The 286,037-nt window shown below is 39.8% G+C and overlaps 1 protein-coding gene and 1 long non-coding RNA gene across 5 annotated transcripts; one reads left to right on the forward strand and one right to left on the reverse strand.

Moving 5' to 3' along the window:
• Positions 1 to 78,071: 78,071 nt before the first annotated feature.
• C29H12orf42 (chromosome 29 C12orf42 homolog) lies at positions 78,072 to 243,046 on the reverse strand. Of its 3 annotated transcripts, none has more exons than XM_070599695.1 (6): positions 242,881 to 242,982; positions 197,774 to 197,920; positions 172,199 to 172,267; positions 139,609 to 139,720; positions 83,974 to 84,348; positions 78,072 to 80,708 (listed from the first exon to the last, which is right to left on the reverse strand). In XM_070599695.1, exons 4-6 carry the CDS (start codon positions 139,664 to 139,666, stop codon positions 80,260 to 80,262), a joined length of 882 nt encoding a protein of 293 aa, XP_070455796.1. In that variant the 5' UTR covers positions 139,667 to 139,720; positions 172,199 to 172,267; positions 197,774 to 197,920; positions 242,881 to 242,982; the 3' UTR covers positions 78,072 to 80,259. The 3 variants fall into 3 exon arrangements, with proteins under 3 accessions (XP_070455796.1, XP_070455795.1, XP_008524523.2); XM_008526301.2 differs by lacking the exon at positions 197,774 to 197,920 and having other exon boundaries at positions 80,105 to 80,298; positions 80,524 to 80,708; positions 242,881 to 243,046; XM_070599694.1 differs by lacking the exon at positions 197,774 to 197,920 and having other exon boundaries at positions 242,881 to 243,046.
• Positions 80,271 to 82,202, forward strand: LOC139080248 (uncharacterized). Of its 2 annotated transcripts, XR_011534588.1 has the most exons (3): positions 80,271 to 80,311; positions 80,611 to 80,765; positions 81,948 to 82,202. It is a non-coding gene; the product is annotated as an uncharacterized lncRNA (long non-coding RNA). The 2 variants fall into 2 exon arrangements; XR_011534587.1 differs by lacking the exon at positions 80,271 to 80,311 and having other exon boundaries at positions 80,314 to 80,765.
• Positions 243,047 to 286,037: the final 42,991 nt, after the last annotated feature.

Raw genomic sequence — 286,037 nt, forward strand, 5'->3', positions numbered from 1 at the left:
AGTCATCAAGGAAATGGAAGATAAGCCATGATGAGACATGACTGGATACCCATGAGAGGCTGCATTAGAAACAAGTAGCAACAACAAAGACAAAAACACTAAGCGTTGATGAAGATGTGGAACAATGGGAATGCAAACACTGTTGGTGAGAAAGGAAGCTGTTTGGCATTATCTAGGAAAGTTGAAAGTGTGGCCAGCCCATATCCCACTCCTGGTTGTCCACCCTAGAGACACACACGTAAACATGTGCACCAGGGGCAATTTACGGTGAGAGTCATACCAGCATTATGTATATAGCCAAAGGTGGGAGACAGCCCAAAGTTCTCTACAGCAGAATGGATGCATAAATTGAGGTATAATAAAATAAAATACAATACTGTCAAGAAGATGAACGAATTGCAATACATAAGAGATATATGCTGATGTTAAAGTTGAAAAGTTTATAAAGGAGGTAATTACCATAACAGTTAGTATTGTGGACGCTGTGGTGCTCCTCAAGATCCCCTCTTCGGAGGCCCTGTACCATTCTCAGCTGCTGAGGATATTCTCGGTTGATGGCTCACAGTTGGGCCCCTCATTGGGCATTACCCTTGGCCACAGGAAACTGTACCTCCAAGGTTACACCTCCTCCCTGGGGGTTGGCTTGTGTCTAATGACTGGCTTATGTGGAAATATGAAAGCCCAGCCCCAATTGCCTCAGTTGAGGACAATTCTGAAGTGCTAGCCCATCTCAGAGACACTTGTAGGATTGGCTATGGCCCCTGGGGCAACCACATTGTGGGCCAGCTTCTCCCACTGCTCATGTTGGCTTCCTGCCTTTCTCACAGGGGTGTGTCCCGAGAACATCCCCTGTGAACCTTCTGCCTGTACATTTCCATCTTAGACTCTGTTTGCAGGAAACTCTAAGGGAGACTTTACCACTTATTTTTGAGAAAAAATGAGTGAGGAGAGCGGTTATTGGGAAGGGACACTTTGGGGCTTCTGGAATACCAGCAATGTTCTATGTTTAGAACTGGGTGGTAGTTGCATATGTATTCTCTCTGTAATAATTCATCATTGTACATTCACTTTTTCAGATCTTTTCTGTCAATGTTATATTTCACACACAAAAAAAAGGATTAAAAATTACTTATTCCTCATGAGTGGAGGAAAATTTATTTCTAATCTAAAGGAAGTGTAAATGAAAGCCAGCACTGGTCATCTAGTGGTTAAGATTCAGCGCATTCACCACCACACCTGGATCATTTCCCCAACAGGGAACTACACCACCCATCTGTTGGTTGCCGTACTGTGGCGGCTGTGTGTTGCTGTGATGTTGAAAGCTATGCCACCACTATTTGAAATGCCAGTAGGGTCACTCGTGGTGGACAGATTTTAGCAGAGCTTCCAGACTAAGATCCACTAGGAAGAAGGACCTGGCCACCCACTTCTGAAAAAATTGGTCATGAAAAACCTATGAATAACAGTGGAGCATGTTTGATACAGCGCCAGAAGGTGAGAGGATGGCACCAAAAGACCAGGCAGGGTTCCACTCTGCTGTGCACAGGGGTGCCAGGAGTTGGAATCCACTCGAGGGCACTAACCAAAACAAAAAATATTTGAAAACAATTTCTCCTAGTTTCTTTGGTTTTTTCTGCTTTTCCACAACCATTTATTCAGCTGTGACAAATATACCTCTCAGCCAGCCAAGTTGGAACTTCACATTCATCAGTCATGTTACAATGGTCCTGGAGCTTCCTCTGCACCGGAGCATCTCCATCAGGTCTCTAGCTAAACTTACTGCTTCATAGTGTCACTGAATGGAATCAGACATCTGATTCCTTCACATTACATGTGGGGAAATTGAGGCCTGCTAGAGGTTGTATCACTGTGCCTCCAAGCCATCCTGTGTCCTTCATGAGCAATATTTACCTTTCCTCACCCCACTGATGAAAAGCTTAGCTCTGTGACATGCTTTGGTCAAGGAAATGTGAGTGGAAGCTACACGTGTCTCTTGTAAGTAGGGATTTTAAGTCATTGCATGACTTGTCATTCTCCCTCTTCCCTCTGTGTGACACAACGTCCCAGATGGAGGCTGCTCCATCCACCTGGGTCCATTCACAGAGCACAGCTGACCCATGATGGACACTCACAGTCAGTTCGGGCTGCTACAACGAATACCATAGACCATGTCATTTAAACAACGAACGTTTATTTCTCACAGTTCTAGAGGCTGGGAAGTCCAAAATCAAGGTGCTGGCATACTCAGTGTCTGATGAGAGCTCTATTCCTGGTTTGCAGATGGCTGACTTCTGGTTGTATCCTCACATAGCAGGGAGAGAGAGAGAGAAAGCTCTGGTCTCCTCATCCACTTAAAATGTCAATTCCATCATGGGGGTTTCACCCTCATGGCCTCACCTAAACTTAATTACCTTTCAAAGGCCCACCTCCAAATACCATCACCTTTGGCATTAGAGATTCAACATATGGATTTGGGGGGGCACAAACATTCAGTCCATAGCAGACACATGGCATGGACAGCAAACCATCCTTTGTTGTTGCAAACACCGAAATTTTAGAGGTATTGATTATCAAGACATAACCCAGAATATTCTGATTGATACAGAGTCCTAGCAAGGGATCCTGAAGTGCCAAGCACCCGATGAAAATATCTCAGCAATTGTGTAGATTCTCATGCAATATGCTTTTCGGAGGCCACAGTGCCTCCCTTCATTTATATGTTGAAAAGCACACACACACACACACACACACACGTACACGGACATAAGGAGCCATCGCTGATAAACAGGCACGACTTCTAAGTTAAGCTTTTCTGGATGAAAGAAAAAATACAACCCAAATGGAGAAAAATTTTTATAAAATGACAGCCACGGATTTGATCTTGCTTAAAAACGTCTCTGTTTTGAAGAGCTCATCACAGCCCCTTTGCAACCAAGCTGAGCAATTTTGATTAAAGCACATTTCTTGCTCCCACACCTGAAAATGGTCTGTGACTGCCTTATAAAGCCAGAGCCTGTCTTTTCATCTGAGTCTATCACTTAAAACAGTTCCTTGGCACAGCTGACGCATCTTGAATATCCCGTGTCCACCACCACCACCGCGACACAAAAAAGGCTAAGAAGAGAGAGGGAATTTCATCACTGGTACTCGCAGGCAAGCTTAATAGAGAATGAAAAAAAGGCTCCTGGGCTTCATTTCTAACTTGCCTGAACTCCAGGAGACAGCTGGCCAAAGCTTGATCAAATCAAATCTTCAGAGACTCTGATTCTGCCACATCAGGCCTGAATGGAAAAGCTTTTGTTTCAGCCGAATCCAGGCCTTATCACCTCATTCTGTCACTCATACTTCCTCAGTCCACCCATAAATCCTCCAGGATTTATTGCAGATGTAGCAAGCTTGCTGGAAATAATGGTACAAGCAAAGAGGCTAGTCGACTATCGACTTCAAGCTCTGGGTAATACCAATGGGAAATTATTTACACAAAAGGTGCGCTGGGGTGACAAATGAAGAGAGGGCTGGCCCATTGAAGGTGCTAGGCCTTAGACAAAGCTAACACACTAATACCAAGCCACTAGCTTTATCTGATTACATTCTGGGGCCGAGGGCTTCCTGCACCCCCCCCTTCAGGCCACTCCACCCACCCACACTTTTGCGTGAAAGACACAGGTTGCTTTTTTGGGTGTGCAGTGTACCATGAAATGGTAATCTAGAGAATTACTATGTTTATATATACCACAAAGTGTTTTTATACCCCACAAAAATCAATTTCAGATCTGCAATAAATTTGTTTTTACACTGTTGACTAAAGAAAAACCTAACAGAGGAAAGCATTAAATTATGATGAAGGGAATTAAGACTGATTTCTACCCAGAAAGAGCAATTTTTTGGCCTTATCCTAGACACGTTTTTCTTGCACTCTGGTCAGACTCGACTTAGGAAAGCATTCAGAACAATAGCAATTCCATTCTTCACCCACGTTTTTGCAAAAGAAAATGTGTTTTTATTTTCCCACTTTAATCTTGGAGCAGGCCCATTTTGGGGTAACTTCTTGCATTCATTTTTGTTATTTTTACCCAGTGTGCGCTCACTCTAAGCAGGTGGCAATGCTGGATTCTGTGTGATGTAAAACGGGCTTAGTGTTCCTCCTTAGAAAAGCCCTTGGCTCTTAAAGTGAGGCAGAATTAGCCTCATGGACAGAGGGCTCCTCATTTTCATAGAAACAAAGTGAAATTCTTTTTGTCTGAGTCCCAATTGACTGTTAATGCTTCCCACTGATTTAGTCAAGATGGACTGTTCCTTTCATTTTCCTTTCTACAGTGTTTTTCCTCGAGTTTGGGAAGAAGCAGAGTAAAATGGGTAAATGATGAAATTTGAGGATCATTAAAGCAACTCCCTAATGTGGTTTTGGGGTGAGACGTTATCAACAGAATGTGAAATGTTGATTTAAAAAATGAAGTGTCTTCAGAATGTACTCAATACATTTGTATTTTATGTAATGTTGCAGCTTCAATAATCTATAATAAGATATATTTGAATAGGTAGACTGTTTACCTCACTCAGAAATACAAAAATTCCCTAAAATTTCAAGAGATTCCAATTCATTCATTCCACTGGGTCGAATGATGCCCATTAGATACCCATATATCCATTATATGTCTTAATTGTAACATGGTTTAAGAGACATTACAGAGAATAAAACAGACTTCTGCTGTGATATTTAAAATATATATAATTCATTAGAAAGTTGTGTATGTAAGCACCTCTCCAGCAAAGTTTCTTTCTCCGGTCTCCATCTGTTAGCATATGTCACACAATCCTTAAGACATAAGATTAATAAAAGATAATTTGCAAGCCAATAAAATTCTACCGGTGCCATTCGTTCTCAAAATGCCCCAAATCTGACTCATATTCACACAACAGCCGGTATTGAGTCACAGAATTGGACCGTTTTTCAAAGGAGAGGTCTCAGAGGGCAATCTTTGGAGAAACTCTCATTCCTAAAATTACCTCCCAGCAGATTCAAGGGTCTCAACCTTTCATTGGTTCCTAATGATCCTTTTGCGTCACTCTTTCTTGTCATGCACGGCCGGCCAGTCAACCCTGTGGGTCTGGTTCAAACCTTCAATCCAGTTACCACACTTCTAAATGTGGGGTGGAAAGAAATGTTATCCCTGTTTCTGATTTTTAGTTTTATCTTCCAAACAAATTCTTTCCCAATGAGGTTAAATTTTGCTTTTATCAAAGAAGAGCATGCACATAGTTTAATGAGATTAATAGAACGTGTATTTAAACAGAACCCAGCAGACTCCTGCCCCACTCTTTAAAGTCAACCATTTTGTGGTCTCTTAACTGTTTCTTCCATATTTCTAAACAATATGCCTCTGCTGCTGTGTCAATTTTAGACATTTTCTTTTGCCTTCCTAATTCAAAAAAGGACTACCACTTTCATGTTCCTCCTGCCTATCTTTTTTCTCTCATTATTCCAAATTCAGTTATTTCACAATTTTTGGCTAAATCAATATCAAATATTCACATTATGTCTAGCTAAATATTGTTCTTTGTTGAGTCAAGATGTGAACTATAATTATATTTTCCCTCTAGCCCAACTTCTACCTTGAGTGAACCACCTCATTTTCCACTTGCATAATTTTCTATATTTCTATATCTGTGATTCTTCCCAAACTCACCAACCAAACTATAAATCCCTTCTCAATGTTCTTTTCCACACAGTCAGATACTCGGTATTGTTCCACTTCCACTTCTCCTCACCTGGCAACTGCTTCCTCTTTTAATCTGCAGAACCATCATCTTAGGATTTCCGATTGCTATTGCCTGTGCCTCTTTTATGTACTCTGTCCCATTTCATGAATTCCATGCTTCCTCTATCACTGTTTATGTACTCATTTGGGTGAACTCACCCCATGATCTTGAAGAAAGGTGCACAAAAAGCTTTGTGTGTGTGTGTGTAGATTTTATTTGTCTGAAAATGTCTAGCAAACTCATATGGCATCCATCTAGAGGCTGTGTCTCCCAGCCTCTCTTGCATGTGGGGATATGTGATTAAGTTCTTGCCAAAGGAATGTGAGTAGTGGCAACATGTGCCCAAGAATATTTCTTGCCTTTCACTCTCTTTCTTCTTTCCCATTGGCTGAAACGATGCTGTTGGGTCAGCTTCAACTATTTAAAATAACATTCTTTGGGAGGCCAAGGAACAAGGTAGAAGGAACCTGGGTCCTTGAAGAACTATATGGAGCAAATTTTCCTCCCCATCCTAGAGTGTCCACTTAGTTCTGGAAGAGTTAATGAGTGAGAAATCATCTTCTATCTTGTTTGATAAAGAAATCAACTTCTGCGTTGTTTGAGCTACATATTTCAGAGTCTCTCTGTTACAGCTCTAGCTAACACAGGTGCTCTTTCAACTTTCTGCTCCTTCAGGATGGATGGTTCAATGATTGCCTGAAGGGTAGCAAAGCCTGTGAGTAACTACAATATGTGGCATCTGACTTATTGTTTTATTTTTATTTTTTTAAATTTTTGTTGTGGAAACTTTTTAAAAAATAAAGAAAATAACATAATGAACTTCCATGTACTCATCACCTGGCTTTAACACATATCAACTCGTTACCAACCTTGCTTCTATATATCCTTTACTCATCTTCCTTGACTCAGAATCATTTTGAAGCAAATTTGAAACATCATATCTTTTCATCTGTAAATATTTCAGTGTGTCTTGAAAAACAACTCTTTGTTAATAGCTCTATTGAGGTATAATTTACATAGAATAAAATTCATGCATTTTTGGTATTCAGTTTCTTGAAATTTGATGGTTATATTTAGTTGTGTAAACTCTACCACAATCTAGATATAGAACATTTCCAACCCCCTAAAAGATCCTTTATACCCTTTGTAGACAATCCTCTCCTTCAACTTTTGGACCCAACTAATCTGCTTTCTGTAACTATAGTTTTTTCTTTTCTAGTATTGTGTATCGATGGTGTCATACAGTATGTAGTCTTTTGCGTTTGATTTTTTTCATTTCACATACTGCTTTTGAAATTCATCTTTGTGGTTGTATGCATTAACGATTTAGTCTTTTTTATTGCTGAAAGCATTTCATAATATGGATATACCAGAATTTACTTATTTATTCACCAGTCAATAGACGTTTAGTTATTTCCAGGTTTTGACTTTTATGAATAATGCTAATATGAATATTTGCATACAGTCTTTGTATGGACACATACCTTCATTTCATGTTAAGAATGAGATTGCCAGGTTATATAGAAAGAACATGTTTAATTTACAAGAAAATTGTCCAACTCTTTACCAAAGTGACTGTACTGTTATGCATTCCTACCAGCAATATTTGACAGTTTAATTGTTCATTAACACTTGGTATTGTCAGTCTTTTTAGTCTAAACATTCCAGCGAGTTTTTAATGGTATCTTATTGTAGTTTTAGCTTAGTATTTTCCTGATGACTGAGCACCTTTTCATGTGCTCATTGGCCATCCACATATCTTCTTTTGTGAAGTGTCTGTTCAAACCTTTTGCCTGTTTTTTCTTGGGGTATTCGTCTTATATATGTTTGCATTTATATTATATTTTCATTTTATTTATGTTATATATTTATATAAATTTAGATTATATATTATATTTATATTTTATATTTATATATTTTTATATATATTTATATACTTTGGCTATATTTTAGATATAAGCTATAGCAGCCAGCCTCTAGATGGCCTCCTATGTTCCCTGCTTCCTGGAATTGCTAACCTTGAGTAATCCCTCCTACACTGCGTCAGGGTTGGTCTGTGAGACCAATAGCATATGGCAGAAGTGATGGCATGTGCATTCGTCAGCTCTGGCTGCTATAACAAAATACCACAGACTGGGTGGCTTAAACAACAGAAATTTATTTTCTCACAGTTCTAGAGGCTGGAAGTCTTAGATCAGGATGCCAGCATGGTTAGGCTCTGGTGAGGGTTTTCTTCCTGGCCTGTAGATGATTGCCTTCCTGCTCTGTGTAAACATGGCCTTTCCTTGCCTCATGAGAGTGGACAAAGAGAGATCTTCCTTTCTTTCTCCCTTTTCTTATGAGGCCACCAGTCCGATTGCATTAGGACCCCTCCCTTATTACATCATTTAACCTTAATTACCTCCTAAAAGCCCCATCTCCAAATACAGTCATATTGGGAGTTAGAGTTTCAACGTATGAATTTGGGGTGGTGACACAATTCAGTTCATAGCAACACGTCACTCCTCAGATTAAGCGATGAAAGCAGGCTTCCCACTTAGGTTTTTCTCTCTCAGATTACTTGCTCTGAGAGAAGTGGGTTACCAGGCTGCCTATGAAGATGCCCACGTGCTGAGGCATGGAGATCTCTAGCCAACAGCCAGTGAGGAACTGAGGCCTGCCATCAACCATGTGAATGAGCTGGGAAGTCAATTCTCTAGCCTTAAAATGATCACAGCCTTGATGACAGATTGACTGCAATCCTGTGAAAGGTTCCTGAGCCAGAACAATTCAGCTAAGGCATTCCTAGATTCCCAAACCTCATAAACAGTGTGAGATAATAAATGTTTGTTGTTCTAAAGCTGCTAAGTTCTGGGGATAATTTGTCACACTGTCATAGATAGATAACTGATAACCAGCCCTTTCAAAATATGTATTTTGCAAATATTTTTCTCTCAGTCTGTGGTTTTCTTCTTTGCTTCCTTAACTATGTCTTTTGAAGAGTATTTTTTTAATTTATGAAGTACATTTTTGTTTTCTTTCAGAGTGTACTTTTTATGTCTCGTTTAAGAAATTTTTGCCTGTATTCCTATGTCACAAAGGTTTCCTCCCATGTTTTCTTCTAGAAATTTAATAGTTTTAGCTCTTACAATTATTAAGTATTTGATTCATTTTGAATTAAATGTTTTGCATGGTGTGAGGTAAGGGTTAATGTTTATTATCTTTTTTTATCCATACAGGTAACCATTTGTTACTTTTTCTTCATGAATTCCTTGGAAACTTTGACCATACGGTGTGCATCTAGTTCTGGATTCCATTCTGTTCCCTTTATCTATGTGTCTTACCTTATGCCAATGCCACACTGTCTTGATTACTCTGGCTTTATATTGATCCTTGAAATCAGGTAGTATAAGCCCTCCAAACTTGCTGTTCTTTTTCAAGATTGTTTTGGCTATTTTAAATAGTTTGCTTTTCTTTTACATTTTAGAGTCAGTCTGTCAATCAATTTTTTTTAAAAAAAAAATGCTAGAATTATAATTTGGATTGTGTTTCATCTATAGATGAAAGTTGAGGAGAATTGCCATCTTAACAATATTGAGTTTTCCAATCCATGAACGTGGTATATCTCTCCATTTTTTAGATCTTCTTTAATTTCCCTTTGCAATGATTTATAGTTTTAAGTGAGTAGGTAAAAGAAAATAGTATTTGACCTGACCCTTTTTTAAAACATAATTTTAATATCAACATTACTCAAATTGAATAATTATTCCTTAATATTGTCAAATATCTGGCCACCATTCGTATTTTTTGATTGCTTTATAAATGTGCTTTCCTTTGTTACAGTTTATTTGTTCAAATTGGGACCTAAAGGTGGTTCATACAATGCAGTGGATTGATAGATTTCTTTTCTCTTTTAATTTTATGCCCTTCCTTTCTCTTGTTTTCTCATCATGTTTTCAATGTTGTCAAAGAAGCAAGTCATTTGTTCTGTAATGTCTTGAAGAGTCTGAATTTTGCTGACGACTTCTCTCTAGTGTTGTTGGATGTGCTCCTCAGTCCTCTGTAGTTCTTTTAAGTCGGTTGACTGGATTCAGGTTCAATTTGGGGACAGAGGACAGGACTATTTCATGGATGCGTTGTGTCCATCCATCAGAAGGTTCACAATGTCTGACCGTCTCTCTTTTTGTGATGTTAGCAGCCACCAACAATCATTGCCTATATCCATTAAATCATTAGGGGTTAAGAAATGGTAAGGTGCTAATTGAATTATCCTGTCTTCATTTACTAGCTGGAATACTTCTATGTAGGAAAACACTTGCTCTTATCATCTATTTGGCTATCCTGAAGTATGGTTTGTATAATTTGTGCAGGCATCCTCTTAACTTTAATTGACTCCAGATTTGTTTGTAGGTCTTTGGTAATCTACTGTTCTCTCTCTCTCTCTACATATATATACTCACACACACACACTCACACACATATACATGTAAGTATATATATAACAAGGATAATCTATATTTTTAATGATGGCTTGATTAAAGTTATATAATAGTGAAAAGACTATGCACACTGTTTATGTTTTCACCAAATCTCAAGATAGGGCCACAATTTAAAATATTTAAAAATAAAAAAATGTTTTTCGCCACCTAAACGCAGTGTTGCTCACATAGGTGAAGTATCTTTAGGAGGGAGAGGCCCGGTGGCACAGTGGTTAAGTTTGCACATTCTGCTTTGGCAACCCAGGATTCGCTGGTTTGGATCCTGGGTGCAGACCTAGCACTGCTTGGCAAGCCATGCTGTGGCAGGTGTCCCACATATAAAGTAGAGGAAGATGGGCATGGATGTTAGCTCAGGGTCAATCTTCCTCAGCAAAAAGAGGAGGACTGGTGGCAGATGTTAGCTCAGGGCTAAACTTCCTGAAAAATAAATTAAAAATTAAAAAAAAGGTACCTTTAGGCTGGCCATGTGCCAGGTACTATTCTAAGTGCTTTACATAAGAGACTCATTTTATCCTCTGATCAACAGTACAATGCTACTCTCATTCCCATTTTACAGAAGAGGAAATTGATGCACAGAGAATTAATTGCTCAAGCTCCAGTGAGTGGTGGAGTCAGGATTGGAACCTGGGAGGTCTAATTCCAGAGCCCATTCAGGACTATTTCTGCTTATAATCATACAGAATTTTTTAAAAAATCTATTTACTGAAGAAAGGTTCAGCAACTTGTCCAAAATTGACTAGTTAGACACAGAAGGGATTGAATTCACTTGGGAACATGCATTTGTATGTCCAAAGGCAAGTCTGCATGTCAAAAGCATACATGCTCTAACAGAGCAAAGCAGATGACTTCAGCATCAACAAAATGGAAGCCATCCTAGGAAGACTGGTCAGCACTTCTTCATCCCGCCTCAATCTTCTTGTGTTGTACTATCTTTATAGATTTCTCCAGGAGCTTTAACACACTGGTGTGAAAAATAAAACTGAAGAGTCAAATAGGAAAAATGTCGAGAGGAATCTAGGGAGTCGAGAAAACCTCACCAGGAGGTGTCAGATTGTTGCAATTCTGCTGATTCATTTTTGTCAGTGGAATCCGAGTCCCACAGTTTTCCTTTCCCCATCACGTGCTTTAAAGAGCTGAGTTTTCTCCCTTGGGATTGTGTCTGGAATTGTCAACAGGACTCTGGTCTGGTACCAGACCACAACATTTCATGAGCCTCATTTTTCATGGGTTGATTTACAACACATGAGGCAACAAACAGTAGACCAGCTTATTTTTCAGTCCTGTCCATTTGCCAGGATCGGATGAAAGGAGGATGGTCACTGATGACAATGACACACAATAGCTAACACTCACTAAGCACTTCCTTAACAGAGCTCAGCACTGTTCTAAGCACTTTCTATGTGATACCTCATTTAATATTCAGGTGACTTAAGTTACACAACTGGTAAATTGTAATACTTGAACTTGAACCCACGAAGTTTGACTGAGGAGCTTATACTCTGAACAATTGTACCTGAGCTGTCATGAGTGGATGCTTAGACTTTAGAATATTAGTGCTCCCTGATATCACAGAACATAAAAATAAAAATCACGTTGTACAACCTATGGGTACAAGTCTGTGGTTTCTCCATTTTTCTTTTTGTCCTGAAGTGATGACTTAGGGACTATTGAAGACGTTTCATGAAGACTTGTTGAATGATGTCTAGCTTTGTGAGGGAAAAACCTTGGCATATAACAATGGTCTAAACACCTCTCTTTCAAAAATACTGACAAATGCAGTTTCTACTGACTGAGTCCTGCTTCATTTCAGCACTAACAGCTCAGTTACTCCCACACAAAGGTCTAGTTTACCTAGCAAGTGGCATTCTATATTTAACAAACTAGCTGACAAGCTGTTACTCAAAAAATGCATCCTGAGTAATAAGATTGCGGATGTAAAAATATATCAAAATCAAGCCCACAGAAGAGCAGGTCCTCCTCAGGCAAGACATCTTAAGATGGAACAGCCCCTCTGCTGTTAATTGTTGTATAGAATCAGATGCTGTCATAAAAGGAGATCACTGAAAACCCCGATAGACTTGCTCCCGCTGACTCTCCTGAAATGCTTGTCCACTCTTTCCTTGCATCACTTAAAGGCTGGTCACTGGGGAGAAGGAATTCTTGTTCATGCCACCACTACCTCCCCACTGCCCTGACCTTTCTACTTATGTCTCCCAGACAAAACCTCGCCAAAACTGTCAAATAATTTTCCTTTCTCCATCAGGGCTCCTTTATGTTCCCCAAGAATGGATCTACTCTTCAAAGTTCTTCTCAACCAAGAATCTTCTATATACACCAAAGTCAATACTCTGTAGAGGGAGTTCATTTGATTCAGTGAAATCATTCTCAATAAATGTTTATTACATGGAAGAGAAAGGGTCAATCTTTCCCTAAAGCAAAAGGAGAAATTTCAGTGAAGGAAAGAGCAAAGGGGAAGGAAATAAAGCTTTCTTGAGCCCCTATTAGTGCCAAAACATTGTTCTAGAAGCTTTAATATATTAATGCTAACACTTTATTATATTACTACTAACACCAATACCAATTTTAATGCTAACAATACTGACACTGGTACTGATGATAATGTTGACGCCAATATAGTGCAATTACTGATACAAATACCAATATCAATACTCTCTACCAATACCAATACTAATGCAAATACTGATACTGATCCTAGTACTAAAAAAGTATTTCTCACGTTTATTCCCACATGGAGGGATCCCCACTAGAGCATCACTCCTGGCCTTTTACTCCATCGCTTACCTATTCCTCGCCGTGAGAAGGTTTGAGTAGCCTAATAGACGAGCAAGAGCAACTGATGCATTGAAAGGCTGTAATCCCAGAAGATTTATTCTCTTTTTACTCTCTCTGGCCAATCACATCCACAAAAGGCAGTAATTCTGGATGAGAGTGTCTGCTCTGTAGAACCCAATATCCTTCAGGTCCTGCCTAAAGGCCCGGATTTGAGGGCTGGTGGTACAGAGAGCAAGCCGGTCCACTTGACTGCCCAGCTAAGTGCCCCCTCCATCCAAGCTCTATTCGCCACAAAGCTGATGTTTTCATGTCTGCTCTAGAGCAGGATAAAAATGCCCAGGGCCTGGAACACAGAGCTCAGAAGAGAAATGGAAATTAGAGTTTTTGAACGTGTTGGATGGGAATGAGAGATGTGGGACTGGAAATGTCTCCACTGCAAATTTCTAAATTTTATAAGAAGACAAACATCTCCAAAGCCTCCCTCTGAGAGAGGAGAGAGTAAAGAGTTTGCTCGTCTATGCCACCTGTTTTGGACTGAATTATGTTCCCCCCAAATTCATATGTTTAAGTTCTAATCCCCAGTACCTCAGAGTGTAACTGTATTTGGAGATAAGGTCTTTAAAGAGATAAAGTCAAATGAGGTCATTAGGGAGGCTCCTAATCCGATATCATTGATGTCCTTATAAGAAGAGGAAAGTTGGACACGGACATGCGTACACACAGAGGGAAGACCATGCGAAAGTGCAGAGAGAACACCACCACCTACAAGCCAAGGAGAGAATCTCAGAAGAAACGGACCCTGCCGACACCTTTGTCTCAGACTTCCAGCCTCCAGGACTGTGAGCAAAGAGATTTCTGTTGTTCAATTAAGCCATCGAGTGTGTAGCATTTTATGGCAGCCCTCACAAACTAGTACACCACCCACCATACGAAAGTGGTAAGAATGATGTTGAATTAAACTCTTGATGGGAGAGTTCTCCCAACTGTATTTAAGTTCACAGAGCCTGAGCTCCAGTAGACAAGCACGGACTTACTGGCATCCTGGCACAGAAACCAAGATAATTTTCTCTGTCTCCCCCCTTCCCTCTGATCTGAGTCTTTGCTCTGGTCTTTGGCAACCCTAATAATGCATTCTAAAAATGTGATTTTTTTTTCCTGAGGTAACAGCTGCTCTTGGATTTATACTAAAAAAAACAAACCTAGGGGCCTGTCCTGTGGCACAGCAGCTAAGTTCATACGTTCCGCTTTGGCAGCCCGGGGTTCGCTGGTTCAGATCCCTGGTGCAGACCTACACACCACTTGTCAAGCCATGCTGTGGCAGGCATCCCACATGTAAAGTAGAGGAAGATGGGCATGAATGTTAGCTCGGGGCCAGTCTTCCTCAGCAAAAAAAGAGGAGGATTAGCACCAGATGTTAGCTCAGGGCTAGTCTTCCTGAAAAAACAATCTCCTCACAGGTATTTCTAATTTCCCTTGGACTTGACAACTTTTATTCCCCCATGGGTGCAACAAGACCTCCTTAGTGGCTTTTCTGTCCAGAACACTCTTCTCCAGAACCCAGTTGTCTCAGATTAAATGTCACTTCCTCAAAGATGCCTACTCCAACCTCCAAGACAAGCTTAGGCACCTTTGTTAAAGATTCTCATTGCACCCTTTGTTTTCTTTCATGCACCTTATGATCATTGGAATTAAGTTCTCATTATATGTGATTACTTTTTAAATGTCTGTTTCCCTCCTGGTAGACCGTCCCCTTCATGAGAGCATGGGCTGTGTCTATCTTGTTTCCGCTTCTATTCCCAGAACCTAGCCTAGTTCCCAGCATGTAGTAGTCAAGACATATTTGCTAAACCCGTGAATAAACCAATCCTACCAGATAAAAAATATATATCTCTAATTTTCCCTTGGACCCAATTTTACTCAAGGCTAATAAATTCTGGTAAGAGCAGAATTTTCGTGACATCTGAAGGCAGAGCTCAGGGGTGATTTCTTTTAGGGTAGGCAGATAACACACAGATGCCCAATTAAATTGTAATCTCAGAAAAACAATGAATAATTTTTTAGTCTAAGTATGTCCCAAACATGGCATAATCATTATTCTTTGTTCATCTAAATTTCACATTTAACTGGGCATCCTGTGTTTTTATTTGCTAAATCCAGTGACCCTACATTCAGAGCATTTTATTAATAGGAAATAAGAAAATAAGCCAAGAAGACAAGTGAAAATTGCAAAGTTCTTGAAAATAGGAACCAAGAGACTCACCTACATACTTGCCCTACCGGCAGCAATAAATGGTTTGAAATGAACTAAAGTTTTCAGATACCACTAAGTGTCTCCATCCACAACAGAACACGAGGGGCAAAATCCTACTAAAAAGAATCAATGAAAGAATCAGTCAATAATTACATGATCCTAAAGCTGGAAGGAGGTGGGGACCTCCTGTCTACTGCTCATTCCCCAGAGAGAGAAAATGTGGCTCAAAGTGATTCTAGGACTTGTCTAAGATGCTACAATTAGCAGTGGCATATGTGGGGCTATAATCTCATCATCGTGACTCCAGTCCAATGCTCCTTCCACACCCCTACACTAAACATATTTCTGATGAAGGCAAACCTTTTCTGGCCTAGAAAATTCCACCACTACCTTCTCAACCAACTGCCTCGGCTGTGTAGCCAAACAACATCCACCAAGCTATTATGCATATTCTTTAAAGAAATCCAAGCAAAGATTTTCCTTTTTTTAATCTAATAAAGACTACTTTATGGATGGAACAAAATAATAAGTCAAAAACGAATATAATTGTTCCAAAATATTTAACGCCTTTTGCATGAAACTGCCTTTCATTTGTAGACATATCAGATTATACCAAAGATCTCTTTATACATTTCTTAAAAGGGTGGCAGCTTCAGTTCAATAGTGTTAGTGAGACAATCCCTTAAGCTGTGTCAAAATGCCAGTTATCCTTGATGCCACCCAGATTTGAATAATTTAGAGAGAGACAAAACACACTCAGAAAGAAGGAATCATCTTTTGACTACTGCTGCTTTTGACGGGGCCGCTTCCCCCGACCCCCTCCTTTTTTCCTGAAGCATCTTTCTCTCTCTATCAGTGGTGACAAGTGTCAATCAAGCCTTCTGTGGCTAAGGGAGGGGGAGGAACAGGCAGGGAAGCAGAGGGGGAAGAAACTTGAAACATTCTCAAACAATTGCTCAAGGAAGATGCCCTATCAGTGTGTGGTCTGGGGGAAAGAAGTCTTTTCCTTTTTTGCTTCTAATCTCTAACTGACTGTTTACCTCTTTTTATAAACTTGAATCTGTCTGTTGCTCGAAAGGCTCCAAAACAAATCACCGGTCAGCCAGGATTAAGCTGCTTTGTTGCCAACGATTAGCAGGTTTGCTTGTAGTTTTAACATCTTCAGCAACAGCTGAATGTCAAATGATTCGGGAAACACTGGTCTTATTTTGACAAAAGCCATATGAATGTTTGAGATAAATTGGGGAAGGTACCAAAGAGAGGGGATTCTAGAACATTCCAGAGAGGTAGAGTTTAACATGAACAAACTGAGAACTATGTTAACACTTGTATTTCTGTTGTTTTTTTATGTAGCCATTGTTTTAAAAAATGTTCCCTCCAAGCCAACCCCCTGTCTCCAAGAAAAATCAGTAAAACATCTAGTTTAAGTCCTGGTCTGTAGGAAATGTTTACTCCAAATATATTAAATATTCTGTGGTTCAAAATCCACATGGCATTTATTTATTGAACACCCACTACATGCTGGAATAGAAATGAGTAAAATCCAGTCCCGGTTTTCAGGAGTCTTCCATTATATTCATTCATATACCTTTTTCAGAATTTAATCATTTTTGAAAAATATAATTAAAAATATAATTACCTGGGACTCTGCCTATGTTACTTGTGAGACCTTGAAGGTCAAAGACTATGCCTTCATTCTCTACCATCCCCTACTACACTTCACGTTGACTTTCCAAATGGTAGCTGCTCGAGTCAGCACCATGGTACAGGGAAAGGCATGAATCGGGAGTCAGGAGCTCTCACTCAAATTCTAACTGATTTTGTTGTCATGGGCAAAGCCTTCATCAGTGGGTCTTTGGCTTTGTGCATTTATAATATGTGGGAAGCCTCTTTCCATCATCCCTTCCAATGCTAATGTCTGTGATTCCTTGACTTCAGGGCAAGGAGACTAAGTAGCAGGGTTTAGGGACACAGCAGATTTTAAACACCTTGAGGGCAGGGTTTGTCTCTCTTATTGAATCCCCAAAGTAAACACAGTGCCCTGCCGTAAAGATCTACACATTTGAAATTCAAGCCAAGAGTCTGTGGAGGAGAGAAGAAAGTAATCCAGGTAGGCTTAAACAAGGTCCAAGGGCTCAAGCCATAGGAAATTCCTAGAGCAGACTCAAGATTTTTGAGGCAACCAGCTGCCACCAGTGTCCATGATGCTTGCAGATAGGAGAAGATAATCTCATCAGGGGCTTCCAAGTAAGAATGTACAGGAAATGGGACTGAGGATGAAGGAAAGGCTTGGCAGATCTTGAAATACTAGCTATGCTAATGAAAATTTACACATTTCCCTTGTACTGACTATATTTTGCCTACAAAGACAATTTCTCCCATCTCTGTGGATCTACTTCCCATTCCCACCTGGATGTCCCACCTCAAACCAGCAGCACAGCAGTGAACTTATCCAGAGTAGGGTACAAGGAGGGGGCTAGATCAAGCCCAGGAAATTTACCTCTCCTGCTCCTCTTTCAGGAAACTTGCTCCATCATTTCTCTCATTTCCTCCTGTGCCTCCAGTTTCTCCTTCTCCTTTGGCTTCTTCCATTTAGTCTACAAATATTGCTCAACCCTCTTACATTCATTCATTCATTCATATTAATTGAGCACCTACTATATGCATAAAAAATTCTATGCACATAAAAATGACTAACCTTCATCCTCAATACACATCTTTATCACTTTCAGCAGATACCTTCTACTTCCTTCCCAAAAGGATCAAAGTCAATTGACAAGAACATGTTCAATATCCCTTTTCTCATCATAATTTCTCCACATCTGCCTGTCTTCCTGCCTTTTCACTTTGGTTTCAGAAAAAGACACTTCTGGCCTTCCTCTATCAGTTAGGATGGTTTCAACGTGCATCTCAACAAAGAAACATATTACTTCACGGAACAGGAAGTCCAGCAATAGCCCAAACTCCAGTCAGAGTATGATCAGGGCTCTGGGCCCTGGTTACTACCTGAGAATAATGTTCTCTCCTTCACTTCTGCCTTTCCCTCATGGCCAAACAATAAGTCAGAACTAGAAAACATGCTCAGAAACATAATTTCCTGCCTTAGCCCAGAGTAGTGGTGTTGATGCTGTCAAAGTGACCTGACAGTAATTTTTGACATAAAGCTCTTGCACATCATTTGTCAGAATTATATGTAGGCATTTTAAGTTGAATTTTCTGTTAGATTCTGTATATAGAAATACAATCAATTTTTGAATACTGTTCTTCAGTCCAGCTATGTATAAAAACTCTCTCTATAAATTATCTGTAGATTCTTTTGGGTTTTACTTCAATAACATCTTCTAGGAATGACATCTGTCTCTTCCTTCCCCATTTTTATACTTTTCAATTCTTTTTCTTATCTTATTGCTCTGTCTAGAGTCTCTGATATAGGATTGATTAGAAGTGATAATAGTGGGTATCTTTGTCTTATTTCAGAGTTTAAAAGGAATGCTTTTAATGTGTGCAATAAATATTTATTAGACATCTTTGGTCAGGTAAAGCACATTCCTTCTATTTCTAGTTTGGTGAGAGTTATTTTTTGTAAATGTGTATTAATTTTATTGATTTCTCTATATCTGTTTACATGATGAGATCCAATAGTAAATTTTCTAGTGTTGATCCAAACATCCATTCCTGGAATAAGCCCAAATTATGTAGTTGATTTCTGAATTTGATTTGTTAATAATTTTTGATGATTTTTGTCTACATTTTTTAATCAATTCTACTTAATTTCCCTTGCATAGTTTTTGTGTCTGTTGGTATCAGGCTTACACTAGCTCATAAAATGAGCTGGAGAGTAAAATCTGTTTGTTTTATTCTTTCCTTTTTTTTTTTTTTTTTGTGAGGAAGATTAGCCCTGAGCTAACATCTGTGCCAATCTTCCTCCACTTTGTATACAGGAAGCCTCCACAGCATGGCTGATGAGCAGAGCAGGTCCATGCCCAGGATCCAAGCTCACAGACCCAGGCCATAGAATTAGAGTACATGGAACTTTAGCCACATGGACATGGGCCAGCCCCCTTTTATTTTTCTTTTAGAAAAGTTTAAGATTGGAATTAATTACTTCTTGAATGTTTTCTAGAGCTTATAAAAATCATCTGGGCCTGGTGTTTTCTTTGCACGAAGATTTTAAGCTACAGATTCAATTTTTCTAATGGTTATAAGACCACTCAGATTTTCTATTTAATTTTGAGTCTGTTCTGGTTATTTGTAATAATTTTCTAGGGATTTGTTTTCCAACTTTTTTGGCATAAAGGTATTTGTAATTTTCTCATTATCTTTTTAATTTCTGTTGCATTTATAGTTATGTCCCTTTTTTCATCCTAATATTATTGAATTTTTCCTTCTACAACTTTCTCCACTGATCCTGCCAGAGGCAAGAATATCAATCTTCTAAAATAATTAACTTTTAGTTTTGTTCATCCTCTCAGCTCTGTGTTTATTTGCTTTTTAGTTTATTTTTTGTTCTTATGTTAAATATATTTTCTTTTCCATTTCTTTGGGCTTATTATGCTGTTCTTTTTATAACTTAAGTTAGATATTTAATTCATTAAGTTTTGGCCTTTCTTCTAGATATAAGTCTTCAAGGCTATAGGTGTCCCTGCTTTAGCTGCATCCCGCAAGTTTCGTAAGTACCTTTCTTATTATTCACATGGTATTAATAGTATAATTTCTTCTATAACCCATGAATTATTTATAAGTATCCTTTAAATTTCCAAAGGTATGGTGTTTTTTAAATTATTCCTTTTCAATATCAACCCTTCATTTAATTGTGGTCTTACATATTCTAATTTTTTTAAATTTGTTGATGCGTCCTCTATGATATATAATGTGGCCCATGTTTATACTTTTGCACGTGCTTAGGCAGTTCTGTATTTGCTTATTAGAATAATCTTGCTAATTTTATTCTTCAAGTCTGCTATATCTTATAATTTTTTGTCTGATTGTTGTTCTAGAGAGATTTGTCATGGTAATGTTTTGTGGATTATGGCTGCTGAGGAAGTGGCAAGACTAAGACAGAGTACTTGGTGTTATGGTTATATTACCTAAAAAAATCCGCATGGAGAAGAGCAACACCCAATGCACTCCTGCCCTGCCCGTGCCCACTCAATGGGTGCACAGCACATCATACTTGCCGCCTGGTGTGCTGGAAGATCACGGGTCTCTCTACACCTTTACATTTAATTTTTTTTTTTGAGCCTTTTCCCCAAATCCCTCACAAATTTAGTATTGCTGACACCTTGGGCCACTTAACTTGATTTATTTCCCTCCCTTGCCTTGCCTTTGCTCTTGCTGCTGCCTCCTCTTAGAATGACATTCCCCAACCCACATACCCATATCAAAACCTCCCAGGTCCTTTACAAACCCTCTCTGGATTCCTCCTTCCTCTGAACATCTATAGCAAGTACTCTATTTCTCAGTTATGAGTCGTCCTATTTTGCACCGCATGATATTTTTCATGAACATATATTCTTTCTCTTTCTGGATTATTAAGGATCTTAAAGTCTGGAACTTAATCTTGGTCATTTTTGTTGCCCAACACTACCTAGGAAGGATTCAATATGCAAATGCTAAAAGAACATGCAAATTTCCATCTTTAAATGAAGAAACTTTCATGGCTATAACTTCACTAATTAAAAATCACTTTGAAAGAGTAGGACTGCCTGAACATCATAAATGTTCTGGGTTAGAGCAAACTAATTATAGGATATGAATAGACTTCCATAAATACTACTGACATTTTTACACTAATTATTGTATAATTCAAGACCCAGATGTTCCAGACTTGTTGTATTAAAACAACTTGAATCGATTTGGCAGCTCAGTTCACACCCATGGCAGGCTTTGTGACAAGTCAAATCACATTTCCTATTTAGCTGGATTTGTCCCCATTTTCTCCAATACAGTAACTGGAACTAGCTAAAGGTGGAGGCATCAAGGCTCAATGTGAGGGTCAAGAAAACAGTAAGCTACTGATCATTTTAGAAGTTTCATTCAAATTTGAACCTTTCATGGAAACAATAATTAAGATCTCTTTTTAGACAAAATTATGTCAATAATAATTTTCAAATGGACTTTTTTTTCTGCAGACGTCTAGATGGACAGGTGCACCTTGGAATGGTATCAAAGTAATAGAAGTCTAAATATAGGGTAAGCCACACTGCCTGGGTCTGAATTCTAACTCCACCACTAGCATGGGATCTTCACCAAGTTATGTAGCTTCTCTGCACTTCAATTTCCTCATCTGTAAGTGGCTTTAAAAATAGTGCTTGTCTAATAGTGTTGATGCTAGCATTAAGAGAGTTAACATATGCAAAGCTTCTAGAGCAACGCCTTTCACACACGGTGGTGTTGACCTCCTATCTTGTTAATATCGAGCTTGGACATCCAACTACAACTGCCTCTCATTTACATGATAAATCTATGTATTTTTCAAATAAAGCAATGAAGAAATTTGAACTTAAAATACATATAAGCACTAACTTTGAAATAACTTGTTTAAGATTCTTGCCAATTCTGGTGGTGCCCTATGTTGGCAAAATAGTTCAGAAACGTTCCTGGTGGCGCTAGAAACAGAATAAGAAACCGTTCTCAGTCAAATGCAAGACAATTTCTCTGGGAGTAACCACCTCCCCGTTGCCATTGATGAAATGCTCCGAGATTATATTTTAGGAACTCCTGGATTTTCCAAGTGTTTTACTGTTTTTCTTTATTTTACAAACAAGTGCATTTGATTTAACATTTTAATTAACCACCACCTTTCAACATCTTAGTCATCCATATACACATTGTGGTTCAGGTATGTATTCTAACTCCGCATCTGGTTTTGACCTTTGTGTCAAATGCTCTTTTGAAACTGCGATCCTAAGTGTACACTGAGATAATAAACTACTGGGTCAGATTTTGCCAGATGAGTAAACTCTTTCAAGTTGATCTGGAACCCTTGCTCCCCTAATGGCTTGAAAAATTACACACATCTTTAAAGACACTTACCTTGAACTCAGTGAGCTGTTGATCTGCCCCGTGGGTTCCTCTGGCTTTTATCACCTGAAAGTGTCTTTTTTAATAATGGTTGAAATGTAGGTTTGCACGTGGATGGTATTTGTGATTATCTCAGTTCACTAAACTGCAAACCTGATTATTCTCCCAATTAAAACAGCAGTGGTTCCCTATTTCTCAGCAAGAAACATGGATCTGCGACAGGGTCTTGAATGACCAAGATTTCATTTCTTTCTCAGAATATTTTATACGATTCAGTAATCAGTAAAATTGGTTCTTCGACAATGGGCTTCCTCTGTCATTAGTGAGAATTAGCAAAGTTCTATTGCCTTCAAAAAAAATAAAGTGGTCTATTACTGTGAATGAACCTGCTTTGTGTGCATGTGTGTGTGTGTGTGTGTGTGTGTGTGAAGACTTCTCTAAATTTTAAGGAGGGCTTTCATGCTGTTGTGTTGTGAATTAAATCACCATTTCATGAGGGTTATCTTTGTCCAGGAAGGAAAAAAATCAATCTTTCATTAAATCCATGAGACCAAAAATCGTGCTTACCGAAAGGATGTTAGACCCGGCAGATCCAGCAGTGTGTCGAATATAGGGTGTCCAGAGACACACTACTCCTTATTCAATGTCTACACGCTGCAAAATGTACATTAATATTTCTTTTAAGGAAGTATCATGCATTTTTTTAAGTTTTCAACAGGTACACTGATGTCAATATTCCTTAAGTGGCTTGATGGCTGCTGGGTTCGGCTATATTTGAAGTTAAATCTTGCAGGCTCTGAAATGTAGCACCTGCACCCTGGCCTGAAAGCGGTCACAAGCTGTAGAGTTATTATGACAGAACCCCCTCAAGATCCATGTTAGCTGTTGTTTTCTGGTGGGCTTCAACCTCACATGTTGAGTCCTCTACAAAGATATGCGTGAGTGTGTGTGTGGGTGTGCCCGCGTGTGTGTGTGGGTATGTGTGTTTGTGTGTAGGGAGATGATGGGACCATGGTTGGAGATGAACAGGGGGACAGCAAACCAAACTGCGATGATAGACGACATTGGTACAGTGACAAGAGCCCAGGCCTTGGAGCCTGTTCGAATCCCAGATTTGTCAGTCACCTGCTGTGCTACCCAGGGCAAGTTCACCAGCTGACCCTTGGCTTCTTATTTGTAAAACGGACATAAGACTTAATTCATGTGGGGGTCAGGAGGATTCCTGATAACGTATATGTTTATCCTATAGAAGGTGTACCAGTTAGTTTTTACCACATAATGTACCAACCAAAATTTGTGACATTAAGTAAAAATGATTTAGTTTGCTCATGATTTTGAAACTTGGCAATTTAGACTGGGCTCAGCTGGGCCATTCTCATCTTGGCTGGAACCCTGCATGCGTCTGCCAAAAGCTTTGCTTCTGCCATTTTGGGGGTGTGTTGGCTCTCCTCCTTGTGCTTTCTTATCCTCTGTTGGTTAGTGCAGACTCATTTCTTTCGTGGAGACAGCTTCAAGACAGCAGCAGTGCAGGGGCCTTTCGAGAACTGAGCTTGTAACTGGCACAGTGTTACTTCTACATGTTCTATGGGTCAAAGCAAGTCACAAGGAAAGCCTAAATTCAAGGAAAGGGGAAATAAATCCATCTCTCAAAGAAAGGATTTGCAAAGTCACATTGGGAAGGGCATAGATACAGGGAGGTCATTAACTGAGGCCATCAATGCAATCAATATGCTACAGTAGGCACATAATGGATTGTGGCTATAGCAATAGAGAGAAAAATCTACTCCCTAGAGTAGAGTACGGAAGGGCAGCCAAATCTGACCACTACTTGTTTTTGTAAATAAAAATCCGCTGGAACACAGTCACACCCACTTGTTGACATATCATCTGTGGCTACTTTCACACAACAGCACAGTTGCGTATTGCAACACAGACGATGTGGCCTGCAAAGACCAAAATACATGCTCTCTGGTTCTTTACAGAAAAAGTCTGCTCCAGAGCTTTGCTACTGCCGGGGTTGTCTGTGGCCCAGCAGATTTGGCAAGAACTGAGAGCTTGTTAAAATGCAGAATCTCAGGTCTACCACATCAGAATCTGCATCTTGACAAGATTTCCCAAGTAACGCACACTGAAGTTCGGGCAGTGCTGGACTAGAGGGGAGCTGGACTGCTTAGACACAGTCTGAGGAGTGGAAGGGTCCTTAGGAGTGGATAGTTCTTAGAGCCATAGGCTCCAGCTGTAAGGCCTACTAGCTGTTGTTTATTTTAGAGCCAGGCTGGCTGCTGTGCTGGTTCTAGGAATTCTGCCCGTCTTTGGCCGAGATCATGCCCTTGATCCAGGGATACAGAGTGGGATGGAGCTCCCATGAGTGGAGACTGGTGAGGATGAGGCTATGGGGTCCAGGCAAGTCAGCTGGTTGGGACCAGGCTCTGATTGCTGAGGGACCAGAGAAAGAGGGACCAGGGAATACTTAGGAGCACGGTGTGAATCAAAGTGGCAGAAGCCAGTTCTATAAGCTGAGTGGGGTCAAAAAGGGATAATGGAGGCAGGCAATTCAGGGGTCACCCCTAGTATTGCAGCTGTTGGGCATGGCTGGCAGCTGAGACTTGTAGGACACTTGAGCCTGGGCCGCTGTGCCTGCACTTGGGAGTGCGGTTGAGTCTCTGCTCTAGTTGTCTCCTGGGGTTTTCGTTTTTTCTCAAAAATATACACATGAGAGTAAATTCACGTGAGCAGTTTCTGTAAGGCTGCAAATAGGCACCCTATATAACTGGAGTAAAATAAAATCTTCCTTTGGGTTTTCTTATGAGCATTGAACTAATTCATATAAAGGCTTAAAATATTGCCTAAAACATACAAAATGCTCAAGAAGCACTATCTGTTGTAATAATCATTGTCAGCATCATCATCATCAGCAGCAGCATCATCAGAACAAGAACCAAAAAGTCATCAGGGTGCCAGGTAGCTCTTGCATCAGCTTCAGTCCTTGGTTCCCTCTTTCCTTTCTCCCATCTCTCACGTGTCTCTTCTTTCTGCTCCACTCTCAGGATGTCTTCCTCTTTCAACAAATCAGCTTCCTCCTCCTCTACTCCCTGTGTTTTCAGGTCTCTCACTACTTTGAATTGCAAATATCCTTGGCTTGCCATGTTGAGTCATTCTCACCTTTAGCTACACTGCCAGCTTGAAAATTCTCTTCAAGTTTCCTAACATGAAAGAGTCTGATTAGTCCAGCTTATCTTTCTGCATAGCCATAAGTGGTTAGATAGCCAACCATGATTGACCCCCTTGGGTCAGATATCCATCTCTGGGCCAATCAGCTATGTCTGGGCAAGGGTGAGCAACTTTCCCAGGAAAGGGTTTGTGGGGGACAGACACTGAGGCTTGGTCTTCTCCCTACTCTTCCAAACCATGTTGGTTTAGGGGATGGGGAAGGAGACCTGAGGATGCAAATGGCAAAAGCTGCTGTTGCTCTATTGTCAGGATGAAGGTAGGAACTGGAGACAAAGTGTGCCTGAACTTCCAGCTGGAGCCTGGTTGAGGATCTAGCTTGGAAAAACTGTGGAAAGAAATCAGTAGTAAGGAAGAAGTCATATTACCCATTAATACAGTTCTGAAAACTAGACATTGAATCCACAAACAGTGATGGATCTTTCATCATTGGCAAAGACCCTTATTGAGATATTTCATATTCAGAGTTATCTGACACCATTGATCATTTACTATGTAACATGTTACTTACAATAATAAATACTATTATTACCATTATAAAAATCAATGCTTACTGGGTGTTACCATGACAGGCACTAAGATAAGTCTTTAGCATGCATTACTTTTTTAATTTTTTTTTTGAGGAAGATTAGCCCTGAGCTAACATCTGCTGCCAATCCTCCTCTTTTTTGCTAAGGAAGACTGGCCCTGAGCTAACATCCATGCCCATCTTCCTCTACTTTATATGTGGGATGCCTACCACAGCATGGCTTGACAAGTGGTGTGTAGGTCTGCACCCAGGATCCGAACTGGTGAACCCTGGGCCACCAAAGCAAAACGTGTGAACTTAACTGCTGCGCCACTGGGCCAGCCCCTTTAGCATGTATTTCTTATTTATACTTCACAATAGCTCTGGATCAGGCAGGGAGACCCTCAAAATGCCTCACAGCCTGTATGGCCCAGACACCAAGCAATCTGAACAGATGCTAGCCAGAAACAACTGGTAAGACAATATAGGGGCACACGAGTTTAACATCAGCTCTGGTCATAGCTTCTACTATTATCACCATTCACAAATGAGGAAGCTGAGATACAGAAGGAAAGATACATGCTGGCAAGTCATGGTGCTGGGTATTTGAATTCGGAGCATCTTATTCCAGAGTTCTCATATCCTTACCTGTAAAATCCAGAGCTCTGAAGAGTCACACTTGTTCCTGATTTAACTAGAGTTGAAGTAACTGCACACCCACCAGTCACAATAGTATTTGAAATGTGTATAGGCCTACAGCTGGAGTTTTTATTTAATGCCAGGACCATTGTTTTCATGTCCAGGGATAATGAGAATGCTAATCAATTCCTATTTCAAGATTCAGTCCAAACCTTACACTTTCCTTGCAACCTTGCCTGAGTATCCACACCCTGCTCCACACACAGAATTAGTCACGTCTTCCTCAGTGTCAGGAGCACCTGGTAGATACCTCTGTCAAAGCATTTCTTACATTGCATTGGAATTGTGTATATGTACATTTCCCCAAGAAGTCAAGCTCCTAGAAGTCAAGGACTGTGGTTTTTTTGCCTCTGTGTCCTGAGTATCTAATATAACATTTAGGACATAGTAGATGCCCTACACATGTTGCTGAAAGGATGAAAGAATGAATGGCTGACATAGCAAATTGCTCATGGCAGAATGCTACCTTGTACACCATTCCATCATTGTGAAGAGTGAGATCAAGTCACTAAAAGAAATGTAAATATCTAATAAAATTTCTATTTATTTATTATTTATGTATTATTTATTCATTTATTTATTATTACATTCTATTACATTTTTGGAAAAAGTGATCAAATTTATTGACAAGGAAGATTATAAAAATCATTTGGCCTCGAAAGACATTGTTTTATAATCTCTGAGAAAAACACACCTGTTTTGTTTAAAAAAAAAATTCTAGATGTTTCTTCCTGAGTGCTCTTTTCCCTGTCCCTGACTTTCCCTGTCCCCACCCCATAACATCACGCAGCACTAAGATGCCACTTCATTTATTTAGATTCTATTTTAGTGAGTTAGCCGTTCACCTAATGGAGCTGCACTCTCTTGTTCGGAAAGCAAACATACTGAAAAGTAAATACAACTGAACAGATCGAGTAACCACGTCCGGTGGCTGCACCTGCCATTCAGACCACTTTCCATGGGCAATTTGAAAAATATCTGGCAAATTTCTCTATTTACCTTCTGAAGGTGGAGCACTGGAAATGAGTGCGGAAATCTGAGGCACGGCCAGAGCTTGGATCTTCAGAACAGTGTGACCCTTGGCTGGTCACTTTCCTCTCCAGGTCTCATTTTCTGGGTCTCTAAAGAGAGAATTGGACCAAATGACCTCTAAAAGTCTTTCTAATCTTAAAATTCTACATTCATTCATATAATAAATAAACACTCAAGACCCACGCTGAGTAAGGCACTCTGCAAGGCGTGGCGGGAGTTATGGAGATGCAGACAACACAGCTTCTGCCCTCTCAGGGCTTGAAACTAACAGGAGAGCTGACATAGGATCGCAAACAAACCTGAAACATGTGTTAAACTCATTTGTTTTAAGGCTACTTATTTAACCTATGTTATAAATCCTTTCTATAGAATGGTCTTCATTAGTCAGTCCTACAGATTTATACTAACACACTTAGGTAATTAAACACCTGTTGAATCCTAAGTAACCTGGAAAGCTCTTCCAAGGACAATTTAAAATGAAATTCGTAAGTGAGGGAAACACTTTCCGATGATGGATGTGTCGTTTTCTCTTCCTTCTCCTACATTTGGCTCATGGAGTTTAACTACTGTTCCAAATCTTAGAACATGAATCACACAGATTCTCCAACCTTTTGCCTTCCATGAGCCAACAAAGGAACTTATTGTTAACCTTCTTCTCATGAGCTTTCTCAGTGCAGCACTGAAACCCAGCTCTGAGATCTACCTGTCCAGAGACGGGAAAATTTAAGGATACTATAGATTGCACTTGTGCTTAACCTAAATTTATTTTCTTTCAGTTGTGGTATGAAACATTTCTCCAGATTTCATTTCGGTCTTAATTTTTAAATCAGAAACACCTGGATAATAGCTAAGTTGTGGTTTCTGCACTGCTACAACCACGGCAATATCTCTTTTTTTGTGGTAGTAGTTTGCAGAAAAGTTCACCAACTAGCCTGTGAGATATTATTTTTAATATATTGCCATGCTTTAGTTTGTCTTTAAAAATGTTGTTTATGACAGTTTCCAAATTACTTCTTTTTTCTGCTAAAAAAAAATCTTCAAAAGGTCACTAAACACCAAATTTCTAATTTCTGAGGAGTCGTTTTATCCCACTAACCATCTGCAATAAAGCAAGCATCAGATGTGCACTCACAAGATACTGTCACCTTGACATTTGGAATAGAAATACATGGGAATCAATTTGGCTTAGGTCATTAAACATCTTTTTTAAGAAATGAAAAATAATATTTTAGTAGCTATGTTGGAAAAAACAATACATGAAAATCCAAATTTATACAAAGAATATACTTGTAATAATTCACTTTACAAAAAGATTCACGATAAAATTATATTTAACATTAAATTTTCCTAATACATTAAAGGAAGTTTATTAATATAAATTCTACTTAAATTTAATTTTAGTGGCACTTATCTGCTATGGAAATCAGGACCTCCAGCATTATTATATTATAATACTCTTACTTCACTATTTGTCATTTACTGCCATATAATCATAATTAAGCTCTCTGGATTTCTACAGGAAATCATTGAGTATCTGAATATTATGGAAACTCTTATATATAACATATTCGAAATTAAGTAAAGACAGGAAAATAAAATTTTGAAAAAGGCAAGTAGTTGGCAAATGTCCCCTTGCTGTACATGCTGCAATCTCTGCAAAAATGTTCACAATATCCTTTTTGTAATCATTAAAATAATTCCAATTAGATATTCAGGAAATAATGCCCTGTATTATTCAGTGTCCTACCATTTGCATTTTAAAAATCTGCCTGAAAGGCATATTAATATTATAATTACACATTTAATGATTTATCATGCCCTTCTCATAAGCAGAAAATGTTCCTTTGTTAGCAAAACTCTATCTACAATAAGCTTAACAATATACTGGTAGTTATCCTTAGTCACTAGATTTAATCCTATAAAAATGCTTAAATCTGTCCCCTTTACCCAGTTATAGAGGACAAGGTAAAACTACTTGTGTTTTGTTAGGAAAATGGATATTATTTATGACAGTTCCAGGAGGGGAAGAAAGCAAAGTAAACGTATTATATTAGGAAGAAAGAGGTACTTTAAGGCAGTGGCTTTCAACATTGGTTGCACATTAGAATTATCTGAGGAGTTTTTAAAAATCCCATTCCAGAGGCTACCCCCATTCCTATTAAGTCAGAATCTCAGGGGGTGCAACCCGGCAGCAGTATTTGTTAAAGCTCCCGAGATTGATTCCAGTGTGCAGCCAAGGTGAGGGGCCGGCAGGGCAGACAAGAGGAAGAAAGAATCTGATCTCTGGCTGCCTTCGTACCTCTCATTTCCAGTAGATCACACTTTAGATGTTAGCAAATAACGTTCGGCCACCGGAATATTTTGGTCTTGAAAGTCCTAGTCTCATACAGCCAAGGCTCCCAGTCCCTGGCCTGCTGGGGGCCCGAGCCGATGTCAACCTAAGAAAGGCTCTTCCAGTGAAGAGCTGATGCCCTCTCAGAAGATGAGGGCCATCTGCTCCAAGCACCCACACCAGCAGCATGGCACCCCCGTGAAGTCATCTGCTTAATGGACTTGGTCCATATGTAGCTTGGCTCATATGTGGATGCGTAGACAAAGGTGGTGATGGTATTCACTCCAGGTACTACAGGAGTCTTCCCATATGTTCATTCTCAGCCCTGAAGACCTATTCTGATAATTATTTGTCAATTCTAAGTATATCTGTACACCTAAGAAATGTCCAGCATACTATGAAAGAAGACAATAGAGGTGGAAAATCCCTAAGTTAGTGTCAAGGCAGAATTCTGACGAACAATGGTGCTATAGACATATAAAACTATACTATAAATAATTACACATAAAATGTCCCTTCTTTGTTATCTTGACTTCAAGGCAGCAAATCTAACCTATTTTTTAGTCTTTCGCTTTCTTTTCCCACTTCACTCCCCACCCCTTTCATGCCATTAACGTCTTCTCCATTTATTTCTAGAGATTTATCTAGAATATACCATCTAGACGCGTATGTCAGGAGACACCATCATAAACTAATGTTTCTGCTAAATAACCCAAGATGACTCCAAAATATACGAATATCTCTGTATGTCTTTCTTTGAGGTGATTTCAGAAGCAAACGTTATTTCATCTCTTAAAAGAACATATTTAATGATAAACAGTCAACAGAAAAAAAAAACCAGGATATTATTATATTATCCTACTTCCACCAAGTACCAGTACAAATGTACCAATAAATGCCTAAAATGAATGGAATAGTTTAAGTAATCCCAGAGGACTGATAAAAAGAGTATCTTTTTCAATACTTGAGCCCTACTCCAATAGTTTAAAAAATGTTTAATACTATTATCTTGAGATAAGAAAAGTTCATTGGAAACAGACATTGGAAAACTCACCTAGTAAAGAACTTTCAACAGTGGTTATTTGCTATACAACCTCAGGCAAGATTATTCAGTTCTCTTAGCTCTAGTTTCTTCCCTGTATAATTCAATAATTCTTGAGGGACATGATTGCTTCACAGAGGAGCACAAGCTACGGAGTCCGAAAGATGTATCATTGAATTCCACTTCTGTTATATACTAGCTGAGCAATCGTAGGCAAGTTGATTAACCTTTCTGAGCTTCGTATTTTTCCTGTCAACAAAAGTGAAAATAAGCCCTCATGTAGAGAGTTATTAAAAAGATAAATGAGATAGCATGAATAAAATACCTAGTTAAATGCCGGCAGGGCTGTAAGCACTTTGTAACTAATGTTATTATTTCTCATGAAGTTGGACGCTAGTGCAAAGATTAGTAATGATAGGAGCCAAATCCTGAACCAGAAATTCTTAATTTGTTCCCTAAATATTTATTGAGCTTTGATGCATAGATGCCACTGAGGAGAAATAAAGAAAAAATATATATATACGTTAGTTTGCCCTCAATCTGTGATAATTTAGATGAGACGTTGGACGCACACACAAGTAACTGCTGCAGCAGGCAGAATGTTGGCAACTAAGGACCTAATGTCTGCCCAGACCGAGCGCTTTAAGACAGCAGGAGTTTCCAGCTAGAGAAATGCAGAGGCTACAGGGAAGCGGTGACCTTTGAGGGGGACCTTCAAGGAGCTGGATGAGCCAAAATGTGAGTGAAGGACATCCAGGTGGGACAGATGCGAATTAGTCAATAAAGCAGCCAAAATAATGGACAGAGTTTCCTTAATGTGGCCGTATTTTTGACAGAAGTGGTCAGCAGTAGTTCGACTGCTGACCAATTACTGTGAGCCATTTAAAAATTGTCAGTTGGATTCCAGCTTACAGATCCAGTCAAAGTAAATCCGAAATAAGCTAATATTTTAAAAGCCAAAACATGGCAGCCTTCTATGTAGCTCTAAGAAATGGTCGCTTAAAGACATTGAAGCAGAAAGATTCCACACGATTGAGGATATCAACCCTCCCGGTATCAGATGGAATTAGTTTGTCAATTTCTTTTAAGAGAATAAAGCTTGAAATCAAAGTGACTTTTACTGAGGGAAGTTTTGCTGGATAAACATTTGCCATACATTAATTTATCTCTTTAGCAATTAATTCTATTTTAAGAGGGCAGGATTTAAAGGATTTGGAAGAATACTAGAATATATTCAAATGATCTTATGCCATATGACTCTGTACCATATGTGATCAAGCTTAATTAAACTGATTTAAAAAAAAAAAAAGATGTCACTGTTTGCCTACAGTGTGGATATAACCCTTGGAACCTAAACATTCCAAACATTGGAAATGAAGTCATAAAAGTAGTTCAACCGTGCAAAGATTTAATATCTTTTTAAAGACATAGACCTCGGAGAAAGGGATTATCTGTTCATATGGTCAGAGTAAACAACCCACTTTTGGGCCCAACAGATGGAGGCTTTGAATCCGGGGAAGAGAAAGCAGAGAAGAATAAAAATACAGAGCTTAAAATGACCATTTGGACTATGTTTTTAAAAACCGTCTTCCCTACTGAATGTGAGCCCAGAGGCTCATTATTACAGACATAAGAAAACGGAAAAATCCTCTGGGTCTGAAATTTCTCAATACCATATTTATTCACCCATAGATGTGCTTGATTTTTAATATGCATAGTTCATATTGTAAAAACTGAGTTAAGTAAGATTATCATATTTTCTGTTCTCTGTCTTCAATAATTTATTTCAGTTTCTTTAATATTTCATCCTGATAAACTATGCTTTGCAAGAAATTAAATTTTTTATGATATTTAAAAAAGAGCCACTCATAAAGTCAAAATTTGATAAGAAATTTCAAGGCCATGACTTCTCAGCTTGGTTAAATGAAAGCTCTTTCTCACTGTGACAAGCACCATTTTCTAAAAACAATTGTTATCAATAGTCTCATCATGTTAATATTTTGAGTTAAAAGTTAATCAAATGATACTGAGAAGATATACTAGAATTATACATATTATAACACAACATAAGACAACTAAGTGGGTTGCAGTTTCTCAGACTTATTCTTACTTGAAAAATAGAGCAACAACAAACATCTCATTTGTTCCAGATACCACTAAACAGTTTGGGCCATGGTGAAGAAATCTGTCTAATATTCTATTCACTTTATGTCAAAGAAAATTTTATGTTATGAGCATACCATTTATGGAATCAATATTTCCTGTACAATTCCAAAAAGTAACTGTTTATTATCCCACTCAGGGATAGAATGTTTAAATGCTATGAGGTTGAAATGAGACAGCAGGAGCGAAGCTCTGACTCCCCAGCTCCCGTGAATATTCCTAGGCCATACTGTCGTCTCCACACCCACCTCAATCCTTTCCTCCTTTTTAAGGAGTTCTCTTCACTTAAAGATTCACCTAACCCGTCACTTCACCTATGAGACCCTCGGTGATCGCCCCTAATCCAGCTGGATCAAGTTTCTTGACCACTGTGTATATATCCATAGTGGCTGGGAATGTAGAGCTTGTATTAAAATGATCATGTAGGCATAACTGAACTAATCAAGACTTAGTCATGCAGAGAAAAAATAGCTAATAGCCCTTAACTGCTCATTGGGTGCCATGCTCTGCGCTCAGCCTTTTTACATGGATTATCATTCCAACCTCCCAACCATCCTATCTGGTATGCACTATTACTATTTCCATTTTACAGATAAGGAAACTGAGGCTTGAAAAAAGATAAGTAATCTGCTCAAGATCAAGCTGCAAGTAACTTGTGGCAAGCGAGCATATCAACCCAGGCCTCTCTGACTTCAAAATCTGTTCTCTCAATCACTGCAGTGTACTCTCTTCCCTTAGGGTCCTATTCTATGCTTAAGGTCTAAAACTCCTTTGAGATGTAAATTCAGGATTTATAAGAAGAATTTATGAAAAGAAAACAACTCCATTGTATTTTTAAAACAATGAACTGGTTTTTCTTATCAAATGTTTAGCCATTATAGACTGAATTATAAGGTACTCAAAATAATTTGATTTAAATTCTCTGGCAGAGTCTTCATACTAAATGGTAATTCAGATCAAGGGAAGGTAATTATTCATTAAAGGGTTCCATGTGAACAAAGCATTTTTAATTTAAAAATCAAGTTGCCTTTCTTTCGTACTCTTTACATAAGAGTAATCTAGAAAATTCCAGGGGCCAGCCCCATGGCTGAGTGGTTAAGTTTGCATACTCTGCTTTGGCGGCCCAGGGTTTTGCTGGTTCGAATCCTGGGCATGAACATAGCACCATTCATCAGGCCATGCTGAGGCGGTGTCCCACATAGCACAACCAGAGGGACCCACAACTAGGATATACAACTATGTCCTGGGGGGCTTCAGAGAGAAGAAAAATTAAAAAATAAAAAGAGAAGATTGGCAACAGATGTTAGCTCAGGTGCCAATATTTTAAAAAAAAAAAAAAAAGGAAAGAAAGAAAATTCCAAAGATTAAGGAAATCATGAAAGAGATGAATTTTTAGTTGCTTTCAGGCAACATCTTTGGAGCCGGATAGAAATGGAATGGGATTCTGGTCTGACACCCTCTAGCTGTGAAACCTTATACAAACCAATTAACTTCTTTGTCTCTTAATTTCTTCATCTGTATAAATGATTTATTGAAAGAATTAGAAGTAATTATGTATGTGAAAGAGCCTTTAACAGTGTTTGGTACATAACTGACTTTAAAAAAAAAGTTAATTCCTTTTCTCTTTCTTTTAACACTTTACATACATTTATTGAACATCTACTAATGTATGAGACAAAGTTCATTCCCTAGGAATACAGAGATTGAAGACAGAACTGAGCCTCTAAAATAGGCCACCGTTTAGTGGGTAAAAACAATCAGAGAACCAACAAATAAAACATAGCATAAAATGTGCTGCACAGAAATGAGCACAGAGCAGAGGGAGGGCCCAGGTGGGACTGGGGGCTCTCAGGGAGGGGGTGGGCTTAAGGGGAGTCTCAAGGGGACAGAGGAGGATTGGGGTGGGACTGGGGAGGGTGGTCCTGGCTTGTGAATACTCATGGACATTGAGAGTGAGGTTCTGTACTTACGTTTCCTCATTTAAACCTCACAACAAAACCTTCAAGTTACGTATAACGATTCCCATGTTTCATACAACAAAATAGCGGGGCCTGGAGAGTGCTTATCAATGTTTACAAGTCTGAATAACAGAGAATAAATAAGGATGACAATAATATGATACCATAATTCAAACACATGGTAAAAGAGGGTAGTTGACCAAGACCAGCGGGGCCAGAATCTCAACATAAGTGAAGCAAGAGACTAAAATCACCTCAATTCCGGGTTGGAGTGACTAGATTTCTAAAGATGCCAAAGGTCCTATTGGAAGTCCTTGGACTGGTGAAAAGTTTGGGAATGTCCATTTTTGCTAAGAAAACCTCCTCATACTATCCCACCTCTCTCTTTTCCCCTGTCCAGTTCAATCCAGGAGAGAGCAGGCACCCATAAGTGGCCGCTGAACAAATAGAGACTACCCGGTTTCAGTTCAGCTCATATTTAATAAGAGAACAAACTCAAACACACAGGGAGGACAATACCAAGTGATACAAGTCAGTCGGCTTTATGTTATCATACTGAAAGACTAATATTACCCCGTTCGTTAGGAAACAAAAGCCAGGGTGAGTAAGCAAACCAGTCAACCCTTAGATTTTCTTGCCTTCCAGGAAAGAGTTACATATGTCAACATTGACTCAGTAGGGCTGGTTGTTATTCAGAAAGAAAATCATGTTACACCCACTAAGGTTTTTGTTCAAGCTATGACAATACTCCCTACAGAACATCAGTTTCTGCATAGTTAGAATCATGATTTGGGTTAAGGTAAATTATTTTTTTTTCCACTTTTAAGAAATCGAAGATATTTGTATGCATGTGAGTTTAATTGTACAAAGGACTCTAGTATATTTTATTTCTTAGAATGTCAGTTAAGACTCTGAGATAAAAATGCAAAGAGGTTTATCAGCTTATATAACAGAGATAGGACTTGTTTCAGGCACTGCTCAGTGGGGGACTCAAATGATGTCACTAGGCCCTGGTTTCCCTCTCTTTCAAGTCTTCTCTCATCCATGTTGGCTCCCTTCTCCTCTTGTATTGGGAGATGGCTTTAGCAGCCCAAATCTCACATCTCTCACCTTCCCTTCCATAGGAAAAGCAAGCCTTTTCCTCGGCAGCACCTGTATGATATTCTGAAATACAATCTGATTGGAATAGATTTGGACTCTGCCCACCTCGAAGAAACCAATCATTATGGCCACAGGAATACACTAGGTTGATAACCCAGGGAAGGGAGAGGAAAATTGAAGGAGTCTACAGGACTGACAAAACCAACACCTGACCTTGCTCCGGGCAATGACCTTCCCTGCTCCCAGGCTAAAGGGAAGTACTAAGCTGCCCAGACGTTGGGGGAGAAAGGGGTTTCTTAGAAATATTTCCAGAGTGTAAGAGATGCGGGAAAGGTCCTGGAGACCCTTGGAAAGAAACAAGTCATGAGCCCACTAGCTTTTTCAGCCACAGGAATGCCTGGAGGGGAGACAGAGGGAAACCTCAGCCTACAGGAATAAATGGATACTGCTGTGTCCCCATGGGGAACACCTGTGGTTTTATTCACTGCTGAGAACCCACAGGAACACCATCCCTTTGACTGGATCAACTACTGAATTCAGCAAGTAGAGCCTTGTGCTCAAGTTTCTGGCATGTCCGGCATCCACCGTCATGTGAACCTAGGTGCTTGGGAAAGCAAAACTCCCATCATTAACAACAGAAGTTTCCTGTGCTGTGTGTTTTCTATCCTCCAGGCACAGTACTGAGGTCTTTCAAGCATTGTCTCATTTAACCCTCATGACACATCTATGAGGTAGGTAACATTATCATACCAATTCTACAGATGAATAAATGGAGAATGAAAGAAGTGAAATAATTTGGGGGAGGCCACACAGGCAGTAAGGTGAATCAGACCCATACAATTTCAAAATCCATGATCTGAACCATTTTAAGAGGACCGTGAGTTTTCAAAAGCTCCTCACTAGAATATGAGCTCTTGAGGGAGATGGATGTGGTCTCATTGATCTTTACGATTCTTACAGTGACGACTGCACAATGCCTAGCGTGTGGTTTCTCTGACAATTCATTCACTTGTTCATCGACAGACCTTTATTGAGGCCTGCTGAGTGTCAGCACATGATTGGCCCCTGGTGATACAGAGCACAGCAAGGTGTTCTGGAATTAGTTGACTTTCTCCATTACTGAGAAGAAACAATAAGCATGTCCCTGGGCTGACTTGATAGGTCAGGGCATACACGAATAAATACAGAAACATACAAATCAGAGGACACACAACTTCCCACTGGGAAATGTGATGGGGATGGACACTGAGAAACACTAGAAAGAAGTTCAACTCAGCTGTAGACACTGGAGCTAAAATTTGGACCTAATGAAGGGCTGCAGTGCAGACAGCTCCCAACATCCAGGAGCTAGCTCTTTGGTGCACCTGCATCTTCAGTTAGTAGGGACTTGACAAGACCCTAGCTTTTGGCCAGTCAAGCTGAGAACAAAGACTGCCTGCGTGCCAATCCTGGCTCTGCTGCTTAGTAGCTTTGGGACCTTGAACAAGTTGTAAATGGGATAAATAATAGCACCACTCTTGTAATATTGTGAGGATTAAAGAGTCAATATGTTTAAACACTTAGAGCTGTATATGTGTTCGCAAGTATCAGTTCAAGACTCGCAGCCTGACACCGATGACCCATTGTGTACTGCAGACTGACCCTACTTTCACACTGTGTCCTCCGTGTCTCCACGGTCTAACACTCATCAGGCTCGTATATTGCCCTGAAAAATGGTTGAAAGGTATCAGCTTTGAGGCTGTGCTCAGGGGACACAAATATTCCCTCTGTCCTCTGGCTGACTATACCACAGGTTAAGGGTGGTTTTAGAAAAGAAGATGTATCCAGAACTAGGACTTGGGTGAACAGAATGAGGGGCGTAGAGCTCAAAACTGAAGGAGGCGCTCACTCTCAGGATCGTGCAAGCACGTGTGTCCATGGCTTTAGGAAGAAATGCTGTAGAGATGGGATTTCAGTATTTGAATTATTGCTGGGTGTACAATTTATATAAAAATAGCTCATTTTCTAGACAAGTTGTATTCCTCAAAAGTTGTAAAAGTTGAATTATAGCTTAAATACACTAAGGGAACTTGCTAATTAAAGGAATTAGCTTGTGAATGCGTTTGTAGAACCAAGAATCTTTTAGAGAATAACTTATTATTTATCAGAAACTGGATTTTCCTAAGTTGCATTTAGTTGTACTTTCTTCTTAAAAATTGCCATACATCATGCATGTGATATTTATTTTCCTGATAGCAGAAGTAAATTCATGTAAGGAAATCTTTCTGCAAGAAAAATGCAGTCTTGAGGGAAGTTAAGCATCAAAGGGTCTCAAAGAAGTGTCATGAGTTTTCCTACATTGTTGTGTACCAGGTACAAAAAGAAAAATCTTCATAAGGTGCACCAAGGGGCAGCCCGGTGGCACAGCGTTAAGTTTGTGCGCTCCGCTTCAGCAGCCCGAGGTTCGCCCGTTCGGATCCTAAGCGCGGATCTGTGTACTGCTTATCAAGCCATGCTGTGGCAGGTGTCCTACATATAAAGTGGAGGAAGATGGGCACAGATCTTAGCTCAGCGCCAATCTTCCTTAAAAGAAAAAACAAAAGGTGCGGGGTCAGCCCAGTGGTGTAGCAGTTAAGTTTGCACGTTCCACTTCAGCAGCCCGTTCGCAGTTCGGATCCTGAGTGTGAACATGGCACCGCTTGGCACGCCATGCTGTGGCAGGTATCCCACATATAAAGTAGAGGAAGATGGGCATGGATGTTAGCTCAGGGCCAGTCTTGCACAGCAAAAAGAGGAGGATTGGCAGCGATTAGCTCAGGGCTAATCTTCCTCAAAAAAAAGGTGAACAAGGATTGTATGAACTCTGCAAGAAAGAGGCTGGCTAGAGTTTTGGCTACTTGATAATTCTCCTCAAAGAACCATCTTTTATCTTTTTAAAATCCACTCTTTTTTTCTATTTTATTAATTTCTGTTATTTTCAAAACGTTAATGCCTTTCTCCTCCTTGAGTTCATTCTGTGGCGTTTTTTGACTTCTTGGTTGAACACTTAGCTCATTAATTTTAGAGCTTTCTTTTGGATAGATGCTTTAAGACTACAGCTTTAGCTGCACCCCCTAAGTTTTGCAATGAGTTTTCCTTCTCAAGTTCTAAACATTTTAAACTTTCATTATATTTCTTCTTTGTTTCATAATGTATTCTGGGTATTTTTTGAATTTCCTAGCATATGCATTTGGAGAGAGGGATAATCTTTTTGTCCAGTTGTTTTGCTTTATGGTTGAAGAATGTGGTCTATGTAATATCAATTCTGATATTTATTGAGTTTTCATTTGTGACCTTCTACAGATTCATATTTTGTAAATTTCCATGTATCTCTGAAAAAAATATGCATTCCATAATTGTTTTATGCAAAATTCTATATATATATATATATATATATTCATTAGATAAACCCTGATCATTGTATTGTACATGAGAGTCATATATTAAAATTGCCCATTTAAATGACAGATTCATCAATTTTCCTTAGAATTCACTCCCTTTTTACTCTCTATATTTTTGAGGGTTATTTTCTTAGGGGAATACAGGTTCGTGATTATATATTCCTGGTGCATTGTTTTCTATGTAATGACACATTTTTTTTTTTACTAATAATGCTTTTTGTCTTAAGGGCTATTCAATTTGAATTAATATTGTTAAACCAATTATTTTTTGAATTATAACTGCATGGTATATCTTTTTCTATCCCTTTATGTCAAAAATTTCTGCATAAATATATCTTAGGTGTATCTACTATAAAAACATTTAACTGAATTTGTTGTTGACAATAAGGAGCATAATAACATCTCTAGAGATGATGAAAATGTGCCAGAAAATTATGTCCACAAACAGACTGAAATGCAGCTTATAATTTTGAAATTAATTGAAAGACATTAAGAAAATTATGTAGGATATCCAAAAAAACCAACATAAATCAGAATTTTTAAAGCTGAGAACTAAAATGATAGAAGTCAGGAAAGAATTAGAAATAAAATATCCTTTAAGAAATGAAGACTAAAATAAAAGGACACAGAGTGGAAAAAACACACAGCTAATGAATTAAAGGAAACAGAAGGTGAAAAAGGATTTTTTTTTAAATCAAAGGAAATAAAGATATTAAAAAGGGTTTAAGAGAAAGTTTCAAATACAAAGATGGACAAAGAAGGTCTAACATACAGATACTAAGAGTCCCTTAAGAATAAAAGCAAAGCAAAAGAACAGAACAAATACAAAAACAAGAAAACTTTCCTGAAATAAAAAAAATTGAAACTACATATTGAACCATTATACTGAGTATTGGAAACAAATATTGACTCAGAATGACCAATATCAAGAAAAATTCTATTAAAATCAACAAACTTTAAAGAAAATGAAAAAAGAATCCTTTGAACATTTGGGAAAAAAGATCATGTGACTTATAAAGAAAATAAAATTAAATTTATACCAGACTTTTAACAGCAACATTTCATTTCTAAATAAAATACAATTGCATCATTAAGATATTTAAGGGATGAATGTATGAGCCAAGGTTTCCATATCCATTAAAATTGACTTTAGAGAATACAAGACACAGATGAACTGTTATCAACACGCAAGAACTAATGGAATATTATTCCAATGGGCCGTTCCCGAGGAATTTACAAGAGAATAAGTTTCAAACAACCAAAATGAGTAGAGGACCAAGACTAAATAAAAGCTGGAGGGAGAGCGTATAATACGTAATAGATGAATGCTCCAATAATGTAGATATTGTAAACTACTTTTAAATGTGATCAGAATAGCAAGACATAGTCGTGCACCAAAAATCTAGAGCAAATGTATATTTCATGATGAAGCAGTCAATTTAAAGTCCTCAACAAGTCAAATGTGCCCCATCACCACTTCTATCCAACACTATACCAGTGCTCCAAGCCAGTACAAAAGTGCAAGGGAAAAAATATGCTAATTGAAAAGTAAGAAAAAATGTTATAATTCAGACATGATAGTCCAAGAGATGATACAGTTCCAGATCTAAGATCAATGTGAAAAAAAGTGTTTCAATATATCAACAAAAACAATCAGAATGTGTATTTTTTTCAAGGTACCTTTGAAAATAGCATCAAAACCTACAGGATAGGAAGGAACAAACATAAGTGAAGATGTGTAAGACTTTCAAGGAGACAAAATTAATAAAACTTTATTCAAAGACGCAAAAAGTGATTGAAATAAAAGGAGAGTTATACTACATTCATGGCTGGGAGAATTCAAGATCATAAAGACATTGTCTCCTCAAATCAATCTATAAATTTAACATAATTTCAATTCAAACCCTACCACAAACTGATCCTAAAATTCACATGAGATCTCCAATGTCCAAGCAATTTTGTAAAAGAAGATGGTGTCTTCACCCTACCAGACATCAAGATTCATTAGAAAATTGTAGTAATTAAGATAGTGTGGTTTTGGAACCAGGATAGATCAATAGACCAATTGAATACGTCAAAGAATCCAGAAACAGAACCACATAAACGAAAATTTGAACCCTGAGTCATAATAGTTTTAATTGATTCTGTTTTCCAGTCTGGAATCTAGTATTTTGTTAGGGCTCAGATCTCTCTAAGATCCTGAACTGGAATTGGATTATAACAAGATCTACTCTCCTGGAGTCAATTTGTTGTCTTACTTTGTTATACATAAAATAACTTTAAATTTCAGGACGTTCAGTTTTCACACAGGCTTTTTAAAATACTATCTATTAAGGCAGAACAGAAAAACTTTGGCATGGAAGGCGGAAGATGTTAATTGCAGTGTTGTCTTTTGTCAATGGCTCCTTGTGAGTGACTCTACCCTTCTTTTCTCATTTGAGGGATAAAATGCAATAATATTCACAAAAGTATGTCAGAAATTCTCATGTATCCCTCCATCTCATAGCCAAAAGCAATAATAATAGCTTCTGGAGCCTTTATCATGAGCCAGGCACCATACTGAACACTTTATACAAATTATAGGAGTTAATGCTGCAAACAACCTTATGAGGAAGGTGCGATTATCACCCTAATGTTATGGTTGACACACTGAGGTTAGGAAAAATTAAATAACTTTCCCAAGGTCAAGGTCAACTAGAAAATAAGTAACAGAGCCAGGATTTCTGTCTGTGTCTGTTGAATAGCAGTGCCCGGTCTCTTAAGTGCTTCTCCATAGTCTCTCTAAAAAATACAGTCATCACCTGTTTGAAATTGAACTGGTACATTTTCAGCCTTAAAATCAGAATAAAAAAAAAATTTAATCTCAATTAATTCAAACTAACCACTTATCTCTCCCAAAAACATCTTCATAGAACTAAATCAACTTTTCTTGTTAATAAAATTTTGGGTTGGCTGACAAGACCAGCAGGCACTCCTAAAGACAAACACATTTAAACAGTGTGAGAAACTTGGAGAGGATGCTGTTTCCTGAAACAAGAGTAAACTCTTAATGCCTTGTTTATGGACTAGGTCTTGCGTTGACACATGAAGAAGCTCTTTTAATTAACTGGATAGGAATTTAATATCTTCACATATGCAAGGCAAGTCGACTTGCCCAGGCAACCAGATACACCAAGCTTTGTATATTAGTTCTGCTCTTCTGGCTTTGGAGAACACCTCCTAAGTCATGGGCATTAAGGCTGTCTTAAGTAAGTGCTTTTGTACTCAAGTGTTCCTTGGGAAAATGAGGATATGCTAACCAGTGGCAGAGAGCACAAGGTGACCTAGCGAATTCAAATTTAATAATAATTATAAACCACAAGAGCCCAAATAAAAATACCCCGCAGATTAATTTGTTGAATATCACGTGGTCCTCAGTAAGGGTGGACAAAGAGATCTTCAGAGACTTGCCAAAATATGAAACTAGCAATTAGGCAGACCATGAAAAGGCATACCTGTTTTTGCGCTGCTTTTTCAGACACCACTTCTGAGTTCGGGTGAGTTTGGCCGCGCTAATACAGTGATGAATGCGAAGGAGTATCTTCAGTCTCAGGAATAGTGCCAAACGCAGGTCATTTTTGTGTCCTTCTTAGTGGTCCCCTGAACTACCACCTTAACAAAACTGAAGACAGTTTTCCTAAAAGTAGAATATTATTCCTTCTGATATGTTCCTTTAAGAAATTTAGGAGTGTTGCACTTAACTTGAACATAATTCTTTCCCGCAGCATTTTTTACTTGTATCCCTTACACCTGTACAATTTTCTTACCATTTTATTTGAGCCATTTGACCAAGGCCCACAAACTCTGTCTCTATTTATGACATTCACCTTAAGAGTGTGACAATCACTTTAAGAGGAATTGTTACAATTCCTATTTATTTGTAAATTTCCTCCATCAAAATTCATACATGATTCTTCATGCAGAAGTTCTGCAGAACGTCTCTGTTCATATTTCTGTCTTCCATAAAACGACATTGATTACTACCCAGAGGAAGCATATACTCAATTATTCTTTGAGTGGAATTAAATTGGTTTAATTAATTTTTTAAAGATTTAATTCTACTCTAGATACCAAATTTTGTACCTTTCATTTTTCCCCTCATTCAACAAGTATTTATGGAGTCTGAACTATTTGCCAAGAATACATTAGTAGTATATTCTCTTGAAACAATTTTTGCACAGAATTACAAAGAATAAGATCATAGAATTTGACAGTTTGAAGGAGCCTTGGGGATTACTAGTTCAACACACCTATTTTAGAGAAGACAAGGAAATTTTGCAAGAGTCTGCTTGACTTCACGACTCCAAACCCTTCCACTACAGCCTGGAGAAGGTTGCTTGGTCAGCAGCAAGATATGCTAGATGGTCACCTCTTCTTTGAACATCCTCTTCACTTTTGTTCTTTAACTGAGACCTGACTGTCTCCTGGGCCACTCCTTGTTAGACGGGGGCTCTTTTCTCTCCCATTCACTACCGCTGGGCCTGAGGGTAGGTTATGCGTCCTCTGTGTTTTTCATGGTGACTTGCAAAACATTGTCCTCCCCCTTCCTAAAAACACCCAGATCTTGTGAAGTTCATGTCATCAGAATATATGCTGTCCTGGAAACCTAGTTACTTAATGCTCTGCATTGTTAACTTCAAACCCAAGATAGTGATGATGCTTCTGAGAAGGATACCCAGGATAAACCCACACTTGAAAGGGTCATCCGACTATAGGTCATAGATGTCCTGCAGCATCGCAGATGTAAAATGAATTCTATCGCTGGTATCCACTGTAAAATGGAACAAGTGTTTTCCATAGATACTGCTGAAATGGTTAGAAGAGGAAAGGATTTAATTCAGAGTGGACTGCCCATTGACTACTATGTCCCAGAGGACTAAGACAGGAAATGAACCACCATCCAAGTAGGACAACTTCTGATGAGCCAAAGGAACAGCCCTATGGACCTTACCATTTACAGTCCCCAACACAGTTGGCCCTCTATACATATTTATTAGTTGACTGACTAATGCCACACCACACATTGCGAACTAGTTTACCTATAAATTCCTGCAGGCTGATGTTTCCCATTTCCGCAATCCACAACTTAGCATGCCATTTGATCTTTTGGTTTGACTGGTTTACTTAAAGACTGGAATTTGTAGGGTCTGTTCTGCAGAAGAATAGAAAACAGGTGGACTTAAGAGCTAAAAAATAATTACGTTTATTTATAATTCCAAAATTAAAGTCTAACGCTAAAGCACACTGATCATATGGTGCTTTCATTTGATAGGATGATTATTTTCATCTCTTATGGTTTCTCTTCCCCTCCCATCTTTATCTGGCTGCCTATGGAAATGTCACTCATTCTTTCCAGGCCTTGGTTTCTTCCAACAAGTATTTATCCAGTTCTGTCCATGCATGAGGCACTGTGTGAGGTGCAAGGATGCAACATAGACAAGACTGATTACGTTCCTGCCCTGTTTACCTTCTACCAAAGGGGCAGATAAGTGCCTTACATATTTTGAGTCTATTTCATTCTGTTCTATTCTAATAGACTTATAATTTTGTTATAAAATAATAACAAATATTATTTCAATAGTAATTTTAAACTAACAAAGTAGTTTAACATCAGTATCTTATTTGATGCTCAAAAAAGCCCAATGGAGTAGGAAAGGGGACTAGTTTTACCAGTATCATTTTACAGATGACAAAGCCAAGAGGCTGAACATAGTGACATTAGCAGGAGTCGTTCTAAGGGTGTGTAGAAAATGTGACTCACGTTGGGTGGGGGACCTGGGAAATGGCAGGGGGAGAAGTCAGGAGCTAGCATCTGGCAGAAGAAATACAGTCCATTCACAATGCCCGCTATCACCCTTTGAAATATCTTACACTGGTTTATCGCTTTCTTATGACTTTTTTGGACACATGCTGTTACAACTCTATTTACCGCCATGCCTGACCATCCTGCCTTGGGAGGTCTGTTGACCAAGGTCACCCTTAATCATCTTGAACGGGCATCCTCTCACTGATATTTGGTGGGAAGACCACTCTCAAGGTGTAATCTACCTGCCTTGAAAGCAAAGAACATGATCTGTGCCCAGACAAGTTTCTCAACATCAACTGTGAGGACTCTTTCAGGATGAGTACTGTCTTCCTTCTATTAACTTCTACAAAACGCTTCTGAAAGCATTAAACAAGAGTATTATTGAAGAGTTCTCTTGAAGGTCAAATCATGATAATTAAATCAGAAAATATATTTTTATTTCGAACCCATACCAAAGTTCTGCAAACTAGATATCCAAATAGAAGGAGGAAAACAAAATCAGCAGGACTGGTTGTATTTATGTCTGCACCTTTATGTTATAAGGCAGGTGGCCCAGCCCTGGACTGTCCAGCTGATAGCCATCATTTAGGAGAATGAGTATGTACTGTGTTATCAGAGAAGTCAGGCGAGGACAATTTCTATTAGATTATCTAGTCTAATCAGCCCCTTTGGCAAGATTGTTTTTGCTGCAGTTAAAGTAGCTATATTTGTATCCCTTTGTGGTTTTTAAATTCTGAAGAAATTAAAAGAAATAACAAAAAGCAAAGCCTAGAAGTGTCAACTCAGTCAAGATAAGCATATGCAAAAGTGGGGGCTATCTCTTCCACTTCCTCTCTAGATCTAGGGGTGTGCAAAAATGCTAGTCAGATGGAGCCCAGTTAATCTTGACTGTTTCTTGCTTAATTTGACTATTTAAACTTTTTAATTTGGTTCTTTGCTATTCTACTTCTTTAAAAAAAAGTCAAGTATTTTTAGATTAAAGAAATAACATATTTTGTGAGCAGGTGGAAAACTAGAAAATTCCAGTCACCAGGTGTCACACTATCAAACAGCACACCAGGTGTAAAAAAGTGGAAAAATAACCTTCTAGGGTATCTGGGGAAAATTCCAAGATAGGTCAGACAGCGATTATTCTAACCCCTGGCAGCCATTTTGCTTTGCAACTTGACTCCAAAGAAAATATGACTATTAAAAAGATATATGCTAATGAGGGACACCTTCAAATCCAAATCCAGGAAGAAGCGCACAGTGAGCAGAGTAGAAGCAAAGCGCCTGTTTTCAGCATTGCCAGCTTTTTCTCACTTTTACTCCTCAGCCTGCAGCTCTTGTCTATCCTTCACTCGCCTGTGGAAATCCTGCCTGTCCTTCCAGTCTCAGATAAAATGCCGTCAATTCTAGGAATTGCCGTCATTCTAGGAATTGACTTTCTCTGGTTCCAGTCAATTCATCAACACTGTGCCAGGTAGTGAGAGGTCAGCAGCAACGAGACAGACGTTGTCCTCAAATTGCTGAGCACCTAATGGAAAGAGAGACATCATGCATTCAACAAAGATCAATTAAGTGCCCGCTATGGGCCAGGCACTAATACAGTAATACACACTAACGTGGGTAGATGTTAAAGCCCAGTGTGGAGAAGAAAATAGCCATTGTAATAAGTGTGTGTGTGAATTTACACAAGTTATAAGCACATAAGCAGTATCACAATCATTTATAAATAGAATAAGAATTATTAAAAAATAATAACAAATAACATTTCAATAGTAATTTACAGTTTACAAAACACTTTCACTTCTGGGTCTTATTTGATGCTCAGAAAAGCCCCATGGGATAAGAAGGGCAGCTAGTTTTAACGAATTGACTTTACAGATGACAAAGGCGAGTAGTAAGAAAATGGGGTAGACTTATAAACACATGAACTGGGAGGACACACACCAAATTCAGGAAGGGATTACCCCTAGAGAGGGAGGAAGGGTGAGGAGCGGGATGGGAAAAAGGAACAAAGGTGACTTCAAGTTTGTCTGACACATTCCATTTCTTTCTTTAAATGAAATGCAAAGCAGAAGGGGCAAAAGGTGAACTTTAGTTAATTCTTTGTGATGAGTAAACAGTTCTTCCTCTATGAGACTCTGCTTTTCTGCATTTCACAAATCTTTTCAAAATAACAAAGAAGGAAAATATACAACAGAAAAGGAATTAATAGCACTTCAAGAATATTTACACCTCTCTCACCACATATTGCAAAAATTCAGTCTGAACACAGAAGTGAGGGTTCTAGCCTGCACTAGTATTAGAAATAAGCATCAAATAAACTATCCTTTTTTCATTTTACTTTTTATTCTTCTCCCTTTGCTTTCTTGTTTCTTTTCTTTTTCAGTATATTCAGCAATTAAATTATTCTGATTCATATAACATTTAGAGCAAGTTGGTTGTAGCTTTCCTCCACTCATAGACTGGAGCATCCTGAAGGCAGAGCCCTGTCTCAGCCACCCTTATATCCTCAGGGACTGGCATCACGCCTAGTTAATAGGGACATCATAAATGTTTGTTGCAAAACACACACACACACTCACACACTCTACAAACTAGGAGCTTAATTCTAAATAGTATCAGCAGAGCCTGTTTTGTTAAATTTGCTTTCCTTGGTGGTCTGCTCTTTTATTAGGATTCAGGAATAAAAGCAGGAAGGGTGACAAAAAAAAACAGCAAGAACAAACCACCACTCAGGATCAAGCTCCCGATGTCTTTTAAAGTGTGGCTGTGTGAATTACAAGTCCTCCTGAACTTGTAAGCAAGATTTGGTTGTATTGTACTTGAAGAAAAATGAGGACTTGGTATTGATTTTTCCTCCCGATTCAGAGAGAGTGCAGGTGTTTAAGCATTTATGAAATTGATTGACTCCCCTCTAGCAGCCAATTGATAATAAGTTTAAGCTTCAGAGTGAGGCTGTAAAAGGTTTGATTATATTAACAATACTAATAGTCAGGGGTTCATAAATCTTAAGAGAAAGGATGCATATGTCACATATAATGCATGAAAAAGTCGTTCTTTTATCATGGATAACTCACTATTGTGCGGAGACCTAGTTGATCAGCTATTCCATTATTTGAATAAGTATCTGATGTCTTGTTTTCTTTCAAGAAGGCAGGTGCAGGATGAAGCAGGAAGCCTGCCAAGAAAGATGATAAATTACCATTTGGTGCTGGCGACCAGAGCTCTAGGATCACGGGGCTGCCAGGAATTAGGAGAGAGGGTAACCAGAAATGAGGAGGGAAATGACTTCTGACTACAATTTTAGTGGTGTTTACTTTTTTCTTCATTATCTTTGTGGTCTTTTAAGGGTCGCTGTTAGTTTCATAACCTGCAAAATGAAGTGCTGTTTTAAAATAATCACACTCTACCTCAAAATATTATATTACCCCTGCGGAGGTCGAATAAAAAATCTGAGTTGATAGAGAACTGGTCAGTGGAAGCAAGTCAACGGCCCAAGTAGACAAATGATGAGGAAGCAGGGGTGAAGTGTGGCTGCTGCTTCATTTGAAAGAAGAACCTGGGCTGTATTCAGAGGAAGGGCTCCTGCCCCAAGCCACAGGGACATCCTCGTATTGTGTTTCATTCTCCAAAACTCAGAAGAACGAAAATAATATCAATAGTAATGATTGTAATCATGGTTTTTGGAATCAGTCTGTTCCAGGAATATCTCCTCGTTATAGGTTATTTTTCTGTTATCTTATTACAAGTTTATAAATCAGTTTTTAATATTCATGCAAGGATTCTATCAGAATTACCATCAGCAATGGCTGTTCTTAATTTATTAAGTTCAGGCAGGATTTATTGAGCACCTAAAAAGTGCCTGGCACTTGGCTGGGTGTTAGAGATAAATAGACAGAAGATCTAGACCCTGAAGTCACGGTCTAGTGGGGGAGAGACAAATCCAGCGCAGTGTGCTCAGCACTGTGGGAATGTACCAGGAGTGTTATGGGAGAGCATGGAAGGTGAACCTGGGGAGTCAGTGGGCTCAGGAAAGCGCTCTTAGGAGTGGTGACACCTGAACTGGCAAAGGGTAGAGGAGGGGAGGTACTCAAGCCATTGGGGAAAGAACAAGCTAGAGATGTAGACATGAGTAACATAGCCCTTTTCAACATTCCAGCGTTGTGTCTGGAACTCAGGACGAAAGTGTCGATGGTAAGATACGAAACAAGAGGTTCTCAGCGGTTGTATCACAAAGGATTCTGGATTTCAGACTAAGGATTTTGGATTTTACTCTGAAATTAATAACAAGTCCCTACCGTGTTTTGATCATGGGAGCCATGTAATCCATTAGCATTTGGCAGGAGATATTTATAACACGACATGGTAGGCACTCTGCTGGAAACACGATCTAACGTGTTTCCACTATATGAACACAGAACAGCATCTATCCACTCTGCAGATGGAGAGGAGTAAGCCCAAGAGGGCACACTTAAGGTGGGTTTTAGAGGATCAGTAGCAAGTCACCAGACAAAGGGAATGGAGAGCATTTCTACCAGATGGGGGAGTGAGGGGAAGAGATTAAGAGAGAGGAAGGAAGGAAGGAAGGAAAGAAGGGAGGAAAGAAGGGAGGGAAAGGGGGAGGCAGGGAGCGGGGAAGGAAGGAAAGGAAAGAAAGAGAAAAAGAAAAACCTTCAACAGAGCTGCAAAAAACAACAGAAAACTTCAGATTAGATTCTGATTATTGGTTTTCTGTTCGTAATAATTTCACAACATCTGGATCTTAAAATGAAAAAAAAAAATCCAAAACATGTCAGATTGATAAATAAAAGGAGTTGTAAATAAAAGGAGTTGTAACCAGTACTCACTTTATCAAAATTGAATTTATTACCATTCTTCAGTTACGGCAATAGCCGAGTGAGATAATTTTGAGAGTTTCCCGGAGCAAGGTAGGAAAAAGTTATGAAATAGATGACAAAAACAAGAACCTAGAAATGTGAATTATATTATTTGCTCTGCCAGGGACAAAGCAGCAATCCTAAAAATGTTTATTTAGTTTTCTCTCAGCTCTAAAATAGCCAGACGGCACCTTGTTATGTGTCATGAAACAGCTGTGTACCTTTTTGCAAACCACAGAGGCCTCCCCTGTGAAGCGGGGCATTAGGAGGGCTCCTCTCTCTTTGAGGGTTCAGCACCTACACGTGTTGTTTGCACTCTAAATTGGCGATCAGTTGTTGCTACACCTTAAGTACAATAGCTTAACCACAAGGACCAGACAGACAAGCCACTTTGAAATCATCGCTCTTTAGATGCAATTTTCACATAATGATGAGACTAAATCCAGTCTGCATTTTCATCTGTGACTGTGTTAAACAGGCAGCCGTAGATAGAGGCTTTGAATCAGACAGAGGACAAGAAAGCGCAGTGAAGTGAGAAGAGACCCACCAGCTGTGATCCTGAGTCTGTCGCTTACCACTTGTGTGACTCCAGCAATATATTTTCTTTGAGCCTTAGTTTGCTCATCTGTGAAATAGATACAATAATGCCTATTTCACTGGATTTTTATGAGAAGAAAGTAAGATAGAATAAGTAAAGTACTTAGAACTGTGGCTAGCACTTAGAAAACATTAAGAAAAGGAAGCTGTAGGAGGAGGGCAGCGAGGCTAGATTGCTATGACTTTGATGAATAAGAGCAAGGTCGCAAATCTTTGGACGATTCAGTCATGCGGGGCCTGTCAATCCCCACTCAAGTGCTTGCAACTGACACATTTCCAGGATGTGCGATTAAGTGGTCTGATTTGTTTCCACCATGCCAAAAGCTTTCGATAATTACTTCAAAATAATCATTTCAAAAGTAAACATAGCACTGAATCTTGGCCACATTGTGCTATACCGAACTGCCACCATAACTGCTGAAGGACACATCCTAACGATGTAATCTTAGCTCCATCACCAGCTCTGTAAGGTTGGGCACGTCATTTAACTCTCCTGGTACATTTTCTCATCTATGAAATGAAAGCTGTGGACTCTTTTAATCTCATGGTTGTACATCTGTCAAATTTATTAATATACAGAACGCAATGTCTAAAGATCTAAGACATGCAAATAAGGAGGTGGTATGGAACTAGGATGACTGAGTTAAGCATGAATTTGACAGTGCCGTGGAATAAACACAAGTAGCAAGAGGAACACAGTCTCCTGGGACAAACCATTGACCGTGACTGTGATGTTTCTAGTTCTCTAGCATCATAACTGTGTTGACATTAAAGGAGGCACTTAGGCCATCTGCTCGGTTGAACATGTGTAGACCCAGTAAGGGAACGGAAACACCAAGTGCTCACCATGAGCCGGGCACTGAGCTAAACCACTTCATCTCCACAACGGTCCCACTGAGCAAACTGAGGCCCACAAGCGATTTCACACCTTGCTTAAGATCACGCAGCTCACCAGTGAGGATTCCAGGCATCTGTCTCCGAGCCTATGCACCCACCATTAGGGTGAACTGCCCCTCATGAGAAACTGTTTTGAAAACGTGATTTCACTTAATAAATTTTGAGTACAGAGCACCTTTATTTTCTGATACAGAGACTATAGTGGGATTCTTTTTCCTACAGAAAACAGACTCATAGCAAAAATTACAAGATCAAGACTGGAAGAGAATCTAGAGACTAGTGAGTATGAATTCTTCCTTGTACACAGGAGAAAACTGACGAAGGTAAGTAGCTTAGGTCCATAGGGCACACAGTTCGTTAGAGCCTTGGCGAGAAGGACAGCTCAGGCCTCCTGACAAACATGTGACCTGCCTTTCTCTGTGTCTTGACTGTCACCCAAGTGTGCTTTCTTCTCAGTACTTTACTAGGCTCTCTGCTTCCAGTAAATCACAAGTTCATTATATTCACACATAAACTCTAGTTTGCTCATTTGTTCCAGTTTATTTTTATGCTACCTGTGTGTTCCCTTCAGAGACTAAGTAGAAGAATATTTTCAACACAGGTTGTTTTTCTCCCCATATCTTCAACACCTGATGCTGTTTGGTTGCTAGGATATTAGTCATTCTTTCTACACTGGTGTGACTCAATATCGTGCCATCTGGGAGCTGGCCTCCATGCTTCCAGCCTAGATCCACCAGCGACCCACTGGGCAACAGTGGGAAGCCTGTGCCCAAGTTCCATAAGGCAATAGAAAGAACATGGCCCTCTTTTTCACTAAGGTTCAAAACAAAGTAATAACAGAAGAATAAGAATACATTGTATATACATAAGATACTATATAATTAAAAGTATAAATAAAATTTTTTTCTGTTTTTTGTGGGTTTTTTTGCCAGGAAAGATTTTCTCTGAGCTAATATCTGTTGCCAACCTTACTCTTTTATTTTTCCTCCCCAAAGCCTCACTACATAGTTGTATATTCTTGTTGCAGGTCCTTCTAGTTCTTTTATGTGAGCTGCCACCACAGCATGGCTACCAATAGACAAGTGGTGTGGTTCTGTAACCAGGAACCAAACCCAGGCCACTGAAGTGGTAAGAGAGCTGAACTTTAACCACCAGGCCATCAGGGCTGGCTCCATAAATAAAATTTTAATGGACATAATGAATGCTTTTAATAGTCATTTAAAAAATAAGCACAGCATTGAACATTGGCTGTACTCTACTATAATGGAGAGCATCCCACTTGCCAGAGGACACTTCCTAACATGTAATTGCTGCTCCATCACCAGCTCTGTCATCTTGAGCACATCCTTTGCTGTGCGCTCAAAATTAAAGTCCAAGAACGGAAAGCAGAAAGGATACTTTTTACATCCCCATGATGAGTATTCAATGAGCTGTCCAGGGTCCAAAAAATCCTCCCCAGAGCCTGCCTATGCCCTCCCCAACTCTTCCAGTTTGTCTCTCCTTTCCAGACTCATGACAAGATATCACTCAGGGCTTCCTCGGGCCAGGAACCAATCTAAGTGCTTTATTATGTCTTCATTCATTTAACCCTCAAAGGAGCCCTAGGAGGTAGGTACCGTTAGTAATCCTATTCTACAGATACAGAATTTGAGACCCAGAGATGTTAAGTGATATACCCAAAGCCACACAGCTGTCAAATGGCAGAGCTGGAGTCAAACGTAGACAATGCAGCTGCAGTGTCTGTGCTCTGAAACATATACTCAACTGTCTGGAATCAGGTGTTCCCATGTCCTTCACACATGAGATGGTTCACCTAGGATTCATCTTTACCCTGAGGCTCATCTTTAAACCGAGAACAAGAAAACCCTACCTCCCTGAGTTGCAGTGACTATTAAATATGTGTAACACCTGGTGTACATGAAAGGCTTAATAATTTTTTTCTCTTTCCCCTAAAAGTCTCAGGTTATGTCTCTCCATGTCTCAGCCTACAGAGCTGTAACTCTTCTTGTGGGTCATTCCCCATTGCTAGCCTTTCTCATGGTGGCTGATTGGGAATCTGAATTATCATACACTGGTTCATCTGGTCATAGAAAAAGATGTTTGTTTTTCTGGGATGTGTGTGTTTGTGTGTGTCTGCGTATGTGTGTGCTTGTTTTAAACCATATTTTCACATGTACTGAATAGATGAATCCTTCTCAAGGTTTAGCATTGGCTGCCAGAAAAAAAACAGAAATACAGCTTGTTCAAATTTGAGAAACAGAAGTTTCCAGCTGCTATTCCTTCAATCTAGCCGAACATTTTATGCTCAATTTGAAATTGGTTTCCTCTAGCTTCTAAAGTCCTAGCTGACTCGCCAGGATTGAACTCTCTTTCCTCCTGATGTCTTAACTGCTTGGTTTTATCTTAACTGCTTCATTCTGTTTAGTACATTTTAGAGTTTTCTTTCATGAGAAAAGAGATGATCTTTGGAGAAAAAAGAAATCACTCTTTTTTTCCATGTATAGTTTATTTTAAAAATTTATAGTAAACACCTTACCTAAGTTCAGTTGAATTTCAATCCTTAAATCTCAACTCTGTGTTTTTCCTGCTATCTCCTACATCTCTATTTTCCCCTGGCTGACAATCCAAAAAGAAGAGCCTTATTTCTGTGGGTAATTTATCTAGAAGCTTCAGGGATAATTATTTCATTGAAAAATCTGGCAAAAAGGAAAAACACCATGATAGAATTAGAAAAAAGGAGATAACAGATATCTTTTAAACTACAAAAGAATATCGCGAATACCATATACCAATAATTTTGAAACCTATATTAAACATTAATTTTTGGGAAAAAAATGTAAAAAAAAGCCAATATTGACACAAAAAGAAACAGACAACTTGAATGCATCAACGTGTTAAAGATACTGGATTTGTGTGTGTAAGGTCTCTTCCTTCTCCTCCAAAATAGAGTCCTGGTCTCAGAGAGTTTTTTGCCAAACTTCAAAGGAACCAATAATCCCGATCTTAGATAAATTGTTCCAGAACTCCAAAAAAGAAGGAAAGCAGCCCAATTCATTTTACGAGGTTATAAACTTATACCAAAAATTAGGTAATGACAAGAAGAGTAAAATTGTAGGCTAATTTCATTTAATAAAATAGTTGCACAAATCCAAAATAATATATTAGCTAAATCTAATAGAATATTTTTAAGTGTATCATGCTCAAGTAGGGTTTTTTTCCCAAAAATGCAAGATAGACAGACATTTTTAAAATCCATTTAATTCATGTTGATGGACTAATGAAGAAAACTTTACATGTTCACCTCAGTATATACTGGAAAAAAACTTTTATGAGTTTCAAGACCAAGCCAATGTTTTTTAAAAAGTTAAAACTACAAATAGGAGACAACTTCTGTACAACGATAACAAGCTACCTGGTAAAAAACCTGCAGCAAGCATTACACTTAATGAAAAAACTTTTCACTCACTTCCGTTAATGTTGGGAAAGACAAGAATGATTGCCCTCATCATTCTTCTTCTCTTGGTCTTTGTGGAAGATTACAGTACAAGACCCTTTCTAATTATTCCCTCTCATCTCTACCAGGCCCATCTCTAGAGAGCTCTTCCCTGGGATCCCTCTTGCCTTAGCAGAATGGATTTCCCAGCCCACTGTTATCATGCTTGGCCATGCCATAACCAAGAAGAAGCTTTAAGAGTCACCACGTGGGTCTGCCATTGCTCTTTTCCATCTGTCGTAAGAAGGCCATTTCTCAGCTAGCAGCTGCTTCTTCCATCTGGATCCCAGAAGAAAGAGGACAGAGCTGGAGCCAACCACAGCCAACCTACTACTGATGGACAAATGTGATAAAGAAATAAGTCTTGGATTTTGTAACCTCTAAGATTTGGGAATGTGTCTTATCACATCATAACCTAATGGAAGCTGACCAGTACAGTCCCAAAGGTCCTTTCCAACATGAAAATGTTAAAAATTAGATATAAAGACTGTAAGAGAAAAGACAAAATTTTCACAACTAGATGATATAATGATTTACAATAAAAACCCAAGGAAGGCGAAAATTTATTAGAAATAATAAAGTTCAAGGAGGTTACTGGATACAAAATCAACCAAAGCATCAATAACTTACGCCAGCAAAAATGTACAAGCATTAATCACCCCTCAAAGAGGTGGGCCATGATTCCCATCTCTTACGTATGTACCACTTATAGTGACTTCCTTCCAAAGAATACAACGTGGAAAGAGGACTAAAAAGAATAACTTTACAGTAGAGAAACCTGACAAAACCACCTCAGCTGAGTGATCAAGGTTATCAACACTGATAAGTCATGTTGATAGCATCTACTCTTGATATGATGTGATGAGAATGGGACTTTACCTCTGTCACCCAACATTGTCACAGAAAACTTAATACACATGGCTAAAGTGGGGTTTTAAAAAATATATATATTAATATCTTGTATGTATAGGCCCTTTTCTTTCTCCCCAAAACCAACATCTCCAGTCTACTCATGAGAAAAACAGCATACAAACCCTAATTGAGGGACAGTTTACAAATGCCTGACCAATACTCCCCAAATTGGTCAAAGTTATCAAAAATAGAGTCTGAGAAATTGTCACAGCCAAGAGGAGCGTAAGGAAGCATCATTGCTAAATGTATTGTGGTGTCCTGGAAGGGATCTTGTAACAGAAAAGGGCACTGGGTAAAAACCAAGGAGATCTGAATAAAGTATGGACTCTAGTTGATAATATAGTCAGCTCTCCATATTCGCAGATGTGGAACCCGCAGATATGGAGAGCTGACTAAGGGACTTGAGCATTTGTGGATTTTGGTATCTGTGGGGGATCCTGGAACTAGTCCCTGCTCGGATACCAAGGGACAACTGTAATGTATTAATATCAGTATATTAGTTGTATGAAACAAGTCATTCTAATGTAAGATGCTAACGATAGGGGAAACGGGGTGTACTATGTCTGTACTATCTTCTCAACTTTTCTGCAAATCTAAAACTATTGTAAAACAAAAAGTTTCTTTGAAAATTACCAACAGCAATACCCAACTAGCAAATGTAATAGAAAATAAAATACTACTTACAGTGACAACAAAGCTATAATCTAGGACAGAGCTTTTCCAATTTTTTAATTTTAGGACAACTTTACATACTTGACAATGATTGAGGACCCTGATATTAATTTAAAAATCATAATAAACTCATTACATATAACAATAAAATTACTTAAAGAAAAATAACTATATTTTCCAAAAAAATTAATGAAAAGAATGGCTTTGATTTTGCAAATCTTTATTATTTGGCTAATTGTCATATCTGCTTCTGCATTCCATCTATTATATCACATGTCATATAGCTTCTGGCAACTAAGACTGAAAAAATAAATAATTTCTTAATGTAATTATGAAAATCAAAGAGCATCAGGGACTCTTAGAGTTTCTGGACCACACTTGAGAACCACTGATACAGAAATGCGTCTGATCTTGATCAGGTCAATTTTTAACTCTATTACAGGATACGAAAAGAATTTAATAAAGTGGAGAATAAATCATTTTCATGTATAGAGTGACAACATTTTTTAAAGTAAATTTCTTTCTCAAATCGTTCAATGCATACAAAAAATTGCGATCAAAATTTCAGCAAGATTTTTTCTTGGGGGTGTGGGGGTGGAAGAACTTGACACACTGATTCAAAAATGAAAATATGAAAATAAAAGTACACAAATAACAAATTTGGGAGTGAGCAAAGAAGAAGGGCTACACCCACCAGATATTAAGATATATTTTTTTAGAACCCTACTTTAGCCATATGTATCAGTCAGGCTTTCTATGGCAGTGTTGAGTAAGAAGCCACCCGCACTCACAGTGTTTCACAACAGTAAACGTTTGCTTTTCACTGTCTGGCTTGTCGATTGGGCTGTGAGTCTGTTGGGCTCGGCTGAGATCACGTGACTTAACTCTAGGTGTCCAGGAGACAACCTCGGCTTAAGTCTGCTCCTCAGGTCTCTCCTTCCTTTCTCTGAAATGCTATCATAAGCTAGATGATACATTTGTTTACAAAAAAATAAGTAAATTGAAAGGCTTTAAGCGTACCATACTCTTCCCAGGAGAGCTAAGATTTCTGTCTCATAAGATCTTTTCAGGGGGGCCAGCCCAGTGGTGTAGCAGTTAAGCTTGTGTAATCCACTTTGGCAGCCCAGGGTTCACTGGTTTGGATCCCAAGCACAGACATATGCACCGCTTATCAAGCCATGCTGTGGCAGCATCCCACATGGAAAGCAGAGGAAGATGGGCATGGATGTTAGCTCAGGGCTAATCTTCCTCAAAAAAAAAAAAGAAGATCTTTTCTGGAAATTCCCAGCTCACCTGATAGGTTTGAGCAAAGGGAAAGCTCAGAGGTGGCCCACTTGCCTGAGAATAGGAAGTTGAATTCAGCATCAGCTTTGATCAGGCATCTTAAAATGTTTTTCAACACTGTATCAACTAATTCATGTAGCATACTTAAGGTAGTCTTTGTTGATTGAAAGACCAAATGTTCTCAGATGTGAGATACCACTTTTCAAGAGCAAATCACTACTTTTAATTACCCTAGTGAAGTTTGTACCTATAATTGTTGTCTTTTATATTTGCCAAAAAAGAAAAGAAAGAAGCCAAACAATTTCCAATTACTTTTTGTTTTTACACAGATTTGAGTTGATCATAGCTCTTCTTTCATGGGAAAGTCATCCAGTCAGGCGTTTATTAGCCCAGACATCCATGTGGGTGGTCTGTCTTAATCCCATCCCTAGCAAAATGTAGAACTCAACACCTTTTTCTATTTCCCAGACAGAATCCACTTCATCAAAAGTACAAGTGATTGATATAGATTTTACTCAAGATTATTATGGAAAACAGTATTTTGCATCATATGTTCCCCAATAGAGTGTAACTTCATAAATATCTGGCTTTTCTTTTCTCCCAGAATCTCTATCTGCTCAGTCAACTAGGGATCCTCCATTCTCTGGCCCAATACCTTGCGCAATCTCCCTGCCTTGCCTTCCTTCTCCCTTCCTGGACCTTCCCCGCAGGATATCCCCATCTTAAACTGGGCAAATGAACAACGTCCCACATCTTCAAACTTTATATTCATGCCTGGCATGGAGCTCTCCGGTGATCAGAACCCACCTCCTAGGAAAGTAAAAGAGGATAATAAATAACAGTTCAATGCAGTTATGACAGCAACGCAACAATAATCTTACTCAATAAAGAATCAGTAGAAAGTAAACAATGGCTGCCCCAGGATTTTCATTGATTGACCCATACTATAGTCAGTAGCTGCTCTGCCCAAGATCTCACTGTACTGGGGGCAATAACAAGATACTGAAGCTTGTAAAGTAGTTAGGGAGACACGAAAAGGATCTTAACTTGTTCAGTACTTTCTACAAGCTTGTTTTGTTGATAAAAGTTTATCCTTTTGGCAAATTGTACGTAATGTCCGTTCAGTCAATAATTATTTACTGCACATCTATTGTGAGCCAGAAACTGAAACCTTGAGGATTTTACTACTCATCTGTTAACAAAAATCCTACCTGCTATTCTTATTACCGTCACATAGAGCCCTCTGCCACCTTAGAAATATCTGATTCATTAATTTACTACTTTCAAAGGGATCAACCACCTCTGGATCATGACAGATTACAGAAAATCCCTTAAAGAATCAGAAAGCTATCAACATAGCATCATTAATTGTCATTTGAGATGCTTGTTTTTACCTGTATTAGTTAGGGTTCTCCAGAGAAACAGAACCAATAATGTAGGGGTGTATGTGTGTGTGTGTGTGTGTGTGTGTGTGAGAGAGAGAGAGAGAGAGAGGGAGAGAGAGAAGAGATTTTAAGGAATTAGTTCATGCAATTATAGAGGCTGGCTAGTCCCAAATCTGCAGGAGATGCCAGCAGCTGGTCAGCCTTTTTTCTTAAGGCCTTCAACTGATTGGCTGAAGCCCACCTGCATTAGGGAGGGTGCTATGGTCTGAATGTTTACGTCCCTCCAAAATTCATATGTTGTAATCCTGACCCCCAATGTGATGGTGTTAGGAGGTAAGGCCTTTGGGAGGTAACTAGGTCATGAAGGTAGAGCCCTCATGAATGACATTAGTGCCCTTATAAAAGGGACCCCAGAAAGCTCTCTTGCCCTCTTTCTGCCATGTGAGGACACAGTGAGAAGAAGGCAGTTTGCAACTCAGAAAAGGGCTCTCACTAGAATCTGACCATGCCAACACCTTGATCTCTGACTTCTAGCCTCCAGATCTGTGAGAAATAAATTTCTATTATTTATAAGCCACCCAGTGTGTGCTAATGTGTTATAGGAGCCCGAACTGCCTAAGACAGAGGGTAATCTGCTTTGCTCAAAATCTACTGATTTAAAGGTTAATCTCACGTAAAATAATACCTTTATAGCAACATCCAGAAGTGTTTGACCAAATACCTGGGTATCATGGCCTAGCCAAGATGACACATAAAATTAATTTACCAAAAGCAAAAACGGGAAATATTTTCTATGGGATGCCTCAGAAGCATTCTTGATTATTGACTGGGTTTTTTCCTATGGGAAAGGAAAATGGAACTAGCTCATTTCAAAATATGCTTCTAGAAACCACTTTTTCCTCCACTGGACAAAAATATGCTTTTTAAAAATCGTCTCTTTTTTTTCTCCGCTAAGAAAAAAGAGAAACAAAAAAAGCCCAAGAAGGCATTACACACCAAGCGTGATGTGATTTGCAAAGATGGGGTCTGTCCAGTCATATGGAAGGAAGGCGGAGGGAGCGTTGGAGGGTGTGCTTTGAGGAGTGAGGCTGGGATAAGATTCGGATGGCTGACCTCTGCTCACACACTGGGCTCTGACTGGGCACACAGCGTCTGTCAGTCCGCATTTGGGTGAGCTGCCCCATCGCCTCTTAGGACATGTGCCGACACGAAACAGCAAGCAGACAGATTCACAGGACGTGCCCCTCAGGCTCTTCACTGTAGTGACGTGGACGTTTCACAGAGGCTTTATGTGGGGAAAATGCTGTGTAGGAGAGGGTATCGCAACACCTCAAGACAATATTTTTCAAGTTATCCCATGGAAACACCTCTTTTCTCAGAGGCAAATGATGCGTGCGCACACACACACAGGGAATCCAGGAGGTAGAGCCCAAACGATCGTAGCCCAAGTAGAAAATGTCTTCGAAGTCTTCTGTTTGGGCTTTAAAATGTTGTATGAATGTTTTGTTTTATTTCATGTATGTTCTCCTTTATTTAATATAAAATAATATTTTAAATTGGCATCTGGAACTGAATTAGTCCCCTAGCATTTTATTCTGTGCCTCTGTGTGCGATCAGCATGCAATGTAGGCATGGCGTGAGGCACTGACAGAGAACATGACAGTCAGTGCCTGGTCCCAGTGGAATGTATCCCCACGTCCATTTCCACAACGGCTATCTTGGTCCAGGTTACCACCATACTTTCCTTGGACCACAGCTGCATGACCTCTAAGCCAACTGCCTGCTTCCACTCTGATGAACTCTCCACTCTGTGTTTAGAGTGTATCCCACCACGGAAAACCCTCCCACGGCTTTCCACAGCTGTCAGTAGAAAATCAAAATCCTGAGCAAGGCCTCCAGGTCCTCGTGGTCTGGCGTCTACCAATTCATCCAACCTCATCTCTGACCACAATCTCCACACTCTCTGTGCTCCAGACACACCCGCCTCAAGCATCCTAGTTGTTGCCTCCCCACCATCTTAGAACAACCAATGCTCCCACCTGAAATACTCTTCCCCTTACCTATCTTTTCGTTTTGACCCCCTGAATGAGTCAATTTTCTCCTATTGTGCATTCAGACATCATCGTTTGTCTCCCACCCATCGGCACTAAGCTCCTTAAGGAGAAAGGTAATCTCTTCTTTCTGCATCAGTCTGTTTCTGGTGCCTAACACATTCCTTGACACATAGTTGCTGCTCAATAAATGTTTTGTAAATGACAGAGTAAATGAGTGAGCCACTGATTAATTCCTTTTCTTTCAGATCTAGAAAACCGAGGCCCAGAGAGAATAAAGAACTTGAAAGAATTTTCAGAGCAAATGAAATACAAATATTGTTAAAAGGTCATTCTAATTATCAAGTGGGTTAAAAAAAAAAAGGTTAACCTGAAAGCTTTGCCCCAACTTCACCTAACACACCATTTAGGTAATTTTTGAGATGGGAAAGAAATTTTGAGTGCCAGAATCCCGGTAAAGACTTGTGACAGAATTTCTGAATCTCTCCTGAGTCTTGACACTCGAGTGTTCCTAATAAAAGTGGTCTCCCAAAAACAGTAACATCTCTGGGACCAGCCCAGTGGCATAGTGGTTAAGTTGAAGCAATCCGCTTTGGCGATCCAGGGTTCGCGGGTTCAGATCCTGGGTGCAGACCTAGCACTGCTCATCAAGCCACGCTGTGGCAGCATCCCACATAAAACAGAGGAAGACTGACACAGACATTAGCTCAGCGACAATCTTCCTCAAGCAAAAAGAGGAAGATTGGCAACAGATGTCAGCTCGAGGCTAACATCTAACTTTTGTGTTTTGTGTTTTGTGAGGAAGACTAACATCTGTTAGTCTTAACATTAACATTTTATAACATAATATAACATAAATGTTAATTAACATTAACAAAAAAATTAACATTTCTGGAATTTCAAAAGTGCTGTTGACATAAATAACTTTGACAGAATTGACATAATTATTCCTTATTCCGTTGTTCCCATCAGGAAACATGGGGAAAGAGTATTTTGTTAACGTGTCATCCCTTGATAATAATCCTTGTACTGACTTGAGGCAAGCTAATGAAAACCAGTAGAAAGAACTGAAAATGAAACACAGAACATTCATTCAATAATCACTCCACTGACTTTATGGAGATCCACCTGCTCATTAGAGGTACAAGGACAAGCCACAGATACTCCTTGCCTGCAGGCAGCTCAGGGCCTTATAAGGAAGACAGGTCCTCCTTAGAGAGTCACTAACAGTCTGTGATGTGGGTAGGGAACACAAGCTCTATAAACCTGTTTACTCATCTGCAAAAATTCGAGAAATGACAGTCCCTACCTCTTAGGATTGCTGTGAGATTAAATGAGATAATGACTGTAAAGGGTTTATAGCGCAGTGCCAGTACATAATCATTTATATCAGTTGGAATGCTCTTGTTTACAAGGGGCAGACAACCTGACTAGTAGTGGCTTAAATCGTTCAAACATCTATTGTTTTGTTAACAAGAAGTCTGGAGGTGAGCTGTGCATTTAGCTGTTCAGCAATAACAGCAATTCAATCAGCATTCGTTCAGTAACACTGATCTGCCCTCCACAGTGGAAATATGGCTGCCACTGCTCTGATCAAGAATTTCTCAAGCAACTCTCTTTTGAGTAGAGCTTTCCTGAGAAGCCCAGTAGATTTTCTTACACGTTCCTTTGGCCAGATACAGGTCACAAAACCATCCTTAGCCCAATCAGTGGCAGAGAAGAACAGAATTATTGTGACCAGCTTAGACCCATCACTTTGCATTCTCTAAGGCTGGACCCACCACCCTCTGTCAGCACAGCTAAAGCAGAGCAAGTAGCTATTGGTTAGGCAATTAACAGTATCTCAGGATAGAGCTGCTTATTCCTGTGATTGTTAACGGTAGCAGTAAGACAATGTCATAAGTTTTAAAAGTAATATTCAGGTTACAGTGGAAAAACAAAACAGACAGAAATCAACTTCACAGTACAACTTCTTTTCGCAACTTGCTCATTTAAGTACAAACCATAGGCAAAATAGTTGAAGACTAATATCATTAGCTTGTCAATATCCAGAACACAGTATGATTATTCAAAGACCGGGAATTTGGGGTGTTGGGGACAGCCTATCTGAGATTAATTAGCAAGACAAGGTCAGAGATAGTGTTTATTACGGTATCCCTAACACCAAGAGCAATGGCTGGCACACGGCAGATTCCCAGGACACATTCGTTGAGTGAAAGAATAAATGCACATTCAGGATATACCTCAGAGACATCTAGAAGGCAATTCCATAAAAACTCCTGAGTTTTCCTGCAGAGCCACAGTGATTTTGTTGGCCCTAGACACTTTTGTTTTCATGGGCCCTTACTGCAATGTATAAAGACTACTATAATCCAAGCTAAATTACATCCAATTTTTCCTTCAATTAAAACATTTTCATGAGCCCCTAAAAAGTACGGTAGCTCCTAAGCACTCTGCCTATGGGCCTATTGGCCCTGGCTTTTCCACTGGACCCTAGGCAAACGATTTCCCCATCTAAGATCATTGACCAAATTGAGTGGCCCCCATAACAAAGCCTTGTCTCTTGGGGGGTGGGGGAGAAGATTTTACCAACCAGATGAACATCAGTCCATGTGAAAGAACCTCTTGGAGACTCCTGTTTACTCACTCCTTGTCTAGTTTGGAAAACACCTAGTTGTCATAAGATTGCTGTCTATATTCTAGGCAATTAGAGAAGGATTATAGCTCCTGACAACCTGCGTTATCAATAATAATCATAAATTACATTCATGAGGATCTACTCTGTGCTAGGCAGTGAACTAGATGTAATTCATACATCACCATTAGCTCTCCCAAGCACCCAGCAAGGGAAGAGTTATTACCTTCACTTTACAGATATGGAACTAGGGCTCAGAGAGGTAAAGTACCTGGCCCAAGGTCACACACTTAGCAAAAGCCAGAACTGATATTGGAATCCATCTCTTTCTAACACCAAAGCTCATATTCTTCTCACTATGTCAGTTTGCCATTCATAGATATATGTATACAATGTATAATATAATACACTAACTAGACCAAGAAGCTTATCTCCTATATCTTTTTCTAGGAGTTTTACAGTTTCAGGTCGTACTTTTTTTGTTGGTTTTTTGAGGGGGGTTTTGCTGAGGAAGATTAGCCCTGAGCTAACATCTGTGCCAATCTTCCTCCACTTTTTTATATGTGGGTCACTGCCGCAGCATGGCTGTTGAGTGGTGTAGGTCCACACCTGGGATCTGAACCTGTGAACCTAAGCCACTGAAGAGGAGCACACCTAACTTAACCACTACACCACAGGGCCAGCCTCTCTGTTCTTACATTTAATTTTTTAATCTGTTCTGAGTTGAATTTTGTATATGGTGTAAGGTGGGTCCAATTTCTTTTTTTTTTTTTTTTGGGGCATGGGATATTCCGTTTTCCCAACACCATTTGTTAAAGAGCCTACCCTTTCTCCATTGTGTGTTCTTAGAACACTTGTCAAAGATCAGTTAACCGTATGTGAGGGTTTATTTCTAAGCTCTCTATTTTGATCCGTTAGTCTTAGGTCTGTCTTTATACCAGTACCACACTGTTTTACTTGCTGTGGCTTTGTAATATAATTTGAAATCAGGAAGTGTGACATCTCCAGCTCCGTTGTTCTCAAGATTGTTTTGGCTATTCTGGTTTTGTTTGTGGTTCCATAGGAATTTTAGGATTTTGTTTCTATTTCTGTAGAAAATACCATTAGGATTTTGATAGGGATTGCATTGAATCCATAGATCACTTTGGGTGGTATGGACATTTTAACAATATTAAGCCTACTAATCCATGAGTGCAGGATGTCTGTTCATTTATTTGTGTCTCCTTTAATTTTTTCATCAGTGTTTTGCAATTTTTAGCTTATAAATGTTTCACCTTCTTGGTTAAGTTTTTTCCTATGTATTTTATTCTTTTTGATGCTATTGTAAATGAGAATGTTTTCTTAATTTCCCTTTGGGATAGTTCATTGCTGGTGTGTAGAAATGCAACTAATTTATGTATGTTGATTTTGTATCCTGCAAGTATAATTTTTTGAATATGACACCAAAAGCACAAGTAACAAAAGCAAAAATAAACAAGTGGGACTACCTCAAACTAAAAAGCTTCTGCACAGCAAGGGAAATATTCAACACAATGAAAAGGCAACCTATGGAATGGGAAAAAATATTTGCCAATCATATATCTAATAAGGGGTTAATTTCCAAAATATATAAGGAACTCAGACAACTCAACAGCAAAAGAGCAAACTACCCAATTTAAAAATGGGCAAAGAACTTGAACAGACATTTCTCCAAAGAAGACCTACAAATGGTCAAAAGGTATACAAAACGATGCTCAACATCATTCATTATCAGGGAAATGCAAATTAAGACTACAATATCACCTCCTACCTGTTAAGATGGCTATTATTTTTTTAAAAAGAAAGATAAGTGTGGGTGAGGTTTTGGATAAATTAGAACCCTTGTACACCATTGGTGGGAATGTAAAATGGTGCAGCAGCTATGGAAAACAGTACAGAGATTCCTCAAAAAATTAAAAATAGAGCTGCTTTATGATCCAGCAATCCCACTTCTGAATATCCAAAAGAATTGAAATCAGGATCTCAAAGAGATAGCTACACTCCCGAGTTCATTGCAGCACTATTCACAATAGCCACTCTTGTGATGTTAATGAGGTAACTTATGGACTCCACCTAAGGATGGGGGCTGGTTGCCAGGAGAACAAACCATGTGATTAGAGGGTTGGAATGGAAGCAGAGAGGGGCTTGAGGTTGAATCAATCACCAACGGCCAATGATTTAATCAATCATGCCTATGCAATGAAGCCTTCATAAAAACCCAAAAGGACAGGGTTCAGAGAGCTTCCGGGTTGGTGAACCTGTGGAGGTGCTGGGACAGTGATGCACCTGGAGAGGGCATGGGAGCTCCACACTCTTTCCCCACACCTTGCCCTATGCATCTCTTCCATCTGACTGTTCCTGAGTTATATCCTTGTATAATAAACCAGTAAGGTAGTAAGTAAAATGTTTCTCTGAGTTCTTTGAGCAGTGCTAGCAAATTAATCGAAACCAAAGAGGGGATCTTCGGAATCTCTGATTTATAGCCAGTTAGTTAAAAGTACAGGTAACAATCTGGACTTGCTGTTCGTGTCTTAAGTGTTTGGAAGTTGGGGGAGATTAGTCTTGTAGGGCTGAACCTTTAACCTATGGGATCTGATGCTGTCTCTGAGTAGATAGTGTCGGAATTGAGTTGAACTGTAGGACACCCAGCCGCTGTCCCAAGAATTGCTTGTTTGTGTGGGGAATCCCCACACACCCACTGAAATTGGTGTCAGAACCTATTTATATCTCAATAAAATTGCCTTAAAAAAGAAAAACAAGGGGCTGGTCCGGTGGCCGAGTGGTTAAGTTCGCGCGCTCCACTGCAGGCAGCCCAGTGTTTAGTTGGTTCGAATCCTGGGCACGGACATGGCACTGCTCGTCGAACCACATTGAGGCAGCGTCCCACATGCCACAACTAGAAGGACCCACAACAAAGAGTATACAATGATGTACTGGGGGGCTTTGGAGAGAAAAAGGAGAAAAACAAAAAAGCTCAATTACAAGTAAGTCTTTGAAGGCATATTTACAAAAAGTCAGGTCATTTGAAAAGAAGAGTTATGGAAGAAAATTTATTCAGGTTGGACTTCAAATCATTGGGAAGTTTATGTAATCAAATTAACTGAGTAATAAAGAATGTGTAAAGTCTGACGCCAAGATGACAGCAATTCCAAATAGTTGAACATTAGCATTGTTGTGTATGGTAGGTTTTTGACTGGAAAAACTTGTTTTAGTCCACAACATTGACAAATAAAAATGGCAAGTAATAGGATATATTGGAGAGTATGAGGAAGCCATTTGATGTAAACCTAACTCGGCCTGATCTTGTCTTTCCAAAAAGGCCTGACCAGGCTGTTGAGCATGCATTGTATATCTGCTTTAGATAATCCCTATGGCAAGAGCAAAGGCCCTTGAGATAAAGGTGCAACTTCCCTCCCCCTTCCAACGTGGGCATTCCCTTAAGGATTAAGCATCTTTCCTTAGGCTAGGAACTGATTGCTGCGCTCACCTGTGACCACCTAGCTCAAGACAATAGACTTGCCTCCTGCTACGCCCACTGAGATAGCAGACCCACTACCTCTGTGACCATCAAGTGCTGTGCCGACAGGGCAATCGTGTGACTATTGTGGGAGGGACATTTCAATCATATGTGAAACGTCCTGTATGGGGGTATATAACCACTCTGTATACCTCACTTCTTTGGTGCCCTTTCTTCCTTCGGGAAGAAAGGCCCCAGGCCATGGTCCTCAGATTTCAGCTCAGAATAAACTCTCCCAAATTTTCATTTATAGATTGGTTATGGATTATTTTCGTCGACAACATCATTGACACAAACAGGGAAGTGGAGATCAATTTATTCAAATATAACGGAAAATGTAACTCTGTGAAAGTTGAGGTTGTGCCTATTTTATTTAATTCTAAATCCCCAGTGCCTAGAATAGTGCTAAATATATATCAGGTACCCAATAAACATTTGTTGAATAAATAAATCAATGAGTTAACAGAGCATTCTCAAGGGAAGAGGTAATATAGCATGGAGATATGAGCACTATTTTTGGAACAGATGTTTGTGGCGTCAGGTCCCAACTTAGCTATTTTCTATTTGTAAGACCTTTCATAAATTATACTTAGGCCCTCTAAGTCTTGGTTTCCTCATACATAAAATAGTGAATAGCATAGAATCTAACTGGGAGACTTATTATGAGATGTATATATAAAGAGCTCAGTGCTAATCATTATATTTTAGCTATTATTATTATTATTACCTTGCAATAGAGAGGCAAAATCTATGTGGTTTCTCCTTATAATCAAGACATCTCTCAACTTCCAGATCTGTTCATCGCTCTTTCCTAAGGTCTGACATAAAGATGAAAAAGAAATGGATCATAGAATATGGAAGTAAATCAGAATAAGTTAAAGTGTCCTACGGGATAGCGAAAAGGAGGGATGGTCATGAATAAATGGAAATAGATAAAATAGGAATGCGGTGAGTATAGCAGAGGGAGGTTGGCCAAGTTGAAGAAAGCACAGAATCACAGACCATCAGCTCTGGAAGTCCTTCTCATTATCCAGATGAGGAAACCAGGGCCCAGAGAAGTTAAATCATTTATTCAAGGTAATACAGAATTTCAACTAGAACTCAGATCTCTTAAAGCCTATGCTTTTTAACAAATTTTTGTTACGAAAATGCACTCTAAGGATAACAGAGAAAGAAACACCTAAAATAGACTCCAATTATTTGTGGAATCAATTGCTGTCCCTTTGCCATATTTTTACCCTTCTGCTCTGGCATAAAAAGAGTTAATAAATAAAGTTTTCTGGTTATTAAAAACAGAGAATTCCAAAGTTCCCTTGGCTGGTCGAATGGCACAAAAGCCTGATGGCTATGCCATGTTTTCCAAAGACTTCATAACCTACAGCATGTGCTCAGCCACAAGCTGAACTCTTCCTTTCTTGCTCCTGGTGAAAACGAGGAGTCTCTAATTCGGTACTCAGATAGGTGATCTGGGTTCAAATCATGGCATGTTTCCCCTGGAAAAAGTTCAGTTTCTTTGTCCTTCTGGAAATAGAAACAGCCATTCAGATGATAATTCAGTGATATTTAATATTTTATACTTGACTTTTTTCTTGATTTAGCAATTTGTCCATGGCTAGGTACGTATACAATAGATAGGAAATAACTGACGAGTCAAATGCTATCTCAACATAAATGCGTAAACATCTGATCATCTTTTGGATCCTAAAATGATGGGATTAACTTGAATATCAGAGAGAGATAAAACACAGTGGCACATCAGAGGCAACGGCAGCCAGAGCTAAATCCTTAATAATGATATTACCTAATATATATCGACACCATCCGCCTTTCAGACATTAGGCTAAGACTTTGACCTGCATTATTTATTGCATTTGATCCTCACAACAACCCTCTGAGGTAGGGACAGCTGTTGTCAACTTCACTTCCTTAGCATGTGGCTGTTGTCCTCACAGTTAGGAGATGGCTGTTCCACCTCCGGCCGTTGCATCTGTCATGAGGCAGGAAGAAGGAGAAAAGCAAGGGACAAAGGACATGCCAGCTGAATCTCTTCCTTTTTATCAGGAAAATGGTAGCTTTTCCAGTAGCATTCTGTTCACAACTAGTTGACCAGAACAAGTTAACACAGCTACTCTAGCTACGAGGAAGTATGGAGATGAGAATATTTTTAACCTAACATGTTGTTGCCCTAAATAAAACTGAGGTTCTGTTACTAAGAAGCAGAGACTGGGTACTGGGTAGACAACAGGCAGTGCCTGTCACAAATCCAGATGGCTATTGGATGCTGAGACTCAATAAATAAATGTTTTTATATCCTCTATCACAGCACAAAAATCAGAAATTCTACCCCCTCCTGCAAAAGAAAAGTTTGAGGCCAACCTGTCACTCAAGTGATAGTTTTTGTTACATTGCTTCTTCTGAAAACCCAGGCCTGGAGCAAAGAGGAAGGAAGCCTGAATGGTGTCAGGGCTCTCTAATCGCCACTTGCCTCTCACACCCTTTTTCAATGCAGTAAATGACCATCAAGCCTTCTGCTCCCCGATGACCAAACACCGAAAATAATTTTCTTTGAGAAGACTTTGTTCGACCTAATTTGTGAGTAAAATTTCCTAAGGGCAGCAGTGAAAGGCCTAAGATAATGAGGAAGTCTTCAAACTCAGGGGAACTGATGAGATCTGCTCTCAAAGTTACCATACACCATTAATCAATTGTTACTAGGCAGAGCCACGGAACCCAGATAGAGGTCAACGGATCACATGACCCACAGCATGCCAAACTGCCAGCGTCCTGCTGCTTACGCTGAAGCAGAAGTGACTTTGTAACTACTCCCGCTTAGCAGAATTCACAACCTAAGCTGATTTTCATATCGAGAGCTCAGTTCAGACTCTGAGTCACTGAGTAAAACAAAGTGGAGAAGCTACAGATAGGGGAGAGGGGTGTCACCAAGTAAATAGAATAAGTTGGCAATCCAGTTCACAAGAAAAACAAATTGAAAATAAAAATTACATTTAGCACATGACCCAGTTTAATTTCATGTGTCCTTATTCGAAAATTGCAAACACTTTGACTCATTATTTTCAATAAATACTTAAATTTAATCTTGTCCTTTTTTTCAATCCAAATCACAGATGCTGTGTTTCATCATTTCCCACGGAGCACAGTATTTTGATCATTCAGATGCTCTGTAAACCAGAGGCCGCCATGGCAAACTTGGAACAGATTTTCTTCTCCTTTGACTTCTGTTTGATGTTGCTTGTATGATAAGGTAAGTAAGAGTATCTTTACATGGTTCTGAAAGGTAGATACATAAACATCTCAACATCTCCTTTAACTATTGCTTAGGTTAGCAAAACCCGAAATCCAAAACTCTTCTTTCTCCGATTCTAGAATTTTCTTAGCACTAAAGAAAAATATGAATTAAAACAAAGAGTAGAGTCACCTATTGCAGAGAACAGGGCAATTTTTATTTTATTTTATAAACAATTCCCTCGTATCTTGGTTAAGCCTGTACTTTTTAGTCATACTTCGAACAGGCACTGGGCAACAACCATATTTAATAAAATACATACCAGGACATCCAGAGAAGCAAATTGGGCAATGTGAAGGTTCTATTTCCATATCAGTTTAGATATGGGACTGTGCCATCCCGTTTTATACTTAAAAGCCCCCAGTTTAATTCCTGAAGTAAGAGAAGCTCTCTATTTTGTCAAATAAAAATTTTCTCATGTTTATATCAAAGCAGAAAAATCTATAATATGCTAAGAAAAATATATGAAAGGATATGCTCCAAAATGTAAGTAACGGTCGTCATTTGGTTATTAAGCCATAGATAATTTCCACTTTTTCCACAATAGGCAATGCAATATTATAGGTCATAGCATAATGTCTGACACAGGGAGGATCTCAATATATATTAGGTATTGTTATTAGAGTTTTGGCTCTGTTTGCTACTGCCTCTGATATGCCACTGTGTTTTGTCTCTAAGTAATTTCTTTTTCTTTTCTCTTTCTCTCTCTTTTTTTTAAACAATAGTGAGAAAACTAGGCAAGAAGTGATTTCCATTTTGAGAAAAATAAGGGAGGGAGGAGGTTAGGGAGGAGGTTAGGGAAGAGGTCTTGCACCAATGACTGCCTTCCCATCTGGGTTAGTGATATGCGTGCAAAGGGCCTAAAGAGAGAGGTGGAGGGAAAGCGAGAAGGAAGGCTTCACCACACTAAATGAAAAGCAAACAATATGCATATCAGCATCCTAAGATGTACCACTCTGCTGGGAAAACCCAAGACAAAAGAATTATCGGACACAACAGTTCAAAGCATATTGCACCTGTCAAAACGTCTGTCATCTTCTATAGAAATGCACCATTCTAAGAAAGAAAAGGGAAACTTTAGCAAAGTCACTCAGGAACAACAGCTTACTTTGTCTCCTTCCTCTGGCCAACTCCTCCATCTGAAAGCCATTTAGCTCCATGCTAAAGATTGCCTGGAAGGACCAGACAATAGGAAGGTCTCTTTCATTGTCAAGGACAGTTACACTTTGAAGATGACGCTCAAAAGAGGTTAAAATGGGTCAACAAGCAATTGTTGGGCTTATGCAAGGACATGTGAAGAGAACATTGTTAAAGTCACACAAAAAAATCTTGATCTCAAAGAATTCAACTTTAACCTAGAGGAGGTGTGGGAAGGAAGAAACTAACACGCAATACTGATTTCATCCCAAAGAAGAATTAAGCGGGGAGGGGAGCCACCCCAAGAAGATTAATTAATAGACAGTTTGGGGATGGTCTTTGCCATTTCAAACATCTACCCATATCGTGTATCTGCATGATAAGTGTTATTTGAGCAAAGTGAGAAAAATATGATTTTTTTTAAAAAAATGAGATAAAACATATAAGTCGTGCTAACTCCATGCTGGCTATTACATTTGTAAGAATTATATTCTCTGGATGCACTTTAAGAAATATGTGTAGCATTTAGTCAGATAATACATAGAGGGCTGGGGAGGATATTTAAATAGTAGTTATCACTTTTGTACAATTTCTTAGATATCTTTAAAGGAAAGCCTAGAAACAGGTCTGAGAAAAGCTGATCTGGAGAGAGGCAGCATGGCAAATTCCAGCCAGCCTGCCTAGGTTTATGGCCTGGCTCTGCCTTGTACAGGCCCCGTGACTTTGGACAAGTAACTTAACCTCACTATTCTCAGTTTCCGCTTGTGTAAAAGGAAATAACAACAGGCCACAGGAGCCTTGAGAGGATTAAAGGAGAAACTACATCCAGGAGAAACAAAAACATATGTTCAAAAAAACTTGTACACGAACGTTGATAGCAGCATTATTCATAATAGCCAAAAAGTGGAAATAACCCAGATGTCCATCAACTGAAGAATGGATAAACAAATGTGGTATAGCCACACAATGGAAAATTATTCAGCCATAAAAAAGAATAAAATACTCACGCGTGCTACAATACGGATGAATCCTCAAAAATTACGTTAAGTGGAGGAAGCCACTCACAAAAGACCACATATTTTATCATTCTATTCATATTAAATGCCCAGAATAGGGAAATCTCTAGAGACAGAAAGTAAATTAGTGATTGCTCAGGGCTGGGGAGTAAGGGAAGAGAGGAAGATAGGAAGATGCTAGCTAAAGGGTATAGGGTTTCTATTTGAGCAGATGAAAATGTTAAATTACTGTGGTGATGGCTGCACATATCTGTGAATATACTAAAATTGTGAATTGTACACTTTAAATGGATGACTTGTATAGTCTATGAATTATACCTCAATAAAGCTGTTAAAAATACATAAATAAAAGAAATCAAGCAAGAATGATGGTCAAATCTTTGTGGCAAAAAGAAAAGACAAGAAGAGTTGAGAGATACTATGATAAAGGAATCAGAACAGTGCTTGGCACATGGTAAGTACTCAATGAACATTACAATCAGTACTATTTGTATGAGTAACATTAACCATTGAGAACTGCTTTGGCAAGTTTTGGAAAAGAGTATTGTTGTGTAGTCTAACTAATACTAAGACTGAAATTTCCATTTTAATCTTAAAGTGTTCATCTTTAAACATTTTTAAAACCTCAAGCTTTTCCCCTGAAATCTAAAGACAACCCATGCCTAAATAGTCTATTTAAAAGGTAAATTTCAAAATGAAATGCAGCTTTTTCTCTTCTTTAAAGAGTTTGCCACTCAAGTATATTAAATTATTTATGATTGTCAAGTCTTCTTTAAGCTTTAGAAATTGACTAGCTACAGAGTCAAACACAAGAAAACTGAGACAAGCCATTCATTCTGAAATACACTCACAACTGGACTCATTCTTAAAAAAATCTTTGGGCGATTTTCCAAAGGCCATAAATATTAAGCCTGGGTTAAAAAGACAGCTTGTTTTGATTATCAATTTTCAAAATCTCAAACAATTCAAAAGGATAACGATGAAAAGATTCACTCCCCTTCCTTGCAAGAATCCAACTCTTCTTTCTCTCCCCCATGTATCAACGTATGTACTTATTTATAGATCTATAGGTATATTTCACTTTATAAAATAGATTATCTACGCCTTTGGCCTTGCTCAAAGATGGATTTACTATGAAACTAATGAAACTTAAATTCAGGGCCCTTCATTGGCAAAAATCCTTCCCAGGCCCTTTATCTAACTCTATCCGCCATTTTGTATATTTTTCCTTAAAGGGGACACCTCAAAATGTATAAGCTTCAGGCACCACAGAAGTTGATCTGTCCCTGGGTGCTACTTCCCACTCTATCCACTACTTTATCCCTTCAAATCCTCCACTCTTCAAAATCAGTTCAAAGCCTGCCACAAGAAGCCTTCCATGATTGCTCCAGTTCAGACTGACTTCTCCCTTCTCTAACTTTCCACCGCATTTATTCACTAGACAATCTCAAAATCCTTTTTCTAAAACCCTCCAGGTTGGTTGAGTTTTGGAATTTAATTTTTTTTTATATTATAGTGCATAAACTATATTTACGTACTGGTGCATAAATTGTGTATTATGTAACACTATCCATCAGGGTCTGAGGTAACACCTCATAATCAAATATGGTAATACATCTTTATCAAAATACATGACTATTCACACTAAGTGAAACAAAGCTGTAAATTGCCTCACTCCAGTTTGCCTTATAACCGGTACTAGGTGAGTTACAAAACAATTTTCAATTGAGGCAGGCCCAGTGGCATAGCGGTTAAATTCGCACGCTCCACTTTGGTGGCGCGGGGTTTGCTGGTTCTGATCCTGGGCACGGACCTATGCGCTGCTTATCAAGCCAAGCTGTGGCAGTCATCCCATATATTAAATAGAGGAAGATGGGCACAGATGTTAGCTCAGAGCCAATCTTCCTCAGCAAAAAGAGGAGAATTAGCTAGGGTTAATCTTCCTCAAAAGGAAAAAAACCTTCAATTTTCAGGGATTTTGGATTTCTGAATTATGGCTAAAGGATTAGAGACCTGAACATTATTGTGTCATTATTTCATGTCTCACCACTCAGGTGTTACTTGACCAAAATGACTCCACCACTGTGTCCCCACTGACATGTCCAGCAGATAGCGAGTGTTCAATAAATTTGACAGAATGAATGAATGAAAGAACTAAGTCTTATATTAGGTTGAACTTGCCAAGGAAAAGGATCGTGTCCTTTTTAGTCAATATCCTCAGCACCAAGGCCAGTGCCTGGCACATGGTGAAAGCGCAGTAAATGCTGGTTGAGTTGAATCACACTTCTCAAATCTCTTGCAATGACTATCCAGAATAGTAAGTACCCAGCAAATACTTTACAATTGATCCCAATATCAGTGACTTACAAAATGAGATTGATTGTCATAGGAGAGGAAATCACTGGGTGGGAAGCATGAGGAAGCAGTAGGAGAAGGAGCCTAGACATGACGACAAACTTGTAGAAAAGTATTGATGCAAGGATTCATATTTCACAGAGACCTTGGACTGTGCAAGAGGAAGGCCATAGACCTTAAGAATTCTGGATCCTCTTTCTTAATGTCAAGTCTTCCCCTGACAACAACCTCTTTCCTGGGTCCCTGCATGACTTAGAATCCTTAATATCATATATGTAGTTACAGAAACACTGCTTATTCTGACCCTTGTCTGGGTAGTTTCAGACTTATATAGAGAGTTGGGCTAAAAGATCACGTGTTAGGTAGACACTGCTAACTGACATTCTGTACTCTAAACTGAACTTTTCTAAATGGAATAGTTTGTTAACTTACCAGCTACACACATTGTTTTTCAATACAGAATGTCTGTAAGCATGGATGTTTGGGCAAATTGTTTTGTCTCTCTGTGTTTCGGTTCCCTCATCAGTAAATGGAATACTGCTACTTACCTCCTAGGGCTGTGATGAAGGTGAAGAAACTAGTATATAAGAGCTTCTCAGAGAGGGACATGATCGCATGGTCATCAGAAATAATACTCACTGTCAGTGTAAGGCAGTTGGATCTGGAAGCCTTAAATTGGCCCTGCATAGCCAATGATAACATTTATACTAACTATTGTTGATATTAGTCACAAAACAATGACTTGCATTTGTATAGCGATCTTGCTTTTCAAAATTCTGTGAATTGATAGCAAACTTATTCCTCCAATTATCCTTTGCAGTACACAAAGCATGTTATCCCAATTTAACAGTGAAGAAACTCCAACCAAATGATGGAGTGCCACTAAGTTCAGGTCAGGTTACAGGAACGCGTGCTTGGTTCTTCAGGTCCAGGTTGGCCCCAGCCCCTTAGCTCATCCTTGACTGTCCCTCTACAACATCCCATCCCTCCCATGTCTGATGTCGATCAGCTCCAATAACCTTGAAAAGTGCTGCTATCTTTACAAAACCGCAAAACCACCTTTCCTTCCCTTATTTTCTGAGACTTCATTTGTTGTTTCGAACAAAAAGATAATAATCTCCGACCCCATTTTGCTCTCCAATGAGTTTAAACCCATTATATGTCATCAGTCCAGGTACCACTCCCACTCTGCACCTTGTTATCAGGAGGAGAGGGGACATAAATAGTTTCTATACTTGCCTCACTTAGGCACCAATAGCATGGTATAGAAACTGAATTATAGAAGTTATCTGTCTAGGTGGAATACACACACATAGCCATATGTACATATATACTAGATTTAATAATATAATATAGAATAATATAGCTTTATATATAAAATAAAATTTCATAATATAGTTTTTAAAGCTTACATGTGTGTGTATGTGTGTATGTACATAAATATACATGAATATATATATACATATCTTATTATCACTAAAAATAAAGCTTCCTCATATATGAAATGGTGACAATAACAATAGTGAATACTGTATGAAGCTGTTGTGAGGACCAAATAAATTAACACACGCTAAACACTTAGAACAGTCCCTACTACATAATCACACTCGATAAATGTTATCCATAATAATAATTATTAATTTACATATTATAAGAGGATTCCTGATTTGTAAACACTATTCACTAGAGTGTATTTGAAATTTTAGTTTTTTCAATGCATCAATTTTTTAAATTTATCAATATCTATTTTCCAATGCAATTTTCAGAAAAACATTTTTTTTTTTTGCCAAAGTGGCACGTTATCTTCCTTAGAAGATACTTACAGTACGTGGTAATAAATGTACCTACCATAAGTCAAATCAAACACCCTTGAAGAAATAAAAGCCAGCTGTAATTCCAAACCTTAGCAACAACTGTTTTATACCGTAGGATCTCTTTCTATTCCTCAGTCACAGGCATAGAAAGTAAAGTAAATATTTATTTACTATAAGTCAATACATATTTATTTTCTAAAATTGACTCATCTTCAATTCTGACTGTTTAATTCAGCACTGTTGTCAGAAACAATGGCCTTGGGAAAGGTTTGGCTACTTTTATGCTGTGAATTTGTATCTAAGTTCTAGTACAGAAGTAGCCGTCATTCAGAGGGGTTTGCACCCCCATAGCTTATGATTCCGACAGTCAAAGTTGGAAACGCTCCTCATCCATCACTATGTAAGCAGGGTCGGGGCTGGACCCACTACCTTCTCCCAGCCCTGTGTACCCAAAACGAGGAAGAATAACCAGAGGCAGCTCATTACATTCCTCCAAGGAAAGACTGGGTTCCCAGAGGTGTTTATTAAGGGCTACTTTCTTTAGCTCTGAATCTTTCTTCCTTTCTTGAAAAGAAATCCTTACTTTGAATGCTACCAGTGTACATGAATTCTGGTATATTTGGAATGGACTTCTGAGCAATGTTTTCTCAAGTATGTTCCGCAGGACACTAGTGCTGCAAGATGTTAATAAGTGTTATTTAAAAAAATACATATACGTGTATACACACACAAACACACATATATCAGGGTTCCTTAATCAAATAAAATTGGGAAACACTAGGTTAAACAGCGTTTATCAGAATTTTTTATGGTGGAATTTCTCAGGATCTTTAATATGGTAATATGACTCTCTGAAAGGGAGCATTCTGGGCCACGTCTCTCAAACGTATTTATCTATAGGCTCTCCACCCCACGAAACAGCTTTCTGATTCCAGTGTTCTACAGAACACACTTTGGGAAACTGCTTTAGAATATAGTGCCCCCCCCATATTTTACATCTTTTGCTTATGTCCATTTTCTCAATTCTGAACAGAATTGCTTCTTCCGTATCGCTTTTTTAGTGAATTCACTGTTTCACACTTCCACAGGTGAGGGAATCTGTTTACTATATCAAAAACATTTTCGACTCCTGAAATTGACCATTACAAATTTTTGGTTGATTATAGTAGAACCAGTTAAAGCAATGATTTCTTGATTTGAAAAGAAAAATCAGTTGCACTAACTCATAATTAAATATCAAATTAAAATATCCCAGAATCAAAATTTTGCATAAAACCCATGAGTTTGCCCACACACTTCTCTTCAACTAAATGGCATGGAATTGAACTTATGGTTGTCATACGAACGCTGGTGAGCAAACGCCATTATACCCTCAGGAAACCATGGCAACTGCCATTGATAACCTCTACACTCTCTTATCATAAAATCATGTTAATAAACACATAATAAAAATAAAAGAATATTTGTTATAAAATATTAATCTGGAACAAGGAAAGCCCTAAAAGTTTAGGGATACCTTTTTTTCTTTAAAGTACATTATTCCTTGGGAATGTTAATATTCGAAGAAGTTAATAGTTCTCAAAGGACTACACATGTTAAGTTTAACTGCTAAGTCTAACTGCTCCTACATGTTAAGCAGTTGCTGGTTATAACATTTCATTGTTATCGAAACTTTAAGACTTAAATTTGGACTTAAGACTTGATGAGAAGTCTTGAATGTAGGCATACTATATATATTAATTTCAATTGAAGGGGGAAAAATGCAGTAGGATTTTACAAACTCCATGTATCAAACTCTATGAATTCAAGATTGTGGGGAAATTACAAAGAACTTGAGTGCAAAATTGCATATGGATGTATTGATCACACTGATTTGTGTTTCTCTCTCAATGTTGAAAAAAAATACTCTATTTAAAAAAACAACTAAACCCATAAAATCATTTGATAAAGTTAGTCCCTGTATTACATCATGGTGAAAGGCTGCTATATTTAACTTAAAATAACCAAAATAAAAAACAGTGTCAAAAATGATAAGTTTGGTACAATTTTCCCTAAGCTTCTCTGCTGTTTTCTATTGCAAACCAGAAAATTTAGTATCTCTTTTGCATTAAACTTAGTTCTGTGTGTTTCAGGGCCTCAAAGGAGGATCCAGCTTCAGGTTTCTGACATACAAACCTTAACATAGCCTGAAGAATTCCCCTCGGCACATCGGGAGTAGTCAAATTTCATGTTAACTATTAAATTACAGACATTCATTTACGTTCTCCAAACCTCTGTTTAGAAATTCAAAAGGCCCTTAGAAAACATCCTTAAACCAAAGCCCAAGTTGACAAGTGAAACCGTTTACCTGCGAGAGCAAAACAAAGGGGAGGCCTGGCCATCCCCGCAGGCACATTGCAAAGTGGCACGCGATGTACCCCATCCCCATTGTGAGGCACAAATTCTTTGTGACACTGGGGGACACCGCAGAACAAAAATACTATTAGAAATGCTTCAAAAGGAACATTTTTGGCTGCGATAGAGACTTTTGACATTATTTATTAGGTTCAAAACTGCTTCACAAAAGCCTAACAATAGTTCTGTGGAAACCAGTACATCTGAGGCCCTTTCTGTTGTTCTGGGCAGGCATTGATTTGAAGATGGGCAGCGCTCGCGGAACAATTCCCTCGCAGCGGTCAATGTAAGTGAGCATTCACCCTCGGCCTAGGAGGGGCCTGTGAACAAACCGTATGGAAGCCCCGGGGTGGGCGGGAGGGGGGAGCAGAGCAAACCTTGATTAACCTCTTTGAGGGGAGATGGGTGGGAGCACCGGCAAACCGAGGAAGGGGCGCTCCTGCCAGATTGCCGTGGAGGGAGGCGTCTGCCCTGGGCTCCCTTTTCCCCGGGGGATGAGGATGCTTGGGGAGCATCTCTGATGCCATGGCAACTGCTCCTCTTACAACTAGACTTCCGGTCGCGCCTTGGGGCCGACTTTGGACATCTGGGTTTGCCAGAGCGCCAACTGTGGCTGTCCTCTTTTCCTCCAGCTCGGGCTCTGAGGAACTCCAGGAGACCCTCCACGGAGCCAGTGGGGTCTGGCTTCTTCTGCTGAGGCCGATGGCAGTGTAAGGCCTCGGAGCGGGACCTGGAAGGCAAAGGGCAGGAGTGGCACTGAGGCTCGAAGAATTGACCCGCCCCGCTGGTAAAACTTTCAAAAAAAATCTCCCCTCATAACTGGGTGTTTGAGACATCAACGTTTGTAACGTGCTAAGAGAAAGATTTAAAAGTCCCCTGATATTATCCTCAAGCGTCCCCACGTTTCTTTAAGAAAAGACACTATTCCTTTCCTGTTGTTTGAAAGCACCTTCCCCCCAAAATAATTTTTACGGAATACTCATAAAACTTCTAATTTCAAGGACAACTGTTTAAAACTTCTAAAATAGGGCCTCGAATTCTAAATTTGGGAAAAGTTTGTGAATGGCAGAGTTAGATATCATGCAGCCAAAAAAAAAAAAAGCAAAACCCGGACTCCCAGCCCATTTAGATTTACAACAGATAACTTAAAAATCCAAGAGGCAACTATTTCATGAGTTTCTTTAGAAATTTCAAACCAGCTGAAAATTAAAACCATCAGTGAATTAATCCTGGGTCTACACAACACATACATAGACACTAAAATGGATCTGATTTTTTTTCTATTTTTGCCCAACCAAATCATTTTTTCATATAAAAAATGACGTATTTTTTTTTACAATACAGCCAATACTATTAAAGTATTTTATACTTTTTTGCTGCATTTCCAAATATATATATACATATATATAATGTATGTGTATATATATATATATATATATATATATCATATACATAGAATCTTGAAGTTTTTACCTAAGAAATTCTGCGCATTGACTATACCAATAAAAGTTTAATTCTTCAGTAGTGTGTTAGGACAATTTACATGGTTTAAATCACTTTCTACAAGTTTTTAAAGGGCTTTGAATAGCATGTAGATGTCTAGAATATTTGGAACAACAAACAGGATCATTCGCAAATTCAAAAAATATGTAAAAGATTTAAAATGCACTTTACCTTCCTAACGGTGTGTGTGACACAGCCACTCTGTCACTGGGTGACCCAATTTAGTGCCTCACATATTGTTCTACGTATAGTATACATCAAGCATATCCCACTACACGCTCAACACACCCAAGTCAAACAGTGAAAAACATCTAGTGAAACCAACTTTTCCAAAGTGAGAATTATTTTCTGGAAATAAAGGTGGAATGGCATTTCAATATCTCCAGGTAAATAAAAGCTTTCAGAGAGCCAAACACATTGCTTTGTGAAAACTAGAAGCTTAATGACTGTTGATTTGCATTTCCAGCTTTCGCAGATGACCCATTCATCGATGATCAGTGCATGAAGATTCCACCAGTGAATGTGATGTGGCTGTGGAATTTGGAGCAACAGAGTTTGACCTACACAGAATATGCTGTCCTCTGTCTTGAGCCAAAGAATAAGAAATTCCTTTCCTGCATGCAATTCAATAATGATGCATTTTGTAACAAACTGCCTTAGAGGTTTAGTGTGATGTACTGGAATAAACAAAGCTTTGGGTTCAGACTGTCATAGACTTAAATCCTGGCCTAAGCCTCTTTGTCCTTACCTGAAACTTGAGGATTGCATTGCCTACTTTACAGGATTGCCAGTGGGAAAGTCTGTTCATTCATTTATTCATTCATTAATATCTGAATGTCTGTTATGTGCCTGGCAGTGTTCTAGACATTGGAGATTTAGAAAGGAATAAGGCAATTGTCCTGCCCATATAGAGCTTACGGTCTAGTTGTGCGAAGGTGGAGCGGGGAGGGGGAGCAGACTAATAGATAAGCAAATAAAGAAATGTATAAGTGTTAGTGGGTAATAAATCCTAAGGAGAAAAATAAAGCAGGAAGGAGGTTAGGAATGACCCACCCATGTAGGGAACATTTCAGTAAAGACCTGAAGGAAAACCAGTTAAGTATCTGAGGGCAGAACATGATAAAATGTAAAGTATCTGGTACATAGTAAGTGCTCAGCATCCGAGAGCTCTCATTGTCATATTTCGAATCTTAATATAGGAGTGCTCTGACCTGGAGTCAGAATGCAGACTGGAATCCGGGCTCCAGCCCTGAAGTTACAGAATCTCTGTGGGCCTCAGAGTCTGCATCTAAACCATGGGAAAACAACAGTTCCTATCTCGGAGGGTGGCCATATGGACCAAAATTGAAGATGTATGTTCAGATTTTAGCACACTGCCTTTTACATAAGACTCAAACAATGTTAACCAACCAGTATACTCAGCATCCTGTCATCAAATCCTGCCTCCCAGAAGTGAAGGAGTCTCTGAATCAGCATCTTTGTTAAATGGTCTCCCAGCCCCAGCTTTAGGCACTTCTAGCCCAAGCAGTATATTCTCCTCTAGTTCAAAGAAAGTTCTCCTTTGTATTGAGTCAAAACCTGTCCCTTCTATTGGTCAATTCCAACAACTGTACAAACATTTAGAGTGAAATCTACCAAAAAAGTGCCCTAAAAAAAGCTGCACAAAATCAACCTAATCCTTCTTCTATGTGACAATTCCTAGAATATTTGGAATATGCATTATTTCCTTAAATTTTGTCACCTCCAGCACCATAAACACCACCACCATCATCACCGCTGCCATTCAGTCCCTGCTATGTTCAGGGAACTTTATTTATACCAATCCTCTAATTACAACATCTCTTCAAGGTAGTAATCGTCAGTAGTTTACAGGTTAAAAGACTGGGCTCAAAGAACCTTTCTAAGACTTGATCATGGCTACAAAGCTGAAATGGGAGAGAGCAGAGATTTGAGCCCAGCTCTCCTTGGTTTCAAAGCTTATTCCTTCTGGTCCATCTCCTTACTTTTAATCACTCCTCCTATTATGTGATTTTGAGACATTTCATTATCATATACATTATCCTGTGCTATGAATTCACAGCTTCCTTATCTGTAAAATAGGGATAATAACATTATCTGCCTCAGGGTGTTATATGAGGATTTCATAAAATAATGTAAAAAGCTCAGCATAGTATCTGGCACATGGTGAGAGCTTAATAAGTGGGAGCTGGAATGATGATGATAATGATAATTGTCGTTATCATTATTATCTGGTGCAATACCTGAAGCATCAAATTACTTGTCATCAACTCACACTTGTTCTCTCCTCTAATACAATACTTGGCCACAAGTAGACTTCCGCTAAGCACTCACTGATATAGTTCTTATAGAACCTTCTAGAATAGGACCTGTCATTGAGTCAATAACTTTGCTGTTCATATTGAAGTTAAAAACAAAATGTGACCAACTGAAAAGAGAAAAAAAAGAGTTAGGAAATACAAAATGATACTTACCAGGCGAGACAGAATCTGCCTTGGAATTGTGAGAGGGCTGGTTCTGAGGCCTCGCGTGTCTTTTGATGTGTGTGCCTGCAGCCTCCAGGTGCAGAGGATTTACTGAACAGAATGGGCTAGGCCTTCCTGCCATTTGCTGTTCCAAAACTAGACTGCTCCAGGCTTGCTTGGGTGCTTCTCTAGTTCTCTTATTAATTTCTTGTCTGACAGTGAAGATCAATGGGGTCTCGTCCCATTCACTGGATGGTGTTGGGAAGGGACCAGCTTCTCCGTAGCTATCTTCTTCGAAAGAAGCTATACTTACAGCAGGAGATCTGGGGATAAGGCACTGACGAGTACAAAGCGGTCTTTTACATGCCATTGGAGTCTGAAATACTGTAAAAGGTAAACACATCAGTTTGAAAGAATGCACTTCAGAATCCCCTATTAAACTAATAGCGAGAAGGATGAAATCGGGAAATATATGAATTTTTTTGTTTGTTTCATATTTCTATCCTGAGCAAAGAGAAATGACGAAGAAGCCAAGGATCTGGGTGCCTGAATGGGAGATGTAGAGGAGGAAAAAGACATAGAAGAAGAGGTAAAGGGCGAAAGTGCTTTTGTTGAGTTCAGGCTATGTTTCAGGCACTGTGTGAGGGCCTGGATGTGCTGGTCGTGTAGTTCTCACAAGAACTGTATCGAATAGATACTATTATTATCTCCATTTTGCAAGTCAGAAAGCTAATTTGAGGCTTAGGGTTGAATTGCATGCCCCAAGAAGATATGTTGAAGTCTTAGCCCTCTCCACCTGTGAATGTGACCTTATTTGGAAATACGGTCTTTGCAGATACAGTCAAGTTAAGATGAGGTTGTTAGGGTGAGGCCTTAATCCAATAGGACTAGTGTCCTTATAAGAAGGAAAAACAAACACAGATACACAGGAAGAAGGCCATGTGCTGACAAAGGCAGAGATTGGAGTGATGTATCTACAAACCAAGGTATGCCAAGGATTACAGCAACCACTGGAAGCTGAAAGAAAGGCATGGAATGGATTGTCCCTCAGAACCCCCAGAAGGTGCCAGTCTTGCTAATGCCTGCATTTCTGACTTCTGGCCACCAGAACTGTGAAAAAATAGTTTACCTTAAGCCCTCCAGTTTGTGGTTCCTTGTTAACAGCAGTCCTAAGAAACTAATATACCCACGATAGTTTCAACATGCACATGTTGTTTTAAAATCATTATTAACAGCACGTTTCACCCTCCAAAAATTGTTCAGATTTGGGGCATGGAAAAGAAGAAACATCAGGAGGTGGGAAGATGTGGAGTGGGAGGAGGAAGGGTGTTGGTTTCCTGAGTTCTACTATGTGGCGGAAACTGTGCCAGGATGAAACAACTCTTAATAAGACTCATATTCCCTGTGCTCAAGGTGTAGTCAAGTGGCAAAGAGGATGCTGATCATGTTAGGTACCAAATAACCACAACCTCCTCCTAAACCACAGCCTTGTCTGTAGAAGAGGAAAGCAAAGTAAATGTCTCCAGGACCCTGCAGATAATAGAAATGAGAAAAGGGGCAAAGTAGGGGTACCATGGGAGTAAATGTCCCATCAACAGGGGCCAACCACTTCTCAGATCTTGTATTTTCTTGCCATGAGGGAATGTGGGCCCAGTGAGGACAGATTTTTCTGGATTTTCAGGAGAAGCAAAAATATGTATTTTTATATTTGTAAAATCTTCTGATTTTTAAATGTTAGTAACTCACCTAACTTTTTTTAATACAGTGTGAACTAAACAAAACACATCTGCTCTCTGAATCACCAAAGGCCACCAGTTTGCATCTTTGGCCTATGGCCAGCCTTATGAAAGTCACAATTTCATTTACCTCATTTTACACCATCTTCATCTTAGAACATGATTTTATAAATATTCCTCTTGGAAGTGTGGAAATGCATTTGCAAGCTCTGTGTATAAGCAGATTTTAGAGTTCTAGAACTTTTGTCTACCTCCAACACTTTAGGAAGATTGAGCTTTTGTTTTCATTTTAATTGACTGCCCCATTTCATCTTATAGCCCAGAATTTAAAATGGCAGACAAATTTTTCAGGCTTTCTCAAATGCAGGGAAACATCTAGAATCTTTCAAAACAGGAGCTCTGGGACACTTGAACCAATGGCATTGGGTTGCCCTCATTCTGCTGTTCAACTATCAAGAACAGAATGGAAGGCCTGAAGGCACCTTATACACCTTCACATCCTAGAAGTTATGGGTTGAAAGAGACCTTACAGATTATCCAATGCTGACCCCAACCAGCCTCATCATCCACTTCTGTTTAAATACCTCCAGGAGGCTGAATGTCACTACCTCTGCGTCAGAGATTTCATTGCTTATCAGAAGAGCAAATAAGTAACTTTGTATTTGCAATATAATAGGTATATTATACATATGATATATATCATATTATATATGGGGGATAATTATCAAAGCTTGTCTAACGCACTCATCAGAGATTTCAGGTAGTGTTATAAATTTTATTTAGTCCAAACAATCACAAACATGCTAGAGCCATGAAGTCAAAGTTGTCTTTCTCCTCAGAGTATTATCTCTCTGTGGACAGTCTTCATTTCAGAAACCAGCATTCTATACCATTTTAAAACATGTATAATCCTTTACAGTTTATTTCTTTTCATACCAGTAACCCCTCTTGAGCCTAACAGCAACTCTTTGACGTCCTCATTTTACTGAAAAGGAAACTGATGTCAGAGCATCTTGTCCACACCACTAGTCAAGAATTAGAGAAGCTAGGATTGGGATCCAGGTCTTAGAATTTTGAGGGGGTTTTGTTTTTCTACTAGGCAATAATTTCAGTGGGGCCAGAGGAAACATGTGATTACCATGAACTGAAGGGAAGGATGCAAATGTCCACAATAACAGCTGACAAATAGTGGGCACTGACCACCAATCAGGTACTACCCTCCTGTCCATGCCTTAGCCCATAGGAAATGCTATCAAGATCCCTTCCAACGTACCGAAGAAAGGACATATTAGGATGAGTCCTTTGCCCATGGCCCAGTGACTGAGATTAGCTCCCACAAAAGCCCACATTCTAATTGTTCCCACAGGCTACCTCTCCACATGCTCACTCACTCACGTAAAGACCCAGCTTTTCCCAACTACTGAGGCACTTGTTTTTTGGTACTGTGTTTGTTAAAAAATTCTTCCCTTGGGGCCATCCCCATGGCATAGTGGTTAAGCTCACATGCTCCACTTCAGCGGCCCAGGGTTCACAGGTTCAGATCCTGGGTGCTGACCTACACACTGCTCATCGAGCCATGCAGTGGTGGTGTCCCACATATAAAATAGAGGAAGATTGGCACAGATGTTAGCTCAGGGACAATCTTCCTGACCAAAAGAAAGAAAACTTTCTTCCCAATATTCAAGTTTTGCAAGTCCTTTTAATGTGCAGGCAACTCTGTCTCTTATTTTGCAGCACAGGTCTTCCATCTGTTGCTAACTTCATTTGAAACTGAATTGAATTGAAATTTGAATTTCATTTGAAATACAAGAGATTTCAAGGTACAATACACCTAACTAGGAGCGAAAAAGCTAAGAAACACTTGTGATGGTCACAACCAGAGACACAGACCCACTAAATGACTCAGGTTTAATCATAAGATCATCGAAAGCTTCCCCTCACCCACATCTTATTATCACACCACAGGTCTCCAGCATAATAAAAGTGGGTTACAGCTGAAAGCTACAAGATGTCGACACTCTCTCAGAAAGAGTAGTCAGGAAAGCTAAAAGTCCAGAGGGGAGACAAAAGCAGGAACACTAAGAAACATGAAGCCTCTGGCACCTACAGCTACAATAGACATTGACACAGCCCACCAACACCTAGCCAGATTAACATAAAACCCCACACCAAAGATCTGTTTACTTCATACCTATTACTTGATATATTATGCTTGGCTTTCAACAAAATTTATGAGGCATGCCAAAGGGCAAGAAAAAGCACAGTCTGGAGAGAAAAAGCATGCATAAAAACTGGACTTAGATATAACCCAGATGTTGGAATTATCAGAGAAGGAATTTATAATAGCTATGGTTAATATGTTAAGTGTTCTACTAGAAAAAGTTAACAACATGAAAGAGCATATGAGTAAGGTGAGCAGAGACAGGGAGACTCTAAGAATCAAAAAGAAACGCCACATGGTCTCTCTTATGTGTGGAATCCAAAATAGTCAAACACATAGAAGCACAGACTAGAACAGGAGTTACCAGGGGCAGGGAGGTGGGGGACCTGGGGATGTGTTGGTCAAAGGGTACACAGTTGCTGTTATGTAGGATGAATGTCTAGAGATCAAATGTCCAGCCTGATGACTATAGTTAGTACTGTATTAAATACTGGAAACTTGTTAAGAGAGTAGATTTCAAGAGCTCTCATCATACATACACAAAATGGTAACTGCGTGAAGAGATGACATGTTAATTAGTTTGACTGCAAGAATAATTACACTATGTATATGTGTGTCAAATCCTCATGCCATATACTTTAAATATATACTATTTTTATTAAAAAATAAAATACAACCAAAAAAAGAAATGCAACAAATACAAAGCTACAAATATTGTAACAGACATGAAGAATGCCTTTGATGGGCTCATCAGCAGACTGAACACGTCCAAGGAGGAATCAGTGAGCATGAAGATAGGTCAATAGAACTCCTAAACTAAAATGCAAAGAGAGAAAGGAATGGAAAAAAAATACAAGAACTGTGGGACAATTTCATAAGATATAGCATATACTTCCTAATGGAAGTACCAGAAGAAGAAAAAAGAGAGAATGGGGCAGACTATTTGAAGAAATAATGGCTGAGAACTTTCCAAACTTAATGACAGACACCAAACCACAGATCTAGGCAGCTCAGAGAACATTAAGGCAAGATAAATGCCAAAAAGAAAAAAAAAAATGCATCTGGGCATATCTTATTCAAATTGCAGAAAACCAAACACAAAGAGAAAATCTTGAAAGAAGCTGAGGTGGGGGGCAAGGAATACCTTTCAGAGGAATAAGGATAAGAATTAAAGAAGATTGTTGATCAGAAACCCTGCAAGCAAGAAGAAAGTGGAATGAAATATTTACAAAGTGTTGAAAGACAAAAAATATCAACCTAGTATTCTATATCCAAAAAAATTACCCTTCAGCACTGAAGGAGAAATAGAGACTTTCCCAGATTTAAAAAAAAAAAAAAAAACAGAAAATTCATTACCCAGAGACCTGCCCTGCAAGAAATGTTAAAAGAAGTTCTTCAGGGAGAAGGAAAATAATATAGGTCACAAACTCAGATCTACACAAAGAAAGGAAGAGCTCAGAGAAAGAATAAATAAAATGAAATCTTTTGTTTTCAATTGATCCAAAAGATAATCGCTTCTAAAAGAAGTTTACTCCACCACTTCCTTCCAAAATGGCCCCCTCTGCCCTCCATCACATCTCCTTTCCCTGTTTTATTTTTATTCGATATAACATAACAATGTATTATATTACTAATTGTTTACAAGTTTAATACCCATCACCCTGACTAAAATGTAAGCTTTGTGAGGGCAAGTACCATCTCTGAATTGTTTTCCACAGAATCCCAAGTAATTGCCAGATGGTAGATGCTCACAAAATTACCTTGGAAAGAACAAATGAATGAATGAATGTTTCACCCCTCCAAAGGATGCTCTTCAGCATTACAGCTCTACCCTTCTCCATGTCCACCTCATTGCCCTCCATCCTCCCCTTCTGCAAACTTGTCTAGCGGTAACTACTTCACTTCTCTTTCCTCAGGGATTCGTCCACGCTGCTCAGTTCACCATAATCATCCATTCCAGCTCTAGTGCCTTGTTCCCTACCAAGGACGGCAAACAAGTTTCATCTCAAACATCAGTACCCCAAATTGATTGTGGCATCAATTTTTTAAGAAGAGTTCCAGGGCTGTGTCTCAGTCCATGGAGAAATGACTGATGTCTACCCTGGATGTGGGAGAAGGAAGTGGCCACAAGAGGCACTTGTCATAGCTCAGCTACTTGCTAAGTATGAGGGTGCCTGTCCCTGCCTTCTGTGAGAGGGATGTTCCTTCTCATAATATCACTCGACCACCTCCCTTCCTCTAGTAAAGGGTCACATGAAGAAACTCTCACCATGCATCAGAAAGTAACTGAAGAACATCCAGATACATCACCCTCCTCCCGTGACACCACCTCTTCCCCATGACATCATCAGCCTTACTCAGTTGCACTTGAATCACAGAAATCTCCAGCCCACGGACATAGATATGTATTTGAATGTTTTGTTTTTAAACTTCTGGGCTAGACTACAAATTGTTTCCAACACAAAGTGTAATTTGAGATCCAGTGCTTTACTTTCTAATGGATTCGTTGAATGAATGTCTCCAGACGTTGGTTTCCTCATCTATCAGAAGAATTAAAATAACCTCTAAATTATCTCCAGCCCTAATAATCCTGTGAGTCTCTGAGTTTTTTTTTTTAAATCGCACTGAACATTTTTTCTTTAATTACTTTATTTTTTGAAACATTATGTTACCATATGAAATTGCCGTTTTGTAGGACACAAATGGACAAATGTAAATGGCACAAATGGCAATCTTGTAAATTACAACTTAATGTCACACTTGCAAGTGTATCAGTGACAAATACACAGAGTTTAAAGATAACACACAGCCACAGATCAGTTCAATTTCATTATAGAAATATCCACAATTTATTCTTCCATTCTGTTATTCATGGCCAGATGAGTGAAGTCAAGTTTTGTTCTGATTTTTAATATTACAAACAAGGCCGCTATGAACATTCTTGACCACGTCCTCTGCTGCACATATTCTAGTTTCTCTTGAGTGGGATAGCCAAGTCATCAGGTATGCGTATCTTCAACCTTATTATGCAATGCCCATTGTTTTCCAGAGTGTTTTTACCAATTTACACTCCCACCAGCAGTGCATAAGGTGTCCCGTTGTTCCACATACTTGCCAACATTTGCTATTACTTGACTGTAGTTTTCAATTTTGCCATTCTGGTGGATATAAAACCATACTGAACTGTGGTTTTAGTTTTTATTTCCCTGATAAATAATGAGCTTGAGCATGTCTCCTCCCACTAAATCTTTAATCTGAATTGCTTGCAAGCTATGTAATTGGAGGTTGAGCTTCAGACCCTTTCCCCTTTCCTTTCTCCTGCACCGTGTATTCTAACCAGCTGGCGAATAGTGACATAGCCCTGGAGGACACTGCAGGGAGCACGTGGATAATCCACAAGTCAGTAATCTGCCGCTCAATAAATAACCAGGAGTTGACCCTCGGGGATTGTATTTGCACAATTCAACTGCCGTGACCCAGTGTAATATTTCATGCCTTGCTAAAACTCTGGCCAAGCACTATTTTGCATACAACTAAGTACTTGGACAATTCTTTCATCTGAATGATTAGCTTATTTCAGCCACAGCTTGCTTGAGGTACAAAAGGCCAGTGCTACCTGCCAGTGGCATCACTCCGGATGGCACCTTAGCCCTCTTACGTGAATTTTCTCACATTTCTCACCCTTCCCCCTTGAGGATGTGCAGTTTCTCAATGACCCTTCTTAAAATGTGATATTAAGATTGGAAAACATTTTAAATCACATTATTCAATAGCACATATTCAGGAAAGCAACCCTTCATTATATTTCTTTTGTAAGAAAAAAGCAAAAGTCTTTCTCCCTCAAGCTAGAGAATGCAACAGGAATGATGATCTTTCTTAAATGATCCTGTGAATAAATGATTCTGATGAATAAAATTAAAAGAGAGGATGGAAAAAAAAAGTCACAAATAGGATCAGGAACAGTTGAAAAAGAAATCCAGGCTACGCCCAACCCCATCCTTTGTTGAAGGGATCACCAGAGATCTATGTAGATATTATTTTGAAATTTAGAGTTTCAACTTGTATGAACATGAATGCCCATGCTGAGTTTTTGCGTGCCTCTGTGAAACAGCAAAAAGAACCCGACAGACCCTATTCTTGCATTAAAGCAACATACTGTGGAAAGTCTGAAAATAAACCATCTATGCTTGATTAATTAGGTTTGTAAGTATTGTTTCAGAACCAAACAATATTTCTAAAGATTTCAATAGTTCAAAGATTGCCCTATGGCCGTCTGGCCAATACATCTTCTAACACATGCAGTTTACAAGCATTTTTCTTCCCAATATGTTGTCTTTGGTTGGTGCGACATTGTTTGAGTGCAGGGCTATTTGGGTCATAGTGGTTTTCTCCACTGCACAGCAGTGGTGCTGAGCACAGCACTTCGACCATACATCTTCCATGTCATTTCCATCAAAGGCACATGATACTTCCTGGTGACCAATCAGGAGTGGTCCAGCATCCTAACAGAGGGCATATTGGCAAACCAAGCTTTCTTAATGACAGCCATTGTTCAAGGCCAACAAAAGGGAGGTCCTGAATATTAACATGTGGCCTTGTGTAAAGGTCACCAGTATGGCACATCCATCATATTTCACAACCGAGAAAGAGAACTTTATAAGTTCTGTCAGAACCTACTGTTGTCCAAATAAATGTATTAGGCTGACAGCTGACACCAACGAGGCAAATAATCTTGAGTGATGATCTCCTCTTTTAACAAATATCCTTTCACTTCTTTGAAGCAGCAGCAGACATTATGGTGAGAGACCATGTTTAAGGAATATACCTCGAGGCCACAGGGGGTTAGAATAACCAGGCAACCCAATTAAAATATTAATGTAATAACATGTAATCATTAGACCAAGTGCGTCTCCTTCTAACAGGCATAACTTTCCACACTGAAAAGAGAAATCAGATATTTTAACATCTCAGAGTCTTGAATGATCTTCTTGACAGTAAAGACCCACAAGTCCGTGAAAATTCTGTCAATAAAATTTAATACAACTGGTATAAAAGAACTCAAAGGCCTGGGTCTATTGACAACACTGCATGTTGGTTAAAGGCTATACAGAGCAAAGTATGATGGCGGAATTGAATGAAGCTAAACATTATCACAGGCACTTAATGTTAAACCTAAGAGTAAATAGGAAGCTTTCTTACTTCACAATCTTAATCAGAATCAGTTCCATGTTCAATATAGAAATACGGGGTTCTGGTTATTGAGTATGATCTTTAAAAAAAGTTGGAATTTATTTCTATTTAAGAGATCCAAAAAGAATACAATTAAGAGAAAGATTAGTGAATAAACAGGTATTTCATCTCCCTCACTCTGACCTTCCTGTCACAGCCAAGGGGAAGGGGGCCAGAGGCAGGGAGGGAATGAGAGAGAGAATGAGAAAGAAGAAGAGAGGGCAACCTTCTTAGTTTCTTGGATACATCATTCTCTCTCTTGTCATTCAGACGTATTCCTTCTCTGCCATAGTTTCCACAGCCCCTGTTCCTCTGACCAATTTCTACTCCTCCTTCTGTTCTCTTTCCTAACCCCTGAACCACTTAGATCCTTCTGCTGTATATTCTCATAGTTCCTTGGTCATGCTTTATCATAACACTCAACACTTGAATTGCTTACTGAATTGTGTTGTCTTCAAAATTATTCCAAACTCCATGAGGAGAGAGGTAGGATGTGTCAATTTCATCATTGCAGATTCTCTATAAACTTTTGTACATAAATAGTGATTTTAAATAATAAAACAGGATTAAAGTATGAATTCACCACATCTTGACTTAAAACATGTTTCCGTTAAGTAAAAGAAATTCTCATGCACATGAAGGAAGGATTCAGCATTGGAGCAATTTATCTTTATTGTACTATAGAGAAGACAGCAAGTAACTACAATATAGACTCACCAATTCATACTCTATTATTTCAGAGCAGGGCATAACCAGATAACGGAAGGAAAGAAGTCAACTTTTGAGCTATCTTTGAAAGGGCATTTGCTAGGCAAAATAATTGTGTACATAATATATAGGGAAAAAATTATCCAAAATAATGGTGTTTCAAAACACTCAGCCACTTGTCTTGGCATTGAGTCCTCCTTTCCACCTCTGTACATTGGCTCCACTTGGAATGTTGTCTACCTATCTACAGCCTATTAGCCTTCAAGGCCCAGGGTAAGTACCACTTCTTTTATGATACCCTCCGCTACTGCTCATGCTCACAAGACTCTCCCTGACTTCTGAATGACTCTAGTTCTTCCTGTATTCTCACTGGACACTAACCACATTGTAACTGAAAGTCTTAGGTGAGTACACATTTTTTCGTTTACAAAAAAAAAGTTGTAAATTATTTGAGGGAAGAATCTACATATTTTTACTTTTATGAATCCAGCCCAGTGTCTAGCATGTTGCACTCTGTGAGTGTTCAATAAATATTTTCTAAATAAATGATGAATATATAAAAGTAATCATTCTAAGTCTTTGAGCAAATTCTAAAAAAAATCTCTGTTGGCAATGATTTATTACACTTATATAGTAGTCACTTTTTTTTTTTAAGATTTTATTTTTTCCTTTTTTTCCCCAAAGCCCCCCGGTACATAGTTGTATATTCTTCGTTGTGGATCCTTCTAGTTGTGGCATGTGGGACGCTGCCTCAGCATGGTTTGATGAGCCGTGCCATGTCCGCGCCCAGGATTTGAACCAACAAAACACTGGGCTGCCTGCAGTGGAGCGCGCAAACTTAACCACTCGGCCACGGGGCCAGCCCCTATATAGTAGTCACTTTTATTCTGTCTGCCCAGACACATATATATACTTTCTTCAAGCCAATGATCCTATGTCTCCGAGTGGTTTAAATGAGAGCTTCCCTATTATTAGATTCTTCCCTTCTTCAGCTACAATGGGAAAGTCATCCAAGATGGCGTCCTACTCCCTATCCCCAGTTGATGGGTTCAGGTATGTGCAGCCAACTCAAGCTTGGACAATCACTCTTTCAATGGATTTTTGTTCTTAGGACCTAAGAAACCACACCTCAATCCCTTTCTGGAGGGAGATGCTGTGAAATACGAGCTGCAGTTTAGTGGAGGACATCTTTCAGTCTTTAATGAAGAAGCTACTCTGAGGAAACGAAGAAGACATTGCAGGAAGAATGAGAAGCCCAAGATGGAGGGTCCTAGGGGTTCTCACGCTCCCTGGTTCACATCTTCCCTGAGTCCCAACTCACACCAAATTCCATTTGCTTTAGATATGTAAGATCTCTCTCTCTTTTTGACCAATGTAATTCAGATTGATCTCCATGATGCCTACCCAAAATAGCTTTAATAAAACTAGTCACTATTATTGCATTACATTAACTGACACTGCACTTCTTTACAAGGATAAACTGGTTTCTCCCTCACAAATGTCTAAATTCATAAGAATGCTATTTGGTACATCTGCTATTTCTCTTAAATAAATGGAGTGCTTATAGAAAATATGCTTAGATAAGTTATGAACAACTTTCCTCCTTATAAATGTGGTAAATTTATTACCATCTCTTACTGAATTCAAAAAACAGAAGTGATAACGTCAAGGCCCCAGGTAACAATAATTCATAACTGCACATTTCCTACTGGAAATACTAAAATTATGCATTATAAAAAAATAAAATATTGCTCAGTTCCACTCTATCTGTTCCACTCTACAGATGATGAAGAAATAGGCTTAGAGAAGTTAAGAGACTTTTCCAAGGTTACCCAACTCTTCATTGGTAGAAGCAATCTTCTATGCTTGACTTAAAGTGCCTAGCACAATGTCTAGCACCCCATAGATGCACATCTCCATTAGTTCTTCTCCATCTCTTTCTTCCCCCAAATTCTGGCCTTTTTCCACCACATCACTCCTGAATACTATAGGGATTCCTGAAGCTGAATTCTACAACCTCCCCTTTCTGACTTAGGGCAGCCTCTAATCCTCTGTGCCTCTGTTTCCCATCAGAAAGAAAGACAGAAATAGTTATTATGTTCATCCAACAAAAAGGAAATTAATGGTTGATTAGATGCCTGTTCAACACACTGAGGATGAAAACCAGTCTTCATGGTGAATTATTGAATTAGGAGGCCAACTTACAGTGAGGCTGTGTCTACATAAAGCCAAACATCAGTCAATTCAGCCAAAAAAAGACTACAGTTTAGCGACAGGGAAAATGAAATTAGTTGATCAGGACTGTGCAGACAACATAAAATGAAGAAACAAGCGTTAATACAATAGCACAGAAAAAGTCCTGGCAGAGTTTACAAACTTAAAGGAAAGAATAAGTAAGAGTGAAACTTTTGATGTTCACTGTCAGAAAAATAGAGGTCCTATTGAACATACAGAAATAGACTCAATTTTGTGTGGGGTTATACGTTCCTCTCTTTCTTCTGTTATTTCTATTTCCTTTTCAGATTTCAAATTTAAGATGGAAGTCAAGAAAAAACAAAGCCAGTATCCAAAGATCTGAGTTATGCCCCAGCCCAGGATATTGAAAAGAAGTGCTCTCCTTTGGTAAATCTGGCGTATAACAGATTATGATGCAATCATTCAACATAACTTAGTGTCATATTTGGTGAATTAAATATTATCTTCATTTTCTTTAAGGCAAAAAGTATATTGAGATGAATATTATCTATAGAGAATTCTAAATAGCAAAACTCATTTGATGTTCACATTGATTTTCCCAAATCCTTTTCAATACTGTGGCAAGAATCAGAAAATCCTCTGTAATTTGTGTAATTATTTGGTTGACTCTTTAGATAGTAGTTGTTGACTAGCATTAAGACATATGTCCACTGTGCTTTTAGGGGATGTCATTTTAATGTCCTGCAATATTTTTAGATTGATGCTTCAATTACAAGCACCGCAATATCTCTATACTGTAATATTTACAGTCCATAAACTCAAAATGGTACTAAAACAGCATTAAGTTTTCATAACTATTGACTCATAACTATTTCATAACTATTGACCATTCATTGGGTAGGAGGAGAGATGTTGAGAACTTATGAGTAATTTATCACTTCATTAAGAATAAAATACAATTAATTAAAATTACAGATCTTAATTAATAACTTATTAATTCAACTCTCCTCCTAACCCTAAAAGAATTAGCCCCAGGAGTTAGACAAAAGAAGCATTCTCCAAGACAAATTGGAAAGTTCAGTTTTGTGAACTGAGTCCTGAACCCCAGGAATGAACACTCGCAGCTGCAACCATGAACTGTTTTCTGTTACCTTAAATGCTGCTGGGCCATATGGAGCATTTCTGAGGACCTTCTATTTTAAAAAGTTCTGTTCATATTTTATGCTTTTCCATATGTCTCATCCTTACTTCAGAGTTTCTATTCATTTCCATAAAAATAAGAGCTTTGTTTTACAAGAGTTCATTTTTCTCTCTCTCCTCATCCCTATTATGGCCACAAACCTCTACTTGGGTTATTACAGCCACTCTAGGACAAGCTGATTGTGGCAAGATGAATAGAGAATTATTTGGAAGGAAAACAGCAGCAGCAGATGATCCGTGTGGCTGCAGGGCTCCTGTTTCTTTGCTCATTCCAACCAACTCAGTGTGGAGGATAAGAAACCTGACACTGGTGTTGAACTGCTTCAAAATGAATAAAATGTTTACAGAAATCATCGTCGAAACCCTGAAGGAAGACATGATTTGGTTAACCAAAAATTAACCAAAATGTGTTTGCTCAAAAAAGGAGCTCCCTGTAGTTTGGGGTTGACTTTGAGCAATTATCCAAACAAAACAGTTGGCGCCTGTGTTGGCGACAAAATAGTGTTTGCATAAAGTAGAGGAAGAAGACAAATATGCATGAAAATTAAATTTAGGCCTCTGGGACTCCCCTTTTGGGGCCATAGAAGAGCTGATTACATGTTCACAGCTGGAATTGGTGTTGGCAGGCAAGCCTTATTCATGGGCAGACGGAGGGATTCCGTTTTTGAGCAACACTCTTGTGACAAAGCAAGAATGGCATCATTAAAAGCATCTGATGCTTACAGACCTCAAGCCCCATGGCCCCAAGCTGCTCAGATCTGGCAACCAACTGGAGTTGTCTCCACTGGGAAATCCTTATGTGGCTCAAAGGGTATGTGTCTGCTCAAGCACAGGCTCCCTCTCAAATCCCTCATCTCACTCTCAACCACCCTGACTTCTCTTTGCAACTTTTCCATTTAGAAGGTAGTGAACATAGCCAAGGAAACAGTATTCTAGATGATAGGAAAGCTGGATCTTGCAATACCAAGTTTGAAGGTCACAACATGATGCTGAAGCTGTCTTGGAACAGGGTCTCTTGGGGACTTAATGAACAAAAGTGTGTGTTTTAGAAGCATTTGGCAATAGTTCTCTTGGCATGGTTCTCTTGGCATCTGTGGTGGTAGATTGCAGAAATGGCCCCAATTCTCTACACTTCCTTTGCAATTTGACTTTGTCCCATCTCACAATAGAGTATGTTTCCCTACTCCTTAATCTGGGCTGGTCTTGTGACTTGTTTTGCCCTATAGAATGTGGAGAAAATGATGAGGGCTTCCTATGACAACTTAAAGCATGAAGGATGAGCTGAAATTAGCATGATGAATAGGGAAAAATGAACAATAGTGTCCCAAGGTGAGGAAGAGAATGTTATGCTCAATAATAATAGTATCTAAGATTTATTGGGCCTTCACGATGCGCCAGGAACTATTCAAAGCATTTTACTTTTAACTAATCTAATTCCCCACAACAACCTGATGAAATAGGTACAATTATTACCCTCATTTTTTTCAAATTAAGAAAAGAAGGACGTTAAGAAACTTGGCCAATGTCCCACAGATAGTAATTTGCAGGGCTGGGATTCAAAACCAAAGCCAGTTGGGTTCAGAGCCCGTATTCTTCCACCATTGTGCTATGGTGCCCTTGAAAGTACTGAAGAAGATCAGCAAGACAAGAACAGGTTATCAAAGGCAGGAACCAGGACGTCTGCAATAGCCTCACAACCAGGATCCGATGTCCCTTCCTTACTCCTCAGTCTGTTCTTGATGGAGCCACTAGAGGGATCCTTTTAAAAGTTGGAAGGATTTTAACCACCTCACTCAAACCCTTCCAATGCCTTCCCATTGCACTTACAGAAAGATCAAAATGTCTTATCATGGTCACAAAGCCTTACACGTAGTCCCTGCCTACCTCTCTACCTACCCACCTTACCACTCTTCATCTTTTTCACTCCACTACAGATTCTAGACCACTGCAAGCATGTTCCCAGCCAGAGTCCACGCCTTTGCTGTTGCCTCTGCTTAGAATGTTATTTCCCTAGACATTGGCATTGGCTCGACCTCTTGCTTCCTTCAAAATCTGCACTAATCTCACTTCCTCAAAGAGATCTTCCTTGATTGCTTAACTAAAATGGCACCTCCCGATCTCATTGCTGTCTCCTTACTCTGGTCTGAAGAAACATAATATGAAGAAAACTTCATAGCACTTACCACTGCCTGAAATTATATCTGTTTGTTTACTTGTTTACTGTCTGCCTGTCCCACTAGAATGTATGTTCCATAAGGTAGGGCCCTTGGTATTCTTGTTTATTGCCTATACCAGTGTCTGGCATATAAAAAACATTTAATCCACTTTACAAAATATCCCAGAGCCTTGATATTGCTTAAGATTGCTTCACTTTTAAAAGCTTCAAAAATTTGGAACATTAACCAACAAAAGCATGCCCTAAGTAGGACGAGTAGGAACATGAAAATAGTTAAAGAAGTGGTTCTCAAACTTCAGTGAGCAAGTGTGCACCTTTTGCATCAAGACCTCTGGAGTGGGGAGCTCCTAGGTGATTCTAATCCACATGATCTGTCAACAGCTTGTCAGATTTAGCAAATAAAACTATGGGATGCCTAGGTAAGCCTGAATTTCAGATAAACAACAACTATATTGCATGGGGCATGTTTATACTAAAAATGATCTGAAGGATAAACTGAGTGTCCTATAGTCTATCTGAAAACACTGTGGACCACACTTAGAGAAAAACTCACTATTAAAGGGAGAGATGATAGTCAGTCTGGAAAAAGTAATTTTGATTGAGAAAGGGGCATGGTTCACAGTGATGTTCAAATATCTGAAGAGAAAGGACCTCTAGTCTCTGTTACTCGAGAGGACAGAACTAAGACCAGATGCTGAAGTCACCTTTCCAATAAATGCAGGTGGGCAACCGTGGGATGGATTACCTCTCACAGCAGTGGTTTTCCATCTCCAGGAATATACAAGCCATGTTGTTGAAAGAATTGAGTGGATGTTGAAGAAGGGAGTGTGTTCTGGGTGAAGGTGGATCAATTCCAAAGACTCTTCCAACGCTAGGAGTGTCACAGATGGAGTGAGAATAGACCTCCTCTGTATTAGACAAGACTCCATTCACTGCAAGTAACCAGAATCCAACTCAAATGGGCTTAAGCAAAAAGATGAGTTTATTATTTTGCACTGAAAAGAACCAGGAGGAACTTGATTCGGGAATGACTGAATTCAGATATGTAGAAGTGATGTCATCAGGATTCAGATCCATCTCTTTGCACTATTTTTTCCTGCACTGGCTTCATTCTTAAGCAGTCTCCTCTTTCATGGTGATAAAATGGTCACCAGTGTTCCAGGCCAACATCCTAACAGGTCAGCAATCTCATCAAGGGGAAAGCATTCCTCTTTCTCAATCGTTTCAGCAAAATTGCAAAGACAACATCTCACGGCTTGCCTTGGGTCAGATGCCAACCCCCAAACCAATATCACAGTGCCCAGGAGAAGTATATGTTCTGCTGAGACTCATTTAGGTCATGTGCTCATTCCTGGAAATTGGGAGTAGAGTCAGCCCCACCCAAGTTAGCAGAACTGATAGTGGGAGAGGAAGGTGATGCAACCAAAAAAAAAGGGATACTGGATGCTGGGCAGATAGAAATATCAGATAGTCCTATATTCCAAATTAAATATTTGTCAGCTATATTAACAGTACCATAAAGGCTAACACATTTTATTACAATCATCCTCCTCCGAATATGCCTTCATTTCTTCAGCAAGTTTCTCCTTCACAATAGGAAGATGCATCTCTCTCCCTCCCCCAAACCCAATCCTTTTCCCACAGTTCAGTTCCACTGAGTGGAAGCATTTCTTGAAGAGAAAATATTTCAATGCTTTAGAAAGACAACTTTTCCAATAAATACAGGTGGGCAATGGTGGGATGGGTTACCTCTCTCAGCAGTGGTTTCCCATGTTGTTGAAAGAATTGAATGAATGTTGAGAAAGGCAGTCAGTTCTGGATGAGGGTCGATCAATTCCAGAGACTCTTCCAACGCTAGGAACTCAGTACTTTGGAAGGAGAGAGAGATGGACCTCCTTTATTTCTTGAACATTTCTGAATTGAAAACAATTATTGAGCACCTAGTATTTCCAGGCACCATGCCAAAAACTAGGACTACAAAGATAACGAAAGCACAGTTTGTGTCCTTCAGAATATCCTGACCTAGTGAAGGAGAAAAAATTGCAGAGGAGATTATAAAGCAAGGCGATAAGTGTAGTGAGGCAGATAGGCATTCGGGGCTATGGCAGCACAAGAGGGGACGCTTAACCCAAAAGGGACACAGAGAAGCCTCTTATTTCTGTAATTTGTAGAAGGATTTTTAACATCTTTTAGTTTGTCACCTTGCTGTTTCAGTGGTTACTAAGATAGTCCAAAAGAGATTAAATGAAATTATGCCATTGCTCTCTACAAAACACAAAGGGTTTTCGTTTGCTAATAATAAACGCATACATATTCATTGTACAAAATTTGGCTAATAAAAGACGTGGGTAAAGGAAAAAAATACATAACCACTATTAGCTTTTTCATGCTATTTTTATTCCTTTCTCTTTCTTTCTCTACGAATCTTTCTCCTTTCTCTCTCTACAAATAGACAGAATTATAATGTACATGTACTAATATAATACAGTCGTGTGCCCCATAACGACGTTTCAGTCAATGACAGACCACAAATATGATGGTGGTCCCATAAGATGAGTACCATATAGCCTAGGTGTGTAGCAGGCTATACCATCTAGGTTTGTGTAAGTACATTCTATGATGTTCGCACAATGACAAAATCACCTAATGACACATTTCTCAGAATGTATCCTTGTCGTTAAGTGACACACGACTGTATACGTAAAACGTACAACTTATATGTATATCCATGGATATATATATTATTACACCTATAGTAATACAGATTATTTTATGTTCTATTTTTAACTTAATTCGCCATCATTAGACATTTCCCATACTCATATTCTTTAAAGACTTTTTTATGACTCTACAATATTGCTGTACAATAATATCACTGTTTCTTTTGGACAATCTTTTTAGAGAGAGGCAATAAAAAGAAATGTTCAAGTGAAATGATTCATTTTGGCAGGCAAAGACGTCAGACTTCAACACAGACTGAGATTTACAACTCCAAAAATTTAAGAAAATTGAAGCGGCATAAACTTTAAGGGAGATAAAAAGGTTGTTGGACTTCCTTTGCTCATTTACCTTTCCAATTATAGAAGAAGTTATGACATAAAATTAATGAATAACTCTCAGATGATTTTATAATATCTTCCTTCACATTCAGACCAACATCGAAGCATTCTTTATCATATTTACAGTGTTGGGTTGGAATGAATATCAGTTTCTTTTAATACTCCATTTAAAAGAATTTAATAAGTCAATCCTATTCCAGGTGGATCTATATATAGAAGATGCAGCTCTTGATTTTACAGACCTGCATCAGTGTTAAATACCACTAATGATGTTCAGATTATCTTCTCTTATTTTGTAAATTCAAGAATGAGGAGGTAGTTCCGTTGGAGGTATAAGAATTGCTCCCAGGAGTGCACGGGGAGTTCTAATAGGATTAGACCCATTAGTCTCAATAAATCCCTTGGTATCAAAGTCTGGATAATCTGTGACCATTAACTTTAAACTGAAGTGGTTGGCTGCTCAGGCCCACAACACAGAGGCACTATATGAATCTGAATTTCAATGGGTGGCCAAGACAAGCATGGCTCTGTGGGGAAGGATGAAGACCATTTGTCCACTCTCACCACTGGTCCTAAATCCTCACCTTTCACTTTCTTATTGTATTATTTTTTATCATCTTTCTCTGTTCTGACTCCCATAGGGCTTTATTTCTCACCACCTGTATCATCTTGAATAATAGTCACCTGTGTCCCTACCTGACTCCCTTGTTTGCAAGACTTATCTGTCTTCCTTATCAATTTTGTTTCCATGTGTCTAAACTTAAGTGTAAGAAGAACTCAATGTCAAGGTCTCATCAGTCCTCTCACCTACCCACAAGCTTACTTCTCTCCCCAGGATGGGACTGGCCAGATGATCAGCTACAGGGATCACTGTCCCCCTAAGCAGGAAAACAGGATTTATGCATACTGTTGCACCCCTGTTTTCTTATATGCTTGCTCTGGTGCAGGGAAAGCTCACCTAGTGCTTCCAATGCCAATACTGTAAGCACGCCAGGCAAACCTGCCACATTGTCCCACCCAGCTTTACCATTAGTTGGTGAAACTGAGGCTTTGATCCTGTTCAGACTCCTTGTGTCTGTTCTCAACTGCCTCCCTCCAAACCTCCAGCACTCCCCTTCCTGTGGAGTGCACAAAAGCATACATGACTGGATGTGCTTCAGTAATAGTGCGGTCAGCTTCCTGAACCAGATATACCCACCACCTCCTGGAAAGGCCTTTGCTCCATGCATCATCCACTCTTTAAGCAGGCTTAAAACTTACAAAGCTCATCTAATAATTCATTTGTTACCATCTATTATGTGTAAGGCATTGTGCTCAACATTGGTCTTAGAGCAATGAATAAATAAAGCCCAAGCTCTACCATCTAGAAGGAGCAAGACAAGTCAACAGACAATCACCACACAGTGTGATAAAAGCTATCATTGAAGCCTGCACTGCTGGGATAGGAGCATCTGACAGTAGTCCTGAGATGTACAGTCAGCAGACATTAATGTTCCTATTTTACAGATGAGATAACTGAAGCTCAGGAACACTAAGTTCTCCAACGTTAAATGGCACAGGATAGTTAGATAGAGCCAGAGAAGGTTCTGGTCCATTGCATTTCCACTACAGCAAGGCACCTCTGCAGAATCATAGGACCTCATTTATCCTAGAAGGGAAGGGAAGCTAAGATGATTAAGGAAGTCATCCATTATCGCCTTAGATTTATGCCACATTGCTCCAGCCCACATAGATACTATCATTCTCTGAACCATTCTTATATATCTTGCTGCTGTGGGAAATCATCTATCACCTGTTTCAAACTATATTTATCAGTCAGTTTAAGGCTAGATTATGCTGCAATAACAAACAACTCCCAAATCTTGGTGGTTAACAGAAAATTTACGTTCATCAGCAAATTGGATTCAGCTCTGTTCCACATTATCTTCAGTCTGGGCCTCATGTAGAAAGAGCAGTCTCTATGTGGGACACTGTTTCTATTATAGCAGAGGGAAAAGAGAACATGGCTCTCACAGCTTCTGTTCAGAAGTGACATACTTCTGTTCATACCTCATTGGCCAAAACAAGTTACATAACCAAACCTGACATCAATGAGGCCAAGAAGTATAATCCTCCCACAATTCAGGTCAGCAAATGTTTTGACCAATAGTCCACTCTCTCTAGTCACAAAGGTACAACTAAGTGTAGAGACAGAAGACCTGAAGATGAATACTAGCTCATTCATGACAGGTGAACTGAAATAAAACTTTCTGAACCTTAGCAAATATCACCCATAAAACAAGGATAACAGTTTCCATCTATTTTAGGAACTTGACATGAGGTTCAAGAGACAATGCGTTAAGAACTTTCCTTGCAAGCCATGGAACACATTGCTGTTGTTCTCACATATTGTGTCCTCTTCAAATATCTTGTCACTACCTATAGACCAGGAGTTGCAAATTCAAATATCTATAGAACCGAGCAGATAACACAGACATAAACATGTAAGTTGCTTGTTCTGAAAACAAAAACAAAAAACCTTAATACCCACCTAGTTACATTTTCTTTTCTGGTGTTTTGGGTTTTTTCTTTCTTTCTTTTTGAACTGCTTTCTAGGACAAACCATGCATATCTGAAGGCTAGATTTGGCCTGTAGAAATGCTGCCATAGACTGTACATTCCTTAGGAAAAGCAAATAGGACTAATATATCCAAACCACAGCTTCAAATACAGTTCTAACCCTCAGCAAATCCCTGATGAAATTAAAAAAATTCAAGTCCATTATCAAATAAATAGTATACTTATTTTAGTAAAAAGTACAGACAATAGCCAAACATAAAGAACCTAGAAAAATATTTAAGACTCACTCCTACTAACTGGTGGCTCTTTCTTAATAACACAAGCAAATTCTGAACGTAAAAGATATAATACTTCATGATTAACCCTGATAAAATCATCAACTACTTCAACTGCAAGGAAGTATTCACTTATTTCTTCATCAAATGTTTGAGTGTCTGTTATTTCTTCACCAAATGTTTGAGTGGCAGGGACTGTGCAAGGCTATGCTCTTGTTTACAGTATGGTGAAAAGACAGCAACTCTCATACAATGTAGAAAGTGTGAAGATAAGGTAAGATAAGGTAAGCTTTAGGTAAGCTAAAGGGGAACATAGGAGGAGCATGTGGCCCAGTTCACTGATGTAAAAGGATGGAAATAGTCACATTACAAAGGGAACTGCATCATGAAAAGATGCAAGAGAGATGTGACAGAGACAAGAGAGATACGTAGGATTGAATAAAAGGCCTATGAGGGAAGGACAGCATGGGAGTGTGACATGAAAAACAAATGTACTTGGAGGTGAGCAAGGCTAAATCACACAGGGCCTTGACAAATGTGCCAGCAGCTTAGAGACGTGGAATTAAATAAATGAGCTGGACATAGAGATAGTCCTTGGCCACAGAGGGTGGCAGGCTAGGACACAGTGTAGCAGTATGGGCTATAAAGCGTGAAGGCCTATAGAGAGTTAGAACAGGGAAGTGTTCTAACCTTACCACCCTATGCAGTGGGGAGTACAGGGAAAGATGCACAGCATTTGAGTTGGAAAATGGTAAGGATTTCAATGAATAGAAAAGGGGGGATTCTAAGAAAGACATAAATGCAAAAATTAAGAGAATGACATTGAAGGCAATTTGCAGGAAAGGAAGTATAAAGAATGGAGCAGTAAAAGAAGAAAATGAAAAATCCCAGGTAGCAAAGCAATTGCTTATCAAGAACCTTTGTGCCGGGCTCTGGGCTTAGCACCTTACACAAACTAGCTCATTTAACCCTCATAATAAAACCTTTCACTGATAACTATACTGAAGCTTTCTTTGAAAGTAACTTTCTTCAAGGCCATAGAGTAAGTGGTGGCCTCTCTGGGTCATTCACCATATCAATTTATTCCAGAGGCAATAAGTCAAAGTGGTGAAATCAGTGTTTGGGGCAAATTCCTTAGGCAATGAAGTGCAGGGTGAGTTTGAAATGGGAAATTAAAAATGACCCAGGGAGGTTGCTGACACAGTCGTTTAAGAGTCCTTTAGTATCAAAAATCTCCAAACAAAGAAAAGCCCAGGACCAGATAGCTTGACTGGTGAATTCTACCAAACATTTAAAGAAGAATTAATATCAATCCTTCTTGAACTCTTCCAAAAAACTGAAAGGGAGAGAACACTCCCAAACTCACTTCACAAGGCTAGTATTATCCTGGTACCAAAGCTAGATAAATACACTAAAAGAAAAGAAAACTATAGACCAATATCCCTGATGAACATAGATGCAAAAATCCTCAACCAAATACTAGCAAACTGAATTCAACAGTACATTAAAAAAGGACCATACACCATGATCAAGCGGGATTTATCCTTGGGACACAAGGATGGTTCAACATAACAAATTAACATATTAACATAATGAGGGATAAAAATCATATGATCATCTCAGTAGATGAGGAAAAAACATTTGACAAATATCAGCATCCTTCCATGATAAAAACTTGCAATAAATTAGGTATAGATGGAATGTACCTCAACATAATAAAGGCCATATATGACAAACCCACAGGTAACACCATACACGATGGCTTTCAGCTTTTCCTCTAAGATCAGGAACAAGACAAGGGTGCTCACACTCACCACTTTTATTCAACATAGTACTGGAAATCCTAGCCAGAGCACTTAGGCAAGAAAAAGAAATAAAAGGAATCCAAATCAGACAAGAAGAAGTGAAATTATCTTTGTTTGCAGATGACGTGATCTTACATAGAAAATCCTAAAGACTCCACCAAAAAACTGTTAGAATTAATAAATGAATTCAGTAAAGTTATGGGATACAAAATCAACATATGAAATTCAGTTGTGCTTATATACAGTAAAAAATTAACTATCAGAAAAAGAAATTAAGAAAACAATCGCATTTACAAAAGCATCAAAATGAATAAAATACTTTTGAGTAAATTTAACAGAGGAGGTGAAAGATCTGTACACTGAAAACTATAAAACATTGGTGAAAGAAATTGAAAAAGACACAAATAAATGGAAACGTATCCCATGTTCATGGATTAGACTCAGTATTGTCAAAATGTCCTTACTACCCAAACAACTGATCTTCAGATTCAATGTAATCCTTATCAAAATTTCAGTGGTGGGACCTTCCTGGTAGCATAGTAGTTAAGTTTGCACACTCTGCTTCAGTGGCCTAGAGTTCACAGGTTTGCATCCCGGGCACAGACCTATGCACTGCTCACCAGGCCATGCTGTGGCAGTGTCCCACACACAAAACAGAGAAAGACTGGCACAGATGTTAGCTCAGGGCCAATCTTCCTCACAAAAATATAATAATAATAAAAATAACAGCAGAGTTTATTTAAAAAAATTTCAATGGCAATTTTCACAGAAATAGAAAAAAAATCCTAAAATTCTTACGGAACCACCAAAGACCTCACATAGCTAAAGCAATCTTGAGCAAGAAGAAGAAAGCCAGAGGCATCACATTTCCTGATTTCAAATTATATTGCAATACCATAGTAATCAAAACAGTATGGTATTGACATAAAAACAGACACATAGACTAATGGAACAGACTAGAAAGCCCAGAAATAAACCCATGGACATCTGGGCAACTCATCTTTGACAAAGTCACCAAGAACACACAACAGAGAAAGGAAAGTCTCTTCAACAGTGTTGGGAAAACTAGATTCCCAAATACAAAAAAATAAAATTGGACCCATATGTTACACCATACAAAAAAATCAACTCAACATGAATTAAAGACTTAAATTTTAAGAGTTGAAGCAGTAAAATTCCTGGAAGAAAACAGGGAAAAGCTTCTAGATATTGGACTTGGCTATTATTTTTTGGAAATGACACCAAAAGCACAGGAGAGGAAAGCAAAAATAAGTAAGTGGGACTACATCAGACTAAAAAGCTTTTGCATAGCCAAGGAAACAATCAACAAAATGAAATGTGACCTGTGGAATAGTAGAAAATATTTGCAAACCATATATCTGATAAATGGTTAATATCTAAAGTATATAAGGAATTCATTCAACTCAATGGCAAAAAAAAAAAAAAAAAAAAACCTGATTAAAAACTGGGCACAGGACCTGAGCAGACATTCTTACAAAGAAGACATACACATAGCCAACAGTTATACAAAAACGTGCTCAGTATCACTAATCATCAAGGAAATGCAAATCAAAACCACAGTGAGATATCACCTCACACCTGTTAGGATAGCTATTATCAGAAAACCAAAAGATAACAAGTGTTGGTAAGGATGTAGAGAAGAGGGCACCCGTATATACTGTTGGTGGGAATGTCGATTGGGACAGCCATTATGGAAAACAATATGGAGGTTACTCAAAAAATTAAAAATAGAACTACCATATGATCCACCAACCCTGCTTCTGGGTACATATCCAAAGAAGATGAAATCACTGTCTCAGGTGTCTATACTCCCGTGTTCACTGCAGCATTAGTCACGGTAGCCGAGATATGGAAACAACCTAAGTGCTCTTCCATGGATGAATGGATAATGAAAATGTGGTATGTATGTACAATGGAATACTATTCAGCCTTTAAAAAGAAGCAAATCTGACATTTGCAACAACATGGATGAAGCTGGAGGCCTGAAGAACATTATGCTGAGTGAAATAAGCCAGAAACAGAAAGACAAATATTGCATGATCTCACTTATATGTGGAATCTAAAAAGTTGAACTCATACAGAGAGTAGAAAAGTGGTTATCAGAGGCTAGGGGGTGGGAGAAATGGAGAGATGCTGGCTCAGGATGCAAACTTTTAGTTATAAGAGAAATAAGTTCTGGAGACCTAATGTACAGCATGGTGGCTGTAGTTAACAATACTGCATTGCATACTTGAAATTTGCTACAAGAGTAGGTCTTAAGTGTCTTTACCATGAATATATATATATATCTGGTAACTATATGAAATGATGGATAGGTTAATTAGCTTGATTTTGGTAATCATTTTACAATGTATACATAAATCAAAACATCATCTCGTACACATTAAATATATACAATTTTTATTGTCAATCACACCTCAGTAAATCCGGGGGAAAAAAGGAGTCCTTAACTGACTGCCCCAGTTAAAAAAAACCCATCTGAGTTTTTATTTTATTTTATTTCCCAGTTTGATTTTCTAAATAGCACTCATTCCTATCTGAAAATATTTTATGTGTTTGTCTTTCTGTCTGTTCCGTGGAAGCTCCTTAAAGGCAGAACTTTGTCTGGCTGCTTTGCCATTGTATCCTCAGTAATATTGTCCCATGCTAGGCACTTGTTATGGGTTGAATTGTGTCCCCAGGAAGGATATGTTCAAGTCATAACTGCGGGGACCTCTGAATGTGAACTTATTTGAAAAGCGTCTTTAGAGGTTTAATTAAGATGTGAGTGAAGATGAGTTCATACTGGAGTAAGGTGGCCCTTAATTTACTACAACCAGTGTCCTTATAAGAAAGGGAGAAGAGACCAAGAGACACCTAGGGAGCAGGTCATTTGATGACAGAAGCAGTGATTAGAATGACGCAGTTGCAAACTAAGGAATACCCAGGGCTGCTGGCAAACACTGGAAGCTAGGAAGGGACCAGGGAGAAGCCACCCTAGAGCCTGCTGGGAGAGCACAGCTCTGCCAACACCATGATTTCAAATTTTTAGCCTCCAGAACTGTGAAAGCATAAATTTCTGTTGTTTAAACCACGTGGTTTGTGGCACTTTTTTTATAGCAGCCCTAGGAAATTAATACAACACTCAACAAATATCTTTTAAAGGAACAAACTGTGAGGTGATACAAGTTTACACCAGTGAGAGCTGAAAAGGGGAACGGACAGAAAGATCAGGAATGAGATACATTGGAAGCATCAACAGGACTTGTTAAGAATGGCCCAGTCTGATGGGTATTTATCCAAAGAGCTTGAAGTCATCAATCCCAAAAGTCCTATGCACCCCAATGTTTATTGCAGCACTGTTTACAATAGCCAAGACGTGGAAGCAACCTAAGTGTCCAGCAGCAGACGAATGGATAAAGAAGATGTGGTACAGATATACAATGGAATACTACTCAGCTGCAAAACAGAACAAAATCATTCCATTTGCAATAACATGGATGGACCTTGAGAGAATTATGTTAAGTGAAATAAGCCAGCGAGAGAAAGATAATCTGTGTATGACTCCACTCATATGAGGAATTTAAAATTATGGACTAAGAACAGTTTAGTGGATACCAGGGGAAAGGTGGGGTGGGGGGTGGGCACAAAGGGTGAAGTGGTGCACCTACAACATGACTGACAAACATTAATGTACAACTGAAATTTCACAAGATTGTAACCTATCAATAACTCAATAAAAAAAAAAAGAATGGCCCAGTCTGAGTTTTCACTGGTTAGTTGAAAAAGTCATTCTTGAAAGGATTCACTCTGATTGGAGAAGATTCTTGTTGTGGATCCTCAAATTCTAGAGTTCTAGATCTATAGGCAGAATACCAGAATGATTAGGAGTAAGACATTTCATAAGACAAGGCCTGGGGGGAAATCCAGGTTTGGTTTCTTATTGGCCGTGTGACCTTGGGTAGTGATTGACATCTCTGAGCAGCCTCTGTGGTCTAGCCCAGTACATGCTCTTTAAAATCCAGATTCTGTTTCAGGAGGTCTGGGGTGGGGCCTGAGATTCTGCATTTCTAACAAGCCCCCAGGTGATGCCCAGGTTGCTGGTCCTCAGGCCACACTTTGAGTAGTGAGGGCCTAGGGAACATTAGCTTTTAAGAGAAGCTGAGGATGGATTCAGCATAACCAAAGGAGGTTGAAATGAAAAGTGACCTGGCTAGAAATATGTTAATAATTGTTTTGAGAGAAATAGAACACTTTCCCAGCAACACTGCATAAGTCAGCAATCGACAGCCCACAGACCAAATCCGGCCCACGGATGTCTTGCAAAGCCTGGAATATTTACTATCTCGACCTTTACAGAAAAAGTTTGCTGACCCTGGATTAACGAGTCTGCCTCTGTTTTGAGAATCAGACAAATATTTAGGGAGCCGCTCCAAACTGCATAACACGTAAGCTGAAGACTTGGTACATAGGGAGGAATTTCAAACGGTAAGGAACGAAAATATAAAATGCTGATTATGCTTGTCTTATATGGCCATAAAGGAAAACTGCCCAAATTTGAGAACAGAATAATGGACTTTTGCCTAAGAACTTACCAAAAGTTAAAAATAAATTTCAGAAACAAGGAAGAAACACAAAGGAGAATAAAAAACATTTTTCCTTTTCTAGCTCCAGCAGGTAAGCTGTGCTCTAGCTTTAAAAACTCAGAGCGACACATCGAAGATGAGCTTAAAAACTCCCAAGATCCTCTTTCAACATTATCTTGTTGTAGTGGGATGAAATTTTCAATGATAGAATTTCAAAATGTAAAAAGACAAAAAAAAAAAAGGCCTATAATTCTTCAATTTCAAACCATCAAGCGATCGCTTTTAAAAGCTTGCAAAATATAAACCACTGTAGCTGGCATTCAGGACGTCTCTCTCTGAGAGGAGTCAACTTTGGAAGTCAATCTCCGGAATTGAGACCAAGAACGATGCCTCATATTTAGTACAAGTACCAGGGCTATACTTGAAAAATACGAATGGCAGCGTAGTACCCTCCCAGGGCTGTAACCTTGGTGCTCTAGCTGCAAGTGCTTCCTAATTAAAATTTCAGTTGCTAGTGAACAATTTTACCTTCTTCTGTTTTTATGCATATAACTGCCCAGTTAATCTCTAGTGGGCAACTTTCTCCCCCTTCTTCTATATTGTTTCTTTTGCACAATGTAAAATGCCTGTTCCATGTCCATATGACTCTCAGCTTTGCTGCCTCAGACCCTCTGGAAAGGAAAGAAAATAACCCACGCTAACGCATTTCAGGAGGTCTGAGTATCCTGCATCTAAACCAGCTCTTATCTTAACTTGCCTATGTGAGATTTACAAATGGGAAGAGAACAAATAAGGAGTAATTTAAATTTTAATTTAAAAAACCCTCTATTTTCTTATCCCTTATCAAACTGCCAGCATTTTTCCCGCTGACAATGAGCAAGTGTCATTGGCATAGGCCAGATCCTACCCACAACCAAGGAATCTCTTTCATCTAAAACCCTGATCCCTTTAATAAACAAAATACGAAAAGGCAGTCAAAATTACGCTGTGGCTTTATAAAAGAAGGCAGGGAAATCCTCCGAGTACAATCCCCTACTTGTTATTTTCACATGCCATGTGACTCCAAGTCATTCTGCAGGATAAAGAGACAGGCGCTGCCACCAGATCCCAGCCATGATTTCCCCTCCGTTCCCAGCCCTGGCCCATCTGTTCTCCAGAGGCCACATGAATGGCATATGTCAAGAGAGTCAGAGCTGTGCAAACTGCCCAAAGAAATCACTCGGCCAACTTCCCTTTGCTTCCACGGCTTCGGCAATTGTTGCTGAGCCAACCACCATATGGCGAATAATTAGTTTTTCGACCCCACTCAAGAAAAATGTCCGCTTCATTGCCAAGCGTTAGCAATATGTGTGTTAATGAACAGTGGGAGTTGAATGCCTATACATTAACAAAAGTTGGGATTTTTTTTTTCTTTTCCAGCTTCAAGCTCTGTCCCTTTTGCTTTGCCTCCTTTCAAGTAGGTAACAGTCTGGAGTCTACAACACTTAGGAGCAAAGTGTAAATTTTTTTTTTTTAATGAGAGGCTGCAACCCAACGGGAGATGCCCAGTTTTCACAATCAAACATCTTTCTTTTAATAAAATGGCTTTTTCTTTTTCTCAAAATCATGAATTCTGTCCATATGAAGATTGGGACATCAAAACCGAGTGTCGAGACACTTTCTGCCCTCGATGCATAAGAGGTGAACATAAATTTGTAGTGAAGGCCATTAGTGCCATCTCAACCAGGATGCACTTTTTGGCCTCTTTAAATAAACACTTACCTCCTCACTCCAACAGAAAATACACTTGATGCTCTTAGCATAAAGACTTAAGAACCCAGTTAAGATTTCATGTTTACTATCCCAAGAGTAGAAGCATTAATAGGCAGATAATTTCTCCCAAGAGGGAAAGATCTTTATGCAGACAGAAAATAAATATTTATTTAACATATACAGTGCAAGATAAAAATAGCTAAGTTTGCCTCCACTTCTGCATTTTCTAGGGCAAAGCAACACTGATGTGTTTTGATAAGTTTTGAATCTAACTGCTTTCTGACCTTGGCCTTCACATTCTCTGCATGCAAACACACAAACCCTGAGAAAAAAGAGATGGGGAATTGAAATGTTCTCTAATGCAATTCTCAGAGTCTTGCCATAGGTCAGTGGTTCCCAAATATCTTTAGTTTGCAGACCATTGTACCATGGCAGAAGTTCCCAAAAATCCTCCCTCCTATTTGTGGCTGAAAAAGAAATGCCCCTCCAGAATAAATTAATAGAGGGATGCTGATTTAATGAGACAGTCAAGAGGACTCTCGCAAGCACAATGTGAATTAGTGCCAGACACAATGATGACTGTCATTTTCTTTTCGTATTTGGAATCATTTAGAATAATACCTGCACCGTTCTCTATACTATAAATGCATTGAGGGTGTGGAATGCTTCCATTGGCTCATTACTGTATCCTCAGTGCCTAGATCGCAGTAGCAGCTAGAGGGTTGGAGCTACAATGTACAAATTTACAGCAAGCAATTGTTTAGTAAATACTTTAAATATTTTAAATAATCTTGAATATTACACAAGACCAGTCTAGGAACCGTGAGTATTTTCTAGACCACAGTTTGAGGATTTCTGCCGGGGAGGACTGTAAGTTGACACTGATCACAGCACCTAGTGGCATCTGCAATTTCATCTCATTAACATTGTCCGTCTGACTACCACTGGCCTGTAATTATAGTCTCTATGTCTTTCTGCTCTAAAATTCTAATTGAAGGAAAAATATGTTCCGTTTCTGGTCAAAGAGCAGCTAACAGGTGCTTTGCATACACTTCTGGGCAGAATATTTAGGGGCAACAGCATAACTTGGAAGTCACGCATCCCAAGTCCCAAGCTTCACTCCATACTTCACCTTTGACAAGCTCCCTCTTAAATCCGCTAAGCCTCAGTTTCCTCATCTGTTTATAAAACATGAAGAGAAAGGGAGGAAATAATACCTCCTTTGCAGCATTTTGTGGATTGAAAAGTAATTTATGCAAACCGCCTACTATGGTGCCAAACACTTGGTTTATCATCTATGAAATTGGCTATTGTTGAGTTACGATCAATGAATATGTCCTCAAAGCATCGAATCTACTTAGCTCTGGGGCTTCAAATTTGAAGGAATCATTAACAAACACTAACTTGGAACATGAGAGGAGTTGATTATGGGTCTACACTCTTATTTTGAGCAAAGCCTTTTTTTCCCATACATATCAACCCAGAAAACACTAAAAATACAACCCTAGAAACAAACTGCTTGAAGTGGCTCTCTTCATAGCTCAAACAATACATTAGAAACAAGTTTCCTTTCACTTCCCATTCTGAGGGGAATAAGAATAACTAGGTCAAACAAAGGATTCTTAAGTTTCTAGCATCCTATACCTTCCTCCTGTTGATCAGCATTAAATCCGGTACAAGGTCCAGCTCTTGAGGGAAGGATGGGGGTGCTTCACCAATGCAATTGTTCTTAAAGGCAATACTTCTGCTGCATAACCAAAAATGTTATCTTGTAGGGTTAAATGAGTTAGAAACTTATTAAAGCAGAGTTACTGTTCTGGTTGGTCAACAGTCAAGAAATGTATTTAAGGAGAAGCCAAAGGAAAAAGTGCAAAGTCAACTGTAAATGAGGAAGTAACTGCCTGCTGGAATAGTCTGTCTCAGGGCTATGTGCCCCTTTGTGCCCCTAAAAAGTTTCCTCCTATCCAGCAGCTTATAAATCCCAGGAGTAGGGCTGGGGATGAGGATCTGAGACTGTGAGGAGGAGGCAGAAATCCTGGAGCAGCAGGCAGTTTTCATGTAAGACATGGCTCATCACTTGGACCAACATCTCCCCTTGGAGATCACTTGGATCACATCTCCCCTAACAGGCCACACACACCCTGGCACCCTTGCGCCAATCTAAACTGATAATCTCCTCTTCCCTCTCTGTGCTCACCATACTCCTTGCCTCCCTAATCAATAGTTAAATGGCTGCTTTGTTAAAATGATTCTCTGAAGATTCCTCTGCAAAAACCTGCCCTGCTTCAATGAGCTGGTTGGATAAACAGGAGGTGACAATCAGTGTTAACTCAATGGAAGTGAAGTGGACCCCTACCCACATGAAGAGAGCTGAGGTGTGCTGTGAAGTCTTCCTTCCTTTCCCAATTGATGTCTTTACTTGGGCTTAGTAGCTTACCCTGAAATTCTTATCCTATGTGTAGTCATGATTTGGGGTTAAGATATTGTCTCCAGAAGGTCTCCATTAAAAAGCCTACATTTTATTGGAAGGGGATACCGTGCTAACTCCTTAACACTCATTGCTTCACCTCTGTGGACTTAACCACGGAAGCCATACCAACCTTCTCCAGCCTCCTTAAGCCCAGACCCCATTCCCAGCTTGACCCTCACACCACTGAGAACACTAAGCCACCAGCATGAACCCCTTCACACCTTTCCTCTCTGTCTCCACCCACCCACTCTTTATCTGTCCTATTTTCTTTGCTGAGACTCAATCAAACCTCTACGCGTCCTCTTCATTTCACTCCCTGCCACTTCTCCCTGGACCACGTTGTGTTGATGTTCATGTTTCTATGGGAAATTTTGATCTCCCGTTCTCTACCTATGAACAACAGATCCTTTAGCTCTAATAGCACTATCTTATCTTTTTCTTTCCCTTTACAATCAAACTTTTGGAAAGAGGGAGTAGCATCTACTCTGATTGCCCCCATTTTCTCACCCTCAACTTATTCCTTAATCCTCCTATTTGAATTCTGCCCCCACTACTGAAATTGCTCTCCAGATGGTCATCACTGAACCTTCATCACCTAACCTGGTGACCATTTCTATGTCCTCTTCCTTCTTGCCCACTAGGCAGCATTTCCTTATTTTGTATCCTCCTTATTTTCATAACTCTCCTTGTCTCCTTAGATATTGCCCTGTCTAACTCACCACCCATATTTCTGTTTTCCTCATTTTCCACCTACTGGCTCTCCTTCCATTTCTGTCTACCTGCCCACCTCTCTGAAGTGTAAGCACCCTCGGAAGCAGCTCCATGCAAGAACTTTTGGCACAGATGGAAATGCTCTACCTCCGTGCTGTCCAATACAGTAGCCACCAGCCAGATGTGGCTAATAAATATTTGAAATGCGGCTAGTACAACTGAGGAACTAAATTTTAAATTTTATTTAATTTGAGTTAGCTTGCATTTAAATTGGTACTTGTGGCTGGTGGTTACTAGGTGAAGCAGTGCAGCCATAAAGTTCGATCTGTTCTTTTGCGCATCCTCTCTCTGGGACTTCACCCTCTCCCAGAGCTTGCCCTGTCTCCTTCATGCAGAGAATAATCAAAGGTCTCTAATAGGACAAAGAAACAGACCCATGGTTCCAGGTTCCTTTTGGAAATCTACACCAGCTCTCTAGCCAACACCTGGAACTCAACATTTCAGACTCTGTGTTTTATTGCTGTACTCATGCACTTGAAACTGATGTCATCCTGGAAACGCTCAGAACAGCATCTGGCTTCTGTACAGCAAGCTCTCCTAAGGAAGCCTGAAGAAGTGTTTCCTGGTCATTTGGAATTACTCTGCTGCATTTAATCTTTACCATTCTCTCCTCAGATTATATTTCTTTATAAAGCCCTTCCTCAAGGTGAGAGATTCCTAAAGTGTTTTTATTTTTCCCCAATACTTTCATGTCTTTCAGTTTTCAGACCACAGCTTCATCCTGTCAACTACAGTCTCTGGGTCCCCGGCACTTGTCAAATAAGAGAGATGCTCTGTGGATTATCTGGCTGATTCTCAAGTTCACAAAGGCTGGCGATGTGTGCATTTGCTGAAAGGGGTTGGAGCAGGAAGCAGTTCAGCAAGAGCGGGAACAAGAGGGGAAGAGCGAGACTGGGGTCATTTTGACTGATTTCAGCACTATATCAAATAGTTAGCTGAATCCAATTTTCTTTTTCTTTTTTTTTTTTTTTTTGAGGAAGATTAGTCCTGAGCTAACATCTGATGTCAATCCTCCTCTTTTTGCTGAGGAAGACTGGCCCTGAGCTAACATCCATGCCCATCTTCCTTTACTTTATATGTGGGATGTCTGCCACAGCATGGCTTGACAAGCAGTGTGTAGGTCCACACCCGGCATCCAAACCGGTGAACTGCGACCCCTGAAGCGGATCGTGAGAATTTAACTGCTGCATCACCCAGCAGGCTGCAATCCAACTTTTTAAAGACACAGCCACCTAGCCTCAAGGCACAAGCCTCTCTCTCTTGTTACAAATATACATAGAAAAGCACATTTTTATAAAAACAATCTTGAATATTCATTCACATTAGACATAAATATTTGCCCGTGTTTCATCATTTTCTGATTTTTAAACCCCAAATAGATTAGATTCAGAAGACTTCTCTTTTCTTAACTTTCACAACAGAAACAATTAAAGAATAAATATTATTTGTATTTTGGATCTTTAAGGCAGGATGCCATATTAAGATACATATATTATTGGGTAAGTTCAAATATGCATTTGAATTTATATTTTATTTTATGTGCTATTGGTACTCTAGCAAAGCCAAGGTATTGCAGAACTTCAAGTGATATTCACAAGATTATCTGTGTTTGAATAACTCACTCGGAATTTAAATAAAATAAACTATTGCCATACTAGAAAATACATTTAACAGAGTTTTTTTGTAAAATGGGAAAAACTTCTTAAAAGCTGTTAAAAAAATTTAACGTGTAAATCAGAAACGACTGTGAACCTAGAGAGAGAGGAGAAAACGAGGTGATCCCTAAGACTATCTAGCTTACAACTTCAAAGAGTTTCCTGGCTGTGGCCCAGGGAAGAGGAACCCTGGTGGAATCTCATGGACTCCCTGAGTTGAGGAGAAAGAGTGAGAATTTGAGGAGAAGAAAATGGGAAGAATTCTCAGGGCAGAGTAATGCAGAAGAAAGAGCAGAAGAAAGTGAGTTTTCGGAAGATCTACAAAGGGTCTCCCTCGAATGTTCAGCAGAGTGCTGAGCAGTGCATGTCAGTGAGGAAGCAGCTCTAGACGGAGAAGGAAACATCCAAGAGCATTAACAGGAACAGAATCCAGCACACAGGGCTAGGAACACCAACTCTTTTCACCAGCCAAACTGGAAAACATCATAATCCATGGAGCATTGGGTGGAGTGCTCAGAAGGGTCTTTTTCAGTAGTGGGGAATTGGCCCAAGAATAACTGCTGATCTTATTTCACCTTAAAAAACTCCTGAAAGCAAGACTCAAAAGAATCATAATATTGCCAGGTAAATTAACTGTATCACAGAACAAAGGACAAGATGTTTATAAGAAGGCAAAAATATTCAGCACTCAAAAAAGTAAGATTTGCAATGCTTGGTATCCAATCAAATAGTGCCAGGGCTGCAAAAAAGCAGAAAAGTCCAACCCAGACTAAAGAGAAAAATCAATGAAACAAAATCAACCCAGAAATGAAACAGATGTTAGAATTAGCAAACAAGGATACTAAAACAGTTATAACTCTATTCCATAAGTTCAAAATGTTAAGTAGAGACAGGAAAATATCTAAAAAGACCAAAATTGAGGATCTAGAGGTGGACACTAGAATGATATTAAAAAATACAGTGGATGGGTATATGGCGGATTAGACATTGCAGAAAAAACGTTAGCTAATCTGAGGACATAGAAATCAAAACTATCCAAAATAAAACTCAGGCAGAAAAAAGAATTTAAAATAATTTTTAAATATTAGTCAGAATATCATCTAACACATGTGTCATTGGAGTACCCAAGGAAGGAGTTAAATATGTATACCATAAACCCTAAAGCAACCACTAAAATAACAAAACAAAGAGTTACAGATAATGAGCCAAAAGAGATGATAAAAGAGAATTATAAAAAAAATTATCAATTAATTCAAAAAAAGGCAGAAAAAGAGCAGTAAAGGAATAAAGAAGAGATAGGACAAATGAAAGCAAACAAGATGATAGCCATAAACCTAACCATAATGATAACACAAGAGGGAAAAGATCTTTTAGACTAGAGGAAAAGTGTTTTGGTGTTATAGACACATCATTTCTCAGTTTCATCTTGTCCTATAATATTCTCTACCTGTTGTGCATCCATTGGGTATGTTATGTCATCAACATTTCAAATAAGTAAGTAGATAGATAGATAGACGGACAGATCGAGGCAGATAGATATGGATGGATAAATAGATGATAGATGGATAGATAGCTAGATAAAATATCTACACTATCCTGACCAATTTGCAGGCACATCTGCATTTCTAAGGGTTGGACATCTCTGGCATATAACAAACCTCAAAGACTCAGCAGATACTCAAAATACTTGATGGGCCTCCTTAACCTTTTACTTTTAACAAAAGAACCAACTTTCTAAGACCAAAGGGTTGTAAAGATATCAAGTGACAGCATCAGACTTCATTTCTCATCCCGTTTAGTCTGGGATATGTTATTCTACTCTTTCAGAGATCCAGACAAGGAGTGATGCCTGATTGGATCCCATTACAAAAGGCGCTCAAGTAAAGTGAGGAGATGGAGAAAAATGAATATGCATTGAGCATCTACCACGCCGGGCACTGTGCTGGGTGTTCCATATACACAATCTCTGGTCCTCAAATCTGCTTGAGTGTAGTCTTACAACCTCATAATACAGGCTCCTTAAGAAGCTTACGCAAAGTTAGAAATTTTGTAAAAATTAGAAAACATCCCGGCTCTAAGTTTTAAAAAAAGGAACAATGGAAATCCAGATTCAAACATGACATATGCATTTTTTCTGCTATCTTTCTATAAAAACAAGCCTACTCTTAAACAAAACTCCGTGATAGAAGCTACAAAATGCAGAGACGGCTGGGCTGCATTAAATTACAGAGATTACGTCAGTTTCTGAGGGTCAGCATTGAGAGGAAAACCTCATTGTCCTGTCACCAGGTCTCTGCCGCCCTTTCAGATGTCAGAAAGAAAATAACCAGACAAGGGCGGGGGGGCCGATTCAAGGGTGCTGTTTGAGAACCCTTTGCCTCCTCACCCTATTTACAACGTACACTCTGCATCCAGGACACAGAGAGTTGTAAGGACCTATCAGAGACATTTTAACATTGAAAAAGAAGAAAATATGCAAGTATCAGAATTTTAACACAAATCCAAATGGAATAATTCATTTTCAAAATATCAATGTTGGCTGCCAATATGATTTAACAAAATTAAAAACTCTAATGTTCACAAATGAAGACAAAACTCTTCTATGCCCCAAGCATAGGCAAAAATGATTTCCCCAAACATCTTCCCATAAAAAATGGAGATAATTTAATATCTTTTTGTTTGTTTCTCCATAGGCATTTGAATCACACAATCAATTCAGTTTGAGTTCTCTTTACTCTGATGAAATATAATTCAGTGCAATGAAATTAAAATATTGCTTTAAAAACGGAAACATGCTGAAATCAAAATTTTTTTAAGTGAGACCGTGGGTAAAGTTCTCCATTTCAAAAAGAATATTTATAGAAGTCATCATGTAGTTGAATGATCTTAAAAGAAGCAATACAGTTAGCCAAGGAATATTCTCTGACACATATTTTAATGGCATTTCAGAAACCAGAATTTTTAGTAACGCTCGAATTAAAACATGAGGAGAAAGTCTAATGTTTTTCTCCAGGGTTGTTAGTCTTAATGGCACAAACTCATTGAATCAGCACTGTAATAAGCACTACCAGTTAGTGTATCCATGTGCCCTGAATGTAGATGTCCAGAAGGAAAGATTTTTATCTTTTCATCTTTGAATCCAGCCAACAAGCAGTAGCCAAGCTCTGGCATGTTACCAGATGTCAGCCGATGTGACCAAAATAGGGAAAGCCATGGCTCTGAAGTCCTTCCTATTATTTGTATAAAATTAAGTCATTTTCATCTTCATTATACAAATAAAGAGGGAAGGCAAGGCAGCTGGATCTTGGATCAAGATTAAGCCCTCCCAACCTGATCCACCAAGATGAAAATTAATCTAATTCAAACTTTCTGAAGCTGTGTACTCATGGCACAAAAGAGGCAGCTGCTGAAATGCCCATGATGATGCCAAAGGGGTAGCCAATGGACCTTGAACCCTCTGTGAGAATTATGCATAAGAACTCTGCATGCACCCCTCAGAGAGGCCTCAGTAGACCTCAAGGACCACGCAGCCCCTTTCCTCTCCTTAGAACATTCTGGGTTTTGCCTATCTGATTCCAATCAGTAACGAATATGTCAATTCCTGCTTTGCTCCCCATATGTCCTTCTTAGAGAAACAGACCCACCCACAGCCTTGTACCATGTGACACACACACACTCAACACCAGTGACTGAATAAATCTTGAGCCAAATGGGACCAATCGGACTCTCTATTCTCAGAAATCTGAAACCCAGACACAAGGACTAAATCAAATGACTGTAAAGTCTGGTGGACCTAGAGGATGAGGGCATATTTGGGGGCTGTCCCTGACACTCCAAGTGTAGGTAGAGGAGAGGAAGCTGGGAAACAGAAAGAGAAGAGTGAGGCAAATGTACATAGAGTAAGGAGACCAGGGACCCCGGAGAGAGAGAGAGAAAGAAGTCTTGGAAAAGGGGTATCAAAAAACAATCAAGGTGTGTTGGAAAGGGCTTTGGAGTAGGAGAAAGGAGATGGGTTCCAGTGTAGGACTTGCTACTGCTCTTGAGGTAGCTCTCAGTAAATCATTGAACTTCCCTGGATTTGGGTTCCATGACAGACTAGCTTATAGCTAAGACTTACGCAACTTTGGGGTCTGGCTGACTTGGGTTTGAGTCTGTGCTCTGATCTTTACAAGCACTGTGACTCTGGTCACCTGACTTGTCTCCTTTAGCTTCAAATACTTCACATGTGAAATTGGAGTAATAATTATATCTCTCACGAGGCTTTCCAGAGAATGAAATAAAAGCAGGAAAGCAGTTAGTACAGTCATTGACATAAGGCATCCAAGAAACATTAGCTCAACAATAGTAAGGATTAACCTCTCTGTGTGTATGTTTCTTCTTCAATAAAATGGAGATAATAATAGCATCTTACTTGCAAGGTTGCTGGGAGGATCAAATGAAGATTTAGAAGAGTACCAGGCACGTAGTAAGGACTCAAAAAGTTTTAGTTGCCACTATTATCACTATTATTATTGTTGATATTATTATTATTATTTTTTATTATTATTATTATTATTATTATCATCATCCCAGTGTCTTGCAGGACCTGAAAGCACTTTTAACATGACCACCTTTGGAGATTAAGCTAGTTAACCAAAAATTTATGGGATTATGTTTGCCTCTGTACAGAATTCTGTAAATCTTGGATGCTGTACTAGGGATATTTTTATTGACAGTCCTATTAAATATACAACAAGGCAATAGTTTATTTTAACGTGGTTCTTGAATTCTACACAGGCAAGCATTTCAAAGTTATTCATGAAAGAAGAAAATAGGTAAAAGCACTCCAAATGTCCCACAAAGGAGAAATGGTTAATTCAATGATAGCAAGTCAATTGGGTATAATATTGTTGAGTCCTTAAAAGAATATGTAAAAAGGTTTGTAGAACTGACCTATGAAGCAATATCGAAAAATGATGTCATAGTAAGTTAAAGCAGAATATAAAATTATGCATATCCTATGATGAAACTCTGATAATGCCTATGCATGTTGGGAAAGTCTAGATAAGTCTTGGAAGCAATGTTCAGTTTTATCAAGTTATGAGGATCTAAGAACTCTCACTCCGTTGGCCACACTGTCTGTAAAGAAGTTTTCATAGTAATAGAAACAATTGCCTTATGCCCTATTAATTAGATTCCTCCAATGTTAAGTGACAAGACAAGTCATAGAAAATCGATCCTGTTGTTTTCAAACACAGATGACCATCTTCCACAGTTTTGACCATGATCACCTTCCTTAAGCATATGCCATTAAATATTAAATTAGAATTGATCAAACGTTAAACCTTTAAACAAATAATATGTTGTTGCTGCTATACCTATATATACACTACCCTAATTCACTGCAGAATACAGCTGTGGTGTAGGAATGAATGAACACTAGAAATAGTAGCAAGTAACCATATGTAACAGAGCATCCTTTTTCTAAATCAGCTCTGTTCCATGCTAGAGTGTTGAAATAAAGTGAGCCTCTAGCAGATGTAGTGAGCAAAGAAGCGTTTTCTTCATCTCTGGAGGCCCCAGTGTGACTTCAGGAGGCCCTCCTACACAGATGTGTCTGTTTCCAGTGGTTCGGCCATCCTGGGCAGAATCCCTCAGCAATTGATGGACATGGTTTTGCCACAGTAGACCTCCTATATCGAGATCCTAGTGTGACAAAGGTCCTCTGAATTCTGTTATAAAGTCAGATATATCTTGACAGAACTGCAGGATGAAGCAAAGATTAGTCCAGGAGGTATTTATAAATGCAGATAAGTTTCAAACTACTTAATGTCACAAATGCATTCTTGCTCATCTATGTAGTCTTTTCTAAGTATTAATGGTGAAGGAAAGGGCCAATCAGTTCATCGTTAAAAAAAAGAAGTGATTTACCAAGTGATGAGAACTATAGAACAGCTTGTTGGTCAGTCCCTCCCAGTGTGGATATCACAGCCTCGCTCACAGTCTGCACCAGCTTTTGTAATTACCACTTTTATGGATGCCGTGAAATGCAAACAAGCTTACATGGCAAAAGTTTTATAATCTCAATAATACCAAGTGAAAATTCATTATGAGAAGAACAGTGTGAACTTCTAAAAGCCACCATTCCCAGGTGTAGCCTTTCCTCACGTTTTACTAAAATCTAAGCCTGAGAGACACCCTGTGCTGGATTCTAAGAGGCATTTATGCAAAGAATGAGGTGAAATGAGAACAACTGTCAGTGCCATATTCAAACTTTGGATGATTAACAAAGGGGTCCCATCTGATGGAAAAAAAGGAGGGAGACATTTTGCCCTACCCAGCTGTCCCCCTTTACCCCAGCACAGAGAACAAGGTGGGTGGCCAAAAATAAAAATTAAAAAAGCATAACCACCTCTATATATCGTGCACACTGATTTTTGAGGCAGGCCATGCACTTCCCCACTCCCTGCCCTAGAACCCTGCCTGGATGTAACAGAGAGAGGAGAGTGGTCATTGTACAGAATATCTCAGAATATATAGACCCTACATGTAAAGTGTTAGGTCACAGAAAATCTTCATGGTAACAATGCTTGCTGGAGTTGTAACTCCTCTTATAATCCATAAGTACCAGAGAATCAGGCAGTGGGAGGGAAGTCCCACCTTATGGTAAGAGAGCAGCACTAGATAGAGGTAGGGTTAGGCTTAGGCTTAGGACGTAGGTTAAACACTGGGAACAGGCCTGGCCCTGTACTTATCAACCTACTTTCCAGCGGTAGGCCTGAAAAAGATTCTAATAACTTCCAAGTGGATAGTGAACAGATGCAAATGACCCCTTCACAACTTGTCTTCTGGAAAGCACCAAGGACCAGAGAGACGGCTGCTCACTAAAAGATGAAAAATATATGTGAAATATATATATATGAATTTATATGATGCTATATAAAAATGAATGTGCAGTTACATATAGCAAAATGAGGGAGGGAATGCATCAGCCTGAAGGCTCATGAAAACCTCCTGCAACCAATCATTTGGGGGATTTGAGAAAACAGAGTGTGACATCCTTAATGGGACACAAGGCATGGCCTCACAGGACAGGAACAGAAGCCTGCAAAAGAACAGGGTAAGATCAAAGGACAAGAGCATTAGATGATTAAAAAAACAACAGGATGATCAGCAAAGACCAACAAGCAGAGACAAAACAGAGCAGGGTAAGACAAGGAACAATTCCAAGGAAATTAAATGTCCAGTAGCAAAATCAAGATCTTCTTTGGATGAGTAAATGGAATAAGCACCACTACAAAAAAATCAAGTCAATAGTAAGGAAGATGCAGCAGACACTGCTGGTGTGAATAGAAACCGTGATCTCCATGAACAGAAACCACCTTCTGTTCAAGTATACACAGGGCAGAGAAGTAGCCCTATTCCCACATCAGGGAAACATCCCTGTGATTGGGAATCTCATTCCCTCACAGTCATTGGCTTAGGGGCAAGCATGTGACTTAGTTAAAGTCAATGGAACCTGAGGGAATTCCACTGGGGGCTTCTAAGAAGAGTTTGCTCATGAAGATGTCAACACACAGCAAGACTGCTCTTCTTCTAGAATGTGAGGCTATTTTACTAACCTGAGAGAAACTAAACTGAGGATGAGACCCCACCCTAGGTGCGGCAAGCGTCTGTTAACTGTATTTGAAAGAATCCTGATATGCGGGACAAACTTGAGGAGCTCACCCTTTCTGAAGAAAAAAAGAACAAAGAGGTGAAAATGGTGAGAGAATAGTAAATAGGGAGGATGAGGACAAATAACAAAAATTAAACTTCAGAAATATAGGAGTCCCCAGATAGACATAAAGAGAGAACAATTGAAAACCAAGCAATGAGCGAAGATATAATTTAAGAAAAATGATCCAGGGATGAAAATGTCCTGATAATTCTAACCAAAATGCTGACTGTGTTTTAAGTAAAATTAATTTAAACATATAGGTTATCGTAAGAAAGTTTAGTTTTCATTTCAAGGATAAAGAAAAACTGTGCAATATTTAGGTAGAAAAAGAAAAGACATCTACCGCTGTACAAAAATGAAGTTGGCATCATGCTTTTAAAATGCAATTTTAAATGCCAAAGACAGTGAACTAACATCTACAAACATTGTATAATTTCACTTCTAGTTAAGTTTTCATTCACATGGGAAGGCAATAAAAAAAGTTTTCTTAAGATATGCAAGGGATCAGAAAATATATCAAGTGAATGTGCTTCTTTAAAATTTTACTTGAAAATGTTCTAATAAACTGAAAAATTAATCAAGATTAAAAATTAAGAATGAGAAAGTTCTACAGAAAGCTGATGGGGAACACAGAAAAAATTTAAACATAGATTTGTTTTAAATGATTGTTGTAAATAACATGATTCAATACATGAAAGAAGCTATATTAAAAAAAACAGGCAATAAAATCACTGGTAAAGGTAAAAATATAGTAAAGGTAGCAGATCAACCACCTGTGAAGATAATATGAAGGTTAAAAGACAAAAGTATTAAAATTACCTATTTCAATGATAAGAGGGTAATGGATAGATACATAAAACAAGAGATTAGATACGATTTCAAAAACATAAAATTGGGAGGAGGGGAGTGAAAAAGTAGAGCTTTTAGAAAGAGGTCAAGCTAAAGAGTCTATCAACTCAATATAGACTGCTATATACATAGAATATTATATAGGATCCTCAGGGTAATCACAAATCAGAAATCTATAATAAGGAAGCAAATAAGTAAGACAAAAGAAATCAAACTTATTACTAAAGAAAGCCATCAAACCACAAGGGAAGAGAGCAAGAGAAAAAGAAAGGAACAGAGAAGAACTACTAAAACACCCAGAAAAAAAAAAGTAACAAAATGGCAATAAATACATATTTACCAATAGCTACTTTAAATGTCAGTGGACTAAATGTTCCAATCAAAAGGCATAAGGTGGTCAATTGGATAAAAAAAAAAAGACCCATATATATACTGCAAACAAGAGACACACTTCAGACCTAAAGACACTCACAAACTGAAAGTGAGAGGATGCAAAAAGATATTCCATGCAAATGGCAAAGAAAAGAAAGTGGGGGTAGCGATACTATATCAGAGAAAATAGACTTTAAAACAAAAACTGTACAAGAGACAAAGAAGGACACTGCATAATGATAAAGGGAACAATCCAATAAGAAGACATAACACTTGTAAATATCTATGCATCCAACATAGGAGCACCTAAATATATAAAGCAATTATTAACAGACATAAAAGGAGAAATATACAGTAACACAATAATAGTAGGGACTCTAACACTTCACTTACACCAATGGATAGATCATCCAAACAGAAGATCTATAAGGAAACACTGCCCTTAAATGACACATTTGACCAGACGGACTTAGTAGATATATATAGAACATTCCATCCAAAAACCACAGAATACACATTCTTTTCAAATGCACATGGAACATTCTCCAGGACTGATCACATATTAGGCCACAAAACAAGTCTCAATAAATTTCAGAAGATCAAAATAATACCATGCATCTTTTCTGACCACAAAGGTATGAAACTAGAAATCAACTACAGGAAGAAAGCTAGAAAAGCCTCAAAAATGTGGAGATGAAACAAAATGCTACTGAACAACGATTGGGTCAATGAAGAAATCAAAGGAGAAATCAAAAAATTCCTGGAGCCAAATGAAAATGAAAACACGACATGCTAAAATCTGTGGGATACAGCAAAAGAGGTTCTAAGAGGGAAGTTTATAGCAACTCAGGCCTACCTCAACAAAGAAGAAAAATCCCAAATAAAGAATCTAACAGTGCATCTAAAGGTACTGGAAAAAGAAGAACAAACAAAGCCCAAAATCAGCAGAAGGAAGGAAATAATAAATATCAGAGCAGAAATAAACAAAATAGAGACTACAAAAAATTAATGAAACCAAAAGCTGGTTCTTTGAAAGCATAAACAAAATTGACAAACCCTCAGCTAGACTCACCAAGAACAAAAGAGAGAAGGCTCAAATAAATAAAATCAGAATGAAAGAGGAGAAATTACAACAGACACCTCAGAAATACAAAAGATAATAAGAGAATATTATGAAAAGCTATACGGCAACAAATTGGATAATCTAGAAGAAATGGATAAATTCTTAGAAACATACAACCTTCCAAAACTGGTCCAAGAAGAAGTACAGAATTTGAATAGACAAATCATCCGTAAGGAGATCAAAATAGCAATCAAAAACCTCCCAAAAAATAAAAGTCCAGGACCAGATGGCTTCCCTGGTGAATTCTACCAAACTTTCAAAGAAGACATAATACCTATCCTTCTCAAACTCTTCCAAAAAATTGAAGAGGAGGGGAGGCTTCCTAACTCCTTCTATGAAGCCAACATTATCCTGATACCAAAACCAGACAAGGACAACACAAAAAAAGAAAGTTACAAGCCAATATCAGTGAAGAACATTGATTCAAAAATCCTCAACAAAATACCAGCAAATTGAATACAACAATACATTAAAAAGATCATACATCATGATCAAGTGGGTTTCATTCCTGGGATTCAGGGATGGTTCAACATCTGCAAATCTATCAATGAGATACACCACATTAATAAAATGAAGAATAAAAATCACATGATCATCTCAATAGATGCAGAGAAAGCATTTGACAAGATACAGCATCCATTTATGATAAAAGCTCTAAATAAAATGGGTATAGAAGGAAAATATCTCAACATAATAAAGGCCAGATATGACAAACCCACAGCAAATATTGTTCTCAATGGAGAAAAACTGAAAGCTATCCCTCTAAGAACAGGAACCAGACAAGGATGCCCACTGTCACCACTCTTATTTAACATAGTATTGGAAGTCCTAGCCAGAGCAGTCAGGCAAGAAAAAGAAATAAAAGGGATCCACATTGGAAAAGAAGAAGAGAAACTGTCACTCTTTACAGACGACATGATTTTATATAGTGAAAACACTAAAGAATCAACTAAAAAACTTTTAGAAATAATAAATGAATACAGTCAAGTCACAGGATACAAAAACAACATACAAAAATTGGTTGGGTTTCTATACACTAACAACAAAGTAGCAGCAAGAGAAATTATGAATACAATCCCATTTACAATTGCGACAAAAAGAATAAAATACCTAGGAATGAACTTAACCAAAGAGGTGAAAGATCTGTACACCCAAAACCATAAAACATTGTTGAAAGAAATCGAAGAAGACACAAAGAAATGGAAAGATATTCCATGCTCTTAGATTGGAAGAATTAACTTAGTTAAAATGTCCATACTTCCTACAGCAATCTATAGATTCAATGCAATACCTATCAAAGTTCCAACATTTTTCACAGAACTAGAACAAAGAATCCTAAAATTTATACAGAACAATAAAAGACCCGAATAGCCAAAGGATTCTTCAGAAAAAAGAATAAAGCTGGAGGTATCATACTCCCTGATTTCAAAATATACTACAAAGCCATAGTAACCAAAACAGCATGGTACTGGCAAAAAATAGACACAAGTGAATAGAATCGAGAGCCCAGAAATAAACTCACATTTATGGACAGCTAATATTTGACAAGGGAGCCAAGAGCATACAATGGAGAAAGGAGAATCTCTTCAATAAATGATGTTGGGAAAACTGGACAGCCACATGCAAAAGAATGAAAGTAGACCATTCCCTTGCACCATGCAGAAAAATCAACTCAAAATGGATTAAAGACTTGAATGTAAGATGTGAAACCATAAAACTCCTAGAAGAAAACATAGGCAGAACACTCTTTGACATCAGTCTCAGCAGCATATTTTCAAGTACCGTGTCTGACTGGGCAAGAGAAACAAAAGAAAAAATGAACAAATGGGACTACGTCAAACTAAAAACCTTCTGCACAGCAAAGGAAACCATCAATAAAACAAAAAGACAACCTAAAAATTGGGAGAAGATATTTGCAAACCATATATAAGATAAGGGGTTAATATCCAAAATATATAAAGAACTCATACAGCTCAACAACAAAAAAACCAACAACCCAATTAAAAAATGGGCAAAAGATCTGAATAGAGATTTCTCCAAAGGAGATATACGGATGGCCAACAGGCGTATGAAAAAGTGCTCAACATCATTAGCTATCAGGGAAATGCAAATCAAAACTACAATGAGATATCACCTCACTCCAGTCAGAATGGTTATAATTAACAAGACAGGTAACAATTGTTGGAGAGGATGTGGAGAGGAGGGAACCCTCGTACACTGCTGGTGGGAGTGCAAACTGGTGCAGCCACTATGGAGAGCAGTATGGAGTATCCTCAGAAAATTAAGAATAGATCTACCATGTGATCCAGCTATCCCACTGCTGGGTATTTATCCTAAGAACTTGAAATCACAAATGCGTAAGGATACATCCACCCCTATGTTCACTGCAGCGTTATTCACAATAGCCAAGATTTGGAAACAACCTAGGTGCCCATCAGGGGACGAATGGATAAAGATGTGGTATATATACAAAATGGAATACTACTCAGCCATAAGAAATGATGAAATCTGGCCATTTGTGACAACATGGATGGACCTTGAAGATATTATCCTAAGTGAAATAAGTCACAGGGAGAAAGTCAAATACCGTGTGATCTCACTCCTAAGTAGAAGATAAAAACAACAACAAACAAACAGGTAGCAACAGAGTTTGGATTGGTGGTTACCATAGGGGAAGGGAGCAGGGGGAAGGGCAAAAGGAGTGATTAGGCTCACATGTGTGCTGATGGACTATAACTAGTTTTTGGGTGGTGAACATGACGTAATCTACATAGAATTTGGAATATATTACGATGCACATCTGAAAGCGATACAATGTTATAATCCAATGTTACTTCAATTAAAAAAAAAGAAAGAAGCTATATAATTGAACTAAAATAAACTTATGTATGATTAATTAAGTTAATGATTTACTAAAATTGGTATTCTAAATTCTAAATTACATAAACAAAGACTGGGAAGTTAAAGGGCATTGGGATTAAGCATAGGTTGCTTAATTCCTTGTTTACAAAGGAAAGAGTCAAAATATATTTTTTCATAAATTTTCCACTCATAATAATATAGATCAGAGAATATTTTGGAAAACACTAAAGGAGGCCACTAAGATAATGGTCGTATTATTATCCCCAGGTTCCAGGGGCAGAAAAGATAGATAAATACATCACTGATCTCAAAGTAGGCGACTTGCCATGCATGAAAATAAATCAACCTGGATTTTGAATAAAGTCTTCTTGGTCACGTCTCTCTGGAAAATGCCTCTGGGGACTCTACAGAAGGGCTATCACATTATATGCCACATTTACTGACGGTAGTAGTGTAATGATTGGTTAAGAGGAGATAATGAAGTCAAACTCAGGGTTTAAATGTTAGTTCTTCAGTGGACTAATTTTGTGTTGATTAAATGAGATAATACATGAAAGAACTGAGCCGAGTTAATGACACCATGAAATGTTGATTAAATCTTACCTACAATTGTTATTGCTTCAGTCTAATCTTTCCAGTATTGGAAGACATTGCAGCGCATCAGATGTAGCTCATAGCCACTGTTTTTATGTGAACAATTCTCAAAGGTGTAGGTTCATCAAATAATATAACAACAGTATTCTGCTACTAAAACCTTGTGGAATAACAAGTTAATTTCTCTCTGAAAAGCATAACCTATAAAATAGATGGACCATGGTAAACATTTAAATGTCACTTGAATTCCTCAAATACTGCCTGTTACAATGTGGGTTTCTGTGAAGCTCACCCATTACCCTGATCTGCTATTAAAGGCCAAGGAGCTAAGTGGGGAGGGTAGAATTCTTCTTTGCTGGTAAATTTGAAGAAGAGACTAAGTGGGCTGAGGCGAAAGAAAGAATTCTCACTCTAGAGGGAAGGGGCCAGAGGAGGGGGGCTGTGCAGGAGAGAGACTATGAAAAAATTAAAATAAGTCCCTTCACCCCATCAGGATGGCACTCAGACAAATAAGGACAAGAGGCCAGGGTATCAGTATATGTTGTTGTATTTCAAGATTGCTTTTTCTCCCCTGTTACTAGCCGCTCCCTATTCTCCATCCATTTTCCCCTCTGTGTTGTGTTTTACTATGAGGTTTTAATTGGGGTTTTCCAGCTTACAAATGATAACAACAGTGAGTTGTGGACCGAAATAAGAAATTGTCATTTTATTTCATAACTTTGAAGAAGGCAAAATTCATTAGGAAACTTAAAACATAGCTTGCAAGTATACCTATATCTACTTGTCGAAGGCATGATTAGACAAGGCTTAAGTGACCCTGCTGTTGACAAGGAAGGATGGCAGCAAAGGTTAGGATCAAAGACTTTGGGGAGTGCAGGACCTGAGTGGTCTCCATGCCACCACTCAGCAGTGGTTTCAACTCCAGTCAGATGTTTAATATCCCTGATTCCAGTTACTTTGTCAGAAAATGGAAATAATAATATGACTGCCCCATGGGTCTCTATGAGGATTAAATGGATCCTTCAGGTAAAGTGTTAATCAATGTCTGGCACATAGTCAAGCTCAACGAACTTTAGCTGCTGCTGCTGTTTAATTAGACATAGGCCGATTGATCGTATCCCAGAAAACAGGGAGGCATGGGTTTATGAAAGTTAAACAAGCTAAATAAAGTTAGGACCAACACACATGAATCCAACCAAGGCCCTTATCTAATATCCCTCACCATGTACTAAATGCTTTTAATTTAGTCTTCACTTTTCTTTACATGTGAAGAATTGCAGTGTGCTAGTTTTCACGTCAACTATGTGGAATGTGGGGTCCAAAAGACACCCTAAGTTTTCCCCAAGGCGCAGAGGTTTCCACACAGGCAGAATCAAGCATGTTTGCACACTGAGAAATTCAGGGAGCCTACCTTCCAGACGGGTTGGACCAAGGGACAGTGGTCACGGTACTCATAAAAAATGCCACTCCTTTTGTTCCCTCAGAGTTCCATAGAATTTTTTAAAAGGCGGGGAGAGGGGAGGCAAGTACAAAGACTAGGAGGCACCAGTGAGTGAAGGCGACTGTGTTTTATTAATCCATGTGATTAATCCAGCATGCTAAGGAAGATTCTTTACAGAATCAAAACTTGCGTGGTTTTGATCCACACGGATTAGAAAACACTGCTGCATTCACTTGCCAGGGCCTCCTCTGCTTTGTCCTGGAGTTGTATTCTTCAGAGTCCAGTCGGAACAAAGGAGAAAGAGCATTTATATGAGGACTAGCAGCACAGGCACTTTGACAAACATCCTTCTCCCCCTCCCCTTCTGCGAGACGCTTCCTAATTTCCCTAGCACTAAGCCCTGGGCTTGTATTTGCATCATTTCCCCCCAAAAGCCAAACAACTGGAAATTGCTCCCCCCAAATGCAGATTTCTGTCAACCCATAAAAGTGATTTTCACCAAGGGATGGGTGGATGGCAAATCCCACCCCAAGCTCTTTGCAAGAAAGTGGTGAGAACGGTAGAAAAATATTCAAGTTTCCAGTGGGAACCACCATTTCTTCACGCGGGTAAATAACCTGAAAGAGTCCTGTCAGAATCCAAGAGTTTTCTCACAAGTTTTAGTGTGAGAGGAATGAGAGCCTTTGGACATGGCAAAGAAAGAGCAAGAAAGCTTCAGGGAGACGAAGAGGGAGTTATCCAGGCAAGGCCAAGTGGGCTTCATCTGCCTTCAGCGGGCTGTAACGTGATTCTTAAAACTGCCATGAGGGATGTCTGAGCAAAGAAAGATATTGTGAAGCCATTTCCTCCCTTCTTATTCTACCTGGGAGGAGCAGAAATGAGCCTTCTCCGGGAGGCCTCTGTGGTATATAATACAGGGGTCTCCAACCTTGATGAGACTCTTCAGACCATGGATTGTGCTGAGGCTGCTCTCAGTACCAACAGAATGGTGGTGGGGGGGTGTAAACCACAGCAACCTTCCCAAAGCACAATTAGGGACACGGGAAGCTCTTGACTCTCAGTTCTGGAAAGAGAGAATTGTGGCTTCCAACTGAAACTGGGTGAGTGCAGGGGAACCAGATCCCAGCTCTCCCTGTCACCTTCCTGCCCCGCATCTCTCCATAGTTCTCCAAGCTAACCCTACTGCAAACCCTACTGCAAAGACCAAGGCCAGTGGCAGGAGACCTCCCAGGTGACATGCTGAGATCACTTGGTTGCTATCAATTAATGCAGTTCATTAAAAAAGTTGAAAATTTATGAGGTTTCCCTGTTAGAAATAATTTTACACTGTTCTTATTTTTCTTACGGCTGTCCTCAGTACTCAGCACAGCGCTTGGTGCGGAGTCAGCATTTAATAAACACTTGTTGAACCGTATCACAGAAGTCATTACCAGCCAGCTACCTTGTGCTTTAGATGAATTCCAAACCTCCATATTAAATTATAAAATCCTTAAGGACAATCACCCTGATGGATTTATCTTTGGGTCCCCCAGCATCTGGGAGAGCACCCAGAACGTGGTAGATGGTTAGTAAGTAGTGGGGGAATCTGTGGTCTACGGCATAACCTGCTTATGTGCAGTATTGTCATATGGGTCTTTGGAGAGCATGATTTGTGTTTGTGTGTGTATGTGCATGTGCACACATACGTGCACGCACTCTTGTCTGCACCGATAATGAAGCAACATGGAGTCAAATTTGACTAAAAACTCCAACAAGTTTCTTTTGTGGATCAGTTTCAGCCCCTTTTGTCGGCCAGTTTGACTAAGTGCTATATTTACAGTTTGTGTGCAAATAAGTTCAGGTGATAAAGTTATTCATGGACTAAACTTAGGCAGAAGTAAGTCTGAGATTGGTTACCACCACTGAAACTTTGGGGGGTGTATCGGTGAGCTTCTGCTGCATGCAAACAATTCCAAAACTTACTTGCTTACAAAAAAATTATTTCCCATTGTTCTGTGTGTCATCCAGGCAGTTCTTCCAGTCTGACTCAGCTCAGCTTGAGCTGGATACTTTAAGATGACCACACTCACATGTCTAACAATTGGCAGACTGGTTGGTCTAGAGGAGACCTCACTCACATATCTGCTGTCAGCTGGGGAGGCAACCTCATGTTCCTCATCATCCCGGAGGACAGCCTGGACTCATTCACAGAATGATGGAAGAGTTTCCTGTAGTGAGAGAGGGTAAGCCCCAATGCACAAGAGCTTTTATTCTCTACGTATGTCATATTTTCTAATGTCCCATTGGCCGAAACAAGTCATGTGGCCAAGTACAGATTCAAGGAGGGGAGAAATAAACTCTTCTTCTTGATGGGGGAATTGAAAAAGCACATTTCAAAGGGGATACGTTCAAGGGTGCAATGAATTATTGTGGCCATTTTTGCAATTTTGTGGTGTTTTCCTCAGTCAAGTCACAAGAATAAAAACTAGAAGGATCCCAGGGATGTGAGATTACTGTACTTGTTCAAGAAACAGTGGGTCAAAAAGCAGAATCTGGGAGCATTTCAAGGGTGACAGTAATTGATCTAGGCTGATCAAGATGGCAATCTCCAAAACCGCCCCAACTTTGTAACTGAGTCTATGGGTGAAACAAGGTCTTATTCAACTCTTTACTTTCCTCTCTAAAACTGGTCCTCACTCAATAATTCTCCAACCCAGTAAACGGCAATACTATCATCCAGCTGGTTCAAGGCAAAAACTGAGAATCATCCTGTATTCCTCTCTTTCCCTCCTCCCCCCATCCTAACCATTAGCAAGGATTATTGGTTTTATCCATCAAGAACTTATTTCTAACTTCCACCCGCTCATTTCCATCTTCACTGTCATCACCGTCATCTGGTTCCCCTTCATCTTTCACTTGGACTTGTACTGTAGTCTCCTAATTGGTCTCCTTGCTTCCTCATATGCTCCAGCTACAATTAAGTATCTGAACAATAACATTGTGATCCTTTTAAAAAAAAAAGTAAATCAGAAGATGGAACAGCTCTGCCTAAAACCTTCAATGGCCTCCCACTGCGTTTAGAATAAAATCTAAAACTCTTCATTGTGACCTAGATGGCTCTTCATAGTCTAGACCCTGCTTGCCTCAACCTCAGTTCATACCACCTCTTCTTTATTAACTATATTTTGGCCACACTGATCTCATTTTTCTTTTATAAACACACAAAATACACATATCTCAGGCTGAATGTAAACTGCTCATAGGCATCTTCCCTGACTTCCTTATCTTAAATAGTCCCCGACCCTCTGCCATTCCCTGGATTACTCTCATTCATTAATCCATTTTTTTCTTGTCTCTTCTTCTTCTTCTTTTTTTTAAATTTTGGTATGCAAGCTTTTTTAATGTTATATTTATTGGGGCATAATTTGTACAGAGTAAAATTCACTCTTTCTAGTGTCCAGTTATGTGAGTTTCATCAAACACATACAGATTTGTAAACACTCTAACAATTAAGATTATGACATTCTAGAAAAGGCAGAATTATGGGGGTATAAAACAGATCAGCAGTTTTCAGGGGCTGGAGTGAGGTAGGAGGCGACTATGAAGGGCCCCAAGGCATCCACCTCTTTTCTTCACAGTTTTTATTATAATATGTAATAATCTTATTTATTTGTTTACTTATTAATTATTGCCTTCTTCAGAAGGTACATTCCAAGAAGGCAGGAACCTCATATGTCTTGTTCACTTCTGTGTCTCCAGAAACTAACACAGTGCCTGTCGCTAGCTGGTGCTCAGTCATCCTTTTTTGAATGACTGAATGGACACATAAACCCTCCCACCTCAGCTCTCTCTCTCCATCCTCATCTTTAATCCATGACCAGCTCCTGTGGATGTTCCCCCTTAAATATCTCTAGTTATCTCCTTTCCTCTACCTTCACTGACATGTTCCTGCCCTTATTGCTTTTCACTTCGGTGATTAATAACCTTAAAAGTGGTTTTCCTGTCCGCAATCTTGCCCCCTCAATCACTGTCTTTAACTGCTGTGAGGTACAAATAAATTACATCACTCCCTTGCTTTAAAAAAAAAAGTAGTGGTTCCCCATTGCCTAGCAACCAAACCAAACTAGCTTAGCTCTTCTCTGCTCCCAGGTGCCTAACACTAACCACCATCCCTCTTGCTGTTGACAGTGCTCTGCTCCTATCCAGATATGACTCCCAGGGACAAAATGCTGCTGCTCATCTGTCCTACCTACAACCAAGAGAGCCCCTCATCTCTGGAGAGTCCCTGCTGTCTTCGTATCCCCAACTCATCAGTGTGCCCTCAATCTCAGCATGCCTACAGGCTTCAGGTCCCCAAATTTAAGACAAATACCAATGTGGCAAGGAACTGAGGTCTGTCAGAGCAATCCATGTAATCATAAACCATGACGTTTCTCAACCTTGTACCCATACTTTCAACTCTCAAGATCCTGGTATACCGAATCTTGAAGCCACACATTTTCCAGATACTGATAGTGGCAGTTATTTTCTCTATCCTTCTGTTGCATTTTGAAAAGAATTAAAAGGTCGGCCTTTACTTTTACTGAATTATATCAGTCAGCTGGAACTAAGCCTACATGAATCTTTCCATAAAACTAACAAAAGTGGACTTGGTCAAAATTTTTAATAATAATTCTTAATACATGCTATCAAAGCTCTAAAATATGAAATCCGAATTATTTCATTGGTTCTTTTTGGGGAATCACTAGTGCTTATTAAAGGAAGTTGGCTAAATAAATTGAGGCATAGCCATAAAATACATTCCTCTGAAGCTGTAAGCAAAATGAATGAGGAAGCCCTCAACACACTGCTGTGGACGGAGCTCCAAGTGACAGCACTAAGTGAAGACAGCAAAGTGTAGGACGCTGCTGTTCACCTGCACGCTTATACTTGTTTATATACACACTTTTATTTGCTTAGAGAAAGTGTGGGAGGATTCCCAAGAAATCACAAAACGTGGGTTCCTGTGGGGGGAAGGGAACGAGGTAGACTGAGGCAGAGGCGGGAAGAAGACTTCCCACGATACACCTCTTTACATTTTTGGGTTTTGAACCATGTGAAGTGTTACCCACCCCCCCTCCATTTCCTAATTTTTGTAAAATAAGAAGAGTGTGAGTGGGTACCAAACGCGATTCTCAAAAGATCTCTTAAAATTACATTACTCTGGGACTTTGAAACTCATAAAATCAACAAAACCTTTCAACAGCCCTGACATTTACACATATGCAACAAACTTTATTAATATATAAGTACAAGTAAATAAGTAAATAAATTCTAAAATAATACATCATCCAAACAGAAGGTAGCAGTTATCTGCTTTATCAATTGTCCGAAAACTTACCTTCTCTTAGGTGGGAGATTGGCCATGTAAATTCATTTACCCTTTCAGGTCAGTGAAATGGCCCAAGGTTGTCATAATATATGTCTGTGGTGCCAACATTGCATAGAACATAACTGATGCAACCACACATCATTTCAGCTTGACACAAAATGATACTTTTTGCTTGTCTCACGTCAATTTATTTTGGAAAATGATTCCTCCCATTCTCCCTTCCCGCCATACTTCTCCCAACCCCCACCCCCACACACACAAATACTCTGTGTAATTTAAATGCAGCTGTCAGGATTAAATTCAGGGGTAGCAAAAATTGACTGGTGTTCCCTTTTCCCCCAGACACTCTGATTGTTCCAGGAAAGAACGTGAAACTCAAGTTTGGCCAATCAGAGTCATCGGCTAGGAGGTGGGGACTGTTATAGAGGCAGAGAAAAAGAGCGTTTCTTTACTTTTGAAATTACAAGCTTTAAGAATCATATAACCCTGTAGCTGTCCGGGCCCATGATTGCTATCCATTCTGAAAATAAACCCAAAATGAAAATTAAGTCAACATGGAGATTTAAAAAAAGAAAGCCATGATAATATCAGTGAACACTGGATCCAGCCATGCTTTGAGTCAGTCCATCCTTTAAACTTAGCAACTTCTTAAGCCAATGAATTCTCTCTTTTGTTGCTACTTTGAAACACAATTCAAGTGTTCTTTCTTTATTTTTTTTCTTTTCTTTTGGTGAGGAAGATTGGCCCTGAGCTAATATCAGTTGCCAATCTTCCTCTTTTTGCTTGAGGAAGATTGTCCTTGAGCTAACATCTGTGCCAATCTTCCTCCATTTTGTATGTGGGACCCGCCATAGCATGGCTTGATGAGAGGTGTACAAGTCCACCCCTGGGATCTGAACCCAAAAACCCTGGGCCGCGGAAGTAGAGCACATGGACTTAACCACTAAACCACTGGGCTGGCCCCTCAAGTGTTCTTTAGAAACTCTAGTCTTTCCTGAGATTATTTCTTAATTTACCTGGAAAATGCAAAAAACGTAGTTGGCTAAGTTTAAGAGATTCAGAGAAGTTCTTCATGTGAGCAGTGAACCTGGAGCAGGGCAAGACAGTTCTTTCATGATGAGGGCTGGGCTATAAGACAGAGGAGAAAATACACAAAATAAAATTAGGTCTATGGCTCCAAAAATAATCCATGCCACCTGCCATTCTTACTTCCCTAAATGAGTGACACTTTAAAAGTTTTTTTGCTTGCTTATTCTTTAAATGAAATAATCCTGAAAACAACTACAATTGACTCCAGTTACTTATACATGCACATCCTTCCCATATATTTCATTAAGGTGGCTAATTAACTTATTTATCTGTTCATTCAACAAATGTTTACTGAGTTACACTACATGCCCGACATTGTTCTGGAAACTGGGGATATACTACATCAAGTCTCCGTCCTCGTGAAATTGATATTCTAGTGGAGGTGACATAAAAATAAATAAATACATCTGTAATATATCAGATGGTGACTTTTCTATTGTTAAGAAGAAAAACAAGACAAGGTAAGGGGAATGGAAAAATGAGGAGGCTAGTGTACTAATTTATATACAGACATAAGAGGTGCCTTCCTGGACAGGGGACATCAAAGCAAACACTCACAGCAGAGAGGACGTAGCCATGTGATTTTTTGTGTCATTTCAAGCACAGCCAGTGTGGCAGAGGGTGGAGACACAAGGAATAGAGACAGGGATCAGAAGATTGGGGAGAGGGAGCTCTCAATTCGGGCTTTGTCCCCTTGAAATAACCAAACTCAAAAAGAAAGAAGAGAAAGAGATTCAAAGATATTGGATAATTAATGTGAATAAGGTCATAAAGATGGACAATCTGATTAAATTTTAATTAAAAACAATTCAGCAAACAAGTGACCAGTTCCAACTGTTCATTAGTGTTTGTGTGTAACGTTGATTGCTTGGACATGATTGGATATTATTGTTTAGATGCTGGATATTATTGCATCTGTAGTATGGTTTGGATATTACGTGTTTAGGGTGGTGGTAACCTGCTGGGTCTATAAGAGAGCAAACCACTCCTGCACAAGGAATAGGATCCTCCCTAGAGGATGAGGTTTTCATTCTCTCCTTCTCTCTCAGTCATATCATTCACCCAGCCCCACCCGTTCCCTGAGGCAAATACTTATATCTCAAAGCAGAAACTTTAAACTGAGTAGGAGGGTCTTAGGAGGGAACAGAGTATGAACTCTCCCTTTGCCATGAATACAGACCAAGGAGGCAGGACGGAACTGCAGAGATGAGGAGTGAGAGGACACATATCTGTTAACAGAAGGAAGAGATCTGGGAACTAAGTGACCCAGGCGAGCTGCACCAGTGACAGGTTGTGGGAGATCAAGTGAGGAAGGGTTAGAACCTTGTACTAGGGAAGTCTTTTCTGCTGCCGGCATTTTCTTTATTTCTATATTTGCTTTGTCTTAAGCGAAGTCTTTTTGGAATTCATTTCAGATGAGCTAAGAGAAATGAAATGGAGTGGCTTTCTACAATTTTAAAGGGAGAGGGGTACCTCGGAAGCAGTAGTGACAGTAAGAATGAGAGGCCTTGAGAGAAAGTGAAATGAGGGGAAAACTATTGTGTGGTGGGGCTGGTGCCACTGTCCACCTGGAGAGGATGTCTCCATGGCCAAACCTTGGGGTAATGGTTCAGAGTAGAGGCTGCCACATCATGAAGGCCCATGTCGAAATCTCATCTCTACTCCTTTGTAGGGGCTGGAACAACTTACCCTCCTTATTCCTCAGTTTCCACCTTCGCAAAATGGGGCTGATGCTGCCTCACAACAACCACTATCCCCATTTTACTGATGGAAATTAGCTACCAAGGCTGTGTAAGTAGCCAGTATTGAAGGCAGGTCTCAAATCCACTCTTTCCTATTCCAAAGCCCATATTGCTTTCCCATCTTAGTGTGGGCCCAAGCAGCAATCCAGATATCCAAAACAGAACCCAGAAGGTCACTCCAGCCCCCTCCTACCCGCTTCATCCCCAGATCCACTCATAACCGAATCCGGTCAACCCCCCCACAATGTCCTCCAGACCCATTGCCTCCTCTACAGTTCTGCCTTCGCTTCTCCACCCGCTCCCTGCTGCAGTTCACCTCGGTGGAACTCTCTTTTCACATTCTCTTTCTAAAATTCAATATGACAAATATAATAATAAATATAGAACTCAGCTTTTTAATAGTGTTCAATGGCTTCCCATCATTTGGTTGATGGTTCTCAAAATCTATCATCCATAAAAATCAGCTGGCGAACATGTTGAAATGCAGATTTTGATTCAAAGAGTTGAGATGGGGCCCAGGAATGTGCATAGTTAACAAACATCATAGGTGACTGATACAAGTAATATGTAGATTCTTGCTACTCAAAGTGTGTCCATGGACCAGCATCATTAATATCACGCGAGAGCTTCTTAGACGTGGAGATTCTCTGGCCCAGCCCCAGACCTACTAAATCAGGATCTGAATTGTAACAAGGTACCCAGTTGGTTTGTACACACATTAAAGACATAGACCGCACTTTGATCTAACAAATAAAATATAAAATCTTTTTCATCGTATAGGAGGCTGGTCATGACCCATCAGCTATTTATCTCTTCCCCCATCTCATAGGACTCTCTCTGTGATCTACGTTTGACAAACCAGGGAAACTGAGGCACCAAAAGACTAAAGCAGAGACCCTCATCTTGTCCGTGTGTGTCCCCCTAGTGCCTATCACAGTCTGTACCACACAAAAATGCTGCTTTACTGGTACATGTTGAGTCAAACTGAACTGGATTAATGTATATTTTAAAACACATTTTAAAATTCCATATTACTTTCATATTGTATTTTCCATCATGGTATGATTTAACTGGAATGAGAAAAAGTGAATGGAGAAAAGACTGTCAATGTCACGAGCCACATGCATTTTACTCCTTAAAACACTGAACACGTCACCACTGGGCAGGGGAGGGGGGTACTTAGTCCTGTCTGTGAAGTCCTTGCTGTTCTCAGTTGATTTACTGCCTAAACTTAAACCCATGCTCTATGTATTAAAGCACAACCCCCACCTTTTTTTTTTTGTTTAAGAAGAGCAAACTTTCACCACAAAGATACAAGAACAGTAAATATTGATCTTCTTGACGGATGGTGCACCTCACGCCACAGGCCACTCAAGCATCTGCTCATTACCACCCAGCCCTCCCCTTTGTGGGGAACTAACGCCAAGTGGCCTCCTGTGCTATCGGCTGCAGATTGCAAATATTTAAAAGAAATAAATTTCTCTGAATGAAAAGCACCTTTCTTTGTTCTCCAACCCCCTCTCCTCCCAAGTCATGTTGATTTTGGGGCTGTGCATACTGCCAGCACCTGTACTTTTCAATTGCTTGCTTGCCAAGATCTCTGTGGTTTTCTTGCTTGGTTTTAGGAACCATTGTAAGTACAGTAGCCAATGAAGGTGTATTTTCCTTCTCTCTTGGCAATCTGTAGGGGAAGCATCAGCCTCAGGACACCAGCAGCAACTGTAATTAGAGGACAGAGGAAGAGTGGAACAGAAATTGGAGCTCCTCTATCCGGGGACTTGTCTCTATGTGATAATGAAAAATGGACCACCATGGCAAACCAATAAGAAAGGTTTGGATTTCTTCAACAGCCTTCTTATTTGGCAGAAAGTTTTTAAACCTGGTTTTGCGGAAATCCAGAACCATTCTTTAACTGAACATGAAGACCTGCAATAAGAAATAAGAATGGGATTTCAGCAAGCAAAAATTTGAATCATCATTGATAATGGCCACTGAGAATGTTACCCCAAGGGTCTAAATATAAATATTGAATAAAACTGTTATGTCTTCTACATGAAATTTTACCCCCCATTTGCTGGAGTGGCATTATGCCCTGTGCAATCTTAATCACTGCTTTTAATCTCTTCCCGCTGTGCTATGTGTCAATAGAGCATTGGAGTATAATAAACTGCAGCCAGTTATTGTGATCTGGTCAACATAGATGACACACTGGGTGTAGAGAGAAATGGTCTATGCTTAAATCTTTAGCCCTTTCTTTTGCTGAAGCTGACTTCTCATTCAAAACGAGTGCTACAGCCTCTATTACCACCACCACTGGGGACGGTATTTGTTATTTTCATTTGCTCCATTTATTCTACTTTCAGGAACAAGTATTTGGGGATCCAAATGACTCCAAACCTTGATACATATGGTTTCAGTGAGCAACTTCCCCCAAACTTCAGGGATAAAGCAAATGCCCAGATCTGAGCACATCAGCACATTACATTCTGTCGGCTACAAGGACTGAAGTTCAGTATCAATGGAATATAAGGAGATTTTGTTAAGACTTTTGGAATCAAGTTTTGACTGCGAGAGGTTGCAGAGTCTAGGGCTGCTGCAGCCATCTTACCATCATGAGGCAACTGCCTGTGGCTTTGAATTACTTTTCTGATAAGACATCTTGTGTTGGGTGAGGCATACTCTCCTGCCTATCCTGCCTGGTGCCCAGAGACCTGTATTTGCAATATGAGGGTTCAAAAAGCAGTCTGTGGTCATGGAACCATTTATTTCACTCTGGGTAAAACTGAGCAGTGTTGGTAAGGAGATGCTCATTTTGCTTTAGTTGGCATCATTCTCCAATCAGCTGGGCCAAAAAATTCTAGGTAATTTACTTATCTCCAACATAAAAGAGACGATACTTGCTATAAACCTTATAACTAAAATAAAGAGGCGTTTAGGTTTTGTCAATGTACATAGTGAGCCACGGAGTAAGGAGTTAAAGCCAGCCTCCCTATTTACACTGGATTAGGAAGACCTCCATGGAACGGCATTAACAAGTGTTTTGAATTACATGAAAATTATTCAGCCACCTTCAGTTTCCTGTAAGATCTCCACAAATCACAGGAAACATCAGAGGAAACAGGAAAATACTACTGGCTAAATTTAAAATTTAATTCAGATTTACACATAATGGATTTGTATGAAGAGTTAAATATTTTTAGAAAAATTTTTGTGCAAGAATCATCGACTCTAGATTACTAAAATTTATATTTCAAAATAATTTATCATAACATATCCCAATGTCATCATCATCTGGAAAATATTCTTAATGGCTTTAGCAACAGCTGCATGGGGAAAAAGATTCTTCTGGAAAACAAAAATGATTTGCAATCTTGGCTATCCATTCATATTTAATGGTAGAGCACTAAAGGGCTGACTGCAAACTCCGGGTCCACTCGAGCAGGGCTTGTTGACTCCTGGGTTTCGCTGTGGCTTGAGGCAGTGAGCCGGTCTTTCCCGTGACAGATTGCTCAACATCAACAGGGGAAGGGCTTTCCTCCAGTTTCTCCAGAGAAGAGTCCTCCAAATATGTGCCTGGCTGACCGCGTTCTGGGAACAGAACAGGAGAAAGGACCTGAAGGTCCCACAGGCCCCTATCTAAGTCTTCAAGAAACTCCTGTTTGAAGATCCCACCTCATCTTTGGGCCCAGTGTTTCTATGTTGGGAGTCTCGACAACTTAATTTTGTCAGAGAATAAATCCTTGTCCTGACTCTACAGGGTGAGCCAAGGAAAAACGGATCTGAGGATCCAGACTGCCACCAGGCCCCTGTTTTAAGCTCTGTGCCTATTCCCTGCTTTAAAAGATATATGAAACCTTCAGGTTGCAGGTTTCTTGACGGTAGAGTGAATTGACTCATTTCTCCTTGTAGGGCTCCTGTGTAGACTTACATTGGGAGTCACTCCATTCGGTTGTCAGTGGCCATTTTTTAACTAACTTTATAGCTATCAAAAAGATTGTTGATATTGCTCATTGATGTTGTTTCCTCTCTATCTTTGCTTTTTATCCTTGTGGGTGAATGCATTTTGTTTTAAAGCAATGCTTCCCAATCGTTTTCAAAATCACATGAGAAGAAAATATATAGCATCTGTAGGGAACACTGGGATAAGATGAGACTATTTAAGGCCAAGGGCAACTGGTCCGAGCTTATCTACTATCCCAGCCCCTACAAGGCCACCAAAAAGACTAAACAGATTAAACTCTCTGCCCACTGCAACCCATTTGCAGCATATCGCTGGGGAGGCTCTGTTCTATCATTATTTTCAAGGGGTTTGGGGAGAGGGTGAGGAGGTAAAGAGGTGTGTCAGTCTCCGCCTTTAACCATCCCCCCCTCACTGCTCACTCATCTAAACTGTCCAGGTTAGATGATGTTTTTTTCCCTGTGGACATCCACCTCACAGTCTTGCAGTATCCATCCCACTGTTCGAAATGGCATCACCCTGATACATCTTATCCAGGAATATCATAGACACCAACTGCTTCTCTATGATTATCCTTCCTTGAAAGTAGTAAAGGCAATGCTTCTCACCCCATTATCCTAACTCAAGGCAAATTCCTGGCTCCATGATGAGTCACTTAAGTCACAGGAACCTGGACCCCAGACACATCCAGCCTTGTCCCTGGTGACTTGAGAAAGAGGTGCATCTACCTCAGCCAATGAAATAGAGCTGCGATGAAGACAAAGGGAACAATCTACAAGAAGCTAACATACAGTTTGGCGGGACAGTATGACATAGCACAAAGACCATGGGATTTGGAATTAATAATACCTGAGCTGGAATCCTGCCTCCATCATTTACTGGATATGTGATCCTAGGAAAATCATTCTCTCTCTCTAAGTTTAATATCATCATCTGGAAAACAGGATTTAAGAGTAATTCCTGTTGCTATGAATATTTAAATGACAAAGCAACTGCAAATTGCCTAGTACAGAGGTGGTAGGGGAAGGAGTGGGAATGAAATATTGATGAAGAGTTGAAAGGAAAAAGATAATATTCACAAAGAAAAAGAGAGAGGGTCTTAGAAAAAACTATTAAACGGAGAATAAAAGGGATCAGGGCCACAGTTTACAAACACAGATCTTTAGGCCCCACCATCCACAGAGAAACAGGAGGGATAGATATAGATACAGAATATATAAAATAAGATATATGTATAAATATAGAAAATATATATAAAACAGACTCTCTCTCTCTCTCTCTCTCTCTCTCTCTCTCTCTCTATATATATATATATACACAGTCCTTATATGTGATAGCAGTTCTAGGAATTAGCTTCCTGATGTTGTTTTCCAGGAAAAGAACAAAGTTACTATCTCCACTTAGTTATTAATTAGCCCTTCAAATGGGGTCAGGCATCCTGGCCGATTGTTAGCCCTCTTTTTACAAGACCATAAACAAAAATACAACAGATCTCCCGTCTTATCATCTGTCTCGCTCAGATACTGTCCCACAAGTTATTCTAAGTGGAAAAGGAGCCTGACGTGAACGTTTAAGCCTAATACATTGAAGGATATATATGTGTGCAGAGCCAGGCCATCACACACTTTAAACCATGTGCCTCAATGTGTCAAAGGAAAAAACAATTACTAAAGTGGGAGAAAATAAATAAAAGGTCAACGCCTCCTTGACAGCTTTGAGTACATATATTATTGAACCTAAAGATGTTGTTTCTTAAGAAAACACAAACTCAAGTTCCTTCTAGGTTCTCCTTAGTGTTGGGGCTTGGATCGTACTTGGACAAAGGAATCATAATTCAATTACGCAATGATTTATTACAAAACACTTTGACCACACTGGATATTTTGATGTGTAAACATCAGAGAATTACACTCCCTCTATCCCAGGCTTCGCATTTCAGATTTCATTAGCCAATAAAGCCAGGTTTATTTATAATAAAGTTAAGCCCTTCAAACCACTGACCATGGAAACCAGATTTTGAAATAATTCAGATTTGTGTTTCTGTTCTTTCTAATTAAGGGTAATATCGGGAAGCACAGACAGTGGGTAGCATTGTTCGAGCACCATGGATTTAAGCAAGAAAATCTGATTATCAGCTCATGTCAGAAGCCAAGCGATAATGCAGCTTAGCATTCGTTTGGGCTTTTTCTTTAGCCAAAAGATAATTACCGTTCGTGAGGCCTTACGTAAGTGTATCTAATATCTAAGGCCCTAAAATTTATGAATAGCGAAGGCACATAATAGGCAAAGAAGAATTATTGTATTTATTATTTCTATGGCTTGTTCCACCATGATAATTTCATTATCTATCAAAGTCAAACCTCTAAAATCGAAGTATAATTTCTTAAAGGACAAGAAGTTAAATATGCTGGCAAGGTTTTGTGCCCAATTTCCCCTGGTTAAAGTTATTCCTAACAAGTAAGCACTAGACTGGCCAGAATTTTAACAGGAAATTTACCAAAGGGGAGCCAGAGTTATCTATTGAGGTCATTGCACAAATAGACGTTAAGCTTCTGCAACGAGATATTTTTTCTTTCAGAAAGTGTTATTTCTTCATCCTGTACTGTTGATAATAAATGCAAGGCTTCCTATCAAACAGCACCAAAAATTTGAAAATTGAAAAGCACTTCTTGGCAAAGATGATAGTGTCAGAGTGAACATTGCTGTAATACAACAACCTGAGTAGTTATTGCAAGAATTGCATCACAAGAACATATAAATTCTGGGAACCCAAAGGGGAAAAAGTATTTGAACTAGGGGTTAGAAGTTTGATATGTAAAATCAGATCTAATAACAAGGATGAGAAAAAGCCAAGTTGTAAAATGTCCAAAATAAGAATGCTGAGATCCTCTAAAACATAAAGAAGCAATTGCTTTTGGAAGAGAAAGATGGCATGATTGGCCTTAACTATAGAATTCCCATTAGGAATAAATTGTTTTATCTACTCCTCATTATGTACCAGCAGCAGCTAACACTTAATTGAGTATTTACTACAGTCCAGGCATTGTTCTAAACACTTTAGACGTGTTAACTCATCAAATCCTCATAGTAACTCCAGGAAATCACTACTTCGTTCTCTTCTTTCTACAGAAGAGGAAAATCATTCACAGAGAAGTTGAATAACTTGCCAAACTGGCTCCCACTACTCCAAACTTTATATAGAGGGTACTTAATTTTATTCATCCTCATAATTAGATTTAGTTTTATATATCAAACTTCTAACCTCTAGTTCAAATAATTTTTTCCTTCTGGGTTCCCAGAATTTATTCTGTGTGGTACATACTTGGACTGCTTGTATGACAGCAGGGATCACTCTGACAGCATCCTGAAGCAAAAGGAAACAACATATTAGGACTCATCAGAGTAGTTTTTCTGCTGGCGTAGGCCTAACAATCAGCTCTCTAACCGTGGGCAAATCACTAAACTCTCTGTTGGACAGAAGTCAAATGGGAATAATGTTCCCTTCCCTGCCCATTTCCCATGGGCCTTGAGACAGGATGGGGAGTCTCAAAGAACTTTAAGAAGTGTGAAGTACTGTATGGAGGTGAGTACATTGACAGGACAACGCCATTGGTGAAAGTTGGAAGCAGAGAGTGAAATGGTCAAAGGCAAAGCTCTCAGATTCCATCTCTAGCACACTGCCCTCATTCCCCCACTTTTCTCCTGAGCTCTTACTTGCAACACAAGTTTATCCAAGAGAGGGGGAAGAAGAGTCAGGACAATAATAATGATGACAATGACAACAAGAACAACAATAATAAACAGATGTGCTCATCAGTACAGAGAAGGAGTATGTGCAATGAATCACAGCCCAGACCCTGGAACCAGGCTGTCCAAATTGGATCCTGGATCCACCACTTGGGCAAATTGCTTTACCCTTCTTTGCCTTGGGTTTCTCATCTATAAAATGAGAATAATAATAGTTCCTATGTGATATTTATGACAATTCAGTGATGATATTCATAGAGAATTTAGAACAACTTCATAGAGAGTCACCACTATATATATATATATACATTTGAGAGTTGTGCGTAGTAATGTAACTAATTGTTCAGCGAGAGGTGCCACTGGCTCATTGGTTATTGTACTAGCAAGTTAAAAGATGGAATCATGGCTCTTCTTTGCTTGTTTTTTTATCGTAATGAAAAATTAGTGATTTTTCCCCACTTTGGCCATGGAACTAGAACAGGAACTTGTGTTTCACAATTTATGTGTCTGATTCCACCTCTTCTAACTGTTCTCACATTTTAGGAACAAAATGTCCCCTTGAGCATTGTGGACCATCTTAAACTATTGAGACTTTGGGGTTTCACAGGGACTCTGTTTATGGAGATCCTAAGGCAGCAATAGCAGAGAACAAAATGGTCAAGTTAGTATCAGGCACAAAGCAGCACGAAAAAAGGAGCAGACAAGCAGTGTATCTCCTCCCCTGAAATCTGTGGCAAAAGCCCCTCTGCTCTTGCTTTGACCCCAATGAGGTATACTAAGAAGGAAAAATAAATATGCTTCCTACAATACTACGAAATAAAGTACATTGTGCCCATTTTACAGGTGCAGTAATCATGGCTGAGAGTTGTTGACTAAACTTGCCACAGCTCAGACAACAATTAAGCAATAGGAGCCACAGGGAGAAACCACCTACATTAGAAGAAGACGCCCAGAGTTCTGTGCTGCTGGTGGCTCAGCCTTGCATATAATGATTGAGTAGCAAGCGGATCAGAAAGCTTTAACACTTTTTGTAGTGTTTTCCCGTATTTTTAAGACAATATTGAGAACTGCAGACCCAAACTAAACATTTTGTGCTAACGGAATGTCAACTTCCACTAAAACAAAGTGAGCTATCAGCAGTCACCTAATATCAAAGCCAAAGACACTATAAAAACCACAGACCAATATCCCTGATGAATATTGATGCAAAAAACTTCAAAAAGTACCAGCTAACTAAATTCAACAGCACATTAAAAGGATTATACAACATAACCAAGTGGGATTTATTCCTGGAATGCAAGGATGACTCAACATATGACAATCAGTAAATGTACTATACCACATTAACAGAAGGAAAGACAAAATCCATGTGATCATCTCAGCTGATGCAGAGAAAGCACTTAACAAGATTCAACATTTCATGATAAAAAACACTCAACAAATTAGGAATAAAAATAAACTACCTCAACATAGTAAAAGTCATATATGAAAAGCCCATAGCTAACATTACACTCAATGACAAAAGACTGAAAACTTTTTCTCTGAGATCAGGAACAAAACAAGGATATTCGCTTTCACCACATCCATTCAACACAGTATTGGAAGTCCTAGTCAGAGCAATTAGGCAAGAAAAAATAAATAAAAGGCAGCCAAATTGAAAAGGAAGAAGTAAAATTATCTCCGTTCATAGAAGACATGATCTTATATGTAGAAAATCCTAAATATTCCACCAAAAAAAACTGTTAGAACTAATAAATGAATTCAGCAAAGTTGCAGAATATGAAATCAAGAGACAAAAGTCAGTTGAATTTCTATACATTAACAATGAGAAATCTGAAAAAAGGACACTAAGAAAACAATTTCATTTACAATAGCATCAAGGATAAAACACTTAGGAATAAACCTAAGCAAGGAGGTGAAAGACTTGTACACTGAAAACCACAAAAAATTGCTGAAAGAAACTAAGAAAACACAACTAAATGGAAAAATATCTCATGTTCGTGGGTTGGAAGACGTAACATTGCTAAGATGTCAGTACCACCCAAAGCGATCTACAGATTTAACACAAGCCCTATCAAAATTTCAATGGCATTTTTTTGCAGAAATGGAAAAATCCATCCTAAAATTCGTATAGATTTTCAATGGCGCTAGAATAGCCAAAGCAATCTTGAAAAAGAACAAAGTTGAAAGGCTCACACTTCCTTACTTTAAAACGTATTACAAAGCTGCAGAAATCAAAACAGTGTGGTACTGGCGTAAAGACAGACAAATGGACCAATGGAATAGAATAGAAAGCCCAGAATAACATATATAGTCAAATGAACTTCAACAAGGTCCCAAGATCAATCAATGGGGAAAGGACAATCTCATCAGCAAACGGTATTGGGAAACTGGATATTCACATGCAAAAGAATGAACTTGGGTTCTTATCTCATACCATACATAAAAATTAACTCAAAATGGGTTAAAAAACTAAATATAAGACCCAAAACTATAAAACACCTAGAAGAAAACATACAGGGAAAACTTCATGACATTGGATTTGAAAGTGATTTCTTGGGTATGACACCAAAAGCACAGACAATGAAGGCAAAAATAGCCAAGTGGGACTACATTAAACTTAAAAACTTCTGTGCGTCAAAGGACATAATCAACAAAATGAAAAGGCACCCTCCAAAATGGCAGAAAATATTTGCAAATCACATAGCTGACAAGAGGTTAACGTCCAGAGTATATGAAGAACTCTTATAACTCAACAATAAAACAAAAAGGTCAATTTTAAAAATTGGCATAGAACTTGAATAGACATTTCTTCAAAGAGGATATGCAAATGGTGAACAAGCATATCAATAGATGCTCAACATCACTAATCATTAGAGAAATGTAAATCAAACCCACAAGGAGATATCACATTGCACCCATTACAATGGCTACTCATCAAAAAAAAAAAAAAAACAGAAAAAAAGTGTTGGTGAGAATGCAGAGAGATTGGAACCCTATGCACTGTTGGTGGGATTGTAAAATGGTGCAACTGGCATGGAAAACACTATGGAAGTTCCTCAAAAAAATTAAAAATAGAACTACCTTATGATCCAGCAATCCCACTTCTCGATATATATCCAAAGGAATTTAAATCAAGTTCTCAAGGAGATATTTGGACATCCATGTTCATAGCAGCACTACTCATAATAGCCAAGAAGTGGAAGCAACCCAAATGTCCATCAGCAGATGAATTAATAAACAAAATGCAGGATATACGTACAAAGGAATATTACTCGGCCTTTAAAAAGCAGGAAATCTTGCCACATGCTACAACATGGATGAAGCTTGAAAACATTATGCTAAGTGAAATAAACCAGTCACAAAAAGACAAACAGTCTTATGCAAGGTCTATAAATTAGTCAAATTCATAGAAAGAGAAAGTGGAATGGTGGTTACGAGGAGCTGGAGAGAGGGAGAAGTGAGGAGTTGGTTAATGAATAGAGTTTCATTTTTGCAAGATGATTAAGTTCTGCAAATCTGGTACACAACAATATGAATATATTTAACACTACCAAACTAAATTGTATTGTCTTTTTACCACAACTAATAATTTTTAAATAAATAAATAAAAGCTACTACAGGGGAGAAAAATGTGAGCTGTCCAAAACGGATCCCGTGGCTATGCATGGGAGAGATAAGTCGAAGAGAGGGTGACACAGAATTTGATGCCGGAAGAAGCAGAGGACCCAGATCGGTGCCCGAGCACAGCAGCCCCAACTACTCCCGCTTGAGGCTTCGCTGATGCACCAGTGAGGAGGCGCTGGGGCTCCGGGCCAAATTCACCCTGTAGTTCTCTTCCTATCTTCTGCGTTTGCTTGGTTACTTTTTGATCGATTCTCCATGACTTAACTTTCCTCTTGCGTTTTTCTTATTTTCATCTTTTTGCTTTACGTGCTGGGAGATTTTCCACAACTTCTTCTTGCAATCTTCTATGCAATTATTTACTTTTAACAAGCATGTATTTGATTCCATGAACTCTTCCTGTTTGCTAATTTTTCTTTTTTGAGGACGTGGCTGTTCTTATTTTACAGATTTTCTCAGAATTCCCCAGAGGACGCTAATTAGATGTCTTTTTCGAGTGAATACTTCCTTCTGGTTTCTGAATTACATCTGTTTCTTCTAACGCCAGTTTTTCTACTGGATCTTCTTGGTTCTTCTTTTTTGTGCGATTGGTTTTCCTTAAATTCTGACAATCCTTGGTGCTGTGTGTAAAAGCCTCGTTGATGAGTTGCCTCTCTCTTTGCGCAGGTGTGATTCTCTTATTAGAGACTTCAGGGCTTCTCCCAATGACCGCGAGCTCAGTAGGGGTGGTCAAGGCATGTGAACTGACCGGATTCGCTTCAGGTGTGAGTGGGCCGGCTGGGGCTCTTCCAAATGCCAGAATGAGAGGCCTTCATTATAAGGCACCAACTCCCATATTAAGAGTCAGGTCCTCCTCCTAGAAACACTCACTTTCTTCGGTAAAAATACTCTCTAGTTTTGTCCTGGAGAGAAAACCCTGCCTTCAAATCTCTCCTGCCTTCTCGTCAATGTCTGGAGGGAAAGTGACTGACTTGATTGGGGAGTTTGGAGGAAAGAACTGAGCGTGCTCGGCTCAGCACACTCTCCTTTGTCTTTGGGATCTTCAGAAAGCAAGTGGCTCCAGTCTGCCTTTAATCATGAGGTAAGCTTATCAAGAAGAGTCTGCCATCCCCCAGTCCACAGGGGGGATCTGCCATTTCCAAGGGCTTCCATGGTGGTTCAGGCAAGTCTGCCATTCTAGAGGTCAAAATAGAAAACTCATTTTGGCCACACACCTAAATCACATTCCTAATCTATCTGGTATTTTGACCTCTATGGGCCAACTTCTCTGTCTCTCTCGCTCGTTCAAAATTCATGCAAAGAAGAGAGGTGTGTTATGTACTGATCCCTTAGACCCCAACATGAACATCTGTCTGAGTTTTTTTGTTTGTTTATTTTATTTTCTGGTCTATTCAACATCAAACCGATTCTTTGCTACGTAAGGAGGAAATTCTCCACAGGGAGGCAGCACCCAGTGGAAACTGAAGGGACAGACCCTCCGTCGTCTCAACCCTTGGCATCAGGCAAATGTCTCTGTTTCTTAACTTATAGAGGCACCTTACATGCTGTTTTCCAAACTCAGCCCTCTAGACTCACACAGATGCGATGAACCCCCGATGTCCTTTCTGTAATTTGAAAAAGGAAAGGTCCTCCCAAAGATACTCCCTAGAGCTATTGGGAAGAATTAAACCCCTCAGTGATTTAGCTACATCTTCCCTTTGGTCTAGGCACCATCCCCCTTCCAAGAGCCTTAGTGGGTTTACTTAAACTGAAGTTAGGCATTAGAAGCAGTTTTCTCCATAATCTTATATTTTCAAAGCCTTTGAGGCAAGAAACATAAGTGATGCCTGGAAAAGCTCTTCCGCTTAAGAGAAATGTTGCTATTCCATTTATGAGAAATACAAACTAGATCACTAAAATATATCTATTTTTTAATTATAAGAGTAATAAATGCTCACTCTAAAAATCTTAAACAGTATAGAAGAGTTTGCTGATTTCACCACTCTCAAGAGGTAATTAACATTACAAAAATGTTCTTGGGTTGCTTTGAGAAAGTTTTGATGCACATATAGTACCATTATATGCACACACTTTTTTTGCACAGATGAAATCACAGTGTAACCCAGATAGAGCTGTTTCCTCATAGACTACTTCAGTAAGGGTGCCACGTTCAAAGGAAGCAAGCCCAAGCCCTACATCCAAAAATGAGTTGGAAGGTAACTAAGATATTTATGTCAGTCATTCAGAAAAGATAAAGGCAGGCCGGCCCCATGGCATAGTGGTTAAGTTTGCCACACTCTACTTCAGCGGCCTGGGTTGACGGGCCAGATCCTGGGTGGACCTGCACCACTCATCAGCCATGCTGTGGCGGCAACCCGCATATAAAGTGGAGGAAGATTGGCACAATGTTAGCTCAGGGCTCTTCAAGCAAAAAAGAAGAGGTAGACTGGCAATAGATGTTAGCTCAGGGCTGATGTTCCTCAGCAAAAAAAAAAAAAAAAAAAAAAGGGAAGTATTGCCTTGCATGGCAAACACAAACGTGTTCTGAAATTGCTCCTCACCTCTTTGCCTTTTTCCCTAAAGTCCTGCTCTTCACAGCATGACAGCTTGCCCTCTCTCTCTCTCTCTTCTTCTCCCCTTTCCCTTTCTCTCACCCCTTTCTCCACCCTACCAAAGAAACATCACCTCCAAACTCAATCCATGCTAGCTCCAGTCTTCCCCCTTCCTCCTGCCTCTCTTGTATATTCTTTTATCCCTTAGTAGCTTCTATCCATTCCAAAATCACTAGTCTTCCTAGGATTCTTTCAGTTCTTCTCTATGCTCATTACCGGATTAACCCAATGAAAGGTCAGACATGGCTAGTAGGCCCAAACAACACAGGCACTTTCCTCTTCCAAGACAGTGGAGAGGTCAATTATGAATACACACTTGCACCTTGTCCTTGCCACAAGATACTTACTGTCTACGGTTTGCTTTTTCTACAGGTAAATTCATCACAGGCGTGTTTGCTCATTAGCACATAGCATTCTGACCCACTCTTTTTAAAAAGGCATAGTATAAAGAATGCATTTAACTAGTCTCTGCTGATAAATATAGAGGTCGTTATTGGTTTTTTCTCTCACAAGGAAGGCTGCAATGAATAAATTTTGTGTACATATCTCATTACAGATGAGGAAGGATAGATGTGCTCTTGGCAAACATTGATTTGTGTCTCTCTGGCTCAGTGTCATATAATAACAATTAATGCACACTCTTTAAATCAGTGAATGAATGAATGAATGAATGAAGTTAGCAAGTAACTGAGAGTGTGATGATAACCACAACCAAGTAAAGGATGTAGCAGTTGGGCCTGTGTTACAGGATTTAGCCTCTACTTAGCCACTCTTGAATTCAACTTTCCTCACCTGTAGGTTGGAGAAATAGTTCAAAAAATTGTTGAAGGATTAGATGAGATAATATCAAAAAGGTGCCTAACCCAGGACAATATAAGCTTTCATTGAACTGAAATCCTGCATCCATGTAACTCATTTAAATAATTGAGTCTGGGTGCTGTGAACATTTCATGGACAAGGAAAATCACCAGCAGTGTTTGAGAGCCGCAGTGCAGAAAGAGCTCTCTCAAACGCTGGAGAGCATCTGCATGACTCCAGTATTTTCCATAGTATTCACAGCACTATTGTGAGCATTGTTATCTGCCTTTATCCAAGAACAACTTCAAAAATTAATTTGGCAGGTAGATATTTTCTTGTTCTTAAAAAAATCTACAGGGGCTGGCCCGGTGGTGTAGTGGTTAAGTTCGCGCACTCCACTTCAGTGGCCCAGGTTTCACAGATTCAGATCCCAGGTGCAGACCTAGCACTGCTCATCAAGCCATGGTGTGGCGGCATCCCACATAAAACAGAGGAAGATTGGTGCAGATGTTAGCTTAGCAACAATCTTCCTCAAGCAAAAAGAGGAATATTGGTAACAGATATTAGCTCAGGGCCAATCTTCCTCACACACAAAAAATCTACAATGATGGCTGTGGGAGCATGCTAAGCCTTGGGGAATTTATACACCATCATAAGCAAAGGATATTTATTAAGCAATTGCTTACACCATCAGTGATAGGCAAAGACCGCAGTGTGTTCCCAATACTAGGAGACACAAAAATGCCACCAAATATCGTGGAAGGATCTTTGGAACCAGGTAGACCTGAGTTTAAAGCTCAGCATTCATTCATTCATTCATTCATTTATTCAATTATTCAGCACAATTTAAGTGGTCTATATGCCAGGCACTATGTGAAGCTGTGGGTGAACAAATCGCCCACACTGTCACTTTTTTTAAAGATATTTAAGCCTTATCAGAAGGTTTAGCTTCTCTTTGTGTAGGGTGCAATGCTAACTTCATAAGCTTTTCATAAAGGTAACACATGTAAAATGCATGGCAGTATGTAGTAAATGTTGGTTTCTTCCCACGCCTTCCTGACTAAGGGCTAAAGATTCAAGACAAGCTAAAAACATATTAACACACTCCCAGAACTTAATGAAGAAAACATTAACCCAGAGGAGAATAAAGAGCAGAATAGTTGCGTCAAAATTAAGTCAGGGAATTTCAGATACCTTGGGACCTGGAATAGGCACCTAGTAGGTAAATAAGAATGTCTATTGACTGAATACATTAATCAAGAACTTAAATTATTAGAGTCTCACGTTTGACAGGAGGTAAAGTAGCACACGAGGAAGAGTCCAGTCACAAAAATTAGGAGACACACGTTCGAGCCCAGAAATTCTGGTCCACCAGCCATGTTTTCTTGGGCAAATTATGATTTTCTCCAGCCTCCGTCTCCTCATCTGGGAAACTGGAAGTTTGAGCTACATCCTTCCTAAGGTACCAATAATTCCAGGTAAAAATACTTGTCAAACCTCAAGCCACCACTTTGCACTTCATTTGCCCAGCCTGAAACTGACCTGCGCAGAGTTTCCCTCAATCTTCCATCATCTTCCAGAGATGATTTGAAAGGCCCAGATAGGTGGATTTTAACAATATAGCTCTGTTTTATTTTTTACTCTAAAGTATAATGTAGAGACTGGCAAGTTAAGATACATATCACTGGAAAAAAACAAATCCATCTTAAAATCTGAAGACTAAAATTAACCACTCACCTCATGTTTTCAGCAAACACACTTACTATTGTGCGGGGTTTTATTGGCCCCTTTGGTGAATAGAAGCCTTTAAAAATGTATACACCTAGAACTGAATACCGTGTCAAATCTATTGGCACTGCATGTTTACACACCTGCACGTCATCATCAGCCCTTCATAAAATTGTTAAACAATAATTATACTTCTGATGAGCAATGAATCCAAATATATTCTTCCTTGAGATGTACTCATTCTTGTGTTATAAGTAACCCATTAATAGAATCTGAAAGCTAATCAGGTAAAGCAGGATTCATAAATACATCCATATACCACTCAATAAAGTTTTTAAATGGTGATAATAAACTGTAATGATGTCATCTTCTTTATTAGAGAAGTCTCACCCTATTTTTCCAAGGATGATTGATTTCATCATTTTTTGTTTACCAGTGTTCTAAATTTCACTTGCCTAATCAGATTTAAACCAAAAAAAAGTTTTGCTTTGAAATTTGACCAAGTTTAGTTTGATTTTTTTCGTATTTGAAGTGAAAACGGATACTTGAGATAAAGGCTAAGCTTGACTTTGTTTAAAACCAACAACATTTGCCAATGGATTTAGAGAGAACCTCAGAGGAAATAATTCACCTACTTTGCCAAACAGAAAGTCAACAGCATGCCAACCAGTGTGATCAAAAAGGAAAAGCCTCCAAAAAAACAGCCTTCAATGTGTTAGTCTGTAAGATTCAACATTAGTTCATGTCTATGAGTCAGATGGACAACAGTTTCACTGAAAAAAATAAAAGGACCAGCCTCATGAAAATGAGAGACACAAATATAAAGTCCTTTAGTCAGAATAAATAGTAAAAACTAACACACGTGACAGGCTTTCCTCGTATGCCAGGCACAGTTCTAGCATTTTACGTTGAACTCACTTAATTCTCACAATGAATGGCCTTATGAGATTGGTGCTATTATGATCCGACCTTGCAGATGAGGAAGCTGAGGCATAGAAAGATAAAACATATCTCCCAAAGTCAAAGGGCAGAAAGTAACAAAGCCAGGATTTGAACTCAGGCCATCTGAGCCCAAGGCTTGGCTGTATAATCGCTATCTTTAACCATTTATCCAGTTTGCCACCCACTCAAGAAATACCCATCTGAAAGTGGGGCCCAGCGATCTCAGCATCACATTTCTAAGTAAGCTGGAGTACAGTCAAGAACTCGGGGATAATTCCAAACTCTGCTCTGACCTGGCCTTTTGGAAATCCATCTTGTCCTGACCCCAGCTTATTGCATGGATTCGTCCCTCCTTTCTCAACACCCTAAGCCCTAACACTCATCTGATCAGTGTCACATCCGCCATGAGTAAAGGAGGCTACTGGAACCCTGGTTAAGCACTCAAAGTCCTCTGCCACACACAGTCTTGCTGAAATCGTTGTTAATGTGAGCCTTTGATCGTCAGGCATAAAGTTTATTACAGGAGAGGGTTAACATCATCCAAAATATAGCAACACTCTTGCGGTGTGGGGTTGTTTAAAAGACGCAGAGCAGACTGAAGTCACACTCCGTCTCCCCAGCTGTTTTCGCTGCAGCCGTCAGGAAGTAAACCAGCTTTGAAGTGGCCTGAACGCCCACACGCCCCCTGGAGTGTTGACTGAGGCTCCAGGCGTTAGAGCTGGGAGGGCTTCTTGAGAATCAGGCCAGCTGCCTGGGCACCATTCCTGCAGAACCCCAATCTCCTGAGGGAAAGCCACACCTGCTGGCTCTTTTTCCACCTCCAAGAAGACAGCCCAATGGTCCCGTTAAACCAAAGTCATAGCCTGTGTTCCCAGCCCTCCAGGAGCCCTTCATCTCCCTTAGAGTACTGTCCCCAGTGGCTTCCTACCAGGCTGAACAGGATCTGGAACCCCCATGACTGTTTTGACCAATTCGGGACATTTTTAGGTGTGGAAAGAGAGCCTCTTAATAATTATTCCGAAACAGCAAGTATAAACCTGGACCATCCTAGACAAATAGGGATGTCCTATTACCTCTCTTACTTCATTTACTACTCTCCTCCTCCCTCACTCTACCCCCGCCCCTTTGCTATTCCTTCAGTATCCCAGGCCTGTTACTGTCTCAGAACCATTGCACTCGCTGTTCTCTCTGCCTAAAACACACTTCCTCTGTAACTCATGACTTTCTTAACTTGAATGTCCGAGGACCTATTTACCAGTTCCATCCTTTCTCTTTCAATGAATGAAAAACACAGACCCTCCCTTGAGTGCCCCTCTTCTTTCTACCCACTGTTCGTGTATTCATTCAACAAGCCATCCAATTAGTTTCTGACCTTGGGGCCAAACAAGAGGTTCTATTCAGGGTAGGTGGGCATAGAGGCAGGCAATTTGTCAAGGAATCCACTGTCAATGAAGATACGGGTCCAGAGATGTCAGGAGGCTCAGTCTGAAGTTGGGCAGCATGTGTGGATCTCAGCTACACTCCCAGTTGCTCTATTTTCCTGTCTGCTTGCGTCTCAGATCTCTCTGGGACCATATTGCTGCTTGAAACATAATCTTTAGAAACTCCTTTCATTATGGTCTATTGGTGGTGAAATCGCTCAGTTTTTACTTATCTTAAAATATCTTTATTTCTTTCCCATCCTTGAAAGATCATTGTGCTAGATACACAATACTAGATTGTTGCTGACTCTCAACACATTAAAAATGTTATTCTGCTGTCTTCTGGCCTCCATCATCGCTGCTGAAAGTTCCCCTGTCGGTCTGATTTTCATTCCTCTGTACATAATATATGAGATTGGTCTTTTCTCTCTGCTTTCTTAGTCGCTATTGCACCCCCAGTATCTGCCACAAAATAATAGTAGATACCACTTACAAAGCACTTCCTATGTCCAGGCACTGTTCTAAGTGCTTTACATTATTTAATCTTTATTGTTTATTGTGATAAAATATACAAAACAGAAAGTTTACTATTTTTGAATATATAATTCAATGGCATTAAGTACATCCACAATGTTGTGTAAGTATCACCTATTTCCAGAATTTTTTCATCATGCCAAACACAAACTCTGTACCCATTAAGTGATAGGTCCCCATTTCTCCCTTCCTCCAGCCCCTGCCAACCTCTGTTCTACTTCCTGTCTCTATGAATTTGCCTGTTCTGGATACTGCATGTAAGTGTAATCATACGATATTTTTCAGAACATAGTGTTTTCAAGGTTCATCTATGTTGTGAGCATGTATCAAAACTTCATACCTTTTTTGGCTGAATAACATTCCATTGTATGTATATACGTACCACATTATTTTTATCCATTCATCTATTGATGATACTGGGTTGTTCCCGCCTTTCGGCTATTGTGAATAGTGCTGCTATAAACATTGGCATACTCATATCTGTTTGAGTCTCTGTTTTCAATTCTTTGGGGTATATACCAAAATGGTGGCTACACCATTTTACATTTCTGCTAGTAATGCACAAGGGTTCCAATTTCCCCATATCCTTGTCAACACATCATTTTCTGGTTTTTTGATAATAGACATTCTAACAGTTGTGCAGTAGTATGTTAATTGTGGTTTTGATTTGCATTTCCTTAATGACTAATGGTGTTGAGTATCTTTTCACATGCTTATTGTCCATTTGTATATGCTCTTCAAAGAAATGTCTGTTCAAGTCCTTTGCCTGTTTTTTAATCAGAGTATTTGTTTTTTGTAGTTGAGTTGTAGGAGTTCTTTATATACTCTGCATATTAACCCTCTACAAGATATGATTTGCAAATATGTTCTCACGTTCTGTGGGTTGCCTTTTCACTCTTTTGATAAAATTCTAAGAGTTTTACAATTTTATCTCTTACCTTTAGATCTTTGATCCACTCTAAGTTAATTTTTGAATATTGTGTAAGATCCAATTTCATTCTTTCACACGTGAATATCCAGTTCTCCAAGCTCAATTTATTGAAAAGACTGTCCTTTCCCCATTGAATGGTCTCAGCACTCTTGTCAAAAATCAATTGGCCAGGGGCTGGCCCGGCGGTGCAGTGGTTAAGTTCGCACGTTCTGCATCTCAGCCGCCTGGGGTTCGCCGGTTCAGATCTCAGGTGTGGTCATGGCACCACTTGGCACAACATGCTGTGGTAGGCATCCCACATATAAAGTAGAGGAAGGTGGGCACGGATGTTAGCTCAGGGCCAGGATTCCTCAGCAAAAAGAGGAGGACCGGCAGTGGTTAGCTCAGGGCTAATCTTCCTCAAAAAAAAAAAAATCAATTGGCCATACATGTGAGGGTTTATTTCTAGGCTCTCAGCTCAATCCCGTTAGCCTGTATGCCTATCCTTATGACATTACCACACTGTGTAGATTACTGTAGCTTTGTAGTAAGTTTTGAAATCACTAGGTGTAAGCCTTCCAAACTTGTACTTCTTTTTCAAGATTGTTTTGGCTATTTGGGTCCCTTGAGATTTCATATGAATTTAGGATGGATTTTTTTATTTCTTAAAAAAGTTGGGATTTTGTAGGAATTGCACTGAATTTGTAAATCACTTTGGGTAGCATTATCATATTAGCAATGCCAAGTCTTCCAATCTATGAACACAGGATGTCTTTCCATTTATCTAAGTCTTCTTTAATTTCTTTCAGCCTTGTTTTATAGTTTTCAACGTACAGATCCTTCGCTTCCTTGGTTAAATTTATTCCTAAGTATTTTATTCTCTTTTATGCTATTATAAATAGAATTGTTTTCTTAATTTCCTTTTTAGATTGCTCATTGCTAGTGTACAGAAACACAGCTGATTTTTGTGTGTTGATTTTCTTTCCTATAATTTTGCTGATTTTTTTTTTTATTAGTGCTAACTCATTTAATCTTGAAATAAATCTGTGGAGTGGATACTGTTAATGCCCAGGCACTGGCATCAGCAGCCAGACTCATGAAGTAGTAACACATGAGGAAAGGGCAGCATGCTCTTTCTATTTCTGCCAGTAGATGAAGCTGCAAGTTTGAGTGTCTGGCACAGAAGTGACAGCAGTGCAAGCTGTGGCATCTTATTCTCAGTGGTGGAGGTGGTGGCAGGTGGTAGCAGGTAGCAGATCAGTTCTGTAGTGTCCTTTGAGTCACTGATCCAGGAACCTTACCCTTGGGTGTTGTCCCCTGGCCCTCCCGATGATTCTGTGAACCACCCAATCTTATCTTGCTCGGTCCCTTTTCTCACCAATCAACTAGAGTCAGCTTCTGTCGTTTGTAAATAAGAATCCTATTTGATACACTATCAACCACGGCACATCCCCCCATCATCTTACCCTACTCTTTCTGTACAGGAATTTCCACTTTCTGATCTGTCTTCTTGTTGTCTGGCTCTCACACTGGAATGGAATCTCCATGAGGTCAAGGTCTTTTATTTTGTTCACTGCTCTATGCCTGAAAGAATGCCTGGTATACATTGCTCTTAATACAATTTGTTGAATGAGTAAACATCTAACGCTTGTTAACTCATTTAAACCAGATAAGAACCCAGGTCTTTTAGAAAGCAAAACCTATGATGTTTATTCACAGCTAATGCCTATACTTCCAGCTCTGAAATGCACCCTTTTCCAGCTCTATGCTTTATGATTCTAAGCAGAGCAAATTCCTGGAGATCAGCAGAGTCCCTACTGGGACCTCCTCCAGGGATGCACATGTGCCCCTTGTATCATTTCTGTAGGTCACTGACTTGCCGGTTATCATCTGGGCCAATTATTATTAGTTTGAGGCCAAAGTGAATGGCCATTCCCCTCTTTTTCTTTCAGACTTTCATAGTAGATGTTAGAAAAGCCAAACATTTCTCAAATCTTTCAGAGGCCATACTTAAATGTCTGCAGAAGCACTTAGTTGAATATAAAATGTGTCCCCACACCATCAGCCACAGCAGGATTAATCCCCTGCTGAATCACAGAGGAGGTGGAGAATGAGCGTGCTGAGATGAACACACTTCACTTCTCAGATTACTCACTCATGAAAGGTCTGAAAATGCCTTCCTGCCCAAATCGAACTCACTTACACCTGCCTCGAAAACAACGCTCTTTTCTAGGCCACAAGTTTCATGACCCGCCCTACACTGACCCTTCTTCGTACAGTCCTTAGATCACCCACGGCGCAGCTGCCTCCTGGGTCACTCTTTCAGATACCTGGTTTTTTTGGGGAGAGGTTGTTTTTTGTTTTTCTGCTGAGGAAGATTAGCCTTGAGCTAACACCTGTTGCCAATCTTCCTCTCTCTGTCTCTCTTTTTTTTTTTTTTTTGGCTTGAGGAAGTTTAGCCCTGAGCTAATATCTGTGCCAATCTTCCTCCACTTTATACGTGGGTTGCCACCACAGTATGGCTGACGAGTGGTGTAGGTCCACGTCCGGGATCCGAACCCCTGAACCCAGGCAGCCAAAGCAGAGATCACCCGAATTTAACCTCTACACCACAGGGCTGGCCCCTCAAATGCCAATTTTAATACGTGCTGTGGAAAGGGTGCATTCCAAGGTTACTAACCTGTTTATGACCAGCTCTGCTGTATTTCCCCATGTTAAACTACCACAGCTTGTATGTAAGCCTTGAATGGCACATAACTTTAAAACACATGTTTAATGTATAATCGCTGATTTGGCTATGTATTTGAAATGTGGACCTACTTGAAAGCATACTTTCCAGAAAGCAATGTACTGTTTTCTACAAATACTAACAATTGTTTCCCAACGATGCTGTCAGGAAAGTCTTTAGCAGAACAAAGGGAAAGGAGACACTGAAGGGATGGAGTTAGTGCCAAGCTCATTGCAAGATACAGACAGAATCCCCTTTCCATCCAATGCCTCGAGGAGGGGCCCAACTACTGAGTCTGACTCCAAATCATGGCAGAGCAAATCCAATCCAGTGTGGGGCCACGTGCCAGGAAACAAGACCTGTTGGAGCAGAGGTACAGATGCGGAAGCCTCTGGAGCAAAGCAAGGTCATTCCAGAAACAACAGCTAAACTCAGCAATAGAAAAGCAGAGACAGAGGCTCACCAGGATACCTCCAGCTCCTTCAGAGTGTCCAGCTCATTCATTCATTCATTTACTCAGCAAATACCGAGTGAACATCTACCATGTCCTGGGCATCTTAAGGGGAGCTGGGGAGACAACCAAAAGTGAGACAGACAGCCCAGGCCCTGCCTTTACGGGGCTTACATTTTAGCATATAGCAGGCCCTGAATCAATATTTGTTGAATTGATCAATTGAAGCAAATGTTTGAGTTGGCACTTCTCTAGCATAATATCTTCCTCTGCCACATTACAAGGTAAAAAAGAATGATCTCAAGTGAGTTGTCAGGAAGTTGGCCAAGATATTTGAAATTTACTAAAAAGACTTTATAAAGACTACATATATAAAGACTTTATATCTACTATTATTAACAATAACCCTTGTGTATAACATTTCTTGACATATTAATTAAAATAGTATGAAATCATGGAGCCAACCCAGTGGCACATGCAGTTAAGTTCGTGTGCTTTGCTTTAACAGCCCAGGGCTCGCTGGTTCGGATCCCGGTCAGGGACCTACGCCTCACTTATCAAGCCATGCTGTGGCAGGCGTCCCACATATAAAGTAGAGGAAGATGGGCACAGATGTTAGCTCAGGGCCAATCTTCCTCAAAGCAAAAATAGTATGAAATCATCAAGATTAGACATGAAAAAATATTCACTCCTATTTTGTCTCATCTATTTTTAAATTTGATGGGATATGTATTTTATATATATTTATAATTTATAAATTCATTATAATATATTTTCTAGCATTCTAATGAAGACAGTAGTTTGTATATATAAATAAATATAATTAAGATAGGCACTCATTTTTTTTCATTGTTAGGAGTTTGCAGTTAAAATTTGGGCACCATTGTTTTAGATCCTTGGGCACAGACTAGCTGGTGAGTAATTCCAAATCCATTTATTGGGAGAGCTCCAGTCCTGGATGTCCCACCAGACCAGGTTCTACCAGTTCTGAGGCAAGTGAAGCTGAGACTTGAAAGAAGGGAGGGAGCAAGGTGCATTCCAGGTAAGCAGAAGAGTAAGTGCAAAGGGCCTAGGAGGGAAGTGTGCTTGGAGGGCTGGAACAGTGAGAAGCTGGAGAGAAAAGGATGAACAGCAAAACTAGGCAGGCAGCGGGGGCCAGACAGTCTAGGGTCTGGGAGCCATAATGAAGACTATGGATTTTATTGCGAGAGAAATCAAAGCCCATTGGAGGTTTGTAAGCAGAACAATGATATGACCTATTTATATTTTTGGAAACATTACAAAGTCTTTCAATCCAGCTTCAACCTGGAATATATTTTTACCACCATCTGTCTGATTTCTGTGCCTGTGTCTCAAATGACTCTAAACTGGGAAGAGAAAGCAAAGACATGTAAATTTATCCCTAAATGACAATGTCTGTCACACTAAGCAGGTAATTAATTCTGTAACTTTAGTTTTCCACTCGGCATCAGGTTATTTAGATTTATCCTCGATGGTATATGTAGCTTTAATTCATCGCTTTAAACGACTTGCAATAATCCATTGTATAAATATACCACAGTGTATTTATCCATTCTGTTAATGGACTTGTATGTCATTTGACTTTCTGTTATCAAAAATCAATGCAACAGGGGGCCGCCCCCATGGTGTAGTGGGTAATTTCGGTGTGCTCCACTTCGGTGGTCTGGGTTCACGGGTTCGGATCCTGGGCACAGACCTACACCACTCGTCAGCCATGTTGTGGTGGTGACTCAACACCACTCATCAGCCCTATTGTGGCAGCAACCCGCATATAAAGCGGAGGAAGATTGGCAACAGATGTTAGCTCAGGGCTAATCTTCCTTAGCAAAAAAAAGTTTAAAAAAAATCAATGCAACAGAAATATTATTCTATGTGTCTACTTGAGTACACATAGTCTCTAATTTCATACATTGGGGGAAATTGTTGAGTCAAAGGTGTTTGCATTCTACAACTATGTTAGATCATGAAAATACTCTCCAAAGTAATTCTGCAGCAGTGTATAAGACTTCTCATTTCTCTACACACTTGCCAACACCTATCATCAGACTTGTCAATTTATGTCAATTGCTGAATATGAAGTGGTCTTTCATTGTGGTTTTTATCTGCACTTCCCTCAACACTGGTAAGCCTAAACATGTGTTTACACATTTATTGGATGTTCAGGTTTCGTCTCTGTGAATTGTCAATTCATATCTTTCGCTCGTTTTTCTACCCAGTTACCTATCTTTCTCTTACTAACTGGTAGGAATTCTCTGTAAATTGTAGATACCAGTCCCTTGTTAGGATTTGCTTTCCAAATATTTATTGTTAACTTGCAACTTGTCTTTCTGCTTTTGTTATAAATATTGGTGAATAAAATTTTTTAATTTTAATGTAGTAAAATTTATCAATATACTTTTTTTTTTTTAAGATTGGCACCTGAGCTAACTGTTGCCAATCTTCTTTTTTTTTGTCTGCTTTACCTTCCGAAACCACCCCTCCCTGCCCCCCCCCGCCCCCCCGTAAACAGTTGTATATCTTAGTTGCAGGTCCTTCTAGTTGTGGGATGTGGGATGCTACCTCAGTGTGGCCTGATGAGTAGTGCCATGTCCGCACCCGGGATCTGAACCCTGGGCCGCCACAGCAGAGCGTGCGAACTTAACCACCCGGCCACGGAGCCAGCCCCTCAATATACTTTTAAAGTTTGTGATTTGCATGCCTTGTTTCAGAAATCCTTCCTAAGGGTTTAAGGTCATAAAAATATTTTTATTTTCTCTAAAATTTATTCCTTTCACATTTAGGTCTTAAACTCACCCAAAATTTACTTTTCTATATGGTGTGAGGGAAACATTCAATTTCACCATTTTTCTGCAGGGATAGCCAATTGTCCAAGCACCGTTTATTAGATAGTCCTTCCTTTCCATCAGTAGCCAATGTCCCTTCTTTCACAGATCAGATTTTCATATTCCATTATGTTCCATTGGCCTATTCTTGAGTCAACAGCTCATTGTCTTATTATTATAGCTTTATAGAAAGTTTTTATATCTGGTAGGACAAGTTCACACATTTTGTTCTTCGTAAGTATTTTATCTACTGATAGTCCTTTATCTTCCATATAACTCGTAGGATCACCTCTTTAACTTCACCAAAATACCACTATTGTCTTCTCATCTTTAGCATAGTATCTTTTCCTTTATTCGGAACCTCCCTTATATCCTTAAGTAATGTTCAGTACTTTTCTCCATATATGCGTCTTACAAATATCTTTTTAGATTTATTCCAAATCAATTTACAGTTTTGGTGTTAATAATTTATGTTTTAATAATTTGGAGATCATTTTTAAGGTATGTAATCACTATTGTTCTCCTTTCTCCAATTCTTGTACCTCTTTTCCTTTTCTTCTGTTTCATTGCTTTGGGTCTCCAGAACATTGTTGAACAGAAGCATTAATAGTAAACATTCTTGTTTTCCCTTACTTTAACAGAAATGCTTCCAAAGGCTCACTATTAAATCTGTTTTTTTCTGTTGACTGTTTTGTTGTTGTTGTTTTGTGGGTTTTTTGCTGAGGAAGATTCACCCTGATTTTTTGATGGTAAACTATTCGTGCATCCCCAGAGTAAATCCTACTTGGTTATGAGGCATTTTATTGTATACATTGCTGAATTTGATTTTGCCAGAACTTAATATTCACGTAAGTGAGATTGATCCATAGTTTATCCCATTTTATTTTCAAGGTTTTACTAACTACAAAAAATAACTAAGGTGGCTTTTTCTCTTTCTCTATAGGAATTATCTGATGTTTGAAATTTTAATAAAACTCAGCTACAAAACTCTCTTGGCATGCTATTTTTGAAGGAATGGAAATTTCTGAATGTTGATTCAGTGGTGTTTTAATTTGTTGATGTAAGTTTTTCACAGCATTCTCTTGATCTTCTAAGTCTCCACTGTATTTGTACTTACATTTCCCTTTTCATTCATAATACTATTTCTCCTTTTTTTTTTTATTGATCAGCATTACTGAGCTTGTCTATTTTATTCACTCCCTCCAATAACAAACTTTTGGCTTTTGTTGATTATCTCTAATTGTATTTTGTTTTCTATTTTGATGATTTCTTCTCTTACTTTGATTAGTTTCTTCTTTTTGCTTCCTTTGAATTTATTCTGTTGTTTCAATAATTCACCCTTAAGTTGAGTGCTTAGCTCTTTAACTTTCAACTTTTGTTTTTCCCTAATATAAGATTTAAGGCATAAATTCACCTCTAAGAACCACTTTAGCTGTACCCCACATTTTCAAAATTATTATTATCATTTAATTCTGAGTATTTTTCTCCTTTTCACCATTATTTCTTCTTTGACCCATGAGTCATTTTGAAGTAATTTTTTTTTGGCAACCATATTTTGGGTGATATTTTTATGATTGATTTCTGTAGCAGATATGGTTAGTCACCTACCCCAACATCCATTCTTTTCTCATCCTTTGTAACAGAACCCTAGTTTGAGGTCATAGTGTGCCCGGTTAACGGACCTTTCCCAACCTCTCTTACAGCTAGGTCTGACCATAAGACTAAGTTCTGACTAACAAGATGTTAAGCACTGAGCATTTCAAGCTTAACATTCTCTGAGCACAACTAGTGATGATCTCCACCAAAAATCTATTCTCAAGATTTCCACACCTCCACCACCATCCACCCCAGTTTTTTAGGCCAAAAACCCAAAAGTCCTTCTTGATGACTCTTTTCTTCACACCCCACATCCAACCCATTATGATATCCTATCAGCTCTACCTCAAAAATACTTCTCATATCTGACCACCTCCCACTCACTTGATGAACCTGGTCCTAGCCACCATCTCCTGTCATTGGAATATTCTAATAACTTCCTAATGAGACTCAAGGTCCCTTATTTCCCAAAAATTTATCCTGCATACAGCATTCAGTGAACCTCTTACAGAGTAAATCAGATCATTTCATCCCCTGCTATAAAATAAACCCTCATTGTAGCTTCTGCTTTGCAACTGGAAGCTAAATTCCTTTCAGTGGGCACAGGCCCTATGTGATCTGGACCCTGCCCATGCTCCATCCACTCTACTGCTCTCCACTTTCAGCTGCACTAACATTCTGTCCACTCTTAAATGTGCTAGGCCCGATCTGTCTCAGGCTGTTCTTTCTGCCTTAAGAACTTTCTAGCAACCAGAACTTTACCTGGTTGTCTTCTTCCCATAGTTCTGGACTAGGTTCAAAGATCACTTCTTCAAAAAGGCCTTCCCAGACAACCCTACTCTAGCTAAAGCAGCAACTTCCTTGCCACCCACAACACCCTCGACCTCGTTACCCCAATTTATCTTTTTCACAGCACTGTAGTTTCCATTACTTGCAATTACATTATTTATTTTTTTGCTTATTTTTCATTATTTATGTTCCTCACTATATGATAGGCTCCTAGAAGGCAAAGATCTTTTCTTTACTATTGCTTTTAGAACAGCCTCCTCACCACCATAGGTGGCCAGTAAATACAATATATAATGTATAATATTGGAATATACACACACATGATATGGGTCATTTGATATATAATATATGGTTATGTATTATACATGACGTCTAACATTATGTAAAATATGTTCTATATAATATATGATGGAGGAGGCATAATATGCAATATATAATATGTAATAACATATATAATAGTCAATATACCTTAAACAATAACAACATGAAAGTCTTCTAAAGATATACATCTTAAAATTTTTAGTCCTGGTCTTTAATTCCTCCAAAGTCACACAAACACAGAAAGAGAAAGAGAAGGAGAAGGAAGGGAGAAGAGAAAAAGGAGAAAATGAAACAATTTGAAAGAGGACCCAGCTGGTGCCAAGGTCCTGATGTCACATAGGACTATACTTGCTTCCCAGTCCTCACCTCAGCTGACACAGGAAAGGGGTGGCAGGCACCCTGGTGGCACTTGTCTGTAAGCTTGAGAGGCATTATATCGCTGAAGTGTAAGCCAATTAGCAACGTACAATTCTCACGTCGCCTGCGTCATTTCTCACCAAGTGAATGGGCCTGTGGTCCCCCTTCATGAAGCTTTACCTTCTCAGGCCCTTAATGTACTAATGGCTGAATGGCAGCAATAAGGGAACTTCACTGGGGTCTGTTCCTCCTCAACACAGTCCATGCTGGGAGTCATGGGATCCGTTAGTTGGAAGGATTCGTAAAAGGTCAATTCAGTGAAGTCCAAATGGAAAGATGTCTAATGGAGCAGGCTCTCGTGTCGCCTTATTTAGTATATTCCTGTTCTTTCGCAGTATGAAAACAGTTAGAAAACCAGGTCATGTTTTTCAACTAGGTCATGTTTTTCTTCTTCCCACGGTTGGCCTTTTTCTTTAATCTTAAAATGTGATTTTCCACATCTCTTGATTTCTGTTCTTGAATTCTATTTCCAGTCACCATATGCTACTTTTCAGCAAGCAGGAATTTGGAGCAATCCTGCTCACAAATTTTGGAAAGTAGAGACCATAGAAGACAAAGGTAGAATCACCCACTCCCCGTGTGCTTGGGACTTTCTGATTTCGTCAGTGTCTCTGTGCTCTGTGGTCCTCTCTAAAGGACATTGCCATTCCCTTCATGGTAAATAGGAAGGAAATGAAGGCAATTAGAGCTCTTAGGATGTAAATGTCAGTGTTGGCTGAAAGGGTTTTTTTTTCCCCCCTAATCCTGCTTTTGTAAACAAAGCTTTGGTGGGACTAAACCTGGGAAGCTACCACAGCTCCATGACAACTGGACGGGCCAGCCATGGCGACCATCTCCATGCGCACATCACAGTCATTTACAGACATGCATACGCACATTGTAGTGAAAAACATTCACTTTGGCTGACATCCTCAGCAAGAGGAGATCATTAGCAGCCAGGGAGCAGAAGGTAAGATGTGGAGAGAACATTACTAACAGGTCAGCCTTTTGCTGGGTGAACTCAGTGATTTACTTCTATTGATTATACTACGATGAAATTCTTATCCTAGTTTCTCTATGTAGTGCCACATACAAACACTGCAAAGACACCTGATGTACTGTGATTTCTATTGTTCATCAAGTGAATGATACATTTTTTTTCTCAGTGTACAAATCTGTGTATAAAGGGTAAAAGGGTAGTGTGACTCTAAGAGATCCAAGGTTCTATGGAAAATGTCTTTTAACATTCTTTCGATTCTGAAATTTAAAAAATAAATCTTTCACCAGCTATAAAGTAAAAAAAAAAAAACAAAGAACAAATCTTATGTTTCAAGCAACTGAACCCAAAAAGATGACATTATGGACGCAGTCCTACACAGGAACATTCTGCTTACTCACATTTGCACGAGATATGCTTCTCTCCCAGAGGGTTGCGCTCCTCACAATAGGAATATAGCAAGGGTATTTCTGAAAGATTTGAAACAAGGCATTTACTATCACATCAATAATTCTCACAAAAATGTATTTCCATTCCTGAGGTGATTTTTTAGCCAGCTCAGAAGCTGATTCATTCAACCAATGTCTGTTAATTCACAGATTACCTGATATTGTCCAGAACACTGTCCCAGGTGCTAGGGAAACAATGGTGAGGCCAGACAGATACAATTCCCACCCTCAAGAGTGCAAAGAAGATGCAGGTGGTAACTAAAGAATCATATAAATAAATGCAAAACTTCAAATGTGACAAATTAATGAATGAGAGAGACAGAGTCTTTTTAGACCACTGTGATGTATTGGGATGAAATAGAATTAAACATTTAGACCCTTTGCCACGTGGCTTTGAAGTACCTTCCACCTGAATAGATGAAGTGTGTTTCTTTGTCCCGTTGATGCTGCACTAGGCCCCGTGACTTGCTTTGGTCACTGCCATGTTCGCACACATGACGTGAGCAGAGCCTTAATTGTACATGAGGGGTATGGCTTGGCCTCTTTTGTTTCTGTCTCAGAAAGGGAAAAAACATGCCCCAGGTCACCACTGGTCCCACAACAAGGAGACAAATGTAATAGACTTGAATCTAACCCAGAGCCTTGAGGCAATCCTAACTGAGCCCAACTGAGCCATGGCCAACACACAGACCAGGGAACGTGCATAGAACACATGCTGCTTGTTGAAAGCCACTGATTTTGAAGTTGTTTGTTACGCAGAATTATCGTAACAGGAACCTGACTGATGCAAATCTACAATACCTACAATAGGTCCATTCAGGGACATCAGAAAAGGCACCGCTGAGGATGCAACAGGGGTAGGGAATCTTGTAATTTTACTTAAAATATCAAACCTCAATATCAGGATTTACTTTCATACTTCCGCTTTTCAATTTGACACCTTTTATTTGTTTGGTTGGCCGCAATCGTCAAGGTCTTGACTTTTTGTCAGTCAACATTTGCTAAATCGTGCCTCAGCCTTTTATTGACCTGGGGAGCCTGGTATCATGAAGGAGGGACCCCAATAGGCCTGTGACCAGGATATGAGCATATGTCTAGATATCAGAAAAACAATGACGAGTCTACGACTTGCTTTCCTCAAGGTGGTTAGAGTCTAAAGCAGGAGATAGTAACCAAAGAATTGCACAAATAAAGGTAAAATTTCAGTGATACTAAAGGTGATGAAGGGAAGACACATGGGGTATAGACATACGTGGAGCCAAGGAGGACAGATTACATCGACTTGGCTGATGGACAAGAGAACCCCCAAAAAGAGACAAAACTGCAAGAGACAATGACATCTCTTGAATCAAAGTATCAGGACTGAAGGAATGTGACTAGAGAAGTAGAAGGAAATTCCAGATGGAAGAAGAAAGCTAAAATTACTAGGATCTGGAGGAAACTATTGAGGAGTATAAAAAGATTTCAGAGCACTGAAATTAGTGGTACTGTAAATGTGCCACACTTGTACTGCCTGGCAGGTACAGCTAGGGGCATGGGGGCCACACTTAGGTGTCTTCCCATGAAGTCAGGAAATGTGTCTTTTACACAGTACCCCTGACATCAACTCTGTGCTGGGCCACATGGTAAGCATCCAATCAATGGGTTTAAAGAATGCTGGTGGACTCTCCCATGATCCCAAAAGGAGTCACAGAGTCTAAGAACTGGAAGGAATACTAAATCACCAATATTCTCATTTGGTGGATGAGGAAACTGCTCAAGACCATACAAGCGTGTAGGGACAAGCCAGTGATCAAATTTCAGAGTCTGGACTCCGTGTTCCACTCCTCTGTCCAGTTACCAGCACACACAAGTCTTCAAAATCCAGCTCCAGGTTTGTGGGAAAGCAACCCCATGTCTGCAGGCAAGGGAAGGAATCTCATTTACGAGCAAGAATCACCAGGTGGAGAGCCAGGTCCATCTCCATCATGTGCATGCCAGTCCTCTTCCTCAGCGGATTTCCTGCATCACTCCAACCATGTACCTTCACACATTTGGATGTCTTCCGAGTAGACAACCCCCACCCAGGGTGGTGAGCACCAAGCACGGAATGCTGTCCCAAACTACACTGCTGTAACACATTTCTTATTTCAGTAGAGATTTCTCAAAGCTATACCGCTTGTAGATGGCACAACTGGATAGCATCTTTCACAGAGTGTAATGCAAACAACGCCTCCTAAGTTTGTTCAGTGCGCCATCTGAACATCTGTACATAGAAGTTCTGAGATTTCTGCTCTGCAAACAATAAGTTTTCATGGTAGCCAATAGTCCAAGGAAATCATGTGTATTCTGACTTTCATTTTAATAGGAGACTCTTTCTAAAGAGTAAAGTCACCTGCAAGAGGAAAGAAGACTCAGAGACTGAGGTTATCTAATTCCTTAGAAAAGCCTTATCTTGAACTTTTAAGCATGCACGTAGAATTTCTTTGTAAACAAAAAAGCTATTGTAATCAACAAGCAAAAAAGAAAAAAGGAGGCTGGAAAGAATAAAGTAGCTGGGATATTCATTGCCAGTCATTAACCTGATTTTCTAATGAATATGGCATTAGGCATTCATTAACAATCATTTGTGTTTATGTTGAACAGTGGATGTATAATGAAGGTTGGTAAATGAAAGCAAAATTAAACCAGGGAATTTTGGACACTTATAAAGCAATTAACTTGTTTGGCAGTAATTACACATTGAAAGCTAAATCAAGTGCATTTAGAAAGCCACAAGAGTCGCCACATAAACCAGAGGTGCTTTGCTCTAAAATAATAGAGAAACCTCTCTTTCTTTCAAAATGAAAGAGAAAGGAAAAGTATGGTATAAATGACAATAAGACCCAGGTTTAATGAAAAGAAATACGGTTACAGCCCATATGTTAGAGAAGAGGCAAGTTACTCAAAAATAGGACAGCTCAGCTAATTAAAAAGAAGGAAAGAAAAAACCCTTTTGTAACAACAATGATGTGAAAACAGGTGGTGCATGCGCTGGAGAGTTCAAGTTTTTGTTCTGTTTGCACACACACGGGCATGCACACGCATGCACATGAACACGGGCACACACAGCGTCTACATACTTGAACTGTCTAGGAAACGTGTGAAGAGTAAAAACTGAATCCACAATCCGGTGCTTGGACAGTCACTCCACATCAGTAGTTACCAAGTCCGTGTCGCTGCCATTTTGCAATTTGGTTCTCCAGACGGGTGCTTGACATATAGCCTTTTATTCGATTTAGCACATGGCATGAAAAGTCAGTCATTAAGCACATTCAGGGACTCCTTTTTGAAGAAGGAGGAGAGAGAGAGATGCTGTTGCAGATTAAAAAAAAAAGGAGACCTCCAGGGGCCAGCCAGGTGGCGTAGCGCTTAAGTGCGCACATTCCGCCTCTGCAACCCGGGGATCCCTGGTTTGGATCCCGGGTAGGGACATGGCACCGCCTGGCACGCCGTACTGTGGTAGGCAGCCCACATATAAAGGAGAGGAAGATGGGCACAGATGTTAGTTCAGGGCCAGTCTTCCTCAGCAAAAAGAGGAGAATTGGCAGCAGATGTTAGCTAAGGGCTAATCTTCCTCAAAAAAAAAGAGACCTCCAGGAAAATATTGTTACTGAACTGGTGAAGGAGTAGAAGAAGCGAATACAAAATGTCGTGTGGCCACAATACGTACAACATCCAATGAAGCTTTCAGGATGACAGATATATTTTCTTGGAATTTTCAGTTCTGCAATAGTTAGCCAGGAAATACTACAGAGTTGCTTTTTGGATTTTTTCTTACTTTTTTCTTTCTTAGGGCAATAAGAGGATGGCTGGGCTGGAGGAGCTAGTCTTCAGATAAGCCCAGGGATCTGAGCCAAGGGACAAAGTTTTCTAAACCGGAGTTTGAGCATCCTCCTCAAAGAGATCTGAAGATTCATGGGCCCTTCCTATATGAGAAATATCTTTGCAAATAGGGGGTGTAGGTGCTTGAGGGTTAGTTACCGAAAGAAAGGTTCCCAGGGGGATCTATGAAGGGCAGCTGGCTCTGTGGAAACATTGGCAAAGGGCTTGGGTATCAACTCTGCTAAAAAGCAAATACTTGCTTTGCCTGGGGATTGGAACAGAAAACGGAAACCAGGAGCAAGCTTTTGAAATCCTCGCTCAGGTCATTTAACTGCTACCAGATAAAAAATGTGTTTGCTGTGATGGGGTGTATGCCTTTCTTCCGAGAGATGTAGTCTCTCTCTAAAAAGATAAACATGTTATTTCCAAGCAGAGGATTAAGACATTAAGTTGAAAAACTCATTTCTCACTTCTTTGAAACCATTTTAACGATTTGGATTGTCTAACTCGTTCTAATTTAGTATGGAGTGCTTCATTTGAGGTTTTCTGGGTCAGAAAATTACTTTCTTATTTTGACCAAGACCTCGTCAATATACCAGTGTACTGTTTGATTCTCTTTGTAACAGTCTTGATACCTTTGCCTGAGTCTTCATAGACAAATATATTTATATAACAGGAAATTCAGGAAATACGCTACTCTTAAAGGCACCTGCTACTAATTCCCTGCTTCTTCCGTGTTATAGTGCATTTGAATCACTTGGGAAACTACTTAAAATGCAGATCCTGATTCAGGAGGTCTAGAGTGGGCCCTGAGATTGTGCTTTTATAACAAGCTCCCAAGCTGCATTCAGCAAGGTACTACTGCCCTACGGGTCTTTGTAGTACGTAGTTGCTTTAAAGAGGTAGTACGGTTAAGACCAGAGGTAACTAAAGCCTTGGAAATAGATCACTTCCTCTCCAAGAAGAAACCTGGAAAGTTTAATGGACCAGAAATTAAGCAACAGAGGAATGAATACCCATTAGAAATGAAATATACAAGGAAGTGGTTTAGTCACCATTACTCCTTAATATGTGCATCCCAGCTGCCATAGCTTTTTATCTGCTTCTCCAGTTGCTGAAATCCAGACAATTCAGTTTGCCAAATAATTACCAATATGCCATGTACTACGTTAAGCACTGAGGATGTAAAAATAAATGAGGCGTAATCCCCCTAATGCTTCCCCAGTACAATGACAACACAGCAGGATAAAAGTTGTAATGAAAGGATGCACAGGGTACCAGGGGAGCTCCTACCCAGAACTAAGGAGAAGAATACTAGGACAAGTTAGAAGTATCCGGAAATGCTTCTTGGAAGAGATGTTGAACCTTGAAGCTTGAGCAAAAAATACCTCATTGAAGCAAAGGAAGTAAGCGTCGTTAGCAGAGGATCAGCTTGGGAAAATGTCTAGACCGGGAGAACGCTCTTAGTCCAGGCAAAATGGTAGATGTGTCCCTGGAATCCTTAATTAATTCTCCACCGAATCCTCCAGCAAAGGACTCCTGAGAGGGGACTGTTTTTACCGTTATTTTGTAGATGAGAAATCTGAAGCACAAGAATTTAATGACAGCCCAAAGCAATATCACTAAGTAAGTGGTGGTGTTGAGATTCCGACAGAAGTCTGCCTACTTGTAAAGGCTGTGTGCTTTCCCAGTGTTTTGGGGTCCCCCATGAGTATTTCAGTGTGACTGGGCTATGGGTTGTGAGGCTGTGCGAGACCTGAGAAGGGACTGACATTGCACTTCCCATAAGGATTCAGCCTTGATTTTTCCTTCCTTCAGCTAGTATTTTGCTAAATAAACAGAAAAATAGTTCCTCTCAATCTCATGGCGATTTAAGATTTTAACAACCTTGGGCAGACTCTGGTTTACAAAGGATTTTGGACATTTAAAAAGCTCACAGTTTCACTCTCGATCACATGCTTGCTTATAGTCTTTTAAAAGTTTTAAAAGATCTAGATTTTGAAGAACAGGATCGGACAGCAAAGGGTGAGATTGGAGATTGGACTAAAGGAACTGTTGACAAAGCCACAGCTAGCCCTGAGCAAAGTACAAAAAGAAAACAGATGTCCCCTCTGGACAGATACAGCCTCAAGACAGGACTTGGTTTGGCCAACAAATACATCTAGATTTCATCTTCCACTTGTCCCCTTGGCCTGGAGCCCCTATTGAACTCTCTTGACAGTATACCCTTCCAACAATACATGATGGTCCTGATGTTGGGGACTTCAGCTGGGATACGTAGTACGTGGCACGGGGTGAACACGGAAACTAGATTCTAGAAAGATAGTGAAGGGAATTAAAAGCTATGGGTGTAGGAGTTTAAACTACTTTTAGGAGTTTAACCACGAATAGAAAACAAGAGATGGGACGACGCTAGATAGGGCAGTGGGGCCAAGTGTTGACTTTTTTTTCCCCTTAAATAATTAGAGAGACCTGAGAAAGCTTAGAAACAGAGGAAGGGGGCATGGAGGTGAGAAAGCAGACTTTACACACACAACAGTCAACTTTAAATACAAAAGTATCAATTCCTTAATTCTAATCCTGTCTTCAAGGAAAACAAAATCATCCAGGATTAAAAGATTCTTTGAATCTAAAAAAATGTAAACCTGATTCCTCCTAAAATTAACATGAAGACTCAGACTTGAATGAAGTCACTTATTCTTTCTGTATGTCGTGTTTATAAAATTGATTCCTCAGTTTCTAATTGTCAGCCACTGATTTGAGAAGTCCAAGAATAACCATGGGAAAATGGATTTCTAACCCACATATTTATGTAATTATTGCTTTTGAGTAAAGTGTAACTTATAGACAAGCTTCTTATTCAACAATTAATATGCATAATAATCTGATCATAACCAAAAACTGGGGATTCTTTGTCAACACTTGTTGTAACAGTTTCCTAACATATAGCACTGAAAATACATCTGCTGGCAGTCGTTCTCTTCCTCTGGCAATTAGAGAATCCAGAAGATGGGCAAGTTATATTTTGTATGGCCAAATATTAGCAACTTCATTGTAAATCGATGGTCCTAATTTTTATTTGAGGATAAGTGAACATGGTAAACTCTTAAAAACATTAGCCTTAACAATAATTATCTGGGATAAGAAAAGTTAGGGTTTTAGTTAGTCACAGGTTTCATCTTTCATCGTGATTACCACTTCAGAAGACTCCTTGAATTTTTAGGAGGCCACCAGTCTAGTCAAAAGAAATCACAAATCCTTAACTAACATATGCTAACTTTTCTTTGAGGAACAAAAGAAGCATCTTTGTTTGTTCCTCACCAGCAAATACCAAGCCATCTAAAAGGAGTCTTTTCAGCGGCAATGTTAGCAGGGAAATTCAATTGTATTTAATTAAGTTCTTCCCCCAAAAACTGCACACACAAGCCCCGAAGAGGTTATCAGAGGTCAGAAGCCTGTCATGACTTTCTGACCCTCCCAAAATGCAAGCTAAAGGCTAGTGGTATCCCTGCTGGTAAGACTGGCTTCCACATTTGTGTCTTTCCCTTTCTGCTTTAATTTAATAGCAATCAGCACAATATGGCTGCTTTTTTCTGAACAATAGGACAGGCAGAAGTTAGATTTACAATGCTGCGAGGGGAAGGGAGGAGACAACAGAGGCTCACTATGGCTTTTAAGATTCAATAAGAACATCACTTTGATACCCATGAAAAAAAAACTTGAAAATCTACTTAACATTCATTGTTGTCAGAAAGGGACAGATGTGTACTTCTGAAATTTTGTATTCTAGAATTATCTTAAATTGCCAACTTTCTTATAGATCCTTTTTAAAAAGGATAGTCAGATGAATAAGATTTCTTCCCTACTGAAGAAAAAGATGTATCTAGTCATGCATTTAGGAGCTCCTTGGCTTTAAAATATTAAGTATTTATGTAGCAATCCTTATTTTCCAAATTTTGTAATTTTCACAAGTCTCCTAACAATCTTGTAATGAGCAAATGTATTGACATTGTCAGAAGTACTAAATGTGTTTCATGAGACCAGACAAAAGTTAATTAACCCAAATGTTATTTAGAGACTTGAATGTCTAATTACAAATGAGCCCCAGACATGAAACTTACTTCCTGAGACATTTCATGGTCAGGAAATTTCATTCTTAAGTGACACTGTAAGGAGAATCTTAGAATCTGGGGGCCAAAAGACATTTTAAAGATTATTTCATCTAACATCCCAGCTGAGGTTTGAATCCCAGTCATCACACTCCCACGCCACTGTCATCCAGCCTGTAGTCGGACGATTCCACAAAGACTTCAAACTCTCTGTTTCCTGCAGCCACCCATTTCCAGCGGGACAATTCTTTCATAAGCAAAAATTGAAAACTAGACTAAAAAGAGCTTTAACTTTGAGGTGAAGAGCTGTCGATTTTAGTCCTAGTTCTGCAACTAATTTAGGATCTCAAGTAACATTTAACATCTCTGTGCTTGTGTATAAAAGAAGGTAAAGATATTTGTGTGATCATCTCTGAGTCAAGATTCTTGTGTTAAAATTTGTGTGCTGTCAGTTTTTCCCACAGGGCTCTTAGGTCGGGACAGCCAACCGGCTTCAACTTGAACATCAACTCAGATCAATTTATAGCAGCTATCTGGAGAGCTACACTAAGAAGGATGTTGAGACCGTCCAGGTTTCATGGGAAAGCGCACCATGACTGACTGGCACGATTATCATGGACACAAGCAAGTCCTGGTGAAGGGAAACATACTCCCATACTTACCTTCTTTGCTTTGGGTAATGCATAGAAAAGAGATATAAGAGGGACATTTGGCACTCTCACTTTGTTCCACAAGACTAGCTGGGAAACTGGGCAGGTGAGAACATAGGGGTTATTTCCAGAGTGGTTCTAGCCTTGGGGATGAGAGCAGCCTGACCTCTGTACTCTCAGCTCTGCAAATCGGGTTAATAGCAGGAGACCGTAAGTTCAGGTCTATTCACTCTCTCGAAAGTCAAACATGAGGGTAAGGAGGAAGAGGGCTCAGTAGTTACTGAGCACATCTCAACCACCCTGTGGAGTAGGTATTATGGCCTCTACTCAGATGAGAAAACTGACTGAAAGATTGGATGACAGTCCCAAGAATGCTCAGTTACTAAACAAGGGGGATTTGAATTAAGACCTGTTCCCAAAATGCCTCCAAATATACTCCAATAACTTTTACTATTGTTTTAATTCCCTTCAAGACAGAAATGCAGAAAAAGGCCATGCTGCAATTGTCTTCTTCCTCCGCTGTCCGTTCCAGCGCATTGCACACCTGCAGACTCATTTGCCGGCTTTATCCACTATATCAAGTTACTATGCAACTAATTAATTTGCCATATCTAAAAAACCATCAGTCTTTTATAGTAATAATGCTATTCTAATAGAGTTATATATTTAACCCTACTAATCTTTCTCAAGAGCAAGTGTTTTAAAAAAAGTAATGATCAAAGGAGGACTTACTGCCAACTTTATTATGCAAAACTATAGGAATATATTCTTTCCAGAACCGTCTATTTTTCTCCCATTTGATATAGTATCATCAGGTACCATAAAATGAAGTTATTACCCTAAAGTAAAATCACAGAAAGTGAACTTATGATCTGGACAATTAGAGAGAGAGAGAGAGAGAAGTAAAACTGACTATTTGAGTTTTGTTCCCACTCCTACTCTAAATATAAGTCATAAAGAAGCTCAGTATTGTTTCCCCTGGTAACAGGCTGTGTGACCAACGCAATGAGCCCCTGCAACTAACTACAGTGCCGTGCGTTTGTGGGAGCCTCATTAAGGAGACTACACATAAACACAGGTGCCGCATCTGGACCTGTTACCATGGCAGCCGAACACCATCTGATACCCCAGCACAAAGCACATGTTCTGGAACCCCTTCCGCTAACCAACATTTTAACCAGGTTCAAATGTTTAACCTTTGAAACAGCACAAGGGAAATGTCATATTTCAGAATCAAAACGAGAAATACATTGATTGCCAAGCCCTTTTTATTGAACAGCCTTTCAATTAAACACTAAGAAGATTTTACCTCAACTAAACAGTGATAACCAAATAAATCGTATGGCGATATAAACACATGCTATGGTGTTTGTGAGATGAACTGGAATAAAATTTAAGAGAGACTAATCTCACATATCCGAGAGCAAACTTGGCTTTCTTTTTCACAGGAGAGGATGTGTCGTGGGCGAGGAGGGCAAAGCATGGGCTCTGGAGCCTGACATGCTGCATGTGTCTCTTCCTCCCTTTGCTAGTTCTGTGCCCTCCAGCAAGTAATAACAAAAGCAACCATTTTCAAACACCTGCATTGTGCCAGGCATGTTACATGGGTTAGCTCTCTCAGTCACAGTCTGATGAAGTCGATATTAGAGCATTCAAGTGGTAAGTAAAACTTACAATGATATGATCAAGTTAAAGTTGTATTTTAGAAATAAGCCTTTAAACAATCTGAGGAAAAGCCAGCCTTCACGAACCATGAGAACCAAATATATGAGGACGGTGGAAACCTACAAATGTTGGTTTAACACCAAATATGTCTAGGAGATGTAATGGAATTAAGCAATGATTGTTGCTTGATTTCAACCACAGAAGCACAATAGAATTGCGTGTCCTGGGTTACAGCCAAGATAGGACTGCATGGCCAGCACTGAAGACGACCTAGGGCGCCATGATGACATGGTTATAAAGGTGGTGATGAATAAGCCTACTTTGGTCAAAGAGTAGGCAGCCCTGAGGGGCCCCCCTGAATGTGGTGCAGGCCTCCCTAGTGTGGACTACCTTGTGGGAATCAAAAGAAGCAATAAAGAAAATAAATACTCAGAGGGGAGTAAATTATAAATTCAAGCATGCATGTGTGAAAATTCCTTGGTATCAGAGGCCGCGTTCTTTTCCTGTGGATTCTGGTCAAGCCAATGAAATTAATACGTTAGATAAGTACACATTCACATGGTCTCACCTCTCCTTCCAACCACTCAACCCTGCTACTGGGAGAAAGCCATGGTCTGAGACACCAGAGCCATTAGGCAGCCTGTTCTTGATGGCCTCCCCTTCTCCCAGCGCCACCCGGGAATGTAGGGCCTGCCCAGAGGAGCCTCAGCCTAAGGGGCTGTTGCCTGCTTTTTCTAACAGGGAAGTACATCCTCATCTGATCAGCTCTCACACCCAATGATGTCGTGGGTTCTAATCCCAGAGCCTTGAATGCAAAGCTCAAGCCTCTTGCACCTCACTCCCCTAATGCTGGCCCATAAATGAGTTAATATAGCCTCTGGCACAGAATAAGCATTTAATAGATGGAGCTCTTCGCTTTTTTATTTTTTAAGACAGCTGCTGAATAATCTTCTGCAAAATATCATGACAATCTGTGACTCACGCTTTACAGTAACATATGCTTTCAGAGTTTAATTTGGTTTGGAACAGAATTAAATACGCTGAAAATCAGGCTGCAAGATATTCATCATGAGGGACAGAACACAATAGTCACCTTACGTGAAGAGCAATTATTTAACATGAATTCACAAATTGCTTGATGGTGTTTTCTTGTGGAGACAGGCCCAGCTGCTATACTGAGAAAGTGCCAAATTTTATTCATTTTTCCCCCCATTTCCAGGAAGAGAAAACTCCTCTGCCACCTTCTGTATTTCTCATTCTTCTCAGATGGGTCCACGTGATTGAACAAAGATTACTGAGGTAACTTTGGCTTCATTTCAAAGTGTTTCTTATTGGTCTTTTTGCAACTGGGGGTGTGTGTGTGTGCGCCGCAGGGTGTCATTTTGGTTGCTGGTTTTTATTATAATATTGCAGTCAGGGGCCGGCCCGGCGGCACAGCGGTTACGTTCACACGTTCCCCTTCAGAGGCCCGGGGTTCGCCGGTTCGGATCCCGGGTGAGGACATGGCACTGGTTGGCAAGCCATGCTGTGGCAGGCATCCCACATATAAAGTAGAGGAAGATGGGCACGGATGTTAGCTCAGGGCCAGTCTTCGTCAGCAAAAAGAGGAGGATTGGCAGCAGATGTTAGCTCATGTATAGTCTTCCTCAAAATAAAATAAAATAAAATAAAATAAAATGTATGTGACTCAACAAGGACATGCACATCTATATAAAATAATACTGAAGTTGATATAAAAGCGATGCAGAAAAAAAGGGTTTGGACTCCCACAATTTTTCAGTTGTTCTGAAGAGATGGTGAAGCTCTCAAAATCTGAGAGAACATTCTATAAACCAAAAGGTTTAGTGCATTATGGGGGTTGGAGAGGAGTGGGTGGTAGGCAGCACTGGGCAGAGGTCAACATACTGGGAAAATAGGTGCATTTTCTTGGGACCTTGGAAATCCATTGGTAGCCACAAAATGTTTCTGCAGTGAGGTTTTAGGTTGATTATTTTCAACAAGGATATGCAGGAATGATCAATTCATGGGGACAAGACATTCTCTTGAGACCGAAGACAGCGTTAAGGCAGCCCGCTCCCACAAGAGGAGTGAGTTTATTCATAGATGTGCTGTGTTTACTACTAAGAGTTTGCTTCAGAGAGAGCCAAGATATTTTTGCCCTGAAGTAACAACTGTACACTCTATCCACTATGTAAAAGGAATCTACTGTTCCATATCTTGTAAGATTCTGATTTTGTTTTCTTTCAAATCGGTGACCTTGAAAATTGAATTAGAATTCTTCACCTCAGGTTTAGCCTTGTATTTCAAAGCAAGCTACATCACTAATGAGTCAAATATTTGTTTTCACCATAGTACACAAAAGATAATACAACTAGTATGCGCAAGGACAAAGAATTGGTTTCTAATGTTATTTTACTAAGAGAAGGGTTCTCTCCCTTCCTCACTCTCAGACTTGGACTTTGATAATTGTTCCCTCTCCCTAAGCCTTCATACGTCACTACAGCAAAAGCTACCTGAATGTTCCAGCTCAAGAACAGCACCTTTGAATCTACAAATCACCCTCCTCAACATTTAGGAGACGGTCAACGCTGGATATAAACCAAAAAGAGTGACGGAAACATAACTTCTCTCTCTATCCCTGAAATATGACCACTACCTGAGTAGTTTTAATGGGAAAGTCCCCTAACTTAACTGTGGCACAGTCCATGTGTTGTAAGTGACCCGAATCAGAGTAAACCTAATTATCTTGAAGCACTAACCGGTCTCTCTGCCTCTTATCTCTCTCTTATCCCTCTCCTCTAATCCATCTCCCAAATTGACCTGGATTGATCTTCCTAAAGAATAGTTAACCTTCACGTTTTTTCCGCTGCTCAGAAATCCCCAAAGGTTCTCCACACTTCTTTGTTTGGCATTTATGACCTGCTGCCCCTTTATCCAAACCATCTTTCCAGCAATGACCACCATTCTCCCCTGGACACACTCGCAGCTGCCCGTTTCACACACCTCACTGTTCCCACCTCACTTTGCACTTTCCCAACTTCATGGCAGCATTCATACCCTGTCTCCTGCCTTGACACTATTCTCTCCTTGTCTGTATCCACGTCCCCATTTTAATAATCTACGAGACCATTAGTGACCTTTAAGTACTTTGAGAAGAGAACCTGTTTTGCTTACTTTTAAATCCCCTCAGTAACTAAGAATGCCTTATACTGGATAGAGGCTTACACAAGATTTACTGGGGAGATAAATGGATGGACGCAGAGATGGATAGGAGAAGAAATGGCTGGATTCATGGATGAGTGGGAAAATGATGAATGAATAGATAAGTGGATGAATGGATAGATGATTCAATGGTTGGATAAATGAACTAATGAATTGTATCTTATCACATGAGATTCAAGTCAGAGAAATAACATCTAACAAAGTCAGTTGACACCAAAAAATTTCTGGAAAGGAACATCAGCTGAACTCTGATTCTGGTCTAATCCAACTTTGTTCACAAAGACATTTTTAAAAGATAACTTGGCTACTCTGTCCTACAGTCAAGAGCTATTTAGAATAGCTGTTTATTTCTATAGCTAGCATGGGAATGGTATTTAAATGAATCTCAACCCAGATCTATTTCTAAAGTACTACCTAACCAAATCCTCCTTTCACAGATGGGGAAAATGTTTTGTTTTCTCAATACAATAATCTTCACACTTAAGAATTCAGGCTTCTAGAACCATCAACATCTAGGCACAGGTCTCTGAGACTCAAAAAAAAAAATGCTAAAAATCTCCTATCAGTAGACATGTGCCCTTCTTAGATAGGGCTTCACTTGAAGCCTATAAACTCTTATATAACAAACAATGCTACCAAGAGAATCCGATCAACAAGCAGCAGATTGCAAGCAGCTACTTGGATACAGCAAGAGGATCTGGCACAAACCAGCATGTTTACTGCAGTAGAAACCAACAATTTATAGCCAACTGTTAAGCAGGGTGCAGAAAAACTGTGTTAAGAAGCTCGTTTTCTCTACGCAATATTCCATTAAGTTTTGGGGCTTTTTTTGGTAGCCACTTTACACAGCTTACTTATATTGTCTCTACAGTTGACAAATGTCTGGCATTCTTTCCACATGTGCTTCTGCTTCTCTGAGCCCATCAGTGAAACAGAATTAAACAAGTGAGTCCCAAACAGCTACACAGGCGGAGAACCATCTGACCCAGACCTGGGGTATCATCGAAGGCTCCCTAAAGAAAGTGCCATCCAAACTTATCCCCGAATGAACACTGAACAGGAAGGCAACACAACAACAGAGAAAGAGGATGACACATTCAGAGAACCTCAAGTAGTTCAGAGAGGTGACAGCAAAGAGAAGAAAGGGAGTTTGATGGCAGATAAAAGCTGGAGAAGAAGCAGGGTTTGGATGGCAAAGGACATTACAAATTTGTAAAGGAGTTTGGAATTTATTCTGGAGGCAATGGGAAAGCATTAGAAGGTTTTAAACCAATGTATGACTTTTTAAGCAAAGATGTATTTTTAAAAGGTCACCTTGGCCCCAATGTGGAGGTTATATGGGATAAAATAGGCAACAGGCAGAGTGAGGACATAAGGGACCATGCCATCGACAACTGTAAGGATCTCAGTGACCCTAAGTCTCCAAATGGCCCCTACCCAGAGTCCTCCAGACTGGATCCCAAGTTCTCCAAGTCTGTTCAGTGCACCTGCCAGTCCTTCAGACCCATTTATGTCCACTCCTTTCACTGAACTTGACTTCTCCAACTTGACCTTGGCATTTTCAGAGAAACTTAGCTGAGAATCACCCTTTGGTTGTTCCCATTCCTGGCCCGCTCTGGGGGTACATGGCCATAGCTCTGCCTCCTAGAGCCCAACTCTGATATCAATTCCCTCCTGTGTCCCCTGAGCAGGGGTTCTATACAGAGAGTTTTCTGCCACAAAAGTGAACTTATGCAGAGAGTTTCTGCAACAAAAATTTCCACATTTATTATGAATTGTACAAAATCATATGTATATATTTCATATAAAATTGCATTTTTAAAAACCAAAGGATATGTTAGAAAGGAAGAAAATTGCACTGTCCTTCCTATGCACACATTTTACGTGGTTGTTATCACCATAAACATAGAGGCACGGGGGAAAAATCCACAGGGACTAATGAGAAATGAGAAAAGAGAGAAGGGAAGAAGAGAATGGAGAAGAGAGGTAAAGAGCCAACAAGAAGAGTAAGACCAAAGAAACGTAAATTTAAGAATACTTTAGAGAGCCAGGGCTGATGGCCTAGTGGTTAAAGTTCAGAGCTCTCACTGCTTCAGGGGCCCAAGTTCCTTTCCTGGTCGTGGAAGCACACCACCCGTCTGTCAGTTGCCATGCTGTGGCGGTGGTTCATATAAAAGAACTAGAGGGACTTATAACTAGGATATCCAACCATGCACTGGGGCTTTGGGGAGGGAAAAAAAAAAAGAGAAAGATTGGCAACAGATGTTAGCTCAGGGCAAATCTTTCCCTGCAAAAAAAAAAATAATAATCCACCCTCTGTGACATTTCATCCCCTTTTCTCAGGCTAACTTAAAAAATACTACTATTACTACTTTAGAAAACAAACTGTACTGATAACAATATGATATATCATCCAGAAGTAGCAAAAGAACTAAATAAATAAAACAATAAAATCAATATTCCAGTATAGTAGCATTGTCTCAGCGCGGCTCCAAACCACTGTTCCAATACATATCACTGGGCAATAATTCCCTCTAATAACTAAAGATGCAGTGCTGCCCGAAGGCTACGCAAGTGTTTCTGTGAAAGGTACAAACGAATTGCCCAATTGCCAAGTGAACAGCTTTGCAGGAGGAATGGCTCATCAAAGAACGCTTCCGTCCTGTTCTCCTGGACACCTGGTACATTCACCCTCCAAAAAAGGAAATAAGACGGTCAGAAATGACGCCATTTGTATGTGAAATATATTCATTGGAACCAGAGGGATAAATTTATGTAGAATGAAGTGTTGAACTTGATTAGATTTGGTATTGAATTATTAAATCATTTCTTAAATAAAGGAAAAAGAGATAGTGTTCTGAAGGGCAAGAATAGAAGAAATCTGAGTGAAAGCTCTATTTTTTGAACAATCCCGTGTTCTATTCAAATCTCTTTAAATTCACTGAAATGAATTTGAGTCCTGTAAAGGTCATGACTCAAAAGAGAAAAACCCAAAATTGATTTAAAGGGGCTAATCAGGGAGGAGATTTGCCATACTTTCAAGAACGACCTTCTGAAATGGAAGAGAATTGGCCAACAATTCCATTTTACTGAGCCACATGTTAATATAACAGCCAATTATTGTTCAACAAAAGCAATATCCCAATTCATTCTTTTTCACAAGGTAACGACTCTGGTCTGCGAGTTGAGAAAGTAAAATGATGGACTAGAACACGCCACAGAGGAAAAGTGAGGGGTAGGATTTGGGGCTTTTTGCTGGATGCAGTACATTTCATTAGAGGTTTGGAGTCTCCCGCTGGGCTCTTATTTCTAAGCCTTTTGTCTGGGATTTTCCTTTTAAAATGACACCTCAATGCAAACGTCCACATTAGTGTAAGAAAACACTGAGCACACGCCTAAGAAACCTGTAGAATGGTTATGGAAAGCACAGAAATTTTTTAAAGCAAAAATAAAGGGAATAAAATGAATTACTTTAGGCTGCCCTAGCAGGTGGGTATGTGGTGTGGAAAAACCTGCTCTCAAACAAGCAGAACTGTAACTGTAGCAAAAGAAAGACGTTTGTGTTCCAATAATCCCGACAAAACTAAATTGCAGACCTGGGAACATTAAAACACACACACACACACACACACACAACACACTGCAAAAGAAAAATAAAACAATGCTCCCAAAATAGGCCCGATTATGTGGGTCACTGCATACTGTGTATTTCCCCTGTAGCATTTTATCGTGGTTACTGTTGCCAGGGGACACTTGATGCTCTCATTATATATGTTTGTCTTTCACATCAGAGCCAGTCCTTTCCCTTGGATGCTCCTAGAACTGTAACAAAAATAAAAATCAGGAATGGACCCCATTATTACACAAATACCTACAAAGCAGAGGGAGTGACCCCCAGGGGTCACTGTGTTGTCCCTGGAAGCATTGATGCCCTTGCCCTGGGGGCCCCCAGCCTTTTGTCACAGGGTCAAAGCCAGGACCTCGGCTGAGTATCCTCTGTGAAGAATTAACAAGTGTGACAATTTGTGGGCCCTCCCCCCTCGGCCCCTGGTCCAGCCTGCCTGAATGCTGTAAATAGAGACATCTGGATAGAGCTCTTTCACTGCAGTAATTGAAAATGAACACGGATCAAGTTCTGGCCTGTTGTATTCATAAATCTCGAGGCTTAATTACATTAAAGGGGAATCTAGGGCCCAGCGCTATGGAAACTGCAGATTCTATCAGGCGCCTGAATCATGAATCTTTAAGATAAGTGGGTTTTCTCTCCCTCCTCCACCCCAACTCTTTCGTAGGGTTGAATGGGAAATTTCCAAATCGAGCCTTCCAGCATTAATGCACCGGGAAACTTCTGGGAAGATCTTATGCTCCACTATTTGTACATGTGCTTCCATTTCGTGTTCACGGGGTGACATTTGTGGCATTCCTCCCAGCAGATCAGCATCCTGAGGGTTATAACTAGGCACCTTTCTGTGAGTAGTGATGACGGACTTGACAGATATTTAAAATATGTTTCCCCCCAAGTTGAGCAAAGTGTGCATCTAGTTAAAATTTAATGAGTTTCAAAAAAAGAATTATGGCAAATGAACGCTCCAAATAAAGTCAAAGCTCTCAGCATCCCCTTTAAAGATAACAAGTTGAAAATTATATCCCTGGATGATTCTACTGAAATATGTATGTATATATATATACATCCATCATGAAACTTATTTGCTTAATATAAAAATTTACTCAATGCTATTAACTGAAGACGGATTTAAAAGGAACTGCATGACACTGGTGGTTTGTTTGGTTTATGTTTTTGTAATAATCTCATGTATTGTATGACACTTGGACCACTTTGACAAATGGGTAGATGGAAAGTATTGCGACTTAACTTGCTATAAACACATCTACACCAATCACCACGCAGAAGCGAAGCCCTTTGAGGACAGGCTCCACCTGTGACTCCTGCTTGCTCTACAGACTGTGCCTTTCCCAGTTTCTCACACTGTGGGCGTGCGATCAATGTTGTGGGGATGAGCCAATAAATGAAATCTACACACTAGATCTATATCTCTGAGACCAGCCGGCAGAATGTCATCTGTTGCTACTACCCCTTTGTCTTCATTCCTTTGTGGTAACTACCTAGCATCGAATGAGAAAAACTATTTGGTATAAAAACATGTACAGGAACTGTGAGGAGACTGGGATAATAGTTATCATTTATCTAGAATCTAATCCTTCAGCCATTGTGCTAGGGTCTCCATATAGAGTCTCGCAAATGTTCACAATAATCCATCAAGTCAGATATCATTATTCCCATTTTCTAGATTGAGAAACTGTGACTCAGAGGAATTAGGAGCCCAAGGCCACACAGCTAGCAGTGATGGAGTTGAAAATTAAATAAAGGCTATTTTGACTCTAGAGTCCATGCTATTTCCACCAAACTGAATTAACATGTAACCTTTTATGGAGTAACCAGAACAGTAACCTTATACTTTCTTCCATAATATTTAGCTATCACATTCACAGTGCCGTCATAGGAGTGATAGAATTAGGCAATTACCATCTTGTAATTCTTCATGCAAAAATGGATCTAACCAATGATTAAAAGTGGATCCAAGGGGCTGGTCCCATGGCAGAGTGGTTAGGTTTGTGCGCTCTGCTTCAGTGGCCCAGGGTTTCACCAGTTCGAATCCTGGGCATGGACCTAGCCCCGCTCATTAGGCCATGCTGAGGCAGCATCCCACATACCACAACTAGAAGGACCCACAACTAAAATATATACAACTGCGTACTGGGGGGCTTTGGGAGAAGAAGAAAAAATTTTTTTTAAAAATGGATGCTAAAATTATTAGTGAATGGTTGATGAGGAATTTACAATGAAAGGATCATGTTGACACCATCTGTGTTCATTGATCAATCTTAAGAGATCTAAAGAGGGAATGACTAGATATTACACGCCTTGTGCTGTGATGTAACAAGAAGGACATGGCACCATCTCTGAAGTATCTTCCCCCAAAAAATTATATCAGTGTCTATTTGAACCTCCAGATCTAACTACCTGTTTACAAAAATATGGGGATAGAAGAACAAGTTAAAAGGCACATCAATGAAGCAATCAGCAAAATCTACAATGTGGGACATTTTACCAAGAAATGACCCATTTTCTCTAACAAAACGGTGACGCAGTTTGGAGGGGAGAGGAAATGGAGAGTGTCACAAAATGAAGGTGAAGTTAAGAGCTATGCCAACACCTGCATAACGTACAAACTGTTTGAAACTTGATTCAGTCCTACCAAATGTCAAAGGGACGTTTTTGAGACAATCTGGGAAAAAGAAATGTGGACTAACATTAAATTGTGTTGATGAATTACTGTTAATTTCGTTAGGCACAATAATTGCATAGTCAGTATGTAAAAATACAGAGGGATGTCAACTTAGGTATGGATATAGACATCCTTATCAATGAATGACACGTAGTGAAGAATTTGCGGATAAAGTGGCATGACGTTTGAGAATTTCCATAATAAATTTAAAACTTACTTGATTCTCATAAATGCTCTATGAAAGAGGGCAGACGTTGTTGTTGTTGTTGTTGTTGTTTCAAGGAGAGGACATTGGGAACCCAATTCTCTTGGTTAAGAGGTTTGCCAAGGTTACTCTGTCAGGATGTGGCAAGAACTGCTTCTTCACTTCTAGTCTCGTGCACACGGGTATTTCACATGAAACCCGTAACTCCAAAATTAGAGATGAAGGCATAAATTTTAAATTATCCTCCATCTTATGTAAAAACGTTGCTTGCTTTATATGCATTATCTCATTTGATTCTCACCACACAACTATGAAGTCTGTGCTGTTAAACCTATTTTGCAGATGAAGTGGAGCTCAAAGAGGTGATGTGATTTGCCCAGAGTGGCGCAGGATTCTAACTCAGATCTGTCTGATACCGCGTCAAAGGAGGGATGCAGGTCCTTGGCATGGGGCCAAATCACTGTAGCACTCACCGCGCACTGCAACTTCCTTCTTGGTGAGTTGCAAAATATATTGGCTTAGCCAAAGTTCCCAAACCTTGACCACAGAACCTTTTTTTACATTCAACATTGACAATTTCACATTTTTACATTTTTACATTGAACATTTACTAAGTCACATGTGCCCACAGAGCTCACATGTGCCCACGGAGCACACCTTGAGAATGCTCCATTGTTCCACGCTAGCAATGAGTGAAATCTTACTATATTTCTACAATTTTTTAATTTGGGGATATTAATGCATACCAGCAAATGGGAAAGCAATAAATCCATTTATTAAGCAAGCAAACAGTTGACTATATGCAACCTGCATCATTTGTAATTGATAAGCAATTATCTTTACTCTGTCAAAAACAATATTATTTCCTTCCAAGTACTCAGACTCCTAGGTATCGTACTTTCCAGAGAGCCCATGGGGTTTTAGGCCACCCTTCCCCAACCCAAGCTCATCAGAAAGTTTATTTCCTTGAAGAGTGAAGAGAAAAGGGGGAGGAAATTTACATTTTGCAAGATGGTCTCATACTTTAGTGCCATTGTTAATACTAATACAAGCCCAAGAGATTGGGCCAAATTTTACAGAAATGAGCAAAAACTTTTTCTTCAGATGTGATGCCTTCATGCTGAAACTTGATCATTAAGAGAAAAAGGAAAAGTGGAGCAATAAACTGGGTTATTTTAAGGAATGTTTTCCACACATGACCAACAACGTGTCACCTCTTCCTCCCCCCGCAATATGTCCCTGTTTTTTATACATTTCTGAACTCAGACGTCTGTGTGGATCTGCCACATAGGAGCAACAGCCTCTCAGGCTGTGAGCAGCGTCTGATGAAGCTTCAGTCGGGTATGAATGGTTGAAGCTCACATGGAGGGGTCCTCAGAAGTAGTAATCGTGGACTGAGGGCCTGGGAGCTACGTAAGGCAAACCCTGTCTTCAGGATGTGCACGGCAGCATCCTTTATCCTTTGGCTCTGGTACGATTTTCAGATGGGCAATTGTGAAACCAGGAAATGTGTTCTCAAATGACAAAAAGAAAAACAGAAACTTCTGTTGAGAAAGGGAGAAATGTCATTCCACTTTAAAGGAAATCCAATCATTAAAGACAAATTCTTCTCTTAAAAATCAAGAATCTGTATCATAACCTTTAAAACTTCCGCTTAAATGTTCGCAACATGCTCATTTTCCTCCACTTTTACGGATTTCTCTTAACCTTTATTCCAAATTATAGAATCTGATGTACATGCACTTCCCTAGATTTCTACAAGAAGGTAACGCCAGCCACTAACTATAACAAATGTGCACACACTCTACCAGGAGAGAAGTGACTAATGATCTCATAGCTGCTTTTGGGGTCTCAGTGACCTAGGGATGCCAGTTCTGCGAGCAAGAACATTTCCAAGCACGGGGCAGCAGAGACGTGCTAGTCACCAGACTGCTAGACCTTCTGCAGTCTGAAGAAAAGGTAGTTTTCCCTGGCAAACCCTGTCATTGACGTTCCCATCTGGCAAATGGCGCCTAGACTATTCCATCCTGGCTCCTTCCCACTGAAATTTAACTCGCCCTCCATTCTGCCAGCTCCCTGTATTTTCGGGTGCCACCTTTTCTATTCCCATCCAGATATACTCTGAATTTTCATCTTTTAACAAATCACCAAATCACAGTGCTTTGTGATCAGAACAATGTAGATAAATTTCTTGAATGAACAGATAAATTAAGCATCTTCTATGTGCCAGACACTGTACTATATGCTTTCCAAGTTGCAAATGATTGTTTTAAAGGAAATGAAAGATGAAATGAGTTAAGGAATAATAGATATATTAAAGAGTTTTAAAAAAAACCATTTTCCATATTATTTGAAAGGGAAATAAATTGCCTTAGAAATTATGCATATATACTATTTTTCATACGCATGTAGGTTTCCACATTCAATATCCATTAACGTTAACAATCACTTTATAAGCCTAATATTTCCTCCACTCTGCAGATAAGGAGAACGATGCTCTCTGGAGGTTATGTAACTTTCCCGAAACAATCCCATAGGTGGGTGGCAGAGCTGGGATTAAAACCGAGGTCTCTCTCTCTTCACAGTCCCCAGTGGGGACTGCAGTAAACGGAAGAGCACAGGCCCCATCTGACCCTCAGCAGCTCTAATTTTGCCAGGACAGAAATCAGGATTCTTAAGTGAAATCTCTAGATTTCCTTTTTTTTTTTCAAATTGGCAATAATTGGAAAAATTTTAAAATACTGTGCAGGACAACAAAACCACATCTATAAGCAAATGCTGACGTTCCATTTGACGTCTGACGAACCACCTGTTTCAGACCTCCGCTCTCCAACATTTTGCTCAGCTGAAATTACCCTACTGAACTAAGGTGACGCGTACCACAAAGACTACGAAAGGCAACATAAGAAGTCGCGTTGAGTTGGCGTCATTCCTCAGCTTATTTTCTTCAGGGGTTAGAATGTGAAAGAGAGAGGCTACTATACACTTCACAGACAATATCAAATTGAGCGGGTGTGGCCAAGCCCTTGATTTAATTACCTATTTCCAAATTTAATGTTGCACATTTTCTTTTTAACATTTTAATGTTTCTAAAATCTGTGCGTATCTTATCATCAATATCAAATAAAAATTCTTTACCTTTCTTTTTTCTTCTTTTCTTTTTTTTTTTTTTTTTTTTGAGGAAGATTAGCCCTGAGCTAACTACAGCCAGTCCTCCTCTTTTTTGCTGAGGAAGCCTGGCCCTGAGCTAACATCCGTCCCCATCTTCCTCTACTTTATATGTGGGACACCTACCACAGCATGGCGTGCCAAGCGGCGCCATGTCTGCATCCAGGATCCGAACCCGCGAACCCCAGGCCACTGAGAAGCAGAACTTGCGAACTTAACCGCTGCGCCATGGGGCCGGCCCCCTTTCTTTTTTTTCTTTACCATATGTGCCAAAGGTTTATTTTACCATACTTTGCAAAGACGCAACTTTTGGTTTACACATCAGTTTCACTAGTTTTGCTTCCCACTTCAATAGTTTCTGCTTTTATCTTCACTAACTGTAATTATGAGGGTTGGCATTGTTATTCATTTGCTGGCTTAAGTTGAAAGCTTGATTCTTTTTTTCAGTGTGTGTCGTTCTTAATAAAATGCCATTTAAAGAATCACATTTTCCCCTGGACCCCACGAGGGTGATCTCCAACAGGCTTTGATATGAAGGATCTCCTTCATTATTCTTCAGTTCTTAGTTTATAACTTCCAAGTTAAAAGTTTGGAGTAAAATCAGAAGCATTTCCTAAGTTTTTATTCCATAATTCTTTGTCATCAATGTGGCGTCTGTGATATAAAATTTTTGAAATTTGTTTGAGTGTTCTTGTGTACATAATACATAAGTACATGATTGATTTTTGTAAATTTTCCAAATGTGATTTAAATGATCTTTAACTTCTATTGGTAGTTATATGTGCACACAAACACACATACGTATGTATATACTTGTCAATTGTGTTACTCATATCCTCCATGGCCATACTCAGTTTTGTCTCCTTGATTCATTTATTTCTCTCCTAAAGACTCATCTACACTCAGTGTCTCGTGGTAGGTGTTTCAGTTATACAAATAAGCAAGTTCTTTTCCCCTTTATCAATTTTTGATGTATGTATACATACATACATATATGCTATATTGACTATCATACCTTCTGAAGTAATTGATCCTTATATAAATATCAGAATTCTCCTCTTTTTCCCTTTAAATGTCTTTTGCCTTGAAATCTATTTTGTCTGAAATTAATACTAGTACACATGCTTTCTCTGTTATAGCACCTGATAAAGTCTTTGCTAATACATAAACAGATTATTTTTGAAATTTTAATTATATATTTGATATATTAAAAAATATGATAGCTATGTATAAATTAGTAGGTGTAACAATAAACATATGTGAACCCACAATCCTGATTATAGAGAAGAATTTACCAAAAATGTTGAAGCTTTCTGTGTCCTCCTTGTAAATACCCACTCACCTCCTATGCCATCCACCCAGGGGCAAACATTTTGTGAATTTGGTCTTTTCATCCTCTTGTTTAAAAAAAAAAGTTTTAGCAAATCTATCTGTATCCCTTGCAATACATCATTTGGTTCCACTTCTTTTCATACTTTATGTAAATGGACTAACACTTTCTGTTCTTCCATGACCTGTTTTTTCTTAATCTCATGTAACATTATATTTTTAAGAATCATTCAATGTTGTCACATGTTGCTGTAATTAATTCATTTTATTGTGATATCATATTCCATTGTGTTAATATTTTACAACTTGGTTATATATTCTCATGAAAGACATAACTGGCCTCTTTCCAATTTTTGGTTGTTTTGTTCGTTTTTTCTACTATAAGCATTCTTGAACATAAGCTCCTCATACATACATACAAGAGTTTCTCATCTAGGTTATATATTTGGGAGTGGAATTGCTGAGTCATAAAGTATGCATATATTCAAATATACGAGATAATACAAAATTGTTTTTTTCAAACTGGTTGAATAAATTTGTACTGTTTCTGATTGCTCCACGTTGTCATTACCATTCTATTTAATCTGTCTTTTTTTTGGTGGGGGCAGGAGGGGGGTTCATTAGATTGGTTTGCTAGGGCCACCATAAAAAAACCTCAGACTGAGTGGCTTAAAGAATAGAAATGTATTTCCTCACAGTTCTGGAGGCTGGGAGTCTAAAGTCAGGGCATCAGCAGGTTGATTTCTTCTGAGGCCTCTCTTGGCTCGCAGATGGCCATTTTCTGTGTCCTCATGCGGTCTTTTCTCTGTGTACACACATTCCTGGTGTCTCTTTGTGTGTCCAAATTTCCTCTTCTTATAAAAACACCAGTCTGAAGGGATTAGGGTCCAATCATATGACCTCATTTAACCTTAATTACTTATTTGAAAGTCCTATCTCCAAACACAGTCACACTCTGAGTTTGTGGGGGTTGGGGCTTCAACACATGAAACTAAGGGAACACAATTCAGCCCATAATATCTACTTACCGCTATCTCATTTTGAATTGAACTTGCATTTCTTTGGTTTACTAATGAGAACAAGCATCTTCATATTCTGATTGGCCATTAACATCGGTTAGTCTGTAAGATTGTTGTGCAAGTTTTTGCCCATTTTTCAATTGCGGTCTTTGCTCTCTAAAATGAAAAGGTTATAAAGAGTTATTTACGTATCCTGGATATTAATACTTTCTGGATTATGTGTGTTGCAAATATCCTCTCCCATTTTGCAGGTTATCATTTTATTTTCTTCATTGTGTCTAAATGAACAGAACTAATTATTAATGTATTGTATTTATCAAGACTTTCTTTTTATGGTTGGTATTCTTTGTGTCTTGTTTATGAAAATTTTCCCTAGGCTGAGGTCATGAAGATGTTCTTCAATATTGTCTTGTAAAAGGTTCATAGATTTTTCTTTTATATTTGCCTCTAATCTATCTTGAATTGATTTGTGTTTATAGTATGAGACAATTTTTTTCTTTTTTTCTATAAAGAATCAATTAACCCAGCACCACTTCCTGAAAAGTCCACAGGTTCATCACCAATCTACAGCAAGAGTAATAGTAATAACAATACCATGGCTTTCCTTCTTTCTGGATATTCCTTCCTGCAGTTGCTTGAATGTAACTGTTATTAGTAAGAGTAGGAGTCTTATACCTAGTAGCATGTAATGCTTTCCCCTACTGTATTATTAGCTCTCAGAGGGAAGGACTCTGTCCTTCTCATCTTTGTATCCCTCAGATAATATAGCAAAGAGGCTAGGTAGCAAAAGAGTGTAAAAGGACGCCATGGAGATTTCCATCTCAAGATGCTGAGTACATGTTGCAGTTTCCCACAGCTACAAATGTTTCTTGAGTTGAATTCATCTGAATTACTTGTATAAAGCTTATAAACCAATCACTATTATATTCTAGTTCTTGAGTGATATAATTTTTTAATTGAGACATAATTGACATATAGCTTTGTATTCCTTTCAGGTGTACAACATAGTGATTTGATATTTGTATATATTGCGGAATGATCACCACGAATAAGTCTAGTTAACATCTGTCGCCATAGTTACAAAAATTTTCCTTTCTTGTGGTGAGAACTAGAGTAATATAACTTTTTTTGGTCTATCCTTTCAGTGTTTTTTTTTTTAAGTATGGTTTTTTTGTGTGTGTGAGGAAGATTGGCCCTGAGCTAACATCTGTTGCCAATCTTCCTCTTTTTGCTTGAGGAGGATCGCCGCTGAGCTAACGTCCTGTGCCAATCTTCCTCTATTTTATGTTGGATACCCCCACAGCGTGGCTTGGAAAGCAGTGCTAGGTCCATGTCCAGGATCTGAACCTGCGAACCCTGGCTGCCAAAGCAGAGTATGCAAGCTTACCCACTATGCCACCAGGCTGGCCCCAGTATTTTAATTTTTAAAGAAATCTCCATACTGTTTTCCATAGTGGTTGCACCAGTTTGCATTCCTACCAACAGTATGAGGGTTGCCTTTTTGGAGTGAAATGATTTTTAAAGAAGCGTGGCGTAAACAGAAATGTCTATCTTTATAACTCTAAGTTTTAAGGGGGTTCAAAACTATGGTCCAAAGCAATGTTTGTTAAATTTTTCATATCTTTTCTGATCTCCTGGGAGTCTTTTGTTCTCCCTCAACTAAACTGTCACCCGCACCATCCTTGTCTCCTGCCACCTTGCTGTCCACTGTTTCCTCTCTGCTCCTCTCCACACTGCCTGAGGTGTCCCCTCTCTCTACCACGAGGTCCCTGCACATACGAGCTTCCTCTTCTGCTTTCACTGATTCTCTCTTAAGAATAAACCTGTTCATCTTTTTGTCTTTTCCTCTCCTTAGAGAGAAGAAGAAAGACATGAACCTACGTGTTAATTTTTATCCTGTCAAGCTTAGAATAAGCATTTATAAGATAAATTGCAGACATTTAAAACATCTACTTGTTTTCTACTGAACACATCTACTTGTACAATATTCCTTTTTACTTTATCCAGGATAGACTTCACCTACTAAGAATTCCAGACCTACAGATTCTTCTTTGTCTACTTGATCTTGGTGTTGCTTATGTCTCTAGAACAGAGACCCTTTGAATATGAGAGCTTTTGACATTTACAGGACATTTTCTGGAAACAAAAGGGATTTATCAAACTTTGTCAAAGGCCAGTGCAAAGAGCTTTCAGCCCTGCCTTAGTTCACTAATGTTTGGGCTCAAAACCCCACAGTTTTAGGACTGCCATGTTCACTGTACCAGAAAAAGGAGACTTTTAACTCAATATTCACCATTCTTGTTATGCAAACAACAGAAAGACAGCACACATGAGGGGAGAACCAATAGCAAAACCAGGTAAGTGTTTGGAAATTGAACATTGGCTGTTTCCTCTATGTTTGCTTGGGTACATGGTACTGCATACCACAAAAGTCAATTCTTGGTCAAGGTTGAGGTTTATCAGTAGACCTTTGAAATTGGGTTGGAATTTCCCTCTTCAATCGGAACCCATCCACTTTATTTGAGAAATTCCTCACAGATTCAAGGATGTTTCTTCTGTATTATTTTACCAAACAAATTAACAACCTGGGGAAATCCTGCATGCAGTCATTGGGTATTTATGTTTTCTTTGTATGATTTTTAAAGTAATATCATCTGCTTGGAAAAGTTCGTCAGGATGATGAAAAGACTTCTCAAAGAAAGAGATTACCTACTCCAACTACTGTCCTGAAAATGCAATTTCTGAGAAGCCTAGGCAGTCCACATACGACACAGAGGGAAAGAACACCCAGCCTGGTGGTTCTTCTCCTGTTAGTAATCTTTCCCCCAGTTACTTGTTCACCGATATGTACTGAAGAACGGCTGTATTCATAGAACTTCACCCTCATTTCTTTAAGTCACTCGAAACATCTGTTTTATTTATTTTCTACTTTGAACCTAATGCATATAATGATAAGGGAATAATTCTGGGAGCTTGCAATTCCAAATGAACAAGTAGATACGACTACATTTCTGTATCATTTTCTGCCCCCCCAAAAGTCACTTTTAATAGTTAGAAAAAGAAGCCGCTGCCAAGGTGTGTACTGTGTTTCTCTAAGGAAATTTACTTTCTCTTCTCCATGTTTGCGCCCTGGAAGCTGTTTGTCTGCTCCTTCACCTGTGGCTGAAAGGTGCAGAAAAGATGAAGCTTATAGTGCCCTTGTCCTTGTGTAGCAGGGATGCTGTGAGCTCCATCCAGCTCCCATCTCCCTGAAAACAGGGAGAAAATGACAGCCTTGGTGCCTAGGCCCGCTCTCCTGGCAGAAGCTGTTGTTTCTTGACTGCACTCTTTTGTGCCATTCCTCCAGTTGTCACAGTACTGTCTTACTGTTGTGTCAGCCAGGTCAGCTGAATGGGGGTCTACCTGTGTCTGTTTTAAAAATATTTTTAGTTCCCATAATTTCAAAAACATCTAGTTAAGTTGCCTGAATAGCTTGGTCTTTCAAGCTTTAAAATCAGTTGCCGTAGTAACAGATGTTCAAAGATAGGGACCTAAAATTTTATATTAAACTATATTTTCCTCAACTTTCCACAAGCTTCACATTTATATGCTCTGTCTTGGGGGGGAAGGGATGTGGATGGTAAAGGCTCAAGTAAAATTTAATCTTTGTTCCCCTTTGTATTACACTTATTTTAAAATAAAAATCTCCGCGTTGCACTCAACAATTTGGCCAAAACATAATTCTATTTTATGTCACTCTTGGTGCTTAATAAGACCTAAAACTATTGAAATAATCATCATAGAAACTGAGAAGGAGAAGAGACAAAAAAGATTAGTCTCTGTTGCCTGTTCTCCTACTACACGTCAGATAAAATTAAAACGACACAACTCCACTGACTGGTCATCTTGAAACAAAGAACAAAAGCTTAATCACATATCTAGACAGGGCAATTAAAGTCACAACCACAGAAATCTAATTCTCCAAGCACATCCATGCATAATAACCACTTTTGGAAATGTGGTCTATACTGAAAAGCCTCTGTGTCTGTATAGAATCTGTACTTTTTAATTATGAGGCATTTCACATAAAGAAGATGCGGGGGGGCAGGGAGGAATCCAACAAACCCTGGGAGGAGGCCTGTCCTCCACAGACTCTGAAACGAGTAGGTTTCTAGCACCAGCTTGGAAGAAAGAAAACAGACAGTACTTTTCCCAGAATTCACTGCAAACCTGCTCTCTGAGAAGTAGAAAGAGTACGATGGCTTGTGGAACAGAGGAGCTCTGGGTTCAAATACCAGTTCTGCTTCTCATCACATGTGTGACATTAGGCACATTACTTAACCTCTCTGGACCTTATCCCTTCTTTGGGATAAAAATATCTCCTTGAAATGGATTTTCGCTTAATAACCTGAGGAGATCCCATATAGAAAACATCTGGCTTAGCAAGGTCTTAGTAAACATTCATCCTTTTTTGTTTTCCCTTCTCCATCAGGAATCCTTGAGTTTAAAAGCAAGAAATTCTCTTTCCCAGTGGCTCTGGCAACTTGGTTGTCCCAATTCTTGGGTGAACCACAGGGGTCTCTGTAACCATACCTTACCCAGGATGCCATAGAGAGCTCAACGGCAACCACACATGGCCTATAATGGAATCTCACCTAGTCAAGGAACTAGATGAGATAACCATGGATATACCTCACATGTTAAGAGAATCAGCCCCTTTCTACACATCCAAACAGAAAGATTAGAATAATTTCTTAGTTAGTTCAGATCCTCTGAGAAGCAGACACCAAGACAGATTAAACATGTTAGAAACTTATTAGGGGAAATACCTGTGGGAGAAAATGGAGAAGGGTAAGTCTGACGCTGTGGGAAGAGAGAGGAAAGGAAAGAAGGAAGGTTGGGTGGAAGCTTCCTAGACTGCCACACAATCTAAGGAAAGTGCATCTACAACTTCAGGGAGTCCTCACGCCAAGCTTGGCCATCAGAGGAGTCTCTTGTCTCCCAGGACGGGCCTCAGTACCCCCACCATGCTTGGCCTCATGACAGATCTGAAGGGTGAATTCTCAGGGCTGCCACAGCTCCCTAATTAGGTTTCACTTTTTCTCTAGCTGTAGACACAACCTCGAATTAAACTTAGATGTTTCCAAAAGGAGCACTTAGATATATAAAGCCAATCCCCAACTAATAAGGTCTTTACATGAAGCAAGCCATGCACAAAAGGAGCTGCTAATGACATTGCCTTTGCTCTGCGCGGAACCTCTGCCACAGCTAGAGGACACTCTTTGGCGGCTAGGCCAACATCCGCCATTAAGGATCATTATCCCCGTGCCCTTCTCTGTATCTCTACTCCAAGAAGCCTTCCTCCTCAGCTGCCTTGAGAGCTCCCTGTACCCTGAGCCTCCTCCCAGTTTTCATTCCCTTGCTGCCATCCCGTCTTCTTGCAAAGCACAGACCAAAGAGTCTTAACTCCAAGAGCACAGGACTCATAAGGAATATTAGTCAATGCTTGCTGTTGTGATTGACAAATCCTAAAAGCTCAGTGGCTTCATACAATTGAAATTTATTTTTTGTATATCCAACAATAAATGCAGGTGTATGGCAGGCAGCCTTCAACACAACGAGTCAAAGACCTCCGCTTGGTCAACCCCTAGGGAATAGGGAATTTGTCTTCCAGCCAATGGACAGAAAAGAAGAGTGTAGGAATTCCTGGGGGAGGTTTTCATGGGCCAAGCCTGGACACAGAATCCATCGCTTCCACACGTAGTTGTTGACAAGAACAGATTCCATGGCCACATCCAGCTACAAAGAAGGCTGGGAAGTGTGGTCCAGCTGTGCACTCCAGAGCAACAGTAAAAAGATTTGACTAGCAGTTAGCCATCTCTGCTAAGAAGGGTCCAGTGCCAGCAGCCTGAGGGCTGGGGTCTCGGGCTGAGTTACTATCTACCTGCTCAATAGGAGCCACAGTTTTGCCTTAAAAGGTTTCTACGTCAAACCAAAAAGCTTCTGACAGGAAAGGAAACCATCAACAAAATGAAAAGGCAACACACCAACTGAAAGAAAATATATGCAAATCATATATCCAATAAGGGGTTAATTTCCAAAATATATAAGAACTCATACAACTCAACAACAAAAGAATGAACATCCAATCAAAAAATGGGCAGAGGATATGAAAAGACATTTTTACAAAGAAGACATTTTTGCAACAGGCACATGAAAAGATGTTCGACATCACTAATTATTAAGGAAAAGCAAATCAAAACTACAATGAGATTTCACCTCACGCCTGTCAGAATGGCGATTATTAAAAAGACAAGGGGGCCAGCCCCACGGCCGAGTGGTTAAAGTTCCATGGGCTCTGCTTCTGCGACCCAGGTGCCCAGGTTTGGATCCCAGGTGCGGACCTGCTCTGCTCATCAGCGATGCTTTGGAGGCATCCCACGTACAGAATAGAGGAAGACTGACACAGATGTTAGCTCAGGGTGAATCTTCCTCAAGCAGAAAAAAAAAAAAAAGAAGATTGGCAACAGACATTAGCTAAGGGTGAATCTTTCTCACCAAAAAAAAAAAAAAAAGACAAGAAATAACAAGTGATGGAGAGGATATGGAGAAAAGGGAACCCTCCCACACTGCTGGTGGGGTACAGCCACTGTGGAAAACAATATGGAGATTTCTTTAAAAATTAAAAATAGAACAACCATATGATTCAGCTATTTCACTTTGGGGTATTTATCCAAAGAACATGAAACTTTGAAAAAGATATGTGCACCCCTCTGTTCATTGAAGCATTATTCACAATAGCCAAGACTTGGAAGCAACCTAAGTGCCCATCAACTGAAGAACAGATAAAGAAGATGTGGTATCTATATAGAATGGAATACTACTCAGCCATAAAAAAGGCAAAATTGTCCCATTTGTGACAACATGGATGGACCTTGAGGGTATTATGCTAAGCGAAATAAGTCAGACAGAGAAAGACAAACACTGGCAGTTACCAGAGGAGAAGGAGGGAGGTGGAGTGAAAGGGGTAAAGGGGCGCATAAGTACACTAACGGATGGCAAGTAGACTTTTGGTGGTGAACACGATGCAGTCTAGACAGAAGAAATATAATGATGTACACCTGAAATTTACACGATGTTTTAAACCAATGTGACCTCAATAAAATAATTTTTTTAAAAAAAGGTGTCTGAGGTTAGCTTCAGAACCCAACCACAAGACTATGAGCCACTTGAAGGCTCAGCTTCAGGCACTTAGCAAACATTTTCAGGTGGAAAATTTCTATAAAAAATTTATCTTGAGTTATAAACAACCTATTTATAAACAGACCAGTAAAAAAAGCCATCTGTAAATTAAGAGCTAAATATATACATGTGAGCATAACTGCCTCCGTTAAATGTGAATTTAGATACAAGATAATTGGCAATTGGCTCCCATCCTCCAACAAGCTTAAGTTCTTATCACTGAGACGAGTGTATCAGGGGCATGTTACGATGTGACTGTGATAAATTTGAGTTTTTTTCAGTGCAATATACAGTCTGTTGTAAACACCATTATTTTGATCTTTACTTCTTTGGTTTTTGTGACAGTAAAGACTGACGAAAAATACTGCCTGCCGTTAGCCTCCAACGAAGCAACACGTTTTATGAGAATAAAATTTTTGGACCCTATTTATTGCATTATGGTGAAATTTTATTTTATAGTCTTACACTTATGCAAATATGCCATTCCAAGCATATGCTGGGAGAGAATGCAAAAGACTGCTGACAATCTAGCCACTTAGCTCAGACAATGAACAACAGGGTCCTTTTTTTTTAAGCTACATCAGAATTTCCTCTTACTTTGAGGATGACAAACAGCTCTTCAAAATCCCGTAATAACATAATCCTGCATTATATTGTCCATTTTAGAGGACAGACAATATCATGGGCTTACAAATTAAAGTCAGGAAATTTTACGTCTGCCGAGAAGTTGAACAATACATTCCTGATTAGAGAAACATGCATAGACTGCCTTCCAGATGCACTTTGCATTTATAAAATATTTCCATAACACTTATAGACATGTGGACGCAAATGATATCTATTTACGATGTCTACAGTTATGCTCATGAAATCAAATTAGAGATACCAGATTATGGTAGAAAGAGCTCCAATATAGGAGCCCAGAGATTTGAATTCTTGACTCAGGTCTGCATGTACCAGCTGTGTGACCTTGAACAAGTCCCCTAACTTCTCTGGGCTTTGGCTCTCTCCTTTGGATAACTGAGATTTGTATTAAATGACTTCATCCACATCCGGTATTCTATACAATACCTTTAATCTTTCTGAGTCTCCATTTACACAAATAGAAAAATGTTTGTAAAACTAGCTACTCTTTTTTCATCCTAGGGTTGTTTTAAGGATTAAAAGAAAAAAATACATGGAAAAGAGCTTCGGAAATTGCAAAGTGCTATGGAAATATAAGATGTTTTCAAGAAAAATAATCACGTTCATAATGTCCAAATCTTTTGCGTGTGTACTTAGTCTGGACCCAAGCATAGACACAGCTATGCTGGTCCATCTAAACATCGTTTAGAAAGCTGAGAGTTATTTCCACTTTGGACAAGCTGTGGAAGATAGCCTAAAGCCCAGACAAAGAGACATTGTTTACAGCCAGAAAGTGAAGAAGCCTCACCATATCACAACACAGCCAACAGCTTGACCGTGGCCCCATGAAAGACCTTGAGCCAAAGGCACCCAGCTGATGTTCCTGGATTTCTGACCCTCAAAAACTGTAAGACAATGTTTGTTGTTTTCAGCTGCCGAGTTTTGGCATACAGCAACATCTATTCGTTACACAGCAATAACTAATACAAACTTGTTAAAGCGTAAGTTGTTGAGCCCATCCCTGGAGTTCCCGATTCACTGTGTCTGGGGTGGAGCCCAAGATCTTGAATTGGATCAAGGTCCTAGCTGATGATGCTGGTCCGGAACCACACTTTGAGAAAACCATTCTAACTGAAAACAGCTTCTCACTAAGACGCCGCTTCTCCTAAAGACGCCGCTTCTCCTAAGACGCCGCTTCTCCTAAAGACGCCGCTTCTCCTAAAGACGCCGCTTCTCCTAAGACGCCGCTTCTCCTAAAGACGCCGCTTCTCCTAAGACGCCGCTTCTCCTAAAGACGCCGCTTCTCCTAAGACGCCGCTTCTCCTAAAGACGCCGCTTCTCCTAAGACGCCGCTTCTCACTAAGACGCCGCTTCTCCTAAGACGCCGCTTCTCCTAAGACGCCGCTTCTCCTAAGACGCCGCTTCTCCTGCAGCCCTTTCAGGTCATGGCTGTTTCGTTTCTCTGTCTCTCTGTCTCTCTGTCTGTCTGTCTGTCTGTCTCTCTCTCTCGCTCGCTCGCTCAACTCACCACCCCACCCACTGGGCATTCCCTTCCATATCTCATCAGGCTCTCCCAGTCTCTCTAGCCCAGAAAGACATTCCTTCTCCTCTCTATCTGGAAGGAAGCTGGCAGATAATCTTTTCCAGGATCCAATCTACTTTCTAATGATAACCCCCAATCAACCTGCCAAGCTTATTTCTAGGAATGCCTTTGGAATTCAAAAAACTCTTTTCTCTCTCAGATACCCGACTCTTACAGTTCAAAGCTGGCTTCCAAGGCCATTGTTTCTGAAATGCTATTTTTTTTAAAGATTTTTTTTTTTTTCCTTTTTCTCGCCAAAGCCCCCAGGCACATAGTTGTATATTCTTCGTTGTGGGTCCTTCTAGCTGTGGCATGTGGGACGCTGCCTCAGCGTGGTCTGATGAGCAGTGCCATGTCTGCGCCCAGGATTCAAACCAACGAAACACTGGGCCACCTGCAGCAGAGTGTGCAGACTTAACCACTCGGCCACGGGGCCAGCCCCTCTGAAATGCTATTTTAAAATTCTAATTCAGTCTAAACAGGTAGAAGACGTAAAAAAAGCAAGAATTCTTAAAAATGCCAAATAAATCGTGTAACATTTCAAAATGTTATCTCACATGGTAGATTGCATTAACCACCCCAGTTGTTCACCTATCCCCATATCTACGCCCCTGTGCCATGTAACTTTGTGGCACCTCCCTCTTTCAGTCTGGGCTCGGCCATGTGACTTGCCTTGGTCAATGGGATGCTAGCAAATGCAAATATGAGCATAGGCTTTAAGGGGGTGCACTACTGGACTTGCGCACTCTTGCCCTCTATCATTTCCATGAGGATATGTCCAGCCTAGCCTGCTGGAGGCTAAAAGACACGTGGGGCAGAACCAGATCATCAGTTTTCTCAGTCACGGGCATTCTAGATCAGCCAACAGCCAACCCATCCCCTGGCCAAAATCAGCAGAGCTATCTAGCCGACAGCTGACCACAGGTGTGTGAGGGAGCCACGCTGAGACCAGCCAGGCCCAGACCAGATTGGGGAACCCCTCAAACACCTGAGCAAAATCAATATTTACTATTGTTAATTGTCGTTACATATTATGTAATGAAATGATGTTAGAAAGTATTCTTAGATTAGATTCTTAGATCTTAGATTCATGTTAGATGAAATGACGTTAGAAAGTATTCATGTATGCTGGGATCTAGCTGATTGCAAATTTCCTGACATATTACAGAAAGCCAAAGTTTTCTCTGTTTTAGTGGATTTTTGTTCATTTGTTCATTTATTTGGGGGGAGGACATTTTTACGTCTGCTTGGCTGGTTCCCAAAACACATATTTAGCCCTCCTGTTAGGTTGTCTATAAGTATATCGGAAAAAGATTGGAAAAGACCCCAGGAAAGCTAGATTTTTTTTCTACCTGGGCCTCTCAGATTGACCCATCCAAGTGCATCCACTTTTAAATGGAAATGATCTATGCCAACGACAAATTTTAATTAATAAATACAAAATAGGTAAAGTTTCATATAATGAGCCTTGGAAAATAACTTATTTCTGAATGCGATTGCGTTATAAGAACAAAACTCTAATTGGTAACCTAAATTCAGCCTATAAATATTTATGCTGAATACCATTATTATTTAATAAATTTGCTAACTACCCTCCTGATTTTATTTAGCCTGCTTTTGAATTTTAATTAGATGGAGCGTTCAGACAAACATAAAATGCTAGCGTTGAAAGAGGAGTTGATCCAGCAATTATAGTGTCCATCCTCATAAGTGGAGCCTGCCCTTTGCATACCAAACCTAGCCTGTACACAGTTTCCTAGGACTTGCTGGGTTAAGAAAGGTATTTATTGTCCAAGGAAGCATAAATATAATGCATGCGATAGCTAAGTTCATAGTTTGGTTATGTAATTTTATTAACCAGAACACCAAAGTTCAGAATGCAAACTGCATACAAATTGTAATGGGCATTTGTTTCCTGAACCAGTTTTTTTAAGGTAAAATTCTCATTGTTCTTCCTTCAGACCTCTTTTACTCTTGACTAAGAGGCAATCTCCTCCATTCTCGGTGTTTAACAGGAGGCAGCGACTTCGGAATTCTCTCCCATTTCAAGTGCCCACAGAACTGCGACTGCCCTTTACAAGGGTTGTACATAAGCCTGGATACAAAACAAACCCTATGGGAAAAAATGGGCCGATGAATTCAGCCAAAGTGCAAATTACCTCGAGATTCAGTCTCCCCTTTTCTGTAGAACTAACAAGTGAATCTTATAGTCGGGACAAAAAAACCCAGTGAAGTGAGCCTTTGAGAGACATTTGTCCTGGTGATGACAGCATTTTCATGGTAATTTGTTAATGTTCTTGCAAAGCAGGGGTAATTTACTCCAGTAAAACCCAGCTAATAGTCTTGTAGCTGTGAGGCCTTCTACAAGAAGGCCACATGCCCGCCTTCAGGCTGTCTGGTGCCTGCAGGTTCCCATAGCCACTCAGAGATCCCCTGCCAAAGTTTGTTCTGGCTGGACCTGCTGGAACCTCCTGGCCTGCTTTCCCTCCCTTCACTCTCTCAAAGCCAGTGCACAGTATGGGAAGCCCAAGTGGGGTGAGAGGGAGCTGGAAGTTTGGGGAGGAGTGGGGCAGACGGCACAGTGTTCATGAGACTCACATTCTTGGGAGGCATTAATCTGACAGCTCTCTCTTTTGGGGGCAGTCTATCAGGAACAAAACAAAAAAAATAATGACATGTAAAAGACATCAATCAACATCATTCCTTTCCTTTTCTGATTATAAAGCAAATACACATTCATTATAAATTTTTGAAAAACGGAAAGACCCAAAAAGAAACAAAACCGTTAATAATTTTTCTAGATTTCTTGCCTCAGTTCCTTCCAGTTTTACTCTTGCAGATTTTACCTTATGCAACTTTATTGTTTATGAGTACTTTTTCGAAAATATGATTCGTGCAGCCTCATAATATCATTGTCACTATGCCCTGTAAGTTATAGAATGTCCCTGTGATTGGACAACACAGGTGGCTCCCATTCTTACATAACTAAGTGTGACATTGCAGTGACCATCCTCGTACAGAAATCTTACTCCCACACTATTTTCTTAAGATAGTTTCTCAGAAGGGATGAATGGCATCAACGGATATGGATGTTTCAACAGAACTGATACATAAAATTGAGTCAAATTGCTTTCCAGAAAAGCTGCAGCAATTAGTATGTTCAACAGCAGAATAGAATAATTTCACATTAATGTACTTTCACCAAAATTGAGTTTTTAATCTGTGTGAATTTGATAGGCAAAATTACAGCTCAAAAGTCACTTTTTGGGGGGCCAGCACAGTGGCATAGCTGTTAAGTTGTCACGCTCCACTTTGGCAGCCCAAGTGTTCACCGGTTCGGACCCCGGGCATAGACCTTCGCACCACGTATCAAGCCATGCTGCGGCAGGCATCCCACATATAAAGTAGAGGAAGATGGGCACGGATGTTAGCTCAGGGTCAATCTTCCTCAGCAAAAAGAGGAGGATTGGTGGCAGATGTTAGCTCAGGGACAGTCTTCCTCAAAAAAAAAAGTTATTTTTTGGTTTATGGATACAAAATGCATATGTATAGCTTGGTTTGCTCATCAAATTAGCACACTTGGTCCATTTGGAAAGCTTTAAAACCCATCATTAGGAACTGAAAGCGACCTCAAAGAGTCAAAGAGCATATGATATACTGAAGGTGACATGGTTTGCCCAGGGTCATGCAATTCTTTATTCAGGACCCTCAATTCAGTACTAAAACCCAAAAGTTCTTCTAATTTCCATCCCAGTTCCTAACTAGATATTTTTAGTAAAAATGAAACCTGCTTTAAAATGTGGAGAGAATGGAAAGATAGAGGAGACTTTTAACTGTTGTTTGGTAAATAAACTTTTTCCCAACTCATTTTTCACATCTTTACGGCATATCCCAGGCCGGTGCTCCTGCCACCCAGCAGCTCATCAACCGTCACCTTCCGCCCCGCAGAGAGGGTCCTTTGGGAGGAGAGGTGTCACTAAATGTGAGTATGTTTCAGAACTACCCAGAGCAAAGTGTCCTTAGGAAGCTCAGTCCATTCTGAAGATACGTCAAGTGACAATCTAAAATCCAATATCAAGGACGCCTCCCTGCTCTCTGTATTTACTCCCGAGATGTCTGTGGCTTGTTTATGGTGAGAAAATGAAAGTGAGGGCCGTGACCAGACTTTCCTTGATGCCACCCTCCATTTCTAAAACTTCCTTTTCATTTTTGCATTCAAGTCTCTTCTCCATCTGATCCTGCTGTGCCTTCAGAACATAGCCACATATTCTTCCTGAGTCTGGGTGGGCTTGTGACTGCTTTGACCAATAGAGTACAGGAGAAGTGATGTTTCAACTAGCAGATTCACAGGTTAAGTGATAAAATGTTATGCGGCTTTCTCTTTGTCTGCTGGTAACCCTTGTTTTTGGAGCCATGAGCCTCTGTGTAAGAAGTCTGCCTACACTGAGGCCGCCATATGGTGAGGAAGTCCGCATGACTTGGAGAGGTCACGGGTAGATGCACTGATGGACAGTTCCAGATGAACCCAGCCTTTCTTCAAGTCTTCCCAACCCAGGTGCTACATATGAGTGAGGAAACCTCCAGACCATTCCAGTCCCCAGCCATTCAGGTCCACCTCAGCCTTTGTGTCTTCCCAGCTAATGTCCCAGACATCATGGAGCAGAAGCAAGTCATCCCTGCTGTGCTTTGGCTGAATTACTGACTCACACAATTAATGAGCATAATAGAATGATTGTTGTTTTATGCCACTATGTTTGGGGTATTTGTTGTGCTGCAGTAAGTAACTGGAATACTCCCTGTCTCACTGCATTACCGCTGTGGTCTGCATGTTTGTGTGCCCTCAACCAAATTCCTATATTGAAATCCTAATGCCCAGTGTGATGGTTTTAGGAGGTGGGGCCTTTGGGAGGTGATTAAGTCATGAGGGTGGAGCCCTCATGAATGGGATTAGTGCCCTTATAAAAAAAATGCCCCAGAGAGATCCCTTGCCTGTTCTGCCATGTGAGGATACAATGAGAAGCCTGAAACTTGGAAGAGGTCCCTCACCCATCCATGCCGGCACCCGGATCTTGGACTTCCAGCCTCCAGAACTGTGAGGAATAGATTTCTGTTGTTTATAAACTGCCAAGTTTGTGGTATTTTGTTATTGCACCCAAAGGGACCAAGACGATTTATTCTCCACCTTTTCCTGTTCCTTACACAGCTCATGAGCTATCAGGTCCCCCACTTTTCTTTCAAAGATCTCTGAGGATTGGATAAAAGGCATTCATAACAGGACTTTTTTTCCAATTATTTTATTGAAATTATAAAGGTTTATAACCTTGTGTAATTTTGGGTTTACATTATTATTGATCAATTTCTGTATAGACTGCATCGTGCTCACCACCACTGGTCTAATTTTTATCCACTGCTATACATATTAGTCCCTTTACCCCTTTTGCCCACTCCCCAGCCCTCTTCCCCTCTGGTAATCACTACTCTGTTCTCTTTATCCATGTGTTTGTTTTTCTTCCGCATATGAGTGAAATCATGCAGTATTTGTCTTTCTCTGTCTGGCTTATTTCACTTAACATCATAATCTCGAGGTCCATCCATGTTGTTGCAAATGGACGATTTCGTGATTTCACCTTTTTCTACGGCTGAGTAGTATTCCATTGTGTACACATATATATATACTACATCTTCTTTATCCATTCATTTGTAGAAGGGCGCTTGTGTTGCTTCCACACCTTGGGTCTTGTGAATAATGCTGCAGTGAACACAGGGGTGCATAAATCTCTTTGGATCATTGATTTCAAGTTTTTGGATAAATACCCAGTAGTGGGATAGCTGGATCATATGGTATTTCTATTTTTAATTTTTTGAGAAATCTCCGTACTGTTTTCCATAGTGGCTGCACAAGTTTGCATTCCCACCAGCAGTGTATGAGTGTTCCCTTTTCTCCACATCCTCTCCAACGTTTGTTGTTTTTTGTCTTGGTAAGTATACCCATCCTGACCGGTGGAAGGTGATATCTCATTGTAGTTTTGATTTGCATTTCCCTAATAGTTAGTGATGTTGAACATTGTTTCATGTGTCTGTTGGCCATCTGTATATCTTCCTTGGAAAAATGTCTTTTCATGTTCTCTGCCCATTTTTGGATCTGGTTGTTTGGTTTTATTTTGTTGAGTTGTATGAGTTCTTTATATATTTTGGAGATCAACCCCTTGTCCAATAAATGACTTGCAAATATTTTCTCCCAGTTGGTGTGGGTTGTCTTTCCATTTTGTTCATGGGTTCCTTTGATTGCAGAAGCCTTTTAGTCTGATGTAGTCCCATTTGTTAACTTTTTCTTTTGTTTCCCTTGCCCAAGTAGACATGGTATTTGAAAAGATGTTGCTAAGACCAATGTCAAAGAGTATACTGCTTATATTTTCTTCTAGGAGTTTTGTGGTTTCAGGTCTTACATTCAAATCTTTAATCTATTTTGAGTTTTTATGTGTGGTGAAAGATAATGGTCTACTTTCATTCTTTTGTGTGTGGCTGTCCAGTTGTCACAGCACCATTTATTGGAGGGACTTTCCTTTCTCCACTGTATGTTCTTAGCTCCTTTCTCAAAGACTAACTGTCCATAGATGTGTGGTTTTATTTCTGGGCTTTCAATTCTGATACATTAATCTGTGTGTCTGTTTTTGTTTCAGTATCATGCTGTTTTGGTTACTATAGCTTTGTAGTATATTTTGAAGTCTGGGATTGTGATGCCTCCAGCTATGTTCTTTTTTCTCAGGATTGCTTTGGCTATTTGGGGTCTTTTGTTGTTCCATATAAATTTTTAGATTCTTTTCTACTTCGGTGAAGAATGTCATTGAGATTCTGATTGGGATTGCATTGAATCTGTAGATTGCTTTGGGTAGTATGGACATTTTAACTATGTTTATGCTTCCAACCCATGAACATGGAATATCTTTCCATTTTTTTATGTCTTCTTCAATTTCTTTAATGATGTCTTATGGTTTTCAGTGTACAGATCTTTCACCTCTTTGGTTAAGTTTATTCTACGTATTTTATTCTTTTTGTTGCAATTGTAAATGAGATTGTATTCTTTTTTTTTTTTTTAAGGATTGGCACCTGGGCTAACAATGGTTGCCAATCTTTTTTTTTCTTCCTGCTTTATCTACCCCCCCCCCACCCCTGTACACAGTTGTATATCTTAGTTGCATGTCCTTCTAGTTGTGGGATGTGGGATGCCATCTCAACGTGGCCTGACGAGCGGTGCCATGTCCGTGCCCAGGATCCTAACCCTGGGCCACCGCTGCAGAGCGCACGAACTTAACCACTCGGCCACGGAGCCAGCCCCATGGGATTGTATTCTTGATTTCTCTTTCTGCTAGTACATGGTTAGTGTATAAGAATGAAACTGATTTTTTTAAATTGATTTTGTACCCTGAAACTTTCCTGTAGTTCTATTTCTAAAACTATTTCTAACAGTTTTCTGGTGGATTCTTTAGGGTTTTCTATATATGGAATCATGTCATCTGCAAATAGTGAAAGTTTCACTTCTTCCCTTCCAATTTGGATTACTTTTATTTCTTTTTCTTGCCTAATTTCTCTGGCCAACACCTCCAATACTCTGTTGAATAGGAGCAGTGAGAGTGGGCACCCTTGTCTCATTCTAGTTCTCAGAGGGGTGGCTTTCAGCTTTCACCATTAAGTATGATGTTGGATGAGGGTTTGTCATATATGACCTTTATTATGTTGAGGTACTTTCCTTCTACACCTATTTTATTGAGAGTTTTTATCATAAATGGATGCTGGATCTTGTCAAATCCTTTCTTTGCATCTTTTGAGATCATCATGTGGTTTTTATTCCTCATTTTGTTAATGTGGTGTATCACAGTGATTGATTTGCAGATATTGAACCATCCCTGCATCCCTGGAATAAATCCCACTTGATCGTGGTGTATGATCCTTTTAATATATTTCCACATTCATTTTGTCAATATTTTGCTGAGTATTTTTGCATCTAAGGTCATCAGTGATATTGACCTGTAGTTTTCCTTCTTTGTGTTGCCCTTGTCTGGTTTTGGTATCAGAGTAATGTTGGCCTCATAGAATGTGTTAGGAAGTGTTCCATCTTCTTCAATTTTTCTCAGAATAGTTTGAGAAGGATAGCTACTAAATCTTCTTTGAATGTCTGGTAGAATTCTCCAGAGAAGCCATCTGGCCCTGGACTTTTATTTTTGGGGAGGTTTTTGATTACTGTTTTTGATTACTTGTGATTGGTCTGTTCAGATTCTCTATTTCTTCTTGATTCAGTTTTGGAAGGTTGTATGAGTCTAGGAATTCATCCGTTTCTTCTAGGTTATAGCATTTGTGAGCATATAGGTTTGTAGTATTCTCTTACAATCCTTTGTGCTTCTGCAGTATCTGTTGTAATTTCTCCTCCTTCATTTCTAATTTTTATTTATTTGAGCCTTCTCTCTTTTTTTCTTGGTGAGTCTGGCTAACGACTTGTCAATTTTGTTTATCTCTTCAAAGAACTAGCTCTTAGTTTCATTGATCCTTTTTACTCTTTTTTTAGTCTTTATTTATTTCTGCTCTGATTTTTATTATTTCCCTCCTGCTGACTTTGGGATTTGTTTGTTCTTCTTTTTCTAGGTCTGTTAGGTGCATTTCAAGATTGCTTATTTGAGATTTTTCTTGCTTGTTGAGGTGAGCCTGTATTGCTATGAATTTCCCTCTTATGACCACTTTTGCTGCATCCCATAAGAGTTGGTATGTTGTATTTTCATTTTCGTTTGTCTCCAGATATTTTTTAATTTCCTCTTTGATTTCTTCAATGATTCAATGGCTGTTCATTAGCATGTTGTTTAGTCTCCACATATTTCTGACTTTCCCAGTTTTTTTCTTGTGGTTGATTTGTAGCTTCATAGCATTGTGGTCAGAAAAGATGGTTGGGATGATTTCAGTCTTCAATCTTCTTAAATTTATTGAGGCTTGCCTTGTTTCCCACGATATGGTCTACCTTTGAGAATGATCCTTGTGCACTTGAGAAGAATGTATATTCTGCTGTTTTGGGATACAACATTCTATGTAAATCTGTTAAGTCCATCTGATCAAGTGTTTCATTTAAATCTACTATTTCCTTGTTGACCTTTTGTCTGATGATCTGTCCATTGATAAGAGTGGGGCATTGAGGTCCCCAACTATTATTGTGTTGCTATTAATTTCTCCCTTTAGGTCTGTTGATAACTGCTTTATGTACTTTGGTGTTCCTGTATTAGGTGAATATATATTAATAAGTGTTATGTCCTCTTGGTGGAGGGTCCCTTTTATCATTATATGCTGCCCCTCTTTGTCTCTCATTGTCTTTTTTAACTTGAAGTCAGCTGTGTCTGATAAAAGTATGGCAATGCTTGCTTTCTTTTGTTGGCCATTAGCTTGGAGCATTGTCTCCCATCCCTTCACTCTAAGTCTAGGTTTGTCTTTGGAGCTGAGACATGTTTCCTGGAGGCAGCATATTGTTGGGTCTTGTTTTTTAATCCATCCAGCTACTCTGTGTCTTTTGATTGGAGAATTAGGTCCATTTTTATTGAGTGATTATGGATATATGAGGGCTTAATACTGCTATTTTACCTCTTGTTTCCTGGTTATTCTATGTTTCCATTGTTTCTCTCCCTTTGTCTTTCCTGCTGCCATTTCATTTTGGTGGTTTTTCTGAGGGGAATTTCTCTGTTTTCTCTTTTTGTGAGTTGTGGCTCTGCTCTGATTTTTTGTTTAGTGGTTACCATGAGAATTGTTTTAAGATATTGGAGATGAGATAGACCACTTTCTCATAGACTTTTATCTCCATTAACCTAAGCAGGCTCCTTCCCTTTCATCTCTCCTTCTGAGTAATCACTGTTACAAATTGTTCTGTTTTTAACTTTGTGAGTTTGTGGCTAAGTTAAAGTGCTTATCCTTACTTTTGATGCTTTCTTTCCTTTTCTCTTTTAAGTTGTAATTGAGTGTTTTCCTCCCTATTCTGGTAGAAAGCTGCAGGTTTCTGATCATGTCTTTCTATTTATCTCCTTGCTGAGAGCTTTGTAGACTTTTGCCTTTTTGTTGGTGATGTGAGGGCCTCTTTAATTATTTCTTGTAGAGGAGGTCTAGTGGTGATAAATTCCCTTATCTTTTGTTTATCTGGGGAAGCTTTCATTTCTCCAACATAGCTGAAGGAAAATTTCACTGGACAGAATATTCTCAGCTGAAAGTTTTTGTCTTTCAGTATTTTGAATATATCATTCCCTTCTCTGCTAGCCTGTAGGGTTTCTGCTGAGAAATCCACTGAAAGCCTGATATGGTTCCTTTGTAGGTTATTTTCCTCTGCCTTGCTGCTCCTAATATTTTTTCTTTATCATTAACTTTTGCCATTTTTATTACTATATGCTTTGGAGAAGATATTTTAGCATTGATGAACTTGGGTGTTTGATTAGCTTCATTTATTTGTAAATCCTGAATCATCCCCAGGTTTGGGAAGTTCTCAGCAATTATTTCTTTGAACAAGCTGTCTGCTCCTTTCTCCCTCTCTTCTCCTTCTTGAATACCTATAATCCTTATGTTGCTTTTCCTAATCGAGTCAGATATTCTTCAAAGAATTCTTTCATTTTTTTAAATCTTAGTTCCCTCTTCTCCTCCAGTGAAAGCATTTCTATATTTCTATCCTCTAAATCACTAATTCTTTCCCCCATAATGTCTACTCTATTTTTCAAGGATTCTGTGTTATTTTTTATCTCATTAATTGTGTTCTTTATATCCAGAATATCTACTTTTTTTATAGTTTCAATCTCTTTGGTGAGTATTCCTTCTTCTCATTAATTTTATCCCTGAGCTGATTGAATTGTCTTTCTGAATTTTCTTATAACTCATTGAGTTTATTTATGACAGCTATTTTGAATTCTCTGTCATTTAGATTGCAAATTTCTGTGACTTCAGGGTTTGTGTTGGAGATTTGTAATTTTCCTTCTGTTCTGAATTGTTGCTGTAGTTTCTCATGGTGTTTGATGAACTACTCTTTAGCCAGTGCATTTGTGGTAGTATCTGTTCATAGATTCCACCTGCTACCGCTGGGGAGAAGCAGGAGTTGTGTTTCTGATCTCACCCCATCTGCTGGAAGTTGTGCAGGTACAGCAGGTGTTCCCACCGGCCAGGAAAGCATTTGCATGCATGTTCAGTGATGCCACCATGCCAAGGAGCAGTCCCACTTGTGGGGCCACAGCAGTAGTATGGGCACTCATGACAGCTGGCAAAGCGTTCGTGTGCATGCATACATCTACCACCACCTCTTCTTACCATCGTGCCAAATGCTGTGCTTGGTGAGTGGGACTTCTTCATGGGGTCCGAGCCTAGGCCACTCATAGGGACCGCAGAGGTAGGGTGGGCTCTCCTACCAGCTGGGAAAGTGTTTGTGCTTGGGCCTAGGGCTGCTGCTGCCCCTTCCCACAGTTGCACTGAGGTACGTTCCCACTTGCAGGGCTGCAGGAGTACTGTGGGTGCTCATGCTGGCTGGGAAAGCATTTGGGTTCATGCACAGGGCTGTCATGGAAGGGTAGGGGAGTGCTCACCTATCTCTACCACTTCCCTGGGAACCAGTACATCCACCTTCAGATGTATAACTGCATGAGTCTCTCAGGCATCCTGCTGTGCCATATGGATATCTTCCATTGGTCAATAAATGTCCATTTAGTTCTAGTTCAAAGGGAGAGAGATAAAGGAAACAGCTCACTCTGCCATATTGCTGATGTCACTCTTCATAACAGGATTTAATATTAATACTTTTGATAGTTGCATTGAAAAAGAGACTTGGAAGTCACCTAGAGCACATGAGAGAACCAAGAAATGGACTTTCCAGTTGACAAAACATCTGAGGTGTTTTCTCTGCTCTTTTTTATTTGTCATCCATTACTTATCCCAGTTCGTGATGCCTATCCACATCTTGAATGTACAGAATTTCCAGAAATCTCCCATACTCAATCAAGTAAACAGTTAACAGTTCAATTTCATTTAAAATAATAAAATAAGCTACACTTGTTGAGTGCTGTGCTAAGCATTTTACCCACATTATCTTAGCATCTTGAATGTATGAGATAAGTCCTATTAACCCATGTTACTGAAAGGGATGCCATGGCTTAGAGAGGAAAAGTCACACAGATCCTAGATGGTGGAGCCAGGATTTGAACCCAGGGTCATAGGATCCCAAACCTAGTTCTTAACAACTATAGCAGTAGCTTTCAAGCCTTCTGGCCACATCACATGGTAAGAAATGCATCTTACATCATGGCCAACGAACACCCACGCAAATATAGCTGAAATGAAAATGTCAAGAAACAATGACTACCTTACCATGTACACAGCACAGTGACTTCTATTCTTTTCAATCTATTTCCCATTTTTAAGATGTAGGTAGTAACCCACCAAATTGATTGTATAACCTACTGCTAGTCATTCACAATACACACACTACAAAATCACTGTACTACCCTCTCCAATTGGACTTCAAATCTGGGAGGACATTACACCAAGACCCTTTTCTCCTTTTAAACTAACAGTCACTACTCACAGGGTTAAAAACAAAAGTTTTTGTAGGTTTTTTTTGTTTTGGCAAAAGTTTTAATACAACTTTTTTTAAATTAGAAACAAGCCTTAAAATTTCTACTTGGGGCCAGCGCAGTAGCACAGCCGTTAAGTTTGCCATGCTCTGCTTCAGTGGCCTTGGGTTTGTGGGTTCAGATCCCAGGTGCAGACCTACACCACTCATCAAGCTATACTTTGGTGATGACCCACATACAAAATAGAGGAAGATTGCCACAAATGTTTAGCTCAGGGCCAGTCTTCCTCAAGAAAAAAGAAGAGGATTGGCAACAGATGTTAGCTCTGGGCCAATCTTCTTCACATACACACATCAATAAGCTCTATTCACCTCTTTTCTTTTTAATATCAGACTATTTAATAAAAACCCCTTTTGGGTAAATTCAACAAACAACAAAATCGATGCCTCAGTTAGGTGCTAGATCTAGTTGCTAGATACAAACAGAAGATATGGGAGAAATGTCCACCCTGGGATGGACATCTTCTGGGAGCGTTTTTGTTCAGACTCACTCCCAGGAGAGCCACCGGCCACAGCCCTGACCAGACTCCACAGCACAGGTCAGTGCTGCCCCGCTTCCCTCATCCCCACTCCAGCTGTTTGGACCATCAGCTGACTAAAGAATCATGATGTGTCATGGGATGAGAAAGTTAACTGGACCAATGTCAGAAATTAGAATGAGAATGACAGGGAAGTAACCCAAAGATTTGGGAGAGTAGAAACTGAAATGTCATGCAGCAATGTTGAAGCTGGAGAGGCCATGGTGACCATGGACAGACCACAATGAGGAAGAAGCCATGTGAAGGGAAAGGAGAGTGGAATGTACATTAAGAGAAGCAGAGAGAGGTCACGTGCCCACCAGACAGTCAAAGAGAAGCTGCTCCCTCATGTGGCAGCTGGTCCTGCTGGCTTTCTGGGAATTGGTTTTCTAATTCCAGTAACATGTACACTCAAACTAAAGATATATCTTTCTTTCTGGTGATATGAAGGGCTTTTAATTCTTTGCAATACAAAAGTCCTTAATTAAAATGAATTCTCAAAGTATTCTCACAGTGAGAATCCAAGAGAAGGGCAGTGTGGGACAGCCACAGAGTCACAGACGAGAGATAGAACTTCATAGAGGACTATTTCTGTGCTTTTGCCTTTTGGAGTATTAAAAATATTAGTTACAATGCCTTTTATTTGAATAATACAGTACTTTATAGTCCTCAAAAAGAAACTGACTATACACAATCATATGTAAAGTGGGGGTAATAATTATACCTTCTCATATTTTTGTTGTGGAGGTGAAATGAGCAAACACATATGAAATCTTTAAACTCCCACATAGTAGATGCTCAATAAATAGGACTTGATACTCCGATAAAACTATGACATGGGGAAGCATTATAGAGCCATTTGATAGGTGAAGAAATGGACACTCAGAGAGACCCCAGGCAATGCCAAAGTTACACAGCTAATAAGTGGTAACAAAGGTCTTTCGGTTTGTGTCAACCATCTATTCATTCCACAGATATTTATAGCGTCCCGAGATCAGTGCCAGGCTTACACCATACACAGTGAACACAACAGATGCAATTCCTGCATCTGCAAAACTTATAGCTGAATGCTCCTTCCCTGTGTCTTATCGTGTTTCTATAATAAAAGCATCAACTAGATAGTTGGGTTTTTTATGCCCTGCAAATGAGATTAAATTAAGCCATAATAAAGAGCTGCAAGACCAGAAAGGCATGCATCTTCCAGTATCTTGAGAAATTTGAGTTAGTGCCTCTTCTGTGTCTGTCCACAGCCTCCTGTCACCTCCCCTCACCCCATGGCACTGGGCACACTGTATTGTAATTCTTTAGCTAATTCTCTCTCCCCATGCCTCAATCCAAGACTGTCAGCTCCTTAAGGACAGTAGCACAGAGTAGGTGCTGAATAAACATTGGTCATTTTAATTGAATAAAAGGGCCCTTATTATATCAATGTAACGCCTTGATTTTTCTTAATATTCAGATTGTTCTTAGTTTTTAGGGTCACTGAGAAGTTTTTATTCCTTAGGTTTTTCTAAGTTTGTTTGTGTTTTTTCCCCCGTGGTGGTTTTTCAGTTTAACAGATGCATGAAGCTCAGTGGGACCAGGAAGAAAAATGTTTTCCACCAAACCACCAGTAACACTTCAATACGTTTCCTAAGCCCTGAACTCTAGGAAGTCGGGGAATAGAGGAGAAAAGTAAATAAAAGGGTAGAGAAGAGAGAAAAGGAAGTGAACTTGAGAAAGATGTTGGAAAACAATTCATACCCATTCAGACAGGACAAAGCAGAACTAAAACTACCAAAAAGAAGAATTGATAGTACCAGTCTGTCCCTACCTCTTTCCCGTCAAATCCAGAAGAATGTCTGGTGGATTTTATATATATATATATTGCAGGTTTGGTTCCAGATCACCACAATAAAGTGAATATCACAATAAAGCAAGTCACACAAACTTTTTGGTTTCCCAGTGCATGTAAAAGTTATGCTTACACTATACTGTAGTCTATTAAGTGTGCAATAGCATTATGTCCACAAGGACAATGTACATACCTTAATTTTAAAATACTTTATTGCTAAAAAGTGCTAACCATCGTCTGAGCCTTCAGCAAGTCAAAATCTTTCTGCTGGTGGACAGTCTTCCCTCCATGTTGATGGGTGCTGACTGATCAGGGTGGTGGTTCCTGAAGACTGGGGTGGCTGTGGCAATTTCTTAAAATAAGACAAAAAGTGTTTGCCACATCAGTTGGCTCTTTTTCTCATGAACAATTTCTCAGTAGCGTGTGATACTGTTTGATAACATTTTACCCACGGTAGAACTGCTTTCAGAATTGGAGTCAGTCCTCTCAGACCCTGCTGCTGCTTTATCAACTAACTTTATGTCATATTCTAAGTCCTTTCTTGTCATTTCAATGATCTTTACAGCATCTTCACCAGGAATACATTCCATCTCAACAAACCACTTTCTTTGCTCATCATAAAGAGAAAATCCTCATCCATTAAAGTTTTATCATGAGGTCGCAGCAATTCAGTCACATTTTCAGGCTCCACTTCTAATTCTAGTTTTCTTGCTGTTTCCACCACATCTGCAGTTACTTCCTCCACTGAAGTCTTGAACCCCTCAAAGTTATCCATGAGAGTTAGAATCAACTTCTTCCAAACTCCTGTTTTTGTTGATGTTTTGACTTCTTCCCATAAATCATGAATGTTCTTAATGGTATGTAGAACGGTGAGTCCTTTCTAGAAGGTTTCAATTTACTTTGCTCAGATCCCTTAGAGAAATCACTATCTATGGCAGCTATAGCCTTATGAAATGTATTTCTTAAGTAATAAAACTTGAAAGTTGAAATGACTCCTTGATCCGTAGGCTACAGCATAAATGTTGTGTTGGCAGGCATGAAAACAACACTCACCTCATTGTACATCTCCATCAGAGCTCTTGGGTGACCAGATGCATTGTCAATAAGCAGCAATATTTTGAAAGGAATCTTTTTTTCTGACCAGTAGGTCTCAACAGTGGGCTTAAAATATTCAGTAACCCATGTTACAAACAGATGTGCTGTCATCCAGGCTTTGTTGTTCCATTTATAGAGCACAGGCAGAGTAGATTGAGCTTAATTCTTAAGGGCCCTAAGAATTTCAGAATGGCAAATGAACATTGGCTTCAACTTAAACTCACCAGCTGCATAAGCCCCTAGCAAGAGAGTCAGCCTGTCCTTTGAACCTTTGAAGCCAGGCATTGACTTCTCCTCTTGAGCTCTGAAAGGCCTGTATGGCATCTTCTACTAATATAAGGCCATTTTGTCTACATTGAAAAGGTGTTGTTCAGTGTAGCCACCTTCACGAATGATCTTAGCTAGATCTTCTGGATACCTTGCTGCAGCTTTGACACCAGCACTTGCTGCCTCACCCTGCGCTTTTATGTCATGGACGTGGCTTCTTTCCTTAAACCCCATGAACCAACCTCTGCTAGCTTCAAACTCGTCTTCTGCAGCTTCCTCACCTCTCTCAGCCTTCACAGAGTTGAAGAGAGTCAGGGCCTTGCTCTGGATTAGGCTCTGGCTTAAGGGAAGCTTGTGGCTGGTTTGATCTTCTATCCAGACCACTAAGACTTTCTCCATGTCAGAACTAGGGCTGTTTTTCTTCCTTATCTTTCATGTGTTCACTGGAGCAGCACTTTTAATTTTCTTCAAGAACTTTTCCTTTGCAGTCAAAACTTCACTAATTTGGCACAAGAAGTCCAACTTTCAGCCTATCTCAGCTTTCGACGTGCCTTCCTCACTAAGCTTAGTCATTTCTAGCTTTTGATTTAAAGCGAGAGACATGCAACTCTTCCTGTCACTTCAACACTTAGAAGCCATTGTACAGTTATTAATTAGCCTAATTTAAATATTGTTGTGTCTCGGGGAATAGGGAAGAGGAGAGGAGAGATCAGGGAACAGCCAGTCAGCGGAGCAGTCAAAACACATACAACATTTATCAATTAAGTTCATCTTACAGCAGTTCGGTTCATGGTGCCCCAAAATAACTACAATAGTGACATCAAAGATCACTGATCACCGATCACCATAATAAATATAATAGTAATAAAAAACTTTGAAATATCCCAAGAATTATCAAAACATGAAATAGAGACACGTAGTGAGCAAATGCTATTGGAAAAATGGCACAGATAGACCTGCTCAATGTAGGGTTGCCACAAACCCTCAATTTGTAAAAAACAATATCTGTGCAGTACAATAAAGCAAAGCTCAATAAAAGGAAGTGTGCCTGTGGATATATATACATTTATGTATATAAGTATGTCATATGTAATACATATATTAGATATATATTATAAAATACCTTATACAGATTATATAATAAATAGTATATGAATTAATAAATAACATGTAGTTTACTTTTATTGTTTAATATACTATTTATTTATATATTATTATTTATTATATATATTAGAAGAAACAGAGACAGAGAAAGATCAATCAACAACCAATGTGGAACCCTTTGGAGTCTTTTGTTAGAAGTAAGGCTTACTGTGAAGAATTGTGATAACTTTGAAAATGTAAAATCAGCCATGTTCAAAGAAATCTATCAACCAGAAACATAGTTCTCACTTTCAAAAAAATCACCACTTTGGGTGGGTTAAAGCTTGCCCAAGGTAGATTTTTCTTCATTATTAATATATTTCATTCATATCAATTCAGAGCAGAGCAACTTTGAGATCAAAATAGCTATCCAGCAAAGCCAGAGCTTCCAAGGTCAATAGTGCTAAATGCTAATAGATTCCGCCCTCGTGAGTCACGGTTGTGGGAAGGTGGCTGGATCATTTTGAAACTTCATAAAAACTTCATAAACATCAGATATTGGAGTTAGCCATGAATAGGTGAAAGTTTAGAGACCCTCAAGATAAACTTTCCAAAGTTAGGCTTTTCTTCCGGTTAACATAAGTCAAAGGATTCTCTGGAGAATACAGTAAATGTGAACTTTTGTGTGGCCTTTTTATTTGTATGTATGTGTTTTAGCAAGCACCTTGGAATGGCAAATGCTTCCTCGTCCGTGGAACCATGTAAATTCAGAGAAAGCCATCTTCCATTGAGAAGACAATTGTTTTCTATAGAGACAAGAAACAAATGCCCATGACCTGGGTCACCTCGTCCCAGCAGGCTTTTGCTGCGGCTTCCTCTGAGCAAACACAACAAAGTCCAGAGCAGTCAATCCTGCCGCCCCACACTGGGCCCCTGCAGTTGTGCTCTGCTATTTACCCTTCCTATTAATCTGTCAATGTTCTAGTCAAACACGCAAAACAATATGGTGGGCACATACTTTGATTGGCCATTGCTAAGTAACTTGGGCCAAAGTTGGAATGGAACTTCCAACCAACAAAATGTGAGGCCCAATGTGATTGTTAGAAAATGTTCAACAATACCAGTGCATGACAATTTTTTCAGGGTGGCTGTGATTTAACATCCCTCTCACCAGACAAGAGTGGTCCCAATGAACGACATTCAATTCTAGAATCTAAATTCTGGTCACATCGCTATTCCTATCGTTGTGGGCAAGGACTGTCTGGGCGTTTTGTAGAGGAAGGTGTTTGATATGAGAAGCCATCATCCTGTGAATGAAGGGACTATTGGATTTCGTTTGGCACACAGGTAAGCCCCTGGCTAACAACCAAAAAATTCTTTGAACTGAAAAACCAGCCCTTGATTCAACATTCCCTGAATGCTAAAATGTGTAGTTCCATAGTTCCAGAATGTAATCTGAATTATCAGCCATTTTGAAAAAAATTAAGCAGTTCATTTCCTCACTCCACTTCCCTTCTTTTCTTCTAGCCCAGATGAAGCCTCAGAATCCTTCTCAACACAAAGCTCTAGGTAGCCATTTCTAATCCACTGGAATTAGCACAAAATCCATTCTAGCCCTGGAGCCTCACATGAAAAAATTCATCAGAATATAAGATGTATAGATGGTCAACCACTGTCCCAAGACACTCCCTGTTAGTGATACAGGACATGCATTTCCCTGTTGTGTTTTCAGAAACCAGGAGGAATGGGAAGAGCAGGTGGCTGTTTATGAATCTGGGAGGCCAGGATGTAGTACAGCAAAGTGAAAAATAATATGGGCATTGAAGTCAGGCTAACTCAGGGTCAAATTCCTCCACTTACTAGCTATTTACTACCTACTCTACCTGTGGCAAGTATTTAACTGCTCTGAGATGTTTGTTCATCTGTATAATGGAGAAAATAAGACTGTATAATGTGCAAGTCAGGACTTTTCAACGCCTGTCCCTGCTCCATTTTCTCCAACTATTTACTTCTCCACAGACCATAGGCAGCTCCCAGCACACATCCTTGCAATAGATGACCCAAGAGGACAAGAAACCCTCTCTTCCCAGCTTGAGTTCAAAACTTGAGAGAGAGAATTCTGATTGGCTTGACTGAGGTTATGTGTCAACCACTGGACTCCCATTATGAGGGCTCTGATTGGTCCAGACTGGGTCATGTGCCCATCCATTGCCAAGGTACTGTGATTGGCCTATCCCCAAAACAACTTGGTGGGAGTGGACAGAAGCAGTTTCCCAAAAGAAGTGTTGAGTAGGAGGAATACTTTTCTGGGGTAGACAAAACAGTAAACATATGCTCAGTGACCTCATGGAGTGAGGAGATTAAATAAAATTATGCATGTAAAGGACTTAAGAAAGTGATGTTAGACAGCTTGCCACCCACCCCACCCACCCTCCAGAAGATATCTGTGTCCTAATGCCTGGAACCTGTGAATAACTTACACTACAAGGCAAAAGGGACTTTGCAGATGTGATTAAGTTAAGGGCCTTCAGATGAGGACATTATCCTAGATTATCAGGTGGGCTCAATGTAATCACAAGCATTTTCAAAGGTTGAAGAGGAAGGCAGAAGAGGAAGTCAGAGTGATGCCATATGAGAAAGACTCAACCCGCTATTGCTGGCTTTGAAAATGGAATAAAAGTGTCATGAGTCAAGGAATGCAGGCAGCCTCCAGAAGCCAGAAAAGGTAAGGGAATATAATCTCCCCTAAAGTCTCCAGAAAGAAATTCGACCTTGCCAACACCTTGATTTTAACGCAGTGAGACGCATGTCGGACTTATGACCTATGAACTACAAAAATAATAAATTTGTGTTGTTTTAAGCCATTAAGCTTGTGTGATTTGTCACACCAGCAATGGGAAACTAACACAGTATCATTCTTAACAATATCAGATGACTCTTACTTTCTTTACACGTCAGTGAAAAGTTTCTGTCTTCTGCTGAAAACCTTGACCTGTGCAACTTCTCAGGAACACCACCAATTGCTTTAAAGTGAATACACAGGACCCACACCAGTGGTCTGGGGTCACCTTGTAAATAAACAAAAGAAAAAAATGGCAAAAGAAACTTTGACTATGTCTCCAGGTTTTGCTAGCAGAGATGTAACGCATCTCTAGGGTGGCAAAAAATTTATTTTACAAAGGCTTGTAAAATTATCCTGTAATTTATAATGATGTGGATAAATATGGAAACTAAGCAGAAGTTCCAAACTATAAGACCAACAGCACTGAATCAAGAAGCAGAATTATTGGCTGAAATGGAGCAAACCTACCAGCCTAAAGAGTGTAAGAAAATATATTCTCTCTCATCACTACCTGCATCCTGATTGCAAAGGGTCTGATTTGTAGTCAACAAGAATGCTTCTTTTCCCAATGCTCCATCCTTTGTCCGTTTAGACATCTATCTGGTGAGTCCAACTCACTATAAACAATGGATGGAGAGAAGAGCAGGTCACAATGACACAACAATGGGAAAAATCAACACCTTTAAGATAATGAATCATCCCAACCATGAACATGATATTTCTTTCTGGGGATTTTCAATAAAAGTCTAGACTTTTTTACGTAAAGTTCTTGACCATCTTTTGTAAGATGTAATCCTAGGTACTATTGAGGTTTTTTCTTTGTTGGTTTTGGCTCCTTTGCATTATAAATGGTATCTTTTAAATTACATTTTTTCTAATCATTTCCAGCAATTGTCCTGCTTGGTGTTTACTCAAAAGAGTTGAAAACGTGTCCACACAAAAACCTGCACATGGATGGATGTTGAGCGCAGCTTTGTTCATAATTGCCAAAACTTGGAAGCAACCAAGATGTCCTCCAGTGGGTGAATGGATAAACAAACTATGGTGCATCCAGGCAATGGAAAATTATTCAGCAATAAAAAGAAATGAACTATCAAGCCATAAAAAGATGGAGGAAACTTAACTGCATATTACTAAGTGAAAGAGGCCAATCTGAAAAGGCTACATATTATATGATTCCAACTATATGCTTTATATATATATATGGAAAAAGCAAAACTATAGAGACAGTAAAAGGAACAGTGGTTGCCAGAGGTTGGTGGGGGGAGGGTGAAAGGGATGAATAGGTGGAGAACAGAGGATTTTTAGGGCAGTAAAAATACTTTATATAATACCATAATGATGGATATATGTGATTATACATTTGTCCAAAACTACAGAATGTATAACACCAAGAGTGAACCCTAATATGAACTATGGACTTTGGGTGATAATGAAGCATCAGTGTAGGTTCATCAGTAAAACAAAGATACCACTCTGGTGGGAATATTGATAATGGGGGGGGGGGGGCTATGCATGTCTGGGCCCAGGGGCTGTACGGGGAATCTCTGTACCTACTCTCAGTTTTGCTGTGGACTTAAAACTGCCCTAAAAAAGTCTTTTTTTAAAAAAAAAGCGTCTCAGAATGAAATGACCTAAATCTCTAAGTGTCCAATTATTTTGTGTTTCCTTTTCATATTAATTTTGATACATAATTTTTTTATTGAGATCATAACAGTTTATAACATTGTGAAATTTCAGTCATATGTTATTGTCAGTCACCATATATATGTGCCCCTTTGCCCCTTCTGCCCGCCCCCAACCCCCTTCCCCTATGGTAACCACTAATCTGTTCTTTGTAAGTTTGTTCATCTTCCACACATGAGTGAAATCACATGGTGTTTGTTTTTCTCTCTCTGGCTTACTTTGCTTAACATAATATCCTCAAGGTCCATCCATGTTGCAAATGGGATGATTTTGCTTTTTTATGGTTGAGTAGTATTCCACTGTGTGTGTGTACCACATGTTCTTTATCCATTTGTCCCTTGATGGGCGTCTAGGTTGCTTCCAAGTCTTGGCTATTGTGAATAATGCTGCAATGAACATAGTGGTACATAAGTCTCTTTGAATTGTTGACTTCAGGTTCTTTAGATAGATACCCAGTAACAGGATAGCTGGGTCGTATGTTGTTTATATGCTTAAGGTTTTGAGAAATCTCCGTAGTATTATCCATAGTGGCTGCACCAGTTCGCATTCCCACCAGCAGTATATGAAGGTTCCCTTTTCTCCACATCCTCTCCAACATTTGTTGTTTTGTTGTCTTGGTCATTATAGCCATTCTAACAGGTATAAGGTGATATCTCATTGTAGTTTTGATTTGCATTTCCCAAATGATTGGTGATGTTGAACACCTTTTCATGTCCCTATTGGCCATCTATATATCTTCTTTGGAAAAATGTTGTTCATATCCTCTGCCCACTTTTTGATCGAGTCGTTTGTTTTTTGTTGTTGTTGTTGTTGTTGAGTTGTATGAGTTCTTTGTATACTTTGGAAATTAATTCCTTGTTGGATATATGATTTGCAAACATTTTCTCCCAGTTGGTAGGTTGTCTGTTCGCTTTGTTCATGGTTTCCTTTGCCTTGCAGAAGCTCCTTAGTCTGATGTAGTCCCATCTGTTTATTATTTCTTTTGTTTCCCCTTCCCAAGTTGATACGGTATTTGAAAAGATCCGTCTAAGACTGATGTTAGAGTGTACTGCCTATATTTTCTTCTAGGAGTTTTATGGTTTCATGTCTGACCTTCAAGTCTTTAATCCAGTTTGAGTTAATTTTTGTGTACGATACAAGATAATGGTCTACTTTTGTTCTTTTGCATGTGGCTGTCCAGTTTTCCCAACACCACTTATAGAAGAGACTTTCCTTTCTCCATTGTATGTTCTTGGCTCCTTTTTCAAAGATCATCTGTTTGTAGATATGTAGTTTTATTTCTGGGCTTTCAATTCATTTCCGTTGATCTGTGTGTCTGTTTTTGTACCAGTATGCTGTTTTGATAGCTTTGTAGTATATTTTGAAGTCAGGGATAGTAATGTCTCCAGCTTTGTTCTTTTTTCTCAGTATTGCTTTAGCTGTTCAGCATCTTTTTTTGCCCCATATGAAATTTAGGATTCTTTGTTCTATTTCCATGAAGAATGTCATTGGGATTCTGATTGGGATTGCATTGAATCTGCAGATTGCTTTATGTAATACAGACATTTTAGGTATGCTTATTCTTCCAGTCCATGTGCATAGAATATCTTTCCATTTCTTTATGTTATCATTGATTTCTTTCAATAACGTCTTATAGTTTTCATTGTATAGGTCTTTCACCTCCTTGGTTAAATTTATTCCTATATATTTTATCCTTTTTGTTGCAATTGTAAATGGGATTGTATTCTTGAGTTCTCTTTCTGATAGTTATTAGGGTATAGAAATGCGACTGATTTTTGTAAGTTGATTTTGTACCCTGCAACTTTGCTGTGCTTTTGGATTGTTTCTAATAGTTTTCTGATGGATTCTTCAGGGTTTTATATATATAAAATCATATCATCCACAAACAGCAAGAGTTTCCCTTCTTCATTGCCAATTTGGATACCCTTTATTTCTATTTATTGCCTAATTCCTCTGGCCAAAACCTCCAGTACTATGTTGAATAAGAATGGTGAGAGTGGGCACACTTGTCTTGTTCCTGTTCTCAGAGGGATGGCTTTCAGGTTTTTCCCACTGAGTATCATGTTGGCTGTGGGTTTGTCATATATGGCCTTTATTATGTTGAGGTACTTTCCTTCTATACCCATTTTATTGAGAGTTTTTATCATAAATGGATGTTGGATCATGTCAAATGCTTTCTCTGAATCTATTGAGATGATCATGTGAGTTTTTATTCCTCATTTTGTTAATGTGGTGTATCACATTGATGGATTTGTGGATGTTGAATCATCCCTGCATCCCTGGAATAAATCCCACTTGACTGTGGTGTACAATCCTTTTAATGTATTGTTGTATTTGGTTTACCAATATTTTGTTGAGGATTTTTGCATCCATGGTCTTCAGCAATACTGGCCTGTAGTTTTCCTTCTTCGTGTTGTCCTCATCTGGTTTTGAGATCAGGGTGATGTTGGCCTTGTAAAATGTGTTAGAAGTGTTCCATCTTCTTCAATTTTTGGAATTGTTTGAGAAGGATAGGTATTAAATCTTCTTTGAATGTTTGGTAGACTCTCCAGAGAAGCCATCTGGTCCTGGACTTTTGTTTTTTGGGAGATTTTTTATTACTGTTTCAATCTCTTTACTTGTGATTGGCCTATTCAGATTCTCTATTTCTTCTAGATTCAGTTTTGGGAGGTTGTATAAGTCTAAGAATTTACCCATTTCTTATAGGTTATCCAACTCGTTGGCACATAGTTTTTCATAGTATTCTCCTATAATCTTCTGTATTTCTGTGGTATCTTCTGTAGTTTCTCCTCTTTCATTTCTAATTTTATTTATTTGAGATTCTCTCTTTTTTTCTTAGTAAGTCTGCCTAAGGGTTTGTCAATTTTGTTTATCTTCTCAAAGAACCAGCTCTTAGTTTCATTGATCCTTTCTAGTCTTTTTTTTTTTTTTTTTTTTTTTTTTGGTCTCGACTTCATTTGTTTCTGCTCTAATTTTTATTATTTCACTCCTTCTGCTGACTTTGGACTTTGTCTTTTTCTAATTCTGTTAGGTTAGTGTAAGACTGCTTATTTGAGATTTTTCTGGTCTGTTAAGGTAGGCCTGTATTGCTATAAATGTCCCTCTTAGGACCACTTTTGCTGCATCAAATATGAGTTGGTATGTGTATTTTCATTTTCATTTGTCTCCAGATATTATTTTATTTCTCCTTTAATTTCTTCAATGATCCATTGGTTGTTCAGTAGCATGTTGTTTACTTTCCACATATTTGTCACTTTCCCAGGTTTTTTCTTGTAATTGATTTCTAGTTTCACAGCATTACAGTCAGAAACAATGCCTGATATGATTTCAATCTTCTTAAATTTATTGAGGCTTGCCTTGTTTCCCAACATGTGGTCTATCTTTCAGAATGTTCCATGTGCACTTGAGAAGAATATATATTCTGCCGTTTGGGGATGGAGTGTTCTATATATACCTATTAAGTCCATCTTGTCTAGTTTTTCATTTAATTCCCCTATTTCCCTGTTGACTTTCTGTCTGGATAATCAATCCACTGATGTAAGTGGGATGTTGAGGTCCTCTACTATTATTGTGCCGTTACTAATATCCCCTTTTAGGTTTCTTAATAGTTGCTTTATGTACTTTGGTGCTCCTGTGTTGGGTGCATATATATTTAGAAGTGTTATGTCTTCTTGGTGGAGTATCCCTTTTATCATTATATACTGCCCCTCTTCGTCTCTCATTGCCTTTTTTATCTTAAAGTCTACTTTGTCTAATATAAGTATGGCCACACCTGCTTTCTTTTGTTTGCCATTAGCTTGGAGTACGTCTTCCATCCCTTCACTCTGAGCCTGTGTTTGTCTTTAGAGCTGTGTTTCCTGGAGGCAGCATATTGTTGGGTCTTGTTTTTTAATCCATCCAGCCACTCTGTGTCTTTTGATTGGAGAATTCAATCCATTTACATTAGAGTGATTACTGACATATGAGGGCTTAATACTGCCATTTTATGTCTTTTTTTCTGGTTTTTCTGTATTTCCCTTGTTTCTCGTCCCATGTATTTCAGACTGCCAATTCAGTTTGGTAGTTCTCTATGATGGCTTTCTCAGTATTCTCTTTATTTATCATTCATGTCTGCATTTTGATTATTTATTTAGTGGTTACAGTGAGGTTTGTATAAAAAATCCCGTGGATGAGATAGTCCATTTTCTGATAGCCTATTTCTTTTGTCTAAGTGGGTTCCATCCCATTCCTCTTCCCCTTCTAATTTATTGTTGTCACAACTTATTCCATTTTGTGTTGTGTGTTTGTGGTTAAAATAACAAGATTATCATTATTTTTTATGTTTTCCTTAACATTATCTTTAATGTTATAATTAAGTGTTTACTAACCTGTTCTGATAGCTGCAATTTTCTGATTTTTGTCTGCCTCTTTATCTCCTTGCTCAAAGCTTTGTAAACTTTTCTCGTTTTTTTTATCAGGTATGAAGGCCTTCTTGATCATTTCTTGTAGAGGGGGTCTTATGGTGATGAACTCCTTCAACTTTTGTTTATCTGGGAAAGTTTTTATTTCTCCATCATATCTGAAGGATATTTTCACTGGATAGAGTATTCTTGGTTGAAAGTTTTTGTCTTTCAGAATTTTGAAAATATCATTCCACTCTCTTCTAGCCAGTAAGGTTTCTGCTGGGAAATCCACTGAAAGTCTGATAAGGGTTCCTTGTAAGTTATTTTCTTCTGCCTTGCTGTCCTTCATATTTTTCTTTGTCATTGACTTTTGCCAGTTTTACTACTATATGTTTTGGAGAAGGTCTTTTTACATTGATGTAGCTAGGTGTTCTATTAGCTTCTTTTACTTACAAGTCCAGCTTCAATTCAACAATTACTTACAATTCCTTCCTTAGGTTTGGGAAGTTCTTGGCTATTATTTCTTTGAACAAGCTTTCTGCTCTTTTCTCTCCCTCTTCTCCCACTTAAATACCTATAATCCTATGTTGCTTTCCCTAAGTCACATATTTCTCTGAGAATTTCTTCATTTCTTTTTAGTCTTAGTTCTCTCTCCTCCTCCATCTGAAGCATTTCTTTATTTCTGCCCTCCAACTTGTTAATTCTGTCCTCCATAATATCAGCTCTGTCATTTGAGGACTCCACATTTTTCTTTATCTCATTCATTGTGTTTTCCATCTGCAACATTTCTGATTGGTTTTTCTTTATAGTTTCAGTCTCTTTCATGAAGAATTCCCTCTGTTCATTAATTTTATTCCTGATTTCATTGAACTGTCTTTCTGAGTTTTCTTGTAACTCATTAAATTTTTTTATGATGGCTATTTTGAATTCTCTGTCATTTAGATTGTAAGTCTCTGTGCCTTCAAGATTGATTTCTGGGAGCTAGTCATTTCCCTTCTGGTCTGGAGTATTAATATACCTCCTTATATTATTTGATGGAGTGGATTTGTGTCTTTGTATATTGGTAGCTTCTGGTCACAGATTACACCTGCTGCCATGGTGCAGGGGAGGCTGAGCCCACTGTGATCTCTGGCATCTGTGCCTATCCTTTGGAATCTATGCTTACAGGGCCTGTCTCTTATTGCCTGCTAACAGCTGCTGCTTTACTAACATATGTGCAGGCGCTCTAGCAGAGTCCCTTGTTCTGGCCAACTAGACAAGCTGGTGCACCAGGCAGGGGGAGGAGTGCTTTCTTTCACATGCACAGTCCCAGTGGTGTTTTGCTCCACACTTGCTATCTGCCCTCCTGGGGTGCTGGCCTGATGAAGACACCCCCATAATAGCTTAACCTCCTCTGTGTGGAGCCTTCCCATGGCTGGGGGCAATTCAGAGATTGAAGGCATTCCTGCAAAGAGCTGCCCTCTCCCCTCTTCTCCCAGAGTTGCACAGAGTCTCACACCCAAGGTTGCTGCCTGGGGGGAGAGGAGATATCCCCACCTTCTTCCACTTCCTCCTGGGGAGGGGACGCATCCAGCACCCCCCACCTTCAGATGTATGGCTATGTGGGTCTCTCAGATGTCTATTGTGTTGTGTGAATGTCCTCTGTTGGTTTAGAAATGTCCTTTTCATTGTATCTTAGGGGAGAGAGTCTAAGGGAAGAGTTCACTCCACCATGATGCTGATATCACTCCTCAATACATAATTTTTAATTGTAGTATTAAAGACTGAGTTATGATATTTCAACCAAAAGGAAGTTATGACAGGAAATTGCTTACAAAGGTATTGGAAAAGAAAAGGCAAGAAGAGGGGTGGTGTTGCAAAAAGTAAGAGGAGGTAATACTGATGAATCACAAGGTGTGACCCCTCATGGAATGGAGCCCCCCAAATACTGTAAGCTTCAGCCTTCACAAAAGTTGGTATGCTTGGTTGCTCCTGATGTTAACAGGAAGTTATACACTATTTCTCCCATCAAGTACAATGTTTGCCGTATATTTATTTATTTATTATTATTCTTTGTAGATTGCTCTATCAGGTTAAACAAGTTCCTTCCTATTGCTAGTTTGCAAAAGTTTTGGTGGGGGGGTTGTTTGTTTTTAATTAGGCAAAGATGGTGAATTCTATTGAATGTCTTTTCTGCATCTATTAAGATGATCATAGTTTTCCTTTTATTTTTTTTTTTTGTTTTTTTTTTTTTGGAGGAAGATTAGCCCTCAGCTAACTACTGCCAGTCCTCCTCTTTTTGCTGAGGAAGCCTGGCTCTGAGCTAACATCCGTGCCCATCTTCCTCTAGTTTATACGTGGGACGCCTACCACAGCATGGCTGCCAAGCAGTGCCATGTCCGCACCCGGGATCCGAACCAGCGAACCCCGGGCCGCCGAGAAGCGGAATGTGCGAACTTAACCGCTGCACCACCGGGCCGGCCCCTCATAGTTTTCCTTTTAATCTGTCAAAGTGGTGTTATATTAATAAAATTTCCAATATCAAACAGACCAAGCATTCATGGAAAGAAAATAACTTGGTCATAAAGTATCTCCTTTTTAGTATGTTGCTGAATTTTATTTGTTAATATTTTGTTTAGTTTTTCAATGATCATGTGTGAAATTGACTTTTTCCCCCTTTAATGTCCTTGCCTTGCTTTGGTATCAAGTTATGCAAGCATCATAAAATGACTTGGATAATATTCTCTTTTCTTTTTCTAATTGCTGACAGAATTTGCATAGGATTGAAATTACTAGTCCTTTAAATATTTGAATGACTGCATTGGTAAAACCATCTTATTCTGATGTTTTCCTTTGTAGGAAAATTTATAACTACTAATTCAATTTATTTAACAGTATATAGCTACTGATGTTTTGAGCCAGTTTTGGCAAATTGTATTTTTCTAAGAAATTATTATTTTATTTTCTAGGTTTCCAAATTTGGCATTAAAGTGTACATCACATCCACTTATGTTTTTAATCTATTCAGTATGAGTATATGTTCCTGTTTTGGGTTGTTTTTTTTTTTAGGAAGATTAGCCCTGAGCTAACATCTGCTGCCAATCCTCCTCCTTTTGCTAAAGAAGATTGGCCCTGAGCTAACATCTGTGTCCATTTTCCTCTGCTTCATATGTGGGATGCCTGCCATGGCCTGGTTTGATAGGCAGTGTGTATGTCCATGCCCGGGATCCAAACTAGCAAACGCAGGGCCACCAAAGCAGAGCACATGAACTTAACCACTACACCACTGGGCTGGCCCTATGTTCCTGTTTTAATTCTTAATATTATTTATATTGCATTTCTCTCTTCTTTCTTGAGAAATCTTGCCAGAGTCTTATTAATTTTATTAGTCTTTCCAAAGAACCAAAGTTTACCTTTGTTGATCCCTTTTGTATACTTATTTTCTGATCCATTAGTTTTTATTGTGTGTTTTTTAAATTATTGTCTTTCTTATACATTTAGGGAGTTTATTCCACTGTTCTTAAATCTTTGGTATTCAGTCTTTTAAATTTTTTGTTTTGTCAATTTAGAAAGTCATATGAGATAATTAGTCTGCAATTCCCTTAGAAATAGAAAACTCCCATTGTATTTTCTAACCTCTGTTTGTTAATATTTTAGAATTATTAAATTTCTGCTCTTTTATTTGGCATTGAATTAGCTTATTCAACATGATCATTTTTCCACTGATTTTTCTCAGATTTTATTGGTAAGCAATACGTTATTTGCGATTAATGATCTTTTTCTTCTTTTCTTTTCAACTGGCTTTTCAACTCATTTCTGCTTCGTGTCTTATTTACTTTCCTAGAATTTTAAGAATAATCTAAAATAATAGTGACATTGTATGTATTCTTGTCTTATTTGTAATTTAAAAGTCCACCAGTGTTTTTCATTAAGTATAATGGCTCTTACATTAAGATAGATTCTTTATTAGATTAAATAAACAGCTACCTGTTTCTAATTTATAAAAATTTTATAATAGTTGTTAAATGTTATAAAATATTTGGTATTTAATAGCATTCTCATATGATTTTTCTTGTTCATCTAACTGTTATGATGAATTTGGTTCCTATAATTCCTAAGGTTAAACTATAGTGAAATAATATCTACTAGGTACATAAAATATAAGATATTTATATTATTTATATATTTATCTAAGATAATGTATTTTAAGTACACTGATGAATTCAGTGTGTCCCTGGAGTTTTTAGGACATTAGCATTCATACTTGAGAGTAAAACAGTTTGTTGACTTTGTTTTATTACACTACCTTTGTCCAGTTTGGCTATCAAATGAAATTAGAAAACTTTCACCAGTTTTTATGTTCTATAACAACTTCTATAATGTTGAAACTTCTGTTCCTTTAAAACATTGAAAGAACTCACTTGTAAAACTGTTTGGGCTCAGAGCCTTTTTTGGAGTTAATTATTTGAAAGCATTTTTCATCTTTGTCATGACTACTGTTCTAGTTAGGTCTTCTATCTCTCCTTGAGTTAATTTTAGTTATTTTTGCCCATTAATATGATAATTTTATTGAGGCTTTTAAACGTCTTACCACAAAAGTCTACATCGTGGTTTCTTACATTTTATATCTCTCTATGTACTATAGCAAGAGGAAACTCTGGTTCATCCATTCCACTTCCTTAAAATTGTAGTTGTAGTAGCTTCTGTTCTGCTCAAGAGAAAATATAGAAACAAACACTCCTCCCCTCAAGAGATAATTGGTGAGATTGGAGAAAGGCTTATATCTGTTGGGCCAAATTTAGCAGGAGTTAGACACTATTTAAAAAAGTAATAAGGGTATATCTCTCACCCTCTGTTTTTACGTTGCCTTCTCTTCTGCCTTCCTGTGCCCAGACACAACAAGCTGGGTTTGTATATGGCAAGCAGACCTTACAGACATTGGTAAATAGGCCTGCCAGTCACCATTTTATCTACTCAGCTTCTCCACTGTGACTTTGAGTTATCTTCAGTCAATTTAGATTAGAGAGAGGGAAACTCTGGGTTAAAAGTTAAAGCCTCAATCCCCAATTCATCTTTACTGGGCAGCCCTTTACTTGGAGTTTCATTCGGCCTACAGTGACACAGCTAACAAGTTGATGTACAGCAAGCCTTTACTCTATGAAGCAGGATGCTAAGGGGAAAGAAGGAACTATTGACTTCTCAAACATCACTCCTAACTTGAGACCTCTTCCCATTCTCAATTTTATTTGTTTGTGGTTTATCTTTTATCTTAAATCAACCTTCAGCAATTCGCATGTCGTTGTTGTTTCACAGTTTAAAATAAGAGATTCAGTCTGGGTCAGAAGCAACTGTAAAGACTTCAACTTCATGGCTTTATAGATCTTCACTCTAATATTACTCTAGTCACATGGCACAGTTTCTTTACATAAACTTACTTTTCTCTGCCATCTTCTCTTCCCTCTAACAAATAATTTCTTCCCCCTCAAACATGCTTCGTAGCTTCTGCTTATTCATGTCATCCGTTTGGTCATGATCCTTAATGGTCCTTGCTCCAGCTCATGATTTTTCAGCTCCTCCTCTGATGCTAATTGCCAGGTTGTCTCAGTATTTCCAGTTCCGATTCAGGAGGTAGGGAATCTTACTAGCCCAGTTCATGCCTTCATGCTAAGCCACATCACAGATCCTGAAAAGCCGAGAGTATGACAAGGGCCTAGGGCTGGTCAAGTGTCTGCCACTAAGCCTACCATCTCCATTTGGCCTTGTCAATAACAGCTCAAATTAACAAACTGAAACAGAATTCTTGATTTGTGCCCTTATTCAAGCCTGTGTCCCATCTCTGTTCTCTTCCTCATCTCCATAATGTGACCACCATCTGCAGAGTTGTCCAGACCTACATGCTCTCCTTGATTCCTCCCTTTTTCTCATCACCTCACTCAAACTCCCATTCATCAAGTCTTATCCATTCTTTCTCTAAAGTACAGTAGTCCCCTCTTATCCACAGTTTCTCTGCCTGAGGTTTCAGTTACCTGAGGCCAACCACGGTCCAAAAACGTTAAACAGAAAATTCCATAAATAAACAACTTGTAAGTTTTAAATTGTGTTCCATTCTGTGTAGCATGATGAAATCTCATGCTATCCCACTCCCTCCTGCCTGGGATGCGAATCTTCCCTTTGTCCAGCATATCCATGCTGCATACACTACCTGCCTGTTAGTCACTTAGTAGCTGTCTTGGTTATCAGATCGACTGTCACAGTATCACATTGCTTCTGTTCAAGTAATCCTTATTTTACTTAATAATGGCCCCAAAGAGCAAGAGTAGTGATGCTGGTAATTTGGATATGCCAAAGAGAAGCCATAAAGTGCTTCCTTTAAATGAAAAGGTGAAAGTTCTCATCTTAATAAAGAAAAAAATCATATGCTGAGGTTGCTAAGATCTACAGTAAGAACGAATCTTCTACCCATGAAATTGTGAAGAATGAAAAAGAAATTCATGCTGGTTTTGCTGTCATACCTCAAATATGTACATACATGAAAAAACATAATATACATAGGGTTCAGTATGGTTTCAGGCATCCACTGGGGGTCTTGAAATGTATCCCCCATGGATATGACAGACTCGCAAATTCATCCATTCTCTTCATTTCCATTAATATCACTTTAATCCAGGACACCATTATTTCCTATCTGGATTGCTATAACAGCCTCTTCAGAGCTCCCTAACCAATCATTGCACTGCCAATTCTTTCCATCATTCAATCCATACTCCACACAGCAGCAGTAATGATCTTCTTAAAATATAAATTTGATCATGGAGTTCCTTCACTTAAAATCCTTCAGTAGCTCCCTATTTCTGTTAGACTAAAATCCAGTCTATACCTATGTCCGACACAGTTTTCCATCATGTGGTCCTGACTAACCTCTCCACCTCATCTCACAGTATGCTCCCCACTCTCTCAATGTTCCAGCCATACGAGCCTTCTTTCAGCGACTTAGGATCCTTGAAGCTCTTTTCTGCCCTAGAGCCTCTGCACACACCTCTGCTTACTGACTCTTCCCTCTGCTCTTTCATTTGCTTCACACATGCAATCTTTTTCAAGAGTCTCTCGTTGGCCACCCCATCCAAAGAGAATTTCCCCCAACTTGTACTTCTTTATTTTACTGCCTTATGTTTGAATATTTTTGCCTGTCTCCCTAAATTATTGGGAAAGAAACTACAAAGAACAGAGAAAAAGCAAAGCCAAAAAAGAGAAGAAAAAGGGGGGAAAAACCTCAAAAGATGAGAAAAAGGCAAGAGGTTGAAAGAAAATAGGCATAAAATTACTAACCTTACTGGACAGAAAAGTGCATAAAATTTTTAAATAAATGCAAATGTTGTACACCCCTCCAGTGAACATTCTAACCACTTATTTCTAGGTCTTAGATAATGATTTCTAACTCCCTTATCTTCAAAATTTATGTAAGTTGATTTTCTTTGAATTCCAGTGACTACGATATTCTCTAGTTTGACCATATTCTCTAGTTTGAGAACGTATCAAAATGAAGGTTCAAAATGAGTTAGAAGCATTTGAAAAAGTCATTCTGAGCCACTGAAGAGTCTAATGCTTCTTTTCTCATTGTAAGTTTGCATAGCAAGCATCCAAGACAAGTTTTAAAATAAAACAGCCCTCTCTTACGCCCAGGGGTACATGAGGCATCATTTCCCCACAATAGCCTGGCCCTCTCCCTCCCTTTGTCCTCAGCAAGGCCTCTTTGTAAATCACAGGTGTTTGCGGGCATAAAGCCCATCAGAAGAGAGCTTACTGTGAAGAGTTCTTTCTTTGCCACTTGTTCTAAACCTGTTCAGACAGTGCTCTATGCCTTAGACCAAATCTCCATAAAAATCAAGAAACAAGAAGTTTTCTGTACTCCTGCCCAACAGCCGCACTATGACATTAGTTTCGACAGCTCTGTGACCCCGTATTGTCCCAACTTTATTCACTAGTCTCTTTTTCTCTTTCTCTCTCCATTCTTTTTCTTAAAGCCTTTATTGGCATTTTTTATCTACTGTAAAATAAAAAGCAAGAGGATGGGTGTTTTTTTTAAACGCTCTCTATGTGGCAGCTAGAAAAAGCTATCTGCAGTTACTGTAGCAATGGTTTCAAAAAACACCTGCAAATCAAAGAAAGACACCATAGCAGTGTCTTCAGATTTTTTTTCCCCCTTCCCTTAAAGTTCCTTCTTAGCCATTATAGAGTAGGCTCGGGAATGAATTTATGTGACAGCTATGAAGTTAGTATTAAAATTGTGAATAGTGCCTAACAGTTTTCATGCCCTTACTATAAGATGGCCTCAATTTGCCACACAGCGGTGAATAGGGTAAAGGGGGGGCGGGGGGGTCAAATGAATGGGAGGAGGAGGGTATGCGAATGGGGGGGTTTCCCGGGAGGGAGCAGCGCAGTAGTCTCGGGAGAAGAGTGATTTATTTTTGAAATTCCAGAAAGAAAGGCCAAGAGAAGCTTGGGGTTGGGGGATGCGAGATAAATAATATGTCTATACACATTTAGCAAGTGTCAATGCCAACTCTAGAAGGAAGGGCGGGGGCTGGGGGCGCGGTGGGAAATCCATTCCTCTGGTCTTCCAAGATTGAATATTAAATGCCAGCAGGGAGCAGATGTGGGCAGGGGCTGCAGAATGGGGTAAGAGGCACGGACGGAGGGAGTTAAGCGTTTATCTCAACGGAAATTAACCACTCGGGGAGAATTAGAAGAAAGCCGGAGCAGGCTGGGCGGGGAGAGCGTCTCTCGGTGTACTTAAAAAGAGGAACTCTTAAGGCGCGGGGATTTGGGGAGGGCATTTAGAAAACAGAGGTGAGCCGGCCTCCAAAGAGCAAGGCGGGGCGTGCCCTCCGCCGCCCCGAGGCCCCGCCCCCGCCGCACTCCCACCCCCCACCCCCCACCCCCGTATTAGCATGCGGGCCGCACAGGGCCGGCCGGGAGGGGAGGGCGACAGTGGGATCGCCGCGCGGGGCGCATTGTGGGCAGCGCTCGCCTCCGCGGGGGACCATCTGCTCGCTGTCAATGCATCACCTGCTCGTCTGGGCCGTCGCCGGGGCAACGGGGGGCGGGGGATTAAGGAGCGTGTGCGTCTCGGTCCCGGCCGCGGCGGCGGGGGCGAGGCGCTTCTCAGCCGCCCGCAGCCCCAGGACAGGTCGGCTCGGCGGAGGGGGCCAGCGACCACCGTGGCGGACTCTGTAGCTCGCAGCTGCCCCTCGTGCCTTGCAAAGGCGCCCGAGCCGCCTCTGCTTGCGGAGGTGGCTGGAGTCCCGAAGAGGAGCAGAGAGCCAAGGTCTGGCCCTCGCAACCCACCCAGAGGGCTAGAAGCACGACCCCCGCGTCTACCTGGAGCGGCATGGGCCGTGTCCCAGAAATGCGACCGGCAGCCTCCTCCCGGGGAACTGGCCGGTCCATCCTGCTCCCTGGGGGAGAACCCTGGGAGGTTCTGAGCACCCTGCAGTCGCTGGGCAACCACAGTGTGGTCAGCATTACAGATAGAACCCCTCCGGCTCCTGCCACCCAAGTCACGAATAACTTCCACACCTCTCGTCTGACGTTCTGATCTGCCGCCCAACGCCAAGACTGGGGAAGCCTTCAACCCAGAATATGAGTGACACCTGTTCTTTGGGGGACGACGTCCCGAGGTTTATTAGAACGGGTTGTTTTTCCACGGAGGTAGTAGTTTGAAGATAAAATTCCCCAGAAATCCTGAAATCCCCCTTCCAGCTATTGCTCTTCCTAGCGCTCAAAGTAAATTTGAATACATAAGAAATGCAGTCAGCAATGCAGCCAACAGCAGGGGGCAGAGCTAGGCTGTAGATGGAACAGAGGCCACTTTGGGATACATTTGATCCAAAGCCATGCTCTCTGGTTTAGAAACTTCCAGGAAAATCTGTCCTCTGTTCTTTCCCATTAGTACTCCCACCCCCAGCTGGTCAAGATGTCATTCCAGGGTCTGCCAACTCTTGAGGAATCAGCAGTCTTTCTTTGACTAACTTAGTAACTCAAAAACCAGTTTCCTGCAGTTCTGCTTTCTGAAGAAGCAGAGAAATTGGCCTCTTTTCAAATCAATCCTTTGCGTTGAAGGAATTATTAAATTATGCATTAGCTTTCTCAAATTTCCTCCTGTCTTTTAGTCCATTTTTCTTTTCTTTAACTAAACCCTTAAAGTTACACCAAATACTAGTTTGTGATATTGACCCTTCTGTCTCCAGCTAAAATCTCATGATCATCAAATAAAATTTCTCCCATACTTTTATGATTCCTAGTTCATGAGCTAGATTTTTCTAATTCATGAACACCATGAATTAGACTAATTTAATAATTAAAATGATTTTTTTTAATTTGCTGTTTCCACGCAGCAAATGACAGTCCTACTAAGTTATCACTTTCCTCCTATCACTTATATGCAAGAGAAAAAAGTCAACTATCAAAATATCCATGTGGTTTGACATAATAGATGAAGGGAAAAGAATGAGTGTTCTTTTGTATAAACTTGATCAAAAGATAAAGAAACTTCTACTCATCCAAAACTGCTTTTAATTGTGACTTTCATTAACTAGAGTTGAGAGTTCTGAGAAGGCGTATTCGTCGAGGGCACAAGGTAATTCCAAATACATAGAATCATGGCGTCAGTCCCACTTTGAGAAGGGACGAGTTCTGAGTCCAACCATCCTATCAGTGGACAAGGTCATTGAAACCCAAAGTTAAGTGACCAGCCCAAGACTGTACAAAGGGTGGGGTTGCCCAGAGCACTCTTAACCCCTCTGAGCTCCCAGAGGAGCAGCTTTCCACATCAAGAACACCCCAAAATCCCCTTTCTCCACTCTATTACCGCTCCTACAGCTGATGGCTTCACAGCAGAGATAAGAACTCTTCATCAATTCAATAAATAATCATTGAACACCTACCATGTGTCAAGCAAACTAGACAAAAATCCCCACCCTTATGGAGCTCACTGTTTAATAGGGTTAAATTGATTTTTAAAAAATCAACTATTTATTTACCCAATAAACATGTATTGAGCACCTAATCAACTGCTCTGATAAAAGGGAAAAAATATATCCATAAATAAGATATGGATAGCTCCCTCAAAAAAAGAAAATGCACACACACAAAAAATCAGAGCATAATGTAATTCATTAGAAAATAATGTCAGTAAGAAAAAGATCATGGAAGTATAGAGGAGGCATCAGATAATTTTGCCTGGATAGCGCCACAGACATGTCATAAACTGGGCCGTGAAAAATGAGCTGGAGTCCCCATCACCTAAAACAGGGCATGGCACATAGCAGATGCTCAATAAATAGTTGTTGAATGAATGAATGATGTGTTTTCCAAGTAGACAAAGAGAGGAAGATATGCCAGACAAAGACAATATGAACAAAGGCTCTGGGACGTGTGTTTAAGGTATGATTAGTGAGCAATTAATTGTGAGCAAAATAATACAAGAGAAAAGAGGAAGATGGAGTGCCTATTTGGAGGCATGTAGAGAAGGGATTTGAATATCATGACAAGAATGTGGATTTTGTCTTAATGACCAATAGCTTTTCAACAGTAGAATGCTTGTTTTTAAACAGAATCTTGCAAGAAACCCAAATATAATAAAATTGGTCAAAGCAGAGCTGCCTAGTTGAAGCAGGGGTAGGACCTGACACCTTGTCCTCTGGCCACAGCCTCACCATCTAGGCACTGCTGGGGTGCCCTGCTATGCCCCTTGGAACACTCTTTGAAAACTAGAGCCGGGGGCAAGGGGTCATCACTAAATGTTATTAGACAGGAGAGTGTGAGTTTGGATGGAAAAAAGTCAAGGAGAGCGGTTAGGATGCTATCAAAATTGTCCACGCACAAAATAGTGAGGACTTAAATGAGATCAGTGGCATTGGTAGTAAAATGGAGGATAAGAGACGGAAGATAGAATCCTTAATATGTATGACCTTTCTGCTTCAGAGAAAGTAATTTCACCTCTGGTACATCTGAATTTGGATATTTTTAAATGATAATATATAACAAAGTGTGCATCGTAACTGTTACTATGGCCAACACATCACATACTTGCAAAAGTTTGTGAAAAAATACCTTTGCAGTAACTGCTTAAAATATGACTCAAATGTCAGAATACAGATTTTTGGATCCTAAGATGAGCAAATGAAAGATTTAGAAAGAAAGCAAAAAGGAGGGCACAGATGAGAGATATCTAATGCTCCTTTATTTACTCAGCAGGGAAACTAGTTTGGGGCAATGATCAAAGTTATGGTGAATGGCGACCCTGGCCTGCACCCCCTCTAATGTAAGCATTCAAGTGTTTTTCTTAAAAGCCACACAAAATGCCTCATTGCTCACTTACATTTAGATACAGTTTCCCATTAAAAGACCGTTATGGGTACCAAGCTTGTGATTTAGGGAATCCATGACACTCCTGGACTAGGTAAAACAAAGATATATGCTCGCACAAATCAACTAATGGAAGGGAAGGGGCAAAGGAGCTGGGAAGCTGAGGAAATTCACATGATGAAGATAGCTGGCATTTAGCCAAAAGTGAAAACTATAAATATTAATCAGATGAGAATCAGTGTCACTTTCCTGCAAGAATGTTCTGTAATTAAAAGGGTGGGTATTGTGTTGTGCATGTTAGCACAATTGCTGCCAATAATATTGGATGCCAGCAGCTCCCAAGCGCTGGAGAGAACACAGATTCCTAAAGATGTCACCGAGCAGAAAGTTTACTGCAGCCTCAGACATTTTCGTCCAATTCAAATGAAACTTCAAAATAAAGGAGGAAGAAATACCAGGGTTTCAAAAGTGTGATTGTGTCTTTAAAATTTGAAAAAAAAAAAAAAAAAGACAAGGAAAGAAGTATGTGTTGGAAATCTATTATATGCCAGGCATTTACTAGACACTTTCCATACATCATGTCACTGAATCCTTACCTTGAACCTGCAGAAAAAGTGTCATCGTAACCACATTTCAAACATGCAGCAGTTCCAAAGTTGGCTTTTTAGTCCAGGGTGTGACTATGAGTGTGTCTGAAGTGAAGCAGAAGTGAAATGTCCCTGACATTGATGAAGTTACAAGATCATGAGATTAGGATGCTTAATGGATCATCCACATGAGCACTGAGTCTCCCAGGAAGCTGTTGACCCTTGGAGCCAATGGGGAGCCTGGGAGGGAGGCACCGGAACTCTCATTTGGGGGAATCAGCAGTAATTCCACTCAATGGTCAGGCAAAGGATGTTTGAGCATCATACCAAGAATGTCCAAGGAGAGGGGTTATTGAAGATCAGAGGAGGAACAGTTGAAAGAGGCAAAGGGGGACAAAATTATGATCTTCCCTTCTTTCTTCTATGCCTGGAGATGGATGAGTGAGGTTGAACAGCTTCCACTCCAGGAGGAGACAAAAGAAGTCACCTCTTCAAAGGAAAACAGAGTTTTAGTGAGGTCAGAAATGGAGGGAGCTTGGAATGAGGCCAGGAATGCGGAGGAGTTCTGATTAGGTTACTCTCTCGTTTCTCGTTATTCAAGGCCTCTACGATATGATCTTGTCCAGTAGTACCTTGGTAAATGTTTGACAACCAGCTCTCTGGGAGGATAAAGCCTTGATTGGTAGCATTTGCCAATTTCCCTGGTGTAAATAGTCCCATCATGGTTGGTTTCAATCTTCTGGTGTGACATTTGTGAGTATAGAATTGGGAAAAGGTGTACACAGTCTGCTTTGATGAGCCAGCCAAGTTGGCTCCAGCACACCACTGCCCTTGTCTATTTCATATTTTCCTGTCACTTCTTCTCATTCTATATTCTTGTTCAAAGGTAGGGCTGCTAACGCGTGCAAACTATACATTGCCCAGCTCTTGTAGCACCATGTTTATCACAGTCATCACTGATATGTATATATAATAAGAAATTTTCCGTGAGAAACCCGCGAAGTACAGAGAGAAGGAGACCTTCCCTAATGTGCACAAAGGCATCATTTGGTTTGGTTGTCATGCTTCTCAATGGCCACAAACTAGAAGCCACAAGCCAAATCCAGCCCACAGACGTCTTTTCTTTAGCTCACACTGGGTTAAAAAAATGTTGTTGTTGTTTTTAACTAGCTTGCCAACATTTAAAAATAGGAAACAAAAATCCAAATTTCTAGATTTTCTTGGAAAAATCAGAGCAGGCTGCATTATTAACATATGGAAAGTGACTATGCCTACGGCAAGGTAGTCATTCAAAAGATGTCAGTATCCTTCAGCCCACCCTGGCTGATGTTTTATACTCAACCATTTTTCCCATGATAATCCACGGAATCCATGTCATCCAGACTCCATCTTCCTCTGCAGCTCTTCCCTCGCCTTCTTTCAATTCTAGAATAGTCTTTCCACCTCCGGGCTTTGCACTTGCTTCTTCCTGAAACACACCACTCTCATCCCCTCACTTCGCCAACTCCTACTCATCCTTCCATTCTGCCGTAGACGTGATCTCCACCGTCAGCTCTCAACAAGACTCCCAGATAGTCTCCAACCCGTTTATGCACACGCCATGCACCATACAGTGCTCAGAGTGATCTTGTAAAAACGTAAATCAGATCATGACACAGCGCAATTATAATGAAACAGAAACTCCTTGAAATGGCCCTTAAAGGACTACGTGATTTGGACACTCCCCGTTCTTCAGTCTCACTGTTTCCCTTTCTCCCTCACAAACACACACTTGTGCTCTTGCTGTTCTGTCTGCCTGGAATGTTCTTTCCCAGGTCTTCATAGAGCCTGCACTTTGGGATCATTCAGGTCTCGGTGCAAATCAACTGTGCCTCCTCAGAGAGGACTTCCCGTGCTGGGCATATAAAATAGCAGCCCTCCTTTCTACCAGTCTCCCTTCAACTGTCTATCACATCCCATTGTCACTTATCCCAGATCGTCCCCAGATCTCCAAATCAGAATTCCTGGGGGTGGGTAGGGCATGTCAATCTGTACTTTTATTAAGCTACCCGTAAGGACTCTGATGTGCACCAATTTGGGAACCCTGGTCTATGGGATAAGGGGTGAGGGAAGAATAGTACGCATATTAAAGTGTGCTGTGGCTCGTTGTTAGCATTTTCTTCCTTCTGAGTTTTTGTAGTTCAGTTTGGCAGCTATAGCAGATATCACAAACCCAGCATAATTTCAAAGCAATAGATTACTATCATGTCTTCAATCAACAAATTCTAGAGAACCTGCTAGGAACAAAGCCAAAAATTCCTCCAATCTGTTTGAAGAAGTTGTGACCCTTCTAGTAAAAAGATGAAGTGAAGGATGGACCCCTAGGGGTGAACTCAATAAACTAATAGGATGAAAAAAATAGAGACACATGTTACAAAGAAACTGGAGAACCTATGGGGACTTAAAATTATTGGGAAAATATCTAATGTCATGAGGAACTGTAAGATTAAATTCTTACTTAGTGGTTATGAAAATACAAACACTAAAGGAATGGAAAGCGGCCACAAAATTAGCAAAAGTTAATCAATCTGGTGAGTGGAGGGGCTGTTTTCCTGCCAGGGTGAACATGGGAATCGTGGAGAAATGATTTCCCAGCAGCTTTACAAGCTTTTGAGTTTGCCTTAGCAAAATTCTAAGTCCTTGGGGATGTCATTTCCACGGTTGCTTCCAAATTTAACACTTAAGTAGGAAAAAATGTCCCAAGCCAAATTTGAAAGCCCACAACCAATAACTGGAAATGCGATTCAGTCAATGTAAGACTGACTGAATTGGAATTGTCCAGAACACTGCTGAGAAGAAATGTCACTCTTCTCTGAAATGTCCTTCATCTCTCTATCTAGACAGAATCTCTCCTAGGACTTTTCTTCTTTTCTCTCTTTCTGGACGTTACAGTTACCTATAAATATATGTATCTTCCCTTCTGCACTATGAGCTCCTTTAAGGCAGCATAATACAGAAGGATCAATAACCTAAGCACTGGAGGCAGAGACACCTGGTTTCAAGTCCTGGCTTGGCCACTTGCCAACTGCATGACCTTGTGCAATTATTTGATAGCAGCCACTATCATTTTCCCCATTTTATAGATGAGGCAGACTGAGGCATAAGGATGTTAAGGAACTTGCTCAAGGCCACAGAGCCAATAGGTGATTGAGATGGTCTTTAAACCCAGCCATCTGATGCTGGAAGGAGATAGTGCTCCTAAAGCGCTCAGCATGGCAGCTGTATGCCTAGAGTGATCTTGTCACACCGGGGATGCCTCATGCCCCTTCCCATCTGTACCATTTGGCAGTTATCAACCCTAAACTACCTTATGCTCCCATTATGCAATGTTTGTTGCTGAAGAATCCGCGGGCAGGGGGAGGGGAGATACAAGAATAATCTGTAAAGCATCTCACTTCTTCTGAAGTTAATCACCACCCAACTGAGAGCCTCAAGGAAGAACTATTTTCCTGGAACACCTCCAAATCTGCCATCTTCAAAGGGAAAAAATAAAGCTCAGCCCCAAAGCCAAGCTTGAACACCTATAGACAGCCTTGAAAATGCAATTTGAGCAACAACGAGAAAAGCATCCTTGCGTGAAATACGGATGATGCTGGCAAAAAAAAGAAAATGGTAAATCAAAGTGAGTTTCCAAGCCTGAACCAATTCAGCATCAGTTCTGAACAGAGAAGGTACTGGATACGATGAGTGGCTACATTGACCCTAACCAACCCCGTTTTTATTGTGAATTTCTGTTTTGAACAGTGCAACCCAGCTGGCATTCAGAGGTCACACCCATAAATGGGATACAATAAATCCCAACAGAGCGGCTATCTCTTTTCTTCCCTGAAAACATAGTAACAATTTCCACATCTCGTTTCATCTTAGACCTTTAGACTTTCTGAACCCAGGGAGTTCTGACATGGGGATATAATTTTCCTTACATCCCCCTGAAGCAATCATTTGTGATAAAATTTCAGTATCACACCCCTGCCCTGAGTTCCTTTCCTTTGTGCTGTAGGCTCAAGAGAGAAGCCAGATCATAGACATTCAAGAAGAGAAAACTTCGATGCAAAATCAATTCTCTTATATTTGGCCCCTTCTTTAAATGGCTGCAGTTTGGTTCTTGGCCCATCCTTAATCCCAGTCACACACACTGCCATTCTCTTTTGTATTCTGTCCATGCACATCAGGTCCAGCCCCCTCTTCTATCGAGAGACTGTTGGGTGTTCCCAAACTAGTAAGTGAAAGAGGTTATCTGGCCACTTTGGGGAGTTGTCCAGGTTCCCTTCCCTGAGGCCAGGGAACAGGCCTGACCATCCTGACTCTCAAGAGACTCACAGATGAAGCTCTAATTTTGAAAATCCCCAGAGAAGAAATAGGGGGAGGATTGGAACACCTTTGAGAAGAAAAGAGAATTTCATTCACACTAGATGTTAGTCTCATTGTGACCTTCAGTTGAATCCCAGTGATGCTTGGAAGGTTGAAGAGGTCAAAGGGAACCAAAACAAGTTTTATATACATTTAATAAAATTATACATATATTTTATATAATTTATAGTATGATATACATTTATATAACCATAAAATATATGTAATAAAATTATATAATACATGTGTATATATAATGTTTGTGTGTGTGTGTATATGTGTATATATATATATATATATATGTATAAAATTGAGATGTAACAAAGATTGTCACACTGTAGAAACACCCTTAAACCCTCAGTTGGGGCTGTAAGTTACTCCAAGATGGCTCACTCCAGTGCGCAACTCCCTTTTTTCTTCTTTCTCCCAACTCTACTCCTACGCTCTCTAGAGGCATAAACAAACACATTCAGTTACTTGAAGGAGCCTCTGGATGTTGGTGCAGCTTCAAAAAGTTCCTGCAAACGAAAGCAGGGCCAGATAGGCAAACGTTCCTTGGCCTGCAAGTTGGCCAATAACGTGAGATTCCTGGTACTGTAATGGCTTTGATAGCTTTTCAAACTGCTATTCGTTAAATATTTAAAATTTCACACTCCTTTATATTTACATTAAGTCTTTAAACATATAAATATACTTTTTTAACTTATATGTTTTTTGGGGGGAGGGAGACAATGACAGCCTTGGCTTCACTTGTATGTAATGGAAGTGTAAACTCTTGTCTCAAGTGTGCTTTAATCTACTCTGCAAAACAAGAGCCCTGAAGGTACCCTGACCCCATCTCCTTAGAGAGCAGTTTGGGAAATAAGAGTGTTCATATTTGAGCCAGCTCCTTGGGAGTCTTGGCCCCTTCCCAAGTGGATTGGCCATATCTTCATTCCTTTCACTATCGTACTCTCCTGAGAAGTACTCGTATATTCAATTTTCTCCCTCTCATTACATTTTCAGTGATATTTTGGTTTCTTTTATGGAATTTATAGCAAACAGCCCAGGTGGTCTGCTCTCCAATGAGGCTTTGGGAATCTGTAAGGATGCTGTTGTTGGGGTAGAGGTGAAGCTGGTCTGACCAGTGTAGTAGACACCTACTACTTTGTCTGCCCAGCACTCCTTCCTGCTTCTTCAGGGGAGAGATTGCTGGTATTCCTTTGGGGAGATGCTCACCCTCCACTCTCAGTTCATGTGTCCAGTGGAGCATGTGTCCTTGAATTGACACAGTGACTGGTTCAGAGAAGGGCATGTGACCCCAGCCAGGCCGAGGAGAGTCAGAATGTTTGCGTGAACCCTAAGGAAAAGGGAACTTTCTTTCCATGGGGTTTGCTAAGCTGGCAGAAGGGAAACCTATAGCTCCCTTTGGCCATTTCTTACCATTATATGAAAATGGAATGATGCCATAGGGAAGGAGACAGACCTAAGAAAGAAAAAGTTTCCCGAGGACGTGACTTCATAACTGATCTAGCCATTCAAGCCAGATGTGTCCCTGGATTTCAGTTACATGAGCAAATACCATCCTCTCTTTGCTTAAGCCCATCTGAGTTAGATTTTCTGTTTCTTGCAACTGGAAAAGTCCTGATGAATAAAAGCAGGTGCTATGATCAGCCTTCCCCTCAAAAACAATAACAAAAAAATAAATATTTCACCCTGAGATTAGGAAATTGGCTCTTTCTCTGAGGATGGGTTATAGTCCATCTCTGGATCTGGGGTACTCTAATTTGGGAAGAAAATTAAGACAGAACCAAAACCCATTTGAATGAAATTTGTTAACAGGAAGATTATTCAATTCTTAAACAAGGATTTATTGAGCACCAAATGCATGCTGGACAGGTCGAGGTGCCGGGCACTGCGACACAACTCTGAATAAGAGGCAGTGTCTCCCTCCTGATGCTTGCATTCCAGTGGAGGAAAAAAACAAGTAGTATGCCACGAGGTGCCATGTGTTTTGGAGAAAAATAAAGCAGGATGAGGGGGACAGGGAGTGGGGGGGGGGGGGTGCGGTGGGTTGATAGGAGAGGCCTCTCATCTAAGCAGAAACCAGAAGAGAGTGCCAGAGCAAGCCGCCCAGCTCCTGAGGGAAGGTGTTCCCGGCAGAGGGGAGGCCAAATGCAAAAGCTCCGAGGTGGGAGTGCACAGGGCAGGGTCAAGAACAGCCAGGAGGCGAGGCCAGTGTGCCTGGGACACGTGAGGAAGGATCCGCAGGAGGTAAAATCAGAGTTAGGAGGGAGGCCAGATCCTACAGGGCCCCCTGGGCATTGTAAAGGCTTTATTTTGACTCTGAGTGAGGTGGCAGCCATTGAAGGGTTTTGAAAAGAGGAGAGATATGATCTGATGTCACTGAAAGGATCTCTCCTGTTCCTGTATAGAAAATAAGTGGGAGCTGGGGGGAACAAGGACAGAAGCTGAGGGAGGTTGTCCCTAGGCAATTCTACACAAGCTTGTAGAGGGAAATTGTATATAAACTTCTAAATCCAAACAGCCTGTTAGAAGTCTGCTATATGCTCTAAAATGAAAAACTGAGTATTGAAAAACAATTCCCAAATATACCCATAGAGAAAGAGTTCAAAACCATAGCGCATAAATAATTATTGTTTTAACCTCTCATAGTTGTAGACCAGAGGTTCTCAATCAGGGGCCATTTTGCCCCCAGGGGACATTTAGCAATGTCTGGAGACCTTTTGGGTTGTCCCAACTGGCGGGGGGAGAAGGGGAGAGAGGGCTACCAGCATCTCGTGGATATGCCAAGGAGGCTGCGGACCGTCTATAACGCCCAAGGCAGCCCCCTACAACAAAGAACTATCCAGCCCCAAATATCAATAGTGCCGAGGCTAAAAAACCCTGGGCTAGAAAATGTAAAGATTCATTGTTGTTAGTTTTTGTGTTAGTGCCTCTCAAACTTGCAATAAATATGAAATCAGAGAAGCACAAACTGCGTTTGATTATTTTCCTCTTTGGCTAATCATTTGGAAGGCAAAGACTACGGTTGTTGTTTTACATCTAAGAACAACTTATTGGGGGGAAAAAAATGAATAATGGCCTATGCTCCCAAATAGATCACGGGGGAAAAAGTGACATAAGAATATCCCTAAGTTTGCAACAGAAGGAAGACTTAAAATTTTATTCTTAATATGAAAATGTCATTCCAGGGAAACAAAAGTGTACCTGGCACCGATTTTGCTTTGGGGAGGAGAATGGCTTTGAAAACCCAACTAGTTGTATAATTAAGTGATAATGAATGCAGAGCTGTACTTTGTATTCCATTCCAGCACACTGGAGTTGAATCTGAGCTTGAAAAGCTAAATCGCTCCGTGCTCTGGCCCCTCATCAGTGAAGTGCAAATCAAGTCCTTTGCTGCAGAAGGGGTGGTTCCAAAAAAGTGTGAACTACAAATATTATGTTTTCAAACTGCCTGCTTTCTAATGATATGCTAAGTTGCATATGCAAACTGTATTTAAGAAAAAGGAATGTTTCATTGGAACAAGAAAGCAAACTATCATATGTGAGGTTCTATGCATAATGGAACCATAATCTATTTTAAAAAAGGAAAGGCAGGCTATTAATTTCCACTTTATATGGAGAATAGGAGTGCTTCCTGGATTTTTAACTCAACGGCGATTTCACTTAGAGAAAGACTAAATAATATTTTATATTTGTGCTCCAGCTAACATCGTGTATAAGATGTGTGAGAGGATATAAGTGTGTTGGAGTGAGCTTTTTGCTTTGTTGTAGAGATACAATATAGCACGGTGAGTCCTTAGAATCTCGTTTTAACGAAAGCTGGACAAACAAAAAAAATATTGCGACAAAATCTTAATAGAGGACCTGCAAACATAAGAAATGAGTAACTTGATGAGCTATTTAATATTTTATCATCATAATTAAAGGACATAATACAATCAACCTGTGGATAGGCAATTATTGAAAGAAGCCACTATCATTTGATGTTTTTATCTTGGTGTTTGTAAAACAAACAGAAAGCTAGGAGAGATGGAAATTTGTTTTTGTTTCTATATAAATTGGTATTTTCTCAAAGAGGGAATAAAACAAAAGTTCCACATACAAAGAATTTAGGAGGTAAGCTGATGGGAAGCAAAATAGACAATCTAATACATGTTCAAGTTCATTTTTATAAATATGAAGTTTTCAAGTTGCATTTTTATAAATAGGTAAGCTTAATTGTCTGAAGAAAAACAGGGCTCTACAATAGGAGGGTAAACAAATGACAAAAGCAGTGAGAAAACATACTTAGCAGTTTAACATCAATTGCTATCTACCAGGTGTAATAGAGGGCATAGGTTCTCACTTAGCTTTGACCACAGGCGCATATCACAGTGCAACTAACCCTTGGAAGAGAACCAAACAGCCACCAACCTACTAAGGGGACCACCAGAGAAGACCAGGACAGCAGTTAGACAAGGCTGCCCAGACCAGGCTGTCCAATCAATCCATGCCTCGCACAGTTGATACCAGCTCAACACAAGGTTGACGTAAGGGAAGCCATATTATAAAAAAGAAACCATAGTTTAACTTTGAATGACCTCTGATTAACTAACTTAGACATGCTCTGTAGAGTTTATAGACCTTCCCAGCTGGTATAAATTGATAACTTTGTTCTCTTGAGTTCCTTAGGAATGTGATGACCCCCAGACAGAGAGTCTATGCTGATGGCCGTCATCAATGACAACTGAAAGATCAGGGTATAGGGCATTACTCCAGTCTCTGCATATCCAGTAAAACAAAGGACTATCGGGAACTGAGACCAGATGTCTGCCCCCACCTGGAGATCTGATGCAGGCCCCACTGGGATTAGATCTATTTTTCAGGGACTGTTAAAATGAGGGTTGTCTATACTTCTTATCCTTCTGGTTGGACACTTGATTATAAAATGTGCTTTTAGATGTTCCCAAACTGTTGAACAAGATACAAAATTCTGATAATACAGAAATGTCAACGTGATGCCGGGAACAAGAGAATATTTCCAAATGAGTGCTAAATAGTTTCATTCCTCTAACCCAGATCTACACCCCGATTCAGCAGGAAGTAGCCAGATCAGTCGTCACCCTGAATCCCTCAAGAATGAGGAATATCAAAGAATAGGGGGATTGAAACTGGTGGAAAGTTAGGCATTGATGATTCAGTAGCTAGGAGCTAAAGGTTTTTCCTTTTTTGCAATTACTGATTATAGCTTTTAGCTGTTTAACCCACCCATTGTTAACTGTGCTGTTTAGTCAATGTGCTGTCTGACTCCCACTAGGCTCCTATAGATAACATCTCCCTGGAACCTGGATCACCATGGTAATGGGTGTTTGAGCTATTCTTCAGGAATTAGAACCCTTTTGTCCACTCCAGGCCAGTTGAGATCCCAACTCATCAACTGGGCCCACACAGATATCCGACAGGTGACCTTTTGACATCAAGAGGCTAAAAACTCCACCCTCAGATCATGTATACACTGCCATTTTGTGAACATGGGTTCTATGAAGAGGCACGAAGTCTGACTACACTTGTGCAGATCGTCAATTACCTCACTCTCCTCACCTCCAGTCACCCATCTCCACATCTCAAACCACCTTGCCCCCATCCCATAAATATCCCCGAGTCCTTATTTTTGGGGAAGTGAATTTGAGACTCATGCTCTCGCTTCCTCACATGGATGCCTTGTGTTTAAACCCTCTCTCTGCTGCAATCTCATCATCTTGGTGTTTGGCTTTCCGGGTGATGGGCAAAAACGAACTTGGTGCAGTAACACAGTGATGATATGATAACAGAAGGAAGAAGTTTGTGCAAACCAGGTTGATGACACAGCAGGACAGACCAAGTATCTATTTCTCTTTTGTAAGCATGCATGCATCCAAGTCTGTCTGCTTGAGAACTTTCTGGGTAAGACAGACAAGTAGCTTCTTCCACTGGCTGTGGTCAAACTAGCATAATTAATTAATCATGGAGTTGCATATCCACATTGTCCCGCCTTCACTGCAAGTCAACATCCCTGCACCAACAAAACTATGGATTGAGAAGCTTATAACCTGGAGCCTGGATGGCTCACCCAAGAGATTTTGGTAGAAGTAGTCAAGGCCATAGCACCGAGAGCAGGATGGAAGGAGGCCTTTGGGATGCTTTTGCTGATGCCAAACATGGAATGGAGTCAGTCAGTTTGAAGTTCAAGAGAGGCACGATTCACCGGATAGCTGACCTACAAATTAAGCAGACCATTTCAGGTGAGTGGTTGGAGAGTTAGATGAGCGAAACTTCTCTTCTGATATTTCCTGCTTCAGAGACACCCACAAGACAGATCAGTGGCAGGAAAGAGGCTGCCTTTGGGAAATGTATTACCTTGAGCTGTGCTTTGAATTATTAATTTTTCATGGGAATGTCTTTTCTCTCAAAGTGGATTTATGTGTTTAGATTTCTCTATCAACCTCCCATCCTCAGCATTTAGCTTTTAAAGACAGCCTTTAGCAAGACCCTGCTCAGAGGAAAGAAGAAAGAGTCATAGAGGACTTTTTTAAGATATGAAAGAAAATTCATTGAAACTAATTTTAAACAGTTTCTTCTGGAAAAGGATATAAATTAATGGCATGTTTATGGATTATACCTCCATATTTTTTCCTTTGGTTTTTTTTTTTTTTTATCATGATGAATCAGAAAGCAAAAATTTTGGGGAGCAATATTCAAAAGGCAATAGAAATACTTTAATGCCACTGAAGGCTCAGCAGAAATTAAAACAGCTCTGTCAGGATATAAGGGTTAAAGAAATTGTGAATTATGAGAAAGATGCACAGGTGTTACTTTGAACTCCAAGCCATGAATTGGCTCACAGGCCTGCCACAATCTAATGCTGTAACAGTCAGAATTCTTGGTGGCAAACAACAGAATCTACTTTGGCTGGTTTAAGCAGAACAGGGATTTATTAAAAGTTACATAAGGTAGGTCATAGAATTTTTTAGAGAGACAAGGAGTCAGAACCCGAAGCCATCTGGCCAGAAATTCTAGGCATGCCATGGAATTCTCTAGTGAAACATCACTGCCACCTCTGTTCAGCATCCCCTGCTTGGGACCAAACACCAGCAACTTCCACTGCTGCTCTAGATAAAGTGGATACCATTGCTCTGCCATGGCCATAAGACTGACTCTCCTCATATGGGTCCAACTCCTCTCATTGTTGTTTTCTGAATCAAGTCTCATATGGGTGGGCCCGATTGGCAGACCCTGTCATATATGGGCCTCCCAGGTACAAGGGAGTTCACAGACATGAGGTTTTTGCCTTCCACCTTGAAAAGGACTTATAAGGTGAGAAATGCACGGAGAATGTTCAAGGATGATGGGCAGCTGCAAATGACAGAAGTCCAACATGAATCTCAGTCTACCTTTTTCATCCATATTTCTTTTCCCCAAACCCTCGATTCTAGGCAGCCTGATCTCTTTATTACTCCCTGTACATCCTACTTTCCAGCTTTACACTATGAGGCTTACTTAAGTAGCTAACTCTAGATCACACAACTACTAAGAAGTTAAAATCTGGATTTGAACCCAGATGTGTTCTGAGATCCAGAGTCTGCTTCTCAGTTATGTGCTGAGAGTAGATTTAAAATCTGTCCTTCGCACTGTCCCTAAGCACCAAGTTCTCTATACTAGGTACTGAGTACCATGTACTAAGCAGATAGTAATTTAATTCATTTCAACAGTTATGTTTTTAAAGCTTGGAATGGACTCAGTTCAGTCACTTAGAAATTATGTAATGTTGGGCAAATCACTTAACCCTCTGAGTCTTTTTCCTCATCTACAAAGTAGGAATGATGAGTTTCTCGTAGGGTTGATGTGATGACATTTTTGGAAATGGGACACAAGCCTGGACTGGAATAGACACACAATAAATATCAAGCCCACACATAAAGGAGCACAAGAACAGGCTTTGTGCTTTAATGGAGTAAGCAGCCTCCCAGCTGTGTGATTTGCAGGGTCCCAGGAAGCCTTCCCAGCCCTCCACCAGGCCCCTACGTACACACACACACAGACACATCCCATACACACATCTGCTGATGACTGAAGTCAGGGAGACGCCGGGATGAAAAATGAGGGTGATGAGATCATGGATTTGAATAACCCACATTGAGATGGACGTGATAGTTATGAGGTCCATTCTGAGAGCAACTGTACAAGAGGGGAGAAGAAGACAAAGGATGATGGCCTGCCTGGGGGTAGCAAAAGATGGGCACCACAGAGGGCTGACTGAAGTAAAAAGGGGTGAGGCAGCTACTGAAGTGGCCCAGACATTCCTCAAAATGACAAACAACAGGCTCTGTTTGACGGATGTGGAGAATAAGCAGTGAATATAAACAAACTGCAAGACCCAAGATGGGGATCACAGAAGACTGGAAAACCATGACGTCTGACGTGCCTGTGTCACCTTATAAGGAGAACAAACCACCCATACCTCCTGGGCACAGGCAGTCCCAGGGAAGGGTTGGGGAGAAGCAGAGGAGATTTCGCTCTATTCAGACCTCAGGGGCAGAGGGTTTGAGTTCATCATCTCTGACCTATGAAAGACCCCTCGTATGTGTACCCTACATATCACTTTACAATAAACACCCCTCCAGAATAACTCCCTATTTATTATGATCAAAAGTAAAACAAACAGAAAAACCTAACTGAAATAGTGACCTGAGCCAGGAACGCTTGAGAGAAAAAATGGAAACGTGAAGACTTCATGGGCATGCCCAAATAACACGTGCTCTTTCACCTCTCTCTGTCTTGTGTGAATGCTCTTCATCCCTCTCACTACCTGGCAGACTCCTATTCATCCTTCAAGACACAGGTTAATTATTTGTTGCCTTCTCTGGGAAGCTTTCCCTCAGGACTCCAGAGGAATTAGTCACTCCCTTCCCAGTTGTGAGAGGCCTTTATGCTTCCATCTACTAGAGTGTCACCTGTCCTGCCCCCTGCCAGTAGGCAGTAAACTCTACCTTTATTTTGTCATGTCATGTTTTTCTATGTACCATAGTTTGTAGGCTATGGCACACACTGTGCTCCTTTAAATCCTCTAGCTCCAGCAGTAAACACAATGTTTGGGACAGAGACAATGCTCAACAGATGTTGATGGAGTGACCAGCCCTGACCCTGCTCCTATTTCCCCCTTGGTTATGATTTGTCTCACTGGTTGGGCACCTCTAATGTTTCACCTCCCATTTTCTTGGCCACCTTTTATGACCCAGCCCTTGCTGTGGCACTAGCTGTGCTCAGGAATTACCTGACAATCTTGTACCTCAGTCGTACCCACATCTCTCACATTTCTCCATCACAGCCCCATCCAGCCATCTTGACGCCTGTGCAAACCCAGAAGAAAAAGGTCGTTAACACCCCATGTGGCAATCCTTGACCATCAGAAGATTGGAGCTGGGAAAAAAATGTCCCACTCTTTCATGTCTCAGGGGACCATTTTGAGGTGCATTCTACACAGCTCTTAAAAGGTCACCAACAGGACTGTGTTCCTGTTGCTCTCAGCAGTAATCAGCTGTAATGCACCCTTCAAAGGGCTTTCACTCCTCCCCAGTTCCACTCTGTCTGGCCACCTCCCCTTCAAACACCTTGAAATTGCTGCCCCAAATAAACTGCCTGCACACAAGCCCTCATCTCAAGGCTCTGCTAAAATACAAGTTCACAGTGGTTTTGATTGTAAAGTATACAGGGGCACAAAAAGCCCGCAAAGACTGCTCTTCTGGCCTCAACAGGTCAGCTTGGAAACAAGTCCCATTGTTACAAGGATTATAAAAGGAGATGGTATCTAGCAGGCTCTTGTGGCTAGATCAGCACAGGTCCCCCACTGCCAAAGAGAAAAATAATCCCCAACTTTGTAAGAAGTTAGTCCGAAGGGCCATCTTTGTGTAGCAAGGCCATCTCCTGCATCTAACTTAGCTTTGTATTGATAGCTAAGATAAGGTAATCCTCTCTCCCACCTATAGTTAGAGTTCAGTCCTTTCAGATGGTGGTTCCCAATTACCTGGAGGTCAGTGGGGCTTTTGCAGAGCCCATAATAATTTATATGAGCAGCGTGCCTTGTCTACAGGGGGAATAAATGTCTTGTTTTCATTTGACTACCTATGTATGTAGATGCTTTGTGATTAATCAAATAGAAATTCATGTTACTGATTTTGGCCAGTGTGTATTTTCTCTGTCAATAATATATGTCATAACATGAGGGATATCTGCACATTACTTTAACAGTATCAAGGGGTGCCCATATTCCAAAAGCTTGACAACTCCTGTTTTAAATGATATTAACATAAAACAATAATTGCTTAATAAATAGCTTCTATGCATTGAGGGCCTACATATGTTATCTTTTTATTTTATCTTATTTTATTTTATTTTATTTTATTTTTGCTAAGGAAGATTCGCCCTGAGCTAACATCTGTTGCCAATCTTCCTCTTTTTGTATGTGCAGCACCACCTAATTACGGCCACTGACAGATGAGTGATGTAGGCCCACTCCCAGGAACCAAACCCAGGCAGCCGAAGTGGAGCACACCAAACTTAACCACTAGGCCACCAGAGCTGGCCTTATATATATTGTCTTAACCCTCTCAACAACCCTGCAAGAAAGTATTATTAGTCTCATTTTAAAGGTAAGGAAACAGATTAGGAATGTGTAAGGGACTTACCTAAGGCCGCAGAGATAATAACTGATGGAGCTAAGATCAGACTCTAGACCATGAGACCTTATTGTCACCATCATCCATTCATTCATTCACCCATTGAACAGGCATGTTCAGAGACATGGCATGTGCCATATACTTTGAGTAAGGATAGTCGTTCCCCAACCCTGCTCCTCAAAAAAATTTTCCTTCTGCCAATTTAATTCAATTATTCTGTCTTTCTGCTCAGCTTAAGCAGGTTTAAAGTGTAACAGAATCTGACCTTCTCTTTTAGCTTATTTTCGAAGCCCCTAAGACCCATTCTGCCTATCCTTTTTCAAGGATTTCTTGTTCTTTTATCATCTGTTTGTTCTCTGGCCTTTAGCTCACCTACAAAGAAAGATGAAAGAGGAGACAAGCCCGGTGATTTGAGTCTCTCCAGCCACTCCAATCCCTTCCTTTTGCCATGGAGGAGAGCTTGGGTCTATAGAGGGAGATCAAAAAATTGGCAAGAACAAGGCCCCATCATGCCCAGCCATGCTTCCTTGAGGCACAGAGTGGGAACCAAAGAGAAATGTGTGGTCACGTTCTCCAATTTGACCTTTTTCTTCCCAAACCAGGGAGATATGCTTCCCTTGCCCCCCATGCACGCTCCACCATTCACACAGAATGACAGCTAACCCTGGGCAAGTGCCCCCTTTAAAATGCCACCAGTGAAGAAACACAGCAAACCCAGGCAGCCATCAATCCTGCCACTTATCAGAATGACTGTCAGCCCAGTGACAACATAAGGCTAGACCAAATCAACTTTGATTTGTTTGAAATGTGTGATTAGCTAAGTACATTTATCTGTCACAGTGGTCCAGGACATTCTCTGACATGGTGTCTCGTGATGAATAGCAGCTCAGGGGCAGAACGAACCGAAGTACTGTTCCCAGATCCATCAACAGATAGGACGTGGGTGGACAGAAGTGTCAAGACAGTCACAGGACATCTCCAGGAAATATTGTCGGGGATACCAATGATGCCACAGTGCCAAGGAAAGCCCAGCATAGCAGTACTTCTGTCTGATTTTGATCAAGGTTGCCTTCTTCTGAATCCAAGGGATGCTAGCCACAAAACACACCTGGCCCAGCTGCTAAGTTACTATTAGATCTACTAGATGAAGTTCTTGAGTCTTAAAGAAGCAGTTTGGCAACTGCCCTTTGACCCGCTCCTCTAGGAATTCATCTTAAGGCGTGAAAAGATTTGGCTACAAAGCTGTTTGCTACTATGTGGAGATGATGATGGTGATGATGATGGTGATGATGATGATGATGATGATGATGATAACGGCCCTGATCTATGCACTTTGTGTATATTAACTCAGTTTACCTTCATAGCAAACCCATCAGGTAAGTGCTATTATTGCTACACTTTACAAATGAGTAAACACACATTAAATATTTCAATACTTTCTCAGTATTACACAGCCAGTAAGAGGCAGAAGTGGGGTTGTGGCCTTGGCAGTCTGGCTTCAGAGACCCTCTCTTCACCACCTATGCTAGTTGCAAGAAACCAGTCACCCAAGTGTGTTTCATCTTTCCACTGTACAGAACTTCCCATTTTACACCTTTTAGTCCTCAATCAAGAATGATAGAGAATCCATAATAATATTCTTATAATAAAATGACTAAGCTACCTTCAAGAAGAAATAATATAATCTTCAGGTAGAATAAAACAGTTTGTTTGTTTGTTTTAGTGTATTTAAGCTACACTTGCTTCCTGGCCTGCAGGAGCCACCTTCTTGCTGTGTCCTCACGTGGTGGAGGGAGAGATCATCTTTCTTGTGTCACTTCTTTTAAGGGCACTAATCCCATTCATGAGGGCTCCACCTTCATGACCTAATCACCTCCCAAAGGCCCCACCTCCGTACACTATCACATTGCAGGTTAAGTCTTCAGGGTACAAATTTTAGGAGGACACAACATTCTGTCCAAGACTGAAGACTCAGAGAAGTTAAGAAACATGTTCAAAGTCACCCAGCCAATGAGTGGTAGAGCTGAAATTCAAATTTTCTGGACCCAAAACTCAACATTCCTTCTACTATTTAGTGTTTCCAAAGGATTCTAAGAATTTGTCCCTTTAAAAAAAGTCAACGCACACTGAATTTAATACTTTGTCCTATGGTCTTACGAAAACCAAAAATGCCTATCTTCAAGTACCTGAGAGCTTCCATGAAGAATACAGCCTGAAAACAGAGATGATTCCCATCTCTTACATGTATCTAGTTTCAAGTAATACCAACGAAAAGTCACACAAGATGCCAACCTTTGTGTCCACTTACTTCACTCTTCTTTTTACCGCTATTAATGGCCACAGGTATTAAGTTCTAGTGGATCCCTTGTGATTTCTCTTAATAAAGAAGGATATAACACAAAGGTAGATTTCCTCAGATTGTAATACCTGAAATGTTAGATTGTGTTGATATTCATGTAAATGGTGTGGTGGCTCAGTGTTGGAGCCTCTCCCCCACAGCTTCTGTGGCTAATGAACTACTTCAACTGTCCCTCAGCTCATCCTCCATTCTCAGGATATTTGCTGCCAGGTAAACACCCATTCTGAACAATCCCACCTTATAAAGACGGTGCTGAGTCAGGGCAATAACCCAGAGGTCTGGGCTGGAGCCAGAGACAGTCAGGGACGGGGGATTTGAGAATTTGAGCTCTACAGACTGTTGGATTTCTCTGGAGTGTACTAGAGGGCGTGAGTTCTGCTCCTCAGAACCCTGGCAGCTGTAATAAATGCATTTCCACTGATCATTTCAACCTGCAATTTACAGAAATCTGATTCCTTTTGTGATATGCAGCTATTTCAGTAGTGAGGGCAAAACCAGCTCTTCGCTTGGGCCTCGAGCTCGTGTCACTTTTGAACTTCTGCTTTTTTCCTCCTTGAAAAGCCATTTCCAAAATTTCCCTTTCTGGTCTCCTTTCTTCCTCATACTACATTAGATAGCATCACCCCTCTGACACTGCCAAAGTTCTCCCCAGAGACCCAGAGGATGGGTCTTGGGAATGTATTTCTTACAACTGCCCTGTCTTAGTTTTGCTTCAATCACTATGCTTAGGACACAAGTTATACAACGTGTATTACTGACGACTTTGAACATTGAAAGCACAAAGAAGTCCTCTCTTTCCACTGCTAGTGGAGACGCTGGAAATGATAAAGCCCGGGATGGGACAATTTCAATTTCATCCTTTTCACAGACTCCTCTGAAAAGAGAAGGTAAACCATGCCAGAAAATAAAAGTTATCAGGGAGCATCTGTGGAGTTTTCCTGGAGGCCATTCTCTTCTGGAATCCGAACTGTCACCAGCACATGGAGCCCGGCTGACTTATGAAGAGTGTGATGCAGGATCGTTTGGTATTCTGCAAGGGCAGTGGCGTGTGTTGGGGGCCAAGGCGTGCTGGCGACTCCAGGGTCTGCCAGGCTTTCACTCTCTCCAGATTGCCCCTGCCTCCCAGCAGGAGCTGACCCAGGCTTGAAAAAGGTTAACTAGCACAAACAGCCATCATTTGTGACGAGTGGGAAAGCCCCATGTGTTGCCCCAGCTTCTCTTTATGAGGCATGAGGGGTGGTTTTTCTCTGTTGTTCAGACGGTTGGCACAAGGTGAGTACCCAGCATGCTTCTGCTTTAGGAACTGGAAAGGCCTGTCTCCAGGCAAGTGTTCAGGAGGCCAAAAAAGGAAGCCATCGGAAACTCTCCTATTTCTCAACTCGGGGAGATGAGGGGTGGAGGGGGTAGGGAGAGAAGTTGGGGTGGGGTAGGAGTGGGAGCAGAAAGGCTCCTCAGTGTGTGCTGAATAAATGCGTTCACCTCGACCTAATCGGTTCAAATGCTCTATTTTCAGACCCCATCTGCTTATCTTAAGGAAAGTTTGGGGAACAGCTCCCGTCCTATTGTGAGCCCATCATTTTGCAAATCTATTCCCGTCAGACTCTCATTATAACAGATGTCAGCAGAGGAATCTGAGCTGTCGGGGAACCGCCAACCATGAAAAGGAGGGGCAGAGACAACAAGCCGTGCAAACAGAACAGCGGCCCCCACCACAAACATAAACAGGCCTGTTTGTCACAATATTTTCCCACATCGCCTAACAGTTCCAGGGCACTTACTTCGAAAAGAAAAGGGGAAAAATCACTGTAACAATAAAGAGGCAGGATCTGTCAAGTGCATCTCCTCCAAGTTGAAGGATGTGTAACCCATTCCTAAAATCATCTTTCTCTGCAACAAAATTCAATATATGTTTATTCTCGACAGGAGGGTTTCTTGTAAACATTAAAAATGGTGCACTGGTTAACTTTGAGTCTGGGCAGCCATGTAAAGAATTTAAGTTCTTTTCTTTTCCTTTTTCTTCTTTTCTTTTTTTTCCTAAACCCTGCCTCTACCCCGGCCCTCTGGTTGTGATCAACATGACACCTAAAACTTTGCATATTGTAGGAAGAAGAGCACAGTTTCTTACGAGTCCTATCCTCTTGTTAGAACCTTATGTAGGATAATCCTGGAGGGCCGTCTGTGGCAGGACACAGGCCAGCAATACTTGCTTGGGAGCAGTCTGTCTAAACTGGGTTTTCTGTTGTCAAAAGAAAGCCGAGAGTTGCGTTTTGGAACTGGATATACAGAGGGCCCTGCATTTTCTCCGAGCTCATGATTTTAGTGGTTTGAGTGGGAAGTCTTTCCCACTATATTTTTAGGTCAAAGAACATTAACCTGGAACTATTGAAAATTAGCATTCATCAAAGCATATTAATTCTTGGAACCTGAGAGACTTCCCTGCATTCCCACCCAATACCAAAGCCCGTCGGTGATTTTGTTTGAAGACTAAACCCCTCGAAATATTTGCAAAGAGGAGCTTGAGTTAGTTTCACGGTCCTTTGTTGAAAAGAAGACAAATCCACAAAAGAACATGCTGGTTCTTTAAAAGTTTTATTTTAATGGAAACTTTAAAACTTGCGTTATGAGGCATTGTGGGATTCAAGTTTTCATGTAACTTGGGTTGCGATGTTTGGTTTGGTTTGTTTTTCTATTTTCAAAACCAAATGATGAAGGCAGACTCCAGTGTTATGACCTATCTGGGAAGCGTTACCCACATGTCCCATAAACACACCTGTAAACCAGAATCCTTTACTAGCATATCCTACCCTGTGCTTCACAGAAACATGGAAGCTTAACTTCCATGACAACAGGGCAACCAGGCAAATGTGAGTATTCCCATTTTATAGCTGAGGAAATTGAGTCCTTAAAGAGTTAAGGCTGAGAGCTATATGTCCCAACCCTAATATCCAGTGTTTCTCCTCCACACTCTGTGTGTGAAAAGCCCCATCAATTTTCACACCCATCTCCATCATGGAATACCAAGCAGCCACAAAAAACCAGGTAAGAGAAGAATATTCATCAAGATGAAAAAATGTTTGCAACATAGGAAGTGGAAAAAAGCCTGATACCAAAAGTATGTATAGTATGGATCCAATTTGTTTTATAAATGGACTTACTTATATGCCTAGATTAAAACTATGTACAAAAATGTTAATTGCGGTCATCACTGAATGGTGAGAATTTTACGTTCTTACTTCGTATTTAAAACATTTCATACAATAAACTTGTAAAAGAGTACTTTGTCCATCAGGAAAAAAAATAATATATTGGATTAGCAGTATGTACCACAAATAATGTTATAAAGGAAAGGAAATTTCATAAGAAAGGAAAATAGCTCTCTTTTATTTTCGTTTAATTCTCTACAAACTCCCAACACAATGACACAGAAACTTCTTGACTTTCAGATCTATGACCTCCACAGCAAAATCAAACGTTGTCATCTGCCATATGAATGATATGCTTATTAAATTATCATTAGTGTGTGTGACCTACTAACTATGCGACAGAATGCAGAAAAATGAGGACCGACCGCCGTCGTCGTTACATTGGTATCTAGGCTTGCCAGCCTCCTCTAACAACGGGGCGAGACACAGAACTGAGTCTTCAGAGAGGTCACATCAAACACTCTTGCCCTACAGGCAAGGTGAAGTGTGGATCACAAGGACAACGGGGAATTGTGTGGCTGCTGGCATGACTGGAACCAATGCCAATCAAACCAAAGTTCAGCCTTTAGTTCAGTCCTTGACAGGCTGCGATTCCTTTCAGACTGATTTCGCCCACAGAGCGAGCTCCTGAATGCTTTCTGGGCTGCATGTCATAATACTAACGATGTAAATGAATATTTAGCCTCATGTATTAACTTTGAGCAACAATGCTGGTTATGTCCCATAACTCAGTAATTACGATACTCATTGACTACTGGGGTGATTTGTCAGTGCAGAAAACAGCAAATTCGTTTTGGGGAACTTGATGTCCCTTCAGATTTCCAGTAAAGAATTCATTCTGACAGTAGGAAGTTTAATTTTTACACTATCCCAAAAGACTGTTCAGCTAATCTGATGTTCACTAGCTCGGTGTCTTCAGCAGCTGCTGTAGTTTTTACTGTTGCTCCTTTCTACTGTGCTTTTGGTCCTCATGGGTCCTAGTTGAGAAACACTCTCTCCCTTGTCTCTGTTTTCCATGAAAAAGTCCCCTGGATAACCTCAGCGTCTAGGTGACAGTAAAACTGGTGCCAGGCACGGTTTGGGGAACCGAAAAACACCCTGCACTCTGGATATTTCATGTTTCTGAAGCAGCTTTTTGAAAACAACATCTTCTGAGATGATGTTTATGGCATGTACTTGAGGTTAAAATATAGGAAACTGACATTTTTCTAGGGCAAAAAGTTTCAAAGACCAGCAATTTGATTTGGTTCAATCACACAATACTTGTCAAGCTACATGTTAATTTCATGGACTCAGATAATGCTCCACTGAAAATGAATAGCGTAGGTTAATATTCTACTGTCCTCCTTCTCAATTAATGACAACCCTCCAACACGGGCACTTTATGGGCAGAGAAATGCTTTGGGTGAGGTCATGCCTAGGTCTGAACACGAGCCCAGCACTTGCTAACAGCGTGGTCACAGACAAGTCTTAGTTTCTCTCAGCCTCAGTTTCCTTGACCACAAAATGGGGTTAATATAGTTCCTCCTCTGGACAGTAGTTGTGCAAATTAAATGACGTATTAAGTGTCTAGCCCCATGCCTGGGCATATAGTGAGTGCTCAATAAATTTAAACCTTTCATTCAGTCAAAAAAAGTGCATTCAGGATCTATCATCTCCAAAAGTACTTACCCTCACGGAGCTTACATTCCAGTGGATGTTATTATTTTATCAAAATTCTTTGTGGGCTGTTTAAAGTTTCTTCTTGTACCAGAAATATCTGCCAGTCACAGTCTAGAGGTAGAGTTAGGATTCAACTAAATATCACAGCAATTCTTCTGAGGCTCCATACATCCAGCTTACGTGCTCTGCAAGAGGCGAAAAGGAGAAGGAGAACGTAGGGGTATCTTATTATTGCCATCATCTTCCTGTTCCTGCAATTGTGCTTCCAAATTCCTGCCCAAGCATGACCCAGAGAACCCACGACCCATCAGGAGAAGCCCCAGCACTTCTTCCCAGGCGCCTCTCGAGCCTTGGATAAGAAGAGCTAGACAGGGAGCATTCATTCCAACCTGTGTCACAAGTAAAACAGAGGGTGTTCATTCATTCATTCATTCCACAAATATTTATTTCATATTTGCTATGAACTAGTCACTGTCCCAGGGATAAAGCAATAGAAAGAGACTGTATCCTGCCCTCAAGAAACTTAGAGTACAGTTAAAGAAAATGGCAAAGGAACAAGCAATTACAATAACCTGTAATTAGTGGTATAAGACAATCTTCCAAGAGTCTCTCAAACATCTGCAGGTCTTGTGAGCAGAAGCACTAACTACTGTTTTGCTCAGACTGCCTTTTCTAGAGTGTCCAGCATACAGCCGTGGTAAATAGAAATGGTATTTCCCTCCAGAGGAAAGGGCGAGTTGGTTTACTGTCCAGTACAATAAAGATAATGTCTCTCTCTGGGGTAAATTTTGGGCAGGTTTGCTTGCACCCCATTATAAAAGATTCGGGTTCTCTAAGCCCAGGGTTCCTCTGCTATAATGCAACCCACTCAGGTGCAAGTGTCACCTGGCCCTCATTACCTCACCCAGGGGAAATTGAGCCCAGGGAACCAGTGCAAGAAAATGATGATACACTGGTAACTGCTATTTCTGTGAGTAATAAGCCTTTCTTTGTCTCTGATGCAGGGGTCTTGTGTCCTCTGCCAGAGTTTAGGAGACAGGAGCAGGATAATATTTTAGAGTGATTGCTGCAGAAGTAGGGATTGAGAAGTCAAATACTGAAGGCTTGACAGAGTTCACTTGTCAAAGAGGAAGGAAAGTTGCCTCAGGTGGAAAGAATAGCTTGGATGTTCTGTTTTCATGAGAGCCAGAAATGGCTCTCCTGACCTTCACCCACCCCTCCACCCCGCCCTTCCAACTGTGAGCCTCCCACTCCCTGTAATATGTCCCTCACGGCCTGAAATACCTGGAGTGGAGTCTGTTTTCCTGGCCCAAGTTATACTTATCCAAAGAGACTGGAGAAGCAAGAGAAGGCAGGAAAGGTTATAAAATGAAGACATTGAGGCAATGGAGATAAGGATGAGATTCAGGGTTTGAGGGAAGTAGTAGGTCTTAAAGAGGAGGAGGAATCCTTTAATTACTTTAGAAGAGAAGGAAGCAAGGAGGAATATGAATAAATCAAAGTGAAACACAAAGTCAGGACATCCGAAAGTTCTTTTTCCTCTCAGAAGCAATAACAATAATTGCTAACATTTATTGAGCCCCTGATACATGTCAAACAGTGATCTAAGGACTTTAAATATGTTAGCTCATGACATGTTCACCATGACGTAATAAGGTAAGTACAATGATTATCACCTCCATCTTACAAAGGAGGGAACTAAGGTACCAAGAGATTGAGTGCAGAGCCAGAATTTTAACTTTGCAACCCACTTCCAGATAAATAGAGACAGAGATAGAGATAGATACTCAGCTGCACAGAATTGGATTAATATTATTCTTGGTTCTTTTACTTATTATTTTAGTAAGGAAAAACACCTATCTACCCACCATCCAATACATGAACAAGAATATTGACAAGTTGCATTTACCTGTGAGCTTCCCCAATTCTCTTCCCAAGTCTCTCCCCATCTGAAATGATCATTGACTCTTGTCTTCATCATACATTTACTTTTTTAAATATAGTCTTATGATATATTTGGTATATGTATATATATATATATGTTCATTTTTCTTAAATTTAATGAAAAGGTAACATGCTAAATGTAATCTTCTGAGACAGTTTTTCACTCCATACTTTATTATATGCATGAGATCATGTATATTATTTGCACTTTTCAATTCTTCCATATTATTATCAGTACTTTTGTCTTCTTGATCTACCAATTACTGAGAAAGGCGTATTAAAATCTCCCTCGTATGCTGTTAGACTTGTTGGTTTTTCCTTGTAGTTAATTTTGGTTTTACGCATTTTGAGGGTGTGTTGCCAGGCAAATACAACATTAGAATATTTATATCTTTCTCATGAGTTGAACCTTTTCTCATTATGTAGTAATTTTCATTATTTCCCATAGTGTTCTTTGCCTTAAATTCTAAAGTTATTAATATTGCTACACCAGCTTTCTTATGACTAGCATTTGTCTGCTAGATCATTTTCTCTACCTTTTATTATTATGTGTCCTGATGTTTTAAATTTGTCTCTTTTAAATAGCATATACCTGTATTTTTTAAAACCCAGTCTGACAATCTTTGTCTTTTAACTGGAATATTTACCTTTTACTTTTTTTCAGTGACAAATATATTTGGGTTTACTTCTTCCAACTTATTTTGTACTTTCTATTTGTCTCACATTTTCTATTTAATACTTCTCCATTCTTGCCTTCTTTTGGACTGAATTTTTTTTAATTTCACTTTCTCTTCTACTGATTTAGAATTTATAACCACTATTTCTGTTATTTTAAAGATTCCCATATAAATTACAGCATGCATTTTTAAGTTATTAAAGTCTAAAATGAATTAAATATTTATTGTATTCCCATGCAATACAAAAGCCTTAAAAACACTTTAATCCAATCAGCTACTTCCCAATTTGCATGCCACTGTTGTTCTGTGTATTTAATTTTGTCTTGGCTTATCACCATAAATGTTTTACACAATTGATGTTTGTTTTAGATTTATACATGTATTCACAACTTTTTCACTAATCATTCCTTTTTCTGTCTAAGAACCTTCCATCTGGGAACACCTTTGTTATTCCTCAAGTACATCCTTTTAGAATTCTCTGTAGTAACAGTCCACCAGTAGCAAACTTTCTGTTTTTATTCTTCCTTAAAATGTCTTTATTTTAGGGGCCGGCCCAGTGGCACAGCAGTTAAGTTTGCACGTTCCACTTCTCGGCAGCCCAGGGGTTTGCCACTTCAGATCCTGGTTGCGGACATGGCACCACTTGGCAAAAGCCATGCTGTGGTAGGCATCCCACGTATAAAGTAGAGGAAGATGGGCATGGATGTTAGCTCAGGGCCAGTCTTCCTCAGCGAAAAGAGGAGGATGGGCAGCAGTTAGTTCAGGGCTAATCTTCCTCAAAAAAAAAAGTATTTTACCTTAGATTTTTTTGCTGGGTAATTCCAGGTTGACAGTTATTTTCTCTGTACATTCACAAAATTCCACGGTCTTCTGTCTTCAGAAGTCAGTTCTATTCAATTGCCATTCTTTTGTACAAAGATTATTTTTCTCAGGCTGCTTTTCTTTCTTTGTAGATTCTAAAATTTTACTGTGAAGTTTCGAAGTATGTGTATTCCTTTTTATTTGCCCTGATTGAGACGGATTAGATTCCTAAAGATGAGGATTGGTGCTTTCCATCAGTTCTAGAAAATACTTAGCCATTATCTCTTCAAACATTCCCTCTCCCTCATATATCCTTTCTGCTCCTCTGAGACTCCAAATATTAGACCATCTCACTCTACCCTTTGTGTCTCCTAACCTTTCTTAAATATATTTCATCTCTTTGATTCTTCATGCTTCATTCTGGATACTTCCTTCAGATCTATCTTTCAATTTATCAATTCTCTTTTTCACTTTGTCTAATCTATTTTTTTAAATCCATCTGTTGATTATTTTTTTATCTTTATCTGGTACCAAGTTTCAAGGCAGACCATTTTCCTTGCTTTTCCCTGCCAGGGGGTTTGCAGTTTTATTTTTAGTATACCCCTATATGTATACTGAGCCTTTGTGGGCCTGTGGGGTCCCAGCTATATTTGAGGTCTCCCCTATGCTTCCCACTTGGGGTGGAATCTAGTTTTTCTCCTTTCTCCCATCCATAAGAGGTCATTACAATCAAAACTCAACTTCATTAGGGTTTCAGCAAATGTCTTCAGAATGAAAGTGTCTTTACTAATCTGTTTACCTTTTTAGATTCCTTCCCTTCCCTCTTAACAGTTAGTTAATGAATTTTAGAATTTTTTTAAATTTTATTCTGCATTTAAGGATTTCACTGGGAGAGTAAGCCAGAGTTTCTTATCTACCATTCTTCCAGAAACAGAAAACAGGTTTGTTTTAAATTGGGAATAAGAACAGACACCAAATCTAGCTCACATCCCAAGTTTTTTAATGAAAAATTTAAGCAGTTGTTGGATATACAGGATGCATGAAAAGCAAGTTCCAAATAAATGTATATAATATAATCCAATTTTTATAAAAATAAATACTTAAAAACCTTTAAATATATATTTGTTTGTATATGTATATGAGCATAGAGAAAGGTGTAAATGGCTACATACGAACCTGGTTACTTCAGAATGGCTAAGACAGGGTGTGAGAAAATAAGGGAGAAAATACTATTAAAATAGGGAAAATATACAAGTTAATAAAATGTACAACAAAATATTCTTCCAAATATGTAAAAGTTTAATAAGTCTATGGAGAAGAACTAAAAGGTAACATTGACAAATGTCTCAATGGTTTAGGTGTTACCTTGGCCCAATTGCAGAGGGGTTGACCAGATGATCTTGCACATATCCTTTAAAGTGCCACTTAGGAGCCCTGAATTACAATGGACCCACAGCAATCCCTTCCCTTTCCCAGACTCAGTCCTGAACCACTTCCTTTGTCTTATTCTATACTCACATTCCAGACCATCCACAGAACCCACCTTGACGGATCTGCTTGTGACTTTGGAATCCTTTCATCTGTTATAATTTTGCCTTGATTCTTAAACCCAAAGCTCAGTATTGATGAACTTCACTGTGGCTCAGATTCTCCATCTGGAGATGGTGCCCCTAGCATAGGAATAGGGACACTAATTTTTATTTAGCACTTACTATGTGTCAGGCACTAAACGGGTGCTTACTGTGTATTATTTGCCTTTACAACAGCCCTGTGAGGAGAGGTTCAAATGATAAGAGAAAGCATCCTAGGGAAATCTAATTAGTGAGGCAAATCAGAGAAGTCATCCTGAGGAGGCAACGATGAAGCCAAGTCCTGAAGAATGGGTGGGAGTTAAACTGGTGAATGCATATCCAAGAATTTGAATCCAGGAAACTCAGCATGTAATGACTCAATACTAACCCTTTAATTGGCAAAGGAAACTATATAGATATTTAGAAAAAGAGAAGAAACAGATTACAAATTTGTCCCTAAAGAAGAGCCAGTATTTGCAGTCCCATTCAGCTTGAGAGTCTGACCAAATGGTCCTGTCACTGCTCCCCCTGGGAGGACCCAGGACACGTCTTCCCTAAGGGGGTGATAGCATCAATTCTATTTTTTAATTATCATTATTTTCCTAGTTGCTTTTAGGTTTTGTGTAATTTTGTTGTTTAGATGATGGGTTGAACAAAATAAACACTTAGGAGAAAGAATATTTCCTGGGGATTTTAAGGCATATGGGAGAGGGAAAGAAAAGAGAACAGTCACCTGATGGTGAAGTGGTACCAAATGGGGAGGTGTTTTGAAGGAGGTTGTTATAGGAGAAATGAAGATTGTTGAAGTTTCTAGCTACTACAACTTAATAATTTATCATCTAGACTTTCTGTGCTGTCTGATGTGTAGCCACTAGCCACATATGGCTATTTGAATTTAAACTAAATAAAGCTAAAGATTAAATTCTTCAATCTCACGAGCCATATGTTAAGTGCTCAATATTTGTGGCTAGCAGGTAGCACGTCAGACAGCACAGATGTAGAACATTTCCATTATTGCAGAAAGTTCTATTGGACTGAACTGAGACTATACCTCAGAAGAGAAAAGTCCTCTCTAGCGGCCAACCACACATTTACAGGGACAGTTTTCAATGCAGGTTGTGGTTGTCTAAAGTTCAATGTCTTACGTGGAAACTCTCTCTACCTCAGTAACCATTTATTAACCACTTTCTAGATGCAAGACACTGAACCAATCACTCAGGGGGACAGAAAAACAAATCAGACATGGCCACTGCCTTCAAGAAGTTTATAACCCAGAGAAGTACAAAGATATGTGACCTGCTTCAGGGACGGAAGAACTTAGGAAACTTTTCCTTAAGCACAACTTCTTCCAAGGCTGGAATTGTAAAAGGTCCCACATTCCAAATTCTCTAATTTTAGTGTTGAAGTGAGGGTCTCTGGACCTTTGGGGACAATGGCATAAGATTTTTACACTGTGACAACATAGGTGTCTAATAGAGAATCCAAGACTAGGATTCTTTTAAAGCTTTCTCCCCAGTCCCATTTTCAGGGTAGAATGGAGTATGATGATGTGGTGTCATGTGGTCCAATGTGGTTCAGTGCTGTGTGAAACTCAGTTTTCACATCCCTCCAAAGAAGAAATATAAATAGGCTTGTTTTGGCCTATTTCCTCATTCATAAAATGAGCAAATTGAACTGCAAGGTAATCCATTGCAGTCGCAAAAAGATCATGTTCAAATGACATATTTTTTATCTGAAAATATGAGAAAGAAATAAGGTTTCACTAATCTGGGTTGATACCAGACCCTCATCCGGGGGCTGTCAGAGGGTATGCCGTCACATAAGCTACTGGAGGAATCCTGAGGGAGGAGCGAGAGCTCCACAACGTGGAGGCCCCGCAGCCTTGAATGTATGGTGACATATTCCAGTCAGGAACCTAGTTAGTAGATGGATATGTTATATTAACTAGGTCATCAAATCTTCCAAAATAGACAAGTAGTTAAAAAAAATCTGCCAAAGAAAATGCAGCTGAAGATAACGCAAATAATGCAGCTATAGGTTAAACCACATGAACCTTACAATTTTTGCTCAGTATTTACATTAAAAAACAGCAGTTTAATATGGTTCAAACTAATTCTCGCAAACAACAAGGAAATGGCACTATTCATTGTACCAGCCAATCTGCCACATAGTCTGCTGCCGTAAGATGTTAGCTAATGGAATGAAGACATCAAAGTGAGTGATTTACTTCATCTCTACGTCATCTTTTAATTCTGTCTGGTGGTATATTTTATAATGTACATAATACGTTACTGTGCTGATCAGGATACACAATCAAAAACGTGGCGATGACTCCATGATTGCCAACTGCAGGGTCTCTGCCAGCGCTCTGATGGAGATGGCTTATGTTCTGCTGCCACCTCGTGGTCAGCATCCCGGGAACACGCCTTTGGGAACAGTGGGGAGGACTGGTTGTGACCAGGGAACTCTCAACTTCTGAGGACCCTAGCACCCAAAGAAAAGAATCTGAGTTCTCATGTGTGTCAACTGCCACAACACCTGGAAAATTCCACAACACACACACACAACATAGTGTCACATCAGGGTCCTGCAACATCAAGAGGTTACCTCACTTCCTTAGACCCTTCTTTCCTTCTCTGTAAAATATTGACAATTTTCAAACTCTTGGTGAATTTCAAAAACACGTCCAGTTCTAAAATGTCTATGATATTAATCGTGTCACTTTTCATTTTCCTAGCTTCCAAATCCTTTACTTACAGCTCTGTAAAGACCTGTAAAATCTCAGAGTCAGCCCACCTTCTCTGCTGCTATCACATTGTGTGCACCTGTATTGAAACAAATTTCTAGGCCCAAGATGGAGCCACTCCTGCCCAGGGTGTTACGTCAGCAAACGGAAATTTACATAACTTTCCAGTCCCTGTAAATGCTCTGCTTGACCAGAAACGCAGTTTAGCACGTCAGGCAATCCCCAAACACCAAGCCCACTCTGAGCCTACACTTAATTCCTTTTCCTTACTTACTGCTTTTCTCTTCTTTGTTCCTATTCTTTATCCTATAAAATCTTCCTGCTTTCTGGCCCATTTTTCAGTTCTCTGGGCCCTTGGAAGAAACTGCCTGCTTCACAAAGTGTTAAATAAAGTTCATTTGTATCACCTAAATTGTCTTCTTGAGTCATTTTTAAAACATGCCTGACACACAGATATTCGACTGTTTTTAGTTTATTTTGTTTTGGTTTTTTTTTTGAAATAATTGTAGATTCACAGGAAGTAGGGGGGGAAAACGTGCAAGGAGGTCCCATGTATACTTCTCACTCTCCCCCAATGGTGCCATCTTACATAACTACCATGCATGAGCAAACCAGGAAATTGACACCAGTGCAATTCACACTTTATTCGGAGTCCACCAGTTTTACATGCACTTGTATGTGTGCGTGTGCGTGTGTGTGTGTAGGTTGCTTTTGTGTATTCCCTCATTTTAGATTCTCTGGCTTCTAGTACAGTGCCTGGCAGATAAATGACTTTCCTTATATGTTGGTGAAGGAAGGCAGAGAGGAAGAGAGGAAGGAAGGATGAAAGGAGGGAATGGAAGAGCGGACTCCTGTCGATCAACAAAACAAATCAAACAATCCATGCATTAAAAGTATTTAAGCGGGGGCTGGCCCCATGGCCAAGTGATTAAGTTCGAGGGCTCCACTCCGCCCAGGGTTTCGCGGGTTCGGATCCTTGGCACGGACACGGCACCGCTCATCAAGCCATGCTGGGGTGGCATCCCACATGCCACAACTAGAAGGACCCACAACTAAAATATACAACTATGTACCAGGAGGCTTTGGGGAGAAAAAGGAAAAATAAAAATAAAATCTTTAAAAAAAAGAGCTTAAGTGGATTTTTCTGAGATAACATGGTAGATCAATGTCAAAATCCAGCTTTTCACTCAGAATTAGTCTTTTTTTTTAATTAATTAGAACCCATTGGATCATGCTATATGCCAATCCTCAAGCCATCTATGTAAATAACATCCATACAAATTACAGAATCGCTTGGAGTTTTTGGCTGCTGCTCAGGTGGCTCATGAGGCCCTAACATGCACTTCTTCCTTTTCTTTTCTTTTCTTTGAAGCTATTTCTAAAAGCACTTCCGAAGGCCTGTTTTACTTTAGGCAACGACTTCACTCTCTGAGCCTCAGTTTTTCCATCTGAAAAATGGCAAATGTCCCTCTCAGAAATGGTATTCCACTAATTGTGGGGTTCTACAATATCGGAACTTTCTTTTTAAAACTACTCTTTTCTTACAGATAAATATAATAAATATTTGTAACAAAAAGACAAAAAAAAGTTTTGAAAAAGAAAATTCAAATTACCTATAATCTTATCCACCGAAGATACAGTATTCATATTTGGCAGGACTTCCTTTTATTTCAGTCCTTTCTACACCTTTGCATCTGGTCTTACAGGCACGTATATACATGCAAACACCTACAGAAAGAGCATATATTTACTTAACTTGGGATCAGCCGTACCTGAAGTTCCGGAGCTCTAGGATCCCCAGAAGTGTTGATTTTTGTGTCATTTTTTATTAAGATTATGTTGAAGGCATTGCCTCAGATCATGAAACAGTCTTCCAATATTTGTAAAGTATTCCATCATTCTGATATACTTTTAAAATATTTAATCATTTCCACATTATTAGACATTTATTCCCCATCCTTGTTTTCCTATTATGAATAAACCTGATATGAACATGTTTGTACAATTATTGGGTCAAAGTCTATTCATTTCTTTAAGACTCTTGATATAAGCCTATACTGATGAATTCTATTCCAAAAAGGTAGTTACAATTTACATTTCTGCTAAGTGTAAGTGCACTCATGATACCTTCACTGAAATAATTATTATTCTTAAATTTCTGCCTAAAATTTTAAAGTTGGAAAATTGCATCTCTTTGTTTATATTTATGTTTCTTTCATAGCTAATAAACTTAACCTTCTGTGTGTTTATCAACATCAGATTTATCAAATAACATGGTATTATATTTGCAAATTCTCTGTTCCTTGCCCCATATTTCTATTAGGGTGTTAGTCCTTTCTTACTAATGCCGCATTAATTTATATGTTATGGATATGAACCCTTGTTGTATTTGTTGCAATATTTTTCTAATTGTTGCCCTTAATAATATTTATAATGACATATATCATCTTCTTAATCTTTCATTTTTTTATTCTTAGAAATTCATTCTCTAGAATCACTTAAATATTTGCGTATTTTCTTTTACTTATGATTTTACTTTGTTTTTTTATTTTATTTTTTGAGGAAGATTAACCCTGAGCTAACTATTGCCAATCTGCCTCTTTTTGCTGAGGAAGGCTGGCCCTGAGCTAACATCCATGTCCATCTTCCTCTACTTTATATATGAGATGCCTACCACAGCATGGCTTGCCAAGCGATGCCATGTCCGCACCTGGGATCCGAACACTCGAACCCTGGGCCACCAAAGTGGAACGTGCATGCTTAACCACTGGAGCACCGGGCTTGCCCCTGATTTTATGTTTTATATTTAAATTTTAGCACCTAAGAACTTACTACAGTATGTGGTGAGTTTTCCTGAATAGCTGCCCTTCTCAAGAACTCAGGTGTCAATCTCTTGCTTGTTTCCACCATTTTGGACTGGTCGACATAATTGGCTTTCCCAAGTCTCCAACTTGCAGACCCCAGATCATGGGACTTCTCAGTGTCAATAACTGCATGAGCCAACCCTCATAATAACTCTCTGTCTATACATCTGTATATATCTTATTGGTTCTGTTTTTCTGGAGAACCCTGACTAATACAGCAGAGAAGAGAGACAAATAAATAATTGCCGTCAACTATGATCAGTGCCTTAAAAGAGGTAAGTACTTGTTACAAGAGAAAGGCAAGAGGAGCTGTCTCTATGGGGATCAGGTGAGATCTAGGAAGGTTCCACGGAAGGGACAATACTAGGAATCCTGGGCATTCGGTACAGAGACAGGTCCACTTATACCCTCAAAAGTGCCGCTGGTGAGCACCTGGGTCTAATGCAGGGTTTCTCATCTTCGGCACTGCTGATATGCGGGGCTGGATAATTCTCTGTCATAGATGCTGCCCTGTGCGTTGTCAGCTGTTTAGCAGCATCCCTGGCCTCCCCGCACTAGATGCTAGTAGCACCTGCCCTCCCCCACAGTTGCGACAACCAAAAGGGTCTCCAGACATTGCCAAAGGTCCCCTGGGGGGCTCAAATCACCCCTGGTGGAGAACCACTGGTCTAATCCTCTCTCTTTTTCTGGCAGCAAAATTGAAAGTTTGGATGCTATAAGAATCAGAGGACTCTCAGGCTTCAGTTAGTTACCCATCCTCCCCCGGAAATGGTATAAATAGCTCTGAAGTTCTTAAAACAAAGAAAATGCTTCTTGGAACAACACAATCTACAAGAAAGAATTGCAGTCTCAAGGCTATTCCATGCTCCTCCTGAAAGGTTCAAAGAGACAGGCATCATCTGATCTCCTTCACCGGCAGCACAGCATGAATAAAAAATATTTATACACAAAATGTGTATACCCTAGAAGAAAACCATTTCATCAATGTTATTTATAGCATCGTGGTATGTTAGTTCCAAAGTTCATTGGAAAGAGTTTGTCAGTGGTTCCTAACCTCCCCTGCTGCTTGGCTGATGTGCAGGTTCCCAGGCCCCGCCCCAGCCCCGCATGCTCACTATGGTCATGCGTAGAGTCCAGAACCTGTTTCTAATAAGTGTCCCAGGTGGTTCTTCTGATCAGGAAAATTTGGACAACACTGATCTAGGGCAGTGTTGACATTTCACCAGAGGAGACAGCTGAGCTCTAGGGACATGATTTTCCCAGGGTCCCCCAGGTGGAAAGTGACGGACTCCCGACTCAGGACAGGTGACCAGTTAGTCCAGACCTCTTCCCTTTACACCAACCTGAGGCCCAGAGTCAGCAAATCCCTCAGGAAGAAGTCGCAGAAAAAGGATATCCCAGGTAGAGTGGCAGGAGGGTTGAGAAGCGGATTAAACTAAACCACCTCTTTTCATATAAGTCAGAGGTCGGCAAACTTTCCCTATGAAGGACCAGCGAGGAAAGAGCTCCTTGGCAGGCCATGTGGTCTCTGTCTTGAGTGGATGTAGCTCCGAAGCAGCTATAGGCAATCCATAGACAAATGGGCATGTCTGGCTTTCAGAAAACACTGTATTTACAAAAACAGGGTACCGTGGTTTGCCCATCCATGATAGAAATGACATTTGACCAAAATAAACATCAAGAGTAGCCTTGAAAGGAAAGGGAGGAAAATGAGTGGTGGGAAGAGAAGGGCCGAAGTCTTGCCTGTAGCCCAAGAGTTGCAAATAAAAGCTTTGTTCTACTCAGCTAAATGCATCTTAAATGAGCTTTGTCATGATAGAAAGTCAGTAATTACACGAACCAGATTAACAGCTATCCCAGTTTGAGTTCTCCAGAAGGCAACCCTGAGACCAGGATTCAAGTGCAAATAGTTCGTTTAGGAGGTGATGGGAAATGCCCTTAGGGAAAGAGGGAGGTGAGACAGGGAAGGGAAGTCAGATAATGCTGGAACATTGGGTGCTTTTCAAGCCGCTACCACTGCAGGCTTAACCCTGAAGGGAAGTGGAAAAAGAGCAGAAAGCACCATCTCAGCTTGGGTGGGCAGCAGAGTCACCTGGGAGCTTGTTAAAACGCAGGTAACTGGGTCCCCCTCTCTAGAGATTCCGATTCAGTAGGTCTGGGGTGGGGCCCAAGAACTGGCGTTTTTAGCAAGCCCCCGGGGCCTGCCACTGCTGCTGGTGAGAGGATCACGGTTTGAGTAACTGACACCAAACAGATTAGCAGCACTGGCACTGATGGGATCTGGTTAGAAATATTGAAACTCAGGTTCCATCTCAGACCTACTGAATCAGAATCTAATTATGAACAAAACCCCAAGTGTTTGTACACACATGAAGGTTTATGAAGCCCTGGTGTAGAGCGCACATCTCAGACTTGTACCTCCAGAGAGCTGGGGTAGTCATACACCAGCTCTCACCAGTCAGTAGTTGAGATCTACAGGGTGGGGTGGGGTGGGGGGGTAAATTAATGCCCCCTCCTGCCCTCATCTTATCCCCCACCCCAACTTCCCCTCTTGTGGTCTGTCCTGTGTGCAACAGAGCAGACTTTGGTGGTGAGGCCCAGAGAGGTGGGTGGGGCACCAGCAGGATCTGTTACCACCACTGAGAGACACACCCTAGTAGTGTGGGTATTGCCCTGAGATACAACATGCACTGGTGGAGAGAACGGAGCTCTGGAGTCATAGGGACCTGGGTTCAAAGCCTGACTGTGTCACCTATCAGGATCCTATGTTACTCTCTAAGTTTCAGTCTTCATCTGCAAATGGGGATATTTAAACCTTCCTTCTGGTCAGGAACATTATAAGCCCTCAAAAATAATACCTATTCTTATCATTTTGTTATTTCTGCCAAGCTATGACCCTCCCAGCACTGAAATCACTCAGCATCACTCAACACTGAAATCCCACAGACTGAAAATCAGGGCTTGGTCATAATGAATATCAGAGCAAGACCTCAGAAAACCATGGGTATTAGCGAGCGTTCTCCAGAGAAACAGAACCGACATATAGAGATATACAGAAAGAGATTTATTACGAGGGATTGGCTCACGTGATTATGGAGGCTGAGAGGTCCCACCATCTGTGAGCCGGGGCCCAGGACAGTGAGGGGTATAGTTCCAGTCCAAACCTGAAGGCCTGAGAACCAGGAGAGCAGAGACTGAGCCTCACAGAGACGGTGACTTCGAAGGCCCAAGAAGCAACAGCGCCAATGTCCGAGAGCAGGAGATGAAGGACCCCGCTCAAGCGGAAAGTGAATTTGCCCTCGCTCCGCCTTTTTTTTCCCTTCAGGCCCTCGACAGACTGGATGAGGCCCACTCGCATTGCTGAGGGTGATCTTTACTCCGTCTGTCAATCCAAATACATACTAATATCTTCCAGAAACCCCTCACAGAGACACCCAGAAATAACGTTTTACCAGCTATCTGGGCATCTTATCTTAGTCAAGTTAACACATAAAATTAACCATCACGTCATCCTCCAAGAGGTTAGTTTTGAGTGTTACTATATCAGAGGCTGCTGCTTCTGTCTGGACAGCGCCCGCCTGTATTTTCTAGCAATAGTTCCAAAGAAGAGCAGAGTGGCAGCAGCCTGAGACAATTAACCTGGTTCTGGAGAGGTCGTGTAAGCCTGCAAAATACACAGTAGCTACTTTGAGATGAGAACTTTTGGCTCCTGTGACTATCATCGGGTTTAAACTAACAAACCTCAAAGCATTTATAATGGATTGAATGGCAGCCCCCGAAAAGATACGCCCACGTCCTAACCCCCAGGACCTGGGAATGTGACCTTAGTGGACAAAGAGTCTTTGCAGATGCGATTAAGATCTCAAGATGAAATCATCCTGGATTATCCAGATGGGCCCTCCACCCAATGACAAGAGTCTGTCTGAGAGGCATACGGCACAGAGACAGAGGGAGAAGAGGAGAAGGCCACGTGAAGACGGGGCAGCGAGTGGAGTCACGCAGCCACAAACAGAGGAACACCTGGGAGAAGCAGGGAAGGATTCTTCCCCTCAGTCTTGCTAGGGAGCATGGCCCTGCCAACACCTCAGCTTCACTTCTGGCCTCCAGAACTGTGAGGGATAAACCTGTTTAGTTTTAAATTATCCAGTTTGTGGTAATCTGTTACGAAAGTCCTAGGAAACTAGTACAGCATCCAAGAGCAAAAGAAACGGTATTTAATTTCAAGAAACCATTTGAGTTCACCTAGAGCCATGCAAGGAGAAAACTAAACTGATAGGAAGAAAGTTGGAGCACAGGGAAGGAGACAAAGTTTAGAAATAACAAAATATGTCAACAAAACTTTTTTTGTTTTTTTATTATTTTTTTTTTGAGGAAGATTAGTCCTGAGCTAACATCTGTGCGCATCTTCCTCTACTTTATATGTAGGACGCCTACGACAGCATGGCTTTTGCCAAGTGGTGCCATGTCCGCACCCAGGATCCGAACCGGCAAACCCCAGGCCGCCCAGAAGCAGAGCGTGTGAACTTAACCACTGCGCCACTGGGCCAGCACCTTTCTATGTTTTTTAATTTAAAAAAACCTCACAACTAAAATAAAATGTCTGTGCTCACACATGCAATTATCTAATCCTTTGAAAGAAAGCTACAGTATTTTCTGTTTCTTCTGTTATTTCCACTGTGTGGCAAAAGTTGTCCAGGCCCCCCCATCTTTGGGGTTTACAGTGTAACAGTGTGTAAACCACATTGTAAAGGTTTGACCATTACAGGGCATTTCAGCCCAAAAGCCAACCACCAACACCTGCACCTCTTTGCCTGGGGGTTTCCTCTGGTTTCCAGAGCCTCCTCTGCCTGGGACATAAGGCAAGGTGGAGTGCTGGGAAATAAAAGCCCCCGGGAGCATCCTTCAGTGTTTGACTGGAGTCGAGCTATACATGCCCCAGCTCCCAATCCTTGGCCGGGACTCTCTGACCGTTGACTCCCCAGCAGGACTAAGCGCCAGATGCCAGAGTGCTAACCTGCTCCATCGTGGATGCTTCCCTTCCCATCTCCTTTCCCTACTCCCCTACCAATGTTCCCTGGGATCACCTCCCAAATAAACCACTTCCCCTTGAATTCTTGTCCAAGGGTCTACTTCTTGAGGAACCCAGACTAAGACGGATTGCAAAAGCAGGGAGCCGGACGCAATTCAGAACCAAAAAGCATAACATGAAGCTTTTGTCTTCTTTGAGAATTCATTCTGAACTGCCTGCCAATTTCACTTTAATACAGGCATACCTCATGCTATTGCACTTCGCAGAGATTGTGTTTTTTAAAAGACCCTCCACCAGCAAAAAACACTACAACTCACTGAAGGCTCAGGTGCATTTTTTAGCAATAAAGTACTTTTTAATTAAGGTGTCCGCATTGTTTTTTTAGATGTAATGTTATTGCACACTTAATAGACTACAGTGTAACGTAAACACGGCTTTTACATGCACTGGGAAACCAAGAAATTTGTGTGACTCACTTTATTGCAATATTTGCTTTATTGTGGTCTGGAACCGAACCCACAGCTTCTCCGAAGTATGCCTGTATTAGAAAATGATCTTATCATTAAGCTGGCCTTGCTTGACTTCAACATCTGCCACATTTACTCCAAGGAGATACACACTGAGCTTTAGAACTCCTCTCTTTTTCTCAATCTCAAATCTACTTTCCATCAAGAAGTGAGTTTTAACTCCAAAATATACCTTATATCATATATTCCATTCCCACTACCACTCCCCTTGTCCATGCCATCACCATCCCCTCCCAGACTGGCCATCACCTGCTAGCCCATCACAATAGCCTCCTGACTGGTCCATCCCGTCTTCTACTCTACTCTTCACATAGCAACTAAAGAGATCGTTTAAAAATATAAATCAGTTCATGTCACGCCCTTCAGAAAAACCTTCAGTAGCCTCCCTTTACACATAGAAAGAAATCCCAACTCCTTTTCTTGGCATACAGCACTTCTCCAGCTGCCATTTAAAGCCACTGTCCTCTTCACTCACAATGCTCCGGGAACCTCAGTTTCCTCTCCATTCCTAGAATGGACCCAGCCTCTCTCAGCCTCCAGAACTTTGTGCTTGCTCTCCCCTCTTCCTTGAATACTCTGCCCAGACTCTGTGTGTATGATTCCTCCTCATCTTTCAAATCTCCTTCTCTGAAGGTCTTCTCCAATTACCTTATCTAAAATCATCCCCCTACATAGGCCACTATGTCATTTTCTAGCATAGCACCCTGTTTATTTCCTTCATAGAACCTATAACAAGCACTATTTCATTTCTTTATTTACTCATTCAAAAAAAATATATACTCAGCCCCCCTTTTATGTGCCAGGCCCAGTCCCCCTGCCAGGTGTAGTAGGTATACAATGATCAAAAGCAGATATGGACCCACCACAATGGGGGAACAGTCCAGTGAGAAAGATACTATTAAACAAATGATAAATGCAATTTTATTTTTTTAATATTTATTTATTTTTTTATTTTATTTTTATTTTTTGGTGAGGAAGATTGGCCCTGAGCTAACATCTGTGCCAATCTTCCTCTATTTTGGATGTGGAATGCCTGCCACAGCATGGCTTGATGAGCAGTGTGTAGGTCTGCACCCAGGATCCGAACCGGTGAATCCAGGGTTGCTGAATCAG

Source organism: Equus przewalskii, chromosome 29 (genome assembly GCF_037783145.1).
Source record: "Equus przewalskii isolate Varuska chromosome 29, EquPr2, whole genome shotgun sequence".
Taxonomy (NCBI): domain Eukaryota; kingdom Metazoa; phylum Chordata; class Mammalia; order Perissodactyla; family Equidae; genus Equus; species Equus przewalskii.

Bases quoted from the DNA above. Each gene is read 5' to 3' on its own strand.
- C29H12orf42 (XM_070599694.1), bottom strand. From the start codon at position 243,024: ATGCTGACCACACTGTGGTTGCCCAGCGACTGCAGGGTGCTCAGAACC. The intron at 172,268-242,880 runs GTAGACGCGGGG...CAAATCTTTCAG, and splicing joins CACGGCCCATGCCGCTCCAG to AAATACCCTTGCTATATTCC. The intron at 139,721-172,198 runs GTGAGTAAGCAG...TCTGTCTTATAG, and splicing joins GAAGCATATCTCGTGCAAAT to CCCAGCCCTCATCATGAAAG.